At 50.9% G+C, this 282,247-nt stretch overlaps 7 protein-coding genes and 9 long non-coding RNA genes across 20 annotated transcripts; 5 read left to right on the plus strand and 11 right to left on the minus strand.

Annotated features, from left to right (window-relative positions):
• The first annotated feature begins 6,085 nt into the window (after positions 1 to 6,085).
• On the plus strand, positions 6,086 to 9,705 carry LOC102565104 (galectin-1). Its single transcript, XM_019492866.2, has 4 exons — positions 6,086 to 6,571; positions 7,370 to 7,449; positions 8,291 to 8,462; positions 8,993 to 9,705. Exons 1-4 carry the CDS (start codon positions 6,563 to 6,565, stop codon positions 9,137 to 9,139), a joined length of 408 nt encoding a protein of 135 aa, XP_019348411.1. The 5' UTR covers positions 6,086 to 6,562; the 3' UTR covers positions 9,140 to 9,705.
• Positions 9,706 to 19,500: 9,795 nt separating this feature from the next.
• On the minus strand, positions 19,501 to 21,419 carry LOC102565490 (16 kDa beta-galactoside-binding lectin). Its single transcript, XM_014595748.3, has 4 exons — positions 21,339 to 21,419; positions 20,897 to 20,976; positions 20,227 to 20,398; positions 19,501 to 19,727 (listed from the first exon to the last, which is right to left on the minus strand). Exons 1-4 carry the CDS (start codon positions 21,345 to 21,347, stop codon positions 19,581 to 19,583), a joined length of 408 nt encoding a protein of 135 aa, XP_014451234.1. The 5' UTR covers positions 21,348 to 21,419; the 3' UTR covers positions 19,501 to 19,580.
• Positions 21,420 to 21,698: 279 nt separating this feature from the next.
• Positions 21,699 to 30,343, plus strand: LOC102565341 (uncharacterized). Of its 2 annotated transcripts, none has more exons than XR_009455437.1 (4): positions 21,699 to 21,841; positions 25,562 to 25,725; positions 27,047 to 27,192; positions 28,121 to 30,343. It is a non-coding gene; the product is annotated as an uncharacterized LOC102565341 (long non-coding RNA). The 2 variants fall into 2 exon arrangements; XR_009455438.1 differs by having other exon boundaries at positions 27,047 to 27,170.
• Positions 30,344 to 49,274: 18,931 nt separating this feature from the next.
• LOC109284449 (uncharacterized) lies at positions 49,275 to 57,571 on the minus strand. The gene is made up of 2 exons (XR_009455424.1): positions 55,257 to 57,571; positions 49,275 to 51,100 (listed from the first exon to the last, which is right to left on the minus strand). It is a non-coding gene; the product is annotated as an uncharacterized LOC109284449 (long non-coding RNA).
• A 3,766-nt stretch (positions 57,572 to 61,337) lies between these two features.
• Positions 61,338 to 67,807, minus strand: LOC132243847 (uncharacterized). The gene is made up of 4 exons (XR_009455430.1): positions 63,900 to 67,807; positions 62,536 to 62,838; positions 62,081 to 62,169; positions 61,338 to 61,819 (listed from the first exon to the last, which is right to left on the minus strand). It is a non-coding gene; the product is annotated as an uncharacterized LOC132243847 (long non-coding RNA).
• A 1,570-nt stretch (positions 67,808 to 69,377) lies between these two features.
• LOC132243849 (uncharacterized) lies at positions 69,378 to 84,136 on the minus strand. Its single transcript, XR_009455432.1, has 2 exons — positions 82,084 to 84,136; positions 69,378 to 71,859 (listed from the first exon to the last, which is right to left on the minus strand). It is a non-coding gene; the product is annotated as an uncharacterized LOC132243849 (long non-coding RNA).
• Positions 84,137 to 88,156: 4,020 nt separating this feature from the next.
• LOC106737938 (uncharacterized) lies at positions 88,157 to 91,539 on the minus strand. Its single transcript, XR_009455428.1, has 4 exons — positions 90,697 to 91,539; positions 89,361 to 89,663; positions 88,906 to 88,994; positions 88,157 to 88,644 (listed from the first exon to the last, which is right to left on the minus strand). It is a non-coding gene; the product is annotated as an uncharacterized LOC106737938 (long non-coding RNA).
• Positions 91,540 to 96,174: 4,635 nt separating this feature from the next.
• On the minus strand, positions 96,175 to 110,918 carry LOC132243848 (uncharacterized). The gene is made up of 2 exons (XR_009455431.1): positions 108,866 to 110,918; positions 96,175 to 98,656 (listed from the first exon to the last, which is right to left on the minus strand). It is a non-coding gene; the product is annotated as an uncharacterized LOC132243848 (long non-coding RNA).
• Positions 110,919 to 114,944: 4,026 nt separating this feature from the next.
• Positions 114,945 to 118,321, minus strand: LOC132243846 (uncharacterized). The gene is made up of 4 exons (XR_009455429.1): positions 117,479 to 118,321; positions 116,143 to 116,445; positions 115,688 to 115,776; positions 114,945 to 115,426 (listed from the first exon to the last, which is right to left on the minus strand). It is a non-coding gene; the product is annotated as an uncharacterized LOC132243846 (long non-coding RNA).
• A 4,635-nt stretch (positions 118,322 to 122,956) lies between these two features.
• LOC109284450 (uncharacterized) lies at positions 122,957 to 144,160 on the minus strand. The gene is made up of 5 exons (XR_009455433.1): positions 144,105 to 144,160; positions 141,800 to 142,552; positions 140,302 to 140,529; positions 135,659 to 138,460; positions 122,957 to 125,438 (listed from the first exon to the last, which is right to left on the minus strand). It is a non-coding gene; the product is annotated as an uncharacterized LOC109284450 (long non-coding RNA).
• Positions 144,161 to 164,974: 20,814 nt separating this feature from the next.
• CSNK2B (casein kinase 2 beta) lies at positions 164,975 to 168,848 on the minus strand. Its single transcript, XM_006257843.4, has 7 exons — positions 168,741 to 168,848; positions 167,921 to 168,003; positions 167,521 to 167,623; positions 166,579 to 166,694; positions 166,397 to 166,472; positions 165,831 to 166,020; positions 164,975 to 165,373 (listed from the first exon to the last, which is right to left on the minus strand). Exons 2-7 carry the CDS (start codon positions 167,990 to 167,992, stop codon positions 165,283 to 165,285), a joined length of 648 nt encoding a protein of 215 aa, XP_006257905.1. The 5' UTR covers positions 167,993 to 168,003; positions 168,741 to 168,848; the 3' UTR covers positions 164,975 to 165,282.
• Positions 168,849 to 169,027: 179 nt separating this feature from the next.
• Positions 169,028 to 173,863, plus strand: GPANK1 (G-patch domain and ankyrin repeats 1). 3 transcript variants are annotated; one of them, XM_014595697.3, is made up of 3 exons: positions 169,028 to 169,123; positions 170,863 to 171,505; positions 172,928 to 173,863. In XM_014595697.3, the coding sequence occupies exons 2-3, from the start codon at positions 170,922 to 170,924 to the stop codon at positions 173,385 to 173,387; spliced, it is 1,044 nt and encodes a 347-aa protein (XP_014451183.2). In that variant the 5' UTR covers positions 169,028 to 169,123; positions 170,863 to 170,921; the 3' UTR covers positions 173,388 to 173,863. The 3 variants fall into 3 exon arrangements, with proteins under 3 accessions (XP_014451183.2, XP_059570333.1, XP_006257904.3); XM_059714350.1 differs by lacking the exon at positions 169,028 to 169,123 and adding an exon at positions 170,179 to 170,210; XM_006257842.4 differs by lacking the exon at positions 169,028 to 169,123 and adding an exon at positions 170,258 to 170,437.
• Positions 173,864 to 256,842: 82,979 nt separating this feature from the next.
• NFKBIL1 (NFKB inhibitor like 1) lies at positions 256,843 to 272,266 on the plus strand. 2 transcript variants are annotated; one of them, XR_009455414.1, is made up of 6 exons: positions 256,843 to 257,103; positions 257,595 to 257,881; positions 258,531 to 258,643; positions 259,031 to 259,130; positions 259,226 to 259,849; positions 270,687 to 272,266. XR_009455414.1 is itself a non-coding variant. In XM_059714349.1 (5 exons), the coding sequence occupies exons 2-5, from the start codon at positions 257,605 to 257,607 to the stop codon at positions 259,777 to 259,779; spliced, it is 1,044 nt and encodes a 347-aa protein (XP_059570332.1). In that variant the 5' UTR covers positions 256,843 to 257,103; positions 257,595 to 257,604; the 3' UTR covers positions 259,780 to 260,790. The 2 variants fall into 2 exon arrangements, 1 of the variants encoding a protein (XP_059570332.1); XM_059714349.1 differs by lacking the exon at positions 270,687 to 272,266 and having other exon boundaries at positions 259,226 to 260,790.
• Positions 263,606 to 267,824, minus strand: LOC132243843 (uncharacterized). The gene is made up of 2 exons (XM_059714357.1): positions 266,619 to 267,824; positions 263,606 to 263,667 (listed from the first exon to the last, which is right to left on the minus strand). The coding sequence occupies exon 1, from the start codon at positions 267,767 to 267,769 to the stop codon at positions 266,849 to 266,851; it is 921 nt and encodes a 306-aa protein (XP_059570340.1). The 5' UTR covers positions 267,770 to 267,824; the 3' UTR covers positions 263,606 to 263,667; positions 266,619 to 266,848.
• Positions 263,606 to 268,681, minus strand: LOC132243851 (uncharacterized). The gene is made up of 2 exons (XR_009455435.1): positions 268,596 to 268,681; positions 263,606 to 266,649 (listed from the first exon to the last, which is right to left on the minus strand). It is a non-coding gene; the product is annotated as an uncharacterized LOC132243851 (long non-coding RNA).
• A 2,519-nt stretch (positions 272,267 to 274,785) lies between the features above and the next one.
• Positions 274,786 to 280,787, plus strand: TNF (tumor necrosis factor). Its single transcript, XM_006258212.4, has 4 exons — positions 274,786 to 274,973; positions 276,157 to 276,193; positions 278,100 to 278,165; positions 279,063 to 280,787. Exons 1-4 carry the CDS (start codon positions 274,800 to 274,802, stop codon positions 279,479 to 279,481), a joined length of 696 nt encoding a protein of 231 aa, XP_006258274.1. The 5' UTR covers positions 274,786 to 274,799; the 3' UTR covers positions 279,482 to 280,787.
• The last annotated feature ends 1,460 nt before the right edge of the window (positions 280,788 to 282,247 follow it).

Below are 282,247 nucleotides of genomic sequence, written 5' to 3' on the forward strand. Positions count from 1 at the left end.
TTAGGAGATTGGTGATCATAACAGCAAGCCAACCAACCAGGAGGAATGATGGCCATTTCTCCCCACCTCTGCAAAACAAAGGCAAACATCAGCCATCTGAGCACTAGGGTTTATTGATAAAAAAAGGAAAATCAGGTGTGGAGAAGAAACAGCACCAGGCACCTCTGGCTTGTTCAACCACACTCCCTGACTACAAGCTTTTGTAGAATTGTGATAAAATAGGGTTGGAAGGGACCTCAGGATGTCATCTAGCCTGACACCCCCTTCTCAAAGAAGGATCATCCCTATCCAAACCATCCCATCCAAGTACTTGTCTAACCTAGGCTTCCAGTGTTTGGCTGGGAAAACCAGACAAAACACAGAGCAGGATTCCTGTCAGGCAGATGACATGGGATTCTCCCACAAAGCAGGTGAGGTTGCTAGTCCTAGAGTCTCACACAGGTTAATATCACTCGGTGCTACTGTCAGAGTAACAACAGGGGGAACAAAAATAAAACCCATGTCATTCCACAGCAACACATCTGAAATCGAGAGATAGAGATCAAGACAGGGCCAAATCCCCAGCAGATGTCAATCAGACACAGCTCCATTGGAGTTGGTAGGGCCAAGACCCCATCTGGGGTCCATTAGCTAGAGCCCCACTACAGTCGGTGTAAATGGGGGTTGTCACACAAACTGGTGTGAAGAGGGTAGTTTCACTACAATCAACAGGGATCAGGAGGGTCACACAAACAACTGGTGTGAAGAGGTTGTAGCCCCACTATAGTCAAAAGGGAAGCGGGGAGGGGTAGCCTTACAGCCAACCAATGTGGAGAAATTGTAGCCCCACTAGAGTCAACAAGGACGGGGGATCACATACCCAATTGGTGTGTAGAGGTGGTAGCCCAACTACAGTCAACAGGGATGGGGGAATTGCACACCTAACTTGTGCAAAGAGGTTGTAGCCACCCACACAGTCACCTACCCAGCTAGTATAAGTGGTATATCCCCATTAGGGTCAATAGATCCAGGTCTTTGGCAGCCACTGTAGTCAATGGGTCTAGAGCCAATAGGTTACAGCCCCGTCAGAGAGTCAGGTCACCAGCACCAATATCTGGTCAAACACATTTAAAAACAGGGTGACAAAACATGTCCCCTCAGCCAGGCCAGGTGCCATCTCAGATAACCGCACAGATGGCTCGGAGGAAGACGATGATCTTCTGGAGAAGCTCCAAGCTCTCGGCAGCCTGGGCCAAGATGTCCCCCAGGTTTTCCCGAAGGTAGTAGAAGAGCTTGAGCCACCAGTCGGAGATGGTGATCTTGTAGCGAGGCCGTTTCTCATTGTCGTCATAGTAGACTATCATGCTGTTCCGGCCCTCACCAGAGACAAAGGTGATGGCCCCACCAGCACAGCCAATCTCCAACCTGGTGTTCTTTTGCACCAAGCCCAGCTCACCACAAAACTTGCTGATGGCCAACGAGAAGCAAGCCTGGAGCTTCTCACTCAGGACCCCTGCCGCAGCTAGCTCACCCTGCACCCGCTGCAGGTTCCTGAAGGTCAGTGGCTCACCACGGTGGCAGAAGAGGTCCAGGTACATCTCGCCTGTTGGCAACTTCCGACGCAGGTGGCAGCTCCCACTGGGGGCGAGCACACTCAGCTCACACTCCCGCTTTCCATAGACCAGCTCCAGCGTGTAAGCCCCACAGCAGCGGGCCATCTTGGCCCCATCCCGGAGGTATGATGGCTCCTGAAGGAAGTCCTTCAAGATGCCAAATAGGCAGTTCTTCTGCTCCTGGGTCAGCAAACCCTCTGTGCTCGCATCTTCACTAGGGTGGCCATCTGCCTTTGTTGGCCCAGAGACAACTGGATTCCCTGAGGGGTCATTCAGACTGATGGTGGGCTTTGGGCTTGGCTTTTTAGCTTTGTCTTCATGTCCCTTGAGGCCTTCTAGGAGTGTTGGAGCAGGCTGGGAGGCCTGCGGGGAGGATTTCTGCATGGATGAGCCATTTTTTCTCCTCATTGCTGTTTCCTCGTGCATTGGGTCCTGGGCTCTGGGCTTATTGGTCCTTTTCCCTGGTTCCCCTCCTCTTCCTGGGCTGGGAAAAAGGCCTGTTGAACAGGGATGAGCTGCAGCAGGCATCAAATCCTCCCAGCAGATTCTCCCCTGCCGCTATCAACACAAGCGAGTGCCAGGAATGCTGAGCTCAGCAGTGCCTGTGCAAACACCACTGGACAGGCACAATTGAGTTGAGCCAGGGGATGCTCACAAAGGGGGGTGGAGAGATTAGAGCCAGCCTTGCTTCAGCGAGAGGTTTTTGAAGTGAAAAGCCTCTTGCTGGGCTGAAACCAAGGAGAGTTTCAGAGCTGGGGACTGCAGGGGGCTGTGGGGCAGGAGTGAGGGGCTCCAGCAAGGCTGGGGGGAGCAGGGGGCTGCAGGTCAAGAGGGAGGGGCAACAGCAGGGCTGGAGGGGATGGGGGGGTGCATGTTGGGAGTGAGGGGCACTGGCAGGGCTAGAAGGAGTCAGCTGGCAGTGAGGGGCACCAACAGGACATCTGGACACCCTAACCCACTCTGGCTCCATGGCCGCCTCTAGCAGCCAAGCCACATGCACAAGGTTAGAGCCTACTACAGCACCCTGAGCATGGTGTGGGGAGGCATCTCTGTGGCCTAAGGCATTCAAGAGACCTGGCTTCTACATCCTTCAGGTAAGAACTGCCCTCCCCTTGTGCCTCAGTTTCTTCCCTGCCCGTGAAGCAGGCTGAGATCCTGGGGACAGGCCTGGCTGATATGGGTGAAGTTGAGCTGAAGGGGTTAAGGTTCCTCAATGAAAACAATGGAACATGTTTGCATGTGCTTGGCACTGCCCACTTCTGCTCCCTGGGCTCTGGGATTGGGTCCTGGGGGCCTGACCCTGCTGCCTCCCATGAGAATTGGGTCCCCAGGGTCCAGTGCTGCCCCTCTAACTCCCCATGTGCCAGGATTGGATATTGGGGGCCTGGAACTGTGCCTTCCCTGCCCCTTGTGCTGAGATCGGGCCCTGGGAGCCCAGCCCTATCCCCAAACCCACCAGGATTCAGTCCTGGGGACCCAGCTTGCCCCCTCCTGTCCCTCTATGCTTCTTGGCCAAAGAGGAACATCAGGGCCCTGCCATGGCACTGGACCTCCAGCCAAGCATTCGTTGGGATGCAACTGGGCTCCATGGAGAACTTCTCCAGGGCCTGCCACAAGCAAGACTTTAGCTCCTTCGTCATCTCTTGCAAAAGACCATCTTTACAGAGCAGTGGGCCTGGATGGGACATCCAGAGGTCACTTCTAGTCCAACCCCCTGCCAGAGGCAGGATCAGCCCTATCCCAACCAGCCCAGAAAAATCACCATCTAAACACCTCCATGTTCTTTTAGGTCATGACCAGGGTATTCACGATGCTGTCCAAGGGGAGCAGCATCACCCAATACTCAGGCCTTCAAACCTTCTCCTCTGACACCATGATGCGGCTCTCCCCAGCACCCAAAAGGACCTCCAGCTGCTGCTGACTGTCCCTGACACCCACCATAGTGTTGTTTTGTGAGCACATGGCCTCGCCTCATTGCTGCATGGTCCAATGACCTCTCCAGGGTGGAAGACAAAGTATCCAGGGACACCTGTTGTTCCCCAACCTGAGTGTTGTTCTCCAAGCTCAGTGGGTTAAGGGGGGTCTGGATCAGAAAGGAGCTCACTGGGTTTGAAAGGGGTGAAAGAGAACACCTCCAGATTGAGGCTGTCCAACACAGTTGGGGCCTTGCCCAGATCTGGAGGGTTAGAGCAAGGGGGGTTGGGAACTTGGATGCCTGGGTTCTCTCCTTATTTTGGGAGAAGAGAGGGGGCTGGTGAGTAAAAGGAAGAGGGGGATGGGGCTGGGAGCCTGAACTTGTTTGTCCCCCGACTCTGGGAGGAGAGCGGGTTCTCCCGCGACTCTGGGAGAAGAGTGGCTGCCTTGGGCAATGCTGAAATCAATCAGAGCAGAGGGACTGGGACACAGTCCCCAGTGCCAGGTGAGGGTGAGTATGACACACCTCCCCTTCTGGGTCCAGACTCTGCTGTGGCTCTTTGGAGCAGTGGGATGCTCAGGGCACACCCCAGCTGCATTAGGTAGCTGGGACAGGAATGCCTGGCTCCTGCTCCTCAGTGGTTTTGGTTTTCTGAGAAAGAGAGGACCAGAGCAGGACATGTGTGTGCACGTGTGTCTGCATATGTGCACCCCCAGGCATCCATTGTGTTCAAGAGATGCTTTTCCCCAGCACAATCCAGGATGTAAGGAAGGGAGAGGGGGATGAAACCAGTCCCAACCCTCTCTCCCTGGCTCTCCCCTTGCCCCACCCGAGCCAGGAAAGGAAAGTGCAATCTCAGATCCCTGCAAGTGGCAGGGGAAGAACTGAGGTTTCATTCCAGCCATGGAGAAGGAAGTAGCTAGTGTGTGTTTGATGAGGCTGTAGTTCAGGAGCAAGGGGCACTGGCAGGGATGGGAGGTGCAGGGGGCTGCGAGTCAGGAGTAAGGGGAACTGGTGGGACTGGGGGTACAGGGGGCTGTGGGTCAGGAATGAAGGGCACTGGGAGGGCTGGAGGGGGAGGACATGGGGATACAGATCAGAAGTGAAGGACACTGGAAGGGCTGGGGGGCAGGGGAGCTTCAGGTCTGGAGCGAGGGGCACTGGTAGGGCTGGGGGGCAGGCAGGAGGGCTGCAGGTCAGGGCTGAGGAGCACTGGCAAGGCTGGAGGAGGACAGGGGTCTGTGGGTCAGGAATGAGGGGACCAGCAAGGTTTGGGGAACAGGGGCTGTGGGCCAGGAGTGAGAGGTACTGGCAGAGCTGGTGGAGGGAGTCAGCTTGGCTCCAGTTAGCCCCATAACCCCTTTACTGCCTGCCAGGTCCTTCCAGAGATCCAGGGCCCAGCAGAGATGTGCAAGTCTCCCCTGGTAGAGTGGACCCTCTGGGAACTGTCAACACTTCCCCAGTCACCTCTAGACCCATGGCCATCCTGCTGGCCCCCTGCAGCCTGCCCTTGGCATGGCTCATCTAGCAGCTGTGGCCCTATACACCCAGATCCAACCCCCACCGGGCCCTACAACAGGAGGGCAGGTTGAGGGGGGAAGGACGTTACCAATCAACTGTGAGGGGCAAAGGGGGCAATCCAAGTGGAACAGGGGAACAAATTGTGGCTAGAGAGTTGGCAAGCAGGCATGAATGCTGCATGCCCCTGGAGGCTGGGGGGACACAGTGACAGCTTGCAGGTGGCAGCAGCAGTGTCATCGGTGGTGAGTGGGGAGCTCCCACAGGCAGCCACAGCACTGTTGGGGGCAGGGGCAGGCTGAGTGGGGAGCTCCTGTAGGTGGCCGCAGTGGTGTCGGCTATGGCAGGGGGAGGGGGTGACGAGTGCTGACTAGCAGTCAGCGACTACCTGCAGACTGCCATCAGTAGCCAGTGGCGATTAGGGACCACCTGCAGGCCGGTGGCAAGGGGGGGGGGTGAGGGGGGGAACAGCAACCGCCCACAGGCGCTGCCAGCAGTGCTTTTTGCAGGGGGTACAACACCAAATTCAGGGGGTGAAAGTGCACCCACATACACCCCCTATGCATCACCAATGCAAGCAGGATAGGCATTGCATCCCTCTAGCAACAGGTCTCTACAACCCTCTAGAAACCCAAGAGCAGACTTACAACCCTCTAGCAATAGGTCTGAGCATTGCACACTGGAGAGGTTATTAATCCTGAATGAGTGATTGAAGCTTGATGGAAGGAATGTCTGCTGGGGCAGAGAGACAGAGCTTTGTGGGCCCAGAGCTCACTGAAGTAGCAGACACAGGATTTTCTAAGCAAGAGAATTACTTGCAACCATTCCTTCCTGATCAGGGCAACAAGCTATTATAGGAGCTGCTTGTAAATGAACAGGACTGATAGCTAGAAAATTCAGCCAATCAGCCTCTTGCAGGCTGGAACTCTGCCAGCTTGCAAACAAAAAGCCAGTTTCCCATATTTTCCTCCTATATAGGAGAATCCATTTTTAAGTTTGTTGATGCATTTTTAATATTTATGACCCTTTCATATATTCTTGCAACCCACTTTTGGATCACCACCATGGGTTGAAAAACACTGTTCTAGACCTTCACAACCAGGGAACCCTGGGGTATTGGGAGATCCCCTGGAGTGGGCTTTTGCAGCGTGAGAAGATAAGCAGATAAACTCAGGTTCATCCCTGTCTGGTCATTACCCCCTACTCCCACCACCCAGCCTCTATGCAAGGAGATAAGTATTGTAATGAACACATTAATCTTGGAAATACCAGTTTTGGTGGGAATGATATATTTGGGGAAAGTTATGCTTTGAGCAGGGATTTGGACTAGATCACCTCCTGAGGTCCCTTCCAACCCTCATTTTTTATGAATCTCTGAAATGGAATGAAGAACAGATCACAAATGTTACAGAGGCCTTTGAGTCTAACAATGGTGTCTAGAGTCTAAGAAGACTGAGATCAACTGGTCTACACCATGAGCAAAACAAAGTGAAAGACAAACCTTTACAACAACACCAGACCTCTACAGGACAACAAAATGAAGGCTGTGAGTGACCTGTGTTGCTTTTATAGGTGGGTGGCTCCCAGAGCATGCTGGGAACCTAATTCTAAGGATGCTGGGATTTGTAGTTTCTCAGGTGTGTTAATGCAAGGTACCAGCTGGGGCAGGGTCCTGCAGCACCCTTGTCTCCCTTTGAGTGTTTTCCCTTCATGTCTTGTGGGGTTGTGGGAACAGCAGGTCCAGGGCCCCACATCCACCTGGGCACCATAGTGTTGAAGCTTAATCACACCAACCCATAGGGAGGGGGAAGAGGATAACTCAAAGTTTCACTGACCACACCTCCTCCTCTGTGGTTGGTTCAAAATGGACATGCTCCCCTCCCCCACCCCTTATGGCATTCCTGATTGGCCAAAGGGGGCTGTTCCCAGCTATATAAAGCTTACAGGCTACTAACACCCACCTGACTACTTTGTGCCAGGAGCTGGGTGTCTTTAAAGCAGCTGTGATGGCGTGTGTGAGTGGGGGTCTGGGGTATCTTGGCTTCCCCTTCCTTCTGGGTGGTTTTCTCCCACCCTATCTTTGTGGTGTGTATGGAGGGTATTTGATGTGCAAAGCCTGGGTGACACCCCCTCCTCCCAGGTTGGGGGTGTCTGAATCCTGGTATTTTTGGAGCAGTGCCCTACTTAGTGATGATGAAAACTGAGTTTCCCAGTAGGCCCTGGATGAGGTGGGGATTAGTAGAGGGGTATAAGGGGTTAGAGCTGAGGCTCTCCAGGAGACCCTACATGGGGGAGCAAGCTGTGGGAAGATCTGAGGTCATCAGGTTTTTCTTACCTCATGTAGATAATGGTTATGGTGAACGTGAATCACCACTTGGGTGACCGCATTGAACTGAAAGGGAAGGTGGCACCTGATGCTGAGAGGTGAGGCTGGGCTCATGGCTGGGAAGTGGGGGAGTCCCTGGGCCACCACATGGGCTTCAGCCCCTATGTACTCACGGGGGTTCTGGTGTTTCATAACCATCACCCCCATCTGGGCTGGTCCAGGCCATGGATGCATGGAGACCCATCCAAGCCTGGTGGGATATGGGGCAAGACCAGGGCTGGGGGCTGTTAGTTTCCTCATACTGCATCCCCCAGGACACTTCAATTTGGGGAGGTGCTAGCTCCCATAGCTATGAGAATGGAGGCTGGGAATCTCCCAGAAGTGTGCAAGGGGTGGGGGGGGGGGTCTATGGGTGTTAGACCCTTTCATATGGGTCTGAGTCCCAGCTGTCAGCAAGAGGTGGACTGTAGATATGGGGGGGTCTACAGGACTGCTGCCCCACAGGCTGAGCTTGCCCCAAGAGGGCCTGGCTGCTCCCCTGGTCCTGGTAAAGAGGATGCTCAGAGGCTACACCTTACTATTTATCTGCCCTGATGCATTGTGGGATGATGGCTCCTATACTACAGCCGGGCTCCCATTGCTTTGCCAAAGTTGCTACGAGGCTTTCCATGGGTAAGATAGTCCCACAATGCCCCCTTCCAGGAGATGCTGGGAGGCTTTTATTCCCTAAAGCCGATTGATAACTTAGATTAGGGTGCAAGGAGTTCACTTCATCTGGGAATGCCCCAGGAGATGCTGGAAGGTTTGCCACAATGCTAGCAAGGGCCTGCCCTGGTCTGGACTACGCATTTGGGGGGGGGGGGGGGGCGTGGTTCATGAAGGAAGTTTGGATCCTATCTCAGAGGTCTTGTCTCTGCTTTAACCCGCCCCACCCCTCAGGTTTGCAGTGAGCCTGGGCCAGACTAGCTTAGACCTGGCCCTTTACTTCAACCCCCGGTTTGAGAGCGAAGGTGATGCTGGGATCATTGTCTGCAACTCGATGAAGGGTGGGGTGTGGGAGGAGGAGCAGCGTGAGTCCTGCTTCCCCTTCCAGAAAGGCCAGGATGCCAAGGTGAGCGGCAGGGGGAGCTGGCTGGGTGCAGGGTCACTGTCTAGGGGGGGAGAAAATTGCAGCACTCATGCTCTAGCATAGCCTGGTAGGAGCTGAGGCCCTCTGCTTCTTTGGGATGAGGGTACAAGACCCACTTTCTGGGGTGACCTGTCCTCCTAGCTGGGGGCAGGAAAGTGTCTAGGAGAAGTGTGTAGCTCCTTCATTTTGTACTGAGCTGGTCTGGGTGGACAGGGCTCTCTGGGATGGGAGAGTAGCCCAGTGTTAAGTTGGACTTCCCCAGTTCTTCTTTTTAGGTTCTGGGTCCTGTGGGGGGGTGGGAATGAGGGCACCACCTGAAGAAGTTGAAAACTCTCCTAATGGCTGGGAGGGCAGGGGGTGAGCTGGGCAGGGCACTCTCTGGGAAAAGATTGCAACCACCTGGCCTCTCCAGCAACTGAGAATGTGGGTGATGACTACCTGGGGTGGGTGGGAGCAGGCGAGTCCCCCAGCTTCCCCCCCACCCCATCACATCTCTTGCTCCCCATCCCCAGATGAGTTTCTGCTTCGATGGACAGCAGCTGAGGGTGACTATGCAGGAAGACCAGGAGCTCACCTTCCCTAACCGCCTGGGGCTGGAGACCATCTCCTTCTTCTCAGTGGAGGGAGACATCAAGGTCACCTCCTTCGAGTTCAAATAGCTTCACCCCAGGCATAGGGCACATGAAAGAAATGAGCTGATAAATATATCTTTGCTTCTCACCTACGTGGATCTGTCATTCATGGTGATTACAGTGGGAAAGGGTCGGGAGGGAGATCATTCCTGGGGTCCCAGATCCTTCCTGAATTGGGGGCGGGGGGCAGTAGCTGGCTTGGGCATGGGGAATTATTCCCCCTGCCTAGCAAAAAATCCTGCGATTGGGAGGAGTACAGTCTTGTCACGTGTTACATTTAGTGCCTGTTAACTGCACTGAAAACCCTGGCATTCAAGCAGTAAAATGTGGATTAAGGACTATCATAGAGTAGCAAAGCTAGGACTTTGCCTTCTGCTTGAGAAGCATCTCTAGATCATGTTACTGAACCTGCTTTGAGCTAACATCCTATTGCTCCATGGAGATAATCCAAGTGGGAGACTTGGGTGTGGTGAGAAGGCTGGGACTGCCAACCACCTCTTATTATTTAAATCATAGTAAGTATTACTATGCAACAGCTTCAACACTCTCAATGATCTAAATAAAACTCAAGCTAAATGTCATATGTAACAACCTGTAGAGACTCCTCTCCCCTGGATGGTGGGGGGGGGAACCGAGTTAGGATCTGGGAAGGGAGGGGGAAGATCCTCAAAGGAGACTGCAGTACCCCAGAGGGGCCCTGGTTGCTGCTGTTCTGCAGGGGGTGGGGCACAGGGGTCCAGCCAGGGGTGAACCCTTCTGGGGGGAGGGGAGCTGTAACTTTCCACATGATGCCTAAACTGGGTCTCCCTTGCTAGGGAGAAAATGGGTCTGCCCCAAACCCACCTCCTTCCAGCATCAGATGGTAGCTGGCTTTCTCACTGAATCCTCTTCAAGTCCCTCTTTGGTGCAGCAAGAGGAAACATGCTTACAAGTGGGTTTGGTTGGGGGAACACTTCAAATTGCCTCTACCCCAAAAAACCCTAATAATTTGTAATACAGTTTTGTCTGATTTACTCTCCTTCCCTCTTGGAGCTAAAGGAGATTCCTTAGAGCATGACTCCAAAGCAGGGATCCTCAACTAGGGAATCCGGCTGGTAGTCCCGATCCAGCACCAGAGCTGGCACAGGGGTCACCATCTGACCACGTGGAGGGGGCATGGGGCAGCCCAGCCACAACCTGGCCCCATGGTGTGGGGAGGGGGTGGGGAATAGCATGACTTGGCCCCACAGGGGAGAAAGGGGGTGTGTCCCAGCAGTGGGGAGCTTGGGGTTTGGGATTATGGCAAGGGAAAGGTGGCTATATTAATAGCTACCACTTCTCTGCTGCCAGTCTTCTTGCCCCACAGGAAGCCCTTATGGCCACATTTGGAGTTTCAAGTAAGAATCAGGCTCTCCAAACCATCCTGACCTGTTGTTGAGTGGGCCCTAAAGCCTTTTTTTTTTTTTTTTCTTAACCCTTTTAAAAAATTGTATAGAAATGAGGCCAAAGGACATGGGTTTTAAAATAAAGGTGTCATGTTTCATATCAATAGAGAACAGAATAGCAGACAACTGGAATGTCCTCTGTGATGGCTACCCTATATAGAGCTGAAAGGCTTTGAATGAATAAGGTGCAGCAGACAACAAGTGACAAAGAGCTGGCACTATTCAAGGAGGGGCTTTGAATCTAATGAGCTTGTGAAAAACAGCTCTAAATGTGTCCCCTGAAGGGCTCTGAGTGTCACTGCTTCCATTCCACCAGTGGAGGGCATTGTTGTCCACATTTTACCAACAGAGAGTGTGGATATCCCTGTTTCACCAGATTGTATTTTCAAGAGAGAGCTCTTTCACAATGGCCTTCTAGGCCCCTGGCAGACATTACACTTAACATGCAATTAACCAGTTAATTGTATCATTGGTAGAAACCTGGCCACAAGTTCATGCATTTATGGGTATGATAAAAGAAGGAACAAGCCACAAAGGTATGACACAAATGTATACAGTAGCATTGTAACTAGTTCCCATTCTGCCTTAAATTGCATATAGCCAGGCAGCAGCTGACTGGGGGTCTCAGAGTCAAGGGCCCCAATGCAGCATTTTGGAAAATCCCTGGAAAATCTCAGCTCATCTCTTGACTATGGAAAAAAATCCTAGAACAATGCTTCTGTTATAAAGACCTCAGCCAGGCTCTGGGATGGCAGAATATTTCTGACTCTTAGGAGTCCTATTGGAAACCTCTGGGTTGGTCTTGTGAATTATTCATGGATGCTTGCACACCTAACTCTGGTGGTAGGAGCTATCCTTTAGAGATGCCCCCTAGCTAAAAAGTTTGGGAGCTGGGAATTGGGAGATGGGCCCTTTGTTAAGAATGTAGTAACTGGCCAGTGAGTCCCAAGAAGACAAAGGGGTAAAGAGGCTACCTACTGCTCCACAATAAAGTTTTAGTTCTCTTCCTTCATTTTATACCTGACTTTATTGAACCCAATGATCACTACATCAACTGTGTTACCATTGTGACAGCTCACAGCATCGTTGAGAAGATCGCAGAGTGCTGTGGCCCCAGGGTTGTGGGACAACACATGGTCCCAGAGAACTTCTCAGCTGCTGATCGTTGCCCCATGCTCTGGAATTAGCACCACACACACACACACACACACACACACACACAGATCAAAGGTCAGATCAGTGGAAGGCTGGAAAATCTTCACTTCCTTTCAATACCTGGTACGGAGAATGTGTGTGACACAGCTCTTATTCCCCTGCCTGTTTCCAGCCCCTGGTGCACAGAGAAGTTGGGACTGAAGTTCTGTGCGGATGAGACAGGCCTAGCCCTGGTCTTCCAGCAGCAACTGCTTCCACGTGGATGAGCCTGGGGCCACTGAAAGAGATGGGAAGTCTCAGAAAGAAGTTGGCAGACTGCAGGTGGGGCAGCAGTTTGTGGGGAGGGGGCTCTGCTCTGACACCAGGAGTGGGAAGGTCTTGGGGGTGATCAGGTGGGGGAGGGGGAAGGTAAGTGGGGCTTTCACCCTGTTCTGTGGCAAATAAACTTCAGGGGAGACTTGCTAAAGCTGGAAAGTTTTCCACCCCCCTTCACCTCCAGAAATTTCACAGAACTTGAAAAGCTACTGCCCATCTTCACTCCTCTCTGATTTCTTGGGCTACCAGAACACCTGAGCTCCCACACTGAAGTGCGTCCAATGACTTCTACCTCCCCACCCTCCAATAGCTAATTGCAGCCATGTGTTGGACATGAGGGGCACCAGTGACAGGGCTGGCGATGTGTCTTTCACTCTGTTGTGTAAGTCTAGTCCTTCCTCTCCTCCTCAGAACCCCCCTCCAGCTCATCCTATACCTCTTCCTCCAAAACAGCCACCCCAGCTGCAGCATTCAGAAGGACCTTGAGGGTCTTCCAGTGCTAACAGCCTCTGCGGTGCTGGGAGCATCCAGTGGGGCCAATCAGTGCGCTTGAGCCTGTTGTCATAAGCATGACCCTTATGGAGTTTGGTGACCAATATGGGGAGCCTGAGAGCCGAGAGTTATGAGCCGAGTTGTCCAAACTTTAGGGGATAGAGATGGATGTGGGCAGGGGCAAGGAACAAGGTTCAAAGAACAGAAGAAGCAGTAGAAACAAGAGAAGCTAGGTATGCTCAGCTTGTGGGAAAGGCATGTAAGAGAGGATATGATAGCAGTCTTCAAGTACCTGAAGGGCTGCCATAACGAAGAGGGAGAAGTGTTTCTCTCTTGTTGTAGAGTAGAATGAGGACCAATGTCTTGAAGTTGCTGCAAAGTAGGTTGAGAGGGCATCTCATAAAGAAAATCATCGCTGTCAGAGCAGGGAGGCAGTGAACTCGATGTCAATTTGAGGTGCAGGGAAGATGGACTCACTCATCACTGGAGATGTTCAAGATGTTGGACAGCCACTAGCTAGAGATGATCTAGCTGTAGTGATGCCCATGTTTTCCCAGGGGGATTCTCCAGGCTTCTGGGCTTCGGTGGTTTCCCCCACCCTCCTTCTGCTACGTGTGTCAGAGTGTTTTTAATCCTCCCTCAGAGGCATTGGGTGTTGGCTGCAGTTTAAAAGGGCCCGCCAACAGCAAAAAAGTCTCAGTTAGGCTCCAAAGTGGCGAGAGATGCATGGGTGAAAGCCCGCTGCACCCCTGCTCCCCCAGAAGCCACAGAGCCCCCCTCCAGCCCCCAGCACAGCTGGAGGTAAGCGGGGCCCGTGGTGGGAGGGGGTTAAACCCTAGAGAGTAGGAGGAGGTGGCTGAGAGGGAGCCGGGCAGGTCTTGCCATGCCCAGGCCCCCGCTTCGCCCAGCCCCCAAGGGACCCAGCGACCAGGCTGCGCAAACAGGCGTGCTTGTCTGCTGGTGCATGAGTTAGTGCGGAGTTCACGCAGGAGGGTGCGTGGGAGGCCCAAGGCCCTGCCTGTGAGCCCCCCAGGGTAGGTAGACTCAGGCCCAGCCAGCCTACCAGCAGCATGCTGCAGATGGGCATGCGCCACACCCCGAGGGTCCCTGGAGGTCTGTGCCCCCCCCCCGGCACCTCGGAGACGGCCACCCAGATGGAGCCCATGGTCCCGGGCTCCACGCGGATGGAGCCCCTGGCTCTTGGCTGCAGGGGCTACCTGTCCTTTTTTCAGGCTCTGGGGCCCGGGAGCATGGCCACCTCCCCTTGTGGGGTCTGCTCCCTGCTGGGGTCTCTGGCACGCCAGCTGGAGGAGCTCCAGGCCACAGTCCAGAGCCTGCGTGCCATCAGGGACTGCGAGCAGGAGATTGCCTCCCGGGGGAGAAGGGCCTGGCAGTAGGAGTCTGAGGGTAGACCACGGTCTCCGTCCAGGACAAGGGAGGACGTGAGGACCTCCCCTTCTGTCCAGTCGGGGGGTTGGACCAAGGTGGCGAGGGGCCCCAAGGCCCGCCGCACCAGGGCCCCTGCCCCACTGGAGCTTTGCAACAGGTACGACCCTCTTGCAGCCCCCGCAGAGCCTGCTGAGTTGCCAGCTCCCGCAGGCAGCACAGATGACATTGTAGCTACCGCTCCTGCTCTCCCCAAGACCAAACGCAAAGTGTCTGTTGTGAGAGACTCCATCCTGAAGGGGACGGAGGGGGCACTCTGCTGCCCCGACCCCTCGGCCCGGGAAGTCTGCTGCTTCCCGGGGGCCCGCATCTGAGACACTGCGGAGAAGATCTCTAAGCTCCTCCAGCCCACAGACCACTATCCCATGTTCCTCATCCATGTGGGCACCAATGACACGGCTCGGAGCGCTCCCAGATGGGTCACGAGGCACTACAGGGATTTGGGAGCAGGGCTAAAGGGTTTGGGGGCACAGGTGGTGTTTTCTTTGATCCTCCCAGTCTTGGGCTATGGGCTGAGGAGGGAGAGGAGGATCCAGGTACTGAACCAAAGACTACAGCGCTGGTGTCGTCAGGAAGGCTTTGGCTTCCATGACCACAGCCCGCTCTTTGGCAAGAGAGGCAGTGAGCTGCTGGGAAGGGACAGTCTCCACCTCTCTCCGCTGGGGAGGAGGCTCTTCTCAGCCAGACTGGCTGACCTGCTCCACCGGGCTTTAAACTAAGCCCACCAGGGGATGGGGGGGACTACCGCCACTGCTGGCTGCTGAGCATCCCTTGCAAAGCCAGCAGCCCAAGGCACTCAAGGGATCCCACCCCTGCCCTAGCCCTGGTACAATCTGTGGGCAAGACAAGAGCCCCCAAATTGCCTGCCTGTACACAAATGCCAGGAGCTTGGGGAATAAGCAGGAGGAACTTGTCCTCCTGCTTAACGCAAATAATTATAACGTCACGGGGATAAGAGAGACCTGGTGGGACTCCACCCATGACTGGACCATGGGTATAGATAGCTATACCTTGTACAGGAGGGATCAAGTAGATAAAAGGGGCTGGGGTGTAGCTCTCTCTGTTAAGGAAAGCTACACAACCCTGCAAGCTGATGTTGGCGACCAGGGTGGACAGCTGGAGACCCTCTGGGTTAAAATCCGTGGGGAACACAGGGGACACAATGGTGAGAGTCTACTACAGACCTCCCACCTAAAGTCAAGAGCTTGACCAGATGTTTACCCGGGAACTGGCTGAGGCCGCATGCTCCAGGACCATGGTTTTCATGGGTGACCTCAATTACCCAGACATCTCGTGGGAGAATCACTCAGCAAAATCTGAGTGGTCGCAAAGCTTCCTATCGTGAGTGGATGACCTGTATGGGCCAATGAGAGGTAAAGTGCTGCTCAACCTGACACTGGCTACTGGGGATGACCTAAATCGGCATCCTAGTGATCGATGGAAAGCTGGGTGACAGCGACCATGAGCTGATCACCACCATCCGCCGTAAAGCTGGCAAGTCAGTCAGCAACACGGAAGTCCTTGACTTCAAGAAAGCCAACTTTGACAAGCCCAGGAGGCTTTTCAGTGATGCCCTAAGGGACCACAACCCCAGGGGGAGGGGAGTTCAGGAAGAGTGGTTGCTCCTCAAGGGAGCAATCCTCGACGCACAAGCTCAGGCTATTCCATCTCAGAGGAAAGGCAGCAAGAGGGCACAGCAGCCCCCCTGGCTCTCCAGGGATCTAGCAGACCTCCTGAGGCTAAAGAGAAAGGCCTACAAAGGATGGAGGATGGGATTCTCCTCCAAGGAGGAATATTCTACACTGGTCCGGTCCTGCAGGGAGCAAACCAGGAAAGTCAAGGCTGCAACTGAACTCCAAGTAGCTTCAAGCATGAAGGATAATAAAAAGTCCTTTTACAGAGATGTGGGGAGCTGGAGGAAAAGCAAGGGCAACATTGGAACCCCACTGAACCAGATGGGACAACTGCCAACTGATGCCCAGGAAAAAGCCAGCCTATTAAATGGGTACTTTGTATCGGTCTTTCATCAGTCCCATGGGACACCCATGCCCACTACGGGACAGGGAGATAAGGGTAAGGGTGAAGGAGGTCGCCTGCCTTCCATCAATGCTGACCTCATAAAGGAACACCTTGAGATGCTGGATACCTTCAATCTACACCCCAGGGTACTCAAGGAGCTGGCCAGCATCATAGCCCAGCCCCTGGCATGGATCTTCGAGAACTCCTGGTGCTCTGGTGAAGTGCCCAAAGACTGGAAGAAGGCCAATGTGGTGCCTATCTTCAAGAAAGGGAGGAAAGTGGATCCGGCTAACTATAGGCCCATCAGCCTGACTTCTATCCTGGGGAAGATCTTAGAAAAGTTTATTAAAGAGGCCATCCTTAATGGACTGGCCGATGCCAACATCCTGAGGGATAGCCAGCACGGGTTTGTTGCAGGTAGGTCTTGCTTGACCAATCTCATTTCCTTCTATGACCGGGTGACCCGTCACCTGGACAAGGGAGAAGAGATTGATGTCATATATCTTGACTTCAAAAAAGCTTTCGATCTGGTATCCCATGATCACCTCTTGGAGAAACTGGCCAATAGTGGCCTTGGGTCCACCACGATCCACTGGCTAGGAAATTGGATCCGTGGTCAGACCCAGAAGGTAGTAATTGATGGAAGTCAATCGTCATGGTGTCCTGTGACCAGTGGGGTCCCCCAAAGCTCTGTCCTTGGACCCATATTGTCCACATCATTAGTGAAGATGTTGAACATCGGAGTCAGAAGCGGACTAGCCAAGTTCGCCAATGACACCAAACTTTGGGGCAAAGCATCCACACGAGAAGACAGGGGTGCGATCCAGGCTGACCTGACAGGCTCAGCAAGTGGGTGGATGAGAACCTGATGGTGTTTAACACTGAAAAATGCAAGATTCTCCACCTTGGGAGGAAAAACCTGCAGCATCCTTATAGGCTCGGCAGTGCTACGCTGGCTAGCACTATGGAAGAAAGAGACTTGGGGGTCATCAATGACCACAAGATGAACATGAGCCTGCAATGCGATGCTGCGGCTAGTAAAGCAACCAGAACGCTGGCTTGCATCCATAGATGCTTCTCAAGCAAATCCCAGGACGTTATTCTCCCCTTGTACTTGGCCTTGGTGAGGCCGCAGCTGGAGTACTGGGTCCAGTTCTGGGCTCCACAATTCAAAAAGGATGTGGAGAAGCTTGAGAGAGTCCAGAGAAGAGCCACGTGCATGATCAGAGGTCAGGAAAACAGACCTTTCGATGACAAGCTGAGAGCTATTGGACTCTTCAGCCTGGAAAAGCGCAGGCTCAGGGAGGATCTGGTGGCCACCTACAAGTTTATCAGGGGTGACCACCAGGATCTGGGGAAACGTTTGTTCACCAGAGCGCCCCAGGAGATGACAAGGTCAAACGGTTATAAACTACTGCAAGACCATTTCAGGCTGGACAAAAGGAAGAATTTCTTTACTGTCTGAGCCCCCAAGGTCTGGAACAGCCCGCCATCAGAGGTGGTTCAAGCACCTACATGGAACACCTTTAAGAGTAAATTGGATGCTTATCTTGCTGGGATCCTGACCCCAGCTGACTTCCTGCCCTTTAGGCAGGGGCCTGGACTTGATGATCTTCCGAGGTCCCTTCTAGCCCTAGTGTCTATGAAATCAACAGGAAGGTATCATGGCTAAGGGCAGGAAGAACTCCTGTGGCCTCGAGCCCTTGAGCATAGAGAACATCCTGCATGCCTGGGCCAGCTTGGAGGCCAACAGACAGCTGACATTTGAGCTGGCTGAGTGTTTGGAGAAGGCCCTGACTTCCCCCAGGAACCATGGATCATACAGGAGAATGCCAAGATGATCAATTAGAGTGGGATAATTGTGTTGGTCTTCATCTCTGGCCAAGATGAGAAAGAAATTGTGATCATCTTTTTACAAGAGAAAGTCATGTACAATGTTCAGCCATCAGGATGGAGAGCCTCTCAAGAAAAGCCAAGAAGATTCTGCCAGTGATGGGAAAACATACAACACTTGTCACCCTCCTCATCTTCTTGGGTGGAAATATACTTGTGCTCTGAACTGGTAAATAGAGCTGGGAGGGGATCTTCTGAACTCTTCTTCCAGCCAAAAGCCAGAACAAATGGCACCTACACTCCGTACTTCCAGGATGCCAGGACAGAAAAGAGGGATGGAGGGATCCCATCTCAGAAACCTTGAGTGATTCCTCTTTCAAGATCTGAGTGAAAACACCAAGCTGGTATCCCATCTGTGTTCTGGACCCGTAGTTGGCAATATATGCTTGTTTTTCCCTCCCCTCTATCCCCTATGCACACAATAAACATACCAAGTCAACAAATGACTCTGACAAGTATTAAATTTTAGTCTAATAAAATATATCGAATTCACCCAAGGAACCTTGTCTGCCTATGTCCTTAGACCAACACGGCTACAACCTACACCCCTGTAGCATCTTTGGGGCATTTAAGCTTCAGATCCTGCCTTGACAAGTCCTGGGGTGGATGGTAGAATGTGATGCATGGGGTGGGTGCCCAAACACTTATGAAGAAACAGACCCAGTGACTTCCCTGATCTGTTGAAGCATTGTAGAAACTTCCACCCTCTCTGAAACTCATAAGCACCCCTGAATATAGCCACAGGGGGCTGAGACCAGCAGGGGAGCGCAAGGAACAAGGTTCTAGACAGTCTGGCCTGATGTTTAAGCCACTGAGGCAAGGTAGGGACTAGGTCAGAGTTCAGGTATGGAGGTAAGTCCAGGCCTGACTCTTCCCTCCAAGGTTGTTAGGGTAATCTTTTTTATTGGACCAATCATATAGCTAGGATTGAGTTAGATGAACTTTCCAATGAAAGACATTCTCTTTCAAGTCTTTCCCACATAGTCAGTCCAGTAGGAGAGATCAGCCCAAGAAATCCGCCCCTTTTAGGGGGGGGGGGGGGGGGGGGGGAAAATAATAAAGAAAATAAGGGAGCAATTCTCCTGCTGTAAAGAACCCAGCTGAGCAAGAAAGTTCAGGTAGTCTAGATCCTTATTGGAGGTCTCTAGGTTTGTCTTGTGAATAATAGATAGGTGTTGGCACCCCGACAGCCCCCTTGGAAGGGGGCCAGGACAACCCAGGGTGCCACAGCCCCCTTGATTGAGAATGGCTGCTTTTGGGCAGCACACCATATAGGTATAGCATCCTCTTGCTCTATTGGTACCCCACCTATCAGGCTCTCTTGCAGGCCCCCTGTACCAGAACAGAGTCCTTCCCCATTTCTTCCTCTTCATAGGAGTTCTTGCAGCCACTTGTTGAGGCACCGTGGGTGTTGCGTCACTGGCACAGCAAGTCCACCTAGCTGGTATCCAGGAAAAAGGATGCTCTACTGCTAGACTCATCTATGGTATTTCCCCCTCTCTCCAACAAGAGACACGCTGAAGGTCCAGCTTTGGCATTCCTGAGACTTGGAGAGCTCAGTCTTCTCTTTTTCTGGAAAAAGCTGAGCTTGCTATAGGAGGGAAATAGCTAGGGTGAATGAGAAGTCAAGGAGGCAGAAGAAAGTGAAGAGCAAAGTTAAGTTTATTGGTCAGTATCCTCCATATGCCCCACAGAAGGAGCAGAGTTAACAGAACAGGATGCAGCTACTTGAACTTGAGGGAGGTGACCTTGAAGTCTCCTTCCACTGAGAGGAAGGAGATAGTTTCCAGCCCCAGGCGGTTTGGGAATGTAAGCTCCAAATGTTCTTGTAGTGTCACACACATCTCCTGGGCATCAAAGGAGAAGGTCATCTAGGTGGGAGGGAAAGGGGTGAGGGGTCAGGGAGAGCTTGGGGGTTTGAGCTTGTCCCCACTCACCCAAGAAGGAGTTATCCCCCCCATAACCTGTAGCTAGGGAGAGCACCCAGACTCTTCTTCTGGGAGATAGGTTCTGGGAAATATTTCCACCCAACTACCTCCTCCAAGGGGCCCAACAAGGAAGATGTGACCTTCCTTGAAGAGCAGCCTTACCTCCAGACCCCTTCAAGTAGGGCACAAGAAGGGCTGGGGAAAAGGAGAAGGTCCCCAGAAGTCAGATCCCATACAGGTCAGCTCACCCATGGAAGAACAAAAAAAACTGTGATCTTCCCCTAGACAAGGCCTTGCCCTCAGCTGGGAGGAAAGGGGGCTGAGACACCACAGAAGAGGTAGGGCTGGAGATCCATCCAGCCAACACATTCTACAATTGTGATTCCCCTCTCCAACCCCCTCCCCCAAGAGACTGTGCCCCAACACCAAGCTGACCCCTCACCTTCCCTTCCTGCCCCTGCTGGAAGGGGAAGCGGGGCTCACGCTGCTCTTCCCCCCACTCCCCTTTCTGCAGCGAGTTGCAGACAATGGTCCAGGCATCACCCTGGCTCTCAAACCGGGGGTTGAAGTGAAGGGCCAGGTCCAAGCCACTCCGACCCAGATTCACAGCAAAGCTGTGGGGAAGAAAGCATAGACAAGACCCCCTGAGACAGGATCCCAGAATCCTCCACTTTGGGGCCTGCCATACCTCATTGGGGTGAGCTCAGCCTGTGCAAGGGCAGCCAGGGCCCTCTTTTTTTTTTTTGGTGGGACTCCACACACAAAAAAAAGTCACTAAATGCAGGCAAGACAACCCTGGGAGACCCAGCCCCCCTAACCTCATAGTCACACCAGCTTGAGCTGGTCTCCCCTTATATCATCCCCATGGCACCCCAATACCCTCCATCCACAGGGTTGGGCATGGGGGGAAGGAAGAAGGGGGAGGGTCTCCATGCACCCATGGGCTGGGAGAGTACAGATAGGGGACAGCAGAGGTCAAGGGTGACTGTTGTTCCTTTAAATAAGGGGGGACTGAGCCCCTCCTGGGGTCCTAGAGGGAGCCTACACTGTGGAACAACCCCTCTTCCACAAACAAGCTATTAACATATTTCCAGCCATGGACTCAGCCTCACCTTTTGGCATCAGGTGCCACTTGTCCCTTCAATTCAACGCGGTCACCTGGTTGGATATTCAGATGGGTCACAACTATCACCTGGGGGGGGGGGGGGGCAGAAGAGAGATGAGCATTCTCCAGTAATGCCCTCATTACTGTTGTGATGAGAGGGGGTCAGAGCCAGCCCCCATGGGCAGGGCAACTTCTACTCTAGGAGGAGATTTGGCAGGGAAAGAAGAGAAACAAGTATCATGGGGGCAGGAGCTGCAAGTATTCCCCCTACCCCTTAAGTAGCTAACTCCACTCAGAAAGCCCAGAGCCCACCACAGCCCAACCCCAGCCCCAGCCCCCAGATGACTTAAAACACAGCTAGATTATCCCTTTACTTGGCACAGCAACAACCAAGGAGAGCACGGAAGAAACCCACCCAGGAAAACAAAAACATCCTAGCCCCTACTCACACACTCCATGGCAGTGCCTGTAAGGAAACCCCAGCTCACAGAAAAAAAAGAGGCATGTGGGTATAACCCACCTATGAGCCTTATATAGCTGGGAACAACCTGCTTGGCCCAATCAGGTATGCTGTGTTCCCACTGGCCCAGTCAGAGGGAAGGGGACGTAGCCAGTGAAATTTTGAGATACATCCCCCAAGTGAGCTGAGCTAACCAGGGCTGAGCTTCACCCAAAAAAACACAAGGGGGAGGTACCCATGAGGAGACAGGTGTTGCTGATGGGCCCCACCTGAACTAGTACCTTCCATGAAGAACCACCCCTCATCGCAATCCAGCTGGGAGACTACAACTCCCAGTATCCCGAGCAGCAGGCCGGGGGTGCATCACACATATAAAAGCATCGCAGGTCACTCCTGTTCTTCATTTTGTTATACTGTGGAGCGTTGTGGGATCTCTTTCTCCCTGGTTGTGTATATGATGGTCAGGCCTACAGAAACATGCTAATTACTTTGGTGAGTGAAATAAGATCTAAGTTAATTGGCTAAGAAAAGAGGAGGCAAGTTCTTATAACAATGCAAATGTGCTCTTTGTTTGGGGGTGAGGGATCTGCTCTCCTTAAGAGCAAACACTATTATGGATTGGGATGTTTTTAGTTGAAGAAAGGTTTAGTTTTGATGCTTTTCTGTTCTAAAAAAAAAAAAAAAAAATCCTGTTTTTTCTTTTTCTTCCCCTCAGTTTTCTATAGTCTCTACTGGAAATAGCCAGCCCATAGATCGTGTTAAAAGTGGCATGGGTAGCTTCTGCATGTGGCATGCACATGCAGCAGACTGGGGAGTATATGTGGCATATAAGAGAGAGGGTAGAGGCTAAGGGCTGGGGAGGTACAGGGGCACTCATTGCCTAACTTGTGGCCCACATGCCAAAAACCTTGCCCCCTTTTGATCTATAAAGTACCCAGGTGTTTCCTTTTTGCCTCTGTGACTGTCATCAGAGAATGAAGAAGGGTAGGTGATTCAGTAGGCTGATGCCTGCCTTATAGGGCTGTGGGTTTTTTTCCTAGTTATTGGAGTTGCTTTTTTGGGCTCAGTGGGTTGTGGTGGAGTTATTTAGCTTGGAGACACTTTGAGGAAGTATGTTCCCCAGATTTCCCAGGTTCAAGGTGTGCTCTGGTCTCTGCTGATGGGGGAAATTGTGTAGGGCTGTGCAAAGCTTTGGGTGGTGATTTGATTCGGAGGAGATTCGGCCTGAGTCGGTGGCTGAATCTCCAAATCTGAATCAAATCTGGGACCAATTTAAAGGTCTGAATAGATTCAAAGCTGTCCAAATCTTCTGCAAAGGTTCAGAGAGCTTTAATGATTTGAGCAGTCCCCCCTGGCTGCAGCAGGGAGCTGCAGCTGACTCTGAGGTGGTAAGTACTAGGGGCAGGGGAGGGGACCATGGGGGGACCCCTGCCAGCCCCCCGACCCCCCCCCCGACCCCCGCCTGCTCCCACAGCTGCCCCTGCCTGCCCCAGCTCCCTGTACTTTAAAAAAGCCCCAGTTCTCACAGGGTGCTCCCAGGTGGGGGGTAATCTCTGCTGCCCCCCACTTCCCCATGCTGTGTGCTGGTTCTGCCACGAGCCCCTCATTCCCCCCACAGGCGCCCCGCCTGCCAGGGCTCCAGCCCTTTAAGAAAAGAAAAAAAGCCACGAAAATCCCCAGGACTCGCCACTCCTAGTGCTGCTTTGGGGCTTTGGGGACTCATGCAGAGCCCCCCACGTGGCGTGGAGCCGTGGGAGGAAGTGATCACCCCTGCAGCAAGAGCAGCGAGTCCCGGGATTCTTCAAGTTTTGTTCTTTTTCTTAAAGGGCCAGAGCTGGCCCAGGCAGGGCACCCATGGGGGAGTGGAGGTGATGGGGTTTGGGGGCTTGCACAGAGCCCCCCATGCAGCATGGGGCTGTGGGGATCGCCCCCCACCCGGCAGCACCTGCTGAGTTAGGGCTTTTTTCCCCCAGTGCCGGGAGCTGGGGTAGGCAGGGCAGCCACCGCTGGACTGGGAGAGCGGGCGGGGGATGGGCCGGGCCGGGCCGGGCCTGGCCTGGCTAATTCAGAGATTCAGCTGCTGCCAAATCTCTGAATCCAATTCGGCTGAATCAAATTGGGACAGTGATTTGAATCACCGAATCGCTGTCCCCTGAATCAGCCAAATCCAAAGCAATTACTAGCCGCTTCGCACAGGCCTAGAAGTTTTTATTAAGGTACTGCTGAGATGTGCTCCCAGCTCAATGTCTTGCATCTGGTCTCTGTTCTTGGCCTTTTGAAATGTCATTTTGCTGCATGGGTCGAAGTCCACCAAGTAGACCTCTAAGACTGCCTTGATGGTGGAGGGGGAGGATCTCCGGTCTAGTAAACTATTGATCTTTCTAAGCTAAATCCTTTCTTGATAGTAAACTGAAGTTTTATCAGTGATTTGGAGGTGGGCATGGAAAGCACGCTGTCCAAATTTGCAGATGACACAAAGATGGGGGAGAAGTGGGCACGCTGGAGGGGAGGGACCGAATCCAACCAGATCTAGACAGGTTACAGAGGTGTGTCGCGGAAAAACCACTTGTATGCTGCGTTTTTTCGTGAAGCAGGTCAGTCGAAGCTTTATTAAGCTACAGCTGTAGGGGGGGGGAAAAATCTCTGTTCAGATCCTGCACAACTGTACACCGAGGACATCCCCCTGGGGCAGCTCTGCAATGAAAATGGCAGCCTGGCTGCGAGCCAGGGCATCTGCTGACCTGCAACAGTGCTCCTTGCCCAGAGGAGCTGTCCTGCCAGACAGGTCCCACGTATCCAGGACTGCTTTATGGCTACGAAAGAGCCAGCAGACCAATTCCTCCCCTCACCAGCACGTGCATTAGGCATGAAAAAGCAGTTTGTGGGCAGGAAGTCTCTCTAGAGGACTAAAGGCACTTCAAGCAGTAATGCCCTTCCTCCGCAGTCTGAATGTGCATCTGCATTCGAGATGCTCCCAGAGGGGGATCAGATCCTAAGGCCTCAGAAGGTACAATCAAGCAAAGGAGCATGGTCAGAAACCAGTGTTAGCCTCACAGCGCTCGATCCTGCTGGCTACGGAAAACATCAGCTCCCTATACACTGTGCAGTGCTCGGCCAAGGAGAAGGCAGACTTGCTGAGCCCAGATGGACTTACTAAAACACTGACGGAGGTAAAGTAGCTGCACAGAGAGATTGAGGACCTAAGGACAGCGATATCGGACATATATGCTTAGGATATGGGAGACAACTGCATCACACAGTGAGAGATGAGCTTTCCCCAGCATGTGACGGGAACAGCTGGACATGACTTGAAAATCCCAGGAGACTTCAGCGCTTCTGCAGTGGAAAAACGTATTGGCACCTTAGCATCCCCCTGCTTGGGTACAGCTGTGGGGGTCACTCACAAGAAGTCAGGGATTCTGTTGCCAAGAGTATTCAGATGCTGTTTGGCCAACCGGATCTGTTCAGGGTCTGTGTTCATTAGATTCTTGCAGAGCTTTTGCTCCTGCCATTGGCTTCAAGCTGGCCCCGGCCTGTCCGTCCTTTCTAATAAACTCTCCAAGCCAATGCCTGGCGGAAGCACTAGCCTCGCACAGGTATTCAGGAGTCTGGGGTGATACACCCGTAACACCATCTTACCATGGTGCTACAGGTTTATCTGAGACTCCTGCGTACGTGGTTCTGGCCTCCAGGTGACATGTAGTCATTTGTGTACCGAGGCCTGTATTGCTCAGGTATAGGGAGCTGATGTTTTCCGTAGCCAGCAGGATCGAGCGCTGTGAGGCTAACACTAGTTTCTGACCACGCTCCTCTGCTTGATTGTACCTTCTGAGGCCTTAGGATCTGATCCCCCTGTGGGAGCATCCCGAATGCAGATGCACATTCAGACTGCGGAGGAAGGGGATTACTGCTTGAAGTGCCTTTAGTCCTCTAGAGAGACTTCCTGCCCACAAACTGCTTTTTCATGCCTAATGCATGTGCTGGTGAGGGGAGGAATTGGTCCGCTGGCTCTTTCGTAGCCATAAAGCAGTCCTGGATACGTGGGACCTGTCTGGCAGGACAGCTCCTCTGGGCAAGGAGCACTGTTGCAGGTCAGCAGATGCCCTGGCTCGCAGCCAGGCTGCCATTTTCATTGCAGAGCTGCCCCAGGGGATGTCCTCGGTGCACAGTTGTGCAGGATCTGAGCAGAGATTTTTTTTTCCCCCCCTACAGCTGTAGCTTAATAAAGCTTTGACTGACCTGCCTCACGAAAAACGCAGAGTACAAGTGGTTTTTCCGCGACAATTCTTGGTGCCGTGACTCGGATCCACGACACGGATTGAGGGGAGAGAACCGCGGACTGCCCCCTCCGAACCTCGAGGCGCCAAACTCAAGAGGTAAGAGACCTAATTCAAAATCTCTATTGGGGTTTCGGAGGAGGACTGCCTGTAGGCTCCCACCTTGGCCATGGTAACTGGATCCGAACCTTGTTAATACAGGTCAGTCTGAACCGTACTGCCGGCTAAAATCTTCTGTCTGGTAAAATTCTCTTTTATGTCTGGAAACATACATTTTATATGAGGAAATTGTTTTGAGGTATTTTCACCCAGCAGCACATTGGGCTTGTAGTTAATTAACTAAGGTGGTGTGAAAGGGGAGGTCTGATTGAATGCATGAGTGTGCGTGTATGAGTATTTAGAAAACAATGAGCCACTGACCAGGTCTGGGACTAAGGCTGGACCTAGCTGCCCCGATACTGCCTAAATAGGCAGTGTCGAAAGCAAGGAGGCCCAGCCAGAACCTCGTGATGCAGTGGACAAGGCATCTAAGTGCTTTTGTCTCTTCCAACCCCTGTCCCAGTAGCTTCTGCCAAGGACAGGAGTGAAAGGATCCCTTCTGTGTCTTCCTCCTCATTTCCATTCTATGAGCCCGTGTTGGGTCAGAAGCCTTATGTCTGGGCAGTGAAAACTGTGGGGCAGGGCACTGAGCGGCCCGGACATCCTAAATAAGCCTTTCCTATGTGTGACTGAGTATGGGAACCGGTCAGTCCAAACCAGTTCCTGCCCCCCCTCCCCCCCCCCCAAGGGACCCCAGCATATTATATGTACACTCATTATTCCCCTAAAACCTGTAACTATTTGAATAAGTGGAATTGGTATACCAGGGATGATACGGTGAAGCAGTTCCCGCTAGAAAGAACTTTTGATCAGGATAAAATAGTGCACTTAAGAGAGGCTGTATAGTCCTGCGGGCCTAAGGTCCCGCAGAGTCAGTGGGGGGTGTGTGTGTGTGGTTTTTTTTATTGGTATGATGAGATGTCCAAAAGGCGGACGGAATCTCGCACCCGAAGTTTAAAAGATTCTCAAGATAAATTTTAAAGCAGCAGTTGAAGGCTGCTCGGGAGAAATTGGCTGCTCCCCCAAATTTATACGCTGGCTGCTACTCCAATATATCCAGCACTGCCTGGGGCGCCCCCTCACTAGAACCAGCAGAGGATGTTCTTGACTCTTGTGCAAATCCTGCCCTCCTGGAACCCCCTCATCAGCAACCACCCGTTCAACAGGCTGCAACCCCGGTCAGCCCTCCATTGATTGAAACTCCCTTGGTAACCTCTTCCACTGAAATTACTAGTCCAAACTCATCCTCCAGTTCCACCATCATTCAGTCGTCACCAAAATGGCAAATGACCCCTGGATCACTTGCCTGTACTTTCCCTAGGAGAGCAGGAATGGAGGAAGAAAGATCTCCCATTATTCTCAGACCTCGAGGAAATCTAACTCTCCCAGCCTACCCCTTAAGACAGATGCCGGGAATCGGCCCAAGCGGACAGAACATAATTACTGTACGTGCACCTTGGACACCAGGTGATCTTTATAATTTAACCCCAAAATTTCCCAAAATTAGAGAGGACCCAGAAAAATTTCAGGAAGAGTTACAAACCATTATAAACTGCTACAATCCAACATGGGCTGACATAAATTGGCTCATGTGGCAAAAGCTCTCTAGGCAAAATAGACCGCATCTTGCCCGTTTAACCCACTCTGCGGCCCATACGAGCAAAGGGGGGATGATTGCTACAGTAAAGAAAAATTGATTTGCCCCAAATTTTCCTTCCATGGCACAACAGTACTGTAGCTCCTGTCACATCTGTTTAGCGCTCAACATTGGGCAACGGGTAAAAACAACACCCACAGCCCATCCCCTTCCTTGGGGACCTTTTGTAAATCTGCAAATTGATTTTGTACAGCTACCTAGTGCTGTTCTTATGAGTATATTCTTGTTGTTATTGATATGTTCTCTGGATGGGTAGAAGCCAGCCCGTGCGTACATGCTGATTCTATCACTGTAGCAAAAAAATTGCTTAAAGAATTCATCCCTAGATTTGGGCTGCCCCTCACACTAGATAGCGACCACAACACCCATTTCACAGGACAAATAATAAAAAACATTTGTCAAGCACTCAACATACAGCAACACCTACACTGCAGTTATCATCCACAATCAAGTGGTGCTGTAGAACGTAAAAACTCTGATTTAAAGGTACGCATTTCAAAGATTTGTGCTGAAACAGGCCTTAAATGGCCTGATGTGCTGCCTATTGCTCTCATGCATATTAGGAACACTATCAATAGAAAGCATGGCCTGACCCCTTATGAAATACTTATGGCGCGACCCATGAGGATGCCAGCCACACCACCTGTTGCCCTACACCAAGTTGACTTGCAATAATTCACAGTCTCATCAGTTAATTGTAAGGCTTTAATCAAATCTGTTAGATCTCTTCATTCACAGGCCCGAGAAGCCTTGCCACAACCACCAGAAGTCCCCTGTCACAACCTCGAACCAGGAGATTGGGTTTACGTAAAGGTCTATCAACGGAAAAATGCTCTTCAACCTCGGTGGAAAAGACCTTTTCAAGTACTTTTGACCACTAATACTGCTGCTTGTTGTCAAGGGCATCAGACCTGGACTCACGCTTCACACTGCAAGAAGGTATCACCCCCATTAAACCCTGAAGCAGCAGTATTTCAACCAAGATTAAGAACTCTCCCTGAGGCCAAGGACAAAGAACCTCAGGACTTCACTCAAGCAAGTGAGGAGCATCAGGTCTCAAGTGCTAATAGAGAACTCTCCCCTGAACACAATCCTTCAATCCAACCAGATTCATCAATTAGTGAACAAACCATTCCAGCATCAAATACTGCTAAAAAGGACCTACCATCACAGACTGAGAAGGATGCACCACAGCAACACCGTTACGCCCTTCGGGAGAGGAAGAAGGCCTCTACCTAGTTCCTGGTTCCCGAGGTGGGGTTGGTTGTTTATGATCTGGGTGTCCCTCAGTCTTTTACTTTTCATTATTTTGCACAATTTAAGGAACACACCGCTGCAAAAAAACTTGAAAAATCAAACTGAGCCCTCCCTTAGATCCAAGAGATCACTCCCACGTTGGCATTATCACCAAAATGCTTTTCTTCAATTATCTTACCAGTATGTAAAGGATTTAAATGTTTCCAGATGTTGGATATATTCCCACTTGCCTCTTAGTACGCTGATGGGGGTACCCATGGTTGCTTTATCCCTTAACTGGACCGACTTTTGTGATATGTATGACCCACAGCACAACGAAAGTGAATGCCAAGGATTTTGGTCAAATCGGACCTTCTCCCAACGCCCTCCTCCCTCTTCTGATCCTGCTTCATTTCCACGTATCCAGTTAGCCAGAAACATTCCTGGACTTTTGTGTTATAAATATAATGATGCCAGAAGGGTAGGAACTAGTACCTGTAATTATACTATTGATTGTTCTTTAATAAACAATAATGTAAGCTTTAAAATTTAAGGGATACGGACACATATCCTTTAACTGTTCAGCCAATGCACCAACCGTCATTTTAAATAGTACTCATGCGCAACACAGGAAATGGATGGCATATAATGGAACTTATTATATTTGTGGAGATCGTGCATATTTTTGGCTACCTGACAACTGGTCAGGATCATGTTATCTTGGAGATATTACACCAGCTATTCGACATTTGTCTTCCCTTTCTTTCAGAACAGTGAGAAAAAAGAGAGAAATCACTGAAGAAGAACAATTTGGTGCTATACTGTTTCCTATGTATGGTATAGGCAGGACAATTCAAGAAGTTAGGTTGTTGGCTAATATATTAGAACGAGTAAGTAATGATACTGCAGATTCTTGGGACAGTCGGTCTAAAGAGATGGTAGCACTGCAAACCATGGTTTTACAAAATCGCGTAGCTCTAGACTTCACTTTAGCCAGTAAAGGAGGAGTCTGTGCTTTGATAGGAAAAGAATGTTGCACCTATATTCCAGGCAACTCTGAGGAAATACACGATTTGGCCAATCATATTTGTAAGGAAGCGGCCAAGCTCCACAAATCTAGCGAAATGGAGTTTTGGTCCTCGGTTTGGTTCTTTATTTGGTTCATTAGGATCTACTGTTATACGTGGGCTCTTGATATTTTTTTATTGTAATCCTTTTGATTTGCATTATATACCTTTGCTTTCGCTGCTGTTTTTTTGCCTGTCCCAACCAAACCCAGCAATAAACAATGTCATGACGCTACAAATGATGCAACAAGAAAGAGAGAGAAGGCCTACGGAAGATGAGTATGAAGAATTACAGGAAGTTTTCTGGGATTTTATGAATATAAGAGTATAGAAATAGTGAGACTATTAAAGTCTCAAAGGGGGGATGTGTGGAGGAAAATTAAAAAAGGGAAGTAAAAATATTGCTCAAGTACAGTTAGCAGATAAGGGAAGTAGATAAGATTGCTTAAAACATAATTCATGGAAAAGCTGATGCTTTTGCTAATTTTACAGTTTTCGACGGTTAGTTGCAAGGATGTGTGGAAAGTACCTAGAGCTTTGGGTGGAACCTATATCATGATTGGTTATGTAAAGATGATCTTGCGCAACTAAAATGTATAAGAACTTTTGCATTCCTTGTAAGTGGGGGGAAGAAGGAAGAAATTCCCTTTTCCCCCCCCCCCCCCCCCCCTTTATAGCTGTAGCTTAATAAAGCTTCGACTGACCTGCTTCACGAAAAACACAGAGTACAAGTGTTTTTTCTGCGACGGGTGTGTGGGTGAGAATACAATGCAATTCAATGCAGACAAGTGGAAGGTGCTGCATCTAGGGAGAAGGAACCAGCAACACACCTATAGACTGGGGAACACCCTTCTCAACAGCACAGTGGCTAAAAGGCAGCTCATGTCCATCCTGGATTCAACAATGACTGCAAGATCCCTATGTGAGAACACAGTCAGTAAGGCTAACCACACCTTGTTGTGCATCTACAGGTGCATCACAAGTAGGTCCAGGAAGATGATCCTCCCCCTCTATGCAGTGCTGGTCAGGCCACAGTTGGAGTACTGCATCCAGTTCTGGGTGCTGCACTTCAGGAGGGATGTGGTTAACCGTGAGAGGATTCAGAGAAGGACCATTCACATGGTCAGGGCAGCAAGCCAGGCCCTATTAAGATAGACTAAAGGGCCTGAATCTATTCAGCCTCCAAAAGAGAAGACTGAGAAGGGATCTGGTGTCTATATATGAACGCACCAGGGGGAGCCAGCAGAGAATAGGTGAGGCTCTGTTCTCCTGGGCACCACCTGGGATAACAAGGAATAATGGCCACAAATTGATTGAGAGCAGGGTCAGACTTGATATTAGGAGGCATTGCTTTATGGTTAGGGCTGCTAGGGACTGGAATGGGCTCCCAAGGGAGGTGGTGCTCTCCCCTACCATGGAGGTCTTCAAGAGGAGGTTGGATAGATATCTGGCTGGGGTATTATGATGCCAGCACTCAGTCCTGCCCGGGGCAGAGGGTTGGACTTGATGATCTGTTCAGGTCCCTTCTGACCCTAGAAACTGTGAAACTATGTCTTGATGCTGTGGCTCAGAGGGTCAAGGGATGGTGTTGGAATCCATGGGGATCGTCATAAGATCATGGGAAAGTGGGGCTGGAAGGGACTTCAGGAGGTCACATCTAAGCCAGCCCCCTGCTTGAGACCGGATCATCCCTGACCAAACCATCCCAGCCAAGTGTCTCTCCAACCCGCTCTTGGACCTGTCCAGGAATGGAGGTTCCACAACTTCTCTGGGATTTCTGTTCCAATGCTTGACCACCCTCATAGTGTGGCAGAAATGCCACCGTCTGTACCCTTCTCCAGAGATCTGTCTCTGCCAGCGGGAGAGGCTGGTGTTGAATCCCTCAGGGTGGGGATCTCCCACCTTGTCTACATGACAAAAGCCTGGTGCCTAGGAGGCGGATGCTGTGGTCAGCTGGGGGGGAAGCCCCGCTCACTGGCCCAGGTAGCCAGTGATGCTTTTTCAGATTGGTTGGCGAGTGGCCAGCACTGGCAGCTTCGATTGGACCGGGCGGCTGAGGTCAGAGAGGTTATTTAAAGGCCCGGGCCAGGAAGAAGGCAGCCATTAGCCATGCGGTCATCCAGGTGAATCTGAAACTGGCTCTCTCCTCATCACCGCATGCTCCAAGAGTGCCTGCCTCCAGAGGAAACTCCAACCACCTCTGGACGATGCGTGTGAGTAAGCTACTCAAGATCAGACTAGATATTTAGCTGACAGTAACTCAGATGCAAGATCAAAAGGCTACCTCAGCCATACTGGTTTGCTCTATGGGATTTCTCTGATATTTCTGTGATACTGCTCTACCTTTTACCCTGTTTCCGCCCTACCCCCTGTGATCAATAAAGTTCTCCTTGTGACCGGTGTGGGAGACTTATTGAGGGGTGGGTCTGAATTATGCCGAGGAGCCCCCTTAGGTCTGTGGACTAAGGGAGGCTTCCTAATAAGCCCCTGACTTGGGGAAGTGCCCCAAGTGCTTGTATTGGGTCTAGGACCCATTGGACAATCAGGCCTGTGTTTTCCAAGGTGCACAGAGCCAGAATTGAGTCCAGAGCCGTGGATGGTGGCAGCGGGAACCCAGGCTAGCGGGTGTGCTCCAGGGAAGGGGTCGGCCGGACGGGAGGCACCCCAGGGAGGCACTCGGAGCCTGGACGGTGGTCGGGCGCAGTGAGGTGGGCGGCTCAATGCAGGAGCGCCCCCTAGTGGCCCGCCACACGTGGTGGTAGCAGTGGGATCCGAATACCCTGCTGTTTTAGAGGCATAATTTGGGGAAAGGAATAGAGTCACTGAAATCCCTTGAGCAAACAATTTCTAATTTGGTATCAGGTTGACTGGGTAGTGTAGGTAGTCAGGATGGCGGATGAGTATGTCCGGATGACCGTGCCTGAACTGAAAGAACTGGCAAAAGAGAGAGGCCTTCAGGTGAAGAAAGGGCTAAAGAAGGAAGAGCTGGTTAAACTCTTGTGCACCAGTGAGTCAGGACAAGCATCAGCTTCACGCTCGACAACTCCTGAGACCGACCCAGGAGCACACTCCCGCTCGTCAAGTCCGGAGGCCGCCAAGAGATCATCCTCTGAGGGGGAGCGGCAGAGACTCCATGAGCTGGAGCTGAAAAGGATGGAGTTGAAAAGGCTGGAGCTGGAAGCCCAGCACGAGAAGGAACAATGACAGCTAGAAGCAAAAAGAATGGAGATGGAGGAAAAGAGGGAACAACGACAGCTGGAGGAGAAGAGGATGGAGTTGGAGGCCCAGTGTGACAGGGAACAACGACAGCTAGAAGTGAAAAGGATGGAGATGGAAGCCCAGCTGGAAGAGAAAAAGCTGGAGGCTCAGCTCCGTCTGCCGACCATCGGGGGAAACGCGAGCACTCCACAAGCATCTGGGGAACAGCCCAAACTGGACGTCTCAGCCTTCGCTCGCTACCAAGACGGAGACGATCCTGCGGTGTTCCTAAGCAACTTGGAAAGACAAGCCCAGCGGTGCAAGGTACTGGAGGAAGAGATCGTGATGCACTTGTCTGCTCTGGTGGAAGGCAACATGGCGGTGGTCCTGAACAGCCTGCCCTCAGATGCAGCTGATGACTATAATGCCTTTAAAGCTGCTGTGTCTAAAAGGTTCAAGTTAGGACCAGAGTATTTTCAGAAAAAATTCCAGAATATGCGCCCACACCCTGGAAAGTCATTGACTGATGATGTGGCCCTGTTGTACGACACATATGTTAAATGGTTAACACAAGCCAAGGCTGACACTTTAGATAAGGCATGCCACCTCCTGGTGCTGGAGCAATTCTATTTTTGATGTCCAAGAGAGGTTAAGACCCTGGTCAGGGACAGGGACCCCAAAGATGTTCACAAGGCCACTGAAATTGCAGACCGACTGTTGCTAAACCGTGAGAAGCCTCCCTACTCTGGGAAGGAACAAAAAGTGTCCCAAAGAGGGGGGAAGGGAGGTCCAGGTCAAAAAGGGGAAAGAGGGCCACCTCCTGCAGAGCGCAAGGCGGCCCCTGATTCGGACAGACCACCCAATTCGGAAAAGAGGGGGTGCTATAACTGCGGGGAGCAAGGTCACATCAAGCCCAACTGCCCAAAGCTAAGCACTAGACCCAGGCCCGTCAGGCGTGCAACAGCCGTGAGCAGTGAGGGGGAGGGCCGGAGCCACTCTGAGGGGAGTGTCTGTTGCTACAGGATCACGAACTCGGAGGAGGTGATGGCCCCCCACCGGACTGTGATCATGGTAAAGGAGAGGACCCTTGCCAGGGAACTGGACACGGGGTCCTGTGTGCAATTAATCAATTCCAACCTTGTGTCGCCCGCAGACATAATCCCGGACAAGACCCTTACTATTCACGTGGTAGGGCCCCCACCTCTGACGGTATCGGTAGTCCGTGCACCCGTCGTGTGGAACGACTGTGCAACGTACCTGGAAATGGGGGTACTGGAAGGGGCTCCGGTCCCCATCCTGGTGGGACAGGATCTTATGGAGCAGGAATCCCAGCTCCGGAGGTGGGAACAGACCCAAGAGCCAAAGCCCTGCACCGTTCATGCGGTGACTCGCCTGCAGAGCAGGAAGGCTAAAGAGGGGAGGTTAGAAAATCCCCAGGAGACAGCCACACCATTGGCTGCAGGGGAAGGGACCCCTGCAGACAGCGATTGCACACCAGTCCCAGAAGGAACTAGCAACCCCGCAGGTGAGTTAAGTGACAGTCCTGGGGAGGTGTGTATTCCATCAGTGGCAGAGGGAGGTGAGCCTATCAGGGAGGAGACCCAGGAAGTCCCTGAGGGTGAGAGTGCACTCCCTGCAGGAGCACCTGAACTCCCTGCTGATTGCCTAGCTGGGCAAGAGGAGTTCAAGCGGGAGGTTCGGGAGGACCCCAGCTTGGGGGGACTCCGGCAGATGGCTCAGGAGCAAGAGACTGAGTTCACTCCGGACAAAAGGGAACAGGTGGTTTGGGATAAGGGGCATCTGTATCGGTTGTGGGTGCCAAAGAACCATGCTGAGACCTGGGAGCCCCAGTGCCAGCTCATAGTACCCAGGAAATACAGACAGCAATTGCTCTCCATGGCTCACGATTTACTGTGTGCTGGTCACATGGGCAGGGAACGGACACGCCAGCAGTTGCAGGTGAATTTTTTTGGGCCAGAATTGCCCAGAATGTGACGGACTACTGCAAATCCTGTGAGACATGCCAGTGGACGGGCGGAAGTGGGGACAGGAGAAGGGCTCCCCTGCAGCCCCTCCCTATCATCGACCAACCCTTCCAAAGGGTGGCCGTGGACATTGTGGGACCACTGAAGCATAGGACTCATAGAGGAAAGAAATACATCCTGACGCTAGTGGATTTTGCAATGCCGTACCTGGAGGCAGTTGCCTTGGCCTCCCTCGAGGCGCCCGTGGTGGCTGACGCCCTAATCAAGGTCTTCTGTCAGCTGGGTTTTCCCTCCGAGATCCTGACGGACCGGGGTGGGAACTTCATGGCGGAGGTGATGAAGTGCCTGTGGGACTGCTGTGGGGTGCAACACCTTAAGACCACAGCCTACCACCCTCAGACAAATGGGCTGGTGGAAAGGTTCAACGGGACATTGAAAGGGATGCTCAAGGCCTATGTGGACTCCAACCCCAATGACTGGGATGAGAAACTGCCACATCTGCTCTTTGCCTACCGGGAGGTGCCCCAGGAGTCCACTGGGTTCTCGCCTTTCGAGTTGATGTTCGGGAGGCGAGTGCGAGGTCCTCACGATTTGGTGAGAGAGGAGTGGGAAGGGAAGATCGCTTCCACAAAGACCTCCGTGGTGGAGTATGTGCTTAATTTTTGTCAGAAACTGACTGACACGTTGAAGGTGGCATGGGACTCCCTGGGACAGGCCCAGGAGAAGCAAAGGTCCTGGTATGATGAGAAGGCCCGCTTACGTACCTTTGAGCGGGGTGATAATGTGATGGTTTTCCTGCCACTAAAAACAGACAAGCTGCAAGCCTCTTGGGAAGGTCCTCATACTATCCTGGACAGACTGGATGATGTGATCTGCATAGTGGCTATTAGGGATAGAAAACCTAAGACAGTTCATGTGAACATGCTTAAACCCTACTATGACAGAAAGGAGATGGTATTCTGGGTCCCCTCCGATGAGGGAACACCGGAGGAGCCGGTCATGTATGGGGACTGGGATGGCGAGGCAGGGATCGAGGAACTCCGCCTGCCGGACCATCTGCCCTTCCAGGACAAGGACCAGCTGCTCGCAGCGCTCGAGGACTTTGAGTGTTCTCTAATAAACCAGGTAGAACGGACCTGGCGGTACACTCGATAGAGACGGGCAGCCATCGCCCTATATACTCCCGACATTACCCAGTTAATGAGAAGGTGAGGCAAGAAATAAAATGGGAGATCGCAGAGATGGAAGAGTTGGGGGTTATCTGGCCTTCAACGAGTCCCTGGACCAGCCCGGTGGTACTCGTCCGGAAGCAGGATGGGACCATCTGGTTCTGTGTGGACTACCGGAAGCTGAATGCCATTACCACCCCTGATACGTACCCTATGCCCAGGATGGACACTTTGCTGGACCGCCTGGGCCCAGCCAAGGTCATCTCTACTCTCGATCTGTCTAAAGGATTTTAGCAGATGGCACTGGACCCGGATGCCATAGCCAAGTCTGTCTTTACCACACCTATAGGGCTATATGAGTTCACAGTTTTACCTTTCGGTATGTGCAACTCTCCCGCCTCTTTCCAAAGACTGATTAATAATCTGCTGCAAGGATGTGAGCAGTTTGCCATGGTTTACATCGATGACATCGCCATCTTCAGTTAGGATTTTGAGTCACACCTGATTCACCTGACCAGTGTGTTAGGTAAGATCAAGCAAGCTGGTCTTACTGTGAAAGCCAAAAAGTGCCAGTGGGCACTATCTGAGGTGATCGTGTGGGTGGAGGTCATATTGCTCCCTTGTGGGACAAGATCGAGGCCATCAAAGACTGGCCGCCTCCACAGACCAAGAAGCAAGTCAGAGCCTTCCTCGGCCTGGCTGGTTCCTACCTAAGATTTGTCCCGGGGTTTGGAGCAACCGCAGCCCCGCTGCACGAGCTGACCAAGAAGGGCAGCCCGGACCCGGTGGTCTGGAAGCAGGGGTGCCAGGAAGCATCTGACACCCTCAAAGCTGCCCTGGTCAAACAACTGATCCTGAAGGCACCGCTCCAGGATAAACCCTTCTACGTGGCAACGGATGCCTCCGATGTAGGACTGGGAGCTGTACTCTTACAGGAGCACCAGGAGACACGGCACCCCGTGGTGTACCTCAGCCTGAAGCTAATCCCTCGGGAGTGGAACCTGTCCTTCATCGAGAAGGAGTGCTTGGCCATCGTCTGGGCCCTGAACAAGCTGAAGCCCTATTTATGCCAACCCATGCCCCACTGCAGTGGTTGCAGACCATGCAAAACACTAATGGCCAAGCTGCAGCGATGGGCCTAGCAGCTTCAAGAGTTCAACTTCACTGTCGAGCACATCAAGGGAAGCCAGAACGTGATAGCGGATGCCTTGTCACAAAAGGACTCTGGGTAGTGGGTCCTCGGGACTCAGGACTAGTGAAGAGATCACTAGTGTAAGACTGCCCACCAGGTTTTATGGTTTCTGTATGTTATTGTTATAACTTGTTCCATGTTTCAAGTTTTCTTTTTTTTTCCTCTTCTTCCTGCATCCTGTGGGAACTGCCTGACCCAACACGCCCGGACCCACGGCCCTGAGAGGTCGTGTCCAAGCTTATAAAGGAGGGGGGGGAAGTGTGGCAGAAATGCCACCGTCTGTGTCCCTCTCCAGAGATCTGTCTCTGCCAGCGTGAGAGGCTGGTGTTGAATCCCTCAGGGCGGGGATCTCCCTCCCTGTCTACATGACAAAAGCTTGGTGCCTGGGAGGCGGATGCTCTGGTCACCTGGGGGGGGGGGGGAAGCCCCGCTCACCGGCCCAGGGAGCCAGTGCTGCTTTTTTAGATTGGTTGGCGAGTGGCCAGCACTGGCAGCTTCGATTGGACTGGGCTGCTGAGGTCAGAGAGGTTATTTAAAGGCCTGGTCCAGGAAGAAGGCAGCCATTAGCCATGCGGTCATCCAGGTGAATCTGAAACTGGATCTCTCTTCATAACCACGTGCTCCAGGAGTGACCTGCCTCCTTAGGAAAACTCCAACCACCTCTGGACGATGCGTGTGAGTGAGCTACTCGAGATCTGACTAGATATCTAGCTTACAGTAACTCAGATGTGAGATCAAAAGGCTACCTCAGCCATACTGGTTTGCTCTATGGGATTCCTCTGATATTCCTCTGATTTTTCCATGATATTGCTCTACCTTTTACCCTGTTTTCGCCCTACCCCCTGTAATCAATAAAGTTCTCCTTTGTGACCGGTGTGGGAGACTTATTGAGGGGTGGGTCTAAATTGTGCCGAGGAGGCCCCTTAGGTCTGCGGAGTAAGGGAGACTTTCCTAATAAGCCCCTGACTTGGGGAAGTGCCCCAAGTGCCTGTATTGGGTCTAGGACCCATTGGACGATCAGGCCTGTGTTTTCCAAGGTGCACAGAGCCAGAATTGAGTCCAGAGCCTTGGATGGTGGCAGCGGGAACCTCAGGCGAGCGGGTGCGCTCCAGGGAAGGGGTCGGCCGGACATGAGGCACCGCAGGGAGGCACTCGGAGCCGGGAAGGTGGTCGGGCGCAGGGAGGTGGGCGGCGCAACGCAGGAGTGCCCCTTACTAGCCCGCCACAGTCGCATCTAGGCCAGCCCCCTGCTTAAGCAGGATCATCCCTGACCAAACCATCCCAGCAAAGTGTCTCTCCAACCCGCTCTTGGACCTGTCCAGGAATGGAGGTTCCACAACTTCTCTGGGATTTCTGTTCCAATGCTTGACCACCCTCATAGAAGCTCCACCATAAAGGTTCAAATCTTCTGGAGAGCAGTGTATGGGGTGGATTTCTTCTAGCAAAAGACCATGGGGTTCCTCTGTGTTGCCCCATGGGGCAGCTCGGACATGGTCATAACAGTGCAGTCCAGTGTGGGCTCTGCACGGCTCCTGCAGGCAGCACTGGGCAGAGCTGTGGGAGAGGGGCTGATTTTCCCCCAAGCTGCGTGTGCTTCTGCCCTGCCAGCACTGCTCTTGCTGCACCTCTTCAGTGTAAGCAGGCAAGTCTGCAGCAGGTGCAGGGTGGGTGGGGTTGCACACAGGTTCCCATCAGTATTGCAGGCCTGGGGCCAGCAGCTGCCTGAAAGGCAGTCAAGCATGGAGCCCCCCAGCCCCATTGTGTTCCCAAGAGCTAGAAGGATGTGCCATGGGAAGGTGGTGCAGAGCAGGCATAGAGGCTGGGCGGGTGCTGTGCATGTGTCTGGCTGATCTGCTCCTGCCTGGGTCAGTGTGGAGCGGGTGCAGGGTGCACTGTGGCTGCACACTGCTGTTGGTGGAAGGGAGGTGATGCAGAATGTGCAGGCTCTAGGCTGTTGTGAGGTGGGGGTGGGGGTGAAGGCAGGTGCTGACCAGCTCAGGGGGTATGTGGGGGCCCCATGCACACTCCACCATACCCACAAACCCTCTTCTGTAAACTGCATAACCACACTCCCTCACACACAATCATGCACCCCCACACACACACCCATGGGTCTCTGGGGAACCCCCAATCACTACTACACATACCCACACCCTCCCGCTCCACACACTCTGCAAACCCCATACTCACCCACACATGCCCACAAACAACCCCACAGGCCCTCCATACCCATCTGCATCCACACATACCCCACAAACCACATGCACCCAAAACCTTCCCACAAACCTCATATTCACCCACCCATACCACCACCCAAAACCCTTCCACACCCCCCACAATATACCAGTGTTTGACTTCATATTGAGCCATTATGCAGTCACCTCTATGTACCTGACAAACAGGCATGAATCAAGCCAAAAATATCTTGCTAAAATAAAATTAAAGTATGTTATTGTGGATGTTAGATTTTTAGTATATATTTTGTTTTGTTTTCTTGTGGTTCCAAGATGGCAAATCCCCTTCCCAAAAGGATTACTTCTGGGTCAAGGGCAGGGACTTATGGTGACAAAGGTCAGGGGTTAGGGGGTGGGACTTCCAGTACCAAGATGGCAACCAGGGGGCGGAGCACCAGTCAAGGGGCAGGGCTACTCTTTTGGCCCTCAACAGTTTAACCAAACTTGTAAAGCATCCCTCCAACTAAAATAATTATCCATCCCTGCCTTATGCCCTTCATTCCCTGCAACTCCACCCAATGTCTCAGTCTCTTGTGGGATAAACCCATGGTATGTCCACACCATGAAGATTGTGCCCAGTTCAAGTGCCCACACCTCCAAAAGGATACAGAAGACCTGGCGAGGGTCCAAAGAAGGGCAACAATGATGGTGAGTGGCATGGAGCGGCTTCTATATGAGGAAAGACTAACAAGGTCAGGCCTGTTCAGTTTAGAAAAGAGAAGTTTGAGTGGGGACATGAGAAGGATTTACAAAATATGAAATGGTGAAGAGAAAATCAATAGAGATTTATTATTATTAAGACCTAAGGGTCAAAATGAAATTAGTAAGTTGTAAGTTGGAAAAAAAACCTAAAGGAAGTTTATTTTTTGGTTGTTTTTTTTTTCCCACCCAGCCTGTAATTTAAGTGTGGGATTCATTGCCACTAAATCTAGTGGGAGCTAAGAGTTCAGCCAGATTGAAACACAGATTGGACACATCCTTGGAGGAAAGGGCTGTCCATAGGTATTGGGCATGGGATTGAGGGGCATTGTCTCTGCATCAGAACTTGACCTGAAATACTGGAGGCTGCAAGTGAAAGAGGAACAATGGAAAAGCCCTGGTCACACCCAGTTCAAGTGTCCTTTCAGTATCTGCTTTCTGCCCCTGTGAGACACTAGTTTATTAGTTACCTAAGGAATGTGGGCCAATGCCCACTAGGAAACACTGTAAGCCTTTTTAAAAAAGGGAGGCCAATAGGTTGATGATAAATTATTTCTGGGGACAACTTAAAACATAGGAATGGAAGCGAAGTCAGAGGTTTAAAACTAATGTGGCAAGGAGAAACACTAAGCAGAGTCCACTGGCTGGCATCCAACAGCCCTCATCTGAGTCCAAGAAGCCAGTGGACACTTCCCAGTGATACTATGCCTGGAGCCAAGAAAGCATTAGGGAAAGAAAAGCAAACCCCGCAGTCCTCAGGAGTCCTCCCTTCCACAGCCTCCTTCCTGGTCAGGTAGATGGCCAGTTTGGCTAGGCTCTAGAGGAGGTTGACCAGGAGGACCCAGAACTTGGTGGGGCAATGGAGAGGGAGTGCAAAAATAAGCAGGTGAGGGAAGAAGTGCAGCCAGGACCTCAGCAGGACTGTGAGACAGGAGATCAGGTATGGTGGACCTATGGTCTAACCCAGGGAACAGCAATTCGTGTTCTTATACCACAGTGAAAATCTTCATATGTGGACCTGTCCCTTCAGCTTTCTTTGATCAGACCTTGAACACACCATTGAGACACAATTTAAACAAAGGACTAGTGAAATCAATGGTTTATTATACCCTTCTGATGCAAAGTTCAGCCTTTCTGGTATCCTGAAAGTGATCTCTGTAATAATTATGACCTACTAGTCCCCCTTGACAATAATAATGAATAATTATCCATGTTTCACTTGAGCCCCTGGCACGTGTTATATGCATTACACGAATAACTGGTGAACTGCATAATAAAGGCGTATGTTGTATGTGAGGAAAATATAGTATTGTTCTTATTCAGCTGAAATGGAAGCACCAGGAAGGACATCTGAAAGTTGCATCTGGTCCAGCTTCTTGGCTTCAGGGCAGGAACAGCCTGTCCTAAACTATCCCAGTCAATTGTTTATCTAATAAGAAACAGCCATTCTGACCATCTTTGTTGAGGGGTGTGTTGAATTGTGGGTCTGTGGTGAGTTTGCAGGTAGGGGTGGACATTGAATCATGCGTGTGTTACAAGTGTTAGCAGTGTGTGTGTTTTCCAGCTCTGTGGCCTTAACCTTAGGAGAAGATCCTAGCTATCCATTCCCACCGCCCTGCAGTTTGTACTCTGCAAACAGCAGGCCCGTGCTGGGTGAGATGCACCTTGATCTTGTTATTTCCTTCCCCAGAGATGAAATTTAGTGTCCTAGAGGTCTGGATCTCCAGGTGGGCATTTTCCATGATGCACACAGGCTCTCAGCTCAGATCCTCCAAGGCACGGTTCAAGCACAGCTCCAGCTCTGGGTCCAGGCTCTTTCATCTCCTCAGCTACTCCTTGACCGTCACCAGGTGGCCAATACTTAGAGGCTTGGGTTGAGCATAGAGTCTTTCCTTGTAGATCTCTCCAGAGGGCACCTCCACTTGGTAGTGCCACATCCCCAAGCTCATGAACCCCCAGACTGGCTCATGGCGGAACTGCCTCTGGGCCAACTCCAGGCTGCTCTTCCATTCATCTCTCAGGCCCTGGAGGCCCTTCAATGTGTCCTGTATTTCCAAGAGCTTCCCATCATTCAGTTTCTCTGGGTGGTGGCATAGACATTTCAAGTAGCCCAGCACTGTGGTTGGCTTTGTGAGGTGATGGGTCCCACTATTTGTGGGGGGCACTGTGATGAGGTAGTCCTCCAGCTCTTGCCTGAAGGTCATCTCCCCTGTGCCCCATTGCACAGTCATGCTAGCATAGTCTTTTATGTCAGCCAGCTCCTTGGAGAGCCTCTCCATGGCCATGTCAAAGAGGCCCTCTAGCTCAGCTGTCATCAGCCCAGAGGTGTGCAAATGGTCCCTCTCAGAAGTCATGTTGGCCAGCTTGGCCCTTTCTGGGCTGGTGTGGAACCTGTCAAGATGCACCTCTAGTGATGAATCATGGACTGCGTAATGGATGTCCACACCATCGTGGGACACTGATTTCATAGGCCCCCTTCCCAGAGAGGAACTTCACCACCCTGTTGTCCCAGGTGACACTCAGCATGGCATTCTCCTTCACACAGGCTGGCTCCTGCCCATACTGCTCCCGAGCCAGCTGGAGGCACTTGCTCAGATCCTCCATGCTATTCCCCCAGGCCATCACTTTGCGTGATCTCTAGGCTTTCAATGCTCAGAGGCATGATCTGGGGGGTCAGACTCTCCACATAGTCCTCCTGGGAAAGGGCCTTGATTTCATATTGGGGTCCCTTCTCACTGAGGGCCACCTTCATCTTGAATCTCTCCTTCCCAGAGATGAATGTCACCATCTTTCCAACAGCATGAATTTCTATCTGGGTAGCACACTGGACCCACTGGGGCTCCTTTTTGAACTTCATCAGTGCATAGTCCAGGCATTGCCTCAGCCCTTTGCTTAGATTCCCCAGCTGCTCCAGGTTGTTCCTCACCATGGTAAGGTGCTCCTGGCTAAGGCTGTGAGAAGTGGCACAGCCGGGAGTAGTAGGTCTTCCCCATGAGTCCTGTGACCTCATAGCCTGGCCTCCCATTGACTTGGGAGACACGGATCTTGCAGCTTCCCTGCCCAATCTGGAACCACAGCTCTTCTCACCATAGTGGATGATCATGCTGGCATTTTCCTTCACACATGGTAGCTTCTTGGTGAATTCAACCACTGCCAGTTGGAGGAAGTCCCTGAGCTCCTGGCTCATCTCCCCTTGGGAATACAGCTGGTTCCAGACTCTGTGGTCCTCGGTGCTCAAGGGCTCTGAGTGGGACTCTTGCTCAAGCATTGGATGGATCCATTTTGTGGTTAGTTCCTGGCAAACCTGGGACTAAAGGTAGAACAGCTCCTGTTGCAGCTTGGGAAGGAAGAAGCTGGAGAGAAGTGGAGATGGGCATTCAAATCAATTCACTGACCCTGGGGTCTGGCAGGAAGAGCGAAGATGCTTAGCATGACAGGGATTATAGCTATAGCCAGAGTAGGGACCAGTGACCCATGCCAGTCACACTGGGCCATGTGATAAGTGAGCCGAGATCAAAGAGTGAGACAAAATCTTGTTATTTCCAGTCAGAAATTGGGAGAAAGGAATGAATTTCTAGGCCTTGGAGCACCAACATGTGAGACGGTGTGGGTCAGGAGGGAGGGGCAGTGGGGACATGGGGTGGCAGGTCAGAAGTGAGGAATACTGGTGGGGGGGGCAGGGGACTGTGGGTCAGTAGTAAGGGGCACCAGCTGAGCTGGGTGGGGCAGGGGGCTGTGGGTTGGGAATGGGGAGCACTATGATACCAGGGTTGGCTTGTACTCACACTAGCAGTGTCCTGGGCCGTGTTTCTGTCTTCACTGTTCAGTTCTGGAATTTTCTTGGGAACACTGTATGCAAGAAAACATGGTAGAACTGAGAACAGCAATTGCTGGCTATGGATGGAGGTAACCGCATAGAAAGGGGAGACTAGATTGCCCTTTGGCAGTGTGTTTCCATTGTTAGGCCCCAAATGGGTAGCATGGAAACCTTGAAGGAGGCGGAGGTGAGGTTGCAATGGTGATGCTTTGCTTATACTGGGACTTCTGGGTTATTATTACCAGTGCAGCTGTTCAAAGCTCTGCTTTATTGCTGTCCTTGTACAGGAAGCCATCTGAATTGTGAAACCTGAGGTTATGTGCTTCTAACCAGATGCTTCCTCATGTTTTTCTTAATTTTGCTTATCTTACATGGGCTTTTCCTGAAATACTGTTTGTTTTTAAGTCTTCTGCTCAGATGCCCTCCTCATAGCTTGCATTGTGGTCACCTGCGTGGAAACTGTTTGCTTAGCAACTAGTCCTCCAGCCATTGAAGACAGGCTCCACCTTGGTGACCTCTATGCCAAGGACTTGTGGATCTGAGTTCCAATCACATGCTGATGCCCACCCGTAGGGTCTCTTGCCAGGTAGAAAGTTGGCTGCTCTGCAATGAATTGATGTTGTCTAATTATTAGGTCACCAGAGAGTGAGGCACAAAGGAGGCTGAGTCTCCATGGCTCCACCCAAAGAGGGTCTTTCCATTCCACAACGACTAGACAGTACAACCTTGATAGAAGCCAGGAAAAGGTGGGCAGAGAAGGATGTGGCTGCCAAATGTCTTCAGCTTGCCCTGGAGAAGTGGGAGAAGGAGCCTGAATGCATTCAGAACAACGCCCATCTGACAATCCAGAGCCAACGAGGAGTGATGGAGTTCATCTCTGGGAATGGAGAGAACAAGATGACGGTGTGGGAGCAGGATGGGAGACCTTGCTATCACCTCCAAGTACATGCCTGGGCCCCGTGGCTGGTGAAACAACTGAACAAAGTTATGCAGCTAATTATTGATTGGTATAGATGGGCTAAGAGACACTTCAGCTGTTTGCAAAGGGAAGGGTACAGGTCGATTGTCCCCATGTAACAGAACCCCCAGCCAGCTCACCTGCTTTACGTATGACCTGCAGCTGACTGAAAGCTTTCTAGAGGTATCTGATCTCCTGCTGCATACCTTGACTTCCTCTCTTCCAGTTGTTAACGTCTGAATATGATGCCTAATGATTTTTGTGATTTTTTTTCCATGATATTTTCTTATAGTGTTTGGAAATGTTTTAATCTTCTTGCTTAAACATAATTAAGAGATGTATCTGGTGGCAGGAAAAGCTTGAAAACCTCATCTTTAAAGACTTGGAGGATAAATAGCACTAATAGGTTTGGGTTTTTGTTTGTTTGTTTTGGGGGGGGTAAAACGGTTTTTAGATACAATTGACTTTGTATTCTTCCAAACATTTAGAGCTGGCAGAACTGGTTCACTCTGCTTCTTGTTTTCATAAATTGCCCTTAAATCAATGTGTCTTCATGTCCTTGAGGAAAATATATTGACAGGATTAAGGGAGGAGTTCATGATGAAATACTCCATTAAAACTGCCTATAATACTACCTAATTAGCAAAGCACTACTTCAAACATTTAAATAGTGTCAGAGGGATGTTGTAGCCATGATGGTCCAGAAATTATATGAGGGGCAAGGATTTCTTAGGGTGATCTCTTACTAAACCAGCTGTGTAGCTGAGATAGTTAGACAAACATTCAAAGCCAAGGCATTTTCTGTCAGGTCCTTTTAAAAATAGTTTTCAAAAATAGTTTATATTTTTCTAATCATCTTGAAGTGATGTTATAAGCTGTGATAGTCTACGAAATATATATATATAAAAGTTGACTCTTGGACAGTTTTATAAACATTAAAATACAACATACTCTTATGTCTCCAAGATCTTACTGCCCATACATTGTCAAGAAAAATCTATGTGACCTAAAATTGATTTACTTTTTTAAATCTGTGTGAAAAAATAAGAATTAATCATCTGTGCAGTTTGGAAGTCAAACATCTATAAACCCAGGCAATTTTGATACTTGTAAGGTAAAAAATGTGGTGGGAAGTTGGCCTCTTTCCACTGCAATTAATTTTATGTTGACAAAATGGCTTTCCATCACTATGGCTGGAAAAGCTTTCTGTAACTTCAAGGAATGGATTATTATCTGTTGCAGGGCAAGGAGTTGAGGGGTGGGGAAGAAATAGGCTTTGGAGTTAAACTTGTTTGGGTTTTGAAAATGATATTATTCTGGGAAGGATATTGTAAACAAGAAAATTCATGGGGGGGGGGGAGCTGTTGTATTATTCACTTTCGGGTCCTTCTCAGGCCCTTCTTCGTTGTCAGATGACCCATTTCATCTTCATCTGCTATAGTAGCTTGTGATACCCCAAAATGAGAGCTTTATAACCAATCATCTTGCTGAAATAAAACCAACTTTAATGAATTTTTAAAGGCTCAGTGTATTTATATGGGTGGGAAGGGAGGGTGGTTATGCTTCCAGTAATGTAGCAGGTGATTTACAAAGGAAACAAAACCCAACTGCATTAAGCTTCAGAAAAAGAAATGCAATATTTCCTGGACTGGAGCCAGTGACAGCCTAGCTGGGCGGCGTTCCCTGCCAGCCAAAGTTATCTTTGAAGTCTTTGACTCTCCCCTGGGTTTCTGATCCAAAGTGGATGCCACTTGTTCATGGGTGAGTCAGCAGGAAAGGTCAACCAAGAATAGCTTCTCCTTGAGGGCCATGTATTCTTTGCACATGGACCCAGGGAGCCATCCTGCTGTCTTTCATTCTGGGCTACATCTTAAGGTAATAACCTTTTAAAGGGGCAGTGGAGAACCCAGGTGGGATGCTTGAGAGAGTGAGACCAAGAAGTTGATCTAGGTCAAATCCCATAAGGCTGTGCTCATTTCAGGAGGGTAATGCCTATTTCAATCAGCTGGGAATCTTTTCTGGGTAACTCAGAAATCTCAGCTGGGTGGCATCTGGCTGCATAGATTGTAGGAGTCTGATCACCTCTGCCCAAGAGGCAGAAGGCCTTAGCTGAGGGGCAACAAAAGGTGAAAGATGACCTTCAAGATGACTCCTGAGGTCACATGTGGCCCTAGGATTGACTTCCCAAGAAGTTACTAGGGAAAACGATGACAGAAGAACGTGTGTGAAGTTACTAGGGTAGGAGACAGAAACCATGTGTGTTGCAAGTGTGGTGAGATGACAGGCAAAACCCTTGGATAGGGAAGATCTTCTTAATCAGGACTCCCACCTCAAATGTCACCCATGAGTTGCATTTCCAGGCTGGGATTTTAGCTTTACAACCTGTGTAGTCCCTTCTATTTGGGGTGTGGTCCCCAAAGTTTCTTCATGGTGTAATAAGACCTGAAGGCAGGCAGTCCAGGGAGCACAGCCCAGGAGAAGAGACCCATAGCAGGGGGTTGTGGGGTTTCCTTGCTTCTGAGTGACAGAGCTTTCACCTACCACCCTCCCCTTATGTAATCCCTTTCCCCATTCAGACAACTCATGTATGAAGAAAGAATTGAGAACAAATTCCAAGTTCTCATGAGCTTCAGTGCTATGGGGAGCCTCCAAAGTACAAAACACCACTCCACAAATCCTTTTAGGAAATGTATTGGCATTCCTGTGTATGTTCATAAGCCTCTATAACACCCATCTGCTAGAGGAATCATAGCATAGTTGTGGATGACCTTCAACATCCATTCTTGAAAGCATTAAATACACAAGACAGAAGGATACATCTCTTGGCAATTTCAAATCTCAAGTTGAGAAGATGGAAATAATGACCCCCCAGGTACTAATTTTGGATGGGGACAGAATTTCAGGTAGCTTCATAGTTTCATAGTAGTTAGGGGTCAGAAGGGACCTGAACAGATCATCTAGCCTGACCCCCCCGCCACTGGTTGGAGCACATGCTGAGATCACATGACCCCAGACTGGTGAGCATCCAACCTCTTTTTGAATTTACCCAAGGTAGGAGCGAAGACCACTTCCCTAGGAAGTTGGTTTCAGATCCTAGCCACCTTAGCAGTGAAATAGTGCCTTCTAATCTCCAACCTGAACCTATTCTCTAGCAGCTTCTGGCCATTGTTCCTTGTCACCCCAGGTGCGGCTGGGGAGAATAGGGCTCTTCCCATGGTACCTTGTCGTCCAGCCCATTGGTACTGGGGGAACTAGGTCACCACAGCCCTGCTGTCAAATCTCTGGCCCCTGTACATTAGATTCAGCCCCAATCCCAGGGTGAGGGGCTGGAAGGGAGTGGCACTGGGCCCCCAGGAAACAAACCTGGTGGATGGGGGATAGGAGGCAGTGGCTCCATCCCCCTGGAAACAAATCCTGGAGCACAGGGGGCAATGGGGTGGTGCTGGGCCCCTGAGATGTAATCCCAGTGCATGAGGGTTGGCTCTAGGACCCAATTCTAGCACATGGGGGTCAGGAAAGGATGGCTCAGGTCTCTGGAGACCCAATTCTTGCATGGGGGGGACAGTGACATGACCCAAGTCCCCTTCCAAGCCTTATACTGTTCTTTTGGCTAAGCCTAGGCATCACCCCAGCTTCACATATACCCCTCAAGGCCACTGCTAAGCAGGTGTATCTTAGCATATAGAAGGAAGCTCCAGTTCCATGGATAGCAAGTCATAACAGCAGTTACAATGCAGCTACCATATTTACTAGCATACCACATGACCCTCACATAAGTCATGCACCTTGTTTTAGGTGGGCTGAGCAATGCAAAAAAGATTTCCCTTGAACAACCTGTTTGGAATAGGCTTACTCATTGGATACAGACATGCCAGTTTTTGTTCATCAGTTGACAGGAGAAAAGGGAGCATGGGTTGTGAATAGTTGAGGTACTATGTCTGCAAGCTTCTACAGCAGGGGTGTCCAACCTTTTTGAATGTGGGGCCAGATTACGAACTTTTTATCACCCAGTGGGCTGGTGACCCATATTCAAAGACCTCACAGGAAGTGGTATGACATCAGGAATTGATGTCACATGACCTTTGAAACCAATGAAGTTGCAGGAAGTGACAATGAAATAGGTCTGGAAATGTGGTTTAAAATCTAAAATAAAAACAATATAAAAGCCAGAATGAAATAATACCAAACACTTGACTAAAATAAACACTTTCGCTTCTACTCACTTCTCAGTGAATGAAAGAAGCATAATGCAAGTCAACAGATCGAATGTGGAAAAGATATCAGCCAGAGTGGAAACTTATCAAAGCAACAAAATATGGGCATTTTTGAGAATAATCTTCAAAAAGATTAACTTTTATTGAATTAATAACTTGTTAGTAACACATCTTTAACCAATAGTAACAAGTTGAACCCCCAATCCTGCACAAAGAGAAACAGAAGCAAACACAATCCAAACACCGGACAGTATTTTTACAAAGATTTTTACCTGCTCCGAATTTACGTCAGAGCCCAGATCGCTCATGCTCTGTTCTTGAGCACATTGTCCAGTCTTGCAGGAGCAGACAGCAGAGCTGCAGGGGCTCAGCCACAGCTTTCCCTCCCGGGTGCAGCCCAGCCAGCCCATCCCATCCCCTATCAAGTGGTGGCTTCCCCACGTGCTGCTGCACTTTCCCTCTACCTGCACCAGCTCGTCCCAAAAGGCAGGAGGCTCCACCATTGCTTCTGCTGGCCAGTGCTGACCCAGCCGGGTGTCCCCAGCATCACGTGGGAAGCTGGCTTCAGCCGCATGCTGCCCCACCCAGCCGGGTCGGCACCGGCCAGGAAAAGGAGCGTGCAGCTGAAGCCGGCTTCCCATGTGCTGCTGGGAATGGGAAGAGGCTGGCCAGGTCGGCACCAGCCAACAGAAGCGGCGGCGGAGCCGTGTGCCACTCGGGAATGACCAGTGCAGGCAGGGGGAAAATGCAGCTGAGCCCCTGCTGCTCCGGCCAGGCTTGTCCCATCCCAAGCAGCACATGGCTCCGCCACCACTTCTGCTGGCCAGTGCAGACCTGGCCGGGCTCCTCCCGTCCCCAGCAGCACGTGAGAAGCCTGTTTCAGCCACATGCCGCTTTTCCTGCCCAGTGCTGACCTGGCTGGGTCCATCCCATCCGGAGCAGCATGCAGCTGAAGTTGGCTCCTCATGTGCTGCTGGGGACAGAAGGAGCCTGGCCAGGTCTGCACCAGCCAGCAGAAGTGGCAGTGGAGCCGTGTGCCGCTCGGGACTGACCAGCACAGGTAGGGGGAAAGTGCAGCTGAGCCCCTGCTGCTCCAGCTGGGCTCATCCTGTCCTGAGAGGCACATGGCTACTCCTCTTCCCACATGCACCGCGGTGCATGTGGGAATGTTGTCCCTTCCCCAGCCCTTCAGCAGCCATTAGGAAGCTGTTGAGGGGTGGGGGAGGGACAAGGGGTGGGAATGTAAGTAAACCATGTTTACTTTTGTTTCCTGTCACAGCACCACAGGCCACAGAAAACGCCTTGGCGAGCAGCATGTTGGACAAGCCTGTTCTACAGTATTTACAAGTGTAGCCAAACCGTGGCATCTCTTAACACTGTTTCTTTCAGAGTTAAAGTTACTGCAAATGAACTGATGAAAGGGTGAGGTTCTGATGTGGTGCCCATTGACTGGTATTTTTTGAGATCAGCTTAGGAAGCAGCCACCAACTGGCTCCCCTTGGATGGCTCATAAGCATGGGGCCGTGTGAGGTACCTGGCGATGGATGCCCACCACCCTTTGGCCTTGGCATCATAGCAAACCTGCTGGCCATCACGCCACACAGTGATCTGATTTTCACCATTGCCAGAGAGGAAGTGGAGCTCCAGGCCCTCACACCGCAGCACCAGAAAAGCATTGTCCTGTACGCACACAGGCTCGCTACCGAGTTCCATCATGGCCCGGTTGAAGCAGGAGCGGAGGTGGGGAGTCTTGGAGTCGAGAGGCTGAAGGCAGTTCCGGGTGTGCAGGAGATGGGCGACACTCAAGGGCCTGACATTGTGGCTGTTCACGTGTCTCGGGAGACGATGAGGAATGGCTGGTTCCATTTGTCCCCGTGCCGGCATGGCTTTCTGGAAAGAGCTCAGGCTGGGAGCCATTTGTGTATGACCCACCTCACGCTTGGTCTTCCCTGCACCATGAAAGCAAACAAAGACCTTTACACCTCAGCCAGACAGCACGAGAGACAGAGTCTCTGCGACAGGGTATTCTCAAGTGAGATGTTCCTATTGCCACCCTGAAGAGGTATTCAGCCCTAAGGCAGGGGTTGGCTCTATCTTGCTCTACCCTAGTCTACTGGTTTTCAAGCTATCTAGCCCTGTGAACTGGATCTGATGCATAGGGGTGGACTGAAGGCCTACTCCAACATAGGGTCAGTGCATGGGCTCAGTCCCTGGGTGTAATTCAGGATGCCAGTCTGGCCCCAGACACTGGATCCAGCCATGGACCATCCCCATAAGCTGGCTCAACCCTTTGCACTGGGACCAGCAATAGAGCAACCCCACCCAAGGTCTATGTGCAAGTTCCCCATGGCAATTAGTGCTGACACCTCTCCCCCACAACCAATTTGCTAGACCTGTGGCCCAGCAGATGTAGCTCCATGGGATATATCTGAGACATTGGCTGAAAATCACTGCTATAGTCTGTCACCTTCAGCGCCCTCACATCCATATATCTGAAGAAACAGGATCTCTTTAAGACAAGTCTATCCAGCTTCCATGGCTGGGGTTGCCTGCCCCATGGACTCTGTGGATTCCCCAGGCCCCTACCCTGCTATGTCCAAGCCAGCCACTGGGCTCCCTGAATCCTTGTGAGCCTCATCACCCCACCCCATTCAGTGGCAGCCAGTGAATGGGTTCATTCACTGCCAGTTCTGGCTGGATCTCCACCTGAGTTCACCAGCCACTTGGCTGTAGGAATGACTACACCTCTTGGATCATGCCCCCCTCCAGCCCCAGGTCCCTATAAACTAACTCCCACTTCCAGATCTGCACATATTCCTCCCTCTGTTCCTACTGATTAAATCATTTTGGGCAAGAACTTATTCAGTGGAAAAATACAACTGTTGGGGCTCCAAAATAACATCTGGGAATACAGGGAATAGTTTCTGCCAGGGCAGGGCAACATTTCGTACAGAAAGGATGTAGACAAGGAAAAGAAACAGCCTTATTTTAATGCTTCTAACCGAAAATTCATTTGAAACTCCCCATCTTGGCTTGGCTGTTTCTCATATGGGGTTAAGACCATGAACCCAGGAACAGTGGATCTCTGTTTGGCATTTTAAAAACCCCACCAAAAGACAAGAAAATGAGCCAAAAGACCATGAGCAAAGTGATTATCTCAGAGCAAATATTTTCTTTTCCCTGAGTTGGATATTGCTGCATGCAGTTGAGAAAACGCAATTGTTTTTGCTTTTGGAAGTAGCTGAAACCTGTATTCTCTACCCCAAATGGAGTAAAAAAAAAGCTCCTGACTCATCGAGTGCTATTTCCTCTATTGATCTCAGCCATGACATTCCACCAACAGCCAGTTCCGTGTCTACATGTTTTTAACCCTCCCTTTGAGACAGGCACATTAGTCTGTCTCCCCATCTCTGGCTAGGCAGTTTTAATGGATAGTTTTAATTAGGGAATCCTGAAGCAAAATGTTTGGGGTTCTGGAGGGGTTGCTATCCCCGGAAAGCTAGAAAGGCTAGGACACCTCACTCAGGAAAGGAGAAGGTGGAGGGAGGACATGATAGAGGTCTATGCAATCATCAGGGTGTAGGGCAAGTGAACAGGGAACTGTTGTTCACCAACTCCTAGAATGGGAGGGCACCCTCTGAAATTTGTACATGACAGATTTCAAATGAAGAGGAAGTGTTTATTTTTCTTACACAACACATCCTTAATGTGGGGAATTCATTGGCACAGGAGGACATGGAGGCAGAGCCAGGATCAAAACAGAACTGGATATATTCTTGGATGATAGATGAATTAATAGCAGTGGGATAGAGCAGTGGGAGAAGATTCCTCTGGCATCTCTAAACAACCTATGCTGGATGGTCTCTGCCCCTTCCCTTCCCTACTGACGGACCTGCTGGGTAGAGAGTGGTGGTGGCATTTTAGATCCTGGGTTGCATTTTAATTCAAAAACTGGTCTAGTGCTTAAAAAGTTGGAGCCCACTGCTCTATAGCATCCACTTCTTTGTATTGGAGACAGGATTCTGGGCCGGATGGATCATTGGTCTGACCCATATGGTGTTTCTCGTGATCCCAACCTTGTGTTGGAAACAACCTCTTTCAGCTTCAAGGATTCCCAAATGGGATAAAAACTATAAGCCAGGAACCAATGGGTCTCAGGTTTGAGTATCAAACAAAGCCCTCCAAAAAGCCAACAAAGCAAGGTCAAAGAGCAGAACAAAGCTACCACACTGTTTCGGACAAACTATTTGCTCATTCTTTTCCGTGAAAATGCAGTGATTACCATTTTGGAAGAAGCAGTATGGCTCAGAAAACGCAATCCTTTTAGCTTTGGAAGGAATCAAAACTGCTATATTCTACCCAAAATGGAGCTGCATTACTGAAGCGAAAGAAAAAAAAAGCCCATTACTCACTCAGTGCTACTTCCTCTATCATAAGGCTCCGCAGGACACACTTCAGTGCTTGGCTACTTATAATCCTTCAGTCCCCAAGTACATCTATCTGTCTGTCTGTCCACCTAGAGCCACACACAATTCTCCCTGTTTTCAGTAGGCTTCGTGACCTACTAATACCTTTAAGCTCCTATTGCTCCTTTTTAAGTCTTAAAGAGTAGACAACCATCAACCTTTCTGGATTATGATGTATGCTTAAGAGGCACCCAGGACCCTCAACACACAAGCCTAGGTAGGAGAATGGAGGAATGGAGGCTGCCCAGACCTTCCATCACTGTCTCTTTAGATCATTAAGACAAAATCCAAATGCCAGACATTCAGTGCCTCAATGGCTGTAGCTATATAGAGGCCCAGGAATCAAACCCAGGTCTCCCACCTGGCAGCAAAGGAGGCTCCCCCTGAACCACAAGAGCAGGTCAGGCTTAAAATACCCTGATCTAAAATAACAGCATTTCAAACTACATTTCCTGGCGGCAACCAGGGGGAGCCGGAAACTCAAACTCCTGGGTTCAAATACCAGTTCTAGGAGAAGAGTGGTGTCTGGTGGGTTAGAGCAGGGGTTCTGGCCACCTCTTTAAGCTTCAAGGTTTTCCAAATGGGGTTAAAGCTGTGAGCCAGGAACCAATGGGACTTTGCTTTGAGTTTCAAACAAAACCCTCCAAAAAACAAAAAAGCAAGGTCAAAGACTAGAAACCAAACTACTACATTGCTTCAGACAAAATATTTTGTGCAAAGTATGGCATACCAAATTATTATTGGGGAATTTAAGTTTTTTTAATTGCACCAAATTTTTTTCCCATAGTTTTGAGAGGAAAAGAGGACAAGAGAGACAAAAAAAGAGCACGTGCGCGCGTGAGAGAGAGTGTTGGGGTACCTGCATACCCCCTGCCTGTATCTGGTGTACCCCCAGGGGTACGCATACCACAGGTTGAGAAACTATGGGTTAGAGAAGGGGTGCTGGGAGTGAAAAGTCCTGGCTTCTGCCCCAGCTCTGGGTGGGGAGCAGGAACTGGGAGGTCAGAACAACAGGGCAGTGGCTGGGACTCCTGGGTTCTGCCCCAGCTCTGGGAGGAGATTGGGGCCTGGTGGTTCTGAACAGGAAGGGAAGAGAGGCAAGATGCCTAGGTTCAATCCCCGTTGTGGGGGAAAGGCAGCTGGTAGAGCAGGGCCATGTGGGCTGGGTGCTAGGAGGACTATGTTCTATTTCACTTGCAGGAAGGAAATGAGGCCTGGTGATTCAGAGCAGCGGGGTCTGGGTGTTGGGGTGCTTGGGTTCTTGCCCAGCTCTGAGAGGTGGACCCTGTGGGTCAGAGCATGGGGAGGTACATGCAGGACTCATGGGTTCTCTCCCACTGCTGAGACAAGAGTGGGGTGTAATGCTTTTTGGGTGGGGCAGAAGCCTGAGAGCCAGGACTGGGTCCTTCCCCAGCTCCAGGGGTTTCAGGGTGCTGGGAGGTCAATGGTTTTCATAGATTCATAGATGTTAGGGTCGGAAGGGACCTCAATAGATCATCGAGTCCGACCCCCAGGAGTGGTGGATGAAGGAGTTTAGGGGATAATGGGTAGGGAGGGAAGGGTCCTGTCTGGGTTGTGGGGTGAAAGATGGACAGGACAGGAGGAAGAAAGGGGAGGGAAGAGAGGGAGTCTTACTTACAGGGTTTTGTAGTTGAACCTGGCCCCACAGAGACCTGTCAGCAGTGTCCCACTAAGGAGCGAGCGCTTTCACCTCGTCAGTGTCCTGATGCTGTACAACTTTGTCATCAAGTTCGTTGTCACACGCCCAACGAATGATCTTACACATCATTAGTTCCAGAAACATGGGAGGATGTGGTCAGGAAGGGGGAGGGGAACACACCCAACAGGCTTGTTGATGAAAGTATAGGGGACCAGGCAGCTGGGACTTAGAGACTCAGTGAGAAGCAGGTGGTGTGTGTTTCCTGAAAGGGGTGGAAGATGGTTAGTAGGGTCCTGAGAGAAGGACTAGGGGTGTTTCTATTGGGTGGGTTTTCTGAGGGGGAGATCAGGCTGGGTATAATAGGGTAGGAGCTGTGGCTGGCCCCGGGCAGGGCAAAGATGGGTATAACAGGGATAGGAGCTGCAGCTGCTTCTGGAAGGGCAAGTTGGGCTGTATGTAATGGGGAGAGGAGCTGCTGCTGATTCTTGGGGGGGAGAGGTCAGACTGGATATAACAGGAACAGGAGCTGCAGCTGCCTCTGAGGTTGTTACACTGTGTATAAGGAGAACAGGAATTACAGCTGGCTCTGCGGGGAATCGGAGTGGAAAAAATAGAGGATGGAGCTATGGCTGACTCTGGGTGGGGGTTTAACAGGGACAGGATGTGCAGCCAGCTTTCTGGGGGGCATTGGGCTGGGCACAAGGAGGCGCAATGGGCTCAAGGTGCAGCAAGGGAATCTGAGGTTAGAGATCAGGGGAAACTTTCTCGTGAGGAGGGTGGTGAAGCCCTGGAACAGGCTCCCCAGAGAGGTGGGGGACTCTCCATCCTCAGAGGTCTTTTAAGACCCAGCTAGACAAAGCCTTGGCTGGGATGGTGTCGTTGGGGTGGTCCTTCTTGGACCAGGGGGCTGGACTAGATGTGACCTCCTGAGGTCCCTTCCTACCCTCATTGTCTGTATCTGGGAGTTAGGGACGCGGGAAATCTTCTCACAGTGTTGGCAGCAGGGTGGTGGGGGAAGTGTGTCTTGTTAGGGGGCCCCAGGAAGACATTTCCTGTCACAATGGTTAGAGAGAGGAGAGGCTCATTTCCTGTCATAGTGTTGAGAAACGCGCGGCAGTTCCTGTCCCGGTGACGGGTGGTTGGAAGGGCTTTGCGGGGCAAGACTGTTCCTGCCGTGGCGATGGCCGAGGGTGGTTAAGGAGTGAGGGGGCGGCTCCTTTTATGGCGCAGGTTGTGGAGGAAGGGAACAGTTGGGGGCAGGTGGTCCCTTGGGACCCGGACGCATCCCGCGAGGGAGGGGAGGGGCTGTAGGAGTCGCAATGACTCGCGTCTGCTGTGAGTGACACGGAGGTGGGACAGACCGACGCTAACAGATGAGGAAGCCCTGACAGCCATTTTAGCAGGGAGGAAAGCACAAAATGGCGCCGGGCTACCCGCAAGAGAAACGGAGGGGGTGGGGGGGGCTGCAGTGGCAGCTCTGTGGCCTCGAGCCCTGACAGGCTCGCTCCCTACCCAGCCTGGGACAAAACCCAAGTGGATTCAGTGGCTTCCCATTGCTTGCTTGATTTGGTCAGAGCCAGGCTGTCAGCATAGCCATACTTCTCGGCCTGGGTGTCAGGCAGGTCGACAAGGGACAAGTTGAAAAGCAATGGAGAAAGTATCGAGCCTTGCGGGACACCGTTCTTCAGTCTCCTGGGGTGTCTTTCCCGGCCATCGATGGTCTTGAGAGTGAAACTGCGGTGCTGGAGCGCGAGCAGACAGAGCCGGCGGTCGTTGTGAGCAGCGGCGCTCTACCTTTTTGGCCGATGGGCTGCCCAGGCAGTGTCTGGTTCCTCCGCAGGGCAGAGCTGCCCGGTGCACCCGATCCAGTGCCCAGAGTGGGTGCAGCTGGACCCCATACGGCCGCAAGGAAGAGGGTGGAGGGGCAGCCTGGCCAGCTCCATTTGTGCAGAGGAAGGGGCATGGCCCAAACCTACAGGAGGAAGAGGGCATTGCCCAGTCCCAGTCTGGCTGGGCAGAGGGAAGAGGGATTGGTCTGGCCTTTCCTGGGGGGTGGGGGGGGGGCAGTCTGGCCCTATGGGGAGAAGATGGCATGGCCCGGCCCTAAACAGCCAAGCAGAGAGTAACTCCAAGGCTCCACAGGATGCACGTGGGCTGTGCGTCGGAGGTTGAGCACGTCTGCATCAAAGCATAAAAACTTCCATGGAAAGGGTCAGACCACAAGTCTCTCTTTCTCAGTCTCCAAGGCCATGGCATTGCAGTGAGAGGGTGCTATAGGGGAGAGGGAACTGGGTCTGACCAGGTTATTATCCCCTGTGCCTCTTCCATGTGCAGTCTCCAGCATTTAAGGTCTAGAGGGCTCTGATTCAGAGCCCATGCCCCTCATTTCTGTGCTCAACATCTACAGAAACTAGGCCTGTGCGAGTAGGCAGCTATTCGATCTGGCTTCGGATCCAGCTGCTTCAGATGCCAGGGATCCAATCCGGAGATCCGGACCAGGTTCTGCTTCGATCCGGCCAAAGCAGCTCCCAAGCTGCGGAGCCACCTTGGAGATCTGGCCATAGGGTATAATGGGGAATCAATGAAATAGCTATAATTCTTTTTGTCTGATTTGGACGAATCTTGCAGGAATGGTAGCATCTGCTGATAGCATGAAGTCTGCCAGGTTTCAAGAAGATCGGTGCAGGGGTTTGGCAGGAACTGCGCCCCAAATTCTTGAAAGCAAAACTCATGTCACGTGTATGTGTTACACCACAAGGGGGTGAAAACTGCAGGAGTGGTGGTCCCTGGTCAGGCCACAAAGCATACCATGTTTGAAGAAGATTGGTACCGGGGCTTGGGGAGAACTGCACCTCAAGCTGCTGACAGGCAAAACTCATGACATAGATGACCTTGTGTGCGCTAAGGTGTAGCAGGATGAAAATTGCAGGAGTAGAGGCCCCTGGTGAGGCCACAAAGCCTGCCAAGTTTCAAGGAGATAGGTGCAGGGGTTTGGGGGGAACTGCACCTCAAGCTGCGGTGTGTTACGGTGTGTTAAGGGTGACAGCCGCAGGGATGGTGGCCCCTGCTGCGGCCAGGATGCCTGCCAGCTGTGGAGCAGATGGGTGCAGGGGTTCTGGGGCCCTGCACCCCTAGCTGCTGACAGACAAAACTCGTGACATGGGTGCTTGTGTCACTGACTCTCTCTGTCTTGGGGCAGTTGATTGTCTGTATTGATTCTTTCCAATCCTTAGTCTGCTTTTGTAGGTGTTAATTGATGGTAATTAACTGGTTACATTAGCTAGCAATTGTGTATTGAGCTGGTCCCTGAGTGAATCAGGACTGATTGGTAACTAGTAACACAGCAGCTAGCAGCCAGGCCCGCAGTAGTGTCTCCCCCACCACACCCCAAGACAGACACAGTCAATCCCACAAGCACCCATGTCACAAGTTTTGTCTGTCAGCAGCTAGGGGTGCAGGGCCCCAGAACCCAGAACCCCCTGAACTGATCTCCTCGACAGCTGGCGGGCTTAATGGCCGCAGCAGGGGCCACCATCCCTGCAGCTTTCACCCTGCTGCTCCTTAACACACACAGCGTCACCCATGTCACAAGTTTTGCTTGTCCACAGCTTGAGGTGCAGTTCCCCCGAAACTCCTGCACCGATTTTCTTGAAACTTGTCAGGTTTTGTAGCCTCACCAGGGGCCACCACCCCTGCAGTTTTGACCCCCTGTGATGTAACGCATAGACATGACATGAGTTTTGCTTTCAAGAATTTGGGGAGCAGTTCCCCCTAAACCCCTGCACTGATATTCTTGAAACGTGGCAGGCTTCACGCTCTCTGCAGAGGCTACCACCTCGGTAAAATTCATCCAAAGTGAACATAAAACAACAAAGTTATAGATATTTTATTGTTTCCCCATTATATCCTATGGCCAGATTTCCGAGGCAGCTCCAAAGCTTTTCTGAAGCGGTTTGGGAGCTCCAAACCACTTCGGAAAGCCTAACAAAGCCAGCGCTTTCATCCACACATGCTGCTTCAGATGCTGAAGCAGCCGAAGCTTCTCCAGATCCGATGTATGGTCCGCAGCCTTGCACAACCCTAACGGATAACCCTTTCCTCCAAGGATGTGTCCAATTCCTGTTTGAATCTGGCTGAACTCTCAATACCCTCTGGGGGCAATGAGTCCCACCCTTTCATGATGTGCTGGGGGGAAAAGAACATCCTGGTGTTAAATTTAAACTGACACCTTGCTCAATGGGTCTTGTATTGGTAAATAAGAAATCTCAAGTGACTCTCTTTGCCATTCGGTATTCTGCAAGCCCTTCTCATGTCGCTGCTCACACATCTCTTTTCTAAACTGAACAGTCCTGGCCTCATTATTCTTTCCTCATCTATGTCCCCAGATCCTGGCCCCACAGCTCCCTTTCTGGGTGTCCTGGCATCTTCCCCATTCTTGGCTGTGGCAGACTGTCACTGCCCCCTCTTCTTCAGACTGCCCTTCTTGTCAAGTCCACAACTGAGCTAGGGCTTCTATGGCACTCATGCCCCTCTTGGTTACCTCTAGGAGCACTAATCCCATAGTTGGACCCCCTGTGTGGGCAACAAGGGGGTCGTCCCCTCTAGCCTTCAGATCTGAATATCTCAACATCAGGCCACCACTACAGCGCCGGCCATCTCAGATTCAGGCCACCGAGTTTGCCCCCTGCATCAGGATACCCTCAAACTAAGAGGAGTCTCTGACTCCCTGTTATACCTGCTCCACCACCTGCTCTACAGTGTACCCCCACTGTCAGCTCCATCACTGCCCCCCTTACCACCGCCCCCCAATCCACAGTGCCTGCAATAGTGGAGGGGATGAATTGAACCTCCAGTTATTAGAGTCTACATATGGAAAATAATAGCCACTTTATAACTTTTCTGTGTCTGGAATCTAAGGATTGGGGGAGGTCTTCTTAAATTCAGGGTCTCCTTGGATTTGGGTACAGGTACTATTTGATGTGTCCCACATAATGATGCATATTGCTCATCCCCACCACCCCCTTGTGAGCATCTTGGATCTGCCCATTATAGTAGCTTTTTATGTCTGAAGAATTAGGGTTGCCAAGCTGGTCAATTTGACCAAACATTAAATCTAAAATATTTTTAAAATATAGACATATTTTTGAAAATGACTAATGAATCTTGTTGATGAGTCACGGACCTTTTTTAACAATGGCCAAAGGTATCTTCCGCAACTTTGACTGCCACTGTCAAGTGCTTCATCTAATGTAAATAAAAGTGAAAGCATAAGGCAATGTTGCCAGTTCTAGATGCACAGGGAAAACTCCTTTTGGCCTCCATCAGGGTAGAAGCTGGAAAGAGCCAGCCATGACTTCAGTTACGTTATTCCTGACTGGGAAGAGGTTCAGTTACATTCCTCCCTCCAGACCTGAGTCAGCTATTGACAAGGCCCACACACCCATTCCTTCTCCGAGACCATCTCCTGAACTTCTCCACTGACTTCAAAAGGAATTAATGACACTTTTACATCGAGTACCCAGGGGCTCCTGAGTTAGAGATGAGTGGGTCATCTATTTGATGTCTTTCCCCACATTTTAACTTGGGCCTCCTCTAGTATTGAACAGAATCACATGTTTTTCCTAGAAAAGTCTCCTGGGAAGGCTGTCAGCCTGGGTCTGGGACCCTGTAGAGCATAATTTCTCAAGCCATGGGTCATGACCCAAAAGTGGGTCATAAGAATACATGAAAGGGTCACGAACAAACTTTAAAAATGGATTCTCCTTTAAAGGAGAAAAATGTGGGAAACTGTAGTTTTTCACTTACCGGCTGGCAGAGTTTGAGGCCAATTAATATGATGATTGGTTGACTGGGTAAACCAAATATGGAGAACAGAGAGATTTTAATTAATGTGGGACCCAAATAACTACATCTCTGCCAGATAAGAAGAGGGTGGCTGGATAACTTACAAGTGTTGCTATTGAAGTTTGTCAAATTTATGACAAAGGTGGGGTGTCCAGCAAACCTTATATATAGGTTTTGGGAAAAAGAGAGGAAAAACAAAAGACTCAAATGGTAAGTACAACACACATATATGGTATCACACCAAATATCAAACACATCAGCACAGAACAGCATACAAATGGTTCAACATTTAGTACAACTATTAGCAAGGTTATACACAGATAATAGAATTTATATGCAAATATATGCAAGAACAGATTTTCACCTCCCAACATAACCACACAGACACCCCTACTGCTCCCAGGACTTCTCCCACAACTAGCAACACCCAAGCTGGTCCCACACTTACTCATGGGAAGGTGATACTTTACCCAATTCCTTAGCACTCCTCTGTCTCAGGTAAGTGTGTTCTTCAATTACTCCGGCCTAGTTAGGGATCTAGGGACAGATGACCACAATAACTGATGATGATGGACCAAGGGAAGATGAAAAGCTGAATGCCCATGACAAACAAGCTTCAGTCACAGAGACCGCTCTGCTGGACCACTCCCTTCACAGAGACTACAACAACGGAGACTCCTCTCACTGCACACAACTCCCTGATGGCGAAGAGTCGCAAACTCTGGTCAGTTAGTCTTTTTAAAGGGCAGATCACCCCATTTGAAATGATCAATCATCTTCCAGACATACCCATCAGTCATTCCTTCTGATACAAAGTTGACACTCATACTCATGCCTACCAACCAAAATCTCAAGTACCTCAGAAGTCACGCAACCACTATTTGCCAATCACGTCAAACTTTCCCTCCATGTCTGAGACACCAACCACACATACTCACCCATGAAAATTAGGGCATTACCTTGTAAAGGTGAGGAGTTTATGATCTTCTAAAACCTTCTCCATTCTGTATAATGAGCATGCTTAATTTCACTCAAACAATGTAGATAACTAAATATGAGGGAAGAGTACACAGGTGACATATCAGAACCTCATCCCAACAAAGGAAGCAGGTTGAGAGTTAGTTTATACTGTTTATTGAGGGGATGAGATAGCTTTGTGTACGAGCAGCTGGGTGTGGGAACTGGAAATGAGAGGCAACTCCTCCATCAATCAGGTAAAAATAAGTAACTCCCTTGGGAGCGCTGCACCCATAACTGTAAGGCATTCAGAATCATAGCTAATATTGCTGGTAAGGCCTTGGAAAGCTGTTGAGCAAGCCAGCTTCTCCATCCCGCCACTTTGATGGTGTGACAGATCATGCCATCATCACCACAATACACAACAATCTCATTTTCTCCAGTACCAGACACAAACCTCTTTTCAGAGACCATGCCATAGTCAAGCACCAGCGTGGTATTGTCTTGTATTCTGTTGGACTGGACATTCAAGAGCTGTATGGCATGATTGAAACACCGCCGAGTTGCATTGTCCAGCTCTCCATTGGCCCCCAGTCGGTTGCGTTCATTCAGGAGGTTTGGGACAGATAATGGCATGGGTGGCGTTGGCAATTCTGAAGAGACTCTGTGGCCAGGAATAGCTGTCAGGTCCTCATCAACCATGTTTGGTGTAGGAGAAGATGCTGTTGACTGCAGTGTTTGCTCCAAGTGATATAGGAAGCTAGAAAGGATGAGAAATGAAGACTATGAAGGCTCTTAAGGGCTGTAGGGAGGCATATATATATATATACATATATATATATATAGGAATAGGGCTGATGAGGGGTTGTTACAGGGTGGAGAGGGAGGGAGAGGAGTGTGTGGGCTTGAGAGAAGGGTTGAGTGTACCTGAGGAAGCATGCATGGATAAGAGGATTGTGGCGATGGAGAGAATGGTAAGGAGGGACACATGATAGTGTGGATGGATGGATGGATGGATGGATGGATGGATGGATGGATGGATGGATGGATGGATGGATATATTTGGGGATGAGTCAGGTGCACCAGCATGGGGCTATGGGTCACAAGTGAGCGGCACCATCAGGGTGGCCATGCCAGGGCTGCAGATTGGGAATGAGGGGCACCAGCAGGGCTTGTGGGGAGCCCAGAGCTGGTATAGTTGGGGCTGCTGGTTGGAACTGAACAGCTGCAGCAGCTGCAGTCCTGCAGACGCGATGAGGCAATGAGTCATTTCCAGTTCTCGAATGCTCCTGAATCAACTAGTACGTCACTCCCCACAACATGTTGAGGGAGGCACTGCAGTGGGGGTGGGGAGAACTAGCTTGTGGGGGGAGGGATTCCTGAGTCTTCCCCAGGCACTGACCACCAATGCATTGGTGTCCTGCCCACTTCCTGGAGGCTACAGATCCCAGTGTATCTCATCCTGCCTGAGGCTGGACCAAATCTGGGAAAGAGAGAGCTCCTATGGTTGGGAGAGCAACGGATGTCTCCTACTTTGTAGCCAGAGGTAGCCCATTGGACCAGAAATGTAGCAGGGTGGATGGGATGAGATTCATCCTGCTCCAACCACCGTGTCCCTGTCTGGGGACAGGACACCAGGACCAATTGGCTTGGTACTGCGGGGGCCGAGGGAACTCCTGGCACAGAAATGGACGTGGTGGCTCAAGGGGTTGTTGGTGGGAGGGCTGGGGGTACCCTTTATCCACAGGAAGCCCCCTGGCCACCCTCATCTGGAGTCAGATGCCCAAATCCCCCCTATTTATCCCTTGCCCCACAACTTACCGAAAGCCTCCAGCACCTGCCAACTCCCCGGGACACGTCAGCAGCGTTTCGATTTCACCACTGTGAACTTGTTCCTCTCCTGCATGGGTGGGGCTTAACATGGCTTATCCAATCTGGGCACCTCATTTTCCCAACCACGCACAGACATACATACACCCGAAGAAAGCTTGTGTCTCAGTGGCTGGAAGAAGGCCAGTGGAAGCCAGGCCAGGAGGGGGGATCTAGGTTGCTGACAAAATGAGTAAAGAGGAAGAGAGTGGGCCACCTCCTCACATGAAACACAACACATATTTTTATCTCCAGTCCAAAGAAATCAAAACCATTTCCTGAGATGCGAGGGGTCTGGGTCTGTGTTATTCAGGTTCAGGCTCAAGAAAAGACAAACAAAGACTTTATTGGAAGGTGTGTTCATTTGCTCTAGTGTCCATTATGTCAAAAAACACAATTAAAAAGGCAAACATCATTAAATATGGTGCTATCATTAGTCCTGGAGCTATTAGTATCCAATGTCCATCTCTCTCAGACTCATGAAAGACCAACTCACCTTCTTGAGCATCTTGACAGCATTTCCTATTCTTCTCTGAAGGAGATATCCACCCCTGAGGTAATGGTCACATGAGTTAATGTTTCCATGCCTGAGCTCGTGTTTCTTGCTGAACTTAAAAGCAATCCAATGGGCTACCTCTGGCTACAAAGGATGGGGCCACAGGAGGACATGAGGACACCTCCCAGCCAAGACAGGTGACATGCACAAGGAGTACTCAGGTAAGTGACAGGGGTCCGGATAGACCTAAGAATCGAGGGGTGGTGCATGTACCAATACGAGGCCTTAAATGCCTCTACACTAATGCTCATAGCATAGGGAATAAGCAGGAGGAACTCGCCCTCCGGATAGCTAGTACAAACCCAGACATAGTAGGGCTCACAGAAACCTGGTGGGATTCATCCCATGACTGGGCGATAAACATTAGAGGCTTCAGACTCTACAGGCGGTATAGTACGGGGAGGAAAGGCAGGGGTGTGGCACTCTACGTCAAAGAGCAATGCATGTCCTCAACTAACAGGATGGGGTCAGAGGAGGGGCAGACTGAAGAGCTCTGGGTCAGGTTACAGGGGGGTCATGGGGAAAGGGACTTAATGGTGGGGGTCTACTACAGACCTCCCAACCAAGGGGAAGAGCTAGACTGCGAATTCTCAGGTCAGCTTGCAGAGGCAGTTAAGGCAAGGAATGTAGTCATCATGGGTGATCTAAACTACCTGGACTTCTGCTGCAAGGAGCAGTCAGCCAGGTCTGACCTCTCACGTAGGTTTCTTTCTGAGATACAGGACCTCCACCTAACCCAGGAGGTGCACAGCCCCACCAGGGGGAATGCCCTGCTGGACCTGGTCCTGGCCACAGGTGACAACCTGGTGAGGGGACTCCAGGTTCTTGACCACCTGGGCGACAGCGATCATCACTTGCTGGAATTCACCATCCAGCGCAGGGTGTCAAGGGCCTGCAGCAAGGCAGTAGCCCTTGACTTCAAGAGGGCCAACTTCAATGAGTTGATGAGATTGGTAGGAGGGGCACTGGGGCCCTGGAGGGTAGGGGAACTGGGTGTCCAAGACGAGTGGTCGTTCCTTAAGGAGATGATCCTCCAAGCCCAGGGGGTGACAGTCCCAATGAGAATCAAAGGGGGCAAGAGTGTTCAAAAGGCCCCCTGGCTCACCAAAGGCATTCAGGAACACCTGAAAGCCAAAAAGGAGGCATGTACCCAGTCAAAGGGAGGGGCTATCACCAAGAGGAGCACACCTCCATCGCTTGGGTTTGTAGGGGGGCTGTTAGGAAAGCTAAGGCAGATATGGAACTAGGGCTTGCTTCGAGGATCGAGGACAACAAAAATTCCTTTTTTAAATACATGGGGAGTATAACGAAGGCACTGGGTAATGTGGGGCCCCTGGAGGATTTGCTTGGTAATCTGGTGGTTACACCAAAGGAAAAGGCAGACCTTTTTAACAGATTCTTTGCCTCCATTTTTTTGTGCAGGGACTGGGATATCTCCCCCACTGGGATTCAGGATGGACCCAGGAGAGACTCTGCCAGGCCTAGGGTCAGGGAGGACCAAGTTAGGGAACTTCTGGAGAGGCTGGATGTGTTCAAATCAGCAGGTCCAGATGCTCTCCACCCCAGGGTGCTGAGGGAATTGGCAGGGGTTATCACGAGGCCCCTGGCACGGCTTTACAAGCACTCGTGGTGCTCTGGTGTGGTGCCAGAAGACTGAAAGAAGGCCAATGTGGTCCCCATTATCAAAAAAGGGAGAAGGGAGGACCCAGGCAACTATAAGCCAATTAGTCTTACTTTGATTCTGGGGAAGCTCTTTGAGAAGATTATCCAGGAGCACATCTGTGAAGGACCAGCAGGGGGGATGATACTCAGGGGCAACCAGCATGGCTTCATTAGGGGCAGGTCCTGTCAGACCAACCTGATTGTCTTCTACCATCAGGTCACAAGATCCTTGGACGCAGGTGTTGCGGTGGACATAGTCTTTCTGGACTTCAGGAAGGCCTTTGACACTGTCGACCACCCCATTCTCATTAAAAAGCTAGACGAATATGGCATTGATGCCTACACAGTCAAATGGATCGCAAATTGTCTGAGGGGCCGCACCCAGAGAGTGGTGGTGGATGGGTCATATTTGACCTGAAGGGATGTGGGCAGTGGAGTCCCCCAGGGCTCGGTCCTCAGGCCCACACTGTTCAATTTCTTTATTAGCGACTTGGACAAGGGGATAAAAAGCACCCTGTTCAAATTCACTGATGACACCAACATTTGGGGTGAGGTAGGCATGCTAGAAGGGAGGGACAGGATACAACTGGCCCTGGACAGGTTACAGGGGTGGGCGAATGAGAATAGGGTGAGATTCAATACTGACAAGTGCAGGGTACTGCACTTGGGCAGGAAAAACCAGCAGCATACCTACAGGCTGGGGAACTCCCTTCTCAAAAGCACAGTGACAGAAAGGGATCTTGGAGTTATTATCGATTCCAAAATGAACATGGGCCGACAGTGTGGGGACGCAGTCAGGAAGGCTAAGCGCACCTTGTCATGCATCCACAGGTACATCTCGAGCAGGTCCAAGGAGGTGATCCTCCCCCTCTGTGCGACACTGGTCAGGCCACAGCTGGAGTACTGCGTCCAGTTCTGGGTGCTGCGCTTCAGGAGGGATGTGGCCAGCATCAAGAGGGTCCAGAGGAGGGTCACTCACATGGTCTGGGGGCAGCAGGGCAGGCCCTACGAGGAGAGGCTACGGGACCTGAACCTGTTCAGCCTCCACAAGAGAAGGCTGAGAGGGGACCTAGTGGCCATCTATAAACTCACCAGAAGGGACCAGCGGGGAGTGGGAGAAACCCTGTTCCCCCAAGCACCTCCCGGAATAACGCCCGTAAGTTGGTAGAGAGTAGGTTCAGGCTGGACATCAGGAAGCACTGATGGACAGGAAGCACTGATCAGGAAGCATCAGGCTGGACACAGTCAGGGCGGCTAGGATCTGGAACCAACTTCTAAGGGAAGTGATGCTGGCTCCTGTCTTGTGGGTTTTTAAGAGGAGGCTTGCTAATTACCTAGCTGGGGTCATATGAGCCCAGTATTCACTCCTGCCCAGGGCAGGGGTCGGACTTGATGATCTACTTAGGTCCCTTCCGACCCTATAACTATGAAACTATGAATCTACAGTGCTGAGAACTAGCATTGACATTAGCAGGAGCTGCTAATGTGCAGCAGAATTAATCATACAATCAGAGAATATTTGAGTTAGAAGGGACCTGAGGAGGACACATGTAATCCACCCCCCAGCTCAAAGCAAGACCATCCCCAACTATATCAACCCCACCAAGGCTTTCTGTAGTGAGGTCTTAAAAACCTCCAAGGATGGAGATACCACAGCCTCTCTGGGGAACCTGTTCCAGTGCTTCACTATGCTTCTTATGAGAAAAATCTCCCTGAAATTGAATCTCAACTTCCATATCTGCAACTTGCTACTTGTTCTGACCTCTGGCACCACTGAGAACAGTTGAGCTCCGTCCTCTTTGGCACCACCCTCCAGGTAGTTGAAGGATGCTATTAAATCCCTGCTATTAAATACTATTAAATGGCAGGAGAAAGGCTAGCTTCATTAGGGAAACCTTTAAAAAGAGCAGGGGGTCAGTAACACCTGAGGAATGAAGAAATTAGCAGGAATTGGGTTCAGTGATAAGGAGCCATGAATTCAAGTGACTCATTGCTGTCTGGATAGAACTGCTGCTGCTGCTGCTGATGATGATGCCCCTGTTAAGCAGCTGACTTTGAATTTTGGGTGGAGCAGGAATCAAAGTGGGGTGTGACTGAAAAGGTGCACCCCCATTTCCCCCCTGCCCACAGATCCCCTGCACACCCCAGCCCTGGCAGTGACCCTCACTCCCAACCCACAGGCCCCTGCCACTACCAGCCCTGATGTGCCCCTCACTTACAACCCGCAGCCCCCTGTACCCCCAGTCTTGCCAATGACCCTCACTCCAGACCCACAGCCCATCCATTCCTCAAAGTATTTATTACACATAACATAAGAATAAATCTTTTGGCAATTCTAGATCTCAAGCTCAGAAGGGGAAAATAATAAGCCCTGGTACTAATTTTGGGTGGGGACAGAATTTGTGGTAGTTTCAAGTGTTTTCATTTGAAAACAGGTTCTTTTTTAAGAGGAAAATTTTGGCTTAGCTTCCAAAGCTGGGAGAAAGGGAAACAGATCATCTTTATAATATTTCTCTTCCTTACTTCCTGGCTCAGAATAAGGGAACAGGCACTGCCATCCAAAGGTTTACAGCAAATAAGGGAAAGGACTGTTTATGTTGTGTATCATTCACTGGTGGAACTCATTACCATGGGATGTTATAGAGGCAGAAAGCAGAGCCAGGTTCAGTAAGGGACTAAAAAAATTCATGGAGGATGGCTTGATTAATAACTATTAAACACAACTCTCCAACATGTTCCTTTGGCATTTCTAAACTAATGATGGTCAATACGAAGCAAGGTCTAACAAGAGATAAATCACCCTAGATAGACACTATTCATAGCTCTCCATCTAAAGCATCAGTTCTTGCTATGGCTGGGGTCAGGATACTGGACTACGTGGACCATTGATCTAATTTAGCAGGTGCATCTACACATGTGATTTACTGTGGCGTAAACTAATTAGCTCCACAGTAAATCATCATAGTCTACACATGCACCAGTATTAGGGCACAGTAAACTAAGTAACTCTTCTGTAGAATAATACTGGTGGGTATAGTGCCATCTCATGGTGAAGTACTTTACTATACTGAAATGTGCACTTAGATGCTGACCAACAGCCCAGGGCCAATGACCCACAGCTAACCCATGACCCAACACATTGCACCTGGTCAGCCCAGTCAGCCGAGGACCTGCTCTGCCCCAGTGGAAGATACTGGTGTTCCAGGCTTCGGTTCATATTGCTCCAAAGTTTATTGCATCGCATCAGTTGCACATGTAGATGCACACAGAAGGCACTATTTCTTATGGCTCTTTTGCTCCTCTTGCTAGTTTTGATGATCCAAACATTTAAAAAATGTAAATAGATAGATAAATATATTTTTGAAAATGACTACTGTGTCTGGCTGATGAATCCCGGACCTTATTTAAGGATGGCCAAAAGCACCCTCTGCAACTTTGACTGATGAAATCATTGTCAGGTTTCTCACGTAAAATAAACAAAAGTGAAATCACAAGGTAATGTTAGTGGTTCAAGACACATGGCTGAAAATCCTTTTGGCAGACATGATTTTGTGAATTGTTCCCAACTGGCAAGAGGTTCAGTTACATTCTTCCCGCCAGAACTGAGTCAATTACTGACAAGGCCCACCCTCCCATGCCTTCTCAAGACCATCTCCTGAACATCTCCATTGCCTTCAACATCAGCCAATGACACTTCAGATGCCTTAGAGAACTCACTACTTCCTGAGGTCCATCAGCATTGGAAGAGCTTGGCTGGCATTGACCTTTAGCCAGTTTCCTGTTCTCCCTTCCTCTGCTGGATGGAGCATCCTTGTAACCCCAGCGCTTCTCTGAGTGTTCAGGTAGCTGAGAACCAAACTAAATTGTGTCTCAACTGTACCTTTGAGACAGTAAACACTCCGCCCGTAAACAACTCATGAAATGCATATCTACTGTTTCCCCACCCATCTCAGGAGCATCTAGAGTTAATCTGCAGCAAAAAGCTGCTGCCAATTTGAGAGTGGTGGTAAGAGTTTCTCCTCGACTCTGCTCCTTCCCGCTTACTGTCCCAGAAAGAAGCATGGACAGAGCACAGTGTCTTCATGCTTCTATTTCAAGGAAAAAGAAAGCAGTGTGCCTGTTCAAAGCAAGTGTCCCAGTGCTGGAGGACTGTGATTTGGGGAAAAATATGCACATCGGGCGTCAATAAGACTATGTTGAATCAGGTACAAGTGTGCCAACCTAAAGTGGGTATATTCAATCCCCAGCCCGCTGCTCAGGACGAGCTCATGGTGCCTTGTCATCTGGCCTATTTGGCTCCCCAAACTTATAATAATTTGGTAGTGGGGGAGCTGTTTCATCACCCCTCCCCCTCGCTGCCAAATCTCTGGACCCATGCAGAGCCCTGGGCCCTGTACACTAGATCCAGCCCCCAATCCTAGGGTGAGGGCTGGAACCTAGGGTGAGGGCACTGGACCCCTAGGACCCCAACCTCGTGCATGGAGGGTAGGAGGTGGTGTTTAAGACCCCTGAAGCATGGGGGCATGATGGGGTGGTGTCAGGACCCTAAAATTAAACCCTAATGCATGGGGGGTGGCTCCAGGGGCCAATTCCAGCACATGGGGGTCAGGAGAGGATGGCTCCTGTCTCCTGGGACCCAATTCTGGCACACAGGGGACACAGACATGACCCAAGACCCCATAGAGACCTTGCACTGTTCCTCTGCCCAGCAGAGCCAAAAGGTTGAGCATCACTGACCTAAACCTGGGTATCTTCCCAGCTGCACATATACCCCTCAAAGCCATTGCTAGGCAGGTGTATCCTAGCACATAAATGAAAGCATTGACTCCACACATAGCAAGTCATAACAGTGGTTACAATGAAGCTACCATATTTACTAGCATACTCCCCCTCCCCCCCCAAATAAGGCTATGCCCCTTGTTTTTAGGAAGGTTCAGTGATACAAAAAAGATTTCCCTTTAATCTGTTTGGAATAGGCTTCCATATAGGACATGGACACACCAATTTTTGACTGCCAGTTCTCAAAAAGGGGGAGCATGGGATGTGAATAATTGACTTCAGACTTCTATAGTGACTACAAATGTATGCAAACTATGTCATCTCTAACACTGTTTCTTGCAGGGTTAAAGTTACTGCAAATGAGTTGATGAAAGGGTGAAGTTCTGATGTGGTGTCCATTGACTGGTATTTCACTGAGGTTGGCCTAGGAAGCAGCCACCAATTGGCTGCGTGGGGATGCCTTGTGGGCATGGGGCCGGGTGAGGTACCTGGCAATGGAGGCCCACCACCCTTTGACCTTGACATCACAGCAGGCACCTTGGCCATCGTGCCACACAGTGATCTGATTTTCACCATTGCCAGAGAGGAAGTGGAGCTCCTTGCCGTCACACCGCAGCACCAGAAAAGCATTGTCCTGTACGCACACAGGCTCGCTACCGAGTTCCATCATGGCCCGGTTGAAGCAGGAGCGGAGGTGGGGAGTCTTGGAGTCGAGAGGCTGAAGGCGGTTCCGGGTGTGCAGGAGATGGGCGACGCTCAAGGGCTGGACATCGTGGCTGTCCCCTTGAGGCTGTCTCCGGAGATGGGCATGCATTGTCCGTGACATTTCTTCCGGCGTTGGCATGGCTTCCTGGGAAGATCTCAGGCTGGGGGCCGCTTGTGTATGCCCCATTTCACCCTTCGTTTTCCCTGCACCTGGAATCCAAACAAAGATCTTTACACCTCAGCCAGGCAGTGCAAGAAACAGAGACTCTGCGACCAGCTGTTATCAGGGAGGATGTTCCTATTGCCACCCGGGGCAGGTTTGCAGCCTTAAGGTAGGGGTTGGCTCCATCTTGCTCTATTTTAGTCTACAGGTCCTCAAGCTATCTAGCCCTATGACCCGGATCAGGTGCATGGGGTTGAACTGAAATCCTGATCCAAATAGGACTGGTGTATGGGTTCAGTCCCTGGGTGTGGTTTATCAGACCAGTCTGGCCTCAGACACCAGATCCAGCCACAGACCAGCCCCATAGGCTGGCTCAACCCTGTGCACTAGATGCAGCCATGAAGCAAACCCCCCATGGCCCATGTGCAAGTTCCCCATGGCAATTATTGCTTCCACCTCTCCCCCACCACCAATTTTCTAGACCTGTGGCCCAGCTGACATGACTCCATGGGCTGCATCTGAGCCATGGAATAAAAACCACTGCTACAGTCTGTTGCCTTCACATCCCTCTCTTCCATAGATGTGAAGAAGCAAGATCTCTTAAAGACAAGTCTGTCCAGATCCATGCCTGCCCCATGGTCTGTGTGGACTCTCGAGGCCCTTGTCCTCCACACCCTCTAACCAACCACTGGGCTACTCAGACTCCCTGAATGCCTGTGAGCTTCATCACTAGTCCTCCCCACCCCACCCGAGGCAGAAAGCAGAAGCTGGAGGATGAAAGAGGATCCTGAAGACTCCCGTAGTAGGCCTGTGCAACACAACTAGTATTTACTTTGGATTCGGATTCAGCCGATTCGGGGGACAGCAATTCAATTTGGTGATTCGAATCACTGTCCTGATTTGATTCGGTCGAATCTGGTTCAGAGATTTGGCAGCAGCTGAATCTCCGAATCAGCCAGGCCAGGCCTGGCCCATCCCCCGCCCCTCTTCCAGCCTGGCAATGGCCGCCCTGCCCACACCAGCTCCCAGCACTTGGGGGGAAAAAAGCCTCAGTTCACCAGGTGCTGACAGGTGGGGAACAATCCCTGCTGCCCCACGCTGCATGGGGGGCTCTGCACAAGCCCCCAACCCCTCCCTCCCGCTCCCCCAGCCCCATCACGGGTGCCCCGCATGGGCCAGCTCCAGCCCTTCAAGAAAATAAACCCTGAAGAAACCCCGGGACTCACCACTGCTGCCAGTGGGGGGCAATCCCCACTTCCCTGCACCATGTGGGGGCGCTCTGCACAAGCGCCCGAATCTCTGAGGCTGCACCAGGAGTGGTGAATCCCAGGACTTTTCTCTGATTTTTTTTTCTGTAAAGGGCCAAAGCCCCGGCAGGCAGGACATCTGTGGCGGGGCTGGGGGAGCAGGGGAGGGTCGAGGGGCCTTGTTCAGAGCCCCCCATGCAGGCTGGGGCAGTGGAGGGCAGTGGGGATTGCCCCCCACCCGGCAGCATCCAGTGAGCACTGGGACTCAAATCTAAGAGATCCTGTGACCCCCACAACACCCTGCAACTGCAGTTCATGTCAGAAACTGGTTTCTCCCATCCCACCCCACAAGTCAGACTGGCAGCCTCAGACATGGGGGGTTGTCTTCTTCTGAACTGTGGACCAAGATCATCTTCCAGGGAGTGTATATCCGTGAATTGCTTCTTAGGCAGTTCATTGCCAGGATCCCTGCTCTTGCCGTCTTTTCCCTCTGGGGGGGCAATGCTATTTTTGGTGTCAAGTGGATCCTGGCTGCATGTCAGGGTTTGAAGTAATGATTTTGGGGGGGATCCACAGGTCAGTGGTGGCCAGAGACTGAGTTCACTCAAGCCTAGTTCTGGCTTCATCTTCATCTGAGTTCGCCAGCCATTGGGTGCTATGGCTGGCTGGAGCCCCTGCTTTCATGTGGCCCCCACAGCCCAGGAGGTGAAAGACACTGCAGTCTGGCCTTCCCTCTCAAGCTGGCGCTGAATTCAACAGCAGCAGAAAGCAGAGGATGTGTGGCAGTGATGCTCAACCCCTGGGGTCTATACCCACATGAAATCAGGGGCTATGGTCACACCCTACCCTGACAGCCTACATCCAAAGAGGGAAGTGACTACACCCCCTGGATTGCCCCTCTCCGGCCCCATATCCCTACAAATTAACCCCCAGCTCCTAATCTGCACATACAATTCTCTCTGTCCCTATTGAGTGAATTATTTTGGCCAAAACCTTATTCATTGGAGAAAGCTGTTGGGGACTCCAAAATAACATCTGGTCCTTTAGGGAATAGTTTCTGCCAGGGCAGGGCAACATCTCATAGAGAAAGGATATGGGCAAGTGAAAGAAAAGGCTTTATTTTGACACTTCTAATCAAAATGTCATTGGAAATGGACCGTCTTGCTCTGGAGGTTTCTCAAATAGGGTGAAAACCATGGGCCCAGGAACAGTCGATCTCTGCATGGCATTTTAAAAACCCCACCAGAAGACAAGAAAATGAGACAAAAGACCATGAACAAATCAGTTATCTCAGACCAAATATTTTCTTTGCCCTGAGTTGAATTTTTCTACATGGGGTTGAGAAAACACAATTGTTTTCACTTTTGGAGGTAGCTGAAACCTGTATTCTCTACCCGAAATAGAGTATAAAAACCCCATGACTCATCGAGTGCTATTTCCCCTATTGATCGCATCAGTGAAGTTCCACCAACATCCCCGTCTGTGACTTCATGTTTTTAACCCTGCTGTCCCCAGCGACATTGACGTGTCTCTCCATCTCTGACATGGCAAAGTCAGAATGCTTCTTTCTGATGGTTTTAATTGAGGAACCCTGAAGCAAAATGATCAAGGGAGCTGGAGGGGTTGCTATCCCAGGACAGGCTAGAAGGGCTAGGACTCTTCAGTTGGGAAAGGAGAAGGTGAAGGAGGGACAGGATGGAGATCTATTCAATGGTCTAGTGAACAAGTGAGCAGGGAACTGTTGCTCACCCAGCCCCAGAATGCTAGAATGAGAGGGCACCCTCTGAAAGTCGTACATGGTGGGCTTCAAACTAAGAAGAGGAAGTGTTTGTTTTTCTTATACTACACATCCTTAACGTGTGGGATTCATTGCCACAGGGGGCTGTGGAGGCAGAAAGCAGAGCCAGGATCAAAACAGGACTGGATAAATTCATGGATGAGAGATGAATTAACGGCTGTTGGACAGAACAGTGGGAGCAGTTTCCTCTGGCATCTCTAAATCACCAATGCTGGATGCTAGGGAGGGTACTGAACAGGATATGATAGATCACTCTGGAAATATCCAGTTCAGTGCTCTTTCTCTATATAGCATCCACTTCTCTTCATTGGAGACAGGATTCTGGGCCAGATGGACCATTGGTCTAACCCAGTAGGCTGTTTCTTACAATCCCAACCTTGTCTTGGAAACCATCTCTTTCAGCTTCAACTTTCTCAAATAGGATTAAAACTGTGAGCAAGGAAACAATGGGTCTTGGGTTTGAGTTTCAAACAAAGCACTCCAAAAAAACAGCAAAGCAAGGTCAAAGGCCAGGAACAAAGCTATTTCATTGCTTCAGGCAAAATATTTGATTCTTTCTTTTCTGCATGGGACAGAGAAAATGTAATGATTATCATTTTTGAAGAAGTGGTTGGGCTCAGAAAATGCAATCATTTTAGCTTTGCATTTAGCTTTGCATTAGCTTTGCAAAAGAAGTCGAAACTGCTATTTTCTACCTAAAATGGAGTTGTGTTACTGAAGCTACTTCCCTTATCACAAGGCTCCTCAGCACATACCACCAATGTCTTCCCCTTTTTATTCCTTCAGTCTCCAAGCACATCTGTCTGACCATCCATCTAGTCCCACATGCCATTCTCTCTGTTTTTAGTAGGCTGAATGACCTCCTAACACCTCTATGCTCCTATTGCTTCTTCTTAAGTTTTGAAGAGGAGACAGCCATCACCCCTTCTGTACCATGGTCTATGCTTAAGAGGTACCCAGGACCTTCAAAACGTATGCCTAGGTAGGAGTGGAGGCTGCCCACACCTCCCATCCCCAGCTTTCAACCATTGAGACAGAATCCAAAGGCCAGATATTCAGTGGCCCAATGGCTGTAGCTATACGCACTTCTGGGAATCAAACCCAGGTCTCCTGCCTGGCAGAGAAACAGGCTACCACTGATCTGCAACAGCAGGTCAGCCTTAAAATACCATACTATAAAATAACAAGATTTCAAACAATGTTTCCATGTAGCAACAGGAAGAGCTGGAAGCCCAAACTCCTGGGTTCAAATAGCAGTCCTAGGAGAAGAGGGGGGTCCGGTGGGTTGAAGCAGGGGTTCTGGGTTCTGTCTGTTTCTTTCAGCTTCAAAGTTTTCCAAATGGGGTTAAAACCAAGAGCCAGGAGCCAATGGGACTCAGGTTTGAGTTTCAAACAAAATCCTCTGACAAACCAACAAAGTGAGGTAGGTCAAAGCCTAGGGAAAAAAAGCTAGTACGTTGCTTCAGACAAAAAATTGGCTTTGCCCTGAGCTTATTCCTTTCTGAATGGGACTGAGAAATTGCAATTGTTTTAGCTTTGGACGAAGCTGAAACTGTTATTTTCTCTAGAAAATGGAGCCACGTTACTGAAGCAAAAAATAAAATAAAATAAAATAAAGCCCATTACTCACCCAGTGCTACTTCCTCTATCACAAGGCTCCCCAGTACATACTTCCAACATCTGCATATTTTTAATCCTTCAGTCCCTATTGCTCCTATTGCAGTCTTAAAGAATAGACAACTAACAGTTGTCAATCCACCTGGATCACGGTGTATGCTTGAGCAGTACCCAGGACTTTCTACACATACGCTTAGGTAGGAGTATAGAGGAGTGGAGGCTGCCCAGACAGTCCGTCCCCTCTTCAGACCATTGTGGCAGAATCTGAAAGCCCGACCACGTCTAGGCATTCAGTGTCCCAATGGCTGCAGTTATATGAACATCCCAGAATCAAACCCAGGTTTCCTGCATGGCAGAGAAGGAATCTATTGCTGAATGACAGCAGCAGGTCGATCTCAAACCACATGGTATAAAAAAACCTACATTTCAAACCTGGTTTTCTGGTAGCAACCAGGGGCAGCTGGAAGTCCGAACTTGTGGGTTCAAATACCAGTTCTGGGAGAAAAATGGGGTGTGGTGGATTAGAGCAGGGGTGCTGGGAACAAGGACTCCTGGGTTCTGCCCCAGCTCTGGGAGGAGATTGGGGCCTGGTGGTCCTGAACAGGAGGGGAAGAGAGGCAAGATGCCTGGGCTTGATCCCCGTTGTGGGGAAATGGCAGCTTGTAGACGAGGGCTATGTGGGCTGGGAGCCAGGAGGGCTCTGTTCTATTTCACTTGTAGGAAGGGAGTGAGGTCTGAGGACTCAGACAGGGGGGTCTCAGAGTTGCTGGCCACTGCTGGGAGGGGAGGGGAGGGGAGTCCTCTGAGTCTGCAGGCCAATGTAGAGGCAGAACTCCTGGGCTCTCTCCCAGGTCCGAGACAAGAGTGGGGTGTAATGCTTTTTGGGTGGGGCAGAAGGCTGAGCGCCAGGTCTCCTGGGTCCTTCCCCAGCTCCACTAGAAGGGAAGGGTTCCCGAGTGCTGGGAGGTCAATAGTTAAAGGACCCAGGAGTTTAGGGGATAATGGGGAGGGAGGGAGGGAGGGGCCTTGTCTGGGTTGCCAGGTGGAAGATGGACAGAACAGGAGGAGGGAAGGGACAATGGTCTCACTTACAGGGTCTTGTAGCTGGACCTGGCCCCACAAAGCGCCGTCAGCAGTGTCCTGCTAACAAAGGCAGTCTCCCTTCTCCTCAGCCTCAGCAGGGTCTGCCCCCAGCCTTACATGACTTCCTACATCACCAAGTTTGATGATTTGCACTTTACAAAGTTGCAGTTTCATATGTTATTTCCTGACAGGGGAGGGGAAGGAACCCAGCAGGCTAACAGATAAGGCCCTAGGGAACCAGGCAGCTGGGACTTAGGGACTCAGTGAAAAGGGGTTGGTGTGGGGTTCTTGAAGGGGGCAAGGGGTGCTCCTGAGAGAGGGAATAGGGGTGTTCCTATTCGGTGGGGGGGTTTTGAGGGAGAGATGATAACCACTCAGGTCCAGCTATCCCATGTTGCACCCCATATCACCACACAGTGCGGGCCTACATGGTCCCTGTTACAGTGATGGGAAGCAGGCAATGGTGGTTGGGTCCCGTCATGGCGTTGGAGAAGGGAAGGTGATTTGTTCCTGTCCTGGTGTCCAGGGGTAGGGGGATCCGTGGGCCAGTTCCTGTCATGGTGATCATGGGGGATTTGTTCCCTGTCTGGGTGTTGGGGGTGAGGGAGGTTGTGTTCTGTACTGGTGTTGGAGCAGGACATTTCTTGTGACGGGGTAGGGATGCGGGTTAAGGAGGTCTGGGGAGATGGTTCCAGTCATGGTGCAGTGTGTGTGTGTGTGTGTGTGTGTGTGTGTGTGTTTTAGGAGCAGGTCCCATTCTGGTTACAAGGGGTTGTAGGGATTTAATTGGGGGAAACAGTCCCTGTGGTGGTGTTGGTAGGGGCAGTTGTGTTCTGGGTTGGTTCCTATCATGGTGCTGGAGTTAGACAGTACTTTTCATGGTGGCAGTGGACAATAAGCTGAATAGGAGCCAACAGTATAAAAGGGAAAGGAGAGCATCAGCCTGGGAATACTGGGGCAGGAGCTGCGGCTGCCAGGCTAGGAGGAACAGGGACAGGAGCAGTGGCTGGCATTTTGCAGGGGCATTGGGCTGGAAATAACAAAGAGCAATGGTCTCAGGTTGCAGCAAGCTTAGATATTAGGGGAAACTTTCTCGTGAGGAGGGTGGTGAAGCCCTGGAACAGGCTCCCCAGAGAGGTGGGGGACTCTCCATCCTCAGAGGTCTTTTAAGACCCAGCTAGACAAAGCCTTGGCTGGGATGGTGTCGTTGGGGTGGTCCTTCTTGGACCAGGGGGCTGGACTAGATGTGACCTCCTGAGGTCCCTTCCTACCCTCATTGTCTGTATCTGGGAGTTAGGGACGCGGGAAATCTTCTCACAGTGTTGGCAGCAGGGTGGTGGGGGAAGTGTGTCTTGTTAGGGGGCCCCAGGAAGACATTTCCTGTCACAATGGTTAGAGAGAGGAGAGGCTCATTTCCTGTCATAGTGTTGAGAAACGCGCGGCAGTTCCTGTCCCGGTGACGGGTGGTTGGAAGGGCTTTGCGGGGCAAGACTGTTCCTGCCGTGGCGATGGCCGAGGGTGGTTAAGGAGTGAGGGGGCGGCTCCTTTTATGGCGCAGGTTGTGGAGGAAGGGAACAGTTGGGGGCAGGTGGTCCCTTGGGACCGGGACGCATCCCGCGAGGGAGGGGAGGGGCTGTAGGAGTCGCAATGACTCGCGTCTGCTGTGAGTGACACGGAGGTGGGACAGACCGACGCTAACAGATGAGGAAGCCCTGACAGCCATTTTAGCAGGGAGGAAAGCACAAAATGGCGCCGGGCTACCCGCAAGAGAAACGGAGGGGGTGGGGGGGGCTGCAGTGGCAGCTCTGTGGCCTCGAGCCCTGACAGGCTCGCTCCCTACCCAGCCTGGGACAAAACCCAAGTGGATTCAGTGGCTTCCCATTGCTTGCTTGATTTGGTCAGAGCCAGGCTGTCAGCATAGCCATACTTCTCGGCCTGGGTGTCAGGCAGGTCGACAAGGGACAAGTTGAAAAGCAATGGAGAAAGTATCGAGCCCAGCGGCAGGACACACATGGCCTCGCACCACTCCTGGGGCAGCTGTGGGGTGCAAAGCCTGGCACATAGCAGCAGCCACCTCTGTCCTGCACACAGATTGGGGGGGGGCACATGTCCCCAGGCCTCCACCTGGATGCATGCAGCAGCAGAAGCCCCCCCCCCCCCCCCCCATGCCTAGACAGGTCACCTGGTCTCCGGTTATCCCACCACCCTGTTCAGCCAGGGCCTCATTCCCCCCAGCCTCTGCCCCTGCCTCTGCCCCACTCCCTCCCTCAACACAGGGGTCTCTGCCCCTTCCCTTCCCTACTGACGGACCTGCTGGGTAGAGGGTGGTGGTGGCACACAGTAGATCCTGGGTTGCATTTTAATTCAAAAACTGGTCTAGTGCTTAAAAAGTTGGAGCCCACTGCTCTATAGCATCCACTTCTTTGTATTGGAGACAGGATTCTGGGCCGGATGGATCATTGGTCTGACCCATATGGTGTTTCTCGTGATCCCAACCTTGTGTTGGAAACAACCTCTTTCAGCTTCAAGGATTCCCAAATGGGATAAAAACTATAAGCCAGGAACCAATGGGTCTCAGGTTTGAGTATCAAACAAAGCCCTCCAAAAAGCCAACAAAGCAAGGTCAAAGAGCAGAACAAAGCTACCACACTGTTTCGGACAAACTATTTGCTCATTCTTTTCCGTGAAAATGCAGTGATTACCATTTTGGAAGAAGCAGTATGGCTCAGAAAACGCAATCCTTTTAGCTTTGGAAGGAATCAAAACTGCTATATTCTACCCAAAATGGAGCTGCATTACTGAAGCGAAAGAAAAAAAAAGCCCATTACTCACTCAGTGCTACTTCCTCTATCATAAGGCTCCGCAGGACACACTTCAGTGCTTGGCTACTTATAATCCTTCAGTCCCCAAGTACATCTATCTGTCTGTCTGTCCACCTAGAGCCACACACAATTCTCCCTGTTTTCAGTAGGCTTCGTGACCTACTAATACCTTTAAGCTCCTATTGCTCCTTTTTAAGTCTTAAAGAGTAGACAACCATCAACCTTTCTGGATTATGATGTATGCTTAAGAGGCACCCAGGACCCTCAACACACAAGCCTAGGTAGGAGAATGGAGGAATGGAGGCTGCCCAGACCTTCCATCACTGTCTCTTTAGATCATTAAGACAAAATCCAAATGCCAGACATTCAGTGCCTCAATGGCTGTAGCTATATAGAGGCCCAGGAATCAAACCCAGGTCTCCCACCTGGCAGCAAAGGAGGCTCCCCCTGAACCACAAGAGCAGGTCAGGCTTAAAGTACCCTGATCTAAAATAACAGCATTTCAAACTACATTTCCTGGCGGCAACCAGGGGGAGCCGGAAACTCAAACTCCTGGGTTCAAATACCAGTTCTAGGAGAAGAGTGGTGTCTGGTGGGTTAGAGCAGGGGTTCTGGCCACCTCTTTAAGCTTCAAGGTTTTCCAAATGGGGTTAAAGCTGTGAGCCAGGAACCAATGGGACTTTGCTTTGAGTTTCAAACAAAACCCTCCAAAAAACAAAAAAGCAAGGTCAAAGACTAGAAACCAAACTACTACATTGCTTCAGACAAAATATTTTGTGCAAAGTATGGCATACCAAATTATTATTGGGGAATTTAAGTTTTTTTAATTGCACCAAATTTTTTTCCCATAGTTTTGAGAGGAAAAGAGGACAAGAGAGACAAAAAAAGAGCACGTGCGCGCGTGAGAGAGAGTGTTGGGGTTCCTGCATACCCCCTGCCTGTATCTGGTGTACCCCCAGGGGTACGCATACCACAGGTTGAGAAACTATGGGTTAGAGAAGGGGTGCTGGGAGTGAGAAGTCCTGGCTTCTGCCCCAGCTCTGGGTGGGGAGCAGGAACTGGGAGGTCAGAACAACAGGGCAGTGGCTGGGACTCCTGGGTTCTGCCCCAGCTCTGGGAGGAGATTGGGGCCTGGTGGTTCTGAACAGGAAGGGAAGAGAGGCAAGATGCCTAGGTTCAATCCCCGTTGTGGGGGAAAGGCAGCTGGTAGAGCAGGGCCATGTGGGCTGGGTGCTAGGAGGACTATGTTCTATTTCACTTGCAGGAAGGAAATGAGGCCTGGTGATTCAGAGCAGCGGGGTCTGGGTGTTGGGGTGCTTGGGTTCTTGCCCAGCTCTGAGAGGTGGACCCTGTGGGTCAGAGCATGGGGAGGTACATGCAGGACTCATGGGGTTCTCTCCCACTGCTGAGACAAGAGTGGGGTGTAATGCTTTTTGGGTGGGGCAGAAGCCTGAGAGCCAGGACTGGGTCCTTCCCCAGCTCCAGGGGTTTCAGGGTGCTGGGAGGTCAATGGTTTTCATAGATTCATAGATGTTAGGGTCGGAAGGGACCTCAATAGATCATCGAGTCCGACCCCCAGGAGTGGTGGATGAAGGAGTTTAGGGGATAATGGGTAGGGAGGGAAGGGTCCTGTCTGGGTTGTGGGGTGAAAGATGGACAGGACAGGAGGAAGAAAGGGGAGGGAAGAGAGGGAGTCTTACTTACAGGGTTTTGTAGTTGAACCTGGCCCCACAGAGACCTGTCAGCAGTGTCCCACTAAGGAGCGAGCGCTTTCACCTCGTCAGTGTCCTGATGCTGTACAACTTTGTCATCAAGTTCGTTGTCACACGCCCAACGAATGATCTTACACATCATTAGTTCCAGAAACATGGGAGGATGTGGTCAGGAAGGGGGAGGGGAACACACCCAACAGGCTTGTTGATGAAAGTATAGGGGACCAGGCAGCTGGGACTTAGAGACTCAGTGAGAAGCAGGTGGTGTGTGTTTCCTGAAAGGGGTGGAAGATGGTTAGTAGGGTCCTGAGAGAAGGACTAGGGGTGTTTCTATTGGGTGGGTTTTCTGAGGGGGAGATCAGGCTGGGTATAATAGGGTAGGAGCTGTGGCTGGCCCCGGGCAGGGCAAAGATGGGTATAACAGGGATAGGAGCTGCAGCTGCTTCTGGAAGGGCAAGTTGGGCTGTATGTAATGGGGAGAGGAGCTGCTGCTGATTCTTGGGGGGGAGAGGTCAGACTGGATATAACAGGAACAGGAGCTGCAGCTGCCTCTGAGGTTGTTACACTGTGTATAAGGAGAACAGGAATTACAGCTGGCTCTGCGGGGAATCGGAGTGGAAAAAATAGAGGATGGAGCTATGGCTGACTCTGGGTGGGGGTTTAACAGGGACAGGATGTGCAGCCAGCTTTCTGGGGGGCATTGGGCTGGGCACAAGGAGGCGCAATGGGCTCAAGGTGCAGCAAGGGAATCTGAGGTTAGAGATCAGGGGAAACTTTCTCGTGAGGAGGGTGGTGAAGCCCTGGAACAGGCTCCCCAGAGAGGTGGGGGACTCTCCATCCTCAGAGGTCTTTTAAGACCCAGCTAGACAAAGCCTTGGCTGGGATGGTGTCGTTGGGGTGGTCCTTCTTGGACCAGGGGGCTGGACTAGATGTGACCTCCTGAGGTCCCTTCCTACCCTCATTGTCTGTATCTGGGAGTTAGGGACGCGGGAAATCTTCTCACAGTGTTGGCAGCAGGGTGGTGGGGGAAGTGTGTCTTGTTAGGGGGCCCCAGGAAGACATTTCCTGTCACAATGGTTAGAGAGAGGAGAGGCTCATTTCCTGTCATAGTGTTGAGAAACGCGCGGCAGTTCCTGTCCCGGTGACGGGTGGTTGGAAGGGCTTTGCGGGGCAAGACTGTTCCTGCCGTGGCGATGGCCGAGGGTGGTTAAGGAGTGAGGGGGCGGCTCCTTTTATGGCGCAGGTTGTGGAGGAAGGGAACAGTTGGGGGCAGGTGGTCCCTTGGGACCCGGACGCATCCCGCGAGGGAGGGGAGGGGCTGTAGGAGTCGCAATGACTCGCGTCTGCTGTGAGTGACACGGAGGTGGGACAGACCGACGCTAACAGATGAGGAAGCCCTGACAGCCATTTTAGCAGGGAGGAAAGCACAAAATGGCGCCGGGCTACCCGCAAGAGAAACGGAGGGGGTGGGGGGGGCTGCAGTGGCAGCTCTGTGGCCTCGAGCCCTGACAGGCTCGCTCCCTACCCAGCCTGGGACAAAACCCAAGTGGATTCAGTGGCTTCCCATTGCTTGCTTGATTTGGTCAGAGCCAGGCTGTCAGCATAGCCATACTTCTCGGCCTGGGTGTCAGGCAGGTCGACAAGGGACAAGTTGAAAAGCAATGGAGAAAGTATCGAGCCTTGCGGGACACCGTTCTTCAGTCTCCTGGGGTGTCTTTCCCGGCCATCGATGGTCTTGAGAGTGAAACTGCGGTGCTGGAGCGCGAGCAGACAGAGCCGGCGGTCGTTGTGAGCAGCGGCGCTCTACCTTTTTGGCCGATGGGCTGCCCAGGCAGTGTCTGGTTCCTCCGCAGGGCAGAGCTGCCCGGTGCACCCGATCCAGTGCCCAGAGTGGGTGCAGCTGGACCCCATACGGCCGCAAGGAAGAGGGTGGAGGGGCAGCCTGGCCAGCTCCATTTGTGCAGAGGAAGGGGCATGGCCCAAACCTACAGGAGGAAGAGGGCATTGCCCAGTCCCAGTCTGGCTGGGCAGAGGGAAGAGGGATTGGTCTGGCCTTTCCTGGGGGGTGGGGGGGGCAGTCTGGCCCTATGGGGAGAAGATGGCATGGCCCGGCCCTAAACAGCCAAGCAGAGAGTAACTCCAAGGCTCCACAGGATGCACGTGGGCTGTGCGTCGGAGGTTGAGCACGTCTGCATCAAAGCATAAAAACTTCCATGGAAAGGGTCAGACCACAAGTCTCTCTTTCTCAGTCTCCAAGGCCATGGCATTGCAGTGAGAGGGTGCTATAGGGGAGAGGGAACTGGGTCTGACCAGGTTATTATCCCCTGTGCCTCTTCCATGTGCAGTCTCCAGCATTTAAGGTCTAGAGGGCTCTGATTCAGAGCCCATGCCCCTCATTTCTGTGCTCAACATCTACAGAAACTAGGCCTGTGCGAGTAGGCAGCTATTCGATCTGGCTTCGGATCCAGCTGCTTCAGATGCCAGGGATCCAATCCGGAGATCCGGACCAGGTTCTGCTTCGATCCGGCCAAAGCAGCTCCCAAGCTGCGGAGCCACCTTGGAGATCTGGCCATAGGGTATAATGGGGAATCAATGAAATAGCTATAATTCTTTTTGTCTGATTTGGACGAATCTTGCAGGAATGGTAGCATCTGCTGATAGCATGAAGTCTGCCAGGTTTCAAGAAGATCGGTGCAGGGGTTTGGCAGGAACTGCGCCCCAAATTCTTGAAAGCAAAACTCATGTCACGTGTATGTGTTACACCACAAGGGGGTGAAAACTGCAGGAGTGGTGGTCCCTGGTCAGGCCACAAAGCATACCATGTTTGAAGAAGATTGGTACCGGGGCTTGGGGAGAACTGCACCTCAAGCTGCTGACAGGCAAAACTCATGACATAGATGACCTTGTGTGCGCTAAGGTGTAGCAGGATGAAAATTGCAGGAGTAGAGGCCCCTGGTGAGGCCACAAAGCCTGCCAAGTTTCAAGGAGATAGGTGCAGGGGTTTGGGGGGAACTGCACCTCAAGCTGCGGTGTGTTACGGTGTGTTAAGGGTGACAGCCGCAGGGATGGTGGCCCCTGCTGCGGCCAGGATGCCTGCCAGCTGTGGAGCAGATGGGTGCAGGGGTTCTGGGGCCCTGCACCCCTAGCTGCTGACAGACAAAACTCGTGACATGGGTGCTTGTGTCACTGACTCTCTCTGTCTTGGGGCAGTTGATTGTCTGTATTGATTCTTTCCAATCCTTAGTCTGCTTTTGTAGGTGTTAATTGATGGTAATTAACTGGTTACATTAGCTAGCAATTGTGTATTGAGCTGGTCCCTGAGTGAATCAGGACTGATTGGTAACTAGTAACACAGCAGCTAGCAGCCAGGCCCGCAGTAGTGTCTCCCCCACCACACCCCAAGACAGACACAGTCAATCCCACAAGCACCCATGTCACAAGTTTTGTCTGTCAGCAGCTAGGGGTGCAGGGCCCCAGAACCCAGAACCCCCTGAACTGATCTCCTCGACAGCTGGCAGGCTTAATGGCCGCAGCAGGGGCCACCATCCCTGCAGCTTTCACCCTGCTGCTCCTTAACACACACAGCGTCACCCATGTCACAAGTTTTGCTTGTCCACAGCTTGAGGTGCAGTTCCCCCGAAACTCCTGCACCGATCTTCTTGAAACTTGTCAGGTTTTGTAGCCTCACCAGGGGCCACCACCCCTGCAGTTTTGACCCCCTGTGATGTAACGCATAGACATGACATGAGTTTTGCTTTCAAGAATTTGGGGAGCAGTTCCCCCTAAACCCCTGCACTGATATTCTTGAAACTTGGCAGGCTTCACGCTCTCTGCAGAGGCTACCACCTCGGTAAAATTCATCCAAAGTGAACATAAAACAACAAAGTTATAGATATTTTATTGTTTCCCCATTATATCCTATGGCCAGATTTCCGAGGCAGCTCCAAAGCTTTTCTGAAGCGGTTTGGAAGCTCCAAACCACTTCGGAAAGCCTAACAAAGCCAGCGCTTTCATCCACACATGCTGCTTCAGATGCTGAAGCAGCCGAAGCTTCTCCAGATCCGATGTATGGTCCGCAGCCTTGCACAACCCTAACGGATAACCCTTTCCTCCAAGGATGTGTCCAATTCCTGTTTGAATCTGGCTGAACTCTCAATACCCTCTGGGGGCAATGAGTCCCACCCTTTCATGATGTGCTGGGGGGAAAAGAACATCCTGGTGTTAAATTTAAACTGACACCTTGCTCAATGGGTCTTGTATTGGTAAATAAGAAATCTCAAGTGACTCTCTTTGCCATTCGGTATTCTGCAAGCCCTTCTCATGTCGCTGCTCACACATCTCTTTTCTAAACTGAACAGTCCTGGCCTCATTATTCTTTCCTCATCTATGTCCCCAGATCCTGGCCCCACAGCTCCCTTTCTGGGTGTCCTGGCATCTTCCCCATTCTTGGCTGTGGCAGACTGTCACTGCCCCCTCTTCTTCAGACTGCCCTTCTTGTCAAGTCCACAACTGAGCTAGGGCTTCTATGGCACTCATGCCCCTCTTGGTTACCTCTAGGAGCACTAATCCCATAGTTGGACCCCCTGTGTGGGCAACAAGGGGGTCGTCCCCTCTAGCCTTCAGATCTGAATATCTCAACATCAGGCCACCACTACAGCGCCGGCCATCTCAGATTCAGGCCACCGAGTTTGCCCCCTGCATCAGGATACCCTCAAACTAAGAGGAGTCTCTGACTCCCTGTTATACCTGCTCCACCACCTGCTCTACAGTGTACCCCCACTGTCAGCTCCATCACTGCCCCCCTTACCACCGCCCCCCAATCCACAGTGCCTGCAATAGTGGAGGGGATGAATTGAACCTCCAGTTATTAGAGTCTACATATGGAAAATAATAGCCACTTTATAACTTTTCTGTGTCTGGAATCTAAGGATTGGGGGAGGTCTTCTTAAATTCAGGGTCTCCTTGGATTTGGGTACAGGTACTATTTGATGTGTCCCACATAATGATGCATATTGCTCATCCCCACCACCCCCTTGTGAGCATCTTGGATCTGCCCATTATAGTAGCTTTTTATGTCTGAAGAATTAGGGTTGCCAAGCTGGTCAATTTGACCAAACATTAAATCTAAAATATTTTTAAAATATAGACATATTTTTGAAAATGACTAATGAATCTTGTTGATGAGTCACGGACCTTTTTTAACAATGGCCAAAGGTATCTTCTGCAACTTTGACTGCCACTGTCAAGTGCTTCATCTAATGTAAATAAAAGTGAAAGCATAAGGCAATGTTGCCAGTTCTAGATGCACAGGGAAAACTCCTTTTGGCCTCCATCAGGGTAGAAGCTGGAAAGAGCCAGCCATGACTTCAGTTACGTTATTCCTGACTGGGAAGAGGTTCAGTTACATTCCTCCCTCCAGACCTGAGTCAGCTATTGACAAGGCCCACACACCCATTCCTTCTCCGAGACCATCTCCTGAACTTCTCCACTGACTTCAAAAGGAATTAATGACACTTTTACATCGAGTACCCAGGGGCTCCTGAGTTAGAGATGAGTGGGTCATCTATTTGATGTCTTTCCCCACATTTTAACTTGGGCCTCCTCTAGTATTGAACAGAATCACATGTTTTTCCTAGAAAAGTCTCCTGGGAAGGCTGTCAGCCTGGGTCTGGGACCCTGTAGAGCATAATTTCTCAAGCCATGGGTCATGACCCAAAAGTGGGTCATAAGAATACATGAAAGGGTCACGAACAAACTTTAAAAATGGATTCTCCTTTAAAGGAGAAAAATGTGGGAAACTGTAGTTTTTCACTTACCGGCTGGCAGAGTTTGAGGCCAATTAATATGATGATTGGTTGACTGGGTAAACCAAATATGGAGAACAGAGAGATTTTAATTAATGTGGGACCCAAATAACTACATCTCTGCCAGATAAGAAGAGGGTGGCTGGATAACTTACAAGTGTTGCTATTGAAGTTTGTCAAATTTATGACAAAGGTGGGGTGTCCAGCAAACCTTATATATAGGTTTTGGGAAAAAGAGAGGAAAAACAAAAGACTCAAATGGTAAGTATAACACACATATATGGTATCACACCAAATATCAAACACATCAGCACAGAACAGCATACAAATGGTTCAACATTTAGTACAACTATTAGCAAGGTTATACACAGATAATAGAATTTATATGCAAATATATGCAAGAACAGATTTTCACCTCCCAACATAACCACACAGACACCCCTACTGCTCCCAGGACTTCTCCCACAACTAGCAACACCCAAGCTGGTCCCACACTTACTCATGGGAAGGTGATACTTTACCCAATTCCTTAGCACTCCTCTGTCTCAGGTAAGTGTGTTCTTCAATTACTCCGGCCTAGTTAGGGATCTAGGGACAGATGACCACAATAACTGATGATGATGGACCAAGGGAAGATGAAAAGCTGAATGCCCATGACAAACAAGCTTCAGTCACAGAGACCGCTCTGCTGGACCACTCCCTTCACAGAGACTACAACAACGGAGACTCCTCTCACTGCACACAACTCCCTGATGGCGAAGAGTCGCAAACTCTGGTCAGTTAGTCTTTTTAAAGGGCAGATCACCCCATTTGAAATGATCAATCATCTTCCAGACATACCCATCAGTCATTCCTTCTGATACAAAGTTGACACTCATACTCATGCCTACCAACCAAAATCTCAAGTACCTCAGAAGTCACGCAACCACTATTTGCCAATCACGTCAAACTTTCCCTCCATGTCTGAGACACCAACCACACATACTCACCCATGAAAATTAGGGCATTACCTTGTAAAGGTGAGGAGTTTATGATCTTCTAAAACCTTCTCCATTCTGTATAATGAGCATGCTTAATTTCACTCAAACAATGTAGATAACTAAATATGAGGGAAGAGTACACAGGTGACATATCAGAACCTCATCCCAACAAAGGAAGCAGGTTGAGAGTTAGTTTATACTGTTTATTGAGGGGATGAGATAGCTTTGTGTACGAGCAGCTGGGTGTGGGAACTGGAAATGAGAGGCAACTCCTCCATCAATCAGGTAAAAATAAGTAACTCCCTTGGGAGCGCTGCACCCATAACTGTAAGGCATTCAGAATCATAGCTAATATTGCTGGTAAGGCCTTGGAAAGCTGTTGAGCAAGCCAGCTTCTCCATCCCGCCACTTTGATGGTGTGACAGATCATGCCATCATCACCACAATACACAACAATCTCATTTTCTCCAGTACCAGACACAAACCTCTTTTCAGAGACCATGCCATAGTCAAGCACCAGCGTGGTATTGTCTTGTATTCTGTTGGACTGGACATTCAAGAGCTGTATGGCATGATTGAAACACCGCCGAGTTGCATTGTCCAGCTCTCCATTGGCCCCCAGTCGGTTGCGTTCATTCAGGAGGTTTGGGACAGATAATGGCATGGGTGGCGTTGGCAATTCTGAAGAGACTCTGTGGCCAGGAATAGCTGTCAGGTCCTCATCAACCATGTTTGGTGTAGGAGAAGATGCTGTTGACTGCAGTGTTTGCTCCAAGTGATATAGGAAGCTAGAAAGGATGAGAAATGAAGACTATGAAGGCTCTTAAGGGCTGTAGGGAGGCATATATATATATACATATATATATATAGGAATAGGGCTGATGAGGGGTTGTTACAGGGTGGAGAGGGAGGGAGAGGAGTGTGTGGGCTTGAGAGAAGGGTTGAGTGTACCTGAGGAAGCATGCATGGATAAGAGGATTGTGGCGATGGAGAGAATGGTAAGGAGGGACACATGATAGTGTGGATGGATGGATGGATGGATGGATGGATGGATGGATATATTTGGGGATGAGTCAGGTGCACCAGCATGGGGCTATGGGTCACAAGTGAGCGGCACCATCAGGGTGGCCATGCCAGGGCTGCAGATTGGGAATGAGGGGCACCAGCAGGGCTTGTGGGGAGCCCAGAGCTGGTATAGTTGGGGCTGCTGGTTGGAACTGAACAGCTGCAGCAGCTGCAGTCCTGCAGACGCGATGAGGCAATGAGTCATTTCCAGTTCTCGAATGCTCCTGAATCAACTAGTACGTCACTCCCCACAACATGTTGAGGGAGGCACTGCAGTGGGGGTGGGGAGAACTAGCTTGTGGGGGGAGGGATTCCTGAGTCTTCCCCAGGCACTGACCACCAATGCATTGGTGTCCTGCCCACTTCCTGGAGGCTACAGATCCCAGTGTATCTCATCCTGCCTGAGGCTGGACCAAATCTGGGAAAGAGAGAGCTCCTATGGTTGGGAGAGCAACGGATGTCTCCTACTTTGTAGCCAGAGGTAGCCCATTGGACCAGAAATGTAGCAGGGTGGATGGGATGAGATTCATCCTGCTCCAACCACCGTGTCCCTGTCTGGGGACAGGACACCAGGACCAATTGGCTTGGTACTGCGGGGGCCGAGGGAACTCCTGGCACAGAAATGGACGTGGTGGCTCAAGGGGATGTTGGTGGGAGGGCTGGGGGTACCCTTTATCCACAGGAAGCCCCCTGGCCACCCTCATCTGGAGTCAGATGCCCAAATCCCCCCTATTTATCCCTTGCCCCACAACTTACCGAAAGCCTCCAGCACCTGCCAACTCCCCGGGACACGTCAGCAGCGTTTCGATTTCACCACTGTGAACTTGTTCCTCTCCTGCATGGGTGGGGCTTAACATGGCTTATCCAATCTGGGCACCTCATTTTCCCAACCACGCACAGACATACATACACCCGAAGAAAGCTTGTGTCTCAGTGGCTGGAAGAAGGCCAGTGGAAGCCAGGCCAGGAGGGGGGATCTAGGTTGCTGACAAAATGAGTAAAGAGGAAGAGAGTGGGCCACCTCCTCACATGAAACACAACACATATTTTTATCTCCAGTCCAAAGAAATCAAAACCATTTCCTGAGATGCGAGGGGCCTGGGTCTGTGTTATTCAGGTTCAGGCTCAAGAAAAGACAAACAAAGACTTTATTGGAAGGTGTGTTCATTTGCTCTAGTGTCCATTATGTCAAAAAACACAATTAAAAAGGCAAACATCATTAAATATGGTGCTATCATTAGTCCTGGAGCTATTAGTATCCAATGTCCATCTCTCTCAGACTCATGAAAGACCAACTCACCTTCTTGAGCATCTTGACAGCATTTCCTATTCTTCTCTGAAGGAGATATCCACCCCTGAGGTAATGGTCACATGAGTTAATGTTTCCATGCCTGAGCTCGTGTTTCTTGCTGAACTTAAAAGCAATCCAATGGGCTACCTCTGGCTACAAAGGATGGGGCCACAGGAGGACATGAGGACACCTCCCAGCCAAGACAGGTGACATGCACAAGGAGTACTCAGGTAAGTGACAGGGGTCCGGATAGACCTAAGAATCGAGGGGTGGTGCATGTACCAATACGAGGCCTTAAATGCCTCTACACTAATGCTCATAGTATAGGGAATAAGCAGGAGGAACTCGCCCTCCGGATAGCTAGTACAAACCCAGACATAGTAGGGCTCACAGAAACCTGGTGGGATTCATCCCATGACTGGGCGATAAACATTAGAGGCTTCAGACTCTACAGGCGGTATAGTACGGGGAGGAAAGGCAGGGGTGTGGCACTCTACGTCAAAGAGCAGTGCATGTCCTCAACTAACAGGATGGGGTCAGAGGAGGGGCAGACTGAAGAGCTCTGGGTCAGGTTACAGGGGGGTCATGGGGAAAGGGACTTAATGGTGGGGGTCTACTACAGACCTCCCAACCAAGGGGAAGAGCTAGACTGCGAATTCTCAGGTCAGCTTGCAGAGGCAGTTAAGGCAAGGAATGTAGTCATCATGGGTGATCTAAACTACCTGGACTTCTGCTGCAAGGAGCAGTCAGCCAGGTCTGACCTCTCACGTAGGTTTCTTTCTGAGATACAGGACCTCCACCTAACCCAGGAGGTGCACAGCCCCACCAGGGGGAATGCCCTGCTGGACCTGGTCCTGGCCACAGGTGACAACCTGGTGAGGGGACTCCAGGTTCTTGACCACCTGGGCGACAGCGATCATCACTTGCTGGAATTCACCATCCAGTGCAGGGTGTCAAGGGCCTGCAGCAAGGCAGTAGCCCTTGACTTCAAGAGGGCCAACTTCAATGAGTTGATGAGATTGGTAGGAGGGGCACTGGGGCCCTGGAGGGTAGGGGAACTGGGTGTCCAAGACGAGTGGTCGTTCCTTAAGGAGATGATCCTCCAAGCCCAGGGGGTGACAGTCCCAATGAGAATCAAAGGGGGCAAGAGTGTTCAAAAGGCCCCCTGGCTCACCAAAGGCATTCAGGAACACCTGAAAGCCAAAAAGGAGGCATGTACCCAGTCAAAGGGAGGGGCTATCACCAAGAGGAGCACACCTCCATCGCTTGGGTTTGTAGGGGGGCTGTTAGGAAAGCTAAGGCAGATATGGAACTAGGGCTTGCTTCGAGGATCGAGGACAACAAAAATTCCTTTTTTAAATACATGGGGAGTATAACGAAGGCACTGGGTAATGTGGGGCCCCTGGAGGATTTGCTTGGTAATCTGGTGGTTACACCAAAGGAAAAGGCAGACCTTTTTAACAGATTCTTTGCCTCCATTTTTTTGTGCAGGGACTGGGATATCTCCCCCACTGGGATTCAGGATGGACCCAGGAGAGACTCTGCCAGGCCTAGGGTCAGGGAGGACCAAGTTAGGGAACTTCTGGAGAGGCTGGATGTGTTCAAATCAGCAGGTCCAGATGCTCTCCACCCCAGGGTGCTGAGGGAATTGGCAGGGGTTATCACGAGGCCCCTGGCACGGCTTTACAAGCACTCGTGGTGCTCTGGTGTGGTGCCAGAAGACTGAAAGAAGGCCAATGTGGTCCCCATTATCAAAAAAGGGAGAAGGGAGGACCCAGGCAACTATAAGCCAATTAGTCTTACTTTGATTCTGGGGAAGCTCTTTGAGAAGATTATCCAGGAGCACATCTGTGAAGGACCAGCAGGGGGGATGATACTCAGGGGCAACCAGCATGGCTTCATTAGGGGCAGGTCCTGTCAGACCAACCTGATTGTCTTCTACCATCAGGTCACAAGATCCTTGGACGCAGGTGTTGCGGTGGACATAGTCTTTCTGGACTTCAGGAAGGCCTTTGACACTGTCGACCACCCCATTCTCATTAAAAAGCTAGACGAATATGGCATTGATGCCTACACAGTCAAATGGATCGCAAATTGTCTGAGGGGCCGCACCCAGAGAGTGGTGGTGGATGGGTCATATTTGACCTGAAGGGATGTGGGCAGTGGAGTCCCCCAGGGCTCGGTCCTCAGGCCCACACTGTTCAATTTCTTTATTAGCGACTTGGACAAGGGGATAAAAAGCACCCTGTTCAAATTCACTGATGACACCAACATTTGGGGTGAGGTAGGCATGCTAGAAGGGAGGGACAGGATACAACTGGCCCTGGACAGGTTACAGGGGTGGGCGAATGAGAATAGGGTGAGATTCAATACTGACAAGTGCAGGGTACTGCACTTGGGCAGGAAAAACCAGCAGCATACCTACAGGCTGGGGAACTCCCTTCTCAAAAGCACAGTGACAGAAAGGGATCTTGGAGTTATTATCGATTCCAAAATGAACATGGGCCGACAGTGTGGGGACGCAGTCAGGAAGGCTAAGCGCACCTTGTCATGCATCCACAGGTACATCTCGAGCAGGTCCAAGGAGGTGATCCTCCCCCTCTGTGCGACACTGGTCAGGCCACAGCTGGAGTACTGCGTCCAGTTCTGGGTGCTGCGCTTCAGGAGGGATGTGGCCAGCATCAAGAGGGTCCAGAGGAGGGTCACTCACATGGTCTGGGGGCAGCAGGGCAGGCCCTACGAGGAGAGGCTACGGGACCTGAACCTGTTCAGCCTCCACAAGAGAAGGCTGAGAGGGGACCTAGTGGCCATCTATAAACTCACCAGAAGGGACCAGCGGGGAGTGGGAGAAACCCTGTTCCCCCAAGCACCTCCCGGAATAACGCCCGTAAGTTGGTAGAGAGTAGGTTCAGGCTGGACATCAGGAAGCACTGATGGACAGGAAGCACTGATCAGGAAGCATCAGGCTGGACACAGTCAGGGCGGCTAGGATCTGGAACCAACTTCTAAGGGAAGTGATGCTGGCTCCTGTCTTGTGGGTTTTTAAGAGGAGGCTTGCTAATTACCTAGCTGGGGTCATATGAGCCCAGTATTCACTCCTGCCCAGGGCAGGGGTCGGACTTGATGATCTACTTAGGTCCCTTCCGACCCTATAACTATGAAACTATGAATCTACAGTGCTGAGAACTAGCATTGACATTAGCAGGAGCTGCTAATGTGCAGCAGAATTAATCATACAATCAGAGAATATTTGAGTTAGAAGGGACCTGAGGAGGACACATGTAATCCACCCCCCAGCTCAAAGCAAGACCATCCCCAACTATATCAACCCCACCAAGGCTTTCTGTAGTGAGGTCTTAAAAACCTCCAAGGATGGAGATACCACAGCCTCTCTGGGGAGCCTGTTCCAGTGCTTCACTATGCTTCTTATGAGAAAAATCTCCCTGAAATTGAATCTCAACTTCCATATCTGCAACTTGCTACTTGTTCTGACCTCTGGCACCACTGAGAACAGTTGAGCTCCGTCCTCTTTGGCACCACCCTCCAGGTAGTTGAAGGATGCTATTAAATCCCTGCTATTAAATACTATTAAATGGCAGGAGAAAGGCTAGCTTCATTAGGGGAACCTTTAAAAAGAGCAGGGGGTCAGTAACACCTGAGGAATGAAGAGATTAGCAGGAATTGGGTTCAGTGATAAGGAGCCATGAATTCAAGTGACTCATTGCTGTCTGGATAGAACTGCTGCTGCTGCTGCTGCTGATGATGCCCCTGTTAAGCAGCTGACTTTGAATTTTGGGTGGAGCAGGAATCAAAGTGGGGTGTGACTGAAAAGGTGCACCCCCATTTCCCCCCTGCCCACAGATCCCCTGCACACCCCAGCCCTGGCAGTGACCCTCACTCCCAACCCACAGGCCCCTGCCACTACCAGCCCTGATGTGCCCCTCACTTACAACCCGCAGCCCCCTGTACCCCCAGTCTTGCCAATGACCCTCACTCCAGACCCACAGCCCATCCATTCCTCAAAGTATTTATTACACATAACATAAGAATAAATCTTTTGGCAATTCTAGATCTCAAGCTCAGAAGGGGAAAATAATAAGCCCTGGTACTAATTTTGGGTGGGGACAGAATTTGTGGTAGTTTCAAGTGTTTTCATTTGAAAACAGGTTCTTTTTTAAGAGGAAAATTTTGGCTTAGCTTCCAAAGCTGGGAGAAAGGGAAACAGATCATCTTTATAATATTTCTCTTCCTTACTTCCTGGCTCAGAATAAGGGAACAGGCACTGCCATCCAAAGGTTTACAACAAATAAGGGAAAGGACTGTTTATGTTGTGTATCATTCACTGGTGGAACTCATTACCATGGGATGTTATAGAGGCAGAAAGCAGAGCCAGGTTCAGTAAGGGACTAAAAAAATTCATGGAGGATGGCTTGATTAATAACTATTAAACACAACTCTCCAACATGTTCCTTTGGCATTTCTAAACTAATGATGGTCAATACGAAGCAAGGTCTAACAAGAGATAAATCACCCTAGATAGACACTATTCATAGCTCTCCATCTAAAGCATCAGTTCTTGCTATGGCTGGGGTCAGGATACTGGACTACGTGGACCATTGATCTAATTTAGCAGGTGCATCTACACATGTGATTTACTGTGGCGTAAACTAATTAGCTCCACAGTAAATCATCATAGTCTACACATGCACCAGTATTAGGGCACAGTAAACTAAGTAACTCTTCTGTAGAATAATACTGGTGGGTATAGTGCCATCTCATGGTGAAGTACTTTACTATACTGAAATGTGCACTTAGATGCTGACCAACAGCCCAGGGCCAATGACCCACAGCTAACCCATGACCCAACACATTGCACCTGGTCAGCCCAGTCAGCCGAGGACCTGCTCTGCCCCAGTGGAAGATACTGGTGTTCCAGGCTTCGGTTCATATTGCTCCAAAGTTTATTGCATCGCATCAGTTGCACATGTAGATGCACACAGAAGGCACTATTTCTTATGGCTCTTTTGCTCCTCTTGCTAGTTTTGATGATCCAAACATTTAAAAAATGTAAATAGATAGATAAATATATTTTTGAAAATGACTACTGTGTCTGGCTGATGAATCCCGGACCTTATTTAAGGATGGCCAAAAGCACCCTCTGCAACTTTGACTGATGAAATCATTGTCAGGTTTCTCACGTAAAATAAACAAAAGTGAAATCACAAGGTAATGTTAGTGGTTCAAGACACATGGCTGAAAATCCTTTTGGCAGACATGATTTTGTGAATTGTTCCCAACTGGCAAGAGGTTCAGTTACATTCTTCCCGCCAGAACTGAGTCAATTACTGACAAGGCCCACCCTCCCATGCCTTCTCAAGACCATCTCCTGAACATCTCCATTGCCTTCAACATCAGCCAATGACACTTCAGATGCCTTAGAGAACTCACTACTTCCTGAGGTCCATCAGCATTGGAAGAGCTTGGCTGGCATTGACCTTTAGCCAGTTTCCTGTTCTCCCTTCCTCTGCTGGATGGAGCATCCTTGTAACCCCAGCGCTTCTCTGAGTGTTCAGGTAGCTGAGAACCAAACTAAATTGTGTCTCAACTGTACCTTTGAGACAGTAAACACTCCGCCCGTAAACAACTCATGAAATGCATATCTACTGTTTCCCCACCCATCTCAGGAGCATCTAGAGTTAATCTGCAGCAAAAAGCTGCTGCCAATTTGAGAGTGGTGGTAAGAGTTTCTCCTCGACTCTGCTCCTTCCCGCTTACTGTCCCAGAAAGAAGCATGGACAGAGCACAGTGTCTTCATGCTTCTATTTCAAGGAAAAAGAAAGCAGTGTGCCTGTTCAAAGCAAGTGTCCCAGTGCTGGAGGACTGTGATTTGGGGAAAAATATGCACATCGGGCGTCAATAAGACTATGTTGAATCAGGTACAAGTGTGCCAACCTAAAGTGGGTATATTCAATCCCCAGCCCGCTGCTCAGGACGAGCTCATGGTGCCTTGTCATCTGGCCTATTTGGCTCCCCAAACTTATAATAATTTGGTAGTGGGGGAGCTGTTTCATCACCCCTCCCCCTCGCTGCCAAATCTCTGGACCCATGCAGAGCCCTGGGCCCTGTACACTAGATCCAGCCCCCAATCCTAGGGTGAGGGCTGGAACCTAGGGTGAGGGCACTGGACCCCTAGGACCCCAACCTCGTGCATGGAGGGTAGGAGGTGGTGTTTAAGACCCCTGAAGCATGGGGGCATGATGGGGTGGTGTCAGGACCCTAAAATTAAACCCTAATGCATGGGGGGTGGCTCCAGGGGCCAATTCCAGCACATGGGGGTCAGGAGAGGATGGCTCCTGTCTCCTGGGACCCAATTCTGGCACACAGGGGACACAGACATGACCCAAGACCCCATAGAGACCTTGCACTGTTCCTCTGCCCAGCAGAGCCAAAAGGTTGAGCATCACTGACCTAAACCTGGGTATCTTCCCAGCTGCACATATACCCCTCAAAGCCATTGCTAGGCAGGTGTATCCTAGCACATAAATGAAAGCATTGACTCCACACATAGCAAGTCATAACAGTGGTTACAATGAAGCTACCATATTTACTAGCATACTCCCCCTCCCCCCCCAAATAAGGCTATGCCCCTTGTTTTTAGGAAGGTTCAGTGATACAAAAAAGATTTCCCTTTAATCTGTTTGGAATAGGCTTCCATATAGGACATGGACACACCAATTTTTGACTGCCAGTTCTCAAAAAGGGGGAGCATGGGATGTGAATAATTGACTTCAGACTTCTATAGTGACTACAAATGTATGCAAACTATGTCATCTCTAACACTGTTTCTTGCAGGGTTAAAGTTACTGCAAATGAGTTGATGAAAGGGTGAAGTTCTGATGTGGTGTCCATTGACTGGTATTTCACTGAGGTTGGCCTAGGAAGCAGCCACCAATTGGCTGCGTGGGGATGCCTTGTGGGCATGGGGCCGGGTGAGGTACCTGGCAATGGAGGCCCACCACCCTTTGACCTTGACATCACAGCAGGCACCTTGGCCATCGTGCCACACAGTGATCTGATTTTCACCATTGCCAGAGAGGAAGTGGAGCTCCTTGCCGTCACACCGCAGCACCAGAAAAGCATTGTCCTGTACGCACACAGGCTCGCTACCGAGTTCCATCATGGCCCGGTTGAAGCAGGAGCGGAGGTGGGGAGTCTTGGAGTCGAGAGGCTGAAGGCGGTTCCGGGTGTGCAGGAGATGGGCGACGCTCAAGGGCTGGACATCGTGGCTGTCCCCTTGAGGCTGTCTCCGGAGATGGGCATGCATTGTCCGTGACATTTCTTCCGGCGTTGGCATGGCTTCCTGGGAAGATCTCAGGCTGGGGGCCGCTTGTGTATGCCCCATTTCACCCTTCGTTTTCCCTGCACCTGGAATCCAAACAAAGATCTTTACACCTCAGCCAGGCAGTGCAAGAAACAGAGACTCTGCGACCAGCTGTTATCAGGGAGGATGTTCCTATTGCCACCCGGGGCAGGTTTGCAGCCTTAAGGTAGGGGTTGGCTCCATCTTGCTCTATTTTAGTCTACAGGTCCTCAAGCTATCTAGCCCTATGACCCGGATCAGGTGCATGGGGTTGAACTGAAATCCTGATCCAAATAGGACTGGTGTATGGGTTCAGTCCCTGGGTGTGGTTTATCAGACCAGTCTGGCCTCAGACACCAGATCCAGCCACAGACCAGCCCCATAGGCTGGCTCAACCCTGTGCACTAGATGCAGCCATGAAGCAAACCCCCCATGGCCCATGTGCAAGTTCCCCATGGCAATTATTGCTTCCACCTCTCCCCCACCACCAATTTTCTAGACCTGTGGCCCAGCTGACATGACTCCAGGGGCTGCATCTGAGCCATGGAATAAAAACCACTGCTACAGTCTGTTGCCTTCACATCCCTCTCTTCCATAGATGTGAAGAAGCAAGATCTCTTAAAGACAAGTCTGTCCAGATCCATGCCTGCCCCATGGTCTGTGTGGACTCTCGAGGCCCTTGTCCTCCACACCCTCTAACCAACCACTGGGCTACTCAGACTCCCTGAATGCCTGTGAGCTTCATCACTAGTCCTCCCCACCCCACCCGAGGCAGAAAGCAGAAGCTGGAGGATGAAAGAGGATCCTGAAGACTCCCGTAGTAGGCCTGTGCAACACAACTAGTATTTACTTTGGATTCGGATTCAGCCGATTCGGGGGACAGCAATTCAATTTGGTGATTCGAATCACTGTCCTGATTTGATTCGGTCGAATCTGGTTCAGAGATTTGGCAGCAGCTGAATCTCCGAATCAGCCAGGCCAGGCCTGGCCCATCCCCCGCCCCTCTTCCAGCCTGGCAATGGCCGCCCTGCCCACACCAGCTCCCAGCACTTGGGGGGAAAAAAGCCTCAGTTCACCAGGTGCTGACAGGTGGGGAACAATCCCTGCTGCCCCACGCTGCATGGGGGGCTCTGCACAAGCCCCCAACCCCTCCCTCCCGCTCCCCCAGCCCCATCACGGGTGCCCCGCATGGGCCAGCTCCAGCCCTTCAAGAAAATAAACCCTGAAGAAACCCCGGGACTCACCACTGCTGCCAGTGGGGGGCAATCCCCACTTCCCTGCACCATGTGGGGGCGCTCTGCACAAGCGCCCGAATCTCTGAGGCTGCACCAGGAGTGGTGAATCCCAGGACTTTTCTCTGATTTTTTTTTCTGTAAAGGGCCAAAGCCCCGGCAGGCAGGACATCTGTGGCGGGGCTGGGGGAGCAGGGGAGGGTCGAGGGGCCTTGTTCAGAGCCCCCCATGCAGGCTGGGGCAGTGGAGGGCAGTGGGGATTGCCCCCCACCCGGCAGCATCCAGTGAGCACTGGGACTCAAATCTAAGAGATCCTGTGACCCCCACAACACCCTGCAACTGCAGTTCATGTCAGAAACTGGTTTCTCCCATCCCACCCCACAAGTCAGACTGGCAGCCTCAGACATGGGGGGTTGTCTTCTTCTGAACTGTGGACCAAGATCATCTTCCAGGGAGTGTATATCCGTGAATTGCTTCTTAGGCAGTTCATTGCCAGGATCCCTGCTCTTGCCGTCTTTTCCCTCTGGGGGGGCAATGCTATTTTTGGTGTCAAGTGGATCCTGGCTGCATGTCAGGGTTTGAAGTAATGATTTTGGGGGGGATCCACAGGTCAGTGGTGGCCAGAGACTGAGTTCACTCAAGCCTAGTTCTGGCTTCATCTTCATCTGAGTTCGCCAGCCATTGGGTGCTATGGCTGGCTGGAGCCCCTGCTTTCATGTGGCCCCCACAGCCCAGGAGGTGAAAGACACTGCAGTCTGGCCTTCCCTCTCAAGCTGGCGCTGAATTCAACAGCAGCAGAAAGCAGAGGATGTGTGGCAGTGATGCTCAACCCCTGGGGTCTATACCCACATGAAATCAGGGGCTATGGTCACACCCTACCCTGACAGCCTACATCCAAAGAGGGAAGTGACTACACCCCCTGGATTGCCCCTCTCCGGCCCCATATCCCTACAAATTAACCCCCAGCTCCTAATCTGCACATACAATTCTCTCTGTCCCTATTGAGTGAATTATTTTGGCCAAAACCTTATTCATTGGAGAAAGCTGTTGGGGACTCCAAAATAACATCTGGTCCTTTAGGGAATAGTTTCTGCCAGGGCAGGGCAACATCTCATAGAGAAAGGATATGGGCAAGTGAAAGAAAAGGCTTTATTTTGACACTTCTAATCAAAATGTCATTGGAAATGGACCGTCTTGCTCTGGAGGTTTCTCAAATAGGGTGAAAACCATGGGCCCAGGAACAGTCGATCTCTGCATGGCATTTTAAAAACCCCACCAGAAGACAAGAAAATGAGACAAAAGACCATGAACAAATCAGTTATCTCAGACCAAATATTTTCTTTGCCCTGAGTTGAATTTTTCTACATGGGGTTGAGAAAACACAATTGTTTTCACTTTTGGAGGTAGCTGAAACCTGTATTCTCTACCCGAAATAGAGTATAAAAACCCCATGACTCATCGAGTGCTATTTCCCCTATTGATCGCATCAGTGAAGTTCCACCAACATCCCCGTCTGTGACTTCATGTTTTTAACCCTGCTGTCCCCAGCGACATTGACGTGTCTCTCCATCTCTGACATGGCAAAGTCAGAATGCTTCTTTCTGATGGTTTTAATTGAGGAACCCTGAAGCAAAATGATCAAGGGAGCTGGAGGGGTTGCTATCCCAGGACAGGCTAGAAGGGCTAGGACTCTTCAGTTGGGAAAGGAGAAGGTGAAGGAGGGACAGGATGGAGATCTATTCAATGGTCTAGTGAACAAGTGAGCAGGGAACTGTTGCTCACCCAGCCCCAGAATGCTAGAATGAGAGGGCACCCTCTGAAAGTCGTACATGGTGGGCTTCAAACTAAGAAGAGGAAGTGTTTGTTTTTCTTATACTACACATCCTTAACGTGTGGGATTCATTGCCACAGGGGGCTGTGGAGGCAGAAAGCAGAGCCAGGATCAAAACAGGACTGGATAAATTCATGGATGAGAGATGAATTAACGGCTGTTGGACAGAACAGTGGGAGCAGTTTCCTCTGGCATCTCTAAATCACCAATGCTGGATGCTAGGGAGGGTACTGAACAGGATATGATAGATCACTCTGGAAATATCCAGTTCAGTGCTCTTTCTCTATATAGCATCCACTTCTCTTCATTGGAGACAGGATTCTGGGCCAGATGGACCATTGGTCTAACCCAGTAGGCTGTTTCTTACAATCCCAACCTTGTCTTGGAAACCATCTCTTTCAGCTTCAACTTTCTCAAATAGGATTAAAACTGTGAGCAAGGAAACAATGGGTCTTGGGTTTGAGTTTCAAACAAAGCACTCCAAAAAAACAGCAAAGCAAGGTCAAAGGCCAGGAACAAAGCTATTTCATTGCTTCAGGCAAAATATTTGATTCTTTCTTTTCTGCATGGGACAGAGAAAATGTAATGATTATCATTTTTGAAGAAGTGGTTGGGCTCAGAAAATGCAATCATTTTAGCTTTGCATTTAGCTTTGCATTAGCTTTGCAAAAGAAGTCGAAACTGCTATTTTCTACCTAAAATGGAGTTGTGTTACTGAAGCTACTTCCCTTATCACAAGGCTCCTCAGCACATACCACCAATGTCTTCCCCTTTTTATTCCTTCAGTCTCCAAGCACATCTGTCTGACCATCCATCTAGTCCCACATGCCATTCTCTCTGTTTTTAGTAGGCTGAATGACCTCCTAACACCTCTATGCTCCTATTGCTTCTTCTTAAGTTTTGAAGAGGAGACAGCCATCACCCCTTCTGTACCATGGTCTATGCTTAAGAGGTACCCAGGACCTTCAAAACGTATGCCTAGGTAGGAGTGGAGGCTGCCCACACCTCCCATCCCCAGCTTTCAACCATTGAGACAGAATCCAAAGGCCAGATATTCAGTGGCCCAATGGCTGTAGCTATACGCACTTCTGGGAATCAAACCCAGGTCTCCTGCCTGGCAGAGAAACAGGCTACCACTGATCTGCAACAGCAGGTCAGCCTTAAAATACCATACTATAAAATAACAAGATTTCAAACAATGTTTCCATGTAGCAACAGGAAGAGCTGGAAGCCCAAACTCCTGGGTTCAAATAGCAGTCCTAGGAGAAGAGGGGGGTCCGGTGGGTTGAAGCAGGGGTTCTGGGTTCTGTCTGTTTCTTTCAGCTTCAAAGTTTTCCAAATGGGGTTAAAACCAAGAGCCAGGAGCCAATGGGACTCAGGTTTGAGTTTCAAACAAAATCCTCTGACAAACCAACAAAGTGAGGTAGGTCAAAGCCTAGGGAAAAAAAGCTAGTACGTTGCTTCAGACAAAAAATTGGCTTTGCCCTGAGCTTATTCCTTTCTGAATGGGACTGAGAAATTGCAATTGTTTTAGCTTTGGACGAAGCTGAAACTGTTATTTTCTCTAGAAAATGGAGCCACGTTACTGAAGCAAAAAATAAAATAAAATAAAATAAAGCCCATTACTCACCCAGTGCTACTTCCTCTATCACAAGGCTCCCCAGTACATACTTCCAACATCTGCATATTTTTAATCCTTCAGTCCCTATTGCTCCTATTGCAGTCTTAAAGAATAGACAACTAACAGTTGTCAATCCACCTGGATCACGGTGTATGCTTGAGCAGTACCCAGGACTTTCTACACATACGCTTAGGTAGGAGTATAGAGGAGTGGAGGCTGCCCAGACAGTCCGTCCCCTCTTCAGACCATTGTGGCAGAATCTGAAAGCCCGACCACGTCTAGGCATTCAGTGTCCCAATGGCTGCAGTTATATGAACATCCCAGAATCAAACCCAGGTTTCCTGCATGGCAGAGAAGGAATCTATTGCTGAATGACAGCAGCAGGTCGATCTCAAACCACATGGTATAAAAAAACCTACATTTCAAACCTGGTTTTCTGGTAGCAACCAGGGGCAGCTGGAAGTCCGAACTTGTGGGTTCAAATACCAGTTCTGGGAGAAAAATGGGGTGTGGTGGATTAGAGCAGGGGTGCTGGGAACAAGGACTCCTGGGTTCTGCCCCAGCTCTGGGAGGAGATTGGGGCCTGGTGGTCCTGAACAGGAGGGGAAGAGAGGCAAGATGCCTGGGCTTGATCCCCGTTGTGGGGAAATGGCAGCTTGTAGACGAGGGCTATGTGGGCTGGGAGCCAGGAGGGCTCTGTTCTATTTCACTTGTAGGAAGGGAGTGAGGTCTGAGGACTCAGACAGGGGGGTCTCAGAGTTGCTGGCCACTGCTGGGAGGGGAGGGGAGGGGAGTCCTCTGAGTCTGCAGGCCAATGTAGAGGCAGAACTCCTGGGCTCTCTCCCAGGTCCGAGACAAGAGTGGGGTGTAATGCTTTTTGGGTGGGGCAGAAGGCTGAGCGCCAGGTCTCCTGGGTCCTTCCCCAGCTCCACTAGAAGGGAAGGGTTCCCGAGTGCTGGGAGGTCAATAGTTAAAGGACCCAGGAGTTTAGGGGATAATGGGGAGGGAGGGAGGGAGGGGCCTTGTCTGGGTTGCCAGGTGGAAGATGGACAGAACAGGAGGAGGGAAGGGACAATGGTCTCACTTACAGGGTCTTGTAGCTGGACCTGGCCCCACAAAGCGCCGTCAGCAGTGTCCTGCTAACAAAGGCAGTCTCCCTTCTCCTCAGCCTCAGCAGGGTCTGCCCCCAGCCTTACATGACTTCCTACATCACCAAGTTTGATGATTTGCACTTTACAAAGTTGCAGTTTCATATGTTATTTCCTGACAGGGGAGGGGAAGGAACCCAGCAGGCTAACAGATAAGGCCCTAGGGAACCAGGCAGCTGGGACTTAGGGACTCAGTGAAAAGGGGTTGGTGTGGGGTTCTTGAAGGGGGCAAGGGGTGCTCCTGAGAGAGGGAATAGGGGTGTTCCTATTCGGTGGGGGGGTTTTGAGGGAGAGATGATAACCACTCAGGTCCAGCTATCCCATGTTGCACCCCATATCACCACACAGTGCGGGCCTACATGGTCCCTGTTACAGTGATGGGAAGCAGGCAATGGTGGTTGGGTCCCGTCATGGCGTTGGAGAAGGGAAGGTGATTTGTTCCTGTCCTGGTGTCCAGGGGTAGGGGGATCCGTGGGCCAGTTCCTGTCATGGTGATCATGGGGGATTTGTTCCCTGTCTGGGTGTTGGGGGTGAGGGAGGTTGTGTTCTGTACTGGTGTTGGAGCAGGACATTTCTTGTGACGGGGTAGGGATGCGGGTTAAGGAGGTCTGGGGAGATGGTTCCAGTCATGGTGCAGTGTGTGTGTGTGTGTGTGTGTGTGTGTGTGTGTTTTAGGAGCAGGTCCCATTCTGGTTACAAGGGGTTGTAGGGATTTAATTGGGGGAAACAGTCCCTGTGGTGGTGTTGGTAGGGGCAGTTGTGTTCTGGGTTGGTTCCTATCATGGTGCTGGAGTTAGACAGTACTTTTCATGGTGGCAGTGGACAATAAGCTGAATAGGAGCCAACAGTATAAAAGGGAAAGGAGAGCATCAGCCTGGGAATACTGGGGCAGGAGCTGCGGCTGCCAGGCTAGGAGGAACAGGGACAGGAGCAGTGGCTGGCATTTTGCAGGGGCATTGGGCTGGAAATAACAAAGAGCAATGGTCTCAGGTTGCAGCAAGCTTAGATATTAGGGGAAACTTTCTCGTGAGGAGGGTGGTGAAGCCCTGGAACAGGCTCCCCAGAGAGGTGGGGGACTCTCCATCCTCAGAGGTCTTTTAAGACCCAGCTAGACAAAGCCTTGGCTGGGATGGTGTCGTTGGGGTGGTCCTTCTTGGACCAGGGGGCTGGACTAGATGTGACCTCCTGAGGTCCCTTCCTACCCTCATTGTCTGTATCTGGGAGTTAGGGACGCGGGAAATCTTCTCACAGTGTTGGCAGCAGGGTGGTGGGGGAAGTGTGTCTTGTTAGGGGGCCCCAGGAAGACATTTCCTGTCACAATGGTTAGAGAGAGGAGAGGCTCATTTCCTGTCATAGTGTTGAGAAACGCGCGGCAGTTCCTGTCCCGGTGACGGGTGGTTGGAAGGGCTTTGCGGGGCAAGACTGTTCCTGCCGTGGCGATGGCCGAGGGTGGTTAAGGAGTGAGGGGGCGGCTCCTTTTATGGCGCAGGTTGTGGAGGAAGGGAACAGTTGGGGGCAGGTGGTCCCTTGGGACCCGGACGCATCCCGCGAGGGAGGGGAGGGGCTGTAGGAGTCGCAATGACTCGCGTCTGCTGTGAGTGACACGGAGGTGGGACAGACCGACGCTAACAGATGAGGAAGCCCTGACAGCCATTTTAGCAGGGAGGAAAGCACAAAATGGCGCCGGGCTACCCGCAAGAGAAACGGAGGGGGGGGGCTGCAGTGGCAGCTCTGTGGCCTCGAGCCCTGACAGGCTCGCTCCCTACCCAGCCTGGGACAAAACCCAAGTGGATTCAGTGGCTTCCCATTGCTTGCTTGATTTGGTCAGAGCCAGGCTGTCAGCATAGCCATACTTCTCGGCCTGGGTGTCAGGCAGGTCGACAAGGGACAAGTTGAAAAGCAATGGAGAAAGTATCGAGCCCAGCGGCAGGACACACATGGCCTCGCACCACTCCTGGGGCAGCTGTGGGGTGCAAAGCCTGGCACATAGCAGCAGCCACCTCTGTCCTGCACACAGATTGGGGGGGGCACATGTCCCCAGGCCTCCACCTGGATGCATGCAGCAGCAGAAGCCCCCCCCCCGTGCCTAGACAGGTCACCTGGTCTCCGGTTATCCCACCACCCTGTTCAGCCAGGGCCTCATTCCCCCCAGCCTCTGCCCCTGCCTCTGCCCCACTCCCTCCCTCAACACAGGGGTCTCTGCCCCTTCCCTTCCCTACTGACGGACCTGCTGGGTAGAGGGTGGTGGTGGCACACAGTAGATCCTGGGTTGCATTTTAATTCAAAAACTGGTCTAGTGCTTAAAAAGTTGGAGCCCACTGCTCTATAGCATCCACTTCTTTGTATTGGAGACAGGATTCTGGGCCGGATGGATCATTGGTCTGACCCATATGGTGTTTCTCGTGATCCCAACCTTGTGTTGGAAACAACCTCTTTCAGCTTCAAGGATTCCCAAATGGGATAAAAACTATAAGCCAGGAACCAATGGGTCTCAGGTTTGAGTATCAAACAAAGCCCTCCAAAAAGCCAACAAAGCAAGGTCAAAGAGCAGAACAAAGCTACCACACTGTTTCGGACAAACTATTTGCTCATTCTTTTCCGTGAAAATGCAGTGATTACCATTTTGGAAGAAGCAGTATGGCTCAGAAAACGCAATCCTTTTAGCTTTGGAAGGAATCAAAACTGCTATATTCTACCCAAAATGGAGCTGCATTACTGAAGCGAAAGAAAAAAAAAGCCCATTACTCACTCAGTGCTACTTCCTCTATCATAAGGCTCCGCAGGACACACTTCAGTGCTTGGCTACTTATAATCCTTCAGTCCCCAAGTACATCTATCTGTCTGTCTGTCCACCTAGAGCCACACACAATTCTCCCTGTTTTCAGTAGGCTTCGTGACCTACTAATACCTTTAAGCTCCTATTGCTCCTTTTTAAGTCTTAAAGAGTAGACAACCATCAACCTTTCTGGATTATGATGTATGCTTAAGAGGCACCCAGGACCCTCAACACACAAGCCTAGGTAGGAGAATGGAGGAATGGAGGCTGCCCAGACCTTCCATCACTGTCTCTTTAGATCATTAAGACAAAATCCAAATGCCAGACATTCAGTGCCTCAATGGCTGTAGCTATATAGAGGCCCAGGAATCAAACCCAGGTCTCCCACCTGGCAGCAAAGGAGGCTCCCCCTGAACCACAAGAGCAGGTCAGGCTTAAAGTACCCTGATCTAAAATAACAGCATTTCAAACTACATTTCCTGGCGGCAACCAGGGGGAGCCGGAAACTCAAACTCCTGGGTTCAAATACCAGTTCTAGGAGAAGAGTGGTGTCTGGTGGGTTAGAGCAGGGGTTCTGGCCACCTCTTTAAGCTTCAAGGTTTTCCAAATGGGGTTAAAGCTGTGAGCCAGGAACCAATGGGACTTTGCTTTGAGTTTCAAACAAAACCCTCCAAAAAACAAAAAAGCAAGGTCAAAGACTAGAAACCAAACTACTACATTGCTTCAGACAAAATATTTTGTGCAAAGTATGGCATACCAAATTATTATTGGGGAATTTAAGTTTTTTTAATTGCACCAAATTTTTTTCCCATAGTTTTGAGAGGAAAAGAGGACAAGAGAGACAAAAAAAGAGCACGTGCGCGCGTGAGAGAGAGTGTTGGGGTTCCTGCATACCCCCTGCCTGTATCTGGTGTACCCCCAGGGGTACGCATACCACAGGTTGAGAAACTATGGGTTAGAGAAGGGGTGCTGGGAGTGAGAAGTCCTGGCTTCTGCCCCAGCTCTGGGTGGGGAGCAGGAACTGGGAGGTCAGAACAACAGGGCAGTGGCTGGGACTCCTGGGTTCTGCCCCAGCTCTGGGAGGAGATTGGGGCCTGGTGGTTCTGAACAGGAAGGGAAGAGAGGCAAGATGCCTAGGTTCAATCCCCGTTGTGGGGGAAAGGCAGCTGGTAGAGCAGGGCCATGTGGGCTGGGTGCTAGGAGGACTATGTTCTATTTCACTTGCAGGAAGGAAATGAGGCCTGGTGATTCAGAGCAGCGGGGTCTGGGTGTTGGGGTGCTTGGGTTCTTGCCCAGCTCTGAGAGGTGGACCCTGTGGGTCAGAGCATGGGGAGGTACATGCAGGACTCATGGGTTCTCTCCCACTGCTGAGACAAGAGTGGGGTGTAATGCTTTTTGGGTGGGGCAGAAGCCTGAGAGCCAGGACTGGGTCCTTCCCCAGCTCCAGGGGTTTCAGGGTGCTGGGAGGTCAATGGTTTTCATAGATTCATAGATGTTAGGGTCGGAAGGGACCTCAATAGATCATCGAGTCCGACCCCCAGGAGTGGTGGATGAAGGAGTTTAGGGGATAATGGGTAGGGAGGGAAGGGTCCTGTCTGGGTTGTGGGGTGAAAGATGGACAGGACAGGAGGAAGAAAGGGGAGGGAAGAGAGGGAGTCTTACTTACAGGGTTTTGTAGTTGAACCTGGCCCCACAGAGACCTGTCAGCAGTGTCCCACTAAGGAGCGAGCGCTTTCACCTCGTCAGTGTCCTGATGCTGTACAACTTTGTCATCAAGTTCGTTGTCACACGCCCAACGAATGATCTTACACATCATTAGTTCCAGAAACATGGGAGGATGTGGTCAGGAAGGGGGAGGGGAACACACCCAACAGGCTTGTTGATGAAAGTATAGGGGACCAGGCAGCTGGGACTTAGAGACTCAGTGAGAAGCAGGTGGTGTGTGTTTCCTGAAAGGGGTGGAAGATGGTTAGTAGGGTCCTGAGAGAAGGACTAGGGGTGTTTCTATTGGGTGGGTTTTCTGAGGGGGAGATCAGGCTGGGTATAATAGGGTAGGAGCTGTGGCTGGCCCCGGGCAGGGCAAAGATGGGTATAACAGGGATAGGAGCTGCAGCTGCTTCTGGAAGGGCAAGTTGGGCTGTATGTAATGGGGAGAGGAGCTGCTGCTGATTCTTGGGGGGGAGAGGTCAGACTGGATATAACAGGAACAGGAGCTGCAGCTGCCTCTGAGGTTGTTACACTGTGTATAAGGAGAACAGGAATTACAGCTGGCTCTGCGGGGAATCGGAGTGGAAAAAATAGAGGATGGAGCTATGGCTGACTCTGGGTGGGGGTTTAACAGGGACAGGATGTGCAGCCAGCTTTCTGGGGGGCATTGGGCTGGGCACAAGGAGGCGCAATGGGCTCAAGGTGCAGCAAGGGAATCTGAGGTTAGAGATCAGGGGAAACTTTCTCGTGAGGAGGGTGGTGAAGCCCTGGAACAGGCTCCCCAGAGAGGTGGGGGACTCTCCATCCTCAGAGGTCTTTTAAGACCCAGCTAGACAAAGCCTTGGCTGGGATGGTGTCGTTGGGGTGGTCCTTCTTGGACCAGGGGGCTGGACTAGATGTGACCTCCTGAGGTCCCTTCCTACCCTCATTGTCTGTATCTGGGAGTTAGGGACGCGGGAAATCTTCTCACAGTGTTGGCAGCAGGGTGGTGGGGGAAGTGTGTCTTGTTAGGGGGCCCCAGGAAGACATTTCCTGTCACAATGGTTAGAGAGAGGAGAGGCTCATTTCCTGTCATAGTGTTGAGAAACGCGCGGCAGTTCCTGTCCCGGTGACGGGTGGTTGGAAGGGCTTTGCGGGGCAAGACTGTTCCTGCCGTGGCGATGGCCGAGGGTGGTTAAGGAGTGAGGGGGCGGCTCCTTTTATGGCGCAGGTTGTGGAGGAAGGGAACAGTTGGGGGCAGGTGGTCCCTTGGGACCCGGACGCATCCCGCGAGGGAGGGGAGGGGCTGTAGGAGTCGCAATGACTCGCGTCTGCTGTGAGTGACACGGAGGTGGGACAGACCGACGCTAACAGATGAGGAAGCCCTGACAGCCATTTTAGCAGGGAGGAAAGCACAAAATGGCGCCGGGCTACCCGCAAGAGAAACGGAGGGGGTGGGGGGGGCTGCAGTGGCAGCTCTGTGGCCTCGAGCCCTGACAGGCTCGCTCCCTACCCAGCCTGGGACAAAACCCAAGTGGATTCAGTGGCTTCCCATTGCTTGCTTGATTTGGTCAGAGCCAGGCTGTCAGCATAGCCATACTTCTCGGCCTGGGTGTCAGGCAGGTCGACAAGGGACAAGTTGAAAAGCAATGGAGAAAGTATCGAGCCTTGCGGGACACCGTTCTTCAGTCTCCTGGGGTGTCTTTCCCGGCCATCGATGGTCTTGAGAGTGAAACTGCGGTGCTGGAGCGCGAGCAGACAGAGCCGGCGGTCGTTGTGAGCAGCGGCGCTCTACCTTTTTGGCCGATGGGCTGCCCAGGCAGTGTCTGGTTCCTCCGCAGGGCAGAGCTGCCCGGTGCACCCGATCCAGTGCCCAGAGTGGGTGCAGCTGGACCCCATACGGCCGCAAGGAAGAGGGTGGAGGGGCAGCCTGGCCAGCTCCATTTGTGCAGAGGAAGGGGCATGGCCCAAACCTACAGGAGGAAGAGGGCATTGCCCAGTCCCAGTCTGGCTGGGCAGAGGGAAGAGGGATTGGTCTGGCCTTTCCTGGGGGGTGGGGGGGGCAGTCTGGCCCTATGGGGAGAAGATGGCATGGCCCGGCCCTAAACAGCCAAGCAGAGAGTAACTCCAAGGCTCCACAGGATGCACGTGGGCTGTGCGTCGGAGGTTGAGCACGTCTGCATCAAAGCATAAAAACTTCCATGGAAAGGGTCAGACCACAAGTCTCTCTTTCTCAGTCTCCAAGGCCATGGCATTGCAGTGAGAGGGTGCTATAGGGGAGAGGGAACTGGGTCTGACCAGGTTATTATCCCCTGTGCCTCTTCCATGTGCAGTCTCCAGCATTTAAGGTCTAGAGGGCTCTGATTCAGAGCCCATGCCCCTCATTTCTGTGCTCAACATCTACAGAAACTAGGCCTGTGCGAGTAGGCAGCTATTCGATCTGGCTTCGGATCCAGCTGCTTCAGATGCCAGGGATCCAATCCGGAGATCCGGACCAGGTTCTGCTTCGATCCGGCCAAAGCAGCTCCCAAGCTGCGGAGCCACCTTGGAGATCTGGCCATAGGGTATAATGGGGAATCAATGAAATAGCTATAATTCTTTTTGTCTGATTTGGACGAATCTTGCAGGAATGGTAGCATCTGCTGATAGCATGAAGTCTGCCAGGTTTCAAGAAGATCGGTGCAGGGGTTTGGCAGGAACTGCGCCCCAAATTCTTGAAAGCAAAACTCATGTCACGTGTATGTGTTACACCACAAGGGGGTGAAAACTGCAGGAGTGGTGGTCCCTGGTCAGGCCACAAAGCATACCATGTTTGAAGAAGATTGGTACCGGGGCTTGGGGAGAACTGCACCTCAAGCTGCTGACAGGCAAAACTCATGACATAGATGACCTTGTGTGCGCTAAGGTGTAGCAGGATGAAAATTGCAGGAGTAGAGGCCCCTGGTGAGGCCACAAAGCCTGCCAAGTTTCAAGGAGATAGGTGCAGGGGTTTGGGGGGAACTGCACCTCAAGCTGCGGTGTGTTACGGTGTGTTAAGGGTGACAGCCGCAGGGATGGTGGCCCCTGCTGCGGCCAGGATGCCTGCCAGCTGTGGAGCAGATGGGTGCAGGGGTTCTGGGGCCCTGCACCCCTAGCTGCTGACAGACAAAACTCGTGACATGGGTGCTTGTGTCACTGACTCTCTCTGTCTTGGGGCAGTTGATTGTCTGTATTGATTCTTTCCAATCCTTAGTCTGCTTTTGTAGGTGTTAATTGATGGTAATTAACTGGTTACATTAGCTAGCAATTGTGTATTGAGCTGGTCCCTGAGTGAATCAGGACTGATTGGTAACTAGTAACACAGCAGCTAGCAGCCAGGCCCGCAGTAGTGTCTCCCCCACCACACCCCAAGACAGACACAGTCAATCCCACAAGCACCCATGTCACAAGTTTTGTCTGTCAGCAGCTAGGGGTGCAGGGCCCCAGAACCCAGAACCCCCTGAACTGATCTCCTCGACAGCTGGCAGGCTTAATGGCCGCAGCAGGGGCCACCATCCCTGCAGCTTTCACCCTGCTGCTCCTTAACACACACAGCGTCACCCATGTCACAAGTTTTGCTTGTCCACAGCTTGAGGTGCAGTTCCCCCGAAACTCCTGCACCGATCTTCTTGAAACTTGTCAGGTTTTGTAGCCTCACCAGGGGCCACCACCCCTGCAGTTTTGACCCCCTGTGATGTAACGCATAGACATGACATGAGTTTTGCTTTCAAGAATTTGGGGAGCAGTTCCCCCTAAACCCCTGCACTGATATTCTTGAAACTTGGCAGGCTTCACGCTCTCTGCAGAGGCTACCACCTCGGTAAAATTCATCCAAAGTGAACATAAAACAACAAAGTTATAGATATTTTATTGTTTCCCCATTATATCCTATGGCCAGATTTCCGAGGCAGCTCCAAAGCTTTTCTGAAGCGGTTTGGAAGCTCCAAACCACTTCGGAAAGCCTAACAAAGCCAGCGCTTTCATCCACACATGCTGCTTCAGATGCTGAAGCAGCCGAAGCTTCTCCAGATCCGATGTATGGTCCGCAGCCTTGCACAACCCTAACGGATAACCCTTTCCTCCAAGGATGTGTCCAATTCCTGTTTGAATCTGGCTGAACTCTCAATACCCTCTGGGGGCAATGAGTCCCACCCTTTCATGATGTGCTGGGGGGAAAAGAACATCCTGGTGTTAAATTTAAACTGACACCTTGCTCAATGGGTCTTGTATTGGTAAATAAGAAATCTCAAGTGACTCTCTTTGCCATTCGGTATTCTGCAAGCCCTTCTCATGTCGCTGCTCACACATCTCTTTTCTAAACTGAACAGTCCTGGCCTCATTATTCTTTCCTCATCTATGTCCCCAGATCCTGGCCCCACAGCTCCCTTTCTGGGTGTCCTGGCATCTTCCCCATTCTTGGCTGTGGCAGACTGTCACTGCCCCCTCTTCTTCAGACTGCCCTTCTTGTCAAGTCCACAACTGAGCTAGGGCTTCTATGGCACTCATGCCCCTCTTGGTTACCTCTAGGAGCACTAATCCCATAGTTGGACCCCCTGTGTGGGCAACAAGGGGGTCGTCCCCTCTAGCCTTCAGATCTGAATATCTCAACATCAGGCCACCACTACAGCGCCGGCCATCTCAGATTCAGGCCACCGAGTTTGCCCCCTGCATCAGGATACCCTCAAACTAAGAGGAGTCTCTGACTCCCTGTTATACCTGCTCCACCACCTGCTCTACAGTGTACCCCCACTGTCAGCTCCATCACTGCCCCCCTTACCACCGCCCCCCAATCCACAGTGCCTGCAATAGTGGAGGGGATGAATTGAACCTCCAGTTATTAGAGTCTACATATGGAAAATAATAGCCACTTTATAACTTTTCTGTGTCTGGAATCTAAGGATTGGGGGAGGTCTTCTTAAATTCAGGGTCTCCTTGGATTTGGGTACAGGTACTATTTGATGTGTCCCACATAATGATGCATATTGCTCATCCCCACCACCCCCTTGTGAGCATCTTGGATCTGCCCATTATAGTAGCTTTTTATGTCTGAAGAATTAGGGTTGCCAAGCTGGTCAATTTGACCAAACATTAAATCTAAAATATTTTTAAAATATAGACATATTTTTGAAAATGACTAATGAATCTTGTTGATGAGTCACGGACCTTTTTTAACAATGGCCAAAGGTATCTTCTGCAACTTTGACTGCCACTGTCAAGTGCTTCATCTAATGTAAATAAAAGTGAAAGCATAAGGCAATGTTGCCAGTTCTAGATGCACAGGGAAAACTCCTTTTGGCCTCCATCAGGGTAGAAGCTGGAAAGAGCCAGCCATGACTTCAGTTACGTTATTCCTGACTGGGAAGAGGTTCAGTTACATTCCTCCCTCCAGACCTGAGTCAGCTATTGACAAGGCCCACACACCCATTCCTTCTCCGAGACCATCTCCTGAACTTCTCCACTGACTTCAAAAGGAATTAATGACACTTTTACATCGAGTACCCAGGGGCTCCTGAGTTAGAGATGAGTGGGTCATCTATTTGATGTCTTTCCCCACATTTTAACTTGGGCCTCCTCTAGTATTGAACAGAATCACATGTTTTTCCTAGAAAAGTCTCCTGGGAAGGCTGTCAGCCTGGGTCTGGGACCCTGTAGAGCATAATTTCTCAAGCCATGGGTCATGACCCAAAAGTGGGTCATAAGAATACATGAAAGGGTCACGAACAAACTTTAAAAATGGATTCTCCTTTAAAGGAGAAAAATGTGGGAAACTGTAGTTTTTCACTTACCGGCTGGCAGAGTTTGAGGCCAATTAATATGATGATTGGTTGACTGGGTAAACCAAATATGGAGAACAGAGAGATTTTAATTAATGTGGGACCCAAATAACTACATCTCTGCCAGATAAGAAGAGGGTGGCTGGATAACTTACAAGTGTTGCTATTGAAGTTTGTCAAATTTATGACAAAGGTGGGGTGTCCAGCAAACCTTATATATAGGTTTTGGGAAAAAGAGAGGAAAAACAAAAGACTCAAATGGTAAGTACAACACACATATATGGTATCACACCAAATATCAAACACATCAGCACAGAACAGCATACAAATGGTTCAACATTTAGTACAACTATTAGCAAGGTTATACACAGATAATAGAATTTATATGCAAATATATGCAAGAACAGATTTTCACCTCCCAACATAACCACACAGACACCCCTACTGCTCCCAGGACTTCTCCCACAACTAGCAACACCCAAGCTGGTCCCACACTTACTCATGGGAAGGTGATACTTTACCCAATTCCTTAGCACTCCTCTGTCTCAGGTAAGTGTGTTCTTCAATTACTCCGGCCTAGTTAGGGATCTAGGGACAGATGACCACAATAACTGATGATGATGGACCAAGGGAAGATGAAAAGCTGAATGCCCATGACAAACAAGCTTCAGTCACAGAGACCGCTCTGCTGGACCACTCCCTTCACAGAGACTACAACAACGGAGACTCCTCTCACTGCACACAACTCCCTGATGGCGAAGAGTCGCAAACTCTGGTCAGTTAGTCTTTTTAAAGGGCAGATCACCCCATTTGAAATGATCAATCATCTTCCAGACATACCCATCAGTCATTCCTTCTGATACAAAGTTGACACTCATACTCATGCCTACCAACCAAAATCTCAAGTACCTCAGAAGTCACGCAACCACTATTTGCCAATCACGTCAAACTTTCCCTCCATGTCTGAGACACCAACCACACATACTCACCCATGAAAATTAGGGCATTACCTTGTAAAGGTGAGGAGTTTATGATCTTCTAAAACCTTCTCCATTCTGTATAATGAGCATGCTTAATTTCACTCAAACAATGTAGATAACTAAATATGAGGGAAGAGTACACAGGTGACATATCAGAACCTCATCCCAACAAAGGAAGCAGGTTGAGAGTTAGTTTATACTGTTTATTGAGGGGATGAGATAGCTTTGTGTACGAGCAGCTGGGTGTGGGAACTGGAAATGAGAGGCAACTCCTCCATCAATCAGGTAAAAATAAGTAACTCCCTTGGGAGCGCTGCACCCATAACTGTAAGGCATTCAGAATCATAGCTAATATTGCTGGTAAGGCCTTGGAAAGCTGTTGAGCAAGCCAGCTTCTCCATCCCGCCACTTTGATGGTGTGACAGATCATGCCATCATCACCACAATACACAACAATCTCATTTTCTCCAGTACCAGACACAAACCTCTTTTCAGAGACCATGCCATAGTCAAGCACCAGCGTGGTATTGTCTTGTATTCTGTTGGACTGGACATTCAAGAGCTGTATGGCATGATTGAAACACCGCCGAGTTGCATTGTCCAGCTCTCCATTGGCCCCCAGTCGGTTGCGTTCATTCAGGAGGTTTGGGACAGATAATGGCATGGGTGGCGTTGGCAATTCTGAAGAGACTCTGTGGCCAGGAATAGCTGTCAGGTCCTCATCAACCATGTTTGGTGTAGGAGAAGATGCTGTTGACTGCAGTGTTTGCTCCAAGTGATATAGGAAGCTAGAAAGGATGAGAAATGAAGACTATGAAGGCTCTTAAGGGCTGTAGGGAGGCATATATATATATACATATATATATATAGGAATAGGGCTGATGAGGGGTTGTTACAGGGTGGAGAGGGAGGGAGAGGAGTGTGTGGGCTTGAGAGAAGGGTTGAGTGTACCTGAGGAAGCATGCATGGATAAGAGGATTGTGGCGATGGAGAGAATGGTAAGGAGGGACACATGATAGTGTGGATGGATGGATGGATGGATGGATGGATGGATGGATATATTTGGGGATGAGTCAGGTGCACCAGCATGGGGCTATGGGTCACAAGTGAGCGGCACCATCAGGGTGGCCATGCCAGGGCTGCAGATTGGGAATGAGGGGCACCAGCAGGGCTTGTGGGGAGCCCAGAGCTGGTATAGTTGGGGCTGCTGGTTGGAACTGAACAGCTGCAGCAGCTGCAGTCCTGCAGACGCGATGAGGCAATGAGTCATTTCCAGTTCTCGAATGCTCCTGAATCAACTAGTACGTCACTCCCCACAACATGTTGAGGGAGGCACTGCAGTGGGGGTGGGGAGAACTAGCTTGTGGGGGGAGGGATTCCTGAGTCTTCCCCAGGCACTGACCACCAATGCATTGGTGTCCTGCCCACTTCCTGGAGGCTACAGATCCCAGTGTATCTCATCCTGCCTGAGGCTGGACCAAATCTGGGAAAGAGAGAGCTCCTATGGTTGGGAGAGCAACGGATGTCTCCTACTTTGTAGCCAGAGGTAGCCCATTGGACCAGAAATGTAGCAGGGTGGATGGGATGAGATTCATCCTGCTCCAACCACCGTGTCCCTGTCTGGGGACAGGACACCAGGACCAATTGGCTTGGTACTGCGGGGGCCGAGGGAACTCCTGGCACAGAAATGGACGTGGTGGCTCAAGGGGATGTTGGTGGGAGGGCTGGGGGTACCCTTTATCCACAGGAAGCCCCCTGGCCACCCTCATCTGGAGTCAGATGCCCAAATCCCCCCTATTTATCCCTTGCCCCACAACTTACCGAAAGCCTCCAGCACCTGCCAACTCCCCGGGACACGTCAGCAGCGTTTCGATTTCACCACTGTGAACTTGTTCCTCTCCTGCATGGGTGGGGCTTAACATGGCTTATCCAATCTGGGCACCTCATTTTCCCAACCACGCACAGACATACATACACCCGAAGAAAGCTTGTGTCTCAGTGGCTGGAAGAAGGCCAGTGGAAGCCAGGCCAGGAGGGGGGATCTAGGTTGCTGACAAAATGAGTAAAGAGGAAGAGAGTGGGCCACCTCCTCACATGAAACACAACACATATTTTTATCTCCAGTCCAAAGAAATCAAAACCATTTCCTGAGATGCGAGGGGCCTGGGTCTGTGTTATTCAGGTTCAGGCTCAAGAAAAGACAAACAAAGACTTTATTGGAAGGTGTGTTCATTTGCTCTAGTGTCCATTATGTCAAAAAACACAATTAAAAAGGCAAACATCATTAAATATGGTGCTATCATTAGTCCTGGAGCTATTAGTATCCAATGTCCATCTCTCTCAGACTCATGAAAGACCAACTCACCTTCTTGAGCATCTTGACAGCATTTCCTATTCTTCTCTGAAGGAGATATCCACCCCTGAGGTAATGGTCACATGAGTTAATGTTTCCATGCCTGAGCTCGTGTTTCTTGCTGAACTTAAAAGCAATCCAATGGGCTACCTCTGGCTACAAAGGATGGGGCCACAGGAGGACATGAGGACACCTCCCAGCCAAGACAGGTGACATGCACAAGGAGTACTCAGGTAAGTGACAGGGGTCCGGATAGACCTAAGAATCGAGGGGTGGTGCATGTACCAATACGAGGCCTTAAATGCCTCTACACTAATGCTCATAGTATAGGGAATAAGCAGGAGGAACTCGCCCTCCGGATAGCTAGTACAAACCCAGACATAGTAGGGCTCACAGAAACCTGGTGGGATTCATCCCATGACTGGGCGATAAACATTAGAGGCTTCAGACTCTACAGGCGGTATAGTACGGGGAGGAAAGGCAGGGGTGTGGCACTCTACGTCAAAGAGCAGTGCATGTCCTCAACTAACAGGATGGGGTCAGAGGAGGGGCAGACTGAAGAGCTCTGGGTCAGGTTACAGGGGGGTCATGGGGAAAGGGACTTAATGGTGGGGGTCTACTACAGACCTCCCAACCAAGGGGAAGAGCTAGACTGCGAATTCTCAGGTCAGCTTGCAGAGGCAGTTAAGGCAAGGAATGTAGTCATCATGGGTGATCTAAACTACCTGGACTTCTGCTGCAAGGAGCAGTCAGCCAGGTCTGACCTCTCACGTAGGTTTCTTTCTGAGATACAGGACCTCCACCTAACCCAGGAGGTGCACAGCCCCACCAGGGGGAATGCCCTGCTGGACCTGGTCCTGGCCACAGGTGACAACCTGGTGAGGGGACTCCAGGTTCTTGACCACCTGGGCGACAGCGATCATCACTTGCTGGAATTCACCATCCAGCGCAGGGTGTCAAGGGCCTGCAGCAAGGCAGTAGCCCTTGACTTCAAGAGGGCCAACTTCAATGAGTTGATGAGATTGGTAGGAGGGGCACTGGGGCCCTGGAGGGTAGGGGAACTGGGTGTCCAAGACGAGTGGTCGTTCCTTAAGGAGATGATCCTCCAAGCCCAGGGGGTGACAGTCCCAATGAGAATCAAAGGGGGCAAGAGTGTTCAAAAGGCCCCCTGGCTCACCAAAGGCATTCAGGAACACCTGAAAGCCAAAAAGGAGGCATGTACCCAGTCAAAGGGAGGGGCTATCACCAAGAGGAGCACACCTCCATCGCTTGGGTTTGTAGGGGGGCTGTTAGGAAAGCTAAGGCAGATATGGAACTAGGGCTTGCTTCGAGGATCGAGGACAACAAAAATTCCTTTTTTAAATACATGGGGAGTATAACGAAGGCACTGGGTAATGTGGGGCCCCTGGAGGATTTGCTTGGTAATCTGGTGGTTACACCAAAGGAAAAGGCAGACCTTTTTAACAGATTCTTTGCCTCCATTTTTTTGTGCAGGGACTGGGATATCTCCCCCACTGGGATTCAGGATGGACCCAGGAGAGACTCTGCCAGGCCTAGGGTCAGGGAGGACCAAGTTAGGGAACTTCTGGAGAGGCTGGATGTGTTCAAATCAGCAGGTCCAGATGCTCTCCACCCCAGGGTGCTGAGGGAATTGGCAGGGGTTATCACGAGGCCCCTGGCACGGCTTTACAAGCACTCGTGGTGCTCTGGTGTGGTGCCAGAAGACTGAAAGAAGGCCAATGTGGTCCCCATTATCAAAAAAGGGAGAAGGGAGGACCCAGGCAACTATAAGCCAATTAGTCTTACTTTGATTCTGGGGAAGCTCTTTGAGAAGATTATCCAGGAGCACATCTGTGAAGGACCAGCAGGGGGGATGATACTCAGGGGCAACCAGCATGGCTTCATTAGGGGCAGGTCCTGTCAGACCAACCTGATTGTCTTCTACCATCAGGTCACAAGATCCTTGGACGCAGGTGTTGCGGTGGACATAGTCTTTCTGGACTTCAGGAAGGCCTTTGACACTGTCGACCACCCCATTCTCATTAAAAAGCTAGACGAATATGGCATTGATGCCTACACAGTCAAATGGATCGCAAATTGTCTGAGGGGCCGCACCCAGAGAGTGGTGGTGGATGGGTCATATTTGACCTGAAGGGATGTGGGCAGTGGAGTCCCCCAGGGCTCGGTCCTCAGGCCCACACTGTTCAATTTCTTTATTAGCGACTTGGACAAGGGGATAAAAAGCACCCTGTTCAAATTCACTGATGACACCAACATTTGGGGTGAGGTAGGCATGCTAGAAGGGAGGGACAGGATACAACTGGCCCTGGACAGGTTACAGGGGTGGGCGAATGAGAATAGGGTGAGATTCAATACTGACAAGTGCAGGGTACTGCACTTGGGCAGGAAAAACCAGCAGCATACCTACAGGCTGGGGAACTCCCTTCTCAAAAGCACAGTGACAGAAAGGGATCTTGGAGTTATTATCGATTCCAAAATGAACATGGGCCGACAGTGTGGGGACGCAGTCAGGAAGGCTAAGCGCACCTTGTCATGCATCCACAGGTACATCTCGAGCAGGTCCAAGGAGGTGATCCTCCCCCTCTGTGCGACACTGGTCAGGCCACAGCTGGAGTACTGCGTCCAGTTCTGGGTGCTGCGCTTCAGGAGGGATGTGGCCAGCATCAAGAGGGTCCAGAGGAGGGTCACTCACATGGTCTGGGGGCAGCAGGGCAGGCCCTACGAGGAGAGGCTACGGGACCTGAACCTGTTCAGCCTCCACAAGAGAAGGCTGAGAGGGGACCTAGTGGCCATCTATAAACTCACCAGAAGGGACCAGCGGGGAGTGGGAGAAACCCTGTTCCCCCAAGCACCTCCCGGAATAACGCCCGTAAGTTGGTAGAGAGTAGGTTCAGGCTGGACATCAGGAAGCACTGATGGACAGGAAGCACTGATCAGGAAGCATCAGGCTGGACACAGTCAGGGCGGCTAGGATCTGGAACCAACTTCTAAGGGAAGTGATGCTGGCTCCTGTCTTGTGGGTTTTTAAGAGGAGGCTTGCTAATTACCTAGCTGGGGTCATATGAGCCCAGTATTCACTCCTGCCCAGGGCAGGGGTCGGACTTGATGATCTGCTTAGGTCCCTTCCGACCCTATAACTATGAAACTATGAATCTACAGTGCTGAGAACTAGCATTGACATTAGCAGGAGCTGCTAATGTGCAGCAGAATTAATCATACAATCAGAGAATATTTGAGTTAGAAGGGACCTGAGGAGGACACATGTAATCCACCCCCCAGCTCAAAGCAAGACCATCCCCAACTATATCAACCCCACCAAGGCTTTCTGTAGTGAGGTCTTAAAAACCTCCAAGGATGGAGATACCACAGCCTCTCTGGGGAGCCTGTTCCAGTGCTTCACTATGCTTCTTATGAGAAAAATCTCCCTGAAATTGAATCTCAACTTCCATATCTGCAACTTGCTACTTGTTCTGACCTCTGGCACCACTGAGAACAGTTGAGCTCCGTCCTCTTTGGCACCACCCTCCAGGTAGTTGAAGGATGCTATTAAATCCCTGCTATTAAATACTATTAAATGGCAGGAGAAAGGCTAGCTTCATTAGGGGAACCTTTAAAAAGAGCAGGGGGTCAGTAACACCTGAGGAATGAAGAGATTAGCAGGAATTGGGTTCAGTGATAAGGAGCCATGAATTCAAGTGACTCATTGCTGTCTGGATAGAACTGCTGCTGCTGCTGCTGCTGATGATGCCCCTGTTAAGCAGCTGACTTTGAATTTTGGGTGGAGCAGGAATCAAAGTGGGGTGTGACTGAAAAGGTGCACCCCCATTTCCCCCCTGCCCACAGATCCCCTGCACACCCCAGCCCTGGCAGTGACCCTCACTCCCAACCCACAGGCCCCTGCCACTACCAGCCCTGATGTGCCCCTCACTTACAACCCGCAGCCCCCTGTACCCCCAGTCTTGCCAATGACCCTCACTCCAGACCCACAGCCCATCCATTCCTCAAAGTATTTATTACACATAACATAAGAATAAATCTTTTGGCAATTCTAGATCTCAAGCTCAGAAGGGGAAAATAATAAGCCCTGGTACTAATTTTGGGTGGGGACAGAATTTGTGGTAGTTTCAAGTGTTTTCATTTGAAAACAGGTTCTTTTTTAAGAGGAAAATTTTGGCTTAGCTTCCAAAGCTGGGAGAAAGGGAAACAGATCATCTTTATAATATTTCTCTTCCTTACTTCCTGGCTCAGAATAAGGGAACAGGCACTGCCATCCAAAGGTTTACAACAAATAAGGGAAAGGACTGTTTATGTTGTGTATCATTCACTGGTGGAACTCATTACCATGGGATGTTATAGAGGCAGAAAGCAGAGCCAGGTTCAGTAAGGGACTAAAAAAATTCATGGAGGATGGCTTGATTAATAACTATTAAACACAACTCTCCAACATGTTCCTTTGGCATTTCTAAACTAATGATGGTCAATACGAAGCAAGGTCTAACAAGAGATAAATCACCCTAGATAGACACTATTCATAGCTCTCCATCTAAAGCATCAGTTCTTGCTATGGCTGGGGTCAGGATACTGGACTACGTGGACCATTGATCTAATTTAGCAGGTGCATCTACACATGTGATTTACTGTGGCGTAAACTAATTAGCTCCACAGTAAATCATCATAGTCTACACATGCACCAGTATTAGGGCACAGTAAACTAAGTAACTCTTCTGTAGAATAATACTGGTGGGTATAGTGCCATCTCATGGTGAAGTACTTTACTATACTGAAATGTGCACTTAGATGCTGACCAACAGCCCAGGGCCAATGACCCACAGCTAACCCATGACCCAACACATTGCACCTGGTCAGCCCAGTCAGCCGAGGACCTGCTCTGCCCCAGTGGAAGATACTGGTGTTCCAGGCTTCGGTTCATATTGCTCCAAAGTTTATTGCATCGCATCAGTTGCACATGTAGATGCACACAGAAGGCACTATTTCTTATGGCTCTTTTGCTCCTCTTGCTAGTTTTGATGATCCAAACATTTAAAAAATGTAAATAGATAGATAAATATATTTTTGAAAATGACTACTGTGTCTGGCTGATGAATCCCGGACCTTATTTAAGGATGGCCAAAAGCACCCTCTGCAACTTTGACTGATGAAATCATTGTCAGGTTTCTCACGTAAAATAAACAAAAGTGAAATCACAAGGTAATGTTAGTGGTTCAAGACACATGGCTGAAAATCCTTTTGGCAGACATGATTTTGTGAATTGTTCCCAACTGGCAAGAGGTTCAGTTACATTCTTCCCGCCAGAACTGAGTCAATTACTGACAAGGCCCACCCTCCCATGCCTTCTCAAGACCATCTCCTGAACATCTCCATTGCCTTCAACATCAGCCAATGACACTTCAGATGCCTTAGAGAACTCACTACTTCCTGAGGTCCATCAGCATTGGAAGAGCTTGGCTGGCATTGACCTTTAGCCAGTTTCCTGTTCTCCCTTCCTCTGCTGGATGGAGCATCCTTGTAACCCCAGCGCTTCTCTGAGTGTTCAGGTAGCTGAGAACCAAACTAAATTGTGTCTCAACTGTACCTTTGAGACAGTAAACACTCCGCCCGTAAACAACTCATGAAATGCATATCTACTGTTTCCCCACCCATCTCAGGAGCATCTAGAGTTAATCTGCAGCAAAAAGCTGCTGCCAATTTGAGAGTGGTGGTAAGAGTTTCTCCTCGACTCTGCTCCTTCCCGCTTACTGTCCCAGAAAGAAGCATGGACAGAGCACAGTGTCTTCATGCTTCTATTTCAAGGAAAAAGAAAGCAGTGTGCCTGTTCAAAGCAAGTGTCCCAGTGCTGGAGGACTGTGATTTGGGGAAAAATATGCACATCGGGCGTCAATAAGACTATGTTGAATCAGGTACAAGTGTGCCAACCTAAAGTGGGTATATTCAATCCCCAGCCCGCTGCTCAGGACGAGCTCATGGTGCCTTGTCATCTGGCCTATTTGGCTCCCCAAACTTATAATAATTTGGTAGTGGGGGAGCTGTTTCATCACCCCTCCCCCTCGCTGCCAAATCTCTGGACCCATGCAGAGCCCTGGGCCCTGTACACTAGATCCAGCCCCCAATCCTAGGGTGAGGGCTGGAACCTAGGGTGAGGGCACTGGACCCCTAGGACCCCAACCTCGTGCATGGAGGGTAGGAGGTGGTGTTTAAGACCCCTGAAGCATGGGGGCATGATGGGGTGGTGTCAGGACCCTAAAATTAAACCCTAATGCATGGGGGGTGGCTCCAGGGGCCAATTCCAGCACATGGGGGTCAGGAGAGGATGGCTCCTGTCTCCTGGGACCCAATTCTGGCACACAGGGGACACAGACATGACCCAAGACCCCATAGAGACCTTGCACTGTTCCTCTGCCCAGCAGAGCCAAAAGGTTGAGCATCACTGACCTAAACCTGGGTATCTTCCCAGCTGCACATATACCCCTCAAAGCCATTGCTAGGCAGGTGTATCCTAGCACATAAATGAAAGCATTGACTCCACACATAGCAAGTCATAACAGTGGTTACAATGAAGCTACCATATTTACTAGCATACTCCCCCTCCCCCCCCAAATAAGGCTATGCCCCTTGTTTTTAGGAAGGTTCAGTGATACAAAAAAGATTTCCCTTTAATCTGTTTGGAATAGGCTTCCATATAGGACATGGACACACCAATTTTTGACTGCCAGTTCTCAAAAAGGGGGAGCATGGGATGTGAATAATTGACTTCAGACTTCTATAGTGACTACAAATGTATGCAAACTATGTCATCTCTAACACTGTTTCTTGCAGGGTTAAAGTTACTGCAAATGAGTTGATGAAAGGGTGAAGTTCTGATGTGGTGTCCATTGACTGGTATTTCACTGAGGTTGGCCTAGGAAGCAGCCACCAATTGGCTGCGTGGGGATGCCTTGTGGGCATGGGGCCGGGTGAGGTACCTGGCAATGGAGGCCCACCACCCTTTGACCTTGACATCACAGCAGGCACCTTGGCCATCGTGCCACACAGTGATCTGATTTTCACCATTGCCAGAGAGGAAGTGGAGCTCCTTGCCGTCACACCGCAGCACCAGAAAAGCATTGTCCTGTACGCACACAGGCTCGCTACCGAGTTCCATCATGGCCCGGTTGAAGCAGGAGCGGAGGTGGGGAGTCTTGGAGTCGAGAGGCTGAAGGCGGTTCCGGGTGTGCAGGAGATGGGCGACGCTCAAGGGCTGGACATCGTGGCTGTCCCCTTGAGGCTGTCTCCGGAGATGGGCATGCATTGTCCGTGACATTTCTTCCGGCGTTGGCATGGCTTCCTGGGAAGATCTCAGGCTGGGGGCCGCTTGTGTATGCCCCATTTCACCCTTCATTTTCCCTGCACCTGGAATCCAAACAAAGATCTTTACACCTCAGCCAGGCAGTGCAAGAAACAGAGACTCTGCGACCAGCTGTTATCAGGGAGGATGTTCCTATTGCCACCCGGGGCAGGTTTGCAGCCTTAAGGTAGGGGTTGGCTCCATCTTGCTCTATTTTAGTCTACAGGTCCTCAAGCTATCTAGCCCTATGACCCGGATCAGGTGCATGGGGTTGAACTGAAATCCTGATCCAAATAGGACTGGTGTATGGGTTCAGTCCCTGGGTGTGGTTTATCAGACCAGTCTGGCCTCAGACACCAGATCCAGCCACAGACCAGCCCCATAGGCTGGCTCAACCCTGTGCACTAGATGCAGCCATGAAGCAAACCCCCCATGGCCCATGTGCAAGTTCCCCATGGCAATTATTGCTTCCACCTCTCCCCCACCACCAATTTTCTAGACCTGTGGCCCAGCTGACATGACTCCAGGGGCTGCATCTGAGCCATGGAATAAAAACCACTGCTACAGTCTGTTGCCTTCACATCCCTCTCTTCCATAGATGTGAAGAAGCAAGATCTCTTAAAGACAAGTCTGTCCAGATCCATGCCTGCCCCATGGTCTGTGTGGACTCTCGAGGCCCTTGTCCTCCACACCCTCTAACCAACCACTGGGCTACTCAGACTCCCTGAATGCCTGTGAGCTTCATCACTAGTCCTCCCCACCCCACCCGAGGCAGAAAGCAGAAGCTGGAGGATGAAAGAGGATCCTGAAGACTCCCGTAGTAGGCCTGTGCAACACAACTAGTATTTACTTTGGATTCGGATTCAGCCGATTCGGGGGACAGCAATTCAATTTGGTGATTCGAATCACTGTCCTGATTTGATTCGGTCGAATCTGGTTCAGAGATTTGGCAGCAGCTGAATCTCCGAATCAGCCAGGCCAGGCCTGGCCCATCCCCCGCCCCTCTTCCAGCCTGGCAATGGCCGCCCTGCCCACACCAGCTCCCAGCACTTGGGGGGAAAAAAGCCTCAGTTCACCAGGTGCTGACAGGTGGGGAACAATCCCTGCTGCCCCACGCTGCATGGGGGGCTCTGCACAAGCCCCCAACCCCTCCCTCCCGCTCCCCCAGCCCCATCACGGGTGCCCCGCATGGGCCAGCTCCAGCCCTTCAAGAAAATAAACCCTGAAGAAACCCCAGGACTCACCACTGCTGCCAGTGGGGGGCAATCCCCACTTCCCTGCACCATGTGGGGGCGCTCTGCACAAGCGCCCGAATCTCTGAGGCTGCACCAGGAGTGGTGAATCCCAGGACTTTTCTCTGATTTTTTTTTCTGTAAAGGGCCAAAGCCCCGGCAGGCAGGACATCTGTGGCGGGGCTGGGGGAGCAGGGGAGGGTCGAGGGGCCTTGTTCAGAGCCCCCCCATGCAGGCTGGGGCAGTGGAGGGCAGTGGGGATTGCCCCCCACCCGGCAGCATCCAGTGAGCACTGGGACTCAAATCTAAGAGATCCTGTGACCCCCACAACACCCTGCAACTGCAGTTCATGTCAGAAACTGGTTTCTCCCATCCCACCCCACAAGTCAGACTGGCAGCCTCAGACATGGGGGGTTGTCTTCTTCTGAACTGTGGACCAAGATCATCTTCCAGGGAGTGTATATCCGTGAATTGCTTCTTAGGCAGTTCATTGCCAGGATCCCTGCTCTTGCCGTCTTTTCCCTCTGGGGGGGCAATGCTATTTTTGGTGTCAAGTGGATCCTGGCTGCATGTCAGGGTTTGAAGTAATGATTTTGGGGGGGATCCACAGGTCAGTGGTGGCCAGAGACTGAGTTCACTCAAGCCTAGTTCTGGCTTCATCTTCATCTGAGTTCGCCAGCCATTGGGTGCTATGGCTGGCTGGAGCCCCTGCTTTCATGTGGCCCCCACAGCCCAGGAGGTGAAAGACACTGCAGTCTGGCCTTCCCTCTCAAGCTGGCGCTGAATTCAACAGCAGCAGAAAGCAGAGGATGTGTGGCAGTGATGCTCAACCCCTGGGGTCTATACCCACATGAAATCAGGGGCTATGGTCACACCCTACCCTGACAGCCTACATCCAAAGAGGGAAGTGACTACACCCCCTGGATTGCCCCTCTCCGGCCCCATATCCCTACAAATTAACCCCCAGCTCCTAATCTGCACATACAATTCTCTCTGTCCCTATTGAGTGAATTATTTTGGCCAAAACCTTATTCATTGGAGAAAGCTGTTGGGGACTCCAAAATAACATCTGGTCCTTTAGGGAATAGTTTCTGCCAGGGCAGGGCAACATCTCATAGAGAAAGGATATGGGCAAGTGAAAGAAAAGGCTTTATTTTGACACTTCTAATCAAAATGTCATTGGAAATGGACCGTCTTGCTCTGGAGGTTTCTCAAATAGGGTGAAAACCATGGGCCCAGGAACAGTCGATCTCTGCATGGCATTTTAAAAACCCCACCAGAAGACAAGAAAATGAGACAAAAAGACCATGAACAAATCAGTTATCTCAGACCAAATATTTTCTTTGCCCTGAGTTGAATTTTTCTACATGGGGTTGAGAAAACACAATTGTTTTCACTTTTGGAGGTAGCTGAAACCTGTATTCTCTACCCGAAATAGAGTATAAAAACCCCATGACTCATCGAGTGCTATTTCCCCTATTGATCGCATCAGTGAAGTTCCACCAACATCCCCGTCTGTGACTTCATGTTTTTAACCCTGCTGTCCCCAGCGACATTGACGTGTCTCTCCATCTCTGACATGGCAAAGTCAGAATGCTTCTTTCTGATGGTTTTAATTGAGGAACCCTGAAGCAAAATGATCAAGGGAGCTGGAGGGGTTGCTATCCCAGGACAGGCTAGAAGGGCTAGGACTCTTCAGTTGGGAAAGGAGAAGGTGAAGGAGGGACAGGATGGAGATCTATTCAATGGTCTAGTGAACAAGTGAGCAGGGAACTGTTGCTCACCCAGCCCCAGAATGCTAGAATGAGAGGGCACCCTCTGAAAGTCGTACATGGTGGGCTTCAAACTAAGAAGAGGAAGTGTTTGTTTTTCTTATACTACACATCCTTAACGTGTGGGATTCATTGCCACAGGGGGCTGTGGAGGCAGAAAGCAGAGCCAGGATCAAAACAGGACTGGATAAATTCATGGATGAGAGATGAATTAACGGCTGTTGGACAGAACAGTGGGAGCAGTTTCCTCTGGCATCTCTAAATCACCAATGCTGGATGCTAGGGAGGGTACTGAACAGGATATGATAGATCACTCTGGAAATATCCAGTTCAGTGCTCTTTCTCTATATAGCATCCACTTCTCTTCATTGGAGACAGGATTCTGGGCCAGATGGACCATTGGTCTAACCCAGTAGGCTGTTTCTTACAATCCCAACCTTGTCTTGGAAACCATCTCTTTCAGCTTCAACTTTCTCAAATAGGATTAAAACTGTGAGCAAGGAAACAATGGGTCTTGGGTTTGAGTTTCAAACAAAGCACTCCAAAAAAACAGCAAAGCAAGGTCAAAGGCCAGGAACAAAGCTATTTCATTGCTTCAGGCAAAATATTTGATTCTTTCTTTTCTGCATGGGACAGAGAAAATGTAATGATTATCATTTTTGAAGAAGTGGTTGGGCTCAGAAAATGCAATCATTTTAGCTTTGCATTTAGCTTTGCATTAGCTTTGCAAAAGAAGTCGAAACTGCTATTTTCTACCTAAAATGGAGTTGTGTTCCTGAAGCTACTTCCCTTATCACAAGGCTCCTCAGCACATACCACCAATGTCTTCCCCTTTTTATTCCTTCAGTCTCCAAGCACATCTGTCTGACCATCCATCTAGTCCCACATGCCATTCTCTCTGTTTTTAGTAGGCTGAATGACCTCCTAACACCTCTATGCTCCTATTGCTTCTTCTTAAGTTTTGAAGAGGAGACAGCCATCACCCCTTCTGTACCATGGTCTATGCTTAAGAGGTACCCAGGACCTTCAAAACGTATGCCTAGGTAGGAGTGGAGGCTGCCCACACCTCCCATCCCCAGCTTTCAACCATTGAGACAGAATCCAAAGGCCAGATATTCAGTGGCCCAATGGCTGTAGCTATACGCACTTCTGGGAATCAAACCCAGGTCTCCTGCCTGGCAGAGAAACAGGCTACCACTGATCTGCAACAGCAGGTCAGCCTTAAAATACCATAGTATAAAATAACAAGATTTCAAACAATGTTTCCATGTAGCAACAGGAAGAGCTGGAAGCCCAAACTCCTGGGTTCAAATAGCAGTCCTAGGAGAAGAGGGGGGTCCGGTGGGTTGAAGCAGGGGTTCTGGGTTCTGTCTGTTTCTTTCAGCTTCAAAGTTTTCCAAATGGGGTTAAAACCAAGAGCCAGGAGCCAATGGGACTCAGGTTTGAGTTTCAAACAAAATCCTCTGACAAACCAACAAAGTGAGGTAGGTCAAAGGCTAGGGGAAAAAAGCTAGTACGTTGCTTCAGACAAAAAATTGGCTTTGCCCTGAGCTTATTCCTTTCTGAATGGGACTGAGAAATTGCAATTGTTTTAGCTTTGGACGAAGCTGAAACTGTTATTTTCTCTAGAAAATGGAGCCACGTTACTGAAGCAAAAAATAAAATAAAATAAAATAAAGCCCATTACTCACCCAGTGCTACTTCCTCTATCACAAGGCTCCCCAGCACATACTTCCAACATCTGCATATTTTTAATCCTTCAGTCCCTATTGCTCCTATTGCAGTCTTAAAGAATAGACAACTAACAGTTGTCAATCCACCTGGATCACGGTGTATGCTTGAGCAGTACCCAGGACTTTCTACACATACGCTTAGGTAGGAGTATAGAGGAGTGGAGGCTGCCCAGACAGTCCATCCCCTCTTCAGACCATTGTGGCAGAATCTGAAAGCCCGACCACGTCTAGGCATTCAGTGTCCCAATGGCTGCAGTTATATGAACATCCCAGAATCAAACCCAGGTTTCCTGCATGGCAGAGAAGGAATCTATTGCTGAATGACAGCAGCAGGTCGATCTCAAACCACATGGTATAAAAAAACCTACATTTCAAACCTGGTTTTCTGGTAGCAACCAGGGGCAGCTGGAAGTCCGAACTTGTGGGTTCAAATACCAGTTCTGGGAGAAAAATGGGGTGTGGTGGATTAGAGCAGGGGTGCTGGGAACAAGGACTCCTGGGTTCTGCCCCAGCTCTGGGAGGAGATTGGGGCCTGGTGGTCCTGAACAGGAGGGGAAGAGAGGCAAGATGCCTGGGCTTGATCCCCGTTGTGGGGAAATGGCAGCTTGTAGACGAGGGCTATGTGGGCTGGGAGCCAGGAGGGCTCTGTTCTATTTCACTTGTAGGAAGGGAGTGAGGTCTGAGGACTCAGACAGGGGGGTCTCAGAGTTGCTGGCCACTGCTGGGAGGGGAGGGGAGGGGAGTCCTCTGAGTCTGCAGGCCAATGTAGAGGCAGAACTCCTGGGCTCTCTCCCAGGTCCGAGACAAGAGTGGGGTGTAATGCTTTTTGGGTGGGGCAGAAGGCTGAGCGCCAGGTCTCCTGGGTCCTTCCCCAGCTCCACTAGAAGGGAAGGGTTCCCGAGTGCTGGGAGGTCAATAGTTAAAGGACCCAGGAGTTTAGGGGATAATGGGGAGGGAGGGAGGGAGGGGCCTTGTCTGGGTTGCCAGGTGGAAGATGGACAGAACAGGAGGAGGGAAGGGACAATGGTCTCACTTACAGGGTCTTGTAGCTGGACCTGGCCCCACAAAGCGCCGTCAGCAGTGTCCTGCTAACAAAGGCAGTCTCCCTTCTCCTCAGCCTCAGCAGGGTCTGCCCCCAGCCTTACATGACTTCCTACATCACCAAGTTTGATGATTTGCACTTTACAAAGTTGCAGTTTCATATGTTATTTCCTGACAGGGGAGGGGAAGGAACCCAGCAGGCTAACAGATAAGGCCCTAGGGAACCAGGCAGCTGGGACTTAGGGACTCAGTGAAAAGGGGTTGGTGTGGGGTTCTTGAAGGGGGCAAGGGGTGCTCCTGAGAGAGGGAATAGGGGTGTTCCTATTCGGTGGGGGGGTTTTGAGGGAGAGATGATAACCACTCAGGTCCAGCTATCCCATGTTGCACCCCATATCACCACACAGTGCGGGCCTACATGGTCCCTGTTACAGTGATGGGAAGCAGGCAATGGTGGTTGGGTCCCGTCATGGCGTTGGAGAAGGGAAGGTGATTTGTTCCTGTCCTGGTGTCCAGGGGTAGGGGGATCCGTGGGCCAGTTCCTGTCATGGTGATCATGGGGGATTTGTTCCCTGTCTGGGTGTTGGGGGTGAGGGAGGTTGTGTTCTGTACTGGTGTTGGAGCAGGACATTTCTTGTGACGGGGTAGGGATGCGGGTTAAGGAGGTCTGGGGAGATGGTTCCAGTCATGGTGCAGTGTGTGTGTGTGTGTGTGTGTGTGTGTGTTTTAGGAGCAGGTCCCATTCTGGTTACAAGGGGTTGTAGGGATTTAATTGGGGGAAACAGTCCCTGTGGTGGTGTTGGTAGGGGCAGTTGTGTTCTGGGTTGGTTCCTATCATGGTGCTGGAGTTAGACAGTACTTTTCATGGTGGCAGTGGACAATAAGCTGAATAGGAGCCAACAGTATAAAAGGGAAAGGAGAGCATCAGCCTGGGAATACTGGGGCAGGAGCTGCGGCTGCCAGGCTAGGAGGAACAGGGACAGGAGCAGTGGCTGGCATTTTGCAGGGGCATTGGGCTGGAAATAACAAAGAGCAATGGTCTCAGGTTGCAGCAAGCTTAGATATTAGGGGAAACTTTCTCGTGAGGAGGGTGGTGAAGCCCTGGAACAGGCTCCCCAGAGAGGTGGGGGACTCTCCATCCTCAGAGGTCTTTTAAGACCCAGCTAGACAAAGCCTTGGCTGGGATGGTGTCGTTGGGGTGGTCCTTCTTGGACCAGGGGGCTGGACTAGATGTGACCTCCTGAGGTCCCTTCCTACCCTCATTGTCTGTATCTGGGAGTTAGGGACGCGGGAAATCTTCTCACAGTGTTGGCAGCAGGGTGGTGGGGGAAGTGTGTCTTGTTAGGGGGCCCCAGGAAGACATTTCCTGTCACAATGGTTAGAGAGAGGAGAGGCTCATTTCCTGTCATAGTGTTGAGAAACGCGCGGCAGTTCCTGTCCCGGTGACGGGTGGTTGGAAGGGCTTTGCGGGGCAAGACTGTTCCTGCCGTGGCGATGGCCGAGGGTGGTTAAGGAGTGAGGGGGCGGCTCCTTTTATGGCGCAGGTTGTGGAGGAAGGGAACAGTTGGGGGCAGGTGGTCCCTTGGGACCGGGACGCATCCCGCGAGGGAGGGGAGGGGCTGTAGGAGTCGCAATGACTCGCGTCTGCTGTGAGTGACACGGAGGTGGGACAGACCGACGCTAACAGATGAGGAAGCCCTGACAGCCATTTTAGCAGGGAGGAAAGCACAAAATGGCGCCGGGCTACCCGCAAGAGAAACGGAGGGGGTGGGGGGGGCTGCAGTGGCAGCTCTGTGGCCTCGAGCCCTGACAGGCTCGCTCCCTACCCAGCCTGGGACAAAACCCAAGTGGATTCAGTGGCTTCCCATTGCTTGCTTGATTTGGTCAGAGCCAGGCTGTCAGCATAGCCATACTTCTCGGCCTGGGTGTCAGGCAGGTCGACAAGGGACAAGTTGAAAAGCAATGGAGAAAGTATCGAGCCCAGCGGCAGGACACACATGGCCTCGCACCACTCCTGGGGCAGCTGTGGGGTGCAAAGCCTGGCACATAGCAGCAGCCACCTCTGTCCTGCACACAGATTGGGGGGGGGCACATGTCCCCAGGCCTCCACCTGGATGCATGCAGCAGCAGAAGCCCCCCCCCCCCCCCCATGCCTAGACAGGTCACCTGGTCTCCGGTTATCCCACCACCCTGTTCAGCCAGGGCCTCATTCCCCCCAGCCTCTGCCCCTGCCTCTGCCCCACTCCCTCCCTCAACACAGGGGTCTCTGCCCCTTCCCTTCCCTACTGACGGACCTGCTGGGTAGAGGGTGGTGGTGGCACACAGTAGATCCTGGGTTGCATTTTAATTCAAAAACTGGTCTAGTGCTTAAAAAGTTGGAGCCCACTGCTCTATAGCATCCACTTCTTTGTATTGGAGACAGGATTCTGGGCCGGATGGATCATTGGTCTGACCCATATGGTGTTTCTCGTGATCCCAACCTTGTGTTGGAAACAACCTCTTTCAGCTTCAAGGATTCCCAAATGGGATAAAAACTATAAGCCAGGAACCAATGGGTCTCAGGTTTGAGTATCAAACAAAGCCCTCCAAAAAGCCAACAAAGCAAGGTCAAAGAGCAGAACAAAGCTACCACACTGTTTCGGACAAACTATTTGCTCATTCTTTTCCGTGAAAATGCAGTGATTACCATTTTGGAAGAAGCAGTATGGCTCAGAAAACGCAATCCTTTTAGCTTTGGAAGGAATCAAAACTGCTATATTCTACCCAAAATGGAGCTGCATTACTGAAGCGAAAGAAAAAAAAAGCCCATTACTCACTCAGTGCTACTTCCTCTATCATAAGGCTCCGCAGGACACACTTCAGTGCTTGGCTACTTATAATCCTTCAGTCCCCAAGTACATCTATCTGTCTGTCTGTCCACCTAGAGCCACACACAATTCTCCCTGTTTTCAGTAGGCTTCGTGACCTACTAATACCTTTAAGCTCCTATTGCTCCTTTTTAAGTCTTAAAGAGTAGACAACCATCAACCTTTCTGGATTATGATGTATGCTTAAGAGGCACCCAGGACCCTCAACACACAAGCCTAGGTAGGAGAATGGAGGAATGGAGGCTGCCCAGACCTTCCATCACTGTCTCTTTAGATCATTAAGACAAAATCCAAATGCCAGACATTCAGTGCCTCAATGGCTGTAGCTATATAGAGGCCCAGGAATCAAACCCAGGTCTCCCACCTGGCAGCAAAGGAGGCTCCCCCTGAACCACAAGAGCAGGTCAGGCTTAAAATACCCTGATCTAAAATAACAGCATTTCAAACTACATTTCCTGGCGGCAACCAGGGGGAGCCGGAAACTCAAACTCCTGGGTTCAAATACCAGTTCTAGGAGAAGAGTGGTGTCTGGTGGGTTAGAGCAGGGGTTCTGGCCACCTCTTTAAGCTTCAAGGTTTTCCAAATGGGGTTAAAGCTGTGAGCCAGGAACCAATGGGACTTTGCTTTGAGTTTCAAACAAAACCCTCCAAAAAACAAAAAAGCAAGGTCAAAGACTAGAAACCAAACTACTACATTGCTTCAGACAAAATATTTTGTGCAAAGTATGGCATACCAAATTATTATTGGGGAATTTAAGTTTTTTTAATTGCACCAAATTTTTTTCCCATAGTTTTGAGAGGAAAAGAGGACAAGAGAGACAAAAAAAGAGCACGTGCGCGCGTGAGAGAGAGTGTTGGGGTACCTGCATACCCCCTGCCTGTATCTGGTGTACCCCCAGGGGTACGCATACCACAGGTTGAGAAACTATGGGTTAGAGAAGGGGTGCTGGGAGTGAGAAGTCCTGGCTTCTGCCCCAGCTCTGGGTGGGGAGCAGGAACTGGGAGGTCAGAACAACAGGGCAGTGGCTGGGACTCCTGGGTTCTGCCCCAGCTCTGGGAGGAGATTGGGGCCTGGTGGTTCTGAACAGGAAGGGAAGAGAGGCAAGATGCCTAGGTTCAATCCCCGTTGTGGGGGAAAGGCAGCTGGTAGAGCAGGGCCATGTGGGCTGGGTGCTAGGAGGACTATGTTCTATTTCACTTGCAGGAAGGAAATGAGGCCTGGTGATTCAGAGCAGCGGGGTCTGGGTGTTGGGGTGCTTGGGTTCTTGCCCAGCTCTGAGAGGTGGACCCTGTGGGTCAGAGCATGGGGAGGTACATGCAGGACTCATGGGGTTCTCTCCCACTGCTGAGACAAGAGTGGGGTGTAATGCTTTTTGGGTGGGGCAGAAGCCTGAGAGCCAGGACTGGGTCCTTCCCCAGCTCCAGGGGTTTCAGGGTGCTGGGAGGTCAATGGTTTTCATAGATTCATAGATGTTAGGGTCGGAAGGGACCTCAATAGATCATCGAGTCCGACCCCCAGGAGTGGTGGATGAAGGAGTTTAGGGGATAATGGGTAGGGAGGGAAGGGTCCTGTCTGGGTTGTGGGGTGAAAGATGGACAGGACAGGAGGAAGAAAGGGGAGGGAAGAGAGGGAGTCTTACTTACAGGGTTTTGTAGTTGAACCTGGCCCCACAGAGACCTGTCAGCAGTGTCCCACTAAGGAGCGAGCGCTTTCACCTCGTCAGTGTCCTGATGCTGTACAACTTTGTCATCAAGTTCGTTGTCACACGCCCAACGAATGATCTTACACATCATTAGTTCCAGAAACATGGGAGGATGTGGTCAGGAAGGGGGAGGGGAACACACCCAACAGGCTTGTTGATGAAAGTATAGGGGACCAGGCAGCTGGGACTTAGAGACTCAGTGAGAAGCAGGTGGTGTGTGTTTCCTGAAAGGGGTGGAAGATGGTTAGTAGGGTCCTGAGAGAAGGACTAGGGGTGTTTCTATTGGGTGGGTTTTCTGAGGGGGAGATCAGGCTGGGTATAATAGGGTAGGAGCTGTGGCTGGCCCCGGGCAGGGCAAAGATGGGTATAACAGGGATAGGAGCTGCAGCTGCTTCTGGAAGGGCGAGTTGGGCTGTATGTAATGGGGAGAGGAGCTGCTGCTGATTCTTGGGGGGGAGAGGTCAGACTGGATATAACAGGAACAGGAGCTGCAGCTGCCTCTGAGGTTGTTACACTGTGTATAAGGAGAACAGGAATTACAGCTGGCTCTGCGGGGAATCGGAGTGGAAAAAATAGAGGATGGAGCTATGGCTGACTCTGGGTGGGGGTTTAACAGGGACAGGATGTGCAGCCAGCTTTCTGGGGGGCATTGGGCTGGGCACAAGGAGGCGCAATGGGCTCAAGGTGCAGCAAGGGAATCTGAGGTTAGAGATCAGGGGAAACTTTCTCGTGAGGAGGGTGGTGAAGCCCTGGAACAGGCTCCCCAGAGAGGTGGGGGACTCTCCATCCTCAGAGGTCTTTTAAGACCCAGCTAGACAAAGCCTTGGCTGGGATGGTGTCGTTGGGGTGGTCCTTCTTGGACCAGGGGGCTGGACTAGATGTGACCTCCTGAGGTCCCTTCCTACCCTCATTGTCTGTATCTGGGAGTTAGGGACGCGGGAAATCTTCTCACAGTGTTGGCAGCAGGGTGGTGGGGGAAGTGTGTCTTGTTAGGGGGCCCCAGGAAGACATTTCCTGTCACAATGGTTAGAGAGAGGAGAGGCTCATTTCCTGTCATAGTGTTGAGAAACGCGCGGCAGTTCCTGTCCCGGTGACGGGTGGTTGGAAGGGCTTTGCGGGGCAAGACTGTTCCTGCCGTGGCGATGGCCGAGGGTGGTTAAGGAGTGAGGGGGCGGCTCCTTTTATGGCGCAGGTTGTGGAGGAAGGGAACAGTTGGGGGCAGGTGGTCCCTTGGGACCCGGACGCATCCCGCGAGGGAGGGGAGGGGCTGTAGGAGTCGCAATGACTCGCGTCTGCTGTGAGTGACACGGAGGTGGGACAGACCGACGCTAACAGATGAGGAAGCCCTGACAGCCATTTTAGCAGGGAGGAAAGCACAAAATGGCGCCGGGCTACCCGCAAGAGAAACGGAGGGGGTGGGGGGGGCTGCAGTGGCAGCTCTGTGGCCTCGAGCCCTGACAGGCTCGCTCCCTACCCAGCCTGGGACAAAACCCAAGTGGATTCAGTGGCTTCCCATTGCTTGCTTGATTTGGTCAGAGCCAGGCTGTCAGCATAGCCATACTTCTCGGCCTGGGTGTCAGGCAGGTCGACAAGGGACAAGTTGAAAAGCAATGGAGAAAGTATCGAGCCTTGCGGGACACCGTTCTTCAGTCTCCTGGGGTGTCTTTCCCGGCCATCGATGGTCTTGAGAGTGAAACTGCGGTGCTGGAGCGCGAGCAGACAGAGCCGGCGGTCGTTGTGAGCAGCGGCGCTCTACCTTTTTGGCCGATGGGCTGCCCAGGCAGTGTCTGGTTCCTCCGCAGGGCAGAGCTGCCCGGTGCACCCGATCCAGTGCCCAGAGTGGGTGCAGCTGGACCCCATACGGCCGCAAGGAAGAGGGTGGAGGGGCAGCCTGGCCAGCTCCATTTGTGCAGAGGAAGGGGCATGGCCCAAACCTACAGGAGGAATCCCGTGATGGAGGGGACAGGCTGTAGGAGTTGCAGTGACTCATGCCTGCTGTGAGTGACATGGAGGCAGGACAGAACGACACTAAGAGATGAGGAAGCCCTGACACCTCCCACTTCTCCAGTGGGCACCATTTTAGCAGGGAGGAAACCACAAAATGGTGCCGGGCTACCAGCAACAGAAACGGGGGGGGGGTGACAATAGCAGCTCTGAGAACTTAACCCCTGACAGGACACCGCTTTCGGCCACACGCCACAGTCACTCCACCTCTGCCAGGGAGAGCAGTGGGGAAAGAGCCCAGGTGTCCTGGCTCCCAGCCACAGCCCCTGATATAACACATTGCCCCTTACTTCCTAACCAGCCTGGGATAAAACCCAGGTGTCCTGGCTCCCAGCTCCCCCTGCCTCATGCTACCCCCGCAACAATCCATTATGGTCCCAATCTTGGGCTTTGAGGCCTAGGGCCTGGGTCGCAGCTTGTCTCTGGATGTCAGGTGGGGGAATGCCTGAGAGGACTGGCAAGCGTTTGGTTGGGGTTGGCATAACGCACCCAGTACAAATCCTTGTGACGCTGTTAAGGCTGGAAGCAGCTAACTTAGTGTGTGTGCTCGGGCCCCATAGCGGTGCGCAGTACTCAGCAGGAGCATACGCAAGTGTCGGAGTGGAGGTGCAAAACGTTTGGAAGCCGGCATCCCAGGTGGCGCCATCGAGGTGACGGATAAGATCTCCTCTGATGTTAACCTTACCCTGGACCCCTTCCAGATGCTGGTGGGAGATAACAGTCTGGTCCAACTTGACTCCTAAATAAGTAACGGTATCACAATGTTCAAGTGTCAGGTGGCTAATTTTGACTTTTAATTCTTTCTTTGCTTGGTTGTTATTTAGGTGGATGGCTGTTGCCAACTTAAGCAAGGCTTATCTGGAGACACCTTTTATGACACTAGTCGGCAAAGGTGTCCATGTCTGATGTCAAAGGGAGTTCAGTGGCTTTCCATTGCTTGCTTGATTTGGGTCTCTAAAATATATGAAAGGGATGCAAACAAACTTTAAAAATGAATACTCCTTTAAAGAAGAAAAATGTGGGAAACTGTGTCTTTTCCCTTGCAGGCTGGCAGAGTTTGAGGCCAATTGATATGATGATTGATTGACTGGGTAAACCAAATATGGAGAATAGAGAGATTTTAATTAAGGTGGGACCCCAATAATTACATCTCTGCCAGATAAGGAAAGGGTGGCTGGATAACTTAAGGTGTTGCTATTGAAGGTTGTCAAATGTATAACAAAGGTGGGGTGTCCAGCAAGCCTTATATATACGTTCTGAGGAACAGTGTACAAATGATTGAAAAATTAGTACAACTATTAGCAAAGTTATACACAGATAATAAGATTCATATACAAATATATACAAGCACAGATCTTTTCCAGAGAGTTTCATAGATTGCAAGGCTGGAAGGGACCTCATAAGATCACTAGGTCCAGCGCCCGGCACCTGGCAGGAAAGATAACTGGGGGTCATGTGACCCCAGCAAGCTGACTTTCTAGTCTCCTCTTGAAGATTTCCAGGGTGGGCAATTGCACCACCTCTTTACAGAGCTTATTCCACAGTCTGGACACCCTGACTGTGAAGAAGTTTTTCCTAATGCTGAACCTCAATCGATCTTCCAGTTTGTGGCCATTACTCCTGGTTCTCCCCTCGGGTGCCCTGGTGAACAGTTGCTCACCGAGCCCTTGATGTAATCCTCTAGTGTAGCAGTAAGCTGCTACCAGATCCCTTCTCAGCCTTCTTTTCCTCAGGCTCAAGAGTCCCAGATCCCTTGGCCTTTCCTCGAATGGCTTGCCTTTTAAGACTTTGATCAGGTGGCTCTTCTTTGGACTCTCTCAAGCTTGTCCATGTCCTTGCTAAAATGTAGTGCCCAGAACTGGATACAGTACTCCAGCTGCGGTATCACCAGTGCTGAATAGAGCAGAAGAATCAGCTCCTTGGCTATGCTGGAGATGCACCAGTGGATGCACATCAGAGTATTATTTGCCCTACTGGCTACAAAATTACGTTGAAAGCACTTTGCAGAACAAGGGACATGTGAGCTCTCTCTCTCTTGGTCTCACAGGGTGCATCTACACATTTATTAATGTGCAGTAGTTACTACACATTTAATTTAGTACTTGCTTAATGAAGTACTAATTAAATACACGGTAACTAGAGTTACTGCACAGTAGTGCTAGCAAATGCCTTTTTAATGATGCTATTGCGCAGTAGCCTAATAATATTGTGCAATAGCAAATTAGCACTGTTTGTGCTGTGATGCACTACTTGCACAGTGTTATTAGGCCACTACGCATTAAGCATCTTGTGTAGATGCACCTGCAGAGTAGCAACTGACTGGTTGCTTAACAGTGTCTCGGTACCACTCACCGCTCATAGACCCACTCACTCTCAGGCAGCTTCCTTTCTCCTTAACACTCTTTGCACTGAATCACTCCCAAGCTCACTAACTCACTTCACTCTACAATACCACACTCTTAACTCACCTCCCAACATAACCACACAGAGACCCCTCAGTCTACTGCTCCCAGGACTTCTCCCACAGCTAGCAACACCCAAGTTGGACCCACTCTTACGTGAGGGAAAGTGATACTTTACCCAATTCCTTGGCACTCCTCTGTCTCAGGTAAGTGTGTTCTTCAGTTACTCCAGCCTAGTTCAGGATTTAGGGGCAGATGTCCACAATAACCAATGATGATGGACCAATTGAAGATGAAGAGTTGAATGCCCATGACAAACAAGCCTCAGTCACAGAGACCGCTCTCCTGGGCTGCTCCCTTCACACGGACTACAACGACGGAGACTCCTCTCTCTGCACACAACTCCCTGATGGTGAAAAGCCCCAAAGTCTCGTCAGTCAGGCATTTTAAAGGGATAGATCTCACCATCTGAAATGACCAATCATCTTCCAAACATAGCCATTACGTCTGTGGGAAGCTTCAGGTGGTGATTCAATTTGGAGGAGATTCAGCCCAATTCAGTGGCTAAATCTCTGAATCCAAACTGAATCAGGGGACCAATTATAGGTCTGAACTGATTCAAAGCTCTCCAAATCTTTGGAAAAGATTCAGAGAGCTTTGATGATTCAGGCAGTCCCCGGTGGCTGCAGCAGGGAGCTGCAGCTGGACTCTGAGCAGTAAGTAGGCAGGGAAGAGAGGAGCTGGGGGAGGGGACCATGGGTGGCCCCCTGCCAGGCCCCACCCCCTGCCCACTCCCCCAGCCTCCCCATGGCTGCCCTGCCCACCCCAGCTCCCAGCCCTTTAAAGAAAAGCCCAGGTGTCCACTAGGTGCTGCTGGGCGGGGGGTGATCCTTGCTGCCCCCACTGCCCTGCACTGTGTTGGGGGCTCTGCACAAGCCCCCAGATACCCTGCACTCCCCCAACCCCCTGTGGCTGCACTGCCCACTACAGCTCCGACCTTTTAAGAAAAAAAAGAGAAAAGCCCCAGGACTCACCGCTCCTGCAGTGGCCTCAAGGCTTTGGGGGGCTTATGGAAGAGCCCCCCATGCAGTGGGGGGCAGTGGGGATAGCCCCCCCGGAGGCAGGAATGGTGAGTGTGGGGGTTTTCTCGGTTTTTCTTCTTAAAGGGCCAGAGCCGCAGCAGGTGGGGCAGCCATGGGAGGCCTGGGGGAGTGCAGAGCCCCCCGTGCAGTGTGGGGCAGTGGGAGGGCCATAGGGTTCACCCCCCACCCAGCAGTCTTGTCCACCCAGTTGAGTGAGTTTGGGGGTGGGGGGGGGGGGAGCATTCAAAGTGCTGGGAGCTGGGTCGGGTAGGACAGCCATTGCCAATCTGGGACAGCAGGCAGGGGTTGGGCCTGGCTAATTTGGCGATTTGGCTGAATCAATTCGGGACAGTGATTCGACTCACCAAATTGAATCACTGTGTCCCCCGAATCTGCAGAATCCGAATCTGAAGCAAATACTAGCCACTTTGCACAGGCCCACTACCCATCAATCATTCCTTCTGATACAAAATTGACACTCATACTTATGCCCACCAACCAAAATCTCAAGTACCTCAAAAGTCATGCCACCACTATCTGTCAATCATCCCAAACATTGCCACCACTTCTGGGACACCAACCATACATACTTACTCATGAAAATTAGGGCATTACCCCATAAAGGTGAGGAGTGTATGATCTTCTAGAACCTTCTCCATTCTGTACAAGTGCACATACTCAACTTCACTCAACAGAAATAACCAACTCGACATCAGAGCGGAGTACACAGATAATACGCCGGAACTTCATCCCAACAAAGGAAGCAGGTTGTAAATTAGTTTATATTGTTTATTGAAAAGATGAGATTGCTCTTTCTTGCAATCTGGAAATGACAGGTGACTCCTGCATCACATGGGTAAGGGTTGGTGACCCCTCTGGGGGCGTTGGAACCATAGCCGTAAGATGTTCATAATCACAGCTAATATTTGTGATGGAGCCTGGGAAAACTTTTGAGCAAGCCAGCTTCTCCATCCCACCACTTTGATGGTGTGGCAGATCATGTCATCATCACCACAATACACGACAATCTCATTTTCTCGAGTCCCAGACACAAACTGCTTTTCAGAGACCATGCCATAGTCAAGCACCAGAGTGGTATTGTCCTGTATTCTGTTGGACTGGACATTCAGGAGCTGTATGGCATGATTGAAACACTGCCGAGTTGCATTGTCCAGCTCTCCATTGGCCGCCAGTCGGTTACGTTCATTCAGGAGGCTTTGGACAGACAATGGCAATTCTGAAGACACTCTGTGACAAGGAATAGCTGGCAGGTGGTCCTCATCACCCATGTTTGGTGAGCGAGAAGATTCTGTTGACTGCAGCGTTTGCTCCGAGTGATGTGAGAACCTAAAAAGGATGGAAGAGGAAGACTGTGAATACTCTTAAGGATGGAGGGAGGCATGTACATAGGAAGGGGGCTGATGAGGGGGTGTTTGAATGTGGAGAGAGAGGGAGAGGCTTAAGTGGAGCGTTGACTGTAATTAAGGGAGGATGTATGGCGAAGAGAAGATTGTGCAGATGGATAGCATGTGTGGGGAGGGAAACATGATAGTTTGGACTGATGGATGGATGGATGTGGGGGTGAGGGGATGACTGAAGAGACCAGCATGTCGGGAGAGAGGAATGGTGGAGCTGGGACTCAATAGAAGGGACACAATAGCATATGTCTGAGGATGTGAGGCTTGGGATGGAGGGTTGGTGTGTTGGAGGGAAGGTGAGTTGGAGAAACCTGTGCCAGGGTATGCATGTGGTACTTGACGGTGGACAGGCAGAGAAGAGATCATAGGACTGAAAGGAAGAGTGGGCACGGACTGCAGGAGGGGGTGGAAGGAAGAATGTAGCCTTGAGTATGAATGCAGAGAAGGGCCAGATGGGGGAGAGGAGTGCATGGGCATGGATGGGTGGAGGCTCAATACCCCCTCAGCATAGCTCCCACCTGGAAGTGCCTGCCCTGTATAGCCCTATCCAACCTAAGGATAAGTCTGGACCTGGACCGATAAGTCCTATCGGTTCAACCTAAGGATAAGTCTCCACCACCTCTGGCCCTATAAACACTGTCCCTAACCCCAGCCCTGTATGGGCCCCAGCCATGGAAAAAGAGAGACCTGGGGGTGTAAAGCAGGGGCCTGTGAGTTGGGAGTGAACGGAACCCATGGGTGGGAGGGGGTAAGTGGCCAAGGGTCTGGATTAAGGGTCACTGGCAGGGCTGGATGGGGCAGGAGACTGGTTTTGAGTGAGGGGCACCAGCATGGGGCTGTGGGTCACAATTGAGGGGCACAAGCAGGGTGGATGTGCCAGGGTTGCAGGTTGGGAATGAGGGCCACCAGCAGGGCTGGGGGGAGTGCCCAGATCTGGTGCAGTGGGGGCTGCTGGTTGGAACTGAACAGCTGCAGCAGCCACAGTCCCACAGATGCGGGCGGCTGCAGCTCTTCAATGTTCAATGAAGGCGCTGAGTCATTTCCAGTTCGCAAATCCTCCTGAGGCAGCTGCTACATCACTCCCCGCAATGGGGCTGGGGGGAAGGTGCCGGACGGGGAGTGAGGAGAATTAACTTGAGGGGGCTCCTTGAGTCTTCCTTGGGCACCAACCACCAAGGCATGGTGTCCTGCCCACTTCCTATGGGGCCACAAATACTGCAGGGTGGGAGCCCAGGGGTCCATAGGAAGTGACTCATTCTGCCCCAGCTACCATGTCCCCTTCTAGGAATGGGAAACTAGGAACCATTGGCTTTGTACCATGGCGGCCAAGGGAGCTGCGGGCACACAAATGGAGAGGGTGGCTCAAGGGGTCATGGGTGGGAGGACTGGAGGTATCCATGAGCTACTGGGAGCCCCCTGGCCACCTTACTTGGAGTCAGATGCCCGAATCCCTCCTATTCACCCCTTGCCGCACAACTCACCGAGAGCGTCCAGCATATGTCAGCTCCACGGAACACTGCAACAGCTTTTGGTATCGCACAGACGTGAAGTTCTTCCTCTTTCCCCCTGGGTGGGGCCTAACACGTATTATCATCCAATCTCAGTGCCTCATTCTCCTGGACACACACCCACACACACACAAACACACACCCATAGAAAGTTGGTTGTAAAAAGACATCACGGGTTGAAGCCAGGCTGTGAGCGGATCTAGGCTGCTGGCAAGTGGTGCGCAGGGAAAACAGTGTGCTACCCCCTCAAATAAAACACAACACACATTTTTTTCTCCAGTCCAAAAAAAAATGAAAACATTTCCTGAGATGCAAGAGGCCTGGAGCTGTGTTATTCAGCTTCAAACAGAAGAAAAGACAGAAGAGGACTTTATTGGAAGGTGCATTAATTTTCTTCAGTATATATTATGTCAAAAAATACAACTAATACAAAAGTCATGAAAAGTGGTGCTATAATTAGTCCTGGAGCCATTAGAATCCAATGTCCATCTCTTCGAGAATCATGAATCACCATGTAGTGCAAGTTTTCCAATGCTAAAGCCTAGTTCTCATGGGGGACTTCATAGATGTTAGTTAGGGTCGGAAGGGACCTCAATAGATCATCGAGTCCGACCCCCTGCATAGGCAGGAAAGAGTGCTGGGTCTAGATGACCCCAGCTAGATGCTCATCCAACCTCCTCTTGAAGACCCCCAGGGTAGGGGAGAGCACCACCTCCCTTGGGAGCCCGTTCCAGACCTTGGCCACTCGAACTGTGAACAAGTTCTTCCTAATGTCCAATCTAAATCTGCTCTCTGCTAGCTTGTGGCCATTGTTTCTTGTAACCCCCGGGGGCGCCTTGGTGAATAAATCCTCACCAATTCCCTTCTGTGCCCCCGTGATGAACTTATAGGCAGCCACAAGGTCGCCTCTCAACCTTCTCTTGCGGAGGCTGAAAAGGTCCAGTTTCTCTAGTCTCTCCTCATAGGGCTTGGTCTGCAGGCCCTTGACCATACGAGTTGCCCTTCTCTGGACCCTCTCCAGGTTATCCGCGTCCTTTTTGAAGTGTGGTGCCCAGAATTGCACGCAGTACTCCAACTGCGGTCTGACCAGCGCCCGATAGAGGGGAAGTATCACCTCCTTGGACCTATTCGTCATGCATCTGCTGATGCACGATAAAGTGCCATTGGCTTTTCTGATGGCTTCGTCACACTGCCGGCTCATGTTCATCTTGGAGTCCACTAGGACTCCAAGATCCCTTTCCACCTCCGTGCCACCCAGCAGGTCATTCCCTAGGCTGTAGGTGTGCTGGACATTTTTCCTCCCTAGGTGCAGCACTTTGCATTTCTCCTTGTTGAACTGCATCCTGTTGTTTTCTGCCCACTTGTCCAACCTGTCCAGGTCTGCCTGCAGCTGTTCCCTGCCCTCCGGCATGTCCACTTCTCCCCATAGCTTTGTGTCATCTGCAAACTTGGACAGAGTACATTTGACTCCCTCGTCCAAGTCGCTGATGAAGACACTAAAGAGTATTGGTCCAAAGACCGAGCCCTGCGGGACCCCACTGCCCACACCCTTCCAGGTTGAGACCGACCCATCCACCACGACTCTCTGGGTGCGACCCTCTAGCCAATTCGCCACCCACCGGACTGTGTAGTCATCCACATCACAGCCTCTTAACTTGTTCACCAGTATGAGGTGGGATACCGTATCGAAGGCCTTCCTGAAGTCTAAGTATACGACATCCACCCCTCCTCCTGTGTCTAGGCGTTTCGTAACCTGGTCATAGAAAGAGACTAGGTTGGTCAGGCACGATCTGCCCGCCACAAACCTGTGCTGGTCTCCCCTCAGCATAATCTGCCCTGCCGGGCTCTCACAAATGTGAGCCTTGATAATTTTTTCAAAGACTTTACCAAGGATGGAGGTGAGACTGACTGGCCTATAGTTGCCCGGGTCCTCCTTCCTCCCCTTTTTGAAAATGGGGACCACGTTAGCCCTTTTCCAGTCCTCCGGGACTTGGCCCGTGCGCCACGAGCGTTCGAATATTCCCGCCAGTGGCTCTGCAATGATGTCGGCCAGTGCCTTCAGCACCCTCGGATGGAGCCTATCCGGGCCTGCCGACTTAAAGGCATCCAGTTCTTCCAAATAACTGCACCACCCCAGGATCTACGTATGGCAGTCTGGCGCCTTGCTGCTGCCTCTCTACAACCCCAGTGAGAGACTTGTCGTGTCCCTCGCTTAGGAACACTGAGGCAAAGAACTCATTGAGGAGTTCAGCCTTGTCCCCCCTGTCTGTCACCAATTGTTTCTGCCCATTTAGCAGGGGTCCTATTCCTCCCTGGGCCTTCCTTTTACTCCCAATATATCTAAAAAACAATTTCTTGTTGTCTTTTACTTGGGTTGCCATCCTCAGCTCCATGGTAGCTTTGGCCCGCCTAACTGCCTCCCTACAAGCACGAGCAGAGGAGGTATATTCATCTTTAGTGATCTCACCCTGTTTCCACTTTTTATGTGCTCCCCTTTTGGCCCTTAGGCTGCCCTGGATTTCTCTGGTCAGCCATGGAAGCCTTCTGGCCCCTTTCCCTTTTTTGCCTCGCTTGGGGATTGTCTTGCTTTGTGCCCGAAGGATCGTTTCCTTTAGGCACAGCCACCCTTCCTGGGCTCCCATCCCTTCAAAACTCCTACTCTGCAGTGCGTCCTTGACTAATCGCCTGAGTGCATTGAGATCAGCTTTCCTAAAGTCTAGCACTTTCACCCTACTAGTTACCTTACCCACTCGCCGTCTTATGTTGAATTCTATTATAAGGTGATCACTGTCTCCCAAATGGCTACCGATCTGTAGGTCCCCTACCATGTCATCTCCTGTTGCCAATACCAGATCCAGTATGGCATTCCCCCTAGTGGGACCATGCACCTCCTGTGTCAGGTGGAGGTCCTGTACACAGGTTAGAAACCTGCGTGAACGGTGGGACCTTGCTGTCTGCATCTCCCAGCAGATGTCCGGGTAGTTTAGGTCCCCCATGACTACCGCCTCCTTAGCTTTTATGGTCTCCGAGAGTTGCCTCAGGAGCCCCGCATCTATTTCTTCGCCTTGATGTGGGGGTCTGTAGCAGACCCCTACCACCAAATCCCTTTCTCCTTGCCCCCCATGTAGCCTAACCCACAATCCTTCTACTTCCTCAACCTCGGATTCTGTCTTGATGAGGGCTGATGTATATTGCTCACTGACATAAAGTGCAACCCCCCCCCCCTTTCTTCCCCGACCTGTCCTTTCTATACAATCTATAGCCCTCAATATGTACCGCCCAGTCATGGGATGAATCCCACCAGGTCTCTGTTAGCCCCACTAAGTCATAGGTGTTTAGTGCAAGCAGGAGCGCTAGTTCATCCTGCTTGTTCCCCATGCTCCTAGCATTAGTATATAGGCACTTGAGCCCTGCGACTGGTGCCTTTGCTGCCCTCCCCGCTCCAAGTCCCAAGGGGCCCTGTGTTTCTTACCGTCTCGTTTCTTACCTGTTCTGTAGTGCTGGCCTCCCCATGGCTTTCAGGTTCCCAATGCTCTCTTTCTTCAGGCTGGGCTGTCCTTGTGGGTGCCACATGGTTTGGTGTTCCACAGCTTCCCCTGCCCTCGTACTCCCCTCCCCCCGACGAGCCTAGTTTAAAGCCCGCCGGAGGAGATCCGCCAACCTAGTAGAAAACACACGCTTACCTTTGGGGGACAGGTGAAGCCCATCCCAGCTGAGCATGTCCCTCGTCGTGATGTGCGGGTCATGGTCCAGGAAGCCGAAGCCTGCCTCGAGACACCACTGCCGAAGCCGCCAGTTGGTCTCTCTGATGCAGTTCTCCTGCCGTCTTCCTCGTCCGGTCACCGGTAGGATGGAAGAGAAAACCACCTGTGCACCGAACTCCTTCAGCACGCCGCCCAGAGCACTGTAGTCCGGCATCAGGTGATCGGGGCTTCTCCTGGCCGCATCGTTAGTACCCACATGGACTAGGACCATGGGGTAATAATTGGTGGGCTTGATCCTGGCCTGGATTACCTCCGTCACATCCCGAATCTTTGCTCCAGGGAGGCAGCATACCTCTCGTGCTGAGGGGTCCTGGCGACAGGTGGGTCCTTCCATACCTCTCAGGATGGAGTCGCCTATGACGAGCACTCGTCGCCTCCTCCTCTGGGTCCTCGTGGATCTCTTGTTCTGTTTGGAGCGTGAAGAACATGGTGTTTCTTCTTGCCCAAGGGTTTCCTCCTCCCCTTCCATCTCCTGCAGGGTCGCCAGGGCCTCGTACCTGTTCACCAGTCGGACTGGAGAAGCTGGTACCGGTTCGCTGCAAGCTGCTCCGGTCCTGGCTGTGACCGTCTGCCACTCTGCTGCGAAGGGCACTCCCTGGGCTGCTTCTTCCTTCAGTGCCTGGGCCTGCAGGGAAAGGAAATAACTGTCAATTTCCTCCTCTGCCTCCCTGATCCCCCTCAGCCTGCTAACCTCCTCCCGGAGCTCCCGGACTTCCATCACCCTGGCATCAGCTGGGAGTGCAACACAGCAGTGCACAGGCAATCCAGGAAGTTTTTGGTGAGTGTTGGGGACAACTTCCTGGTGAAAGTGTTGGAGTGGCCAACTAGGTGTGTCCCTGGTTTCTCCTCCCTAGATGCAGAACCTTGCACTTGTCTGCATTGAATTCCATCCTATTCTCATCTGCCCACTTCTGTAATTTGTCTAGATCTAGCTGGATTCTATCCCTCCCCTCCAGCGTGCCCACCTCGCCCCACACCTTGGAGTCATCAGCAAATTTGGACAGCATGTATTCCACACCTACATCCAGATTGCTTACAAAGATGTTAAACAGTACAGGCCCTAGGACCAATTTCACTTTTAATAATCAACACTTCCTCCAGAGGATGGGAACAGCTATGGGCACCAAAATGCCCCACAGTATGCCAACCTTTTTATGAGCCACCTGGAAGAAGACTTCCTCCAGAACTGCACCATCAAACCCTTGCTATACTTAAGATATATCAATGACATCTTCATCATTTGGACTGAAAACCTGCAATCTCTGATTGAGCTGCACCAGAAATTCAACAGTCACCATCCCTCCATCCGACTTTCTCTAGAATACTGCAGCACCAGCATCTCCTTTTTAGACATGATGATCAGTATCCAGAATGATAACAGACCACGTTGTACAAGAAACCCACAGACCAACATACATATCTGCACAGAACCATCAATCACCTGAAACACACCAAAAAACCTGTGATATACAGCCAAGTCCTCAGATACCACCGCATCTGTACTGAAGAGCACACCCGGGATCGCCACCTCACCAATCTTGAAAAGGCTTTCACCCAGCAAGGACACTCCTCCAGAGAGAGAGATCACATGTTTGAAAGAGCCACCCGGATACCACGTGAAGAATTGCTCCAGTACAGAAGAAAACCCCCCACAAATCACACACCGCTGGTTATGACATATCACCCCTCCCTCGAACCCGTACGGAAAATCCTCAAACAACTGCAACCCATACTAGAAAGAGACCCTAATCTTAAAGAGATCTTCCCAGAGCCACCCATCCTAGCCTTCAAACTAGCAAATGAACCTTGCCAACCTCATCACCAGAAGCAGACTTCCTCAAGCCCAGAACACACCAAAAGGATCCAGACCGTGCCAGGACAAGCAATGCAAAACCTGCCAACACATCTCCACCACCCCCACTATTACTACACCTCACAACAGAGCCATCAGCATCCCTGGATCTTACAGCTGCACCTCCAGAAATGTAATATACCTCATCCAATGCACCAAATGCCCTGATGGAAAATATGTGGGGAGACCAAACAACAACTACGCACCAGAACGAACGCACACCGAACATCTATCAAAGACAGGAATACCCAATTACCAGTGGGGGCACGTTTCTCACAAGAAAACCACTCTCTCTCCAATCTTGCAGTCCTGATCCTCAAAGGAAACTTGCAAAACACTTCCCAGAGACGAGCCTATGAACTCCACTTCATCAACCTCCTGGATACTAAAAATCATGGACTAAATATAGACATTGGATTTATGACACATTATATATTATATTACCTGCCTGACATCTGACTCCCCAGGTATCTATTATCATCCCCCTTCTCTCTCTTCCCCCCCACAGCCTGTCTCTCACCCATTGACTCCTCAATCTATATTTTCACTGACTACCTGTCTTGTGTGCATACCAGCCCAGCCCCTGGCTTCTTTACTTTTCATCCCATCCAGGAAGAGCACACACCAACTGCTGAAACTTCCTTAGCCTGATGAAGGGTTTTTGAACCCGAAAGCTTGCTTAATAATTATTTTCCAACTATTTGGGTTGGTCTAATAAAAGATATCAAATTCACCTAAGGAACCTTGTCTTCTTAAAGTCCAGGAAGACGACATCCACCCTGAACACCCTCGTCCAGGGACTTTGTGACCTGATCATAAAAAAAAAAACAGGTTAGTCAGGCAGGACCTACCCTCAACGAGCCCATATTGGTTACCCCTGAGCATTATCTCCCCTGCTAGGCCCTTGCAGATGTACTCCTTGATAATTTTCTTAAAGGTCTTTCCAAGGACCAAGGTAATTTCCAGGGTCCTCCTTTCTCCCCTTCTTGTAAATGGGGACCCCATTGGCCCTTTTCCAATTCTCTGGTACCTGGCCAGTGCCCCACAAGTGCTCATAGAGCTGTGCCAGGGGCCTTACTATGACCCCCACCAATTCCCTCAGCACCTTCGATGGACTGATTTAAACATGTCCATCCCCTCCAAAAATTCCCTAACTCGGTCGTCCTTGACCCTAGGCATGGCGGTGCCTCCCCTGGGTCTATCCGCAGTTCTAGTAGGGGAGATGTCCCAGTCCCTGTTCAGGAATATGGAGGCAAAGAATTCATTAAAGAGGTCAGCTTTTTTGTTTGCTGCAGTCACCATATTGCCAAGCCTACCCTGTAGGTGCCCCATTTTACCCGGTGCCTTCTTCTTACTTCCTACTTCTTACTTCTTCTTACTTCTTACTGGTGACAATGGATGGTGGAAAAGCGGACTGGCCTGGTATCCTCCAGCCAGCTCAGGTGGTGGAGTGAGGAGCACTGTGAAGCTGGGTGAGGTGCTGGCCCTGTGACAAATTCAGGTGGGCTGGAGGACATGGATGGGGTGGGGACCACCATCACACAGGACCTGGTCGACAAAGGCAAGGGCCAGGGTAGGGAATGGGAGGTAGGGAAGATTTTACCTCCTGGACAAGATGGCAGGGGCAAGTCCTGCCTGACCAACCTGGTTGCCTTTTATGATGAGATGACGGGGTCTTCTGGATATGGGAAGAGCAGTGGATATGATGTACCTTGACTTCAGCAAGGCTTTCAGTATGGCCTCCCATTACATTCTTGCATGCCAGCTAAAGAAATATGGTTTGGGTGAATGGTCTGTAAGGTGGTTATAAAACTTGCTGGATCATTGGGCTTGGAGGGTAGCAGTCAATGGCTCAATGTCTAGTTGACAGCCAGTATCAAGTGAAGTGCTCCAAGGGTCAGTCCTGGAGTCGGTTTTGTTCAGTATCTTCATCAGTGACCTGGAACATGGGATGGAGTGCATGCTCAGCAAGTTTGCAGATGACACCAAGCTGGGGACAGTAGTAAATATACTGGAGGGTAGGGCTAGGATTCAGAGAGACCTAGACAACTTGCAGGACTGGACCAAAAGAAATCTCATGGTTCAATAAGGACAAGTGCAAATTCCTGCACTTTGGAAGGTACAATCCCATACACTCTTACAGGCTGAGGACTGACTGGCTAAGCAGCAGCTCTTTGAAAAAGGGCTTGTGGGTAACAGTGGAAAAGAAGCTGAATTGGAGCCAAAAATGTGCCCTTGTTGTGAAGAAGGCTAATGGCAGCGTGGGCTGTACTATTAGAAGTATTGCCTGCAGATCAAGGGAAGCGATTATCCCCCTCTATTCAGCACTGGCGAGGCCACATCTGGAGTCCCGTGTCTAGTTTTGGGCTCCCCACTACAGAAAGGATGTGGACAAATTGGATAGAGTGCATCAGAGGTCGATGAAAATGGTTCAGGCGGTCAGGCCTGTTGACACTGGATTTGGAACCAGCAGCAATACCTTTGTTCCAGGCAGGCTCAACCCTCAGACCGACCACAACACCTGCTAGTCAATAATAGGTGAATTTATTGATAAAGAGTATGAACAAAAAAGCAATAATACAAACAACCAAATAATTCTGTACCTACCAATCCTACGGCTGTCATCATAGTCCAGGTACATCTGGTCAGGATGCAGGCTCAACTCTGAGGCTCTCTCTTTTAGGTGTCAGCAATCTGGAGGTGGGATGCCTAGGCCCACAGCCCACCTCCAGTGGGGTGCATGAGATGGGCTACTGGTATGCCCTCAGTTCATGGTGACCCCGAGGACCCTTCCCAGGGGCACAGGGATGGGGACTCCTCTCAGGGAGCAAAACAGGGAGGGAAGAGAGGGATGGATAAGACAAAGGGAGGGACCCACTGTTAATCTCAAGTCTTTGCTTTTGTATTCTCCTTCCCCCTTGATGACTCCTGATGATTCTTCATCTGTGGCTATCTCTGGTTGGTTGTCTCTCTGTGATCCACATAGCCTTCCAGGCCTTCTCCTAACTTGGTCTGTTCCCCCAAAACTGGGACTTAGCCCCCCACTGCTCTCTGAGGCCTTGTTGCTGGTGTCACTTATCTTGTGTTATGGGACAGTATGGTACATACTCCCTTTGCTTCCCAGGCTGTTTTCTAGACTGTCCTTGTTATGTTAGACAATGGGTCTGCCTTGAAGGTTGTGATCTCGTGTTATGAAAAGCCATCCCTTTTATTCTCAGGCTCTGTCCATCCATTAGCCTTGTGCTACACAGCCCAGAGCCATGAGAAGCTGTGTGTGTGTCTCCCAAGCTCTTTAGAAATCCATCTAACCCTGCTGCACATCTTGACCCCTTATAATGCATATATCTATACCTATAAGCCAATTCCCAAAAAATAGGCCTTTAAATATCATTTCTAAACCAACATATGCCCTCCTTGAAGATATATCTTCACACTATACTAGAGTATAAACACTGGCATCACCTGGAATGTCCATGAGATTTGTGGGGAACTCCACCAGTCATCCCGGGAAAAGTATGACGACATTCATGGTCACAGGCTCCAACAGGCTGGACACTGTGATGAACCCTTAACCATTGTTTAAATGTCACCCATACACCCAATAATACAGAGGTCCTTGACTTTAGGAAAGCTGACTTTGACAAGTTCAGGAGGCTTGTTGGTGAGGCCCTACAGGACCATGACCGTAAGGGGAGGGGAGATCAGGAAGAGTGGTTGCTCCTCAAGGGAGAGATCCTTGACGCACAAGCTCAGGCTATTCCATCTTGGAGGAAAGGCAGCAAAAGGGCACAGCAACCCCCTTGGCTCTCCAGGGAACTAGCAGACCTCCTGCGGCTAAGGCCTACAAAGGATGGAGGATGGGATCCACCTCCAAGGAGTAATATTCCTCACTAGTCCAGTCCTGCAGGGAGCAAACCAGGAAAGCCAAGGCTGCAACTGAACTCCAACTAGCTACAAGTATCAAGGACAATTAAAAAGTCCTTTTTCAGATATGTGGGGAGTCAGAGCAAGGGCAATACTGAACCCCTGCTAAACCAGATGGGACAACTGACAACTGACGCCCAGGAAAAAGCCAACCTATTAAATGGGTACTTTACACCAGTCTTTCATCACTCCCATGGGACACCACCCGAGTCTCCAGAATCTGGAATAGACTCCCCCCAGAAGTGGTGCAAGCCCTACTCGGAACACATTCAAAAAGCGTTTGGATGATTATCTTGCTGGGGTGTGTTGGGTATTGACCAGATATGAGTGCATGCCCTTACACTCAGCTGACATTCACTGGCCCTCTGAGGGGTGCTCACAGCCTTTGGTTGGTCTAGGTGGGGCTCTTATGCTCACTCTCTTCCTTCCTGCCACGACTTTGATGTTGAAAGGATTTTTCTTTGATTTTGTTGGAGATGTTAACAAAAGGGAGGTGGTGAGTACCCCGCCTCCACCTTGACCGACCGCCAGTTGCCGCCCTGGTTCCCGAGGCCGCGAACAGAGGGAATGGCTAAATGATTGGTCTGGAGAGGTTCCATTCTTTCTTTTTGTTCATTTATTGTTAAGACATCTATGGGAACGTTATTCTCCAGTGATTGGATCCCAATCATTTCTTCAGACTGATTTCGAAGCTTCTCCTGGTGTCAGCTTCCCTGCACCTCCTGGCAGGCTGGGGAGTTCACTTTTCCCCTCTGGGCTGATTGCCGCCTCTCCTGGCTTAATTGGCAGTGAGTAGACATTTAACAAGTAAAAGAAAAAAAAAATGCTTCAGTGAAATAGAAATGGTGGAGCGTGGGTGGGGACTGTTTCCTCTGCCCTCTTTCCTCAGCCAGCCCTGGCTTTCTCTTTCCTTGGTTTTTGAGCTGCAGTGCTCTTGGGGAGGCAGGGATTCATTCCCAGCTCTATTTAGAAGGCTCTCTGCTTCACTATCAATTTTTCCTCCTTGCTGCAGCTGCACCTATCCTAATTGGTGGCCCGCGGCAATTAATCAGCATTCCCCACATAAGCAAAATAAATGGAATCAGCTGCTCTGGAGCATCCGCCCTCTTTTATCTCTCTCACTGTCTCTCTCTTTCCTTGTCTTTCTTTTATTTTCCTTTCTCTTTCACATCTTTAGTGAAGGACTCTCAGCACCCTGGAGTCTGATCGGGTGCTTACCCAGCTCCCAGGGCATCAGTCTAGCGCTGGGCATTCCCAGCCTCCATTGTGCCTGAGTTTTTCTGTCTTTGCCTTCTCTCCCACTTTTCCTCTGCTCCCGGCTCCTGGATATTGCCCTGGGTGCTGATTGGCACCAATCCACCCCACCTGCCGAGAATAAAACTGGGATGGGGCACACTGGGAGCTCCTGCCACAATATGGAGATCCTGTTCTGGCATGGTCGGTAACCCTGGCTATGGGAGCATCCCAGGTGAGTATCCTCCAGCTCCTCACAGGGTGATATGACCCCAGCTGACTTCCTGCCCTTTAGGCAGGAGGCTGGATCCAATGATCTCGCAAGGTCCCTTCCAGCCCTAATATCTATGAAATCTATGAGATTAGCAGGAGTCAGTCTGGGTGAGAAGGAGCCATAAAGTCAAGTGATTCTCCCAGGGCTGCCTAGATAGAAGTGCTGCTACCATGGGCAGACACTTTGAACTTTGGGTGGAGCAGGAATCAAAGCAGGGAGTGACTGAACCACTATACCCCCTGCCCCCAGGTCCCTCCTAGCCCTGTCAGTGACCCTCACTCCAGGCCCATAGCCATTTACCCCACTCCCACCCATGAGTTCTGTTCACTCCCAACTCACAGTCCCCTGCTATCCACCCCCAGGCCTCTCTTGTTCCACGGTGAAGGCCCAAACAGGCCACATCCACCCCCAGCAGCTTGGGCTGAAGTTAGTATCTAGAAGGCCAGAGGTGGTTGAGGGAGAGATGGAAAAGGATCACACAGGGCATACAATTCCAGGTGGGAGCTGTGATGAAAGGAAATCCAACCTCCATATGTCCATGCCCACACACACCTCTCCCCCATCCATCCCTTCTCTGCATCCAACTCTGAGTGTGTGCAACATCCAAAAATGGGAAGGAGCCATACGGTGTCTAACCCCAATTTAGCATAAAGAAATTAGGCTGGACAGGTTCAGAGGACTAGCCTGTGATTCCTCAGAACTTTCTTCTTCCCTCTCCTGAAGGTGGCCACACCAGAAACTTCTCTCTCTCCTCTCCTACAGCTGTGGTCAGCTATGCTGTGGTTGGCTTGTACTATTCAGACCTGACAAAAAAGGTGTGCATTTGAAAGCTTGTCTAACTCCATCCCAACAATGCAGTTGTCCCAATGAGAGAGATTGTTCTACACAATGCTTGCCTCTGGCATTGTTTCTGGACCCTCCCTCTGACGCTACTGATAATACAGGCAGTCCTCGGACTTACAACTCAATTGGCTCCTGAGAACCACATCTTAAGTCAAAATGTTGTAACTCAGAACCAATTTTCTCATAAGAAGCAACATTATAAATGAGGGATTGGTTCCTGAACCGAGGCCCGATACCCTGTTTTCACCAAAAATACCGCAGAGTTTTGTACTTGATCAATTATAGATGAGTAATATAGCTACATTAATGTATTTCTATTGTAAATAGCAATCATACAGATTTGGAAGGACTTGTTTGAGATGACTTTGCTGGACTTTTTGAAGAGTTCTTGGCTGGAGTCTTCTCAGGAATCCTGGCTGCAGGTTTTTCTGGAGTCTTGTCTGCTTTCTTAAAGAAAGTGTCCAAGGAAATTTGGACAGATGTTCTCCAGGGAAATGAGCGACGCAGCGAATTTGTTCGCGGGCATGGCATCACATTGGATCAAGCATTGTAAAATCAAAACTGACATCATAAGGTTGAAACAGGGTTTCAATTTATAAACATTGTAAGTGCAAAACGTTGTCACTCAAAAGTTTGTAAGTCAAGTATTGCCTGTACAGCCATATTTCCATTTTTTAAGTCATTGTGGGCAATCCCTTGATTTGAGGATGATCTCTACCATGGCTCATTGATGGATCTTGAGATGGCTTAAGAAGCCAATCCTTGAGACGTGCATCCATCTGCAGAAGTTGCAGGTCTTTCTGCTGGGTAGAGAAGGCTGTAGGCCAGGATTTCTCTCCTTTTCCTCCCTCTGCTCTCTCTACTCTGCTTGAAGGGCAAGACACTAGCTCAAAATGGACTGCTGGTTGGTTGAGGTTGTAGTGCTGTTAGCTACAAATGTCCAACTCTGGATCCTTAAAATTCTGATTTATTAGGCGGATTGAAAGACTGTAATGAAGTTAAATCATAAACCTTGGGGCTGGTCCCCACACACACACACATGCACACACATACAGTAGCAAGCTACTAGAGTCAGGTATACCTATCCCACAGGCGCTGGAGTCTGCTGTCGAGGGCCAGTTGAGGCTTCTTTCAGTATGGTGTGATCCTCCAGAAGGTGGTCGCCGGCTGGTCCTTCTGGCTGGACAGGTCGGGTGCTGGGTGAGTTGGAGATCAAGAGGGTGCCATAGAGGGTCACTTTTCACTGCTTTGTATCTGTCCTTGGCAGACTTTGGTGACTCCCCAGTTTTCAGGTTTGCCCAATCCAGGGGTCGTTGACCCTCGTGGGACTACCCCCTTGGTGGCTACTGGATGGCACCTGTCAGCCCCAGGGGTCGTCCACATGTACGTGCAGGTTTGGGAGTCTGTTGATGAATTTTGAATAGGGCTCTGGGAGCGGACGATCTGGAGATATTCAGCCCAAAAGTTGGTCCCCTGCATTGATTAACTCAGACCAGGGCTTCTAGCCCTTGATCAGTGACGTTTAGAGATGTCCCGGTTGCTACGTTGTCTTTTATTGATTTCTTCCGTTGGTTGATCTGCAGCTTCCTTAGGTATTAATTGGTGTTAATTGCTGTCTGCTACCGTGTTACACATTCAATTGCTGATTCACTCGCTCTTTCAGGGAAAGATACAGGGAAGCGGCAGTTTAACTCCTGCCCTTGTTAACATTGTTACTAAACACATTTATAGTTAAAAGTTGAAAGGTGAGGAGTATAAAATATAAGCTACAAATGCCATGGCACACAAATAGATAAAAATACTAAAATACAAGGGGAGATATAAAATGCACACATACAAATTTTAAAACACAATTCCTTATCTTAAAGTGAAAGAAAGAGGAAGGAAGAAAAGGTAGAAGAGGAAAAACATATCCAAGGAGGGGAAAGCAACTGCAGGCAGGAGGAAAAGGGGCTTTCAGCTACAGTGCTATTGGGTTTAGTTGGCAGCCAGCTAGCCAGGTCCTCCCAATTCTTGAGGTATACTCTCAATGTGGCCTTGTAGCATTTCCTCTGGCCATGACATCCCAGGATGTTACTAAGCTAGGAATAGAGCAGTTGTTAGGAGAGTTGAAACAAATCTGCATCTACACACAATGTCCGTTCCAGCAAAGCTGGTGCTTGAGGATCATCAACTCAATACTAGTAACACTGGCATCAACAAGGAAGTTGGTGTTTGTGTGCTAATCTGTCCATTTGATGGAGTCTGTCCATTTGATGGAGGATTTTATGGAGGCATTGCTGGTGGTACCTCTTCAGGGTCTTGAGATGATTGTCATAGGTCAACCATTTTTCACATCTATAGAGGAAAGTAAAGATAACTGGATTGTAGACCTGGATCTTGGTGTCTTTTCTGGAAACTGTAATCAGTAAAAGGCACACAAAAGCAATTTCTCAAAGGAGGCACTAGCCCGCCAGAGCCTGTACTGGATCTCCTCATCAGAGTGATTTAGACAAATTGGAGGATTAAGCCTAAAGAAATTTCATGAGATTCAACAAGGATAAGTGCAAATTCCTGCACTTAGGACACAACAGTCTCATGCACCAGTACAGTCTAAGGGGTGACTGGCTGGGTAGCAGCTCTGCAGAAAAGGACCTGGGGGTTACAGTGGGCAACAAGCTGAATATGAGCCAGCAGTGTGTCCTTGTGAGGCCACATCTGGAGTCCTGTGTCCAGCTTTGGGTCCCCCACTGCAGAAAGGATTTGGACAGATTGGAGAGAATCCAGTGGAGGGGAACAAAATTGGTAAGGTGGCTGGGGCACATGACTTATGAGGAACGACTGAGAGAACTGGACTTATTTAGTCCAGAGATGAGGAGACTGAGAAGGGACTGTCTTAATAGCAGCTTTCAGCTCCCTGAACCAGGGTTGCAAAGAAGATGGAGCTGGACTGTTCCCAGTGGTGGCAGATGACTGAACAAGGAGCAATGTTCTCGAGCTGCAGCAAGGGAAGTTTAGTTTAGATTGGGGCAGGCAATTATTTCAGCTGGAGGGCTGCTTAACAAGTTTTGGCAAGCTGTCAAGGGCCACAAGGGTAGACCCACCCCTTTACAGGTGCCCAACCCCCTGGTCTCCATTTTAGGATCCAAAAATCCCACCCGCTAACCCTTGACCTTTGCCACTGGACGTCCCTCCCCTTGCCCCCAGAAGTACTACTTTTAGGAAGGGGGTTTGCCATCTTGGAACCAGAAAAAAAAAAATTATATACTAAAAATCAAACATTAACAATAACACATTTTAATACAGGTTTCCCTCACTTTATACAGATTCTGTATGTGCAAATTCAATCTTATGTGTTGACTTTTTTTATACCAAAAGTTTGTTATATGTGAGGTAAATTAACTTTTCATGCAATCAGTGTTGTGGAAGCCCACATCTGCTTTGTGCTGTGCATTGTGGGAGTGATGCACACCAAAACATAGTCTCCTGTGTGGATCTGTGCTCCTCGCTCGTCTGTGACGTGTTTCTATAGTTGTCATCCCCATTATGATAGTGACCTGTCTGCTGTTGGAGAGTACCAAAATTGTCTTGTAAAAGAGGTAGAAATGAGTCTGGGGATTCCTATTTGTTACATTGTAAAGTGGATTCCCTCTATGTGAACTCAAGTTATGCGCCATTTTTCAGGAACGCATATACAGCATAAAGCAAGGGAAACCTGTATTGTTTTTTAAAGTATTTTTGTCCTGATGTGTGTGTTTGTGTGGTGTATATAGAGGTGACTGCATAATAGCTCAAAATGAGGTCTTATTCTTGTATGTTGTAGGGGAGTGTGGAGGTGTGTGAGGGTAGGGAGGGGTTGGTATGGGGTTTATGGGGGTTGTTCACATGTGTGTATGGATGTATGGGGATGTAGGCTGGGGTGAGGGGGTGGGTGGGTGGGTAACAGAGGTTTGTGGGATGGAGTGTTTGTGGGGATGTGTGGGGATGTGGGTAGGTACGGGTCTTCTTGGGGGCTGTAGGGTGTGTGGAGGGGGAGGGTGTCTGGGGGGGTATGTGGGAGTGGGGTTTGCATGGGGGATTATGGATGTGTATGTGGTGGGGTGTGTGCACATACCATTGAATGGGGCTCCCCCCAGAGGCATGCAGGTGTGTGTGGAGGGGGTGCTGTGTGGGGGGGAGGGTGTGGGGGTGTGGGGTTTATGGGGAAGGGTTTGGGTGGGTGCAGTGTTTGTGGGGTGTGTGATTGTGTGTGGGGGAGGCTGTAGTTGTGGGGTTTGCAAGGGAGGGTTTTTGGATATGGTGCGATGTACATGGGAGACCCATGCATGCCCCTGAGCCAGTCAGCACATGCCCCTACCCCACAACAGCCTGGAGCCCAGAGCCTGTGAGCCCTGCAGCGCCTCCCCACCACCACAAGCACCACGCAGCCCCCACGCATGCTCCAAACTCACTCCTGCCAGAGCGTACAGCACACCCTGCCACCCCTGGGGCATGCAGCAGAGCTGGGGTGGCTTCATAGATGGACTGCTTTTCTTGGCAGCCCAGGTGGCGGTGGCTCCTTCTGGCTGCTGCTGCTACAGATCCTGCCCAGAGGTACCAGCCCCACATGGGCTCTGGGCAGCTTTCTGCAGCAGGGAGCTGCTGGCAGTGGGAGGGGGAAAGGCCACTTTTCCCCCCACGCTGAGCAACAGCTTCTGTCTGACACCGCTGCTGCTGAGCCTGAGTGAGGGAGCATAGGGCACATGGGGTTGGGGGTCTGCAGCGCGGGTCCCCACTGGTACCTTGGGGCTGGGGCCAGTGGCACCGGCAGCCAGAAGGAGCCACCTGCCACCTGGGCTACCAGTCTAGCTGAGGAGCCACCCCAGCTCTGCTGCATAACTAGGTGGCAGCAGGATGCGCCACGGCTGAGCTGTGCCTAGGCCAGGTAAAACTGAGGGACCTGCCATAGGCTGGACAAAGACCTGCTGCAGGCTGGATCCAGCCCAAGAGCCACATTTTGCCCACCCCTGGGGTAGATATTAGGAAGAATTTCTCACTAGGAGGGTAGCAAAACACTGAAACAGGTTACTCAGAGAGATGGTGGAAGCTCCATCCTTAGGGGTTTTCAAAACCTGGCTAGACAAAGCCTTGGCTGGGATAACCTAGTTGGGGCCAGTCTTGCTTTGAGGGCGGGGGGGGACTAGATCCAACCTCCCGAGGCCCCTTCCAGCCCTCATTTTCTGTGATTCTGCAATAGAAGCGGTGTTTGACTGCCTCTAGGGCCTTGTCCTCAATGGTAATTTGGGGAGTGGGGGGTCACATCTATGGCCTGGTGTTAGGCTGATAGAGCACATAAGTCTTCTTGAAAATGTGTTCAGTATGAGTTTGTAACAGTGCAAAGACAGCCCTGTTCCTTTGCTGTTACTAAGTTGCAAGTACAGGGGAGAGTCAGGTCAGGGACAGTGCAAAGTTAATTACTTAGTAAACACAGTTGGGAAGGGGATTGCACCCAGGGGAATATTAACTGATTAGGAGCCAGCAGCTACTTCAGTCCACAGCAAGGGGCTTTCCTTTGCCCCCTGGGGCACAGCGTGGAGAGATTCAGCAGGGATCCCCAGAGCAGCAGACCCAGTGCCAGAGCAGCTTGCTGATAAGACTGGCGGACGGGGTGTAGGAAACCACGGCAATTGGTGAAGTAAGGAGGTGGGGAAGAGAGGAGAAACTTACTGAGAGAAGGTCCCACGGAGAAAGGATCCGCTGGCACCGCAGGAAAGAGAAAAGAGAGTGGGACTGGAGTGGAGCCGACTGACTTGCGGGAGGGCTGCACAGCGATGGAGGAAAGGGAGACCGCGAGCTGTGAGAACAGCCAGGGTGCTCCACAACTGGCTGGGAAGCTACTAATAAACCAATTTTCTTTTATCCTGCTTCTGGAGTGATTTAATATACCCTCTCTCTTCGGGGAATTTACTTCTTATTCTGCCATCGTTCCAAAGCGTGGCAGGTGAGTCCCAGGGAGAGAGATTTCATTATTCACCCCCACCCAGCCACACAGTTCATGAAAGAGGTCATGGTTTAGCCAGGTCAACCACCTACTGCACCTCCTCTCCTTCATTTGCATTGACATAACCTCCTTTTTTCACCTTCAAATGGTCTCTGTAAGGTACAACCAGTTCAGTCTCCCTTTCAGCATCCACTCTGTGCCTCTGTGTGACACAGGAGATTGGGCATGACAGACCTATGGTTCGATGGGATGGAAGAATCCCATGCACTGGCACATGCTAGGGGCAGACTGGCTGAGCAACAGCTCTGCAGAAAAGGACCTGGGGGTTACAGTGAACAAGAAGCTGAATATGAGCCAGCAGTGTGCCCTTGTTGCCAAGAAGGCTAAGGGCATACTAGGCGGCATTGGTAGGAGCGTTGCCAGCAGATCGAAGGAAGCAACTATTCCTCTCTATTCAGCACTGGTGAGGCCGCATCTGGAGTATTATGTCTAGTTTTGGGGCCCCTGTTACAGAAAGGATGTGGACAAGTTGAAAAGAGTCCAGCAGAGGGCAACAATGGTGAGTTGGCTGAGGGACATGACTTGTGAGAAGCTAAGGGAACTGGGTTTATTGAGTCTGGAGAAGAGATGACGATATAGTCCTGCTTTGAGCCGGGCTGTTCTCAGTGGTGACAGATGACAGGACAAGGAGCAATGGGCTCCAGTTGCAGCAAGGGGAATTTAGATTGGATATTAGGAAAATCTCTCTCACTAGGAAGGTAGTATAACACTGGAGGTGCAGACAGAAGTGACAGTTTTCGCTTGGGCTAGCCACAGAAAGCTATAGCTCTGACAAAACAAGTGCACAGCTGCAAGCAGCTTCCAGAATGGACTATTGGGTGAAAATCTGATCTCTCATCACTTGACATCTCATGCAAAGATGTTACAAAATGTAGTGTCTTTTGTAACTTGTCTGGGAGGCCCCAGCCTGCTGCCTTTTCAGCCTGGGAGGGGGGAAAGGAAGCAGGGGGAGTTAAGTCTGGGAGCTTTTCAGCCCCACTGAGGGTGGGGTAGGTGTATTTCAGCCTCCCCTCCCCAATGTGAGGGGGCTCCAATTAACCCACCCTACCCTTCAACAACAAAGCGCCACAAGAATGAGCTCCCTCCACTGCCTTTCCCCCCTCCCCATCTGAAAACAGCAGCACTGGCAGACAGCCTTGCCATTGCTGTGGGAAACTGGTTGCAGGCTCCCAGCCTGCAGCTGGATTCCCCTCTCCCCTGGAACCAGCAGTGAACTTCTGTTTGATCTGGGGAAAGGTTGCAACTCAGACTACTGTGCAAAAATCCTTCTGAGTTACAGCTGGGAGCTGCACTTCTGTCCACACACCCTGGAACAGGTTAGCCAGAGAGGCGATGGACTCTCCATCCTTGCTGGTTTTTAAGACCTGGGCAGACAGAGCCTTGGATGGGATGATAAGGTTCAAGTTACTCTTTACCTGAGAAAGATGTTTTGTCATATGTGACATTGGGCTTCACCATCTGCTCCCCTCCTCCCCCCCCACCCCGACACTTCCCCATTCTCCAATCTGCCCATGTACATGCTTAGCCATAGCCCATCCCCATGTCACACACATAGCTACCTCTGTATCATCAGAAGCCATGCTGTCACAGAGCCACCTTTAGGCCCTATGAGAAAGAAGGGGGAAGAGCCTTTGAAGAGGGATCACCACAGATATGGAGGCCCAACCCTGACAGCGATACAAGGGAAAGGCCCCACAGCAAAGGACGAACCCAGAAAGACAGGAATCATCAGCTTGGGTGTCTTCATCCTGGCCAGTCCCCAAGTAGGCCAGAAGGAGGGCTGGGATTAATCAGGTTTTAGGAAAAGGGCCCAGAGACTAAAGGGTTATAACTGATTGGAACGAATCCTGTGAGGGTGGAAGCAAAGCCTGAAGGATCTTTCTGAGCTTTGCTGGTTATCCCATGGGACCAGGAAGCAATTTTCTCTCTGCTCTTGCTGCTATGGATGTCAGGAGGTATTTTTCTGGCTTCCTTAGAGCCGTTGGGTGTTGACTGCAACCACTGCTGGGGATCCTGACTAGGCTGTGCCAATGCTCCTGCTAGGACTTATAGCTGGAGGCTAAGGGACCTTCAGAAGTCACCTCTAGCCCAACCCCAGCCTGCGGCAGGATCAGCCTGGTCCCAAACATCCCAGACAAATTCTCATCTATTATCCTTTTATAGAAGCAGGACATTGGCCACCGCAGTCCCCCTACTTCCCCTGTTGCAGGTTTGGGTGTAATGTCTTGTGTTGTGTCAGGGTTGACAGTCATATGATGAAGACGTTAGATAATAGATTTGTCTGGGCTGGTTTGGACGGGGCTGACCCTGCCTCAGGCAGGGGGTTGGACCAGATGCGACTTTGGAAGGTCCCTTCCAGCCCCATTTTTTTAGGATTTTTATGAGATTTTTAAGAGCCGAGAATTCAATTGAACAGAAATGCCATTGCTTCTCCCAGCCAATGGGTTATAAACTTTGGGTAGAGCAGGAAACAAAGGGGAGTGGGGGGCAGTTGCACCAGTGCATACCCCTTAGATCCATCCCTGGCTATAGGCAAACAGAGCCAAGCTCTGGGCAGATTGAGAGGTAGTCATAACTCTCCTGAGACATACCACACATTCAAATTAAATTAAAGCTTGTTAAAAAGCAGCTACAAAAATGGGCTGTGTTTTTCAAGCAACAGTCACGTGCTAGATTAGTCAATTTTGTGGCTGATGGCCATTTTTGTGGCAGAACCATTACTTTGTCTGTGTAGCCTGTCTAAATTTATCATGCAGTTAATCAGTTAAAAGTAACATGTCCTACTCCCTTCCTGGGGCTGGGAAAGAATCCAGGATTCCGGACTCCCAGTCATCCTTGCTCCAAAACTCCCAACAAGTCTCCACTCCCTCCTCATCCCTTCAAGAGAACAGAGGCAGCCACATGCTCCAAGAGCCCAGCAGCGACTCTTTTGCATCAGTTAAACTGATTTTATTTTTAAAAAGGGGGAGGGGAAAAAAAATTCACCAAACCTCAAATCCACAACCCGCCAACATCACAGAGTGAGATTTAATTTTTCTTTTCTGCACATGTGAGTTAATTTAACTGACGAACTAATAAAAGGAGTCAGGCTCTCAGGGAAGGGAAAAGGAAGGCAGGTGGCCAGGCTCCAGGGGTGGGGGTGACCCCGGGAAAGAGAAACGAAATCAAACCGGTGACCCTGATCCAAGATGAAATACTGGGGAGGGGAGGAAGTAAGGGACCCCAGGCGTCCAGGTGGAGACTCAGCGAATGGTCTTGACAGGGCTCTTGAAGTTGCTAGCAGCCTGCAGCTGCAGCTGGTAAGCCATGGGGTGGATCTTGAAGCCGTACAGCCTAGGAGACAAAAAAGTTACTCAGAAGGGGAAAGGCCTGGTGGTCAAGCTCCCCACCCCTTCCAGCAGCTCCCTCACAAGCCAGATCTGGGCTCCCTGGGAGGCTGTAATGGGTCCTTGGTGGAAGAGAAAGGGAGAGAAAACGGAGGCGGATTGGCCAGTGCCCCCAAGAATGGAGTCTGGTGACAGCTCCAGCTGGAGGCAGAAAGGAAGGCCCCTGGAGCCGGATCCCCCCCAGGCAGGGGAGAAAGCTCAGAGCCAGATTCCCAGTGGAACAGGACTTGCCCTATGGCTAAAACTGCCCCAGGGTTAGACCTGCCCTATGGCCAGGAGCCAAATCCACTTGCAAGAGACTCTGTCAATCCCAGAACACCTGGACCAGGATTGGCAGGGCCTAGGCCCCGAGGGGGTGTGGCTCCAGCCAGAGCAGCCAACGGGAGTGGGCAGGAGCAGCTCACCTAGGCACGAACTGATTAGCCGGCCGCTTGGGCCGGTACTCGGGGTGCACCATGAAGAGCATGTGGGGGAAGCCAGTGCCAAAGTAGGCACCATCCGTGTGATGGTGGCGTGAGGACTTTGGTGTGTAGACATCCATGCACTTGGGGCAGTAGAGCTTCACCATGGCCTCGCCAGGGATGTCTGACAGCCCTGGAAGGGGGCAGGGAGAAGAAAGGGAGTCAGAGAGAAACCAGGTGTCCAGGTTCCCAGCCCTTACCCCACTCCAACACCTGGAGAACCCAGGCTCCCAGTCCCCCAGCTCTAACCTCCCAATCCTGACTCCCCAACCACAGAACCCACCCCCCCCCAAAGCTCTCAGCCCTGACTTTCCCCTCCTGTCCTACAGAACCCAGGCATCCAGGCTCCCAGCCCAGTTTGTAGCCCACCAGCCACACTCCCTTTCTACAGAACTCAGGTGTCCAGGCTCCCACTCCCATCTGCTCCAATACCCACAGCCTCTCCCCTCCCCCACTTCCAAGGAACCCAGGCTTCCAGGTTCCCAGCTCCCCCTACCCCCTGCACCTACCAATGGGCAGCATGGGCTGGTTCTCACAGTAGACACGGGGGCAGTAGCCAAAGTCACCCTGCTGGTACTTCTCGAGCTGGGGAAGAATAGAAGAGCTGAGAGATGTGAAGCAGGGAGAGGAGGTAGCTGATGCCCTCCAGGGGGTGCCAGCTGGCTGGGGAGTGGGGGCAGAGCCAGCTCACCATCTGGGCGATGCCACGGTTGGTGAGGATGTAGCGGGCATGGATCAGGCCGTAGAGCATCTCAGCCGCCTGCTCGATGAGGTCACTCTGGTTGGGGTTGTCCTCTAGCTCTTCATCTGGGTGTGGCGGGAAGGAAAAAAGTGCCATGAGGGTTGCCAACAGGGTTGCCCCCAAGCAGGTGAGGCTAACAGGGCAACCCAGGGTAACAGATTCCAGGCTAACAGAGCTGCCCATGGTTGGGCCTAATGCAGCAGGTGCCAGGTGAGGCCTGTGCCCCTCAGACCCTTGTGCAAGGACACGTACGTGCGCATGCACAGGTTCTCAGCCCCCACCCCGGGTGAAAAACCCCTAAGTTTCCCCACGGTGTTTCCTTCACTAATGTGTCCCATGACTCCCTTGTGCGAGGCCCGAGCATCGTACCCCAGGCCCAGAATTCCCCACCACCTTGTGCAAGGTAGTGTGGGAGGACCATGTCCTTCTGGCACCAAAGCACACACAGCAGCTCCCCGGGCTCCAGGCTACTGGTGTTCATGAGAGCATGGCACGTGCTTGCGCAAGGAGAGGGAGAAGCAAGCTACACGTCGGGCAAGGGGCAGAGGCTCAGTGCAGGGAAGCCTGCGTCATGAAACATGGCAGCACGAGAGCTCTGCCACTGGCCCTCGCACCACCGTGAGGCAGAGGCTAGCCTGGCTCCTGCCCTTGTGCAATATGTGCCCCCACTCCATGCCCTGCCCCACGTGAGACACACAGAGTTGAAGCCTCATGGAGAGCCTAGCTAGGCTACATTTCACGCCAAAAGGCACCTCTGTATGTGTGAAGGGGGAGGGCACAAGTGTGCAACCTGACACCGGGCCAAGTTGGAGAGGCACAGGAGGGCTGAAGGAGGCCTGGGGACCCCCAGAAGCACCCCGCCTCCCAGAGGCCCCTGCTCCATGTCATCACCTGGCTCCAAATCCAGGATCATGTCCAGAGCCTGGCGGTAGTGGGGGACCTGTTCATTCAGCCCCGTCAGGTTGAACTTGTCCTGGATGTAGTCCTCATCCACCTGAGGGAGAGAGGAAAGCAAGGCTGGGACCCAGGCTTCCGGGCTGCTTGTACCCTTCCAGCCCTCCATCCCCTCCCAGAGAACCCAGGTGCGGGGGCTCCCAGCCCCCCTGCTCTCACCTCCCACTTCCCCTTCACTTCCCAGAGAACCCGGACGTCCCACTCCAACTTCCCAACCTCTGCAACCTTCCAAGAACTGGGAGAGAACGCAGGTGTCTCGATTCCCAGCCCCGCCTGCTCCAACTCTACCAGGCCCCACATCCCATCCAAAGGACCCAGGCACCCGCACCCCACTCACCTCGCAGAAGAACTCGTTGCCCCGCAGGCCACAGAACCAGGAGATCCAGGAGACCTCTTCTGAGCTACTCATCTTCCCTTCCTCTGCCGGGGGAAGAAACTGTCACAACCCCACCAGCCCCTTCCCAGTCGTGTAACGAGCACGGCAGGTCTCAACCCGGAGTCTCCCAAGCCCTAGCCCAGGCAGCTCCCAGCACAGCCCCTCCCCACCCAGCAGCGGAGGTAAACTCCCAAGATGCAGCTGGCTCTGGGGTGGGGGCCAGGAATTCAGGCTGAGTGTAACAGGGACAGAAGCTGGGGCTGGCTAGGCGCAAAGAAGGGCAGTGCATGGAACGTACACCCCCACCCTCCACACACCAGTGCGGGAGAGCTGGGAATGACCACACGGGACTTGGTAATGGGGACAGGAACTGCAGCTGGCTCTGGGGTGGAGCAGGGCTGGGTGTAACAGGGACAGAAGTTATGGCTGGTGGTGGGGGGAGGCTGAGAGTCATTCCCAGCCCCTCCCATATCCCTGTACCCCCCCCCTCACATCTCCAAACTCAAACCTGTCTTGTGTGTAGAGGAGGGGGGTAAAATTCCAGTGGGGGAGGGGGCACATATCCCTGCCCCTCCCCAGCATGAAAAGAAACCCCCCGCATCAAGCCCCTCCCCCAACACCCACCTCCAGCCCCACCCCCACCTTTGCCCTTTCCAGCCCTTCCACTCCCACCCAGACCCCCGCTCCAGCCTCCTACCCCGGCCCCCATCCCCTCCCCTCCCCCATCCTGCCCCCACTCCTTGGTCACGTGGGGACCCCCAGTTTCTCCCCCGCCACTCACCGCGGGGCCTCAGCGGGTCCCCTACACCGACAAGGGCTGCCCAGCGCCCAGCGCTCAGCTCCCAGGCCCTGTGGTCGGCCGGGCACTGCGCATGCGCCCCTGTAAACCCCCCGCCCCGCGGCGCGCCGGGAGATGTAGTGCGGTAAGCCAGAGGCGCAGCGGCGCAGCGCCGCGGCTCCGACTACACTTCCCAGCGGCCCCCGCGCGGCGGTTTAAAGGCCAGGAGAGGAGAACAACTTCCGGGCAGATCCCCGTCACGTGGGCGGCTGGAGGCTCTCCACGGCCCGGGAAAGCTGCGCCCGTGGTGCATTGTGGGAAAGAGCGTGAAGGGGCGTGGAGCGGCCCCAGAGCATCAGGGGAGTTGTAGTTTTCGTCTCGTCCAGGTGAGCCCGTGGAGGGCGTGGCCTCAGCAAGGGGGCGTGGTCTTGTTTCAAAGGGCCGGGGCCGCCGAAGGCAGCCTAGCTCAAGGCCACGGAGGGGCGTGGCCACAAAGAAGGGGCGTGGCCTCCGGAGAGAGGCGTGGCTTGGATTTAAAGAGCCGGGAGCAGATGGAGGCATACCAGGTTCAAAAAGAGCAGCCGAGGGGCGTGGCCTGCGGGGAAGAAGGCGTGGCTTAAAGGCCCTAGAGCAGGAGCATCCAGGCCAGAGGCGAGGCCCCTGGGGGCGTGGCTTATTTGGAAGGGGGCGTGGCTTTGCTCTAGGAGGGTGGCATTTTGAGGTTCGCCAGCGCTCCCTGGCGAGGAGGAGCGAGGCCTCCCCAAGGGGGCGTGGCTACCGCGCCTCAGGGCCCACCGGGGGGGCTGTGGCATCCCAGAAGGGCGGGGCTTCACCCCCGACGCTCCGGGCAGGCCCTGTTGGGGAGCTGAGGACCAGGGACCCCGGGTCCGGGCCCCGCCCTTTACCTTCTCTCAGGCTGCTGCTGCTGCGCCGGATCAGGCCCCGGGCCGCCTCCATGGCCGCCCTCTTGTCCATGGGCCCCCCCTTATGTTAATGAGCCCGAGCCCGAGCCCCAGCTCATTAGCATGGTTCCTAAACTCCCTTTTTGTGTTCATATGCAAATTAAGCCAAGCTTTTAAATAGAGTTTCAACCTTCCTTTAGGCTAGGGTGATCTCAGATAGTTCATGGTTTTTTGTTCTGAATTTGAATCTGGCGTTCCTGCCCCATGGGTAGAAGTGGTCCTGCTTCCAACTGGCCCTTAGCGCCCCCCTGAAACGGGGACCTAGACGCCTGGCTTGGAGAGCGGACACCTGGCAGACCGCAGGGGGTTCTGGGCTTTATACAAATAAGCCGGGGGGCCGCTCGTCCGGATTGGCTAAGCAGCCCGGGGCAAGCGGCGGCCTCGCGCGGGAGGGGGCCGTTGCTGGGAGACAGGCGGGGAGGGAAGCGGGGAGGACTGCGCATGTGTACTAATTGCCATGGGGAACGGGGTGCTGCTGATCCGCATGCGCCGATTTCTCCTCGCTTGTCACGTGAGTGAGTGCGCCGGTGCTCTGCGTCTCCCACCCGCTTTCTGCACGCGCATGCGTAGATTCCAAATCCTTCGCCAACCACCGCGCGCATAAGCCCCGCCGTAGGTTTTTACGCATGCGCAGCAGCCCACCCGCCCTCACTTTCGCCGGGTGCTGCGTATGTGCGCGCGGCCCGCGGGAGCAGGAAGTGGGGTGGGCGGGCTGCGCAAGCTTCGCGTGTCTCTATGGTGAGTGCTGCCGCGGGGGATTCTGGGGGGTGCCAGAGTCCGGCCAAGGCCTAGGGAGGGGGCAGGCCCCGGGGCGGGGCTTCTGACCCCCCAGCCCTGCCGGTGCCCCTCACTCCTGACCTGCAGCCCTTGCCCCAGACCCACGCCCATCCCCCTGGCCCGCAGCCCCGTGTCCCGCCTCAGCCTGCGTTCACCCCCCCCCCCAGGCACGTCTCTGCCCCGGTGCTGTTGCCCTGCTCACCCTGATCTCCCCCTTTATCCTCACCCCTTATCTGCTGGAGGCCCACAGCGCCTCGCCGCCCTGCCCTGGGCACTGTGGGCCCTGTCAGGACCCGGAGTCTGTTTCTTTCCCCCTCCCATTTGCTTCCCACCCCAAAACTAGTCTCTCAACTTCACCAGCTGACTTCAAGTGTCTCCTCCTATAGGGTGAAGTCTCGTGGTACACCCTCGTCGTCCTGCCTGCTCCCCGTCCCTGGCCTCAGCCATGAGCCATGGCGTCCAGCTCATTGCCTTCACCCGTGCCCGAGAGGATTCAGACTTCTGGAAAGATGGGCAGCTCCGGAAACAGGTTTCCTCTGCCCGGGAGCGCCGGGAGGACCCCGGAGCAGGCGAGGAAGCCCGCAGCTTCTATGAGAGTCTCCTGGCTCCTGGGGGCAGCGGCAGCGGCGGCGGCAGGAGCCCTCCACGGAAACGTAGGGCCCCTCGGAGGCGCCGTGAAGCTCCAGCTCCTCCCCCTGCGCCACCAGACCAGACGGATGACCGCAAGGGCAACCTGCTGCTCAGATCAGCCCAGGAGGGCAACCTGCGGGGCCTGCGGAGGCTCCTGGAGAAGGAAGGCTGCAACATCAATTACCGGGACGGTTTCTACTGGACAGCAGTGATGTGTGCGGCCTACGCCGGGCAGGCAGAGGCTGTGCGGTACCTCCTGAGCCGGGGGGCCGCCTGGGTGGGGGTGTGCGAAGCACAGGGCCGGGATGCCATGGATCTCGCTGAGGAAGCTGGCCACGAGAACGTGGTGGAGGTCTTGCGGGAGTGTGAGACGGCGCGGCCACCCACGAGGGAACCCAGGTGAGGCCCCATATCCTGTTATCTGGGGGTAGATTAGCGCTGGGGGTACCAGGAATGGAAGAACCCCATGACCAGGGTTGCCAGTTGTCCATAAATTTACACACAAATGTATTTACCCTGAATTTTTACTGACTGTCCTTAAATTCAAGTTCTTAAATTAGGGACATTTAGTAAAAATCTAGGCTAGAAACTTGAATTTAAAAGCAGCCTGGATTTTTCATGCCAAGCCTTTAAATTCAAGCTATTTAGCAGTAAAAATCCAAGCTAAATGCTTGTCCATGAAGTCAGTGAATAAAACTGAGCAATCCCTTAAACAAGCAAGCACTGGCTGCTTCCTGAGCCTCTCACTGAAAGAGGTTAGACAGTGGAGCTTGAGGCAAGGGTGGACAGAGCACAGCAGCACCACCTGGTGTCCAAGTGCGAGCACAGCACACTGTGGTGAACCTTTTGGTATTTTGTAGACCCCTCCCCTTAGCCACATGCTGCTGCTTCCTTCCTGTTCTGTAGCGCTGCTGGGTTGCAGGTGGGATTCTTTGCGGGTTTGTGCTGGGATGAGGGAAGTGGGGCTGGTGAGGATAGAGCTGAGGGAGGGATTGAGGGGGCAGCATGACAGGAGCAGTCAGGGGTGCCAGGATGTAAGGGGCAATGTTCCCTCTAAGGTTTGGCAATCTGTGAGCAATCGTGACTGGGAGTGTGCGGCTACCTCAGTGTGCCCACCCCTCCCCCCTCCTACAGCAGCCTGTAGCCAGGTTGGGGTGTCTGGCAAGCGACCAGATGCAAAGCTGGCAGTGTCAGCAGGGGGAGTGTCGGTGCCCGCTTGCTACAGAACTGGGTGTCCCACCCCAGGCCGGCGCCCAAAGCCATGCCCCCTACTGCCCCACCCCCCGTTGGTATGCCACTGTGTGCGTAGCATTAAAAAGTTATTGCCCAGCATGATTTTTTATTGTGTGTGGCCGTGCGCGCGCACAACTTAAAAGGAACACTGGTAGAGAGACCCCTGTGGTGTGAAACCATTGCTGCAGTCACACAGGGCTGCTAAACCCAAAAGGTTTTTTCACTGACAGTAAACAGGTGGTGCATCAGTAAAAAAGTTTGTCTATCAGTAAAAAGCCCATTACCCAACCTCTAAGCCAGCCCATTCCCTTGCTGTGGGGCTAGATCAGACCTGGCATCCCCTAATGAGGCAGGGCTCTGTGCCCCATTTCCTCCTCTGTGAGCCAGTCAGGACCCCCATCCTGGAATTAGATCAGGTCTGGTGTCCCCTGGAGGTGAAAGGCACATACCCCATTCCCCACCTTCCCCACCCCTTGCCTTGGGGCTGGATTGGAGCCAGCACCCCTGAGAGGGGGGAAAGGCACCTATCTCCATTCCCCACCCCTCATTCGGAGCTCTGAGACATCTACCCCGTGGTCCCTTCCTCAGGAGACCGCCGGCGGAGAGGAAGTTCTGTGCCGTGTGCCAGGCGCACTACAGTGAGGACACTGTGGAACTCCATGAGCGCTCGACTGCCCACCTCTTCAACCGCCGCGACCCACTGCCCCCGACCCGCTACCACATCCCAGAGACCAACGTCGGCTTCCAGCTCATGGTCAAAGGTGGTTGGGACCGCGAGGCTGGGCTGGGGCCTGAGGGCTCTGGCCGTAGATTTCCCGTTCAGACAATCCTCAAAAGGGACCAGAAAGGCTTGGGCTTCCGGAGTGACCTCAAGCCAAAGGTCACACACTTCGATGCCAATGACCCCAGCTCCGTGGCCCAGCCCAGTGAGCCCAGGCCCAGGGCAGAGCGGGCAGTAACAGTTGGGAAACAGGAGGCACGGCGCCGAGAGGCCAAGGAAAAGGCTTGGGAACGTGACCTCCGCACGTACATGAACCTTGACCTTTGAACTCTGCTGGTCTATAGCCTCTCTAAGTCACTTGGCCAATCAGCTTACCTAGGTGATACTCTTATATGAATCTTGACCTTTAGCCAACAGTGTCCCTTGTAGCCTCTGAACCAGTTGGATTTTGAGTTGGGGTATCTGCCCCACCTTTAACATCCAGTGGCCAACCAGTAGCCACACCGGTTCTGCCTCTACAGCCAATTAGGTCGACTGTCTGGAAACCCTAATGTGAACTTTGATCTGTCATGTCTTGGATGTTACCTAGATTGTTATTCATAATAATAATATGAAAACAGTACAGTTTTTTAAACCGTTTCAGCCAATTTAGCCTGGTGACCCTTCACCCAGTGATGTCATTTCATTACTGCCCCATTAACCTGCTCCTTTGAGATACTCAACCAGTTCAGTTTGGCGCGGGGTGGGAAAATGTTGACCTTTAACCAGAGACCCACCAGTAAACTGACAGCCCCTTTAAAGCATTTGGCTTCTTGGATTGACTGTGTGGGGTGACATCATTTTTAAAGAGCCCCTTGCTCGAGGAGCAACCCCCCTCGTGCCCCCCCAGCCCCATCTCTGTATTTCTTTGTGTCTCAGAGTCCCAACTTCTACCAGCGCAGATAAGTTCTTGTTCCTGTTGTCCCAGGTGGAGCTGTTCCAGCAGTGGAACTGCGACCTGTTCTCTTCTCCGATTTGGGAGCTGAAGAGGGCAAGAGACCCCTGCCAGCCTTTTCCAATCCCTTTGAATTTGTACTGCTAATGGGTACAGAAAGGGGCAAAATCAGCTTCTGATTGGATCTCTCTGGAGCACCACCACACAAACAGAATCCATATTGACAATCGCTTGCCTTTCTGTGGGGTCCCACCAGCAACTCACTAAGAGGGGCTATACCCACTTCCCCACCACATATCAGGATTGAGTCCTGGGGGATCGAAGCCACCCACACCTAGCCTTGCATGCTAGGCTTGGGCACCAGATCCAGCACGCAGGGCCCAGGGCTTCCCATGGGTCTGGATCCGTGACTGAGCTACCACTTCCCCACCACCTGATTTCTGGACCTGTGGGGAACCCCATGGGCCAGATCTAGCCCGTAGGCCCAAGGTTGAGCTCCCCTGGGCTAGTGGGTCTGTACTGCCATCAGCCCAGCTCAGAGAAACTGCCCAGATCAATATAAAGTGATGTATGACATGCAACAGAGACCCCCTACATCACTACAGGATGCCAAGTGTCACGGCCCCTGTATTTATAGCCTAGAGACCCCTGTCCCATCCCAATTTGTATCTCTCTGTCAAGATGTCCCTTTCCATTCATCTATTTGCCAAGTCCAGGGACCTGCAGCTCATTCCTTGCCAGTGGCTCCCACACAGGGCTCGGGTCGGGCACTGGTCCCCCGCAAGGCTTGGGTGACCTCCTGTTCTCTCTCCTTTGCTAGTGAATTCTTTTTCCTCCTCCATTTGTTCAGTTTCTGTTTCTTGCTTTGAATCACTGCATCTTTTTTCAGTCCATCCAGCAGTTCACGAAGCCTGCTACTCCCAAGATCTTTTGCAGTGCCTTAGTTTGATTGTAACTTAGCATAACTACAACCCTATCATCACCAAAACTCTTACAAGTATCTGACCCTTTTCCTTTCTTAGAAGCATCAGCAGAGCTGCCTCGTTTCCTTTTGTGCTTCTTGCTGCCGTTCACCTCTCGCTTAGTTTGCAAGCCCTGACCACACATCCTGGCTTTGCTCGATTTATTTATTTTTTTCAACCAAGATAAACATATGAGACCATGTAGCTGCCTAACCACACGTGTGGCTAAATGTAGCACCTGGCAGATGCTGTGAAGCATGTTGTGACCAAAGCAATTCTTTCTGCGGTGTTGCTCATCTCAGGTCTAAACAGAGAAGCTGTGGAACGAGCTGTGGAACAAGATTTGTGATACTGTATTTGCTTGCCTCCAGTACGTAGCTTTCCCCACCAAAACTGGGGGCTACGTATTAAACAAGCTATTATACGTCATCATGTGACATGCTACCAGCACCCCACTTTTCTAAATCCTGGATCTGCCTATGCCTGGCATGGTCCTGGAAACAGTGAATATCATGTCAAAAAGTAACATTTGTAATGAGTATGGTTTTAGATCTATAGGTTGCACCGGGACAGGCTGGGGACCAATTGGCTAAGCAGCAGCTCTGCAGCAAAGGACCTGGGGGTGATGGTGAACAATAAGCGCAGTGTGAGCCAACAGTGTGCCCTGGTTGCGAATATGGCTAATGGCATCCAGGGCTGCACTAGTAGAAGTGTTGTCAGCAGGTCACGGGAAGTAATTCTTCCCCTCTATTCACCACTGGTGAAGCCACATCTGGAGTCCTGTGTCCAGTTCTAGGCCCACCACTACAGAAAGGATGTGGATAAATTGGTGCTTCACCTTGGGAGGAGAAACCAACATCATACTTACAGGATCAGTAGTGCTATGCTCGCTAGCACCGTGACTAAAAGAGACTCGGGGGTCTTGATTGACCACAAGATGAACATGAAGCCACCAATCCGATGATGAAGACAGCAGAGCAAACCAAAGACAGGTATGCATCTACCAAAGTAAAACCAGGGACGTCATCCTCCCGCTTTACTCAGCCTTAGTGAGCCCACAGCTAGAGTACTGCATCCAGTTTTGGGCCCCCCACTTCAGGAGGAACAGGGATAAGCTTGAGAGAGTCCAGAAGAGAGCCATCCATGTGATCAAAGGCCAAGAGAACAAACCCTATGAGGAGAGGCTGATGGACATGGGACTCTTCAGCCTGGAGAAGAGAAGGCTCAGGGTGGGACTTGGTGGCAGCCTATAAGTAAAAAAGGGGTGTGCACCAGTATCTGGGAGAACAGTTGTTCACCAGGGCTCCCTAAGGGATAACAAGGTCTAATGGCCACAAACTTCTGGAAGGCTGATTTAGACTGGAAATAAGGAAAAACTTTATAGTCCAAGTATCCAGGGTCTGGAACAGACTCCCCCCAGAGGTGGTGCAAGCACCTACTCTGATCTCATTCAAAAAACGTTTGGATGCTTATCTTGCTGGGATCATTTGACCCCAGCAGACTTCCTGCCTGTGGTAGGGGGGCTGGACTGGATGATCTTGCAAAGTCCCTTCCAGCCCCTAATATCTATGAAATTTATGAGAGAGTCCAGTAGAGGGCAATGAAAATGGTTCAGGGGCTGGGACACACAACTTGTGAAGAGAGGCTGAGGGAACTGGGCTTGTTTAGTCTGGAGAAGAGAAGTTGATATAGTTGGGATGGCCCTGCTTTGAGCAGGGGGTTGGACTAGATGGCCTTCTGAGATCCTTTTCAACCCAAATTTTCTATGATTCTTTGAGGTCATGTAGTCCAGCCTCTTGTCTAAGGTAGGATCATCACTAGGGATCTGCTGAACTTGAGGTGGCTGCTGGCTGATTTCACAGGCAGATCACTGGGCTGGCTGCCATTTTTGTGGGTGAGCACAGAGGGTCGTTCCCCCCGCACGCGCACACCTCTAGCCGAGGGGCCCTGGTGGCCCCACCTCTCCACTATTTGGCTGCGAGGGCTGGCTGTCACGCAGCTCTACCCCTCACCATCCATTGGTGGAGAGGGGCAGGACCACAATCAGCAGTGAGAGGAGGGGGGTAGTGGACATTTTGCCATCCTATCAGCCCCGCTTCCCACCCACCAACCCCCAGCAGGCAATGGCCACGAGGTCTGCTGGCTTCCCAGATGGAGCCAACTTTCTTTTCACTAAGTTGTTTTATTTATTCATTTATTTTTGGTCAGGGAGCCCGCTCTGTTTTACAGAGCCCACCTGAAATCACAGTTTTTATGAAAATCACGAAATCGCAATTTTGGCAGGTCCCTAATCATCACCATCCAAACCATCCCAGACAAATCCATCATCCAACCTCTTCCTCAAACAACTGTCACCCCTGACACAACAGTTGGCATCACATTGGAACCTGCCACAGGGAAAGTGGAGGAATTACAGCAGCCAACATCCTGCTCCTGTAAAAGGTTGTTAATATATGCTTAAGATCCCAGGCAGAGGCCATGCCCCCCTGGCCCCACTATAGTGGAAGGCAACCCCCACTCCCTCCTGCTCATGGCCATATCAATCTGACTAGAGGGTAGCACTCTTTGACCTCAAATATGGTATCAGTCTGACCCTGAGCAGATCAGCAAGACCCTCCAGCCAGGAACTTCCAGCTTTAAGTCTCTGCAGAAGCATTGGCACAGCCCAGTCAAAGTCCCCAGCCATGGCTGCAGGCAGCACCTAATGTCTCTTGGGAAGGCTTAGAAACATCCTGATGCAAGGAGCAGAAAGAAAGGGAGAAGACAACTAGCAAGGCCCAGAAGCCTGATAAATCCCCACTGTAGACCCCTTGGAAGAGCATTTGGTGCCCGGAATTTGGCACCCATCTCTCCCCTGAAAGAGACTGCCAGACTCATCTTGTCCCTCACATGTCCCCTGGACCGGCCCTATTGCCCTCTTTGCTTGCCCTGCTCTGAGCAGGCCTCTGTCTTTCTCCAGCAACACTTAACTTATTTACTCACAACATGCCACCACAAAAAGACCTGCATCTTGTTTTGCAAGGGAAGGAAGAATGAAGGCGGGGAAGGGAAAAAAGGATTTTTTCCAGAATTTTATCTGCCACAGCATAAGGTCAGCATGGCTGAAGGCCAGATATGGGCAGGAGAGGTGGAGCCCACACCACAGTGTCACACAATCTCTCCTGCTCAGTGATTGTACTGCAGTGAAAATGAAGGGTGAGCAAATCCAGGGAGGGTGTACTGTAGTTAACACCTGCCTTGGATTTCTGTTCCACCCACACTTTAAAACCAACTACCTGGGGATTCTTGCTAATCTCTCTGCCCCACAGGTATGAACAACCCTCTCTCCTTTTTAATCCTCTTGATCCGCCACAGTTCAAATCATCCTTTCTTCTGCAATGTAGCTGTCTGTTAGCCCATCCTGGAAATGTCTCCCTTCTATTTCACAACCCTGCAGATTGTTGCTCTTTCTAGAAGCCTTTATTCAGATGTGGTCATATTGTCTGGGGTGCAGAAATGACTGACAGCGAAATATTGGAGGCACTTTCAAGACACTCAAGAAGGCTGGATTTTTTTTATTAATAAGAGATGTGTCTAATGATGATGACTATGGGACTAATGATAGAGTATCCTTTGACTATTTTTTTTTGTCTAGTTTGTAGTGTTTTGTTTTTTTTTAACTTTATACATTCTAGCAAATTTATGCCCATTCATATAGAAGTAAGGCTGGAAGAAACCTCCAGAGATCATCTAGTCCAACCCTGTGCCTGAAAACAGGGTCATTGCTTGCACATAGATATATTCCAATACTCATACTTGTTTTTGCTTTGATCTTAAACTGAATATATAGCATTAGCCCCCTAGCATATTAGTAAAGCTTTTACTTTCATTTTAACTGGAGGAAAATATATGTTGTATTGTATGTGATAAGGTGCCATGCCATCTGCACCCCCTTTTTCAAAATCCTACATCCACCCATGCCAATTGGTCACAACAAGGTCTAATATCAATGCCTTTGGATGTTGCCACTGTCAGATCCTGGCATTGGTTCCTGGTGAATAAGACAGCAATTAGCAATCAATGAGATGATCAGTGTCCTATCAGATTACCAGAGAAACTTATTAAATTAGCTCAAAGGTGCCTAAACCCCCTTGCAGAAGTACAATGGAGAAAAAGTGGACTTCCAAAGCTCTGGGAGGTCATGTGAACAGCTGGAGGGATGAGTCCCTCTATGTTTCAGCAGCAGGAGGAGGATGATCAGGGTGACAAAGACAATGGCTCCCAAGGCAACACCACCTCAGTACATTTTGATCTCTGTGCTCTGATCCAGGACAATGCAGTGCCCCTCACCTGGACAGACAGCAGAAAAGACAATGACATCTCCAGGCACAAGAGAATTGCATCTGGGAAGGGACAATCAGGCTCTGTGGCTGAGATGGAAATCTAGAGCAACCTTGGGAGAATTGGGACCTCCATGTAAATCCATGGCTGCTTCACATCAGTTGGAAGAGTGAAGGCTGGGATCCATGAATGCCTCGTGCCTCTGAGGCTGGGGGGACACGGCAACCGCCCGCAGGCAGTGGGGACATGGTGGCAGCAAGTGAGGACCGGCCACAACCAGCCACACTGACATCAGCAGCAAGGGTGGGCCAAGCGGGGAGCGCCCACAGGCCGCCGCAGTGGTGTTAGCAGTGGGTGAGGGAGGGACGGCAAGCTCCGACCGGCAGTCAGTGACCACCTTCAGTGGTGGGGGGGTGGCAAGCAGCAACCACCCACAGGCTCTGCCGGCACCATCGTCAGTGGCCAGTTTCAGGGAATCCAATCTCAGGGGGTACTTGTGCACCCCCTATACATCACCATTGTTGGGATCTTTTCTTGTTTTATTGTTCAGGGGAGCATTTATTCACCTGGAAAAGACAGTTATAGGAAAGGCCAAATCTAAGTCATGAATTCAGGTAAAATTCAGTGCATTTTATTTGAGAAGAAAATTGGCGACAGAGACTTTTACATACCAGTAAGCTGAAATATTTGTAGGGGCAAGGATGTTTTTAACCCTTCCCCAGAGGGCATTGAGAGTTGGCTGCAGCCCAGGTGGGGATTGTGACTGGGCTGTGCCAGTGCTCCTGCTGGGACTGAAAGCTGAAGGGTTCTGGCTAGAAAGTCTTGCCCCTCTGATCAGGGTCAGACCGATCACCCTATTTGGGGTCAGGAAGGAATTTAACCCCTGATCAGATTGGTATGGTTGGGGGCGGGGGCCAGGGTTTGCCTAGATGTGACCTCTGAAGGTCTCTTCCAGCCTGACTTCTTTATGATTCTACGATTTGTGTGGGTGGTATCTTAATGGACCAACAGAGGTCCCCGGTTGGGGTGTTGTTGACCAGGGTCTGTGTTTGGCGTAGACTTAGCCACGCTTTCGAATGCCATGGTTCTTCTCCAGGTCTGAGGAACCAAGCAGGAACAGTGAAGATTAGGAAGAGTCAGCAGGGCTGTGAAATTGGAGGAGAGAGAAAATTCTCAAACAAGCAAATCCCAGGAGAAAAGGAGAGCTTTATTGGTGGAAGATCAAGACATTCAAAAGGGAAGAGGGTTGTTCTCACTCACAGTGTAAGGAAAGATGAACAGGAATCAGGTAGATTGTAATCTGCTCAGTTCCTATTATAGATTGCATGCACTTCTCTCTCTCTCACTTGCATGCATATTTGCACACACACGCTCCCTTGCAGTCAGCAGCCAGCTTCCTCCTCCACTCATACTGCAGCAAACATTCCCAGGTTTGACCCCACTCCCCCCACAGAGAGTCCCTGTGGCAGATGAGATCTCCCATCTGGAGAACCCTGAGCTCCTGGCTGGCTCTAGGGCTACAGAAACTTTCCCATCTCCAAGCCTGTCCCTGGGCAGGGGGGGAAGTGCAGGAACCATCAGCCTAGCCATCTTTCTTGCCACAGGGCATGAGATGGCCCCCAGCTGCAGAGAACCAAGAACCACCCAGGACTGCCACCTGAAACCATCTGGAAGACCTTGGGACTCAAAGTGACCACCTCCACCCCTGGCATGAATTCAATGCAGATGTTTCCAACCAAGGTTCAGTACTCGAGCAATGACCCAATCCCCATGGAACTCACCTCTCCTGGCTCTGGTTCTTCTCCATCACTCTCAGCACCATGCCTGCTCCCTTCCCACTCTGCCATCGGTGGATTTTGACCCAGCACTGAAAGAGGTCAAAGTCCTGCTCTTCCAAGTCAGCAAGTGTCATTGTAGCCTCCACGCACCAGGGTTGTTCCTGGCCAGACATGCTCAGCTGCCCCTAGTAGAACGGGTGGTGAACATTCAGCATTGTGCCTTCTCCAGGTCCTCTGTACCATGTCACTTCTGCTCCCATCAATGACCACAAGGCAGCGGAGTCACATTCTTGCCAGCCATCACGTTAGGGGAACGGGGCTCCAGGGAGATTCTGAGCCCTCCCAGGGATGAGACAGAGGAAGAGGCCTCATCACACTCCTTCTCTTGGATAATCTCTTTTTTGCTCACATACATCTCGTTGTCACAAGGTTCATGAGAGTGTAGCAGAATAGGGATGGATGGAGAGTTACAAAATAGCTAGGAATGGCTGGAAAAAAGGCAGGGAGGAATGGATATAGCACAGAGATCAGCAGCCTTTTAGAGGTCCCCGTCTTTTCTGACATATCTGCTCCCCAGTTGGGCAAGAAGGGGACAATTAAATGGGTGGTGCCCAGTGCTGGCAGCAGCTTCATGCTCCTTGCTGTCTGGCCGGCAGTGCAGGGTCCCTGCATCTCAGCCTTAGCCAGCCCCAGAAGCATCTGTCCCCACAGGCCAGTGGAACGTTTCATGGTCGGTGCCTCTGCCTTGCTTCAGAGGCAGGCTGGGGATGCAGCCAGGAGGTGGGTTGTGGAACAGAGCATGTAATATTTAAAGTGTGAATATCTGTGTGCATGGCTGCAGGACTGTGTGTGGTAGTAGGAGGGGAGGTGGTTTTTGAAACCTTTTCTGTTTCCTGCTACTTGCAATCACTAATGAAGCTGGTTTCCAGTAAGGGAAATTGGATGTTCTTCAGCCGTTCAACCAAGGCTGGCTCTGTGCGTCATCGGGCCAAGAGACGTCTACTTACGTGGAAGCCATGATGACGAGCACAGCCAAAAGCAAGATTAGGTGAGGAAATGAGCAGCCTAGAGTGGTAGAAGGCGAGCAGTTATTTAGAGAAGCTAGATATTTCCAAGCCAGCAAGCTTGATGGGATGCACTCTAGAGTATTCAAGGGATTGGCTGAGGTAATTTCTGAGCCATTGGCTCTCCTTTTTGACAGCTCACGCAAGTCAGATGGAGTTCCATATGACTAGAAAAGGGTAAATAATGTGCACATTTTTGAGAAAGGGGAGGAGAATCTGGGAACTTACAGGCCACTCAGCTGGACCTCAGTACCTGGAAAGAGCACGGAGCAGGTCCTCACTGAATTTATTTCCAAGTCAGTAGAGGAGAACAAGGTGCAGCACGGACTCACCAAGAGCAAGTCATGCCTGGCCAATCTGATTTCCTTCTACAAGATGACAGGCTTTGTGGAAAGGGGGACTCGTTAGAGTCTTTGGGCATATGTAGATGAAACAGGGGCCCTAAACTGAAGCAGTGGGTTTTTAAAAACACCCTGGACCCCCCTGCCCAAGCCAGAGGACTCCCTGGGCCCCCCCCCCCCGCCACAAGCCACTTTTTTCCCCCAGATGGAGGGGGAGCCCACAGCTTCATCAACCTGCACCCCACCCAACCCCTTCTCGCATAGCCTCTAATGGCAGAGCAAGAGCCCCGGAGGGGGGAGCTCAACATGAGCAGCTGCAGGACAGGTCTTTGCAGGTGCCAGGTGCCCTCCTTCCTTGGGAAGGGGGTTACTCTGTGGTTTTCCTGCAGGAGACCCACATGACTCTGGCTGCCTAAGCTAGCTGGTACTTGGAGTGGGGAGACAGGGTCTACTTCAGCCATCCCACAGACACATCCTGTGGGGTGGCCACCCTGTTCACCCTGAGTCTGCAGCCAGACGACCTTCTCACCATTGAGGTAGTGCCAGGCTGCCTGCTGCATCTCCAGGTCTGGGTACAAGGGCTCATCCTCAACCTGGTCAATGTCTATGCCCCCATGCACAACTCAGAGATGGCCCACTTCTACCAGCAGGCAGCCACCTACCTCAGACCCTGAGCCCTTGTGAGTGTTTGGTCCTTGGCAGGGACTTTAACATCACTCTTGAGGTGCAGGATTGTACTGGCAAGGGTTGGAGCCAGGTCGCTGTGGGCGTCCTCACAGATCACTCCCTGGTGGACATCTGGTGTTCCCACCAGCCTGACAACACCACTACCTTCACCTTTGTCAGGGTGGAGGAGGAGCAGGCTCACCACTCCCGGTTGGACTGAATCTACGTGCCCATATTAAACACTGCCCAAGTCCACACCTCCGGCACTAGGCTGATTCCTTTCAGCGATCATCACTTTGCATACATTCGGGTCACGCTGCAGTCCTAGCATCTGGGGCTGGTCTACTGGCACTTCAGCAACAGCCAGCTGGAGGATGTGAACTTTGTAGCTGCCTTCCAGGAGATCTGGCTGGCCTGGCACAAGCAGTGGCCAGCCTTTCCCTTGGTCTGGAGATGGTGAGAAGTGGGGAAGGTGCGTGTGGCTGGCCAGTAGAGGATGTTCCTGCGCTGAGCCACCCACCTCACTGTGCCCGACCACCTTCCAGGCTGTGAGTGCCACCCTGGGGGAGCCTCACATCTGGCCGATCTCCTTCCTGGAGCACACCCGCAAGCCTGGGGCTAATGCTACCACCACTCACAAGTCTCTCAGTCTGTCAGTGGCTTTGTGCCTCATGAGGTACGCAGGCTTTATAGACCTGAAGGGTACTCGACCCACTAAAAGAACTTGAGGTGCTTCCCTTAGTCTGAAGCACAAATAGTGCTCTCCCTTAGTCAGCCAGACCAAGGACACCCTATGGCATAATCTAGACCCTCTCCCAATAAGTCTCCCACACTAGGTACAGAGGAGAACTTTATTGATTACAGGGAGGAGGTTTGGAATAGGGTACAGGGTAGAGTAATAGCAAAGAATAACGATTAGAGCAAACAGTGGCATGGTAGCCTTTAATCACATATCTGAGTTCCTGCAAGCTGTATATCTAGTTAGATCTCAGTTAGCTTATTCACACGTATCGCCCAGAGGCAGGTAGAGATTCCCTCTGGAGGCAAGCAGTTCATTGACCATGAGTTTCAAGAAAGAGAGTGAGTTTCAGATGGTCCAGCTTCTCTGAGAGTCCTCATCATGGCTGCTGCCCCTCCTCCTGGGCAGCCTTTAACTTATATAGACCTTATGACCTCATTTACCTGATCCAGTGAAGGCCAGCAGTTGTTGGCTGCCAGCCAACCAATTTGAAATGCATCACTGGTTGCTGGGTAGACTGGCAGGGTCTCTAGCCCCCTCCCAGTTCTGATGTTGCTGCTTAGAACATAGGAAGTTTAAGTGCCCCGCCCCCCCAGGTGTGTGGGGCCAGTCACATAGGCAAAGGGAGCAGGTTCCCCCTCCCTCAGGAGTATATCTAGCTCAGGTTACAACTCAGGGTTACCTGAAGCCAATGGTGGCTGGGGTGTCTGCCCTCTGCAGTGACCATGGCAACCGAATTGTCAGATAGGTAATAAGCCTGATAGCAGAGTTTCGGGGGAGACTGAGATGGTATTCTGCCACAGCACGGGTGACTGGGACCAGCTGGAGGCTCTTTTCACTCTGCTCAAGCTCTCAGATGCCCTCTGTCTGATGCCCTCCACCGAAGTGCCAGGTGTTGACAGGTTGACCATGGAGTTCTACCATGCCTTCTGGTATATTGCCGGGGTCTGGGCTGAGTCTGAAAGGTACAGGGAGCTCCTCTGTTGTGCAGGAGGACCATCCTGGCCCTGCTGCCAAAACAGGGGGATCCCCACAACCTGAGGAATTGGCACCCAGTTTTGCTTCTCTGTATGGACTACAAGGTCATAGTGAAAGCCATCTCACTGCACCTGAGTCCGTGCAGGCAGATGTGATTCATCCTGACCAGATGTACATGGTTCCAGGGTGTTTCATCTGGTCCGGGACCTCCTTGAGCTTGCTTGCAAGGATGGCCTGCCATTCGCCCTCCTGGCCTTCAACCAGGAGAAAGCTTTTAACCAGGTGGATCATGGGTATCTCACAGGCATGCTGAGGGTGTTCAACTTTGATCCCTACTTTATGCAGTTTCTCCAGGTGCTGTATGCCTCCACAGTGTGTATGGTCAAGCTCAACTGGATGCTGATGGAGCCCATCCCGTTCAGGTAGGGGGTGCATCAAGGCTGCCCGTTGTCAGGCCAGCTCTACACCTTTGCCCTTAAGCCCTTCTTCTGTCTCTTGTGCAAACAGGTGGCAGGGCTGGTGCTTGAGGAGCTGCCCATGAGTGTGGTCCTGTCAGCAAACACTAATAACATGCTCCTGACCATCCAGGGCCTGGGCAAGCTGGTGCAAGTAGAACCTCCCAGTCAGTCTAATTGGTGGCCTCCTCTCGACACAGTTGACCTGGGAAGAGCTCTGGCTTAACATGGGTGCCCCTGGCTTGCTCCCACCTGCACTCCAAAACATCCAGTGGAATGCAGGCTCACTGCTGGGGGTCTACTTGTCCTCCCATTGCCCCTCCCCACCAGAGACCTGGCAGCAGCTGGAGGTCAAAGTGTCTGAGCAGCTGTGAGTGTGGCAGGCCTGCTGCAGTGTCTCTCCCTTCACGGGAGGGCACTGGTCATCAGCCAGCTGGTCCTGTCCATGGTCTGGCACTATTTCAACACCCTAGCCGTGCCCCCAGAGCTTCTGGCCGGTCCCCAGATGTGGATGCTGTTGTTCTTCTGGCTGGGATGGCACTGGGTCTCTGAAGTTGTCGTGAGCCTCCCCTTGCGGAAGGATGGGCAAGGCCTGGTCTACCTTCTCAGCTAAGTCCACACCTTCTGCCTTCAGGCCCTGCAGAGACTCCTCTACAGGGCCTTCCTCCACCACCTCCAAGGGTTACAATATGATCGGACTCTCAGAGAAGCAGGACCTGGAGGAGCTGCCAGATTTTTATGGGGACCTCTGCAGGGCCTGGAGGTTGGTCTCCACTTCCACGTCCCCAGGGGTCGTCGCCTACTGAAAAACCCACAGCTGGAGGTGCCAGAAACGGAGGTGCCCTGGGTGCACTGGAGGATGGTCCTGACCCAAATCTCTAATGTCAGAGGCCTCTTGGATTGTGCTTGGCAGGGGTTTGCAGATCCCTCTATTCTGGCCTGGCACATGGAGCTGCCCACACTGCATGCTCCCTGCTGCATACTCTGGGAGGTAAAGGCTGCCCTACCACCTGCTGCCCTCACCTACATTGACCAGGTCCTGCACCAAGGTAGTCCTCACCCCGCAGTGTCTCCCAGCTCTCCAGAGCTCATCATGGGACTACTGCCTCAGCAAGCCCCACAGCACTCCCCACCCCACCACCTCAGCCAGTCCAATTCCAAACAGCCCACTGCCACCAGCTCTACATGCTCATGTTCCCCACCATCCATCATCCCATCCTCACATCCCACCCCAACAACAAGTGGTGGGACACCCTAGGCGAGGGCGGGGGTGAGGATCCCCAGTGGACTAGCCTGTATTTCACCTTGATCCCACGAGCCACTGGGGACTTCAGGTGGCGGCTCCTCCACAGAGCCATCTCCATGGGCATGTATCTGGCATGCTTTACAGACACCCCTGACACCTGCCCCTTCTGCCCACACAGGGAGACCTTAGCACATGCCTACCTTGAGTGTGCCAGGCTGAAGCCCCTCTTCCACCTCCTCCAGAACCTGCTAATGAGGTTCTGGCAGCACTTTGTTGACTCTGGATTTAGGACCCAGAGAACTTGTTCTGGGGTGGGGTGGGGGACGGACCCACTCTCAGACTGACCACGACCTTTCCATTATTGATACACAGTGATAACAGAAAAGATGCAATACAAACAATCAAGCAATTTTATATATCTACCAAATCCTAGGTCTCTAATATCTGGTCAGGATGCAGTCTTCATGGTGAGGCTCTCTCTTAGGTGTCAGATGTCAGTAGTTTGGAGGTGGGATGCTGAGGCCCACACACCCCTCCAGTGGGGTGCATGAGATGGGCTGGTCATATGCCTTTGGTCCCTGGTGGCCTCGGGGACCCTTCCCAGGGGACAGAGACAGGGACAGGGACCCCTTTTGGGGAGGAGAAGGAGTGGGGAGGGATAAGACAAAGGGAAGGACAGCAAGGAAGGACAGGGAGGAACCCTTTGTTACTCTCAAGTCTCTGCTTTCGTATTCTCTTTCCCTCCTGATGACACTTCATCCGTGGTTGGTTGTCTCTCTGTGGTCACATGTCCCCATAGCCTTCCGGGCCTACTCCTAATTTGGTCTGTCCTTGGGACTTCCAGCTGGTACTTATACTTATTTAATCTTATGGGCAGTATAGTACATACTCCCTTGGTTCCCAGGCTGTTTTCTAGAATATGTGTCCTTGCTGTATTAGACAACCTGTCTGCCCTGAAAGCTGTGATCTCGTGTTATGGCATGCCCCTTCAGTTCTTAGGTTACGCATCCATTCATTGGTATTGTTGTGTTAAACAACCTGTCTTGCTTCCAGGGCTGTAAGAAACTTTGTGTGTGAGACCCAAGCTTCTTAGAAATCCATTTAACCCTGCTGCCCTTCTTGACCCCTTCTAATACATATATCTATACCTATAAGTCAGTTCCCAAAAAACAGACCTTTAAATGCCATTTCTAAACCAACACACTTCTCCCTGCACCTTTTCTCTTACAGACCCCCTCCATGGTCCCACCAAGTCCTGGGACCTCCTGGTCAGCCTCCTCCTGGATCTGGCCATCTATAAGACCAGGAAGGAGGCTCTGGCCAGAAAGAGCCCAGACGAGTGTGGGTCTGCTTTCCTAGCACTACTCCACTCATGTATCTGGGCAGAGTTTCACTGGTTGGCATTCACAGGCTCCCTCAACTCCTTCAGGGGACAGTGGGTGCTGGCTGGTGTCCTCTGTTCCTTGTCCCCTTCTGATGACCTAGTTATTAATTTATGACATCACTCCCATTCCTGTTTTTTTTTTTGCTGTCCCACATAATCAGTTGATGTATCCCCAGTGGCCTCCCTTAGTAGGCAAGCTTATGGTACCTGTGATGGACAATACCCCGTGATCTTGTAACAGCACATCAAATAGGCCTGGGTCACGCAGGTGTACTCCATAAGCCACCATGGACGTCACCTGGTGGATCCTCCATCTGCTGAGGTCCTGGCTGCATGACTCCCCACACCTCTACCTTTATACTCTCCTCATCCATGACCCCACCAAGTCTTGGGACCTCCTGGTCAACCTCCTCCTGTCCCTAGCCAAGCTGGCCATGTATCTGACCAAGAAGGAGGTTCTGGCCACTGGAGACTGTGGGGCTGCTTTCCTGTCTCTTGTCCATTCATTTCTGTGGGCAGAATTTCACTGGACAGCATCCACTAGCTCCTTGGACTTGTTTGAAGGCCAGTGGGCACTCTACTGTGTGTTCTGCTTGGCACCTCCTTTCAGTGCACTTGTTTTGAAGCTTTGCCCCTCACTCCCATCCCCATATTGATTTTATTGAACCAAGTGGAGCTTACAGCTCTACATGGTAGGCTTTGGCCAATGTCACAATATAGCATATCAAAAGGCCTGTGTCGGACAGCATCAGCGGATGCTGAAAGGAAGAGGGAACAAGGTCTGAGCAGGGTTTCTTAACTGTTCCTCCCTCACTTGCAGCCTTTAAGATCTAGGGAGTTCTGACTCAGAGGTCGTACCCCTCACTTCCGTGCTCAATAGCTACCAATGCCCCTTTCCTCCAAGAACCTGTGTTTGTGAGCTGCTCTGGTCTCAGTCCATGACCCAGGCCACTTACAAGGAGAATCAGCAATTGGAGGGAGAAACCCAGCTCAGCTGGGGGCAGACCTGATTGGATAGCAAATTTTGAGTCCTTTGTCCCCAGAGGGGGCCTGGCTCAACACCCTGATTCCTCAAAGAACCAGCATCTGCTGGACACCAAGCACCCCCCAAAGCAGATTATGGGGACCAACAAGTCAACAAGTTCCTTTCAGACTACAAAGAGAGTCTTGTCTTGGTCACATACCTCTCCAAGGCCCCATGATACTTCAGGGGGACCCCATTGGCTACCAACTATACAATAAACTCTATGCATGTCACAGTGGAAATTTCCCTTCCCTGTGGCCCATTCAGTCCTCCTGAATTCTCTGTTGGGACCTGTCTCCAGGCTCTTCATCAATGTGAAGGTGAGTGCAAAGGGTGCAATGAGGGAGAAAGTGATGGGAAGAGAGTTTCAGGGACACATTGTATTTACCAATGAACTGGAGACTTGGGGTAAAACTATGCAAACTGTGGTATAGGACTGGATGCTAAAAATGGCAAAGGGGATGCAGCTCAACAGTGCTCAGTGGTGGCAGATGACAGGAAAAAGAGCAATGGTTACCAGTTGCAGCACGGGAAGTTGAGGTTAGACATAAAGAAAAAAATATCACTAAGTGGGTGGTGAAGCACTGGAACAGGTAACCCAGAGAGGTGATGGACTCTCCATCCTGGGAGGTTTTAAAGACCCAGGTAAACAAAGCCTTGGCTGGGATGATCTGGTTGGGGACTGTCCTGCTATGAGCATAGGGTTGGACTAGATGACCTCCTGAGGTCCTTTCCAACCTTCATTTTCTCTAATTTTGTGATCCTGTTTTATGTATGGTCCTCTCTGATAATGTTGCCATTCAGGCCTTGTGTTTTATTCCAGTAGATCTCATGACTGGTTCAGTTAGACATGTTGATGGCTTCCCATACTCTGATGACCTAGCGTGACCCCCTCTAGTGGGGGTCACTTCTTCAAAATGTCACACTATGGTCACTCAGAAGGCAGCTTTGGGACCCTGTCTTTTAGCCACATGCCTGCAGCTTTGCCTAAGACCCTGGGAAATGTCCATGGCCCACAACTTCTTCCCAAAGAAACCCTCTCCCTTTCTGACTTGGTTCTTGTGATCAAGGTAAATGTCAACAAGGGATGTTTAAGTTAGATATCAGGAAAAACATTGTCACTGGGAAGGTGCTGAATCACTCAGTGGGTTATTGAGGGAAAGAAATCTCAAGAGCCAGGAGATTCTACTCCACACACGTAGCTTTATTTAGCAGCTGGCATACACATCCATACCTAGAAAAGCACCAGTTCCCTTGCAAGCCAGTCTTGTTCCCTAGCCTGTCAATCAAGCAGTCCAGGGTCTCTCTGGGTCATTTAGGGGTTGTGGTCCAGTAGTCCAATGACCCTTTGGTCCAGAATTGTTTTATATCATTTGTTACTTGCCTATTCATTATTTTTCCCATGATGATTGCTTCTGCTATTGGCCCTTCATAGGTTATTTGCATCATTGAGTTTTCACAATTGGAGCTTTTTGTAAAACCTGGATAGAGGGACCCATTCAGTGCCACAGAATTTTCTTATCGCGCGTTCTCTCATTTGGGACCTCATCTTCTCACCATCTTTGATGAAGTTTCTACTTGGATAGTTGCTTTCCTCTGCTTTAATGAACGAGTGGCTTATTTGCAAGCTCGGTTATGATGCAATGCCTCACCGGATTGGACACTGGCACTATTTCTGGTTACAGTACATTAGCTCATATAGCACAACACATTTTTTCCCTAAGGCAAAAAAGAAACTAGAAGCTTTGCTAATATGCTACATGCCAAGGCCTGTATTATTCACTTTAAGATAAAAGAAAAGAAAACTGTATTGGAAAGTGTGTTAATTTGCTATAGAGAATAATGGAATCATAGACAATGAGGGTTGGAAGGGACTTCAAGAGGTCACATCTATTCAAACGCCCTGCTAGAAGCAGGACCAGTCCCAACTAGACCATCCTAGCCAAGGCTTTGTCCAGCCAGGTCTTCAAAACTTTGAAGGATGGAGGTTCTACAATCTGTCTGGGTAGCCTCTTCCAGTGCTTTACTACACAACTCATGAGAAAGTTTATCCTCATATCTAACCTAAACTTCCCTTGCTGCAACTGGAGACCTTTTCTCCTTGTTGTGCCATCTGCCCCCACCGAGAACAGTCCAGCTCCATCCTCTTTGCAACCCACCTTCAGGTAGCTGAAGGCTGCTATTCAATCCCTACTCCGTCTTCTCTTCTCCAGACTAAAGAAACCCAGTTTCCTCAGCCTCTCCTCACAAGTCAAGTTCTCCAGCCTCCTAGCCATTTCGTTTTGCCCTTTCCTAGACTCTCTCCAGTTTGTTCACATCCTTTCTGTAGTGGGAGGCCCAACACTGGACACAGAATTCCATAATATCATAAATTTTGTTTAAAACCACACCTTCACAGTGCATCCAATGCTTCCCTGAATGTTATTGCCGCACCCGATTGATTATTGCCCAGAAGTGGGCAACAAAGATGATAAAGGGCTTTGACAGGAAGTCATGTGAGGGGTGGCTCAGGGTGCTGGGCATGTCCAGTTTATGGAAAAAGCAATTAAGAGGGGAAATAATAGCAGCCTAAAAATAGTTGTAGGGCTACCGTAAAGAAGAGGGGAAGTACCTTTTCTGTCATGTGGTTCAGAGCGGGAAATGGGCCACTGGCTTGAAGTTGCAGCAAAGTAGGTTTAGGTTGGATCTCAGAAAAAGCTTCTTCACTGTTAGAGCAATAAGGCAGTAGAATAGACATCTAGGGAAGTTGTGGACTGTCCATTACCGGCGGTGTTCAAGCAGAGGTAGGACAACCACTGGTCAGGGAAGATGTAGGCACAGCAATGCGTATGTTCTACTGTGAGATTTCCCAGGCTTCTGTGCCTTGCTAGTTGCTCGCTCCCTTCCTTCTCCATGCATCAGGGTGTTTCTAAGCCTTCCCAAGAGGCTTTGGGTGTTGGCTGCTACCACGGCTGGAGATTATGACTGGGCTGTGCCAATGCTTCTGCTAGGACCAAAGGCAGAGTTTCCTCACTAGAGGGTCTTGCCTTCCTCTCAGGTTTAGGCCAATACTATATTTCAGATCAGAAAGGAATTTCCCCTCCCCTGTCAGATCAGTGTAGACTTGGGAGGCATTTGCCTTCCTCTGCCTCTACCTTGAATCTCTTGCACATATATTGACAACCTTTTATAGAAGTTGGCTGCTCTCGTTTCCCTGCATCAGGTTAGGGTGTGTTGCATCAGTGACAATGGTAGTCTTAGACAGAGTTTAGATTATGAGTTGTACAGGATGGCTTAGATAGGGCTGATGCTGCCTCAGGCAGGGGGTTAGACTAGATGACTTCTGGAGGTCCCTTCCAGCCTTGCTTCTCTACGAGTCTATGATTCACCTGAGTTAACATTTCTACCCCTGAGTTTCTAGCTAGAGTTAAAAACAGGCTACAGGGCTGAGAAATAAAAGCTAGGTTAGGAGGAGCAGCTAACAGGCAGGAGAATTGCAGAAGAAAGGCTGGCTTCATAAGTGGAAGATCAAGACAGTTAAAAAGGAGAAAAGGTCACTAACAGCGCCTGGTCATCTAGCATAGTTTCTGCCAGCTTCACACTGCCCTCAGAACCAGCTCTTTAAAGAGGCCGGGTCTGGATAGGGGCATATTCTGTGCTTTCCTGTGATTTGTTCCAGATCGGAGCACGTGCAGCACCCTGCCGAGATGTCAGCTTGATTTCTGCATAGTGCATATTGTCACTTCTTTCACTGCTCACCTGGGCATCCCCCTGTGGAAAGACAAATCACAGATCTTCCAGGGTAGTAGATCAAGAAGATCCTAGGCCAATCCATTATAGATCATGGAGAGGACTCAAAAACCATCCTGAATAATGACCTTTGCTTCCTTCGTCTATGCAAGCAACAGAACATCTTCCACCAGTTCATTGTCACCTACAATCCCTGGACCATGGCACACAGTAGCAAACACACCAGCAAAGATCAACTTAGCCAGGAAATGACCTCATGCCCCACTATATTCCAAGAGAGAGAAAAAAAAATCCTCATATTATATTTAATGATTGTGCCATAAACCTCAAATTGCCATCAAAAATACCCATCATAAGAAACCCAGGTGGTGAGTCTTGACCAAGAGGGAAAGGGTGGAGCCCAATGACATAGTGATGGCCATCTCACAAATGTCAGAGCAATGACCTATACATTAATCTTTAAGTTGCCTCTCCAGTGGAAGGGCAGCACTCAATATTTCAGTATCCTCAGTGGTTAGCAACAGCTCAGGTTGGGTCAAGGCTTCTCCATACTCTCCAAAGGTCTCAACTTCTTCCCAGACAAGTTGATCTACTCTTGTTTGGGGAGGGTTAGAAGACTGCATTCACTGACTGTGTCAAACAGGGTTATTTTGTAATAAATTTAGAACACCCACTGACCACCTGCTCACCACAGACAACCACAAGATACCTCTGACTGCACATCCTCCCCCCATGGATGAAACCTTACCTTGGACCACTGCACTGACTATTTCTGGAAAAAGTGAACTGTGAAACCCTCAGAAGAAGCCACTATGTCACAGCTGTACAGAGAAAAAATGTACAGTCCCACAGATCCATCCATATTTATGCATATACTGCATGCACTGAAACCCCTTGCTCAATACAAGGAGTGAGTGTGATGATCTCACCTGCATTAGCTGTTGCTCTCGGGTCTTGGCAGCAGTTGCTAGGGAAGAAGAACATGAAACAGGAGTTACCAGTCAAAAGGATGGGCATCAGCCTATCTGAATACCAGAGGGGTGTTTGGGAGGAGCCCAAGGGCTCCTAACTCCCCTTGGATAAGCATGATGGGGAGAGAAAGGGATTCCAAGTAAGATCATAATGGACAAACAGCACAAGAATGGGAAGAGGTGAATAAAGAGGCGAGTACCTTTGTGCCTCTGCAGGAGGAGGAGGATGGTCATGGTGAGGAAGGCAGCAGCTCCCAGGGCAACCCCAGCTCTGTATGCAGCTAACTCTATGCTCCCATGTGGACACATGCCCTGCCCTTCTCCTGAACACCAAAAACAACAATGATATCTCCAGCTATGTAAGGCTAGGAACAGATGTTGCATTTGTCCTTGGGCAGGTTTTAGAGTACCATAGAGCTGGAAGGGACCTCTGGAGCTCACCTCTAGCCCAGGCCCCTTCTCAAGGCAGGATCATCCCTGACTAAAACCATCCCAACCAAGTGTCTGTCCAACCAGCTCTTGGACATTTCCAAGGATGGAGCCTCCGCAACTTCTCTGGGGAGCTTGTTCCAATGCCTGACCCCCTGAGAGTCAGAAAGTTCCTCCTCTCGAGTCCCCCCAGCTGGTATGAGTGAGAAGCTATGTTGGGCTCTCATGGGTGGTCAGATGAACTTTGGGATAAATGTTGGTTCTTAAGTGCAAGCAAATCGAAGGTTACTTCTCAGATCTGTATGTGCCTCTTATATCAGTAGCCAACCTACAAGGTTACCTATTATCTGGGTAACAATGTTAATGAAAGGGGTTGATCATGAAGACCTCTCACTCCCCTTCCATCTAGCTGAAGAATTTAGGACAAACCCTTAATGACTGTTTAACCATGATGGCCTCCCAGATGTTATCGGTTAGGTTTTGACTTTTCTGGCTCATTGTAATCTACCTGATCCCTTCTAAATGCTTCATTCCACGGTCCTTAACAGCTCGGTCTTCTTAATGGCCTTGATGTTCCACCAGTCAAGCTAGCCTTTGCTCTGCAGTGCAGCAGTCTGTTAGCTGCTCCTGGCAATGAAGCTGTGACAGGGCGCTGTCCCAAGGCCAGTCACAGTGTCAGCCCACCCACCTGTCTCGGGCAGTCCCACCCACCTGACTCACCTGCCACACCTTTGATGCATCAAAAATAGATAGAAAATATAGGAGGATTCCCAGTTTATTACCCCAATACCAAGGGCCAAATACATGGCTCTGAACCTCCGCATCTGGTGGGCCAGTAGGGGGCACTCCTACGCTGAACCACCCACCTCACTGCACCCAGCCAAAAACCAAGCTTTGGATGCCTCCCCAGGGGCACCTACCTGTGGCCAACCCCCTTCCTGGAGCACACCCATAAGCCTGTAGTCCCACTGCCACCACCCGGACTCAGGTCTTTGTCTGGGCCCTGTGCCACCCAGCATACACAGACGCTGTAGACCTAGGGGTTATTTAACCCCAGCAGGATATATCTGGGTGCTTCTTATAGCCTGAAGCATAGAGAGTAGCCTCCCTTAGTCTGCCGAGTAAAGGGAGCAAGAAGGCCTGCTCAATCCTTCTCAAGCGTGTACAACAAGGCTGACTATAATGAATAGATTTATTGGTTAGACAGGGTAGGCATGGGGAGGGGTACGAGTCAGAAAAGTAGTGAAAGAATAACCCTGAGCAAACAGAACCAGCTTGGTAGCCTTTGGATACGCAACTGGAGTACATTAAACTAAGTCCCTAGTTAAGTTTCTGGTAAGTTACTCACTTTCGCATCCAACAAATTAGAGAGAGCTGTGCAGATCCATGTTTCTCGGTGTGTTTTAAAATGTCTGCCTGTCTTCTTCCTGCAGGGACCCCCTTAAGTAGCCCTCCTGACCTCGCCACATGGACCCAGTCAGGGACAGGTGTCATTTGATGCCAGCTTATCAGTTTGAAAAACCTCACAGTTACTTAATGGAGTGACATGGGCTTAAGCCCCTGCCCCAATGTTGTGAGGTCAGAGCTCCATACAATAGAGAGCTTAAATCCACACCCTCTTACCTGAGGCCAGTCACGTATCCAGTAACACGAGAGGGAGAGGGGAACAGACAACCCAAGAAGTGAGGAGGCTGGGATGGGGTTCTTTAACACCCCTTACACCATATCCCGTGCCTCGCAGATGACATCCAGATCCACCATTACTCCCCCGGCCCCTTAGCTGGGCTGCACTCAGCCTCTGGCCCAAACGTAGCCTCACACATCCTCAGACATGCCTTGGCCACATGCCCTGCAGTGGGGCCTCTACTCTGCCCCGCACTTGGGCCACTACTTTGCCCCTCACTGGGCTGCTGGGCCTTATGTCCCTTGGGCCTCAGGTGTCTGTAGATGTGCCTGGACCCCTAACTCAGCCTACGGCTCACTTAGGTCTTAGGTGTATGTGCATGGCTGTCTGCTGCCTCTCAAGTTGGGGGGAGGCGGGGGGGGCATATGCCCCCCTGACATCAGTCAGCAGCTGGGGGGGGGGGTCCCCTGGCAGCCAATCCCATTGACCAGGGGCAAGGGGTCCCCCTGCACCCAATCTCACTGACTGTAAAAGCAGCTGTGCTGCTTCCAGGAGTCCCGCGGCCACTTCCAGAAGCGGCGTGGCCACTTTTGCTGGTGGCCCCACTCCCCGGCTGGTGCTCGTGGAGGGGCATTGGTGCTCTTGTTTGCCCTCCTACCTGCCGGCTAAACAGGGTGCGCAGCCTGGCAGGGGGTTCACTGACCATCTCAGGGGGTGCGCGTGCACCCTCATGCACCCCCTATGCATTGCCTCTGTGTATATCGACATGCCTGGACCCCAAGCCTGTCCCCTCTATGGGGTAACCCAGCATGTCATGGGGTCTGAGGCTATACAGTGCTCCATCCTTGCCTTTCACTGTGGAGGCACAGGTGTGGAAAATCCTGGAGACTGCCCCACCACAGGCAGCCCCACCACACCACCCAACCCCAGCAGGGCGTAGTTTCATGTCATGCCGCAGGACCAGGAAGCTTCTCCATCCCCAGACATCCTACCCTGACTCCAGGTGCTCTGGGACCTGCAGTCTGAAGGCTGAGTGACGTTGTTCCTCTGGCTCCCTACACGTAACTGCCAGCTTGGCTACTAGGGCTTGGGCTTATACAGAGACTGCCCACCCCTCCTCCAATCCAGTGGTCCCCTTTCAGTCATGTGACCATCCAATTGAGCCAAACTGCACCTGTGGGCTACTCAGAGCTTCCTGAAACCTCTTAAAATGGTAGGCACAACCTGTGCTCTGCCACAGAAGCTCCTATTTCACAGATCCACACATTGGGTTTTTTTTCCTAACTCTTTCCAATGAAGTTCTGTTGGTTTTTGCTTTCAACTTAAAGTGAATAATCCAGCCCTAGGCCCCCAGCATATGTGCAAAGCTTCTAGCTTAGTTTTAACTGAAGAAAAAGTGTGTTGGGTTAGAAGGGATAATGCACCTCACCATCTAGACCTGGGTATACAAAGCTTTGGCTCTGATGACCTAGTTGGGGATGGTCCTGCTATGAATGGAGTTAGACTAGATGTGACCTGCTGAGGTCCCTTCCAGCCCTCATTTTCTATGATTCTAAGACAGAGGAGGGATTTAATGGACCGGGACAGGGGGAAATACCAGGCCCTTCTCCGTAACAACCTTTTGTACCCCAAGGTGGAGACTGCACATGGGATCACAGTGGGCTTTATAGACCAATCACCCTATGGCAACACCACCTGGAACAAGCTGGGGACCCTCTGAATTCAGACTGGATGTAAGTAAGACCCAAGTACCATATGCTCCCACATACAACACGTGCTTTGTTTAGGAAAGGCAGCTAGGGAGCCAACCCTGCTCATTTGTCTGCTCCATGTGAACTGAATGCATTTCCTGTATAGCTCACATATCAAATGCACTGCAATTTCCAGCAGCGGGGGAAGGGGGCTCCAGAGAGGGGTGTTGTATGTGAGAAAATATGGTATTCCTGCTCTGGGTTGTAGCTGGCGGTCCCAAGAGGAGCCAGCTCATTCCCCGCTATCCATAGGTTGAATCCAAGCCAGCAGCCCGTACAAGCGAAAGGACCCTGAAGCCTGTTCCCCATCCCATTGACACTTACCTCTCTCGCCCTGCTGTCTCCCCATCACTCTCAGCAAAGTGCCGTCTCCCAGCCATCTCTGCCCCGGGAAGGTTTCAATGCAGCACCGGTAGAGGCCAGAGTCTCGCTCCTCCAGGGCTGAGAGCACCATTTTTGCCTCTATTTGGCCCATGTGGCCCAGCAGAGAGGTTCTGAGCCGGCCCCGGTGGAACGGGTGCTGAATTTCCAGCTTCACACCATCTCCTGGCCCCCAGAGCCACATCACCTGGGCTCTGCCCTGGATATTGGTGTTAAAGGAACAGCTCAGAGTTACACTCCCATTGACTGTTGCATTGATGGAACGGGGCTCCTGGGACACTTGGAAACCTTCCAGGAGGAAAAAAGATGCTCAATGTCTCTTTCAAACACAGACCACATGTGAACTCAGCTCTGAGACTGATCCTCCATGAAGTTATTCCCTTGTTGATCTTAGCTATGCTGTCTGCCCCCACCACCTCCTGCAGTGATGAATTCTCCATGTTTACTAAATGTTACATCAAAAGTCTTTTCCTTAGTTTTAAACCTGCCTCCATCTCATTTCAGCAGGTGCCCCCTAGGTCTAGTCTTCTGGGACTTGGTGAACAATGGTTCCCTGTCCACCTGGTCCACACCATCCTGTGGGGATTTCTGCAACTGATGCACTAGATTGGAGAGTTGGGGAAGAAACATTCAAGAGCCTTAGCTCAGGTGTAGAAATGGCTGACTCTGAAGTGGTGGAGTCATTGTCAAGGTGCCCAAGAAGGCTGGATTTTGTTATGAATCTGAATAAGCAATGTACATTTAAATGTGATAACTAATGACACCACAGCTTTGGACTATTATTTTAACTATGATCCAGGCCAGACAGGCAATTCATTCTGCAGCTAAATTCTGTCCACTTTCACCCATCCCCATGTGTTTTGCTCCTAGTTTGCTTGAAAAAGGATTGAGAGAAATAGGACAGGGACAATGACCCTAGGGAGGAAGAATAGAAGGAAGCGACTGTGTGGGAGAGAAGGGATAGAGTCTTAGAAGTACAGATGCATGGACAGATGATACAGACACAAGAACAAGTGTTGAGATGCAGTACTGCAGCCAGCCAATCCTTCCTTGGTCTGCATTTGTGCATGCAATTATTTCAACCCAAGTGCAGGACTTTGTACTGGTCCTTGGTGAATCTCAGCTTTGATTGCAGACCATATCTCCAGCTTATCCAGGTCATTCTGGATCCTAACTCTGCCTTCCACAGTGTCTGCAACTCCACCCGGCTTGATGGCTTCTGCAAATCTATTTAGTATTCACTCAATCCCACTGTCCAAATAATTAATAAATACAAATAGATATCAAAATTAGATCGGGATGGATGGGTGGCTTAGAAAGATAAAGAAGAAACAGGGTGGGAGCTAAGCTTTCCCAACATACCTGCTTTCCTCGCGGGCAGCAGAAGGGTGATGAAGAGGAGGATGGTACTCAGTGCTGGCCACAGCTCCATGCTCTCCACTCTGTTAATGGTGCTGCTAAGGCCCCTCAGCTCAGTCCCTGTCTCCCCCAGAAGTCTCTGCCCCTGGGGCCAGTGGAAAGTTCTGTGGTTGCTGCCTCTGTGCTCGCAGCAGCGATACGCCAGAGATCAGACCAGGGTGTGATGTCAGAGATGCAGGGAGCTGTGTACGTGTCAGCAGGATGGTGCGTGTACGTGTGTGTGTGTGCGGCAGGAGGGTCCTGCTGTGTAAAACTGACCCGTGTGTCCTGGGCCTCATACTATCTGCAGCTGGGGCAACTCCTCTGAGCTGAACAGAGATGGATGGCCTATGCATGGGAGTCAACCCCCCCTATCTCCCCATGGGCCTAGGCAGGATCTCCAGGGACAATATACAGCCCAGCTGGTGCATATGGATGGGTGGGTTGATTAAAGGGGGTAGGCGAAGTGGGAGACAGGGGTTGGATTGATGGCTGTTACCCAGATTACAGGGAACCTTCTAGGTTGGCTACGGGTAAGAGGTCAAATCAGGTTTTAAGTGGCCATGCCTTGTTTGGGTTTGTCACTGATGTCTAGTGCTCCTTTGTGGTGAGTGCCAGTTCTTGGGGCCTGACAGCTTGACCTTACTGGCTCATGTTAGCAGGGCACACCCTCCGTCTCACCCACCCCATCTTGATCTTTTTGATAGGTAGAGAGGATCCTCATTGTTTTACACTTGCCAGCACGGGCCCCTTGCTGTTTCTCAGGGCTCCACCTCTCCTTACACCCTGTCCTTGTGCCAACCTGGTCTTATGGTCCGGTGAAGCTGAGTGCCATCAGATAGTAAAAATGGCACCATCCCTCACAATTGCTCTAATCTTTCTCTCACTTTTTAATTGCCCATGTGTTACAGTTCTATGGGCTTTAATGAGTATCCTCGTCAGGGTTAGTCTGTCAAATCTTTAATTTTCCATGTCGGTCATTGCCTCCCTCTCAATGTAACCCCAGTGGACCACATCCCTTCAGAATAGACTCACGATTTGTCACTCCTGTCAGTCCCGCTGATCATCCAACATTTCCCGTCACCTCCGCTCCATGTTAATGACTCCTGTATGGCATGAAGCTGGTCTGGCAAAGCTGAGGCCCCGCTGAGCCTCCAATCACAAGAGTTAGTGCTGTACTTCTCTTTGTGATCCTACCAGAGCATACTCTGGTCTGGGTCAGCTCTCCTGCAGCGGAGCTCACAAGCCTCCATCCTGTCTTCAGCCAGCCTGGGGCACATCTTTATGAAGTGTCCAGCTGTGCACCAGCCATCCCAGATCTGGCATGAGTTGACAAAGGGAGGTGGCTGCAGTGCCGGGAACACCCCAGACTGCGCCACCTGCACCTTCCTGGGTAAGTCTGTGCTCCTGGAGGGAGCATCTGCCTCCGTGTCCCACCCTCAAGAAGTAGTAGGGGAGTTCCCGGGGGTTTCATCACCCAGTGAGGGTCATAGGGGTACTCCCAACTACAATGCAGGTCCGCAGCTCAACCTTTTTAGTGCTTGCCCTTCAAACCACAAAAAACATTTATTCCAAAGTTACTCTCCAAACTCTTCCTACACCAAGATGAGCTCTACATTAGCTGGCAACAGAGCTGGATCCAGGTGGGTAGAAGTGGCGCAGTCACATATCCCCTTACCACCTTTCCCAACCACCCATTACGTTCTGCTCCACCCAACCTGTAAAAGCAACAGCAGAGCAGTGGCAGCGGCATTTCTATTCAGGCAGCAGTGAAGGAGGCATTTGACTTCATGGGCTTATTCTCATCTCTCTGATCCCTGCTAATCTCTCACCACTCCACACCTGTGAACACTCCACTCTCCTTTTGAAGGGCCTTGATCTTCCAGCAGCCAAACTAACCTTTCTTTTACAATCTTGTTGCCCATCACCCATTCCAGGGAATGTCTTTCTTCCATGTCACACCCCTGCTGCCTGTTTTTAGCTGCAGCTGACAACTCCAACTCAGGGGTGGTCATATTCACTCAGGCGTAGAAATGACTGGTGGTGAGGTGCTGTCAAGATGCTCAGGAAGGCAAGCTGTTGTTTTACGAATCTGAATGAAGAGATGTCCATTTATCTGTGATGGACGCTCCATCCTTAGAGGTTTTCAAGACCTGACTAGACAAAGCCTTGGCTGGGATGATCTAGTTGGGGCTAGTACTGCTTTGAGGAGGGGTTGAACTAGATGACCTCCTGAGATCCCTTCCAACCTTAATTTTCTTTGGTTCTAGATAAATGATGCTATATCTTTGGATAATTTTGAGTATTTTTTTCTAGTTCATTTTTTTTTAACATTATATATTATCTAGCAAATAAGCGCACATTCATAATATCATAGAATGATAGAAAATGATGGCTGAAAGGGACCTCCTCTAGTCCAGTGGTTCTCAAACTTTTTGGTACAGGATCCATTTATAAACAAGGATGGCCAGTCTCAACCCAGTGTCCATCACTCCTGACCTACTTGCCCCCAGTGTGAAGCAGAGAGTAGGTGTGTTGGGAAGAGGGGGCTCCAAGCAATCCCTGCAGGCTGGGATGGCCAGCCTGCAAGGGACAAGCCATGGTTTCCCATGTTTTTCTCCCTTAACAGAGAATCCATTTCTAAAGTTTGGTTGTGACCCTTTCATATATTCGTGTGACCCACTTTTGGGTCATGACCCACAGGTTGGAAAAGCAGATCAAGTCCAACCCCCTGCTCAAAGAAGGAGAAGCCCCAAATAGATCATCCCAGCCACGGCTTTTTCTAGCTGGGTCTTCAAACGGTCCAAGGATGGAGATTCTACAGCCTTCTGGGGTAACCTGTCCCAGTGCTTCACTACCCTTCTCATAAGAAAGTTTTCCCTAACGTCCAATCTCAACTTCCCTTGCTGCCACTTTACACCATTGTCCCTTGTTCTGTCGTCTGCCACCACTAAGAACAGTCCAGCTCCATCCTCTTTTGAACCCCCCTTCAGGTAGTTGAAGGCTGCTACCCCTCAGTCTTGTCTTCTCTAGAATAAATGAGTCCAGTTCCCTCAGTCTTTCCTCATCACTCATGTCCCCCAGCCACCACACCATTTATGTTGCCCACCACTGGACTCACTCCAATTTGTCACATCCTTTCTACGGCAGGGAGGGGGAGGCAAAACTGGACACAGGACTGGCTGCATCAGTGCCAAATAGAGGGGAAGAATCATTTCCCTCAGTCTGCTGGCAACACTTCTACTAATGCAGTCCAGGATGTCATTAGACTTCTTGGCAACTAAGGCACACTGCTGGCTCATATTTGGCTTATTGTCCACTGTCCCGCCCAGGTCCTTTTCTGGAGAGAGCTGCTGCTTAGCCAGTCAGTCCCCGGCCTGCACTGGTACATGGAATTGTTTTGTCCTACATGCAGGGCAAAACATGGGATTGTTTTGTCCTACACTTGTCCTTGTTGAACCTCATGAGATTCCTTTTGGCCAAATCCTCCAATTTGTCTAGATCACCCTGAATCCTAGCCCTACCCTCTACTGTATCTACTGCTCCCCACAACTTGGTGTCATCTGGAAGCTTGCTGAGGGGGCACTCTATGCCATCTTCCAGGTCACTGATGAAAACATTGAACAGAACTGGCCCCAGGACTGACCCCTGGGGCACTCCAATTGATACCAGATGCCAACTAGACATTGAGTCCTTGATTGTTACCCTCTGAGTCGATGGTCCAGACAGATTTCTATCCATCTTACAATCCATTCATCCAGTCTGTATGTCCTTAGCTTGCTTGTGACAATGTTGTGGGAGATCATATTAAAAGTCTTGCTGAAATCAAGGTATACCACATCCAGTGGTCTTCCCATATCCACAGAGCCAGTCACCTCATCTTAGAAAGCAATCAGGTTGGTCAGGCATGCCTTTCCCCTGGTGAATCCATGCTGACTGTTTCTAATTACCTTCTTCTCCTCCAAGTGATTAGAAATGAGTTCCTTGAGGATCTGCTCCATGTTTTTTTCAGGGACTGAGGTGAGGCTGACTGGTCTGTCATTCCCTGGATCCTCCTTCTTCCCTTTCTTAAATATGGGCACCATTTGGCCCTTTTCCAATCCTCCTGGACATCTCCTGATAGCCATGAGTTTTCAAAGATGATGGCCAGTGGCAATCTCACCAGCGAACTCCCTCAGCACCATTGGGTGCATCCCATTCAGCCCCATGTATTTGTAGATGTCCAGCTTTTCTAGATAGTCCTTAACCTGTTCTTTCATCACAGTTGGCTGCTCACCTTCTCCGCAAACTGTGCTGCCTGGTGCAGTAGTCTGGGAGCTGACCTTGCCTGTGAAGGCCGAGGTGAAGAAGCTATTGAGCACTTCAGCCTTTTCTGCATCCTTTGTCACAGGGTTGCCTCCCCCATTCAGTAAGGGACCCACACTTTCCCTGATTTCCCTCCTACTACCAACATACCTGTAGAAAACCTTCTTGTTACTCTCCATGTCCTTTGCTAGCTGCAACTCCAGTTGCACTTTGGCTTTCCTGACTTCATCCCTACAGGCCTGAGCAGTACTCTTATACTCCTCCCTATGTATTTGTCCAACTTCACACTTCTTACAAGCTTCTTTTTTGTGACTTAGTTTACTGAAGATTTCACTGCTAAGCCAAGCTGGTTTTCTGCCACACTTGTGAGTCTTCCTGCTCATTGGGATGGTTTGTTCCTGCACTCTCAGTAAGGCTTCTTTCAAATATAGCCAGTTCCTCTGGACTCCTCTACCCCTCAGACTGGCTTCTCAAGGACTCCTGCTGATGAGTTCCCCTAGTGAGCTGAAGTCTGCTTTGCTAACCTCCAGGGTCCTTACTCTGCTGCTCTCCATCTTTCCTTTCCTCAGGATCCTGAACTCAATCATCTCATGGTCTCTGCTGCCCAAGTTGCCATCCATTACTACATTCCCCACCAACTCTTCCCTGTTTGTGAGCACCAGGTCAAAAAGAGCACGGTCCCTAGTTGGGCACTTCAGCACTTGCACCAGGAAGTTGTCCCCAACACTATCTAAAAACTCCCTGTATTTCCTGTGCACTTCTGTATTGCCCTCCAGCCTGACGTCAGGATGAGTGAAGTCCTCCGTGAGAAGCAAGGCCTGGGAAGGGCAAACTTCTGTTGGGTGTTGGAAGCAAGCCTCATCCACCTCATCCTCCTGGTCGGGTGGTCTATAGCAGACTCCTACTACAACCTCACCCTAGCTGCTCTCCCCTCTAGCCTTAGCCCAGATACTTTCAATATGTCTATCTCCATTGTCATATTGGAGCTCTGAGCAATCATATGGCTCTTTTACATAAAGTTCAACTCCCCCACCTCTTCTCCCCTGCCTGTCCTTCCTGAACAGTTTGTAACCATCCATGACAGTGATCCAGTTATGCAAGCTATCCCATCAAGTCTCTGTTATTCCAACTACATCATTGGTCTTTGACTGTTCAAGGATTTCCAATTCTTCGTGCCTGTTTCCCAGGCTCTGTGCATTTGCATACAGGCACCTGAGATGACTAGTTGACTGCCCTGGTTTCTCAGGAAGTATGACAACACCTCCCCTGTTGCCCTCTCCTGCTTGCTCTTCCTCCAGGTCACCCACTTCCCCACATACCTCAGGGCTTTTGTCTCCACCCTCTGGCAAACCTAGTTTAAAGCCCTCCTCACAATGTAGTGAGCCTGTCTGTGAAGATGCTCTGCTCTCCCTTTGTCAGGTGGATCCCATCTCTTCCTAGCAATCCTTCTTCTTGCAACAACATCCCATGGTCAAAGAAGCCAAATCCATACTGGCAACACCAGCTGTGCAGCCAGGTACTGATCTACAGAATGCACTGATTCCTGCCCGGGGCCTTTCCATTGACCAGAAGGATCAAAGAGAACGTGACCTGAGCCCCAGACCACCTCACTCTTGTACACAGAGCCCTGTAGTCAGTTTTGATCTGCTCAGGGTCTTCCCTGGCAGTATCATTGGTGCCTACATGGCTGAGCAGAACGGGGTAATAGTCAGTGGCCTGGACGAGTTACTTGGGGGTGGTCCTGCTTTGAAGAGGGGGTTGGATGAGATGACCTCCTGAGGTCCCCTCCAACCCTAATTTTTAATAATTCTGTGATTCTGTTTTATGTATGGTACTCTCCAATAATGTCTTCTTTTATCCCTTGTTTTTTGTTCCAGTACATCTCATGACTGGTTCAGTTAGACGTGTTCATAGATTTCATAGACATTAGGGCTGGAAGGGACCTCATAAGATCATCGGGTTCAGCCCCCTGCCCAAGGGGCAGGAAGTCATGTTGATGGGTTCCCCTATCTTGCTGACCAAGTGGGGGTCACATCTTCAAAAGTTCATGCTATGGTCACTCAGAAATAGGCTTTGGGGATTTCTGTTTTAGCCACATGTCTGCAGGTTGGCCTAAGACCCTGGGAAATGTCCGTGGCTGGCAGTTTTTTCCCAGAGCAACCCTCTCCCTTTCTGTCTTGGTTCTTGTTCTTGTGTTCAAGGGAAATGCCAGAAAGGGATGTTGAAATTAGATATCAGGAAAAACATTGTCACTGGGAGGGTACCGAACCACTCAGTGGGTTGAGGGAAAGAAATCTTGAGAGACAGGAGATTTCACTCCACACGCGTAGCTTTATTTAGCAGCTGGCATACACATCCATACCTAGAAAAGCACCACTTCCATTACAAGCCAGTCTTGCTCTCTATCCTGTCAGTCAAGCAGTCCAGGGTGTCTCTGGCGCATTCAGGTGGGTGGTCCAGTAGCCCAACAACCCTTTGGTCCCAAATTGTTTAATACCTCTTGTAACTTGCATATTCATTATTTTTCCTAGGATGATTGCTCCTGCTATTGCCCCTTGATTGGTTATTTGTATCATTGAGTTTTCATGATTGGGTCTTTTTATAAAACCTGGATGCAGAGACCCACCCAGTCCTGCATACTTTTCTTATCACACATTCTCTCATTCTGGACCTCATCTTCTCACCATCTTTGATGAAGTTCCTACCTGGATAGTTGCTTTCCTCTGCTTTAACGTGTGAGTGGCTTCTTAGCAAGCCCGGTTATGATGCAATGCCTCACTGGAGTGGACACTGGCACTTTTTCTGAGTACAGTACATCAGCGCATATAGCACAACACACGTTATTTCTCAAGGCAAAGAAGAAACTAGAAGCTTTGCTAATATGCGATGAGCCAAGGCCTGCATTATTCAGTTCAAGATAAAAGAAAAGAAAAATTTACTGGAATGTGTGTTAATTCACTATAGAGAATCATGGAATCACAGACAATGAGGGTTGGAAGGGGCTGGAGGTCACATCTAGACCAAGCCCTTGCTCAAAGCAAGATCAGTCCCAGTTCCATCATGACAGCCAAGGCTTTGTCTACCCGGGTCTTCAAAACCTGGAACAATGGAGACCCCACCAACTCTCTGGGTAGCTTACTTCAGTGTTTTTCTTACCTCTTCATGAGAAAGTTTTTCCTTATATCTAACCTCAACTTTCCTTGCTGCAACTGGAGACCTTTGCTCATTGTTCTGTTACCTACCACCACTGAGAACAGTCCAGCTACATGCTCTTTGGAACCCGCCTACAGAAAGTTGAAGGCTGCTATTAAATCTCCTCTCAGTCTTCCTTTCTCCAGACCAAATAAACCCAGTTCCCACAGCCTCTCCTCACGAGTCATCTTCTCCAGCCCCCTAACCATTCTTTTTGCCCTCCACTGGACTCTCTCCAATTTGCTCAACCCTTTCTGGAGTGGGAGGCCCAACACTGGACAGTGGATCCCATAATATCACATATTCTGTCTAAACCCACACCTTGTCAGTTCATCCAATGCTTCCCTTAATGTTATTGTCACATCTGATTGAAAGTTACCCAGAAGCAGGCATAAAAGATGATCAAGGACTTGGGAAGCAGGTCATGTGAGGAGAGTCTGAGAGTGCTGGGCATGTCCGATTTATGGATGAGGCACTTGAGAGGGAACATAACAGTAGCCTTCAAATACTTGAAGGGCTGCCAAAAAGAAGAGGAAAAGCACCTTTTCTGTCTTGATGTTGAGAGCAGGACTTGGGCCAATGGCTTGAAGTTGCAGCAAAGTAGGCTTAGGTTGGATCTCAGGAAAAGCTTCTTCATTGTTAGAGCAATGAGGCAGTGGAAGAGACATTTAGGGAAGCTGTGGACTCTCCATTACTGGAGGTATTCAAGGAGAGGTGGGACAGCCACTGGTCAGGGAAGATCTAGGCATAGCAACACCTATGTTCTACTGTGAGATTTCCCTGGCTTCTCGGCCTTGCTAATTGACGCTTCACCTCCTTTGCTCCATGCATCAGAGTATTTCTAAGCCTTCCCAAGAGGCTTTGGGTGTTGGCTGAAGTCATGGCTGGGGATTTTGACGGGGCTGTGCCAATCCTTCTGCTAGGACCAAAGTCAGAGTTTCCTACCTACAGGGTCTTGCCCTTCCTTTCAGGACTGGACAAATGTCTTACTTAGGGTCTTGAAGGATTTCCCCCTGCCTCCTCCCAGTCAGATTGGTGTGGACTTGAAGGAGGGGAGGGGGAGTTCCTTCCTCTGCAGTGAGGGGCATGGCCTCTACCTGGGATCCCTGGAGCATAGATAGACAGCCTTTTACAGAACTTGGCTGCTGTGGTTCCCCCGCTTTCCCTGTGGCAAGTTAGGGTGTGATGTCCTGTGTTGTGTCAGGGTTTATGGTAGTCTTATGTAGAGTTTAGATTATGGGTTCTATAGGATGTTTTGAACAGGGCTGATCCTGCCTCAGGCAGAGGGGTGGACTAGATGACCTCTGGATGTCACTTCCAACCCAGCTTCCCTATGAGGCTATGATTTACCTGAGCTAATGTTTCTACCCCTGAGTGTTTAGCTAGAGTTAAAAACAGGCTGCAGAGCTGAGAAATAAAAGCTAGGTTAGGAGGAGCAGCTAACAGGCAGGAGAACTGCAGAAGAAAGGCTGGCTTCATAAGTGGAAGATCAAGACAGTTAAAAAGGAGAGAGGGACACTAACAGCGCCTGGTCATCTAGCATTGTTTCTGCTGGCTTCATACTGCCCTCAGAACCAGCTCTTTAAAGAGGCCGGGTCTGGACGGGGGCATATTTTGTGCTTTCCTGTGGTTTGTTCCAGATTGAAGCAGGTGCAGCACCCTGCCGAGATGTCAGCTTGATTTCTGCACCATGCATATTGCCGCTTCTTTCACTGCTCACCTGGTCATCTGCCTGTGGAGAAACAAATCACAGATCATCAAGGACAGTAGATCAAGAAGATCTTAGGTCATCAATCATAGATCCTGGAGAGAATTCAAAAGCCAGCCTGAACAATGACTATTCCTTCTTCTATCTGCGCAAGCAACAGAACATCTTCCACTAGCGCATTGTCACCTACAATCCCTGGGCCAACACACGGCAGAAAACATGGTACCTGGCCAGAAAAGAAGGCTTTGCCAAGCCCTGCATCACTGTCGCTTTCATTTAAGCCTAACAAAAAGAGATAAACTTAACCAGGAAATGACCACGTGCTCCACTATATTCCAAGAGAGGTTAAAAATCCCCATATTATATTTAATGATTATGCTACAAACCTCAAATTGCCACCATAAACACCCATTATAAAAAACCCAGGTGGTGCGTCTTTGACCAAGAGGGAAAGAGCAGAACCCAATGACCTGGTGACGGCCATCCCACAAATGTCAGAACAACGACCTATACATTAATCTTTAAGTTGTCTCTCCAGTGGAAGGGCACCACTCAATACTCCAGTATCCTCAGTGGTTAGCAACAGTTCAGGTTGGGTCAAGACTTCTCCATACTCTCCAAAGGTCTCAGCTTCTGCCCAGATGTGTTGACTTACTTGTTTTTGGGGGGAGTTAGGAGACCACTTCTGTTGCATAGGATTATTTTGCAACCAATTTAGAACAATCACTGACCACCTGCTCACCACAGAAAACCCCAAGAAGGACAAAGAAACCTCTGACTGGGTGTCCTCCCCCAGTGGATGAAACCATACGCTGGACCACAGCATTGACTATTTGAGGATGAAAGTGAACTGTGAGATCCTCAGGTGAAGCAACTACTGCCAAAACTGTACAGAGAAAAGATGTACAGGCCCACATATCCATCCGTGTAATTCCATATTTATGCATATTCTGCACACACTGAAACACCTTGTTCAGTTCAACGACTTTGTGTGATGATCTCACCTGCATTAGCTGTTGCTCTCGGGTCTTGGCAGCAGTTGCTAGGGAAGAATAGCATGAAACAGGAGTTATCTGTCAAAAGGATGATCATCAGCCTTGCAGAATACAAGCGGGGTATGTGGGAGGCGCCCAAGGGCACCTAGCTCCCCTTCGACAAATGTGATGGGAGAGAAGGGGATTCCCTAATATGGTAAAAATCAGGAAACAGCACAAGAATGAGAAGAGGTGAATAGAGAGGCAAGTACCTCTGTGCCTCCGCAGGAGGAGGAGGATGGTCACGGTTAGGAAAATAGGAGCTCCCAGGACAATCACAGCTCTGTATGCAGTTACCTCTGTTCTCCCATCTGGACACGTGCACTGCCCCTCTCCTGAACACCAGAAAAGCCAAAGGTATTTCCAGATATGCAAGGCAAGGAACAGGTGTTGCTTTTGTCCCTGGACATGTTTGAGAGCACCATCAGGCTGGAAGGGACCTCAGGGGGTCACCGCTAGCTCAGCCCCCTTCTCAAGGCTGGATCATCTCTGACTAAAACTGTCCCAGCCAAGTTTCTGTCCAACCTGCTCTTGGACATTTTCAATGTTGGAGACTCCACAACTTCTCTGGGCAGCCTGTTACAATGCCTGACCCCCTCAGAGTGCAAAAGCTACTCCTCTCGAATCTTCTGAGCTGGTTTAAATGAGAAGCTATGTTGGGCTCTCACAGGTGGCCAGATAGACTTTGGGATAAATGCTGGTTCTTAAGCACAAACAAATAGGAGGTCAGGCCTTAGGCCTCTTTGCACCTCTTCTATCATTAGCCAATTTGCCATCACAGATAATCTGAGTCACAATCTTAATGGAAGGGGTTGATCATGAAGATTACCTCCCTCCTCCTCCACGTAGCTGAAGAAAAACCCTTAATGACCATTTAACTAGGACAGCCTCCCAGTGGTTATCAGTTAGGTTTTGACTCTTCTGGCTCGTCGCAATCTATCCGATCTCTTCTACGCTCTTCATTCCATGGGCCTTAAGAGCCCTCTCTTCTCAATGGCCTTCATGTTCCACCAAGCAAGATAGTCTTTGTTCAATGATGCTGCAGTCTGTTACCTGTTCCTGGTAACAAAGCTCCTATTTCACAGCTCTGCAGGTTGTTGTTTTTTTCCTTACTCCTTCCAATGAAGTTCTAACTGTTTTTGCTTCCATCTTAAACAGAATAATGCAGCCCCAAGCCCCCAGCATATTAGTAAAACTTCTGTCATATTTTTAACTGGAGAAAATATGTGTTGGGTTAGCAGGGACAATACACTTCACCATCTACACCCCCAACTAGACAAAGCCTTGGCTCTGATGATCTAGTTGGGAAGGGTCCTGCTTTGAACAGAGCTGGACTAGATGTGACCTCCTGCGGTCCTTTCCAGCCCTCATTTTCTATGGTTCTAAAATAGAGGAGGGATTAAATAGCCATCAGCTACCTGAAGGGTGGTTTCAAAGAGGATGGAGCTGGACTGTTCTCAGTAGTGGCAGATGACAGAACGAGGAGCAATGGTGTCAAGTTGTAGCAAGGGTAGTTTAGGTTAAATATTAGGAAATACTTTGTCATTAGGAGGGTAGCAAAGCATTGGAACAGGCTACCCAGAGAGGTTGCAGAATATTCATCCTTGGAAGTTTTGAAGGCCTGGCTAGACAAAGCCTTGGCTAGGATAATCCAGTTGGGGCTGGTCCTGCTTTGAGCAGGGGATTGGACTAGATGTGACCTTCTGACATCCCTTCCAACCCTCAATGTCTATGATTCTATAATCTAGATCTGCCTGTGCTTTATGGTAATGGTTTCGCATTACTTTGCTTGTGTTGGGTGAAACTGTGTGTTCCTGCTAATGGAATCTAGCCTTGTATGCCTGTCTCATACAAGGTTACCCAGAGTTTCCGTTATTTTAAGTTATACATTTACAGTCAAAATATACATTTCTGATCTTTATATCATGGCAGATTGATACAAAATGGAGGCACTGATGCTGAGGCCTCTAATGCATTGGCCTCTTCCAAATTGGTCTAACCCAGGGAAAAGCTGAAACATGGGATGTTGTGTGAACTCAGTTGGTGCATTTATGCTCTTCAGGGGCAATCCCTGAGCTGCTCAGCCAACCTACCTTTCTTTTTCGCCTCAGTGTCTGTGCTTGGAGTCCCACAGCAGCTGGCTGAGATTTCTGCAGTTGGTTCACCTGATGGGGATTGGCAGGGTGGGGAGAGAAAAAAAGGGTTTATTGAATCCATTGTATGAAGGAATAATCCAGCCCACATGGCCACCCTGGGTGGGTTCTCGTGGGGTGAAAGTCAAGCCTGTCCCCTCCCTCCTCACGTTTTCTGTTCCTCCATGTCCTGGGGAGTTGTGTGGGGACACATCAAGCAAGACGGTGCATGACTGGATGGACACAGGTGTTCTTAGCTTTTCTAAGATACCTGCCCCCCCCCCCCCGCCCCAGTTCAACTTGGCCCCATCTATGTGCATGCATTTGTGTTCCTGTGTCCTTTCCTCTGTGTGTGTGTGGGTGTGAGAGAGAGAGAGACAGGCAGACAGAGAGTAAAAGACAGGACCACAGGCCTCACACCCATGCTCACACAAACACACCTGCAGCTAGCAGCCAACTTGCTCTCACAGCCAACCTACCCCCTTCTCGCCCCCATGCCCCACTCCCCACACAGTGAGCCTCACATGAAAGCTATGAGCTCTCTTCCAGAGAAGCCCAAGCTACTAGGTCTGCCCAGACAGGTAGATGAACAGAGGGAGGCATGTGTCCTGGCACAAAGCCTATCCCCGATGTGCGGAAAGAGGTTGAAATACAAGGCTCACTTGTGTAACAACATTTGTGCCCCCAGGTGCAGACTGGACATGGGATCACAGTGTGCTTTACAGACCAGCCAGCCTATGGGAACACCACCTGGAACAAGCTGGGGACCCTCTAAATTCAGGCCAAATGTAAGGAAGACCTAAAGTACCATATCCTCTCACATAGAACACACCCTTTGTTTTGAAAGGCAGCTAGAGATCCAACCCTGTTCTTTTGTCTGCTTCCTGTGAACTGACTTGTATATATCTCACATATAATGCGCTCTGCAATTTCCAGCAGCTCGGGGGGTCTTGTATGGGGGAAAATAAGGTCTTCCTGTCTAGGTTGTAGTTGGAGCCCCAAGAGCAGTCAGCTCATTCCCCCCATCCCAGGGTTGAATCCGAGCCAGCAGCCCATAAAGGGGAAGGACCCCGCAGCATGTTCCCCATCCCAATGACACTTACCTTTCTTGCCCTTCTGTCTCCGCATCACGCTCAGCGAAGTGCCCTCTCCCTGCAAGCTCTGCCCCTGGTACATTTCAATGCAGCAGCGGTAGCGGCCGGAGTCCCGCTCCTCCAGGGCCGAGAGCACCATGGTAGCCTGTGCCTGGCCCATGCGGGCCAACCGAGAGGTTCTGAGCCGGCCCTGGTAGAACGGGTGGCGACCTTCCAGCTTCACACCAGCTCCTGGGCCCCAGAGCCACGTCACCCGGGCTCTGCTCTGGTGGTTGGTCGCAAAGTAGCAGCTCACATTTATAGTCCCGTTGACTGTTGCATTGATGGAACGGGGCTCCTGGGAGACTTGGAAACCTTCTGGGGGGGAAAGAGATGCTCAATGTCTCTCTCAGACACAGAACACATGTCAACCTGACCCTGACACTGATCCTTTATGAATTTGTCTAGTGCCTTGAACCTAGCTGTGCTCTCCGCCCCTACCACCTCCTGTCGTGACGAATTCCTCACGTTAACTAAACGCTACATTAAAAAGTTCTTTTCTGGTTAGTTTTAAACCTGCCTCCAGCTCATTTCAGCAGGTGTCCCCTAGGTCTAGTCCTCTGGGACTTGGTGAGTAATGGTTCCCTGTCCACCTGGTCTACACCCTCCATGATTTAATTACCCCTTTTTCCTATCCCACCTTGGACATCTCCAGGGATGGAGACTCCACGACATCTCCAGGCAGCCTGTTCCAATGCTTGACAACCCTCACAGAGTCCTTCCTCATCTCCAACCTCAGTGTTCCCTGCTGCGGCTTCAGGGCATTGCTGCTAGTCCTGTCCCCTCCAGCCACAGAGGAAAGCCCATCTATATCCTCTCTTGTGGCCCTTCAAAGATTGCAAGGGGCTACAGGACTTCTATGCATTATTGTGAATTTCCCTACCCACCTCTGTCTACTTCCAATCCCTTGGGGAGGCTCATTCTCCAATTTCAAACCATATCCCTCCATCCCTTCATTCCTAAATACATGCTGACCTGGATTAGATTGTCCCGACTGCCCACCTGTGTGCCCCTGGGGACGTTGCAGTGATCCCTGCTGCACCCAAAACCAACTTCCTGGAGGGGTAGCAGGATTTCTAGTTAGGCAGTGTTGAGAGAGTATATTGGCTTTATGGCTCTTTTCATCTCCCTGATTCCTGCTAATCTCTCTTCACTCTGCATATATGGACAGCCCTCTCTCCTTCTTAAAGCCCTTGATCTTTTCTATTCAAACACTCCTTTCTTCTGCAGTTCTGCTTTCTGTTAGCCAGACCAGGGATGGTCTCTCTTCTATTTCACAGCCCTGCAGACTGTTTGTAACTCTGGCTAAACCCTCCAGTCAGGGGTGGTTATATTAACTCAGGTGTAGAAACAGCTCTCTGAAGTGGTGGAGGCATTGTCAAGATGCTCAAGAAGGCTGGATTCTGTTTTATGAATCTGAATAAGCAATGTATATTTAACGCTGATGACTACATGACTAATAATGCCATAGCTTTTGATTATTTTGACTATTTTGTGCTTTGTTGTGTTTTTTTTTAAACTTGCAACATATGGCAAGGATTATATATCATCTAGAGCATGTTCCAGTAGTGATATCAGTTTCTGTTTTGATCTTAAACTGGATACTATAGTGCTTGCTCCCTAGCATATTACTAAAGCTCCCTAGCAACCTGTGTGTGTTGTGTGCTATATGATGTGCCACTCCATTTTCTAAATCCTAGATCTGCCCATGCTGGTTGATCCTTCTGTTCATCCATCTAGTCACTAGTCTCTCTTTCAACCTAGTGATTCACTGGCACTGATTTCTCCTCCCATTCCCATTTCTTGTCTGTGTTTTCTCCATCCCTTTCTATCCACTTGTTCTCTGAGTCAAAGCCCCTGTATTTGTGCTCAGTGCTGTGAGGACAGCCAGAGGGGATTTCTGTAGCCAATGTATTGGAGCGGAGAGAGAGGAAAGAAACAATCAAGTGCCTTAGCTCAGGTGTAGAAATGGCTGGATGTGAAGTGGTGGAGTCATGTCAAGGTGCTCAAGAAAGCTGGATTTTATTTTTTTAATCTAAATAAGCAATGTACATTTAACTGTGATGGCTGCATGACAAATGACACTATAGCTTTGAAGTATTTTGACTATGATCCAGGCCAAACAGGCAGTTCACTCTGGAGCTAAATTCTGTCTACTTTCACCCATCTCCTGTGTTTTGTTCCCGGTTTGCTTGAGAGAGGCTTAGGAGAAATAGGACAAAGACAATGAGTCTGGGGAGAAAGAGTAGAAGGATGGGATTGTCTGGGAGAGGAGGGGTAGAGCCTTAGAAGAGCAGGTGCATGGACAGATGATACAGAGGAAAGGACAAACATTGAGATCCATTCAAAGTGGGGATGGATCAATAAGATCACTGGGAAGTTGGGCTGTCAGGGCAGGTAGTTGGGCTGTTTGGCATGTGTGAGGACACGTAATCCAGTCCTGTGCTCCAGGCCAGGATCATCGCACACTAAACTATGCCTGCCTAGTGTCCATCCAACCTGCTCTTGGACATGTGCAGTGAGGGATGCTCTTCAGCATCTTTGGGCAACCTGTTCCAATGCTTGACCTCCTTCATAGGGAGCCCTTCCTCATCTCCAATCTCAGTTTCCCCTGCTGCAGCTTGAGGCCATTGCTCCTAGTCTTGTCCCCTCCCACAACAGAAAAATCCCATCTCTATCCACTCTGCCATCACCCTTCTGGGGTTTGAAGGGTGATATCAAATCCCTCCTCAGGCTTCTCTTCTCCAGATTCAATAACCCTATTTCTTCCAGACTTTCTTCAACAGTCTTGCCCCCACCCCCGACCTCTGATCAGTCTTTTTGCTGCTCTGTGCTAGATTCTTTGCAATCTCTTCACATCCTTCTTGAAGTGTGAGACCCAAAACTGGACCCAGGTCTTCAGGGGACGCCTCACTAGTGCTGAATAGAGCAGGAGAATCACTTCCTTTGATGTTCAAGTGACATTTTTGTTCATACACCCCAAGAGGCTGTTGGGTTTTTTGAAACAAGAGCTAAAGTATTGGTTTATATTCAGCTTTTTAGTCTCTTTTACACCCCAGGTCCCTCTCTGCAGTACTGCGGCCTAGCCAATACTTCCACAGTCTGCATTTGTGCATACAATTATTTCAACTCAAGTGGGGAATTTCAGCTGTTTGATTGTAGACCATTTCTCCAGCCTTTCCAGGTCATTCTGGATCCTAGCTCTGCCTTCCAGAGTGTCTGCAACTCCACCAACTTGGTTGCCTTTTACCTATCTACGAGGGGTTCACTCAATCCTACTGTTCAAAACATAAATACGTGGACGACTTTCCATCCCTCCTTCTGGCTTTCCCTCCGTCCCTGTTTCTTTATTGAGAGAGGGATGGAGTGATGAAATAGCAATGGGATAGGGATGGGTTGATAGCTTGGAAAGATCCACTAGGCCCTAAAGAAGAGGCAGGGTGGGGGCTAAGCTTTCTCTACATACCTGCTTTCCTGGTGGGCAGGAGGAGGGTGAGGAGAAGGAGGATGGTATTCGGTGCTGGCCACAGCTCCATATTCCCCACTCTGTTAATGGTGCTGCTAAGGCCCCTCAGCTCAGTCCCTGTCTCCCCCAGGAGCTTCTGGCCCCGGGGCCGGTGGTAAGTTCTGTGGTTGCTGCTTCTGTGCTCACAGCAGCGATACGCCAGAGATCAGACCAGGGTGTGATGTCAGAGATGTGGAGAGCTGTGTACGTGTCAGCAGGATGGCGCTTTTATGTGTATGTGTATTGGGGGGGAGGTCCTGCTGTGTATAACTGACCTGTGTGTCCTGGGTCACGTACTGTCTGTATCTGGGGTGTCTCCTCTGAGCTGAACAGAGATGGGTGGCCAGAGTATGGGGGTCAGTGGATGGACCCCAACCTCCCCCATCCTGCCATGGGCCTAGGCAGGATCTCCAGGCCCAAGATACAGTTCAGCTGGTGTGTATTGAAAGGTGGCTTGATTAAAGAGGGTAGGCGAAGATGACTGCTGTTACCCAGATTGCACTGAACCTTGTAGCGTGGCTACTGGTAAGAGGTAGAACCAGGTCCATGGCCTGACCCTTTTTGTGATTGCCTTTCAAACAACAAAAAAAAACCCCTTATATCCCAAAGCTACAACCCAAATTCTACCTAGACTGTGATGAGCTCTATATTACCTGGGACCAGAGATGGATCCAGCAGGGAAGAAGTAGTACAGTCACTTATCCCCTTCCCTCCCTCCCCCACCACCCATTGACTCCTGCTGCACCCAATCTCTAAAACCAACAGCCGGGAAGTGGCAGTGGCATTTCTATTCAGGCAGCAGCGAGGGAGTTGTTTGACTTCATGGGCTCATTCTCATCTCTCTGATCCCTGCTAATCTCTCACCACTCCACATGTGTGAATGCTCCTTTCTCCTTTTGAAGGGCCCTGATCTTGCACTAGTCAAACTAACCTTTCCTTTACAATCTTGTTGTCCAGCACCCATTCCAGGGAATGTCTTTCTTGCACTTCACAGCCCTGCTGGCTGTTTTTAGCTCTAGCTGAAAACTTCAACTCGGGGTGGTCATATTTACTCAGGTGTAGAAATGTCTGATGGTGAGGTGTTGTCAAGATGCTCAGGAAGACAAGATGTTGTTTTATGAATCTTAATAAGAGGTGTCCATTTAACAGTGATGGAATCTCCATCCGTGGAGGTTTCCAAGATCTGACTAGACAGAGCCGTGGCTGGGATGATCTAGGTGGGGCTGTGTCAGTGAGGAAAAGCAGCCCGGCCAGTGCGATCTGCAGGCAGGCAGGGACAGCAGCTGCCAGTTGCTGGGGTAATGGGGGCTAATGGGATAATTAGTAGTCTGATGACAAGATGCAGGCAGGACTAGGGGAGCGTATAAACTCAGGGGTGGGGCTAGCAGGGCAGTCTCTCCCTGGCTGTCACAAGGGAAGGAGGTCCTGCCCAGGGGAGTCCAGGATGCTGGGTTAGTAAGGGTTTATACTCTTGAAGACATGGAAGACTGCTACCTGTTGTTATTTATATTACAGCCCAGGGGCTGGTGTTCATGTTGTGTTAACCAGTGGTTTGCAGATGAGGTTATAGTGGTGGGGGAGGCTTCATTCATGTCCAGGCTGGGGGGAGCACTTGACTGCTTAGAGCCCTGCTGGGGCAGGCTCAGGGCTTGCATGCTTTTTGAGCACAGAGCAACGCCAGTGAGGGTGCAACCACAGTGAGTCAGGGGCCTTTTGTATAGGATCCAGGGTCTCGGTGACTAAACGTGACAAAGGAAGCTAGTTCCTCAAAGCCAGGTCCTATTCAGGGGGCCTATGCTAGAAGGACTGTCTACATTAAACAGGCAGAGGCCAAGGAGGCCAAGGCCCTATAGAGGGTCAATATACCAGTAACATAACACCCGCCAGGCATGGGTGTGGTAAAGGGAAGGTTTAGGAGCTATGCAATTAGCCCATAAGGCTTTGGGTGCCCTGCTGGGCACAGTTGACTACAGAGGCCCAGCCAGGGGCCTAGGACCAGTGGGACTGAGGCCAAGCAAAGGTCCAGGGGAAGCCTCCCTATTAATTTATAATCCATCAGTGGGTGGCAGGCGACACAAAGGGGGTGCCCAGGGGTGGAGCAGGGCATGGTCATGGAGCCACCAGGGGGTATCACAGCCACCCTTGGGACCCTGATGTGTTACGGGCTGGTCCTGCTTGGAGCAGGGGGTTGGACTAGATGTGACTTCCTGAGGTCCCTTCCCACCTTCATCTTCTCTAATTCTCTGATTCTTTAAGATGAATGATGCAATATCTATGGATCATGTAGAATACTTTTTCCTAGTTCATTTTTTTTAACATTATGTATTATCTAGCAAATGAGTGCACATTCATAGAATGATAGAAAATGGGGGCTAAAAGGGATCTCGGGAGATCATCTAGTCCAGTGGTTCTCAACTTTTTAGTGTACCATGACCCATTTGTAAACATTGGCCAGCCCTGACCCTGTGCCTCCCATTTCTGTACCACTGCCCCTCACTCCCAGCCCCCCAGTGTAGGGCAGAGAGTGGGTGTATTGAGGGGGTGCTCCGAGCAGCCCCTGCAGGCTGGGACTCTGCCAGCCTGCAAGAGAAAAGCCATGGTTTCCCACATTTTTTCCTTTAAAAGGAGAATTCTAATAAAATAAAGGGCTTGGTCTGTGTGTCTGTCTGTGTGTCTGTCTGTCTGTAATGCTTTTGATCAAGTGTGTATGCACCACCAAGAGGGTGCACAGCACTTGGCTGCGCAGGTGTGGGGCAGGGGGAGGTGAAGGGTGGTCATGGGGGTCACAGTGGTGGTGCCTCCCCACTGCCCGGCCTCAATAGCAAGCGGGAGGGGGAGGTGGTGGGGAGGAAAGGAGGTAGGGAGGGAAGCAGGGAGTAGATAGGTGGGGCATGGTGGTAGCGGCCCTTCCCCCCCACCGTCCAGCCCCAACAACAGCTGGCATGGAGGGGGGAGGCAGTGGGGAGTCTGGGAGGGGAGAGGGAAGGCGGGCTCACAGTGGTAGCACCTCCCTGCTGCCCCAACAACAGCTGGCAAGGAGGGGGAGGCAAAGGGAGGAGGGGGGTCATGGTGGCAGTGCCCCCCACCACCCAGCACCGACAACAGCCAGCAAGGAGGAGGAGGTGGTGAAGAGGGAAGGAGGGAGGGATGGGAGAGGGGTGTGGGGGGTCACGGTGGTAGTGCCCCCACCCCATTGCCTGGATCCAATAATAGCCTGCAGGAAGGAGCAGGCAGTGGGGAAGGAGGGAGGGGAGCAGTGATGGGGGTCATGGTGGCATCATCCCCTGCTGCCTGGCCCTTACACCACCCGGCAGAAAAGGGGGAGGTGGCAGAGGGGGAGGGAAGGGAGCAGGGAGTGGGGGTCACAGTGGCAGTGCCCCCTGCCACCCGGCCCCGACAATGTGTCTTTTCCAGGGAATGCTGCAGAATTCCCGTCGCTCACTCAATATACACACCTCCTCACAAAAAGGGTGCTAAGCTCCAAAAACGTACTGAAGTGTGCAAAGGAAGAGCAGACCAAAATGCCAAGCAACTACAGGCTGGATGTTATGAAAGAGGAAATTTGGGTTCAGGAAGTGAGCATGGGGCCATATGGTACTACTAGCCAATTGCCCATCAAGAATGACGGATTTCAAAGGACTGTTTACATGGCCACTCCGCCACCGCCCACCCTTTAGGGCCAGCCATGTATACACTCCTTTGAAATCCGTCATTCATGACGGGCAATTGGCTAGTCCATTTTAAAGGTTTGTTCATGACCCTTTCATATATTTTTTCATGATGCAATTTTGGGTCACAATACATGAGTTGAGAAACACTGATCTAGTCCAACCCCCTACTCCAAACACGACCGGACCCAACTAGGTCATCCCAGGCAAAGGTTTGTCTAGCCAGGTCTTAAAAGCCTCCAAGGATGGAGACTCCACCACCTCTCTGGGTAACCTGTTCCAGTGCTTCACTATCCTCCTAGTGAGAAAATTCTCCCTAATATCTAACCTAAATTTCCCTTGCTGCAATTTGAGCCCATTGCTCCTTGTTCAGTCATCTGCCCCCACCGAGAACAGTCCAGCTCTGTCCTCTTTCAAACCTCCCTTAAGGTAGTTGAAGGCTGCTATTAAATCCCCTCTGTTTTTTCTTCCCCAAACTAAATAAGCCCAGTTCCTTCACTCTCTTCTCATAAGTCATGTGCCCCAGCTCTGTAACCATTTTGGTTGTCCTCTGCTAGACTCCCTCCAATTTGTCAACATCCTTTCTGTAGTGAGGAAGTTGAATGTAGCTAACGGCATCCTGGGCTGAATTGGTAGGTGTGCTTCCAAAAGATTGGGGGAAGTGATTCTTCCCCTGTATTCAGCACTGGTCTGAATGTAGTACTCCAGATGTGGTCTCTCCTGGTAGTATCATTGGTGCCCACATGGATGAGCAGCATGGGGTAGTAGTCAGAGGGCCAAATGAATTAGTTGGGGATGGTCCTGCTTTGAGCAGGGGGTTGGGCCAGATGACCTCCTGAGATCCCTTCCAACCCTCATTTTCTCTGACTCTGATTCTAAGAGTGAAGAGAGATTTAATAGCAGCCTTAAACTAACCTAAGGGTGGTTTCAAAGAAGATGGAAATGGACTGTTCTCAGTGGCATATGACAGAACAAGAAGCAATGGTGTCAAGTTGCAGCCAGAAGAGTTCATGTTGGGTATTAGGAAATTCTTTCTCATAAGGAGTGTAGTAAAGAAGAGGAAAAGATTACCCAGACAGGTGGTGGATTCTCCACACATGGAGATTTTAAAGACCCAGCTAGACAATGCTTTAACTTGGATGTTCTAGTTGGGGATGGCCCTGCTTTGAGCAGGGGGTGGACTAGATGACATCCTAAGGCCCCTTCTAACCCTCATTTTCTATAATTCTGTGATTCTGTTTTATGTATGGTCCTCTCTAATAATGTCACCATTCAGGCCTTGTGTTTTATTTCAGAAGATCTCATAACTGGTTCAGTCAGACATGTTGATGGCTTCCCATACTCTGCTGACCAAGTGGGGGTCACATCTTCAAAAGTTCATGCTATGGTCACTCAGAAACAGGCTTTGGGGACTTCTGTTTTAGCCACGTGTCTGCATCTTGGCCTAAGTCCCTGGGAAATGTCCACAGCTGGCAACTTGTCCCCAAAACAGCCCTCTCCCTTTCTGACTTGTTCTTGTAATCAAGGGAAATGCCAGCAAGGGATGTTGAAGTTAGATATCAGGAAAAACTTCCTCACTAAGAGGGTACTGAATCACTAAGTGGGTTGTTGAGGAAAAAAAATCTCACGAGACAGAAGATCCACTCCACACATGTAGCTTTATTTAGCAGCTGGCATACACATCCATACCTAAAAAAGCATCAGTTCCCTTGCAAGCCAGTCTTGTTCCCTAGCCTGTCAATCAAGCAGTCCAGGGTCTCTCTGGGGCATTCAGGCGGGTGGTCCAGTAGTCCAACAACCGTTTGGTCCCAAGTGGTTTAATACCTTTTTTTACTTGCCTATTCATTATTTTTCCCATGATGATTGCTCCTGCTATTGGCCCTTCATAGGTTATCTGCATCGTTGGATATTCACAATTGGATCTTTTTCTAAAGCCTGGATGCAGAGACCCACGAAGCCCATCAGCCTTTTCTTATCACACATTCTCTCATTCTGGACCTCATCTTCTCACCATCTTTGATGAAGTTCCTACTTGGATAGTTGCTTTCCTCTGCTTTAATGAACAAGTGGCTTGTTTGCATGCTCAGTTGTGATGTGACACATCACCGGAGTGGACACTGGCACTATTTCTGGTTACAATGCATTGGCTCATATAGCACAACACACATTTTTCACAAGACAAAGAAGAAACTAGAAGCTTTGCTAATATGCTATGTTCCAAGGCCTGCATTATTCAGTTGAAGATAAAAGAAAAGAAAACTTTATTGGAATGTGTGTTAATTCACTATAGAGAATCATGAAATCACAGACAATGAGGGTTAGAAGGAGCCTCAGGAGGTCACATCTAGTCCAACACCCTGCTCAAAGGAAGATTAGCCCCAGCTCTATCATGCCAGCCAAGGCTTTGTCTATCCGTGTCTTCAAGACCTTGAAGAATGGAGATACCACAACCTCTCTGGGTAGCCTAGTCCACTGCTTTACTTCCTGCCTCATCAGGAAATGTTGTCTCATATCTAAACTAAACTTCCCTTCCTGCAACTTGAGACTTTTGCTCCTTGTTCTGTCATCTACTGCCAATGAGAACAGTCCAGCTCCATCCTCTTTTGAACCTCCCTTCAGGGAGTTGAAGGCTGCTATTAAATCTCCTCTCAGTCTTCTCTTCTCCAGACTAAATAACCAGTTCCCTGAGTCTCTGCTCACAAGTCATGTTCTCCAGCCCCTAACCATTTTTTCTTTCCTTTGCTAGACTCTCTCAATTTGTCCTCATCCTTTCTGGAGTTGGGAGGCCCAACACTGGACACCGGACATATATTCTGTCTAAAAACACAACTAACTAGACAAAGATGATCAAAAGTCCTGCAGCCATTAGAATGACATGCCCATCTCTTTCTGATTCATAGAGCACAATCTAGCGTCCTGGAGCACCTTGGCACTGCATTTGATGCTTCTCTGAATGTTACTGCCACACCTGAGTGAATGTTACCCAAAAGTGGGCATCAAAGATGATCAAGAGCCTGGAAAGCAAGTCATGTGAGGAGAGGCTGAGGATGCTGGGCATGTCTGGCTTAGGAAAAGGCACTCAAGACGGGACATAATAGTGGCCTTCAAATACTTGAAGGACTGCCATAAAGAAGAGGAAAGGCACCTTTCTGTCTTGCTGTTGGAAGCAGGATATGGGCCACTGGCTTGAAGTGGCGCCAAAGTGGGTTTAGGTTGGATCTCAGGAAAAGCTTCTTCACTGCTAAAGCAATGAAGCAGTGGAACAGACATCTAGGGAAGTCGTGGCCTCTCCATACTGGAGGTGTTCAAGGAGAGTTAGTACAGCCACTGGTCGAGGAATATCTAGGCATAGCACTAACTATGTTATTCTGTGGGATTTCCCAGGCTTCTGGGCCTTGCTAGTTTCCCCCTCCCTTCCTTCTCCATGCATCAGAGCGTTTCTAAGCCTTCCCAAATGGCTTTGGGTGTTGGCTCTAGCCATGGCTGGGGATTTTGACTGGGCTGTGCCAATCCTTCTGCTAGGACCAAAGCCAGAGTTTCCTGGCTAGAGAGACTTGCCTTCCTCTCAGGTTCAGACCAATACCTTATTTCAGATCAGGAAGCAATTCCCCCTCCCCAATCAGACTGGTGTGGACTTGGGGGATTTTGATTTCCTTGGCAGCATGGGGCATTGCCTCTACCTGGGATCTCTTGACCATAGATTGACAACCTTTCATTGAACCCATGCTTTCCCTGTGGCAGGTGAGGGTGTGATGTCTTGTGTTGCATCAGGGTTGATGGTAGTCTTACAGAGAGTTTAGATTATGGGGTCTATAGGATGGTTTGGGAAGGGCTGATACTACAGCTGATCTACAGGTCCCTTCCAGCCTGACTTCTCTATGAGTTAATGTTTCTACCCCTGAGTTTCTAACTAGAGTTAAAAACAGACTGCAGAGCTGAGAGATAAGAGCTAGGTTAGGAGAAGCAGCTAACAGGCAGGAGAACTGAAGAAGAAAGGTTGACTTTATTAGTGGAAGACCAAGACCATTAAAAAGGAGAGAGGGTCGCTAACAGCACCTGGTCATCTAGCATTGTTTCTGCCGGCTTCATACTGCCCTCAGAACCAGCTCTTTAAAGAGGCCGGGTCTGGATAGGGGCATATTCTGTGTTTTCCTGTGGTTTGTTCCAGATCGGAGCACGTGCAGCACCCTGCCGAGATGTCAGCTTGGGTTCTGCATAGTGCATATTGTCACTTCTTTCACTGCTCACCTGGGCATCCCCCTGTGGAAAGACAAATCACATATCTTCAAGGATAGTAGATCAGAAAGATGCTAGGTCATCAATCATAGATCATGGAGAGAACTAAAAAGCCAGTCTGAACAATGACCATTGCTTCCTCCATCTATGCAAACAATACAACATCCTCCACCAGTGCATCATCAGCTGCAATCCCTGGGCCAACACACATGGCAACAAACACACTAGGTGGCCAGCAAAGTAGGCTTTGCCAAACCCTGCTTGACAGTCTCCTTCATTCCAGCCTAACAAAAAGAAATCAACTTGACTAGGAAATCACCATGTGCTCCTCTATATTCCAAGAGAGAGAAAAAAATCCCCATATTATTTTTAATGATTTTGCCTGATACCTCAAATTGCCACCAAAAACATCCATTAAAAACAACCCAGGTGGTGGGTCTTGGGCCAAGAGGGAAAGATCAGAACCCAATGACACGGTAAGGCTAGGAACAGTGATGGCCATCCCACAAATGTCAGAGCAATGACCTATACATTAATCTTTAAGTTGTCTCTCCAGTGGAAGGGCACCACTCAATACTCCAGTATCCTCAGTGGTTAGCAACAGTTCAGGTTGGGTCAAGACTTCTCCATACTCTCCAAAGGTCTCAGCTTCTGCCCAGGCAAGTAATTTGTTGACCTACTATTGGTTGTGGGGGAAGGGGGTTAGAAGACCACTTGCATTGTCTGTGTCACACAGGATTCTTTTGCAACCGATTTAGAACAACTCCTGACCACCTGCTCCCCTCAGACAACCACAATCCTGTGATTGGACATCCTACCCCCTTGGACGAAACCTTACCCTGGACCACTGCATTGACTATTTCCAGAAAAAATGAACTGTAAAATCCTCAGATGAAGCCAGTCCTGTCACAACTGTGCAGAGAAAAGGTGTACAGTCCCACAGATCCATACGTGAAATACCATATTTATGCATATACCGCATGCACTGAAACCCCTTGCTCAATACAAGGAGTGAGTGTGATGATCTCACCTGCATTAGCTGTTGCTCTTGTGTCCTGGCAGAGGTTGCTATGGAAGAAGAACATGAAACAGGAGTTACCAGTCATAAGAATGGGCATCAGCCTATCCAAATACTAGGGGTGTTTGGGAGAAGCCCAAGGGCTCCTAACTCCCCTTGGACAAGCATGATGGGGAGAGAAGAGGATTCCAAATAAGATCATAATGGACAAACAGCACAAGAATGGGAAGAGGTGAATAGAGGGGCAAGTACCTTTGTGCCTCTGCAGGAGGAGGAGGATGGTCACGGTGAGGAAGGCAGCAGCTCCCAGGGCCACCCCAGCTCTGTATGCAGCTATCTCTATGCTCCCATGTGGACACATGTCCTGCCCTTCTCCTGAACACCAAAAAAGACAATGATATTTCCAGGTATGTAAGGCTAGGAACAGATGTTGCATTTGTCCTTGGGCAGGTTTTAGAGTACCATAGAGCTGAACATTTCCAAGGATGGAGACTCCACACCTTCTCTGGGTATCCTGTTCCAATGCCTGACACCCTCAGAGTCAGAAAGTTCCTCCTCTCAAATACAAAGTCAGACCTTAGACCTGTGTGTGCCTTGTCTATCAGTAGCCAACCTGTGAGGTTACCTGTACTCTGGATAGCAAAGTTAATGAAAAGGGTTGATCATGAAGACTTCCCCTTTCCCCTCCATTTAGCTGAAGAATTTAGGACAAACCCTTAATGACCCCTTAATGACTGTTTAACCAGGATGGCCTCCAAGAACTTATCGGTTAGGTTTTGACTTTTCTGTCTCATTGTAATCTACCTGATCCCTTCTAAACTTTTCATTCCATGGGCCTTAACAGCCCGCTCATCTTAATGGCCTGGATGTTCCACCAGTCAAGCAAGCCTTTGCTCTGCAGTGCAGCAGTCTGTTAGCTGCTCCTGGCAATGAAGCTGTGACAGGGCGCTGTCCCAAGGCCAGTCACAATGTCAGCCCACCCACCTGTCTAGGGCAGTCCACTGACCTAACTCTCCTGCCACGGTTTTGATGTACCAAAAATACATGGAAAATGTGGGAGGCTGCCCATTTTATTGCCCCAATGCCAAGGCCCAATTACACGTCTCTGAACCTTCCCTTACACCATGTCCTATGTCTCACAGATGGCATCCAGATCCACCATTACTCCTTTGGCCCATTAGCTGGGCCACACTTGTCCTCTGGCCCAAACTTGGCCGCAGGCATCCTCAGACATGCCTTGACCACATGCCCCACAGTAGGGCCTCTACTCTGCCCCCCAATGGGGACTCTTCTCTGGCTGGCCTATGTGTAGTCCTTCAAGACCCCCATGGGCCCTACTCTATGCAGCCTCCAGCTGCCACTACTCTGACTGGCCTATGCATAGTCCTCCAGGCCTCCACCGACACTACTCTCAGACTCAGCCTCTAGTCCTTCTTTGGGTCATTACTCAGCCCCTCACTAGGGCCATTGCTCTGCCTCTCACTGAGCTGCTAGCTCTTATGTCCCTTGGGCCTCAGGTGTATGTCAACATGCCTGGACCCCAAGCTTGTCCTCTCTATGGGGCAACCCACCACAGGGATGAGAGTATATGGTGCCCCATCCTCTCCTTTCACTGGGAAGATACAGATGTGGCATTTCCTGGAGACTGCCCCACCACAGGCAGCCCCACTACATCATCTATAGTATCATAGTACTTAGGGTCAGAAGGGACCTAAACAGATCATTAGGTTCAACCCCTGCCCCGGGCACAAATAGGTGCCGGGATCATATCACCCCAGCCAAATATCTGTCCAGCCTCCTCTTGAAGACCCCCAGGGAAGAGAGAGCACCACCTCCCTTGGGAGCCCATTCCAGAGTCTGGCAGCCCTGACTCTAAAGTAATGTCTCCTGATGTCCAGCCTGAACCTGCTCTCTAACAATCTGTGGCTGTTATTCTGAGAAACCCCCGATGATCCCCGGGGGAACAGAGCCTCACCCAATTTCCACTGGTTCCCCCTGGTGAGTTTGTAAATGGCCACCAGATCCCCTCTCAGCCTTCTTTTGTGGAGGCTGAACAGGTTCAGGCCCTTTAGCCTCTCTTCATAGGGCCTGACCTGCTGCCCCTTGACCATGTGAGTGGCCCTCCTCTGGACCTTCTCAGTGCTAGCTACATCCCTCTTGAAGTGCGGCACCCAGAACTGGATGCAGTACTCCAACTGCGGCCTGACCAGCGCTGCATAGAGGGGAAGAATCACCTCCCTGGACCTGCTTGTGATGCATCTGTAGATGCATGACAAGGTGTGGTTAGCCTTACCGACCACTTCCTCTCATTGGTGGCTCATGTTCAACCTGGAGTCAGCAATGACGCCGAGATCCCTTTCTGCCAACGTGTTGACAGGAAGGGTGTTCCCCAGCCTATAGGTGTGATGCTGGTTCCTTCTCCCTAGATGTAGCACCCTGCACTTGTCTGTGTTTCATTCCATCCTATTCTCATCCACCCACCTCTGCAACCTGTCTAGATCTAGCTGGATTCTGTCCCTCCCTTCCAGCATGCCCACCTTGCCCCACAACTTGGTGTCGTCAACCAATTTGGACAGCGTGCTTTCCACGCCCACATCCAGATCAATGTTAAAGATGTTGAACAATACAGGCCCCAGGATTGAGCCCTGGGGGACTGCACTGCCCATATCCTTCCAGGTCGAAAATGACCCGTCTACCACCACTCTCTGGGTGTGACCACCTAGCCAATTTGCCACCCATCTGATTGCATAGGATCAATGCCATAGACACCTAGTTTTTTTAAGAGAATGTGGTGGGAAACAGTGCCAAAGGCCTTCTTAAAGTCCAGGAAGATGACATTCACCTCAACACCCTCAACCAGGGACTTTGTGACCTGATCATAAAAGGAAACCAGGTTAGTCAGGCAGGATCTGCCCTCATGAGCCCATGTTGATTGCCCCTGAGCATTGCCTCCTCTGCTGGGCCCTTGCAGATGTGCTCCTTGATAATTTTCTCAAAGGTCTTCCCAAGGACAGAGGTAAGACTGACTGGCCTATAATTGCCGGGATCCTCCTTGCTCCCCTTCTTGTGAATGGGAACTACACTGGCCCTTTTCCAATCCTCTGGCACCTGGCCAGAGCCCTGCCAATTCCCTCAGCACCCTCGAGTGAAGAGCATCTGGACCTACTGATTTAAACACGTCCAGCCCCTCCAAAAGTTCCCTGACTAGGTCATCCCTGACCCTAGGCATGGCAGTGCCTCCCCTGTGTCTGTCCATAATCCTCATGGGGGAAATGTCCCACTCCCTGTTCAGGAATATGGAGGCAAAGAATTCGTTAAAGAGGTCAGCTTTTTCATTTGCTGTAGTCACCAGATTGCCTACCCTGTCCTTTAGGGGCCCCACATTACCCAGTGCCTTCTTCTTACTCCCTATGTATTTGAAAAAGGACTATTTATTATCCTTAATTCTGGTCGCTAGCCCTAGCTCCATCTCTGCCATGGCCTTCCTAACCGCCTCCCTGCAGTCCTGAGCAACGGAGGTGTAATCCTCCTTGGTGATAGCCCCTTGCTTCCACTGTTTGTACGCCTCCTTTTTTGCCCTCAGGCATCCCTGGATGCCTTTGCTAAGCCATAGGGGCTTCTAAGCACTCCTGCCCACCTTGGTGCGCACTGGGACTGACTCCCTTTGAGCTCGGAGGATCGTCTCCTTGAGGAACAAGCACCCGTCTTGGACTTGGCCCTCCTGAAGTCAAGGACTTTTGCCTTACTGCTTGCTTTCAACACCCCGCGCTGGATAGTAAATTCCAGCAAGCGATGATCACTGTTGCCCAGGTGGTTGAGTACCCACAGACCCCTCACCAAGTCGTTGCCTGTGGCAAGGACCAGGTCCAGCAAGGCATTTCCCCTAGTGGGACAATGCACCTCCTAGGTTAGGTGGAGGTCCTGTATCCCTGCCATTGATGAAACCTTACCCTGGACCAATGCACTGACTATTTCTGGAAAAAGTGAACTGTGAAACCCTCAGATGAAGCCACTATCGTCACAACTGTACAGAGAAAAGCTGTACACTCTTACAGCTCTATCTATGAAATACCATATCCATGAAAGACCTGGCTGACTGCTCCTCCTAGCAGATGTCTGGTAGTTTAGGTCACCCGTGACAACTACATCCCTTGACTTTACAGCCTTCGTGAGCTGACCTGAGAATTCCCGGTCCAGCTCGTCCCCCTGGTGAGGCGGTCTGTAGTAGATGCCTACTATCAAGTCCCTTTCCCCCCGACCCCCTTGCATTCTTACCCAGAGCGCCTCAATTTGTCCCTCCTCTAACCCTATCCTAACCAGCAATGATGTGCATTGCTCTTTGACATAGAGCACTACACCCCCACTTCTTTTCTGCTCTGTCTCGCCTGTACAGCCTGTAGTCCTTGATGTCCACTGCCCAGCCCCAGCAGGGTGAAGTTTTGTGTCCCCATAGTTCCTACCCTGACTCCAGGTGCTCTGGGACCTGCAGTCTGAAGGCTGAGTGATGTTGTTCCTCTGGCTCCCTACACGTAACTGCCAGCTCTGCTACTAGGGCCCGGGCTTATATGGAGACTGCCCACCCCTCCTCCAATTCAGTGGCCCCTTCTGGTCATGTGACCATCCAATTGGGCCAAACCACACCTGCTGGCTAGTATTTCACAGCTCTGCAGATTGTTTGGGGTTTTTTTCTAACTCCTTCCAATGAAGTTCTGTTTGTTTTTGCTTCCAACCTAAAGTGAATTATCCTGCCCTAGGCCCCCAGCAATTAATAAAGCTTCTAGCTTATTTTTAACTCACGAAAAATGTTTGTTGGTTAGAAGGGACTATGCACCTCACCATCTAGACCCAGGTATACCAAGCCTTGGATCTGATGATCTAGCTGACAAGGGTCCTGCTTTGAACAAAGTTGTACTAGAGGTGACCTCCTGAGGTCCCTTTTAATCCTTAATGTCTATGATTTTATGCTCTAGATCTCCCAATGCTTTATTTTGTGTTGGGTCAAACAGTGTGTTCCTATTCATGGAATCTAGCCTTGCATGCCTGTCTCTATACAAGGTTACATAGAGTTTCCAGTATTTTAAGTTACACATTTACAGCCAAAATATACAGTTCTGATCTTTATATCAGGGCAGATTTATACAAAATGAATGCACTGGTGCTGAGGCCTCTAATGTATTCCTTACAAATTGGTCTGACCAAGGGAAATGCTGGAACACGGGATGTAGACTAAACTCAGTTGATGCATTTATGCTATTAAGGGCACCCCTTAGCTGCTCAGCCAACCTACCTTTCCTGTTGTCCTCAGTGTCTGTGCTTGGTGTCCCACAGCAGCTGGCTGAAATTTCTGCAGTTGGTTCACCTGATGGGGATTGATAGGGTGGGGAAAGAAAAAACGGTTTATTGTATCTATTGTATGAAGGAAAAATCCAGCCCACATGGCCACCCTGGGTGGGTTCTTATGGGGTGAAAAGCAAGCCAAGCCCCTCCATCCTCACATTTTCTGTTCCCCCGTGTCCTGGGGAGTTGTGTGGGGAGACAGCAAGCAGGAGACTGGATGGGTGGATGGATGGATGGATGGGTGGGTGGATGCAGGTTTAGTTTTTCCACGATATCTGCCCCTCAGTTCATCTCAGCCTCAGCCTATGTGTGTGTATTTGTGTTCCTATGTCCTTTCCTCTGTGTGTGTGTGCAACAGACAGAGACAGATAGAGAGAGAGACAGGACAGGACCACAGGCCTCACACACACACACTCAAACACACCTGCAGCTAGCAGCCAACTTGCTCTCACAGCCAACCTACCCCCTTCTCGCCCCCATGCCCCACTCCCCACACAGTGAGCCTCACATGAAAGCTATGAGCTCTCTTCCAGAGAAGCCCAAGCTACTAGGTCTGCCCAGACAGGTAGGTGAACAGAAGGATGCCTGTGTCCTGGCACAAAGCCTATCCCCGATGGGCGGAAAGAGGGGGAAATACAAGGCCCATTTGTGTAACAACATTTGTGCCCCCAGGTGCAGACTGGACATGGGATCACAGTGTGCTTTACAGACCAGCCAGCCTATGGGAACACCACCTGGAACAAGCTGGGGACCATCTGAATTCAGGCTGGATGTAAGTAAGACAAAGTACCATATTCTCTCACATAAAACACACCCTTTGTTTTGGAAAGACAGCAAGAGATCCAACCGTGCTCATGTGTCTGCTCCCTGTGAGCTGAATGCTCTTCCATATTTCTCACATATAATGCGCACTGCAATTTCCAGCAGCTCGGGGGGTCTTGTATGGGGGAAAATAAGGTCTTCCTGTCTAGGTTGTAGTTGGAGCCCCAAGAAGAGTCAGCTCATTCCCCCCATCCCAGGGTTGAATCCGAGCCAGCAGCCCATAAAGGGGAAGGACCCCGCAGCATGTTCCCCATCCCAATGACACTTACCTTTCTTGCCCTTCTGTCTCCGCATCACGCTCAGCGAAGTGCCCTCTCCCTGCAAGCTCTGCCCCTGGTACATTTCAATGCAGCAGCGGTAGCGGCCGGAGTCCCGCTCCTCCAGGGCCGAGAGCACCATGGTAGCCTGTGCCTGGCCCATGTGGGCCAACAGAGAGGTTCTGAGCCGGCCCTGGTAGAACGGGTGGCGACCTTCCAGCTTCACACCAGCTCCTGGGCCCCAGAGCCACGTCACCCAGGCTCTGCTCTGGAGGTTGGTCGCAAAGTAGCAGCTCACATTTATAGTCCCGTTGACTGTTGCATTGATGGAACGGGGCTCCTGGGAGACTTGGAAACCTTCTGGGGGGGAAAGAGATGCTCAATGTCTCTCTCAGACACAGAACACATGTCAACCTGACCCTGACACTGATCCTCTATGAATTTGTCTAGTGCCTTGTTGAACCTAGCTGTGCTCTCCGCCCCTACCACCTCCTGTCGTGACGAATTCCTCACGTTAACTAAACGTTACATTAAAAAGTCCTTTTCTGGTTAGTTTTAAACCTGCCTCAGCTCATTTCAGCAGGTGTCCCCTAGGTCTAGTCCTCTGGGACTTGGTGAACAATGGTTCCCTGTCCACCTGGTCTACACCCTCCATGATTTAATTACCCCTTTTTCCTATCCCACCTTGGACATCTCCAGGGATGCAGACTCCACGACATCTCCGGGCAGCCTGTTCCAATGCTTGACAACCCTCACAGAGTCCTTCCTCATCTCCAACCTCAGTGTTCCCTGCTGCGGCTTCAGGGCATTGCTGCTAGTCCTGTCCCCTCCAGCCACAGAGGAAAGCCCATCTATATCCTCTCTTGTGGCCCTTCAAAGATTGAAAGGGGCTACAGGACTTCTATACATTATTGTGAAGTTCCTCACCCATCTCTGTCTACTTGCAATCACTTTCATAGATTCATAGATTCATAGATGTTAGGGTCGGAAGGGACCTCAATAGATCATCAAGTCCGACCCCCTGCATAAGCAGGAAAGAGTGCTGGGTCTAGATGACCCCAGCTAGATACTCGTCTAACCTCCTCTTGAAGACCCCCAGGGTAGGGGAGAGCACCACCTCCCTTGGGAGCCTGTTCCAGACCTTGGCCACTCGAACTGTGAAGAAGTTCTTCCTTATGTCCAGTCTAAATCTGCTCTCTGCTAGCTTGTGGCCATTGTTTCTTGTAACCCCCGGGGGCGCCTTGGTGAATAAATCCTCACCAATTCCCTTCTGTGCCCCCGTGATGAACTTATAGGCAGCTACAAGGTCGCCTCTCAACCTTCTCTTGCGGAGGCTGAAAAGGTCCAGTTTCTCTAGTCTCTCCTCGTAGGGCTTGGTCTGCAGGCCCTTGACCATACGAGTTGCCCTTCGCTGTACCCTCTCCAGGTTATCTGCATCCTTCTTGAAGTGTGGCGCCCAGAATTGCACGCAGTACTCCAACTGCGATCTGACCAACGCCCGATAGAGGGGAAGTATCACCTCCCTGGACCTATTTGTCATGCATCTGCTGATGCACGATAAAGTGCCATTGGCTTTTCTGATGGCTTCGTCACACTGCCGGCTCATGTTCATCTTGGAGTCCACTAGGACTCCAAGATCCCTTTCCACCTCTGTGCCACCCAGCAGGTCATTCCCTAGGCTGTAGGTGTGCTGGACATTTTTCCTCCCTAGGTGCAGCACTTTGCATTTCTCCTTGTTGAACTGCATCCTGTTGTTTTCTGCCCACTTGTCCAACCTATCCAGGTCTTCCTGCAGCTGTTCCCTGCCCTCCGGTGTGTCCACTTCTCCCCATAGCTTTGTGTCATCTGCAAACTTGGACAGAGTACATTTCACTCCCACGTCCAAGTCGCTGATGAAGACATTAAAGAGTATCGGTCCAAGGACCGAACCCTGCGGGACCCCACTGCCCACACCCTTCCAGGTTGAGACCGACCCATCCACCACGACTCTTTGGGTGCGACCCTCTAGCCAATTTGCCACCCACCGGACTGTGCAGTCATCCACATCACAGCCTCTTAACTTGTTCACCAGTATGGGGTGGGATACCGTATCGAAGGCCTTCCTGAAGTCTAAGTATACGACATCCACCCCTCCTCCTGTGTCCAGGCGTTTCGTAACCTGGTCATAGAAAGAGACTAGGTTGGTCAGGCACGATCTGCCTGCCACGAACCCGTGCTGGTTTCCCCTCAGCATAATTTGCCCTGCCGGGCTCTCACAAATGTGAGCCTTGATAATTTTTTCAAATACTTTACCAAGGATGGAGGTGAGACTGACCGGCCTATAGTTGCCCGGGTCCTCCTTCCTCCCCTTTTTGAAAATGGGGACCACGTTAGCCCTTTTCCAGTCCTCCGGGACTTGGCCCGTGCGCCACGAGCATTCGAATATTCCCGCCAGTGGCTCTGCAATGATGTCGGCCAGTGCCTTCAGCACCCTTGGATGGAGCCCATCCGGGCCTGCCGACTTAAAGGCATCCAGTTCTTCCAAGTGACTCTGCACCATCTCAGGATCTACGTATGGAAGTCTGGCGCCTTGCTGCTGCCTCTCTACAACCCCCATGAGAGACTTGTCGTGCCCCTCACTGAGGAACACTGAGGCAAAGAACTCGTTGAGGAGTTCAGCCTTGTCCCCCCTGTCCGTCACCAATTGTTTCTGCCCATTTAGCAGCGGTCCTATTCCTCCCTGGGCCTTCCTTTTACTCCCAATATATCTAAAAAACAATTTCTTGTTGTCCTTTACTTGGGTTGCCATCCTCAGCTCCATGGTAGCTTTGGCCCGCCTAACTGCCTCCCTACAAGCACGAGCAGAGGAGGTATATTCATCTTTAGTGATCTCACCCTGTTTCCACTTTTTATGTGCTCCCCTTTTGGCCCTTAGGCTGCCCTGGATTTCTCTGGTCAGCCATGGAAGCCTCCTGGCCCCTTTCCCTCCCACTTGGGGAGGTCCATCCTCCATTGTCAGCTCACATCCCTCCATCCCTTCGTTCCTGAATACATACTGACCTGGATTAGATTGTCCCGACTGCTCACTTGTCCATCCCTGGAGGCGGTGCAATGATTGCTGCTCCACCCAAAACCAACTGCCTAGGATGGGTAGCAGGTTTTCTAGGCAGGCAGGGCTGAGAAAGTCATTTGGCTTCATGGCTCATTATCATATCCCTGATTCCTGCTAATCTCTCTTCGCTCTGCATGTGTGAACAGCCCTCTCTGTTGCTTAAAGCTCTTGATCTTCCCTGTTGAAATTATGCTTTGTTCTGCAATTCTGCTGTCCGTCAGCCAAGCCAGGGAAGGTCTCTCTTTTATTTCACAGCCTTGCAGTCTGTTTGTAGCTCAAGCTAAATGCTCTACTCAGGGGTGGTGATATTATCTCAGGTGTAGAAACAGCTGACTCTGAAGTGGTGGAGGCATTGTCAAAGTGGTCAAGAAGGCTCAATTTTGTTTTATGAATCTGAATAAGCAATGTATATGTAACTTTAATGACTATATGACTAATAACGCCATAGCTTTTGATTATTTGGACTATTAGCTGGATTTTGACTTATGAATCTGAATGAGCATTGTACATTTAACTGTGATGACTGCATGACTAATAACACCACCGCTTTGGAGTATGTTGACTATGATCCAGGCCTAAATTCTATCTACTTTCACTCATCCTCATGTGTTTTGTCCCCAGTTTGCTTGAGAGAGAATTGGGAGAAATACGACAAAAACAATGAGTCTAGGGAGAAAGAGTAGAAGGATGGGGCTGCATGGGAGAGGGGGGATAAAGCCTTACAAGAGCAGATGCATGGACAGATGATAGAGAGACAAGAACAAATGTTGAGATGCACTCAAAGCAGGGATGGATCAATAAGATCACAGGGAAGTTGGGCTAGAAGGGACTTTGTAAGGACACATGTAATCCAGCCCCATGCTCCAGGGCATGACCATCTGACTAAACCATCCCTGCCTAGTGTTGTCCATCCAATCTACACTAGGACATCTCCAGGGATGGATGCTCCACAGCATCTCTGGGCAGCCTGTTCCAATGTTTAATCTACCCTCATAGGGACTCCTTTCCCATGTCCAACCTCAGTCTCCCCTGCTGCAGCTTGAGGCTATTGTTCCTAGTCTTGTCCCCAGAGAAAAGCCCATCTCCATCCTCTCTGGCATCATCCTTCAGGAATTTGAAGGCTGGTATCAAATCCCCCCTCAGGCTTTTCTTCTCCAGATTCAATAACCCTTGTTCTTTCAGCCTTCCTTCGTCATCAGCCTTGCCACCCCCTCCACCCCGCACCCAATCTCTGATCATTATTTTTGCTGCTCTGTGCTAGACTCTTTGCAATCTCCCTACATCCTTCTTGAAATGTGAAGCCCCAAATTGGACCCAGGCCTCCAGGGGATGCCTCACTACTGCTGAATAGATCAGGAGAATCACTTCCTTTGATGTGCAAGTGACATTTCTGTTCATATACCCCAAGAGGCTGTTGGGGTTTTTTGCAACAAGAACTACACTGTTGGTTTATATTCAGCTTTTTAGTCTATTTTAAGCCCCAGGTCCTTCTCTGCAGTACTGCAGCCTAGCCAGTACTTCCACAGTTTGCATTTGTGCATACAGTTATTACAACCCAAGTGCAGGACTTTGTGCTTCTTTGGTGAATCTCAGCTGTGTGACTGTGGACCATTTCTCCAGTCTTTCCAGGTTATTCCAGATCCTAGCTCTGCCTTCCAGAGTGTCTGCAACACCACCAGCTTGGTAGTATCTGCATATCTACTAAGCGTTCCCTCAATTCCACTGTCCAAACCATAAATACGTGGATGACTTTCCATCTACCCATTCCTCCTTCTGGCTTTCCCTCCATCCCTGTTCCTTTACTGAGGGGGGATGGAGTGATGAGATAGCAATGGGATGGATGGATGGCTTGGAAGGATCCACTAGGCCCTAAAGAAGAGGCAGGGTGGGGGCTAAGCTTTCTGTACGTACCTGCTTTCCTGGCAGGCAGGAGGAGGGTAATGAAGAGGAAGATGGGACTCAGTGCTGGCCACAGCTCCATGCTCTCCACTCTGTTAATGGTGCTGCTAAGGCCCCTCAGCTCAGTCCCTGTCTCCCCCACAAGTCTCTGCCCTTGGGACCGGTGGAAAGTTCTGTGGTTGCTGCCTCTGTGCTCGCAACAGCAATAGGCCAGAGATCAGACCAGGGTGTGATGTCAGAGATGCAGGGAGCTGTGTACGTGTCAGCCGGATGGCGCTTTTATGTGTGTGTGTATTGGGGGGAAGGTCTTGCTGTGTAGAACTGACTTGTGTGTCCTGGGTCTTGTACTGTCTGCAGCTGGGGTGTCTCCTCTGAGCTGGACAGAGATGGGTGGCCAGTGTATGGGGGTCAGTGGATGGACCCCAACCTCCCCCACCCGCCCATGGGCCTAGGTAGGATCTCCAGGGACAAGGTACAGCCCAGCTGGTGTGTATGGAAGGATGGGTTGACTAAAGAAGATAGGCAAAGAGGGGGAAAGGGATGGGATTGATTGCTGTTACCTAGATTATAGGGAAATTTGTAGGTTGGCTACTGGTTAAAGGTAGAATCAGGTCCACAGCCTGACCATTTTTGTTTTTGCTCTTCAAACTACAAAAAGCCTCTTTTAGCCCAATGTTACAACCCAGATTCTACCTACACTGTGATGAGCACTACTACTTTAACTGGAAACAGAGATGGATCCAGGGGGAAGAAGTAGTACAGTCACAAATCGCCTTCCCCACCCCTATTGATTCCTGCTGCACCCAACCTGTAAAACCAACAGCTGGACAATGGCATTTCTAGTCAAGCAGCAGTGAAGGAGTTGCTTGACATCATGGGCTCATTCTCATATCCCTGATTCCTGCTAATCTCTCACCACGCCACAGGTGTGAATGATTCTCTTTCCTTTCAAAGTCCTTGATCTTTCACTACCTTTGCACTGAAATCTTGATGTTCCTCACCCGTTCTAGGGAATGGCTTTCTTCCAATTCATAGGCCTTCTGGCTCTTTTTAGCTCTAGCTGAAAACTTCAACTCAGGGGTGGTCACATTCATTCAGTTGTAGTAATAACTGATGGTGAGTTGCCATTTGGATGCTCAGGAAGGTGACATTTTATTTTATTTATCTGAATAAGAGACGTCCATTTAACTATAATGGAATCACCATCCTTGGAAGTTTTGAAGCCATGCATGCAACTGGTGCAACCTTAATCAGGGGGTACATGTGTGTCCCCCAACGACCAGTCAGCAACTGGCAGAGGGCCCCCCCACGGCCAAACTCACCAACCGAGGTGGAAGGTCCCTCCGTGGCAAAACTCACTGACTGGGAAGTGGCTGGGGCTCTCCTGGAAGTGGCCGTGATGCTATATCCGTTGCTTCCACTGCCTGGCCGGAGCTTGCGGGGGGACACTGGTGCTCCCGCCTGCCCCCCTGCCTGTCACCTAAGGGGGAGTGTGGCCTCTCAAGGGGTGCCCCAGCACTCTGAGGTAGTGCATGTGCACCCCCGTGCACCCCCTACACATTGCCACTGAAGCCATGGCTAGACAGAGACCTGTTTGGGATGAGATAGTTAGGGCTGGGCCAGCCTTGAGCAGGGGGAGGATTAAATGTGACCTTCTGAGGTCCCTTCTAACCCAAATTTTTTCTGGTCTATGATACAGGACAAATAAAATATTTTTAAATTATTTTGACTATTTTTTCCTAGTTCGCTTTTTTAACATTATATATTATCTATCAAATGAGAGCACATGCATAAAATCATATAAAATGAACGCTGAAAGGGACCTCAGGGGATCATCTAGTCCAACTCCCTGCTCCAAGCAGGACAATCCCCAACTAGATCACCCCAGCTGAAGCTTTGTCTCCCGGGTCTTTAAAACCTCCACAGATGAAGATTCCACCACCTCTCTGGGTAACCTGTGTTGCAAGGAAAGTTAAATCTGGTCATGCCAAGTTGACCAAACTCCCAGAAGTCTTTTCAAGATGATTCAGCTAACAACTGACAAGAATTAGTCTAAAGTTAACCCCAGTAAAATACCTGGGAACTTCCATAACAATAAAACAATAGAACGATAAATAAAAAAATAATAAGGTGATGTATCAGGGCACTTTTGGTACCTGCCTCTTTAAGGGCTGAGCCAAGCAGACTGCAGGTGCTTGACTGTGGCAGCCATTTTAGATCTCTGGCCACCTATATAAGCAGAGCAGTTCGGTGCTGGCAGACCAGGCAGAAACATCGCCTGGCTGCAAGGCTATATGTAACATTGTGGAGGTAAGGGCAGGAGCTTAATGGGATGGTTTGGAGGCTCCTTGGTCCTGGGCATGACCTAAAACTGCACCCTGCCAGGAGTGGGTGGCCTGGTGGGGCTCCCAGTGGCATGGGAGCCCCCAGGAAATGCCAGGCCAGTGACCACCCTGATGAAAGGTGGCTCGGGATGCTTAATAACCCCAGCTCCCACAACTAAGTGGGTGACCCCATAGAAGGGCCAAGAAGGTGGACCCAGGTTAGAGAGTGGGCTAGAGGCTCAGAGACCTGACTTGAAACACCCTCGACTGGTCCACACTGGGGCCAGGACCGGAAGGGTCAAAAGGGCCAGGGGCCCACCGTGACGAATGCCCAGAGCTAAGGGCCTGGGGTTTCTGACTGGCTTTGGAGGTGAGGCCAGAGCCTGTGTGGTCAACGGTCCTGGGGGGGCATGCCCGAGAGGAAACAGTTCAGGGATCTAGGCAGCCCAGAATAAGGGTGGAGTAGGCTGCCTGAGTGAAGGGATCCAGTTGGGGTCTGGATTGGAAGGATTCTGGGGCCCAGTCTGGTGCCAGTGATGTTAAGATCTGTGGATGCAATCTGCGAGACTTGGGCTGCGGTGTGGAGGAGTAACGGAGCCACAGATAGCACCCCCTGGCATTGGGGCAAGAAATGGGCAGCCTCCCACCTAATTAACAACATAATTATATATCATCAAGGTGTGGCAGGGGAGGAGACAGGCAGTTGGCCCAGAAACAGGTGGGCGGGCCAATGTTAGGTCATCTCTGAGAAGGCCCCTTATTACAGGTGACCATTAGAACTAATTAGTGTGGGAACAGAAAAATAACAGGAGACTATTCCAAGCGTGTAAGGGTGCGCTATTATAAATTTAAGATCTTTTTAATTAGAGAAAAATGTGTTGCATTCTATGAGATGTTGTGCTACACCATCTGCACCCCGTTTTCAAGATCATAGATATGCCTGTGACTTTTACCAGACAGAAACAAGATCTAGGAGTCATTGTCAGCTTGATAAAAACATCCGCTCAGTGCCCAGCAGCCAACAACAAGGCAAACAACGTGGTAGGGATTATAAGGAAAGGAATTGTGAATCAACTAGAAAGTACTGTGATGCTCCTTTTTCCCTCCATAGTGCCTCCACACTTTGAAGACTGTGCCCAGTTCTGATTCCCATGTCTCAAGAAGGAAATAGAAGAACTAGAGAAGGTCCAGAGAAGAGCACCAAAAATGATGAGTGTTATGGAGGGACTTCCTCATGAGAAAAGACTGAAGAGACTGTGGCAGGCCAGTAGGGGGAGCTCCTGCATTGAGCATCCCACCTCACCACGCCCGTCCACCTTCCGGACTCCACATGTCTCTCCAGGGGCACCTAAGCCCTGGCAGACCCCCTTTGGAGCCCCACCACAGAGTCTGGGAGGTGAACGGGAGTAGTGAGGTGGGAAGCTCAATGCAGGAGCTCCCTCTACTGGCCCGCCACACGTGGTGGTAGCAGTGGGATCTGAATACCCTGCTGTATTAGAGGCATAATTTGGGAAAAGGAATAGAGTCACTGAAAACCCTTGAGCAAACAATTTCTAATTTGGCATCAGGTCAGCTGGACAGTGAGGATAGCTAGGATGGCTGACAAGTATGACCACGTGACGGTGGCCGACTTGAAAGAGCTGGCAAAAGAGAGAGGCCTTCATGTGAAGAAAGGGCTAAAGAAGGAAGAGCTGATTAAACTCCTGTACGACAATGACTCAGCCACAGAGCCACCTTCACGCATGCCAACTCCTGGGTCTTCCCCAGAATCACATCCCTGCACACCAAGTCTGGAGCCCTCTGAGGGATCACCCCCTGCGGAGAAGCACTGGAGGTACCAGATGTGGCTAGAAGCTGCAGAGCGGGTGTGAGAGAGCAAGTGCAAGTATGAGCTAGAGTTGAAGAGGATGGAGCTGGAGGCCCAGCACCAGAAGGAACAGCGCGAGCATGAAGCTAGAGAGGCTCAGCTCAAGTGGGAGCATGAGCTCACAGTACTCCAAATGCAGACAAATGCTAACACTGCAGGTGCCCAGCCCGCACGAGATGCATCCCCCAGGCTGAACACCCCAATCTTCTTTTGCTACAAAGATGGGGATGATCCAGAAGTGTTCCTTAGCATCTTCGAAAACCAAGCGCGCCGATGGAAGTTGCCAAAGGAAGAGTTCATGAAACACATGGCTGCTCTGGTCGAGGGCAACATGTAACTATGATGCCTTTAAAAATGCCCTCTCTTCAAGGTTCAAGTTAGGACTGGATTATTTCCGGAAGAAATTCCAGAATATCCGCCCACAACCCGAGAAGATAATGGCTGATTTTGCGGCCCTGGTGTGGGACACACTCCTTAAATGGACAGAAGGAGCCAAGGCTGACAGTTTCAAGAAGGCGCTACACCTCATGGTGCTGGACCAGTTTTATTACTGCTGCCCGAGGGAGATTAAAACCCTAGCCAAAGACAGGGCTCCGAAAACCATCCAAGAGGCTGCTGAAATTGCGGATCAGCTGTTGCTAAATTGTGAAGGGCCAAACAAGAAGCCTCCCTACTTTGGGAAGGAACAGAAAGGGGTCCAAAGACGGGGGAAGGGAGGGCCAGATCCAAAAGGGGAAAGAGGGCCACCTGCTGCCGAGTGCAAGGCGGCCCCAGATTCAGGCAAACCACCCAATTCGGAAAAGAGGGGGTGCTATAACTGTGGAGAGCCGGACCACATCAAGCCCAACTGCCCAAAGCTAAGCAACAAACCCAAATCCGTCAGACATGCAACAGCTGTAAGCAGTGAGAGGGGAGACCCAAGCCACTCTGAGGGGCGTGCCTGTTGCTAAAAGATTACAAACCCAGAGGAGGTGACGGCCTTCCGCCGGACTAAGATAACGGTAAATGGGAGAACCCTTGTTGGGGAACGGGACACAGTGTCCAGTGTGTCATTAATCAATGCTAACCTTGTTTCACCTACAGATATAGTCCCGGGGAGGACCCTTACCATTCAAGGGGTGGGGTCCCCACCATTTGAGATACCAGTTACCCATCCCCCCATCGAGTGGAGAGGCTGAGGGATGTGCATAAACCTGGGGGTGCTGGAAGGGGCTCCTGTCCCCATCCCAGTGGGACGTGATATTATGGAGCTAGAATACCTGCCCAGGGAGGAGGGCCACCTCCTAGAGCTAGAGCCCTACCATGCTAATGTGGTAACTCATCAACAGAGCAGAAAGGCTAAGGCAGGAGGAGTGGAAACTTCCCAGGGTCTGGTCACCTGATTGGCTACGGAGGCAGAGGGGGAGGAAGGAGAGACTCTGACTCCCTCTGACTGCAATCAGCCCCCGGCCATTGAGGAAACCAGTGACCTCAAGGTTGGGTTAAGTAACAGTCCCAGGGAGAAGTCTGGTCAGTCAGTGGCAGAGGAAACAGACTCTTGGGGAGAAGTCAAAGGACATCCCCGAGGGTGCAGGCGCACTCCTTACAGGAGTGCCAGAACTCTCTGCGGATTGCCTAGCTGGGCAAGAGGAGTTCAAGCAGGAGGCTCTGGCAGACCCCAGCTTGGAGGAGCTCTGGCAGATGGCTCAGGAGCAAGAGACAGAGTTCACCCCAGATAAGTGGGAATAGGTGATCTGGGACAAGGGACTCCTTTATAGGTTGTGGGTACCAAAGAACCATGCCGAGACCTGGGAACCCTGTCACCAGATCATAGCACCTCAGAAGTTCAGACAATATTTGCTTTCCATGGCTCACAATTTACCATGTGCTGGTCACATGGGCAGGGAACGGACACGCCAGCAGCTGCAGGTGAACTTTTATTGGCCCAGAATTGCCCAGAATGTGACAGACTACTGCAGATCTTGCAAGACGTGCCAGCTGACGGGCAAAAGTGGGGATAAGAGAAGGATTCCCCTACAGCCCCTCCCTCTCATTGATCAACCCTTCCAAAGAGTGGGTATAGACATTGTGGGCCCTCTGAGGCATAAGACTCATAGAGGGAAGAAATACTTCCTGACTAGTGGATTTGGCAACTCGGTACCCGGAGGCAATCGCCTTGACGTCCACTGAGACACCTGTAGTTGCTGACGCCCTAACTAAGATCTTCTGTCAACTGGGTTTTCCCTCCAAGATCCTGACTGACCGGGGTGGGAACTTCCTGGTGGAGGTGAGGAAGTGCCTGTGGGAGTGCTGTGGGGTGAAATACCTTAAGACCACAGCCTACCACCCTCAGACAAACGGGCTGGTAGAAAGGTTCAAAGGGACCTTGAAAGGATGCTAAAGTCCTATGTGGACTCCAACCCCAATGACTGGGATGAGAAACTGCGCATTTGCTCTTTGCCTACTGGGAGGTGCCCCAGGAGTACACTGGGATCTCGCCTTTTGAGTTGATGTTCAGGAGGCGAGTTAGAGGTCCTCTCGATTTGGTGAGAGAGGAGTGGGAAGGGAAAATCTCTTCCACCAAGACCTCTGTGGTAGAATACGTGTTCAGCTTTCGTCAGAAGCTAACTGACATGATGAAGGTGGCATGAGACTCCCTGGGACAGGCCCAGGAGAAGCAAAGCACCTGGTATGATAAAAAGGCTCACTTACGTACCTTTGAATGAGGTGATAAGTTCATGGGTTTCCTGCCACTAAAAATAGACAAGCTGCAAGCAGCTTGGGAAGGTCCTCATGTCATCCTGGACAAGCTGGACGATGTGACTTATGTATTGGCCAGGAGTGGGAAAAAGCCTAAGACAGTTCATGTGAACATGCTTAAACCATACTTTAGTAGAAGTGATACAGCGTTCTGGATTTCCTTGGTAAAAGGATCAGCTGAGGATCCAGAGGAGCCGGTCATGTACGGTGACTGGGATGGCGAGGCAGGAATAGAGGAACTCCACCTGCCGGACCATCTGCCCTCCCAGGACAAAGACAAGCTGCTTGCAGCACTCAAAGACTTTGGGACAGTGTTCTCCAACAAACCAGGTAAAACGGACCTGGCAGTACACTCTATAGACACAGGCAGCCATCGCCCTATCCAGTCCAGACCTTACCCCATTAACGAGAAAGTGAAGCAGGAAATAACGCGAGAGATCACAGAGATGAAAGGGTTAGGGGTAATCCAGCCTTCAATGAGTCCCTGGGCCAGCCCAGTGGTACTCGTCCAGAAGTAGGATGGGTCCATCCGGTTCTGTGTGGACTACCAGAAGCTGAATGCTATTACCACCCCTGATGCTTACCCTATGCCCAGGATGGACACTTCACTTGATCGCCTGGGCCCAGCCAAGGTCATCTCTACTCTTGATCTGTCCAAAGGATTCTGGCAAATGGCACTGGATCCGGATGTCATAACCAAGTCTGCCTTTACCACACCTGTGGGACTGTACGAGTTTACAGTTTTACCTTTCGGTATGCACAGCTCACCTGCATCTTTTCAAAGACTGATTAATAACCTGTTACAAGGATGTGAGCAGTTTGCCATGACTTACATCGATGACATCGCCATCTTCAGTCAGGACTTTGAATCGCATCCGATTCATCTGACCACCGCGTTAGGTAAGATCAGGCAGGCTGGTCTTACTGTGAAAGCCAAAAAGTGCCAGGGGGCATTATCTGAAGTGGTATATTTGGGACATCATGTGAGTGGAGGTCATATTGCTCCCTTGTGGGACAAAATCAAGGCCATTAAAGACTGGTCGCCTCCACAAACCAAGAAGCAAGTCAGAGCCTTCCTTGGCCTGGCTGGATATTACAGGCAGTTTGTCCCTGGATTTGGAGCAATGACAGCTCCCCTACATGAGCTGACCAAGAAGGGCAGCCCTGATCCAGTGGTCTGGAAGCAGGGGTGCCAAGAAGAATTTGACACCCTAAAGGCCACCCTGATCAAACAACCAATCCTGAAGGCACCACTCCATGATAAACCCTTCTACATAGCTACTGATGCCTCCGACTCAGGACTAGGAGCTGTACTCTTACAAGAGCACCAAGAGACATGGCACCCCGTGGTGTAATTAAGCCGGAAGTTAATCCCTCAGGAGCAGAACCAGTCATCTATCAAGAAGGAGTGTTTGGCAATCATCTGGGCGCTGAACAAGCTGAGGCCCTATTTGTGCGGGGCAGCAGTTCACCATCCTGTTGGACCATGCCCCACTGCAGGGGTTGCAGACAATGCAAAACACCAATGCCAAGCTTCAACGATGGGCCTGGCAGCTTCAGGAGTTCAACTTCACTGTTGAACACATCAAGGGAAGCCAGAATGTGATAGCGGATGCCCTGTCATGAAAAGACTCTGGGTCTGAGTCGGACAGACTCAGACCCACCTGACAGAGCTCTGGTATGGGAGTTCCTTAATGTGCTTTCATGTTCTATGTGCATTATTGTTATGACCCGTATTATGTGTTGTGTAATCTCTCTTTAGGTGTGAAAGGTGACCCTTCCAAACGAAACACGCTCGTACTCATAGCTCTGTAAAGCTAGGGTGTCCAAGCTTTTAAAGCCGGGGGGGAGGGGTTGGGGGGGAAGTGTGCCACCACATGTGGTGGGCCAGTAGGGGGAGCTCCTGCATTGAGCCTCCCACCTCACTACACCTGTTCACCTTCTGGACTCCACGTGTCTCTCCAGGGGTGCCTAAGCCCTGGCAGACCCCCTTTTGAGCCCCACTGCAGAGTCCAGGGGTAACTTGTGCTGCCACCACCCTGAGAAGGGACTGTCTGGGGCCTGGGGCCTCGGGGAAACACAAGCCTAATAGTCCTATGGGTACTCAACCCAATACAAGAACTTGGGGCACTTTCCCAAGTTGGGGGCCAAAAAGAATAGTCTCCCTTAGTCCACTGACCCAAGGGGCCTCCTGGACATAATTAAACCCACCCCTCAATAAGTCTCCTACACCAGTCACAAAGGAGATCATTATTGGTTACAGAGGGTAGGACTAGAATAGGACACAAGGTAGGGCAATATCAGAGAAATCCCATAGAGCAAACTCCTGTGGCTGGGGTAGCCTTTGATCTCGCATCTGCATTACTGCACGCTATATATCTAGTGGATCTCAGGTAGCTTCCTCACAAGTATCATCCAGAGGCTGTTGGAGATTCCCTCTGGAGGCAGGCGGTTCCTTGATCATGAGTTTTGAGAGAGAGAGCAAGTTTCAGATGGTTCAGCTCTTCTTTGTTCCTGAGTATCTCTCATGGCTGCTGCCCCTCCCCCCAGGGCAGTCCTTCACTTATATAGTCCTTGTGACCTCATTTCCCTGGTCCAATGGAGGCCCGCACCTGTTGGCTGTAAGCCAAGCAATTTGAAATACATCACTAGTTGCCAGGCAGACTCTAGCCCACCCAGGAGGAAGCCCCTCACCCAGGTATGTGATGCCAGTCAGGTAGGCAGAGGGAGCAGGTTTCCCCCTCCCTCAGGAATGTATCCAGCTCAGGTTACCTAAAGAGATAGGGTAAAGGTGTGTCTCCTCTGCTGGGCCCATCCTACTCAAAACTGTCACAGAGCAGAGTTTTGGGGGAAGAAACAAAGGTGGCTTTCTGCCACAGAGACCAGGTATATTCAGTTTAGAAATGAGACAATTGAGGGGGGACATGAGAAGGGTTGACAAGATACGAAACAGCAAAAAGCAAGTCAATAGGGATTTATTATTGACTGTCTCTCCCAATATAAGAACTAGAGGTCACAACATGAAACTGGTAGAGAGTACATATTGAAAACAAACACAAAGAAGTTCTTTTTCACCCAACAGGTTGTTGAAGTGTGGGACTCGTTGCCACCAGATGTGGTGGATGCTGAGCATTCCGCTAGATTCACAAAGGGATTAGACACATCCACGGGGCACATCCGTAGCTATATGAGCACAGGAGTGAGGGGCACAGCCTCTGAATCACAGCTTCTGGGACTTTAAATGCTGGAAGCTACAAGTGGGAGAGGAACAGTGGAAAAAACCCTGGTTAGACCCAGTTCACTCTCCCTTCCAGCTTCCACTCTTGGTCCCTGTGAGATAAAAGAGACTGGGCAAGACGGACCTGTGGTCTGACCCAGTACATGGTAGTTCTTTTCTTAATACGATTAGAAGGAACCAGCTTGGTGCAGTAGAGGAAGGAGCTGGTAGTTGGGACCCAGGACTCCTAGGTACCATCACTGGGTTTCCTAGATTCTTGGTAAGGTGCTAGAGGACCCCAGCATGATACAGTTCAGTTTAAGACCAAAGCAAAAAGCTAATGAATACAACTTTATTGGAACAGGCACTAATTTGCTTGATCATATGTTAAGTGTAAAGAACATGAATTAGGCAAAATGAGGCAAAAGGTTTTGCATAGGTCATCCTGAAGTCTTCATAGTGAAATGTATGTCACTTGTTTCAGACTCGTAAAACAAAATCCAGCCTTCAAGTGTCTGGACAGTGCATCCACCCCTTCACTGTTACTCATTTTTAAAAGAACATGGAGCAGTTGGAGAAAGTCCAGAGGCAGATAAAAAAAATGATCAAGGGCGTGGAAGATAAGTCATATGAGGAGTGGCTGAGGGAGCTGGACATATTCTGCTGGTGGAAAGAGAACTTCAGAGAGGACATGAGAACAATCTTCAAATACTTGCCGGCTTCCATAAAGAGGAGGAAAAGCACCTTTGTGCTCTCATTGCAGAGAGGGGGGCATGGAGCAATGGCTTGTAGTTGCAGCCAAGTAGATTTTGGTTGGATGGCAGGAAGAACATCGTCACTTCAGGGTTAGAACAAGGACTAGATGCCAAGGGAAGTGGTGGCCTCCCCCTCACTGGAGATGTTCAAGAAGAGGTTGGATGGCCTCTGGATGACCTAGGCATAGTAATGTCTGTGGTGTAGCACGAGGGCCTGCCTGGGCCTGAGGAGTGTTCATGAGGATGGGAAGCGACTCCTTTTCCGTTATGGTGCAAGAGCCCCTGCCTGTGACAAGAGCCTACGTTCCCTCTCTGCTGCCTCGCTTGGAGATCTGCAGCTACATCCCCATGGGTTTGTTCCCCCCAGCGTAGTTCATGCCCTGAGTGAGGCCAGGGAGGGTCAGTCGCTGCCTTATGAGCTCACAGGAATGTGACATGAGGACTCTCCTGTTCTGACTTCGCAATGACATCACTACCCAGCTACCTCCTATGCCCCAGGGACTCTGGTGGAGAGTTGCCAAGGGAGCGGTGGAGAAGGAAAGTGTCTACGCTTTCCACTCCACCAACCTGGCAGCATTGATTTTCTCACTGAATTTGCCATCTTGTTTCTGGAACCTCTTCCCTGTTAGAAAAATGCAGCAGTGGCCTGGACGCCTGCGGACAGTGTGGACTCTGCATCACTGGAAGTGTCAAAGAAGAGGTTGGGCAGCCCCTGATCAGGGATGATCTAGGTGTAGTAATGCCTGTGCTTGCACAGGGATTTCCCAGGCTTCTGGGCTTTGCTGATTGCCTCCTCCCCTCCTTTATGCTCCACCTGTCAGGTGTTTTTGAGCCTTCCCCAGATGCATTAGGTTTTGGCTGCAGCCCAGCCTGGGGATGGTGTCTGGGCTGTGTCAATGCTCTGGCTGGGACTGAAGCCGACTGTTTGGGGCTAGAGGGTCTTGTCCCTCTGCACAGGGTCCCTGAGGCAGGGATGTCCCCGTGTGGATGGTGGGACCTGGGTAGTGGGAACCGGTTCTCCTTCCCTATGGGGTCTAGGGGGCTGCCCTCTAACCCGCTGCTCTGTGTGTGCAGAGTGTTTGTTGGAGGATGAGGAAGGCAGGGGTTGCTGGGTGGGGAGGGGAAGAGTCTCCCCAGGCTCGCGCCAGCTCCTTCCTCTCTCCCTGCCAGCAGCTTGGGGACAAGTGAAGGAGATGCCAGCCCCCCCAGGGCACATGGTAACTGCTGCCCCATGCCCTCCACCACCCTCCCAGGGACCCAGGAACCCCTTTCTGCCCCATCGCTCGCCCCAGAACACCCCTGTCTCCCACCCAGGGCAAGGATACACCTGTAATGCACACCCCCACCAGGCCCTGGGCAGGTCTCACCCCCTTCCTCCGGCACCTGGAGCTGGGTCCAGTGCATGACCCGGACTACCCCACACGTGGGCTCAGAGGAGCAGCTCTGTGGGGGCAGGCGGCACCAGCCTCAGGGGCTGTAGGGTGAACAAGGATCAGGAAAGGCCCCTCGGATGTGGGTGTCTGTGACGGGATGGGGCTCTGGCAATAGAGTGACCCCCACTCTGAAGCCCATGGCCACCCCATAGGGGTCTCCAGCAGGACATGGGCCCCGACAGCAGCTTGGGGCTCCCATGGGCAGAGGAGAGGCAGCTCCAGGCACTGGCAGCGCTAGTTGGTTGCCATCCTGCCTGTAGATGAGCTACAGAGCAGGGCTGGGACTCGGGTGGAGCCTAGCGGGAGCTGTCTTGTCCTGTCAGGTCCTGGCAGGACCCAGGGCATTTGGGAATGGCCAGAGATGCAGCTGGCTCAGGAGAGCACTGGGGACTGCAGGGAAGGGAGAGGAGGGGGCAGGGCAGCCATAGCAGACCCCCTCCGCTCTGTCCTGCAGCCGCCCCATGACTGGGAACAGGCCCTGCCTCAGCTGCACGATGCAGCTACTGGAGAGGAGCCAAAGGTGGAAGCCAGGGCAGGAGAGGTCTCTAAAGGGACCATGTGGCCTGTTCCCAGAGGGGACCTGGAAGCCGTGGACTCTGCAGTCTCAGGGGGGACACGGCCCGGCCCCACATCCCCTGGGCTCTGGACCACGTGGGGTGGGGAGGAGGGGAGGTGCCCTGCTGTCGTGAGGGTCTCTCACCCCTCGGCCCCGCTCTGCCTCCTCTCTGCCACAGGCTCAAACCCACATCTCCCTTGTCCCACGTCTCCAAGGAACCCAAGGAAGCGGAGGACCCTGGTGCTGGCTCCCTGTGACCACCTGGCCCCACCACCGTGGGGGATCCTCCCATGGGGCATCACTGCTGGCCTACCTGAGTGGGGAAGCTGGGTAACTTCACAGGCCCAAACTATTCCTGGGAACCCTCTGGAGAGCCCCAGCACCCATCTCCCACAGCCGGCATTGGGGAACAGTCGTATACTTCTCATCCCACCCTGCAATCCACCGTCTCTAGGTCCTTCCCATGGGAACAGCACTGGGAGAAACTGCATTTGGCTTCTGCTTTGCATCCTGTTCAGATGTGGGGGCATCCTCCAACACCTTCATTGCTACACGGTCCAGACCTCCGGCATGACGGGGCTCCAGCACTGTGCCTGGCCGTGGCTGTTGGCAGTGGGCTGATAATGGCATATTGTTCCATATATTTAGGTTGTGATATTTTCCCCTGTCCCTTAGTAAAGGTAGTTATTGAGAAATGTGCTCTGGATGTTTTTCCTTCCCTCATTTGCCCAGGGGTGAGGTCAGGCAGAGGATTCCTGGCTTTCCTGGCTGCTGATTTCTGGGCATCCCCAAGGGGAGCCAGCTAGGGTGTGCCCAGAGTGGATGTCTGTGAAATTATGAAGGGTGCAGAGAAAGGGAAGAGGTAGCTTACCCCATGAGCCCCAAGTCAGTAAGAAGGCAGGGTCCTGTACTAGCTCAGTGAGAGAGAGAGATAGCGCTGCACAAAGCCACAAAAGCGTGTGCTCTCGCTTGTTCTCTCTCTCTATATATATATATTATAAAAGCCTACGTCTGTCTGTCTGTCCATAATGCTTTATTCATGCTGTGATTGGCTGACAAACAACCAATCAGAGCATGAAGAAGCATTCTGACAGGAGGCAGTGTGCCGCCCTGCTCTGTTCAGGTAACGCGGGGGGAGGGGATGCGATGAGCAAGTTTGTTATTACCCTGAAATAAAATAGTTTTTTGATAGCATACTGTTAGGTTAACAATAATTTAGATTATTGAGAAGTATTAGATTTGTAGTTGAATACTAGGCATGACCTGTGGCCTAGCAATGCTGCTGACCACAAGGCAGAATGATAGCTAAGCCAGCCATTTGCTTATGTTAAGTAATTATTTTAACTGTGTCAACCATTTTCTGAGAAAAAAGACAACGAACGTAAATCTGTCTAGGTCTTTGCACTGAGGACCAGCTACAGCATGGTGCGAGATAAGATTAGAGGGGCCAGGGAGAAGGGAATAGAAACTGACACCGCTAAGAACAGAGAACAGATTGGAATGTAAAAGGTAACATGTAACCGTTACTTAATTTCTGCCTTTGGAAAAGTACTAGCTATAATAGATTAATGTAGTATTACTATAGAAATTTGTATAGCACCGTATAACGAGATGATGACCATAAGTATTGCATATTTAATGACCTTGTAGTTTTCTTTGTTAGAAAAGATATAAAAGACAGCCCCACCCTTACGTTGGGGCCATTTTGCCTCTTTGCTGGTTTATGGTCATTGCTCGAGCAAATAAACTGCAGTTAACCTTTTACCCATGTTATCTGGTTCCTATGCAGCTAGACAACGGACTCCAGGGAGTTTTCTCCCATGACAGGGAGCAGGCCCGGGCCCAGCGGGGAGGGGCCACAGCAGGGGAGGGGGGACCAGCAGGCCTGGCCCCACGCAGCCACAGCCATAGCCACAGCAGCAGCAGGGGGAGGGAAGGAACAAGTCTCTTCCCCCCTCGGGCTCGGGCCCACTCCTCCCCCACCCCCCTACCCCACGTCGGCCCCTTGCCTGTTCCTCCCGCCCCTGAGCAGGCCCAACGCGGGGGCCCATTTCACTTCATAGGTGTTCAGTGGTCATGACTGATGAAGCTAGCCTTCCTTCAGGGAAAAAGTTACTCTCTGCTACTTCCGGTCTCTTCTTCTATTTCACAGTTCTGTAGTTCTTTCCAAAATCAGAGGTCCCCCCATGGAGACCAGGCTTTAGCAGTCTCTAGGGCTGCTTGTACACGCCACGGGGTTTACTTCAGTTAAAAAGTAACGGTGGATCTGGACAGACTCGTGAAATGGGCGGACGAGAACCTGATGTTGTTCAACACTGAAAAGTGCAAGGTTCTCCACCTTGGGAGGAAAAACCTACAGCATCCGTATAGGCTCAGCAGTGCTACACTGGTTAGCACCACGGAAGAAAGGGACTTGAGGGTCATGGTCAACCACAAGACGAACATGAGCCTTCAGTGTGATGCTGCAGCTAGTAAAGCAAGCAAAACACTGGCTTGCATCCATAGATGCTTCTCAAGCAAATCCCGGGACGTCATTCTCCCCTTGTACTCAGCCTTGGTGAGGCTGCAGCTGGAGTACTGTGTCCAGTTTTGGGCTCCACAATTCAAAAAGGATGTGGAGAAGCTTGAGAGGGTGCAGAGAAGAGCCACGCACATGATCAGAGGTCAGGAAAACAGACTTTATGATGAGAGGCTGAGAGCCATGGGGCTATTGAGCCTGGAAAAGCGCAGGCTCAGGTGATCTGGTGGCCACCTATAAGTTTATCAGGGTGCTCATCAGGATCTGGGGGAACGTCTGTTCACCAGAGCGCCCTAAGGGACGACAAGGTCGAACGGTCACAAACTCCACCACGACTGATTCAGGCTGAACGTAAGAAAGAACTTCTTCACTGTCCGAGCCCCCAAGGTCTGGAATAGCCTGCCGGTTCAAGCACCCACTTTGAATGCCTTCAAGACACATTTGGATGCTTATCTTGCTGGGATCCTATGATCCCTGCTGACTTCCTGCCCCTGGGGCAGGGGGCTGGACTCGATGATCCTCCAGGGTCCCTTCCAGCCTGAATGTCTATGAAATCTATGAAATATATGAAAAACACTGCTTCATTTTAGGACCCAAGTAAACCCCTGTGACGTGTACACAAGGGTCGGACCTGATCCTTACCTGCCTCTCCAGCAGCAGGGGAAGTGTGGGGGTGGCAGCCGGCTGAGCGGTCCCTGAGCTGTGGTGGGGTGGGGCTGGTGCTTCTGCAGCGGTGGTGGCACCCCGCAGGTGGCACCCACCCACAGGCACCCAGCCTGGGCAGTCCTAGGGGGCTGGGGTGGGTCATGGGATGGAGCTGCGACTCGTCCAGGGGCAAAGAGGGGAGGGGAGGGGCACTCCTGCTTTTGTGTGCATCCCCAAGGGAGGCATGAGGGCAGGTGCCCCCAGAATTTGTGCACTGGGCAGAGGCAGGCTGTTGCTGTAAGCTGGGCTCTGCCATTGTCTCAAGAGCCACACACTGGCTATGCTGCATCCCATGCCCGCCTGGTGGTGAGAGGCACAGCATGGCATCATGCGGTTCCCAGGGTAACAGCAGTGGGGTGCAGAGCCACAGCCACAGCAGCAGCCCACCTCCACCCCACACACAAATCCAGGGGGCACATGCCCCCCATGCCTCCACCAGGGGTGCATGCAGCAGTGGGAGCAGCACTCCCCCTTGCCCTGCACCCCTAGATGAGTCACCCACAGCTCCGTCCCATGACCCACCCCAGCCCCAGGGTCCCATTCATCCCAGCCCCTGCCTCTGCCTCTGCCCCATTCCCTCCCTCACCATGGGGGCTTTGATCTGTCCCTCCCACCTCTTCCCTTCCCATGCCCCTCCCCCTTCATACACCTGCTGGGTACTGTCTCTGTGTCTGTGTGCATGTCTGTCTGTGTGTACAACTGTCTGTGTGTGTGTATCTGAGTGTACTCATGTGTCTATGTGTGTATCTGTCTGCGTGCACTTCTGTTTGTGTGCATGGCTGTATGTGTGCATGCCTATGTGTGTGTGTGCACATGTGTGTGTCTGCCTATCTGTATGTGTATCTGCGTGAGTGTCTGTGTGCACAACTGTCTATCTGTGTGTGCATCTGTGTCTATATGTGTCTGTCTGTCTGTGTGTGCATCTACCTATCTGTATGCATCTGTTTGTATGCACATCTGTGTGTGTCTGTGTGCATCTGTCTGTTCGTCTGTGTCTGTGTGTACATCTGTCTGTGTGCAGTGTCTCTATCTGTGTGTGTGCGTGTGTGTGCGTGTCTGTCACTCCCAAGCCACAGCCCGCCCAGCCCTGCTGCTGCCCCTCACTCCTGATCCACAGTACCCTGCATCCTGCCAGGGTATCTGGAAACCCCCTTCCCTGGGCTCCAAGCCCCACACACACACCCACAGCCACTCCCCAGTCATACAAAGTACCTGCATAATTTTGTATAACTTTGAGTTTTTCTGCACATAATTTTGAGTTTTTAGCTGTGCACTTAAAATCTCAATTAATTGCAACTCATTTTTTTAATCACACAATTAATCACAATGCAAAGTATCTGGCTTCCCATGACAGCAGAACACATGCACTCACCTACCCCAGCTGAACTGACCCCAAGACGGAGGTGGAGAGTGGCACGTACATTGGCAGCAAGTCGTGCCCACCCAGGATCTCTTGAGCATATATTGACAAAGTTTCATAGAAGCAGGACATTGACTGCCATAGTCCCCCTGCTTTCCTTGTGGCAGGTTCAGGTGTTAGGTCTGTGTTGTGTCAGGGTTGATGGTCGTCTTATGTGGAGTTTAGATGATGGTTTGTATCCGATAGTTTAGACAGGGCTGATCCTGCCTCAGGCACGGGGTTGGACTAGATGTGACCTCTGTACTACTCTCAGTGGGGGCAGATGACAGAACAAGGAACAATGGGCTCAAGTTGCAGCAAGGGAAGTTTAGGTTAGATATTGGGAAGAATTTTCTCACTGGGAGAGCAGTAAAACACTGGAACAGGTTACCCAGAGAGATGATGGGAGCTCCATCCTTGGAGGTGTTTAAGACCCAGGTAGGCAAAGCCTTGGCTGGGATGATGTAGTTGGGGCTGGTCCTGCCTTGAGCAGGGGGTTGGACTAGATGTGACCTCCTGAGGTCCCCCCTAACCCTCATGGTCTATGATTCTATGATCCTGTTTTAATATGTGTCTCCTTTCAGGCCTTGTGCTCAGTGGATCTCATGACCAGTTCACTTAGACATGTTGATGGCTTCCTGTACTTTGCTGACCAAGTGGGTGGTTAGTGGTCACATCTCCAAAGGTTCATGCTACGGTCACTCAGAAACAGACTTTGGGGCCTTCAGTTTAGCCACACATCTGTCGCTTGGCCTAGGTCCCTGGGAGATGGCCTTGGCTGGCAACATTTTCCTCTCCCTTTCTGATGTCACTCTCCTTGTGTCAAAGGAAATTTCCAGAACACCTTCAAAAGGTGAGCTCAAGAGCACAAATTAATTAGCTGGCTGGACACTGATGAACCAAGGACTCAACATCAATATTCAAGGGTAGTAAGGTGCTGGAACAGGTTACCCAGAGAAGTTGTGGATCCTTTGTGCCTTTCTGTGCGCCTGTGCACCCTGTGGTCTCTGTCCTCCTGTTGCTGCATCTGGCCCTCCATGGGGGATGCACCGTCTCTGTCCATTGCTCTAACCGTCCATGGGGCTTTGTTCACCCATTGCGGTCACTGTCATGTTGGGGAACTGGCTCTGTCTGGCCGGGGGGCTGGGAGTCAGCCATCCCTCCACCTGTGAGCTGCAGGCTCTTGGCTGGGGGTGTCGGTAAGCAGTGTGTGGGTGTGTGTACACAGGGATATGTGTGGGGGGTTGTATATAGGGGTGTATGTGTGAGTGTGTATGTGTATACAGGGAGTGTATGTGTGTGAATGTGCATATAGGGGTGTGTATGTTTACATAGGGATATGTGTGTATGTGCATATAGGGGTGGTGTTTGTATAGGGGTGTGTATTTATAAAGGGGGTGTATGTATGGGAGTATATGGGGGGTGTCTGTGTACATGGTGGGCTGTACATGTATATAGGAATATGTATGTGTGTGCATAGGGGTGTGGGGGGCATATTTGTGTGTTTTGGTATATTTTATATATGTATGAGTGTGTATTAAATATATTTGTGTGTGTGTGTTTTTTGTTATGTATGTGTGCATGTGTGTGGTGTGTGAGATACATGTGTGCAAGTCTGTATGGGAGTGTATTTTATATATATTGCGTGAGTCTGCCTGTGTGTGTATTTTACACATGCGTATGTTGTGTGTGTATTTGTGTATGTCTGTGTGAATTTTACCTATGTTTATGAATGTGTGCATACTATATGTGTTGTGTTTGTGTGTATATTTGTGTGTGTCTGTATAGGTGTGTGTTTGACATATAGGCAGACACAATTCCTTGGGTGAATCTGATATCTTTTGTTAGACCAACCCAAAAAGTTGGAAAATAATTATTAAGCAAGCTTTCGGGTTCAAAAACCCTTTGTCAGGCTAAGGAAGTTCCAGCAGTCGGTGTGTGCTCTTCCTGGATGGAATATACACACATGTAAAATACACACCAACACACACACATAATATACACCAACACACTGATATCCGCACATACGTACACATGGACCACGCACACAGACACACGTGTATAATATACACACATATACCCACAGCTGTGTAATAGACACACACATATTTCATGTACACACATAGATGCACACATGTAAAATACACACCCATACAAACACACATACACACACGCACACGTATGCATGGGTGTTTCTATTGTGTGTGTGTGTGTGTCTAATATTTGTGTCTGCATGTTTTATATATGTCTTTTACATGTATGTCTGTCTACACGTGTATACTTAATGTATTTGTGTGTGTGCCTGTTTGAACATACCTGTATGTGTATAAGTGTGTGTTTCTGTGTGTGTGTGTCTGTATGGGTGTGTAGTTTACATGTGTGCACCTATGTGTGTACATGAAATATGTGTGTGTCTATTACACAGCTGTGGGTATATGTGTGTATATTATACACGTGTGTCTGTGTGCGTGGTCCATGTGTACGTATGTGCGGATATCAGTGTGTTGGTGTATATTGTGTGTGTGTTGGTGTGTATTTTACATGTGTGTATATTATATGTGTGCGGGGGAGGAAAGCAGAGCAACTGGGGTCTGCACTCCCGGACTCTCGGCAGAGGTCGCTGGGGGGGGGGGGGGGGGGGGCGGTTGACCGGTTGGACCCCGGGCGTCTCCTCCAGCCCCACCTCTCTGCGACTCTATGACCCTGGAGGCCCCTTCTAGCTCCACCTCTCTATGAGCTCCGCCGGCCCCTTCCCGCCCCACCTCGCTATGGCCCCCGGCACGTGATGTCTGTGGTGTCCCCGCCGCGCAGGGATTGGCGGGGCAGAAGAGGCAGCCGGAACCCTTGTCTCCCGCCCGCGCTCCGCACCCGGACTCCTTAGAGCAGAGCACGCAGCTGCGGAGCGGAAGCTCTGCGCGCCGAGTTGTCCGGCCACTTCCACTTCTCTTCCGCCCCGCCTCGTAGCCACTTCCGGTGCGCGCGGGTCGGGCCCGGCGGAGCCCCCCGGAGACGCGCGGCGGTGAGGGGGGTCCTGGAGCGGGGGGGGGGGTCTGAGAGGAGGGGGTTTGGAGTGGGGGAGCAGGGAGCATTGGGGGAGAGGCCAGAAGCTTAAGGTGGGGGTTGGGGCCTGTGTCAGTGGGGGGAGGCGGAGCGGCCTGTAACAGACAGAGGGTGGGGGAGGGGCAAGGAGCCTTGGGGGAGAGTCCGAGAGCAGAGGAGGGGCCAGAAGCTGAGGGGAGGGGCCTGTATGGGGGGAGGTGAGGTCTGGAGGGGCTGGGGGGGGCAGCTAGTGGGGAGCTTGGGGGGAGGGGCCAGAAGCAGAGGGGGAGGGGCCTGGGCCAGAAGGGGTGGGGTTTAGAGTCTGGGGTTGGGACCTATAGGAGGGGCCAAGATTGGGGGAGGAGCTTGTAAGGAGTGGAAGTTGGGTGGGAGGGGCCTGGAACAGAGGGGTCAGGGCCCCTCGAACCCCCACCACATCTGACCCCACCTCCATTTCTCTCCCCACGACAGGACAGTTTTCATGGCATCAACCTCACAGCAGCGGCTCCAGCGCCGCCTCCACCGGTGGGCACGGCGTGGCCGGACAGCGGCACTGCGGGCATTGCTGCGCCGCCATCAGAGGCTGCTGGAGCTGGATAGGCCACGGGGCCGGCACCGCCACACCCCCCTACACCGCGCTGTGGCTGCTGGCGCCGCCTCAGCTGCCCGCCTCCTGCTGCGCCGCGGCGCCAACCCCGCCTGCATCGACACCCATGGTGACACCGCCCTGCACCTGGCTGCCCGCGCCGGCCACCGTGGTGAGCACCGGCCCTTTAAAGCCCCTTAATTGGGGGGGGGGGGTCTGGGCTCCCAGAACCCCTGCTGTAATTGTGCCAGCCCCCAGAGAGTCCAGGCATCTGGGCTCCCATCCCTCTCCCCCCCCCCCCCCCCCCCCCCCCCCCCCCCCGATCTAAGCCGCTTCTCCTAGAGGACCCAAGTGTCCGAGCTCCCATATTCCCTGCTCCCACTGTCCTGACCCCCACTTCACTCACAGTGGACCCAGGTGTCCGGGCTCCCAGTTCCCCCCCTCCTTACTCCTCCAGACACCACTCCCACTATAGAGAATCGGGTGTCTGGGCACCAAGCTCCCTGTGGTCTAACCTGCCCCCCGCCCCCCAACCCAACCAGAGAACCCAAGTGTCCAGACACCCAGCCCCACCCCCTTCCCAGACAGACCAGACATCTGGGCTCCCAGTCCCGCCCCACTAGAGACCCCAGGCATCCAGCTCTCGCCCTTTTTGCTCTCACTTCATTGCAGTCCCTTAGCCCAGTCTGGGGAGGTCAGTGGGATCCAGGAAACCAGGGAGTAGGACCCACAGGACCCAGGTGTCTGGGAGGCGGGGCAGGATGACCCAGGTTTCTGGGCGGAGCGTGACCTCACTTTGTGTCCCATCCTCCCCACCCCAGTGTTCCAGACGCTGTTCCTGCCCATTGTGCGCTGCTGCCCTCAGGTCATGAGGATCCGTAACCAGGCAGGGCAGATCCCCACCGATCTCCTGGATCCCGTGCTGCAGGAGGAGGTACCAGCGGGCGGGTGGGGGGCAGCCTGGACACCTGGGTTCTCTCGGAGAGGAGGTGGGACACTGGGGGGGTGAGAGTGGGAGGGGGTTGGGAGCCCGGACACCTGGGTTCTCTGGGAGGTGCCTGGGGGCGGGGAGGTGGGAGGAAGGGGTGCTGGGAGCCCAGACACCTGGGTTCTTCGTTGCCGGGGTGGGCACCTGGAGATGGGGAGCAGGGGAGGCTGGGAGCCTGGATGCCTGGGTTCCATGCTCAGCTGTGTTTAATCTCCCAGGCTGAGGTCCAGCTGGGGGCTTTCTCCCCAGAGCAGCCCCCCTCCAGTGGGGGGGCATTGCAGGTTGGGGAGGGGGCTACTCTAGCCCCTCTCTATGGTTTCCTGTCCTCCACAGCACCCCATGGAGCAGGAGGAGGAGGACAACGCTGACTCCTGGCATCAGAAGCTGCTGGGGGAGTGTGAAGCTGAGGCCTGGGAGGCCGGTGGCTATGAGGGTAAGCTCCACCCCTTGGCCAAACCCCTTTTGCCTTGTGGCAATGCCCCCTCCATAACCCCACCCCTTTCCTCTCCTCTCCACTCTATCCCACAGAGGATTTCAACAGGGAACAGTCAGATTACGAGACCTATGACGCGTGGGCAGAGCGAATTGCCCGCGAGTACACCCGGAAGCGAGGCCAAGGGGCAGGGCTTAACCATGGGAAGCTGGAGGACAGCAGTCAAGGGGCAGGGCCTAGCCGGGGAAAGGCGGAGCCTGAGCCCCTCCGGCGCCCCATGGAGGTGGAAGCCGACCTGTACCGGGCCCGGGAGGCTGCCAAGGCCCGGGAGCTGCAGGAGGCTAAGAGGAGGCGCTGCGAGGAGGCCTTCACCCCAGGTGCCACCAGCCTTCTAACCTATCATGACATCCCTTGGCCCTGCCCAGGGGCCAGCCCTGAGGCTATGGCGGCAGCGGCCATGATGGGAGCGGACCCAGGCAACCGAGCCAACTTCCGACGCCAGCTGCGACGCCAACAGGCCCTGTGGCACCCTGACAAGTTCACTCAGCGTTGTGGGGAGCGCCTGGCCCAGCCTGACCGACGCCGGGTGCTGGATGCTGTCATGGCCTTGTCTCAGGCCCTCAACCGCCTGGCCGAGAGCGTCAAGTGAGGCGGCTGGCTCTGGGCCGCGTGTAATGGGGACAGGAGCTACGGATGGCTCTGGAGAGCGTCAGGTTTAGGTACAACAGGGACAGGAGCTGCACCTGGCTCTGGGGGCGTCAGGCTGAGTATAAAGGGGATAGTGCTAAGGAGAAGGTGCCTTGGTTGGCATTTGAATGGGAGACCTGTGTCCCTCTGTGCTAAGCAGGTCCTAGCATGGTTGGCACATGGGTGGGATACCAACTTACCCCACTGCTAAGCAGGTTATGATGTGTTTGGCCCCTGAAAGGGAGACTTGGGTGGAAAACCTCCGCTTGGTAGCAAAGTCACATAGGTGATACTCCCCCTCTATGCAACTTTGGTCAGGCCGCAGTTGGAGTACTGCGTCCAGTACTGGGCGCCGCACTTCAAAAGGGATGTGGCCAGCCTGGAGAGGGTTCAGAGGAGGGCCACCTGCTTGGTGAGAGAGCAGCAGGACAGGCCCTATGAGGAGAGACTGAAGGGACCTGAACCTGTTCAGCCTCAGCAAGAGGAGGTTGAGGGGGGACCTGGTGGCTGCCTACAAGCTCATCAGGGGGGATCAACAGCAAATAGGCAGAGCCCTTTTTCCCAGCACCACCTGGGTGATGAGGAACAATGGTAATAAGCTGATGGAGAATAGGTTTAGGTTGGAGATCAGAAGGCAATATTTTGCAGTGAGGGTTGCCCAGATCGGGAACCAGCTTCCCAAGGAAGTGGTCCTCGCCCCTACCTTGGGCAAATTCAAGAGGAGTTTGGATGATCACCTGTCTGGGGTCTTGTGAACCCAGCATTCATTCCTGCCTGTGGCAGGGGGTCAGGCGAGATGATCTGTTCAGGTCCCTCCTGACCCTAGCTACTATGAAACTGTTCATCTGGTGTGTCTCACCATTCCCTACAGGCAGTGATTCTTTCCCAGTGTGGGAAGTGCCAATTTGCATAATAGCCATGCATATGTATATATGTTACTGAATGGACAGCAGATTTTTGCTGCTGTAAAGTATGTTTTTCTCTGGCTAGATTCCATTAGAATCGGGGGGGGGGGGGGGGGGGGGTCTCAGACTCCTGGGAGTGTGGGTGTATGTGTCCCAGATGCCTGGGTTCTGTGTATGTGTGTATCCTGGATGCCTGTATCGCAGACACCTGAGTTTTATGCGTGTGTGTGAGACCTTGGGGGCGAGGGAGCTCCCCATCCTTCCCCAGCAGTGTCTGTGCCCCCAGCTGCAGCTCTCATGCATAGCCACGGGGTGGCAGCAGCACCCTGTGGTTAGCTGCAGCCCTGAGCATTGATGGAGCTGCTGGGTGAAGGGAGCAGTGAAGCCCAGGGGCAGCAGGGGGTGCTGGGCACCAGGCTGGCACCAGCTAGGAATCCAGGAGAGATCTTCCCAAGCCTGTATGCCGGAGCAGGGTGCAGCAGGTTGGAAGCAAGGGGTGGCTATAAGGCCCAAAAATGCATATGCACACATGCCTGCATATATACATACACATACATATATACACGCATATATACACACATATAAACATGTATATACGTACATGCACACCTGCATGTATGTACCTTGTATTCTCATATTTGTACATGCATATATGTATGCACGTATCAATACATATTTACACGTATATATGTGCATGCACAAATAGATATGTACACGCACATATAGATATGCACACATACAGATATACACGCATATATATAGATACACATACCCATATATACAAGGATGTTGGTTGTAGCCATGTTGGTCTGCCTGAAAATGGGGGGTTGTACCCGAAAGCTTGCAAAGAAGAATTTTTCTAACTATTTAATTGGTCTAATAAAAGATACCACATTTACCCTAAGAACCTTGTTTACCCCACACACACACACACATACATGCATACATGCACAAATACACATGCATATATACACATGCACACACGTACCAGTATATACACAGACATGCACATGCACACACATACATATATATACCCATACACATATACACACACCAATGTATATGCACCCACACATGCACACAGAGAGAGAGATACCAACCTGGTGGCCTTCTATGACCAGGTCACAAAATCCTTAGATGCAGGTGAAGCAGTGGACATAGTCTTTCTGGACTTTAGGAAGGCCTTCAACACTGTCTCTCACCCCATTCTCATTAAAAAACTAGGGGACTGTGGCATCGACACCTACACAGTCAAATGGGTCACTAGTTGGCTGGAGGGCCGCACCCAGAGAGTGGTGGTGGACGGGTCTTATTTGACCTGGAGGGATGTGGGCAGTGGGGTCCCCCAGGGCTCAGTCCTCAGACCCGCACTGTTCAACATCTTCATCAGTGACTTGGATGAGGGGGTAAACAGCACCCTGTTCAAATTTGCAGATGACACTAAGATGTGGGGAGAAGTGGGCATGCTAGAAAGGAGGAATAGGCTGCAATCAGACCTAGAAAAGTTACAGGGGTGATCGGATGAGAACAGGATGGGTTTCAACACTGACAAGTGCAAGGTATTGCACCTGGGGGGGAAGAACCAGCAGCAGACCTACTGACTGGGGAACTCCCTTCTTATCAGTGCAGAGGCAGAAAAGGATCTGGGAGTCATTATTGATGCCAAAATGAACATGGGCCGACAGTGTGGGGACGCGGTCAGGAAGGCCAACCACACCTTGTCATGCATCCACAGATGCATCTCGAGCAGATCCAAAGAGGTGCTCCTCCCCCTCTATGCGGCACTGGTCAGGCCGCAGTTGGAGTACTGCGTCCAGTTCTGGGCACCGCACTTCAGGAGGGATGTGGACAGCATGGAGAGGGTCCAGAGGAGGCCACCCGCATGATCAGCGGGCAGCAGGGCAGGCCCTATGAGGAGAGGCTAAGGGATCTGAACCTGTTCAGCCTCCACAAGAGAAGGCTGAGGGGGATCTAGTGGCCGTTTACAAACTAGTCAGAGGGGACCAGCAGGCACTGGGGGGAGTCCCTGTTCACCCGAGCACTACCAGGAGTGACTAGAAATAACGGTCACAAGCTGGTAGAGGATAGATTCAGACTAGACATCAGGAGGCACTACTTCACTGTCAGGGTGGCTAGGATCTGGAATCAACTTCCAAGGGAAGTGGTGCTGACTCCTGCCCTGGGGGTCTTCAAGAGGAGGTTAGACAAACACCTTGCTGGGGTTGTTTGACCCCAGTACTTCTTCCTGCCATGCCAGGGGGTTGGACTTGATGATCTGCTCAGGTCCCTTCTGACCCGACCAACTATGAAACTATGATACTGGTATGTGCACACAAGACATACATGTGCATGCACACACACACACACACACAAATACATGCACAGTTACATCTATACCAGTATATGCGCACACACAGACATGCACATATACACATACATACACATATATAATATACATATAGACACAAGCACATACATGTGCATATGTGCACATATATATGCGCACACACAAATTTGTATATATGCCAGTATATACAAACAGATCCATGCACATACACACATGCATTTGCCCGCGCACACACATATATGTGAAACAAACTTTTTTAGGTCCTCTAAAGAAAACCTTTACCAGAAGCCAAGATTTTGTTTCCCGAATTCCCTTCCCTGGGGACTTATAGCTGTCAGAAGCAAACATCTCACCTTCCTCCCAGGCTTCTGGGACCTCGAGACTGGTTGCTCAGAACGAGAGGTGGTAGTGGTGGCGGTGGCGGCTTTGGCTATGAAGCTACGCTTTCCTTTCTGGGTAATCTGCCTGCCTTGAAAAGCCACTGGGGGTTTCGATGCATCAAACTCCGGATTTCAGTATGAGACGGTGCTTGTGTCTTTCACCCTCTGCCTTCTCGGGGCCAGGGGTTCTTGGAAAGGTCTTAAAATAACTGCCTTTTCTTTAAAAAAAAAACAAAAAAGCTACTTATTTTTTTCCCCGCTAAACTGTGAAACCCAACTGAAAAGCTGACTTTGATCTGGAAAAACAGGCCTTGTTTCTCAGAGCCTTGTTTCATGGTACTTGGAGAGCTGTACAAACGTCTATCAGCTTTGTTCTAGCTTGCCTTCACACCTTGAACTTGAGCTGCACAGCTGTGGGGGGTGGCCCCAGCTTCATCAAACAGGATCAAGAGACAACTGGGCCCTTTAAGCTGCATAGCGAGTGCTTTAAGCCACTTAACCCACAAAAAGACCACACAACACATTTAAGAGCTCCAGCTGCTGCCCCAAAAGAACATGTAACAAGGCCTTTAAAGATATAAAAATATGGAAGGTGCAGTGAAATGGCAGAAAATGGAGTGAACAACTGTGTAAAGTATAGCGATAATATAGTGGGGTAGTGAAAGAATAGCAGGATGTGTATAAAAGTAAGATGGTAGTGAGATGGTGAAAAATGAGTGAAATAGTGAAAATATATAGTGGTAATATAGTAGCAGAGTGAAAAAAAAAATAGCCAAAAACGTACAGAAATAGGGAAGGTGGAATAAAAAATTAGTGAAGTATGGTGAAAGTGAATAGTGAAAATATAGCGGTGTAGTGAAAAAATAGCAGGAAATTAATAGAAATAGGGAAGATGGTATGGGATGGTGAAAGGAATTGTGAAGACGTAGTAGAAGGGTGAAAATCTAGTGAAATATGGTGAGAAATGCCTGGTGAGAATTCAGTAGAATAGGGGGAGAAAGTAGAAAATGTATAAAAATAGTGCAGATGGAGTAGGTTGGTACAAAATAGTGAAAACGTATAACATTTTTAGACTGAAACTCCCTATTTTTGTACCTTTAAAAATGGCATCATTTAAAGCATGCAGGGACCATTTTTAGGCTGAAACTCCCTATTTTCATACTTTTAAAAGTGTCATTGTTAAAGCATACAGGAACCATTTTCAGACTGAAACTCGCTGTTTTGTGTGAGGTGAAATAGTGGAAAAAAATAGTGGGAAATGTATAAAAACTAGTTCAAATGGGGAACTAGTATAAATATAGGCAACCACAAAATATTGTGAAAAACAGGAAAATGTATAGTGATGAAAATGATGAAAAAATAGTGGAAGCTGTATAGAAGTAATGAAAATACTGAAGCGGTGAAAAACCGCAGGAGGTGTATAGAAGTAGTGAAAATGTAGAGAAATGGTGAAAAATAGCAGGAGATGTATAAAACAAGTGAAAATAGTGAAATGGTGAAAATAGCACAAGACGTATAAACATGAAAAATGAGTGAAATGGTGAAAATAGTGTCCATGTATTAAAAAATTGAAAATGTAGTGAAATTATGAGATGAATGGTGGGAAAGGGTATAAAATAGGGAAAATATACTGAAATCAGAAAATAGTGAAAATGTATAAAATAATGATCATTTACTGAAATATTGAAAAAAATAGTGGAAATGTAGAAGAAACATGAGGATTTGGTGGCACAGTGAAAAGATTAGTGGACCTATAGAAACAATGGGAAAATGCTGAGAATGGATAAAAATAGTTAAAATGTAATGAAACAGGCAAAATAGTGAAAAGGTATAAAAATGATGCCTTTCATTTTAAAAAGGTTTTTCAAATATGAGATCAAAAAAAATCAGGTTTCGGAGTTTTTTAATGTCTAAAAACAGGAATATTATTTTTAAAGGGGGAGCTTTTCTTTTTAATACATGCTTAAACAATTTCCAGGCTTACTTTAAAGTATTAAAAAAGTGAGTTTCATTTTTAAAAAGAGAGTTTTCTTTTCCAGAGTTTACTTTACCTTTCTTGGTGGGTTTTTTCTTCAAATATATAAAAATAGTAAGTTTCGCTTTTTTTAAAAAGGGAATTTTTGACACATGGGTTTTAAAAATGTTACTGGGGGATGGGTGTATAAAAACAGGGAGTTTCATGATGAGACGGCACCTTACATCTCAAGGGGAGTCTTTCTTTTAAATGTAGAAGAAACACTGAATATTCTTTTATTTTAAAGAGGTTTTCCCTTTCCACTGTATTTCCTTTTTTAAAACATATAAAAAATAGCAAGGTTCAGTCTAAAAATGTTTCCTGTATATTTGAACAACACTATTTTTCAAAGTAAAAAAAAAAATTGGGCGTTTCAGTCTAAAAAATGTTCCTGTTTGCTTTAATGACGCCATTTTATAACATCCCAAAATAGCAAGTTTCAACCCAGAAATTAAAAGGGAAAAGTTTAGATCAAAACTCGCTAGATTTATGCATTTAAAAATGGTGGTGTTAAAATAGCGAGCTTCAATCTTTAAAAAATGTTACCTTGACACTTTTTGTACCTTTAACAATGGCAGGGTTAAGTGTCAAGAAAACATTTTTAGATTGCAACTTCCAACCTGTATACCTTGAACAATGGCAATGTTAATGTAGGAAGTTTCAATTTAAAATGTTTCTTTTACACTTTAACGGTGCTATTGTTAAAGGTACAAAAATAGCCCGTTTCAATCTTCAAATGTTTCCTTGGTACTTTAACAGTGTCATTTTAAAGGCATAAAAAATAGCCAGGTTCAATCTAAAAATGTTTCCTGGGCACTTTAAACAATGCCGTTTTCAAACATTTATACCATTTACAGCTATAAAATTGCACCTTTCACTCCAAATTGTTTCCTTTAGACTTTAGCGATTCCTTTCTTTTTTTATATAAGTACAAAGATAGTGAATTTCCAGTCTGAAAAAGGAGAATTTCCCTTTCAAAACCACCTTTTCCAATATGCTCAGATGGGGAGTTTCCTTTACAAAAGAGACTTTTCTTCAGGTAGCAACACCCTAAAGATTCCAGATTTGCTGCTTTTTTCTTTTTTTTACATATATAAAAATAGTGAGTTTAATTTTTTTTTAAGACCCTTTTCCTTGCGGTTCCACTATACTTACCATTCCTAGGGCTTCTCTTTTTTTTTCTCCCCTTGGAAAATAGAAAAAGAGCAAGTTTAATTTAAAAAGAGACTTTTTTTTTTTTTACACTTTAAAAATTGTAGGGCTTGTTCTGTGCGTGTGTGTGTGTGTGTGTGCCGCGCGCGTGTGTGCGTGTCTAGCTATCATATCTGTTGATATGTGTGTACATGGATATGTGTGGATGTTGGTATGTATGTGTGGATGTAACTTTATACGTGTGTGTACATGGATATATGTGGGTGCATGTGGGTATGCATGTGTATATATGTGTGTGTATATGTGTGAGTATATATATATATAGGCAGATTTATGGATGGATGGGGGATGTACAAATGTATGGACAGACAGGTGAATGAAAGTGTGTATGGACTGATAGATGGACAGTTGGATGGATGGATTTCCAGGTGGTCAGATAAACGGATGGATGGATGGATAAAGGAATGGACACGTGGAAGCCTGGATGAACAGGATGGATGGATGGACAGGGTGTGCAGGTAGATGGATGAACAGACACAGACAGACAGTTGGATAGATCTATGCATGGATAGACAGATGGATGTACAGATGGATGGACATACAGACAGATGGACACACACATGGATAGATAAATGGATGAAAGAATGGACAGATGGATGGATAGAGAGGCAGAGGGACACAGGATGGAGAGTTGGATGGATAGATGCACAGAAGGAAGGGGTGGAAGCATGAGTGGATGGACAGATGAACAGATAAAAGCATGACTGACTAGGATGGATGGGTGGATGAAGGTTCAGATGGATAAATAGATAGATGGACAGCAGAAGGGATGAATGCACACGTAGCAGAGATGGGAGCATGCATGGACAGATGGAGTGGGTAGATTGATGGCTGGATGGAGGGATGGAAGCGTGGATGAACAGAAGGACAGACGGATGGATGGAAGCCAGGATGGACACAGATGGATGGTCCAGTGGATGGAGAGATGGAACCATGGATGGATGGAGGGGTGGAACTATGGACGGACAGATGGACGTGGATAGATGGATGGATGAATGTGGATAGACGTGTGGATGGCTGGATAAATGGAGGGGGCATGTTGTGGGGGAACAGGATCCCACTTCGGCCCCTGGAAACCACCTGACGCACCACATAGGTGATCACAGGATAGCAGGGGTCAAGACTCCTGGGTTCTTCCCAACCTTGGGAACAGGCAGGGGAAGGTGAAGCTAAGTGAGCACAAAACCCCGGAGCCAGCCCCAGCTTCAGCTTCTGTCCCCATTGCACCCAGCCGTGTCCGTGCTCTTTCCTACCCCCACCCCGGGCAGCCACAGGCGGGTCACCAGTGCTGGGGGGTTTCAGTTCCTCTTCTCGTGCAGACGTTTCTGTCTCTGTGCAGCTGCCACATACAAAGAGCCTGTCCCTCCCAGTACCATACACACACACACCCCGAGCATCCAGGACATACATACACGCGTGTAGAACCTAGGCATCTGGTTGTCACACACACCCAAGCATGCAACACATGCATGCACAAAACCCAGATGTCTGGTACAAACACACACAGTGTGCACACAACCCCTATGCAGAAACAATACAGCCCCCACCTACACACACACCCACACAGGCATCTGCCTCCCCACCCCACACCGCCCCCAGGCATCCAACACAAGCACATATGCACACAGAACCCAGGAGCCCAGGACACACACAATGCAAACAACCCCCCAGACATAACAAAACACACCCTGCACACACACAAAACCCAGGCACCCAGGACACACACACATAGGACTACAGCATCTGGGATACATATACACACAGAACCCAGACATCCGGGACACACACACACACCTTCTACACAAAAACAGTATAGCCCCCACCTACACATTCACCCATACAGAACACCCAGGTCCCCCATGCACACCCCAGGAATCCAACACATACACACACCAGGGCTTCTCCAGAGACTGTACTCACCCATTTCCAGGTGAACCCCCCCAACATTTCTCTGCCACTCTCTTTTTCACTCCCTTCTTCCTCCCTTACGGGAAACCAGTCTCCGGGGAAAGTGGGGGCGGGAGCTCCCCTGGTGCCCAGTCCCCTGTGCAAGGGCTCTGCCTTGCGGTTTCCCCCTTTCCGTGAAAGGGAAAGTGCCTCGGCTATGAACTCCCCCCACCCCTCTCCCCCTGCGGCTACCACCACCTTCCACGCCTCCATCATGAGCACAGAAGCGTGAACAAATCCTGAGATGGGGGATGGGGAGAGATTAGGGTGGGGAGAGCTTAGTTTAGCCGTGACACAGGTGTGCAAGGCATTCAAAGGGGTCATGTGGGTGTCATGCTCACAATCCTTGTGCAAGTTGCCATGTGAGTGTGCACAGGCAATCCTCATGCAAGGGTACATGTGTGAGAGTGTGGCACCTCCCCTTGCAGAGGGATAGGACTTTTGCCCTTTTGACCCTTGTGTCAGGAGGAGGGCATTGTCCAGGAGTGGGAGCTTTCACAGGCATGCAAAGGGTATACCTGGATGCATGTGAGGGGTTTTTGAATAGGGCTTATGGACTTGTGTGAAGGCACAAGCATGTGCAAGGTTGTTTTCCTCCCAGACTAAGACCCACACACACACACAGGCACATGTGCCATCCTGGTGAGAAGGCAGGAGTGTGCGCGAAGAGATTATATGGAGGTGCCTTGTGCCCCTGTGGCCTCAGCATGAAGCGGGGGGGGGGGGGGTGTATGTGTGTCCATGTCTGCGTGTGTGTGATGCCTCGGTTCTTTGTGTGTTTGTGCATGTCCTGGATGGCTGGGTTGTGTGTGTGTGTATGTGTGTGTGTGCATGTGCATGCACATGCATGACAGATGCCTGTGTATGTGTGTTTGTGTGTGCATGTGTGCCAGATGCGTGTGTGTGTAGACAGAGTGGATGGATGGATGGATGGATGGATGGATGGATGGGCTTGTGGGTGCATAGCTAGATGTATGGATCAATGGGTGGAGAGAGACGGATGGATAGATAGGTAGATGAGTGGGTGAGTGAGCGGCTGGATGAATAGTTGGATAGGTAGATGGATGATGAGATGCATGGCTGGCTAGATGGATAGAGAATAGATAGATGGATAAACATGGATAGATGGATGGACAAATGGGTGGGTGAATGGGTGGATAAACAGGTAGCTGAGTGGGTGAGTGGATAGATAAGTGGATGGGTGGGTGGAGTGGGAAGAGATGGGTGATGGGACAGATGTCTGGCTGGCTACATGATAGAAAGGATGGATAGATGGATGGGTCAGTGTGTGGGTGGGTGGATGGATGAAAAGATAGATGACTGAATGGGTGGGTGGATGGATGGGCAGACAGATGCGCTTGGGCAGAATGGCGCTCTATTGCTGGCCAATCTAGTGGGACCCTTCCCAGTCCCCAGGGAAAAGACACCCCCCCCCCCCCCCCAAAAGCCTCAGGCCTGAAACTAAGACCCAGTGTCGCCACCAGAGGGCAGCCTCCACCCACTATTCCCAGGGGACCCAGGAACCAGATGCCAAGACCAGTATAGGAAACCCACAGGCCCCAGAGCCCAGCATGTGGAGTGTGTGTCCACAAGGCCTTACCCCAAGTCTTCCCAGTGAGTCCCAGTGTCACCTGGACCCACATCCCAGCATCCCAGAGAATAGTGAGAACCCCAATCTCCCGAGAAGCCAGTATCATGGCCCAACGGGTGACCAATAGAAAGCCCCAAGCCCTGGGCTTAGTAGACCCCAGAGCCACCATTTTACCCCAGCTCTGGGGGTGGGGGACAGGGGTGAGATGGAGCTCACCCTGCCCTGCCAAACTGGTCTTCCCTACTGGAGACGAGCTGGGAGAACTGGGTCGACTAAAGAAGAGAAGGGAGATCTGATCACAGTCATTCCCAGTCCCAGACCACACCGAGATGGACCCTCCTTAGTGGCCGCAGGGACAGGACAAGGAGCAATGGTGGGGTCCAGCAGGGGCACTGGCTGCAGCCCCTCTAGGCTGGATTGGCACTTAACTCTCCAACACTGAACACTTGTTCACACCATTCACCCCTCTATAGCCTGGACTGCAGGGATACTAGGGGTCTCCATGATGAACAAGGAGCAATGGACTGAGACTGCAGCAGGGGAAACTGAGGCCAGAGATGAGGAGACTCTTCATCCTCAGATATTTCCAAGAACGAGGTAGGCTGACGATTCTCAACCAGGGCATCAGGGAGCTGTCAGACCCTCATGAGCGTGTAGGGCCATATTATCGCTGCGAATAACTGGGATTTTCCCAAGGGAGTCCCAGGGTCTAATGAGGAGTGTGGATAGGCCTACAAAGGTTGAGAGCCCCTGGGTCATGCAAACACGTGTCTGGGCTGGTTCAGAAGGGGCTAGCCATGCCTTCAGTTACAGGTTGGACCAGATGCGACCTCCCGTGGTCCTGGCCAGCCCAGCCCCCACCTTTATAGGCACTTCTAGCTCTACCTTGAAGCCATGTAGAGCTCTCGATCCCAGACTGCACTGGGAAGACTCCCGGGCATTCCCGAGCTAGGACATCCAACCTATGTGTCTCTGGTTGACATTGACTTGACCTTTGCTCCTCAGCCCACCATGCCTGTCCCCCTTGTCCTCCTGGTGCCTCCATCGGTAGATGACAACCTTCTTCCCTCCTCCATCTCTATCTTAATGAGCCCTGGGACTTCCTCACACAGGATTGGGTCTCCAGGCCTGGCCCCATCCACACAGCCTTGCTGGCTGCCATCCTAGCACCTCTACAATAAGAGATAAAAGCCGCCTGTGGTAGGAGGTGTTACCAGCACCTGGGTCACTGGGACGATTCTCTCAGCTGCACAGACGTCACCACCCAAGAGAGGAAGACCCAGGAGTTGTGGGTTTTCGGGGACGGTCAGGGTGAATCAACGTTGAGGGGGTGGATGCAGCCCTGGAAAACGGGTCTCATCCCCTCCACCCACTGTGTCTTGTGCGTGTTGGGACATCAGATCTAGAGCAGACAAGAAAGCTGCCTGACACCACCCTCCTCAATTAGGACCCCCCAGTAAGAACCAAGATTGCCTGGGTCTTCTGTCCACCCTGGGCACTGGGCTAATGGGGATGAGAGGTGGTGCAAAGCTGGGGGGAATCTCTCCCCATGCAGCATCAGGTCTTGGGGTGTAGGAGAATAAACAAGACCCCTCCATACACTCAAGTGGACCCCCAAAGACAAGACCACCTGGTTCTCCTGCCCCATTTGGGCGTTGATAGAATGATGAGAACAGGAAGATTGGGTACAAGGCTGGAGGCAATCTCACCCCATGTGGCATCAGGTCTTGGGGTGAAGGGGGACAGATAAAACCCCTCTGTCTGCCCAACTAAACCCCCGGAGCCAGGATCACCTAGGTCTCCTGCCCTGCTTGGGGGTGAGGAGGATGAGTACAAGGCTGGGGGGAATCTCTACCCATGTGGCATCAGATTGGGCTGAGGGTGGACAAGACCCTTCCATCCACCTAACTGGACTCCCAAAACCAAGACCACATGGTCTAGCACCCACTAGAGGATCTGCATAGAAGCTCATAGCCTTGTATCACACCAGATATGAGAGTAGGGGGGTGGCCAATTTTGGGAGGTGGGCTCTGATACGGTGAGAAGGGAAGCCCCCCTAGATCTCCCATCACCCAAGGATGAGGCTGGGGGTGGGAGCCACCTTTCAAGCCCCAACCTGCTCTGGGCAAGGGCAGGGGAAGGGGGTCAGACAGCATAATTTGAGGGATGGGATTTTTGTGTGGATCTGCCCTGCTCTGCCCCCCCCCCCCCATCCCCACACAATTCCCTGAGCTATAGGGGATCAATTTTCTCACACTGGGGAATTCTGGGAAGGCTGTACAGGACTGGGGCAGCAGAGAGAGGCCTGGGGGATTCCTGTGCTTCTGGGAGGGGCATCTCTGATTCTGGAGCCAGGTTCAAGATTTTGGTTAGGGGGCACTTGATTGGGCCAGACACAGAGTAGGGGGAGGTGTCCGGGCAAGAGGGGGGCTTTTGTGGTGGGGAGGATCAAGGGGGTGGGGACTTTCCTGGCTCCACCCCTTCTCTTTCCCTTCCTCATGCCTAGAGAAGCCAGGATTGCTGGGGAAAACCCGGGACAGAGCAATGGTGAAGGTCTCTCAACCTAGGACTTTTATCTGTGCCTTGTTCTGCTTTCACTCTCGGCACTGGGAAAACCGGACCAGGCCTTTCATTTCTTTCTTCCCCCTGCCCCGGTATCTCCTGCCTCTCCCCCCCTCTGAGCCAACCAGTGCCCCTCCCCTCCAGGATCAGGCCCAGGTTGGGGCCAGGTTGGCCCCTGGAAGGAAGAGAGCCCCCACCACCCCCAGCTCCAACATTATCCCTCTAAGCCAGCCAGGATTGGATCTGGATTGGGACCAGGGAGCCCCACTCCTGGAGGGGAGACAAGCCCACCCCACCCTCACCCCCCTGAATTAACTGATGCCTCCCAGGATCAGACCCAGATTGGGCCCACTAGAGGCCCCCAGCTCCCATCCCCCCCCTCCACCCCCTCCCCTGCTAACAGGAAGATTTGTCCCTTCCTGCTGGTGGGACTGGGGTGTGTCTGGGGGGTGGCTTAGAATAACCCCCCCGCCCTCCCCAATTTTTGAATGTGGCTTTAGAACTGAACCCCTCTCCTTGAAGCACATGGACCCCCCCCCAGGCCCCTCCCTTCCCATAAGCCTTCCCAGAATTCCCCAGCATGAGAATATTGCCCCCAATAACTCAGGAAAAGGGGGGGACCCCACAGCAGGGAAGATCCATGCAAAACTCCTACCCCTGAGATGGGGACAAGATGGGGTTTGCCCCACCCCAACATTCTGCCCAGAGGAGGTGGGGCTGAAAGGCACCTCTTGCCCCCAGCCTCACCCTTGGGGGGGTGGGAAACCTAGCAGGGCTTCCCTTCCCACTGTATCAGCTTCCATGTAGCTCCTCTAGGGAGCACTAGACAAGGTGGTCTTGGCTTTGTGGGGTCCAGTTGGGTGGATTGAAGGGTGTCTTGTCTGTCCCCTTCACTCCAAGATCTGATGCCACATGGGTCAAGATTCCCCCCACTCACCCTCTATTCCCAGAAGCCTAGTGCCCAAGCAGGGCAGGGGGCCCAGGTGGTCTTGGCTTTGGAGGTCCAGTTGGGTGGACAGGGGTGTCTTGTCTGTCCACACACCCCTAAGATCTGATGCCACATGGGTAGGAATTTCCTTCTAGCCTTTTACCCAGTTCACCTGTCCCCATCATCACGCCATTGCCCAAGTGAGGCAGGAGATCCAGGTGGTTTTGGCTTTGGAGGTCCATTGGATGGACAGAGAAGTCTTGTCTGTCCACCCCACTCGGATCTGGAACCCCCTGAGATCTGATGCCACATGGGTAGAAATTCCCCTCCGGTCTTCAGCCCAATCCACATGTCCCCATCATCACCCCAGTGCCCAAGTGGGGCAAGAGACCTGGGTGATCTTGGTGGGGTCTGAATTAGATGGGAACAAGGTGGGGGCCCCTGTCTCCCTGCCCTAGATCTGATGTCCCATCCCCCACCAGATGGGACTGGTAGAGGGGGCAAGACCTAATTTTTCTGGGGTTGTTCCTGACCCCTTCCATTGTTGATTCATTTCACCCATTGTCAAAAACCCACAGGTCTTCCTTTCTTTGGTTAATTTGTTCAAAGGGGATTTTTCCTTTCACCACCCAGCAAAGGCTTCACTCTCTAAAGAGGCGGGGTTGAGCTTGTTTCATGCTGTATCACCAAGGGAAGAGGAAGTGGCCTCAGAGCTCTATAAAGCTTGAGAGTAGATGCTCATTGAGTTCATCCACCTTGCAAACGACGGGAACTCCCAGGTTCAGCTCTGACACCAGGTGAGGACAGAGACCAGAGAAGTCTTCCTTCCAGCCCCAGCTGCAGAAGAGACACCGAAGAACAACCTGAGTTGATCTAGACCTCACCTAACCCTACTTGGGAACCAGAGGCCCTCCAGTTGGGTTTCAGATCAATAAGCTCTAGCTGGTCTCCAGTCTAGACCCACCGAACCTCATTCAGGACCAGAGATCCTCCAACTCTAGTTGGTCTCCAGTCTAAAGCCCACCCAAGCACAGCCAAGGAGATTCGAGCACCCTCTCAGGACATCAAGGCAGTGACGGGTCTTGGGGAAACGTCGATGACTATGAGCTCAGAGAACCTGGTCCCAGATGTGGAGAAGGGGACTGTCGTGGTGGTGAGGGAGTCACGGCCCCGCAGTGACCCCTGGAAGTGCTTGGGGATCTCTTCTTTCCTCCTGCTGGTGGGGGCCACCGTTGTCCTGGCCTTCCTGCATTTCAGGGCTGGCCAGCAGGTGAGAGAGGGGCTGGGCTGGGGGGCAAGGGGGTGGAAGGGGAGACCATGTTCCTTCCATGTGGTGGTGGGGTCAACTGGGAGGATCTGAGCCCCTAGGGGTGGGGCAAGGGTCCCAGATTCCTGGGTTCTGCATATGTCTGAGGCCTGGGTACTGTGAGTGTGCATGTGTATGTGTGTGCGCTCCAGATGCCTGGGTGGGGGGAGTGGGGGGGTGTTCTGGGCACCTGGATACATCTGTGTCTCGGACACCTGAGCTGTTTGTGCATGTCCCAGACACTCTAAGCGTGTGTGTGTGTGTGTGTGTGTGTGTGTGTGTGTGTGTGTGTGTGAGTGAGAGAGAGAGAGAGAGAGAGAGATACACCTGGGGTCTGTGTGTATGTGTCCTGGAGGCCTCTGTGTGTGTGTGTGTGTGTGTGTGTGTGTGTGTGTGTGTGTGTGTGTGTGAAGTGGGAGTTGGGATGCCGTGAGCCTGAAGGCAGCTCTGCCTGAATTGTGAATATGCATTCTTGTGCCTGTGGTTTGTAATCAGCCCCTTTGGGGGAGGGAGGGGGTTAGCATGTGCGTGCATGCTCCTAGGAGCTTCTCTGTGCATTTGTGGTTACACTGCATTTGCGGCATGGACCACACGTTTGATGTGTGTTCTGTATGTGTGGTTGTAGATGCCTGCCCCCCATGGGGACGGTTGAGCTGCACACACGAGGGGATGTGTAGCTGAATGGTGTTGGGTTGTTCTAGACAGACCTGTCTCCAAGGAGTGGGGGAGAGGTGTTCATGTCCTAGGCACCTGGGTTTTGGATGCATGTATGCGTGTTTCTGTATCCTGAACATCTGAATTATGTCCTGGGCATCTGTGTGTGTGTGTGTGTGTCCATCCCAGACATCTGGGTTCTGTGCATGCATGCATGTGTGTGTGCATGCATGTGTGTGTGTGCATGTGTACAGCCATGTGTTCTCTGGTTCCTCCACCATAGCAGCTGTGTTGTGTCTCCCCACATGCACATTGTGTCTCCACACATTGCTGTATTGTGTCTTCCCTCCCCTGTGTATGTTGTGTCTCCCCACCCGGTCACGTTGTGTCTGCCCACATGTTGCATCACACAACTTCCCCTCCATGTCGTCCCTCATTGGCCATTGATCCTCCTCTTGTAACCCTCTGTTCTCTCCATCCCTTTCTTTTCCAGGCACTCAGAGAATCCAGGGCCCTTTCTGAACCCTTAGGTAAGTTGTTTCCCATTCACCCTCACTTGTTAATTTCCCTGGAGCAGATCCGGAAGCAGGGGGAGGGGGTTATTGGGCAGTTGCACCTCCCTATGATTTCTGCTCCACCCAAACATTAAACCCAACTGCCCAGGAGGAAGGCAAGGGCATTTCTATCCAGACAGCAGTCAGGGGAATCCATTCACAGCTCCCAGCTTCCTGCTAATCTTTCTCTACTCCATTGGTGGGACCACCCCTCTCACTTGGAGGGGTCTTGATTTTCCACTAGTCAAGCCAGCCTTCCTTCTGGCTGGTTGCCATCCTGGCAACATCCCTCTTCTCTTTCACAGTCTGTTGGTAACTCTAGCAATTTGCCTTTGCCCAGGGGTGGCATGGGCTGGTTGCAGAGGCATGATTCTGGCTCAGGTAGTGGGTTTGAAAAGATGGCCTCTGGAGGTCCATTCCAGCCCTGACTTCTCTATGATTCTATGATAGGTGTAGAAGGGACTGCCAGGGAAGTGTTGGGGGCGCTGTCCAGACACTCAACAAGGCGAGATTTTTGCTTCATGAATCCAAATAAGAGGATTAATTATAATGACCCCAGGATTAAGGACACACAGTATCTTTGGCCTAGTTTGTGCCTAGTTTGTATCATTTTCTTATTATATAATGTAGCTAATCAGCATACCTTTTCATGATGCCCCTTTATAACTCCATAGTATGTCCACACCTTGAGGACAGTGCCCAGTTCTGGTCCAAAAGGATAGAAAAGAAGTAGAGAAGGTCCAGAACAAGGGTGACATGTGCTATGGAGGGGCTTCCAGATGAGGAGAGACTAACGAGGCCAGGCCTGGTCAGGTTAGAAAAGGAATGCTTGAGAGAGAACTGGGGAAGGGTTTGCAAAATACTACATGACCAAGAGAAAATAAATAGGGATTTATTATTGCTGGTCTCTCACCATTCAAAAACTCTCAGATTTCCCTGTTTTAACCCACAAAGCTCCTGAGCTGGGAGTGGATAAACCCTTGCACCAGCCACTTCTGGTAGCTTTCTCGCTGAGGACAGTCTGCTAATCACCCCTCCTCCAAGCTCATTCAAATTTCCCCTCCTCATTAACGCCCGGAAAAGAGAAAAGAAAGTGAAAAATTGCAAATCTTTTTTGGTTTGCAAAGCTGGGTGAGAGACAGAGCTCTGTCACAGGGGCCTCTCTCTGTCTTTCCCAAAGGAGTCTGGTGCTTCCTCTCTCTGTCCCATTTTCATCCCCTCCATCTGGTGTCCGGTGTCCAGTTTTGGGGCCTCACAAATTTTTGAATACAGATTGTTTTGAATACAGAGGTGGACAGGTTGTGAACAGTCCAGTGGAGATGGGCTCAGAGGATGTGGCGTCTGAGAAAAGGCTGGAAAAACTAGGGTTGTTGAGTCTGGAGAAGGGAAGAGGCTAGAGATAGGCTTTTCACCGTGGCGGTAGGGTACAGGACTAGGAAAAGGTGCCCTAGAGACATGGTAGAGTCTCCATTCCTGGAGACATCCAAAAGCAGGTTGGATGAAGGGTTGAGGCAAGGATGACCCCACCTTGACAGGAGTCTGAGCTAGATGTGACCTTCCAGGCCAGCCTTCCCATGATCCTCCACCAAAGGCTTTCTGCTTCTCCTGAATGTGCTTATTTGCCACCTTGAGGCACCTCTAGACCCTTGATAAGGCAGAGCGGGTAGGAACATGTCCAGGGTCACCTTAACTCTGCTCTGACCCCCCTCTTGATGGTCATCTGCATAGTGTGTCCAAAGCAATTCTCTTCTTCCATCTACCTAACCCCATTAGACATTGGTTCTCCCCCTGAAGACCAGGATGGTGGCTGGGGGGAGCATTCATTAGCAGAAAGGTGGTTAATGAGAGAAAGACTCATCTGACTGTTCCTTTGTCTTCCCAGAAGCGGGTCCCAGGACAATGAAGTTACAAGCAGAAAGAGCTCAGAAGCCAGCAGCACATGTCGTAGGTAAGATGGGCTTGGTTGCACAACCTGGGGAGACCCACAACACACCTCAACACACATGCAGGGATGCATATGCAACACACAGGGACACACACCATGGAGAGCTGTGGCGTGTGTGTGAGTTTTTGGGGACACACGCACAACACACAGACATACCCTTCCCAAAACACCCACACTATGACATGCATACAACACAGCATACAATGCATGTGTTGCCATCCCCCAGGCGCACACCCACACAAGCGCACACACAACACACAAACATGGGTGTCCATAAATGCCTCTTACACATAAAACAGACACAAAAAATGCATTTCCATGCAAAGAAACCCACCCCTACACTCCTATACATGTCCTGACATGCAAAACCCACACCCAGACACAATAACACACACACATATAATACGAACACGCCATGGAGGGGAAGAGGATGTGAGCCCATCTTTTGCCATTCAAAGTCCTAACACAACAGAGGGGGATGAACTAGAATGGGGGACTATCTTAATGTGGGGGCTTGGATTTGGTTGTGGGATGTAGGATAACATCTCCCTGGTATCCCCTGGGCCTGTGTGACCTAGCATGGTAGGCTGAAGCCTGCATACAGTAGCGGCCACACTAAGGCCTAACACACTAGGCATAAGCCTGCATGGGGTAGTGGCCACACAAAGGTGTAGCGCAGTAGGCTGAAGCCTGCATAGAGCAGTGGCTGTGCTAAGGCCCAGCATGATAAGCCGAAGCCTGCGTAGGGTGCTGGCCATGCTAAGAACTAGTGCAGTAGGCTGAAGCCTGCTTAGAGCAGCATCCAAAGCATAGAAGACCAAAGCCTGAATAGAGTAGCAGCCAAGCTAAGACCTGACTGTGGCTTTTGACCTCACCTGTTTCCTCCCACCCCCTCCACAGCCACCATCGAGGGTGACCACCTCAAGTGGGATGCCGAGGTAGCACCCACCATGCTGCTGCATGGGATGAAGCTGGTCAAGAACAAGCTGGTGGTGCCGCAGAATGGGCTCTACTTCGTCTACTCCCAGGTGGTCTTCCGTGGCCAGGCCTGCCCCGAAGAAGACCTTAGCCTCACCATCTCCCGCTATGCTGTGGAGTACCCCACGGACAAGGCCCTGCTCACAGCCTTCAAGTCAGTGTGCGTGGGGTCCCCGGCCCCAGGTCCATCCCCGACCTCCGACCAATGGCTTGAGTCCCTCTACCAGGGTGCTGTCTTCCGGTTGGAGAAGGGCGACGAGATCTCTTCCCAGCCTGCCAGCACCAAGTATGTGGATGCGGAGAGTGACCAGGTGTATTTCGGGGTGATTGGGATGGATTGAGGACCCCTCCAGCACATCCTACCATCCCTACACCCCAATCTCCACCCCACTCCTTCCCTGTCAAGGAGACAGCCCATTGGCTCCGCATTGTAGGTAAGACCTCAGGACACCTGTAAGACCTCCAAGGACCGATCAGGTCCTCCAACACCAACCCACAAAGCCACTTCTCTACCTGGGGACCTCCATCCTTCTCAGCCAATGGCCATCTTCTCTGGCCAAGACACCACATCTTCCATAAACTTTGAACTTTTTCGGAATGGGGGCAAGGTCAGCTCTTGAAACAGCCCGTTTACGATGCTCCACTGAAGAAGACCCCAAGAAATCTCCAAGCTCAGTACTGCCCCAGCTAAATGAGCTGACTAACTTATTCTTCATTATTATGATGATAATTATGGTTGACTATTTTTATACTATTATTATTATTGTTATTATTATTATTATTGTTATTATTATTATTGTTGTTATTATTGCTGTTATGGGCCAGCATGAGAGCTTATTTTTTTTAGCTATTTATTTATTTATGTATTTATTGATGGCTTTGTTGATGAGTTGTTGAGTTGGCCAAGCAGGGAGAGTTTGGAGGAGTGTGTGTGAGTGTGTGTGTGTGTGTGTGTGTGTGTGTGTGTCCCTGCTCAAACCAAAGAACTTGTGTCTTGCATGGAAAGACTCCCATGTGCCTACCTGTCATGAATAGAGGGGCGGGTATGCGTTTTAACACACCCGCCCCACGTCTGTGTGTGTCTACACAAAGCAACACAACCCTGGCTGTGTTCACACACACACAAGCGCACACACACACACCTGGCCATTGGATGGCATGGAGGATGACCTGTTTCCTGTCCTATTGGGATCTTCCATTTGATTGTGTTAGATAAGGCACGGTGTTGTATATAGCGCAGCTCCCAAGAGTCTCCTTGCTGTCTAGCCAGGATGTGTGTGTGTGGTGTGTGTGTGCAATATGGCCCCTCTCCTCTTCTGGAGGGGATAGGGAGTGACTACTGCCCCTATATTGAGCATGGGCTCAATGGGGTTCTATGTATACTGTGTATATTACGGTACTAGGACGCCTGGGTTCTTTGCTTACTCCGGAGGGCACTCAGGGCAGCTGCAAGGGAGCCCAGACACCTGGGGTCTCCGACTGCTCCAGGAGGGGACTGCAGGAAGCTAGGATGAAGCCCGGACAGCTGTGTTTTCTTTACACTCTGGGCAAAGAGTGAAGTCAGAGGTCTTAATTACAGCAGTGGGGGACTGGGAGCCCGGGTGCCTGGGTTCTCCCTGCTCTCCAGACCAAGACTTGTGGCGGGGGGGAGGAAGGGAGGGAGGGAGGGGGGGGGCAGGTTGTTATTTATTTGTGTGGGGGAGGGCGATAAAAGAGCTCCTCTTTGTTGTACAAGTGACTCCACAATAAAGCTCTGTTCTTCACCACCTGTGTTGTGTCTGGTCCAGGGGATCCTTCCAGTAGTCACAAATCTGCCCCAGTATCCCCACCCTATGGAGCTGGAAGTAGTCTGGGTTGGGGCCTGGCTGTGAGGTTGATTAGTGGGTTGGAGAAAGGCAGGGTTGGGGGCCCGGATGGCTGGGGTCCCTGGTGGGGTTGTGGGGCAGCTGGGAGCCTGGACACCTGGGTTTTCTGTCTCCTTGGGGAGGAGAGTGGGGCTCTGGGCAGCTGGGGACCTGGACACTGGGGCTCTCTCCCATCTCTAGGAGGGGAGTGGGGTGGCATGGTTAGAGCAGGAGGTGACTGAGCCTGGGCGCCTGGGTTCTTCCTCTGTTCTGGGAGCTACAGACCAGGGCAGGCTGGGAGCCTGGATGCCTGGGATCTCTGGGAGGGGAGTGGGGGCCGAGGGGTGGGAGCAGAGGAAGGGGTGGAGGTTGCCTGGATGCCTGCGTTCTCTTATCTCCCTGGAGAGGGGAGGGGAGTGGTGCATGGGATGCCCGGGGCCGGACACATGGCTTCTTTCCCACCTCTGGGAGGGGAGTGGTGTGGCATAGTTAGAGCAGGAGGAGACTGACGGCTGGATGCCTGGGAGGGGAGTGGGGCTGTGGGGGCACTGGCAGCCAGGACGCCTGGGCTCACTGGGCGCAGAATGAGCTCTGGCAGGGCAGGCTGGAGCCCCCCTTTATCAATGGGCAGAGCTAGGCTGCCTGTGACTCTGCCCCCTCTCCCTTCACTTGTATAAAAGCAAGGCCAGGATGTCTTCCTCTCCCACCCCTTGAACCATCCATGCCTTGAGATGGGCAATGGACACAGGAGTCCAGGCAGGGAGGTAAACCCAGGAGACTGTTGGGACATGGATGTCAGGGTCTCTGACCCCCCACCCCCAGCCCTGCCAGTGCCCCTCACTCCCAACCCACAGCCCCCTCTCCAAGTGCTGCCCCTCACTCCTGATGCACAGCCCGCTGCACACCCCCAACCCTACCAGTGCCCCTCACTCCCGACCCACAGCCCCCTCTCCAAGTGCTGCCCCTTACTCCTCATGCACAGCCCGCTGCACACCCCCAACCCTACCAGTGCCCCTCACTCCCGACATGCAGCCCCCTCTCCAAGTGCTGCCCCTCACTCCCGCTGCACAGCCCGCTGCACACCCCCAGCCCTGATTGTGCCCCTCACTCCCGACCCACAGCCCCCTGTCCCCAAGCCAGTAGATGCATCAGGCCTGGGACAAGCCAACACCATGTCTCCCTGCTTTCCAGGAAGTCTATTTTTAGCTTTAACAAGGACACCCCAGGCTCCTAATAAAAGTCTGTTCCCCACCCCCGCCCCAG

The sequence above is a fragment of the Alligator mississippiensis genome, chromosome 11 (genome assembly GCF_030867095.1).
Source record: "Alligator mississippiensis isolate rAllMis1 chromosome 11, rAllMis1, whole genome shotgun sequence".
In the NCBI taxonomy this organism is placed as follows: domain Eukaryota; kingdom Metazoa; phylum Chordata; order Crocodylia; family Alligatoridae; genus Alligator; species Alligator mississippiensis.

Excerpts from the sequence above, each read along its gene's own strand:
- CSNK2B (XM_006257843.4), bottom strand. The coding sequence starts at position 167,992 with ATGAGTAGCTCAGAAGAGGTCTCCTGGATCTCCTGGTTCTGTGGCCTG. Across the intron at positions 166,473-166,578 it reads ACCGTGGCATCGCCCAGATG|CTCGAGAAGTACCAGCAGGG; the intron begins GTGAGCTGGCTC and ends ATTCTTCCCCAG. Across the intron at positions 166,021-166,396 it reads CCAGCCCATGCTGCCCATTG|GGCTGTCAGACATCCCTGGC; the intron begins GTAGGTGCAGGG and ends GCCCCCTTCCAG.
- TNF (XM_006258212.4), top strand. The coding sequence starts at position 274,800 with ATGACTATGAGCTCAGAGAACCTGGTCCCAGATGTGGAGAAGGGGACT. Across the intron at positions 274,974-276,156 it reads ATTTCAGGGCTGGCCAGCAG|GCACTCAGAGAATCCAGGGC; the intron begins GTGAGAGAGGGG and ends TTTCTTTTCCAG. Across the intron at positions 276,194-278,099 it reads GGCCCTTTCTGAACCCTTAG|AAGCGGGTCCCAGGACAATG; the intron begins GTAAGTTGTTTC and ends TTGTCTTCCCAG.
- LOC132243843 (XM_059714357.1), bottom strand. The coding sequence starts at position 267,769 with ATGTGGTGCGTCAGGTGGTTTCCAGGGGCCGAAGTGGGATCCTGTTCC.
- LOC102565104 (XM_019492866.2), top strand. Across the intron at positions 7,450-8,290 it reads GTGGCACCTGATGCTGAGAG|GTTTGCAGTGAGCCTGGGCC; the intron begins GTGAGGCTGGGC and ends CCCACCCCTCAG. Across the intron at positions 8,463-8,992 it reads AGAAAGGCCAGGATGCCAAG|ATGAGTTTCTGCTTCGATGG; the intron begins GTGAGCGGCAGG and ends CCCCATCCCCAG.
- NFKBIL1 (XM_059714349.1), top strand. The coding sequence starts at position 257,605 with ATGGCATCAACCTCACAGCAGCGGCTCCAGCGCCGCCTCCACCGGTGG. Across the intron at positions 257,882-258,530 it reads TGCCCGCGCCGGCCACCGTG|TGTTCCAGACGCTGTTCCTG; the intron begins GTGAGCACCGGC and ends TCCCCACCCCAG. Across the intron at positions 258,644-259,030 it reads ATCCCGTGCTGCAGGAGGAG|CACCCCATGGAGCAGGAGGA; the intron begins GTACCAGCGGGC and ends TGTCCTCCACAG.
- GPANK1 (XM_014595697.3), top strand. The coding sequence starts at position 170,922 with ATGAGCCATGGCGTCCAGCTCATTGCCTTCACCCGTGCCCGAGAGGAT. Across the intron at positions 171,506-172,927 it reads CCACCCACGAGGGAACCCAG|GAGACCGCCGGCGGAGAGGA; the intron begins GTGAGGCCCCAT and ends TCCCTTCCTCAG.
- LOC102565490 (XM_014595748.3), bottom strand. Across the intron at positions 20,399-20,896 it reads GTGGCACCTGATGCCAAAAG|CTTTGCTGTGAATCTGGGTC; the intron begins GTGAGGCTGAGT and ends TCTTCCCCACAG. Across the intron at positions 19,728-20,226 it reads AGCAGGGGCAGGAAGGGAAG|ATGACCTTCTCCTTTGATGC; the intron begins GTGAGGGGTCAG and ends CCTCCCACCTAG.